The 243,793-nt window shown below is 39.1% G+C and overlaps 4 protein-coding genes across 29 annotated transcripts in view; 3 read left to right on the plus strand and 1 right to left on the minus strand.

The window, feature by feature from the left end:
- Positions 1-48,732, plus strand: part of GRIA3 (glutamate ionotropic receptor AMPA type subunit 3) — a 402,836-nt gene extending 354,104 nt beyond the window's left edge. For 6 of the 10 annotated variants that reach the window (XM_083797757.1, XM_083797756.1, XM_083797755.1 and 3 more), the window contains 6 exons: positions 5,803-6,179; positions 14,001-14,199; positions 28,934-29,181; positions 42,626-42,740; positions 44,864-45,111; positions 45,986-48,732. In XM_083797757.1, coding sequence (XP_083653883.1) covers positions 5,803-6,179; positions 14,001-14,199; positions 28,934-29,181; positions 42,626-42,740; positions 44,864-45,109 — 1,185 coding nt within the window. In that variant the 3' untranslated portion in view covers positions 45,110-45,111; positions 45,986-48,732. Of the gene's footprint in view, positions 1-5,802; positions 6,180-14,000; positions 14,200-28,933; positions 29,182-29,740; positions 42,741-44,863; positions 45,112-45,985 lie in introns of those variants that run through there. The other 4 variants (XR_014572094.1, XM_083797754.1, XR_014572095.1 and 1 more) reach the window with 4 other exon arrangements.
- Positions 48,733-55,690: 6,958 nt separating this feature from the next.
- Positions 55,691-110,207, minus strand: THOC2 (THO complex subunit 2). Of its 3 annotated transcripts, none has more exons than XM_083797021.1 (39): positions 110,003-110,207; positions 104,166-104,224; positions 101,929-102,020; positions 100,835-100,886; positions 98,622-98,692; positions 96,735-96,856; positions 95,761-95,894; positions 93,912-94,078; positions 93,211-93,303; positions 91,251-91,406; positions 87,907-88,079; positions 87,572-87,767; positions 84,374-84,415; positions 82,132-82,262; positions 81,943-82,044; positions 80,199-80,283; positions 79,283-79,376; positions 78,734-78,814; positions 78,366-78,462; positions 76,428-76,545; positions 75,448-75,627; positions 74,711-74,875; positions 74,100-74,375; positions 73,007-73,148; positions 70,941-71,098; positions 69,434-69,562; positions 68,777-68,908; positions 68,513-68,697; positions 67,580-67,764; positions 67,206-67,308; positions 66,430-66,866; positions 65,517-65,575; positions 63,966-64,001; positions 60,332-60,469; positions 59,920-59,989; positions 59,684-59,841; positions 58,953-59,029; positions 58,798-58,845; positions 55,691-56,549 (listed from the first exon to the last, which is right to left on the minus strand). In XM_083797021.1, the coding sequence occupies exons 1-38, from the start codon at positions 110,062-110,064 to the stop codon at positions 58,818-58,820; spliced, it is 4,785 nt and encodes a 1,594-aa protein (XP_083653147.1). In that variant the 5' UTR covers positions 110,065-110,207; the 3' UTR covers positions 55,691-56,549; positions 58,798-58,817. The 3 variants fall into 3 exon arrangements, 2 of the variants coding, with proteins under 2 accessions (XP_083653147.1, XP_083653146.1); XM_083797020.1 differs by lacking the exon at positions 110,003-110,207 and adding an exon at positions 105,035-105,054; XR_014571876.1 differs by lacking the exons at positions 55,691-56,549; positions 58,798-58,845 and having other exon boundaries at positions 58,972-59,029; positions 64,710-65,575; positions 110,003-110,194.
- An 8,571-nt stretch (positions 110,208-118,778) lies between these two features.
- Positions 118,779-151,313, plus strand: XIAP (X-linked inhibitor of apoptosis). Of its 7 annotated transcripts, none has more exons than XM_083798008.1 (9): positions 126,028-126,251; positions 126,592-126,775; positions 127,984-128,767; positions 140,299-141,202; positions 142,984-143,083; positions 144,882-144,960; positions 145,604-145,637; positions 146,965-147,165; positions 148,608-151,313. In XM_083798008.1, the coding sequence occupies exons 4-9, from the start codon at positions 140,332-140,334 to the stop codon at positions 148,799-148,801; spliced, it is 1,479 nt and encodes a 492-aa protein (XP_083654134.1). In that variant the 5' UTR covers positions 126,028-126,251; positions 126,592-126,775; positions 127,984-128,767; positions 140,299-140,331; the 3' UTR covers positions 148,802-151,313. The 7 variants fall into 7 exon arrangements, with proteins under 7 accessions (XP_083654137.1, XP_083654134.1, XP_083654135.1 ...); XM_083798009.1 differs by having other exon boundaries at positions 126,676-126,775; XM_083798010.1 differs by lacking the exon at positions 127,984-128,767 and having other exon boundaries at positions 126,676-126,775.
- A 15,961-nt stretch (positions 151,314-167,274) lies between these two features.
- Positions 167,275-242,214, plus strand: STAG2 (STAG2 cohesin complex component). Of its 9 annotated transcripts, XM_083797997.1 has the most exons (36): positions 167,277-167,509; positions 199,157-199,258; positions 199,461-199,518; positions 201,938-202,082; positions 204,004-204,082; positions 204,751-204,912; positions 207,363-207,459; positions 208,777-208,853; positions 210,367-210,571; positions 212,687-212,838; positions 215,147-215,220; positions 215,315-215,438; positions 216,579-216,677; positions 216,780-216,859; positions 217,370-217,477; positions 218,245-218,356; positions 219,252-219,369; positions 220,065-220,168; positions 220,994-221,086; positions 221,299-221,388; positions 222,411-222,614; positions 224,060-224,130; positions 224,476-224,563; positions 224,668-224,748; positions 227,159-227,251; positions 229,794-229,968; positions 230,369-230,508; positions 231,652-231,753; positions 233,672-233,820; positions 234,367-234,495; positions 234,841-235,046; positions 235,465-235,654; positions 235,738-235,851; positions 236,910-237,036; positions 237,374-237,451; positions 240,329-242,214. In XM_083797997.1, exons 4-36 carry the CDS (start codon positions 202,039-202,041, stop codon positions 240,350-240,352), a joined length of 3,789 nt encoding a protein of 1,262 aa, XP_083654123.1. In that variant the 5' UTR covers positions 167,277-167,509; positions 199,157-199,258; positions 199,461-199,518; positions 201,938-202,038; the 3' UTR covers positions 240,353-242,214. The 9 variants fall into 9 exon arrangements, with proteins under 9 accessions (XP_083654130.1, XP_083654129.1, XP_083654128.1 ...); XM_083797999.1 differs by lacking the exon at positions 199,461-199,518; XM_083798004.1 differs by lacking the exons at positions 199,157-199,258; positions 199,461-199,518; positions 240,329-242,214 and adding an exon at positions 238,164-240,225 and having other exon boundaries at positions 167,275-167,509.
- Positions 242,215-243,793: the final 1,579 nt, after the last annotated feature.

Below are 243,793 nucleotides of genomic sequence, written 5' to 3' on the forward strand. Positions count from 1 at the left end.
GCAGCTCACCCAAGGACTGGGGACTGATCAGACAGCCACCTGCCTTCTGTGTAGGTAAAGCAGTTAACCTCTCCTCAATTTGCACGAGTGAATCACTATTTAAACCTCAGCAGCATGGCAAGCGCTCCCCTCCCGTGATCCACCCGATAATGACTTGCCTGCAGCCAGCACTGAGGAGCAGGCAGAGACGTGCGTGGGGCTTTGTGCCTGCCGCTGCTGAGCTCCAGACAATGGGCTGCTCTCCTCTGCAGGGTAAGCCTCTTTCTGCAGGCTTTTATTGCTTCTTCCCCTCTCAAACTATGCTGCTGCTCTTCCTTTAGTGTGCAGCCAGGGAAAGGCTTCCCTCCCCGGGCCTGATGCTTTTCACATCGCTGAGGCTAATTGGCAGTAGGTTTAACACGTATCTTAATTGTAACTACACATGCTCTGGGATTGGGAAGAGCAGATGGACCTTACAGCCTTTAAAACTCTCCTCAGGTACAAAAAGGCCTTTATAAAAATCTCAGAATATGTAAAACACTGTGAAGGAACGAAGCAGGGGTGTAAAGGGAAGGCAGTCCCCCAGCTGCGTGCAGCCTCCAGTGCTGGTCAGAGCGAGGCCACCTACACATCTCCCTGCCCTGAACGGGCTGACCAGCCACCACAGCCCTCAAAGCAGAAGCAAAAAGACCATGTGGACAGCTTTTGAGTAGTAGCTGAGAGGAAGACTAATTCCACTCCTCAAAAACATTCCCTCATGCTCTCAGTCGATGGCAGCATTCCCTGCACAGCAGGCAGGAGAAGCCCTCCACCCACCCCTTGCCGCTGGTTCAGGCAGTAGCAAAGGCCAGGTACAAACACTAAAAGGCACTAGGAGGTGTCACAGCAGTGGCGCTACCAGGCTTCAGCCACCCTGCACCCCGAGCAGGAGGCACGAGATGAAAAAGCAGACGTGCTGCTTTTCTCCATTTGCCAAAGACAACAGTAGTATCTCGGGAAGAACTGTGGGCATCCTTTGGACAAGGAAGGTACTTAACAGCAGATGAGGCCAACTGCAGTTTTAATACCATAATCATTTTTTATGTTACCCAGTTAATACACAGTAATACCTCGATGCTGCTTGTTGCTGTTCCAATTTCACCTGTTGTTTCTAAATAAGTGTTAAAAGCACAGGACCCTTGTGACCTGGCCCCTCAACACACCCTGATATCCCTGGGTATAGTGGACTCCATTCTCAAGGTAGCTTTTACCAGCAGGCACTGCAGGTGATGTGTTGCTCTGTCTGACACCCCATCCTGGCACCTGGAGACCTCACAGTGCCCAAACGAGTCCTACACTGCTCAGAGTCAGTTGTCACCCCAACGTGGTCTCTTTGATGCCACTGTGTGCCTGCATTCAGTGCTTTTGGGGTGCCTGGAGCTCTGGCTCCCGATGGAAATTGGACAGTCAGCAGCTGGCACAGTGTCCCTCTGCTTCAGTCTGAACATAGGTGCATGCTGGGGGGCACCCCATAACACAAACCTCTTGCAGAGTGACCGTAGCCCAGACCCACTTATTGGAAAGTGATGCACTAGCAAAGAAATTCTTCAGCCCTGCAGACATGAACAACCAGAAAAGACGTACGGGCAGAAGCCTAGCTGGTATCTCTTGCTACCTCTAGTGCGTGTCTTTGAAGATAGTAAGGCTCATCTTTAGGTCTGTAAGCAGAAGAATTCCATCCCTCCTTTTGGATTACAGAGGTGGAACATCTTATCATTTTTCTTTCTCCACGCAGAGGGATATTTCCATTTACTTTTTTTTTTTTCCCTCCTCTTAAGAGTCTTGAGATTTGCAGCTCCCTGGGGTCAGCTTTGAACAGAGTGGGCAGCGCCTCTGTGCTGCATGTCCTCCCTAAATCCGTCTTCCCACACTGGTAGGCAGAGACAGAACGAGCCTCAGAGGAATCCATGACATTTCTCTCCCGGCTTAAATGCAGTGAATATGATGTTTGAAACACCATTAGTCATGAGTGATTAGCAAAGCTTAGTTGTTGATGTTCTTAACTGCCCCCCTCCAACTCTGCACAGGGAAGGGCATGTTTGTGATTGTGCTGTGCGATTATTTTTTTTTTTAATCTAGTTCAATTTTTATGGGTTCAGCTTATCTGCGGCCATAACAAGTAGAGAGATTCACAACCATGCTGCAATTATTAATGATCCATTAGGGTGCTTAGAGCTCTCCATAAGCTCTCTCCATTTCAAATATTATATATCTACATAAATATGCAAAGAGTGGTCTGATTTTAACCTCTCCAGTGTAACTAATACTCAAGGAGGTGGTGGGGAATGGGGCTCAGGTGCTGGATTTTTGCTGGGCCACTTTCAGGGCCCATGTTGTTGATGGTTTCCTGAGACCCTATGTCTGAATTCATTCTCGTTCCCTTTGCTGAAACAATTGCCAGCATATTCATTTAAGACCTGAGGATGTTTATTGGTGTTCCCAATATGTAGAAGGCCCATCAAATATGGTAGGAAAGCAGGAAGACTGAAGTGTTTCAGAAAAATAAATGTTTCTATCCCTAGTAATATTAAAATGCAACTTAAAATCATTTACAGAGAAATGCGTGCCGTATGATACGAATGAGAACATGGTAACAATTGAGCATTTAAAAACTGCTTTGTCAGTGCTAAACAGAGCATCAGCTTCATCCTCTGAAAGACCCCACAGGAACATCCCACATGAGCTCAGCTGCTCATGAAGGAGATACAGGCTTTATTGCATGCTGCATCAGCACTTAGGAAGAGCACCACTGTGTCTACTTTGGCAATTAAAATATTACTTCAGGAGAATTAAATTTCTCCAAGTCCAGGAAAATGCTACAAAAAGTAAACATGCTTATAGCTGATCCAGCCTCTTCCTGCCTCAACAAGCTGGCTGTCCATGTGCACGAGGACAGGTGGTGAGGCTCCCGCCTCCCACCTCAGCTCCACTTCTTGTGGAGTCATTGCCAAGTCTCTGCAGGGGTTCTGATTCATTCAGCTTGCTCTAATAGGGATTAATTTGTAAGTACCTCATTAGTTCAACACGAAACGCAGTAGCCATGGTCAAAGTGCTTAGTCTTCCAGCCAGCAGTGGACTCTGACTACATATAAAACTGATGTTCTGTGTGCATCTCATACCTACTGACTGCAGACATTTAACATTTAACAGTAGTTCAATAAGCAGTGCCTAAAAGACAAATACACATTTGGGGGGAATTCATCAGTGAGCAACTTCCAGGCCCATCCAGTCCCTTTACCACACTCTACCCATGTGCCCCCAAGTCTCCCTAATACTTAGACAATTAACACGTTCATCTGCAAAGCCAGTAAACACCCAGCCGTTCAACAGCAACCAGCACTTTCAGTCTCTAGATGCACGCTACGTTAAACTAGATTTTTGCAGCAAGATCAGGTGGAGGGTTTTCTCCTCAAGGAGAGCATTCACTTGAGGGGAAAGACAGTGTCCCAGTATGCATGAATGTCTAAAGGAGCTGAGGGGGGCTGTAGTGTTGTACACCATGGGCTGTGTTTTCCAAATGGCTTACTTAAGTACGCAGACATGGTTTATTTGATTATTATTCCAAGCAGTGAAATTATACCAAGCCTCTTGGTTGTACACACAAGTGCAAACTGTTAGGAGACATTCCTGAGAGGCTGGAGCAAGTCTGGAGGTTGTGTGCAGACGGAGAAGGCAGGCAGGGCTGCCGTCAGCCCCAGCCTTACAGCATTGAGAAGGTGTCTTGGGCATGACTGCGCAGGGACTCTGCAGCACCAGCTGGTACAGAGTGGTGAGGCTGAGGTTAACTTTCCAGGAAGCCCTTGCCATTGCCGCTTATTAAACTTAAACAAATAAATAAATAAGCAAACAAACAAAAAAACTTAGTAGGAAGATCGGAAAATCAGATATTAATGAAAGTCACGAACATCACCGTCAGATTTACATAAAGGCATATTCAATTATTTTATGGCACAGATTTTCATCACTTCTTAACGTTTCCTATTCACTTTTATTCAAAATTCTACTTAATAAGATTTTATTTTTCTGTCAGATACATACTTACTAGTTAGATACAGAACACTGATTTAAAAGGTGCACAGTGGTTTAGTTACTGGTAAGTTAAACTTTCCCTGAATCACTTTAGAATCACTTTTTCTTTCTGAAATTCTTAATTATGAATGAAAGGCCATCTTGAAAAGGCCCAATATCATGAATAGTTATAGGCTGCTTAAAAGAGGCAGAAAATTACAAAAAAGGGTACATAGGTATATAGAGTCAGAATAATTAAACCATTTTCTTAACATGCAAAAGGACTTTTTTTTTTTAAACATCCTAGTCCCCTCTAATTGCTGACATCAGCTTGAGTAGTTTGCTGAATCAAGGTTAGGTTATCAGGTTATGAATTGAATCCTTCTGGTACCAAAATACAATTATAATTAAATATGTTGAAAATCTATTCTGGAATGCTATTTCTAATGAAGTAACTAAGCAATTTTTTTATTTTTTTGTTTACTTCTCATTCTTACTCTCCCTCAGAATCCAGCAGAGATGTAAGGATTGAAAGGAAGGGGTTCCAGGTATTGCCTCATTGCAAATACCGACACACTGCTGAATGGTAGATGCAATGAGATGAGGTTGTGCTTCCATATGACCCATCCTCAGAGCATGGTCTATGTTACAGATCTATGGAGTTTAGGTTTTGTATAAGATGGCATAGATTATAATCAAAACTACTATTTTGCGTTTTGCTCAGATAATCCAGGCTATTTACTTCTCAGGGACTCACAGATCTGTATTACTGCTCTTCAGTGACCTCAGACAGGATGAACTGTCTGGTTCCTGTCACCCACTATTCTTCCATCATCTATCCCTTATTGCAATGGAGTTCCAGAGGAATATGTAAGGGGTAGTGCCCAAATCCAGCTGAAATTCAATGACTAATCACTTCTCTCAGGTTCCTTTTAAGGACCCTGGACTAATCAGTAAGGCAACAGAACTTGCTTTAAGAATGAAAAAGAGAACATCCAGGTATAACAAACCCGTAATTTGCCCCATATCCTCAAGACAGATGGATAGATACAGGCTATTACTACAAAATGATGTAGGAGTCAAGAAGCAAGCGCTTGCCATCACACTGTGTCTATCAGGCATACAAGGACAAACCCATGTAAAAGGGAAAAGGGCATGCTCACAGACTAGCCCTAGAATTATTCCCCTTCTCCCCTAGTAACTCCCCTTCCTGGAATTAAAAATTAACGTCAAACAACTTTTTAATGACTAAAAAGGAGATTTAAAGGCCATCAATAATCCACTTGAACTTGAAACACCAAACACAATCATTTGTTGTTTCATTGTGTTTTGTTTTGTTGTTTTTTTTCCCTATTATTTAAGTACATTTGTATGTTAAATACAGTTCATTACTGATCTAGACTTGAAATGACATTCTATATGCAAGTTATATTGACTCTATATGTTATCCTGGAAAATATAGCTTTAATAGTAGTTTAATAGTCCGGTGAAAGTAGTGTTTATTTATCCATTAACTTAACAGAAACATAAATACATGTTTGTATGTATCTCCCTCTGTCTTGAGGCCCTTGCACAGATGTGGTTGTATTTTTTCTTGTTAAAAATTTTCTGTCCATGTAGTCCTAAAACAACTTCAATGACTGCAAAATGGACTGCAAAGAATATGTTTCCTACTCACTCTTGTAATTCATCACCTGATTCATTAACCTCAGACTCTAGATTGTGATCATGTTGCAACTGTTTTGTAACTAACTTGGCTTTGTTTTCCCTTTACAGAGAGCAGATATAGCCGTTGCCCCTCTCACTATAACATTGGTGCGAGAAGAAGTCATAGACTTTTCCAAGCCCTTTATGAGCCTGGGAATCTCCATCATGATCAAGAAGCCTCAGAAATCTAAACCGGGCGTATTCTCTTTCCTGGATCCTTTGGCTTATGAAATTTGGATGTGTATAGTCTTTGCTTACATTGGCGTCAGCGTAGTTCTTTTCCTAGTCAGCAGATTCAGCCCTTATGAATGGCACTTGGAAGACAGCACTGAAGAGCCACGTGACCCTCAGAATCCTCCTGACCCTCCAAATGAGTTTGGAATATTTAACAGCCTTTGGTTTTCCCTGGGTGCCTTTATGCAGCAAGGATGCGATATTTCTCCAAGGTTTGTTACATATCATTCCATCACCTTTTTGCATTTTATGGTCATTTTCTGATGCCATGGTGCATATATGTTACGTTTTCAAATTTCTTTTCAATTCCAAATTTTTGTTTTGACATCCCATTCAATGCTAAGCAGCATCATCGATCCGATGTTTGCTAACATTCACCTCAAAAGTGAGTGTCATTGCCTTATAATGCCACTTACACATTTCTGCCAAACTTATATACACCATGTTGAGGCTGTAAAATGCATGGGGTTTTCTGTTTTCAGCAATGCTTGGAGGGCTACCGTGTTTTTGCTGCATATCTCATTTTACGGTCATCTCCTTGGTGCATATAACATATTATGCTTTGCAAAATCTGAATTATTTATTTTTAAAAAGCCACATGCAACAGCACTTTAAAACACGTTCGATCCTGCCATGGCTTCTGCTATTTTTGCTAACTTTTTTTGTCCCTCATGTCTCTAATTTTGTTCTTGAACTATCTTTTCATCTATTAGTAATTTGCTTACCACCATGTTTTATATGTTCAGATCTCCATGTGTGCTCCTCTAGCAGTTATGGTGTGTATCCTGTGTGTGTATTGTTATTTATATCTGGTCTAATCCATTTCCCTGTGTTCATAGTCAATATGGTCTAATAAGCATTGCCTGTTTCCATAAAGATTTTTTTTTTCATTCAGAAAGGCAGTCTTTCTGAATAAGGCTTTAGTAAAACATGCTTGGTATTAGTTCTGTTTTAACAGAGAGCACTGCTATTAACCATTGTAGAATTGCATTTCTTTTTCAAAGAAGCATTTTGAAAACCACCAGAGAATAGTAAAGTTCTCTCTATTTGAACAATGCATACCTCAAATATTCTTTTAGTAATACATATATTATGTTCCTACCTATACACTGTAAAAATACTTTGGTGATATGCCTGTGGTAAGCAGTAAAATTATCTAGTTTCTTAGTGAGGGAACACTAAATTTTGTGTGAAAATATTTTAAAATCCAGTTTACAGCTATTTTAATTATTAAAATGCCTGTTTATTACAAACAGGATGCAGTTTTTCCCTCTAACAAGGTTGCTAATTAAATCAAGAGAGACAGATATTTTCTGACTAAGCACTTATATTCAAAATACACCTTAGTAATTTCCATATTTGTGTACCTTTTGTAAGACTTACATCATTCAAAAGTTACCAGATTTTCCTGGTCTGAGAGTGAAAGAAGTGACAAAAACCTCATGGAAGGAAGTTTCATGGAAAGGATCATGATTTTGCCTGTCATAATCTAATAATGGTCCTTTAAGCTCACAGTCATTGCACGTTCAAATCTGCTAATGACTGCAGTGAGGTCCAGGATTTTCAGAGATGCTGGCAGATAGATACCTGTCATTATTTGATGCACATCATTCATATGTTTTAGAAGTCTTGATAGCAGCAGGTAGATACCATATGTAGCTGACTGATTCATATACCTCCCATATAAAACATACATGTGATATTTTTACCTGGTTGTGACCCCACGTCACAGTTCTCAGTGTTTCAGTGTGCTGTCTCACTGTCCTGCTACAGCTGCCAGCCTCCTCCTCCAGTTTATATGCTCAGTCTCTGCTTTATTCCCAAATTCTGTAACGAAACTTTGCCTCTCTGCTTGCTGTTAAAAGTGATGGATAGTGGTAACATTTAAACTGCTGTTGATCATGTGTGTGCCTAATATAAAGGACCGGGAAATAAGCACTGGGACATCACATGGAAAGCTGTAGGCATTGCACAGTTTCCGCTAGGTCTGTTTATTGACAGCAAATAGCAGTGCATAGGATTTTTGTTAAGCTCTCATGCGACTCTGGCATGCTCAGCCATATATAACCTTATATAACAAGTGGAACATACTCTATTTTTTTCAATATTACTATGATAAGTGCCTAGGAAATACATAGAAAAAACAGAGACAGCAGTAAACCTATTTATTTTATTTGTCCATCAGAAGCTGTTAGGTCAATATTAATTCATGGCCCTCGTTAGAAGCTATTATCTGGCTATTTTGTTATCTTTCATGATAACAGATTCCAGGCAGTTATGTGCATTGCTACAGGAGAGAGAGAGAGAGAGAGAGAGAGAGAGAGAGAGAGAGAGATTGATTTAATACCTTGGTTTAAATTCCAGAAACACCGTTCCCTTGAGTGATATGTTGGTTTAAGTTGATTTAATGTCAAATTTCTTTTCCGTAGAAGGGACTATTCCCAAGTATTCCATCCTGAATCCGTATCTTTGTAAGGTTATGCCATTCACAATACATTGACTAGATGAACGTTTCATACTATTCTATTGCCATTAAAAGGGGCTTCATTCTTCCATTGTGAGTTTTGTCTGAATAAATTTCTTATATGAGAGCGTGCAGCACTTGTAGAGAGATGCCGACAAGCAGTCTAGAGAGATCACTTTTGTACTTGCTGATAAAGGCTCTTTCAGCTGCTTTGGGCAGAACAGCTGTGACATCTAATGACTAGTTAAATCTATCCTTGGTGAGTATGCTTTGTGGATATTCCAGAGGATATATCCCTATACTCTCCAATCTGTATTTAATAGGAGTCGTCTCAGCTGAATCAGAAAGCAGCCAGAGGATGGTGGTTAGTTCATCCCATGATGGAACCAACACTTGTTCCAGTGGTTCTGTTCTGCTATCAAAGGCTGCTGTGTTTTCTGCATAGTGAGCTAAAGTATTGAAAATTCACTTTTGATGGATCAAAAGTGGATTATTAAATTTGCTTTAATGTAAGATGTGTACAGCAAATGGAATCAGGAGGGAACAGTCACATTTGTAACACCATTCCGAGCAAAAGTATCTTTGAAATCTGTATGAGACCGTGTGTTTTAATTTTGCTCTTCATTCATGTGGAACAAGGAGGCTAGATTAATTAATATCTGATGGAAAAAGACAGGGGGTTCATTAAAAATTGTCACAAGAGCTTGGTCATTTAAGAGGCTATATTTCTAGACCCATATTTTTGCAGCAGGTCTCAAGAGACTCCTATTAAAGGCCATGGGAATGACTTAGTGGGAGTTTCAAAACAGCAATGGGAGCTGGGTAACTTGATGTTCCTGAAACTCCCACCAATGGTTCCGATGATGAGAGAATGGAGCATCTCAAGGCAGAGCTTCAGATGCTTTTATTTATTGTGTTCTGTCTCAACAGCCGAGGCGAGTGCCTCCTGGCCAAATGAGGCCAGCAGGAAAGGCAGAGGTTTTGCTGGGTTTGTGAGCAAAGGACTGAGCTCCATGCTTGGCGGGTACCCTGTAGCGTGAGCTCAGAGTGGAAAGGCGGGTCTAGGCAAGCAGATTTTGCACTGAAGTTGTTCAGGGCTTTTTGTCAATATACCAGCTATCTTGTATTGATCATAAGAGCCCAATTAAAAATTAAGTAGTATGAAAAGCTTATTGTTTCTGTTTGTTAGAGGAAATCAAATATGTTTTATGGCCATGAGTAGAAACAAACTTCAAGCTATTTTGTTAAAAAATAGGATTTTGTTTGAATGTGTTATTCTCTGGCAACTGAATGTGAAATTGAATATGTATTTTCTTTTTCGCTTGTTACTAATTTGCTCTCATTTGACTCCATGCTTCCTTTTAAATTTCCTCTCAAGGTATGCACTCTTCCTGTTTACTTCCTTTTGAAAACACCATCTGACCTTGTTTTGATAATTGTGTAATAATTCTGCTATACCAAGGCTTTGTTACTCCTCTCGTTTGTTAACACTCTAATTCACTTTAAAGTGATGTTGTGCAATGTATTGATTTATTGAAGCAGTTTGGAAAATGACATGTTAGGATAAAGCATTAGTTGTTTGTTTTCAAATTACAACACTGCACACTTGGACAGGTACGTCTTCATCAGAAAAAGTGGTGTTGGTATTAAAAGCTGTGATTGATTTTTCTGTAATTGTTATCTGAGTAATGGAGAAACATTTCTGTGTTTCGCAGTACAAAACAAACAAGTATTCTCTTATTACCAGCCTGGTGTTTATATACTAACCCTTTTTCTCCCTCATCCCTCTACACCAGCCCCTGCAGTGGGTATAAGGAGTCTTCGCATCAGCAGATGGACTGGGGGGATCTGGGGTGCTTTTGGAAAAGGAGGCTGCCAGGCCATGCTCAACTGTGTTCTTGTTCTTTGATTTTGTCTGTCTGTCTGTCCTTCGGCATCAGCTTTGTGGTTTGTTTTGTTTTTCTTTTGCTCCATCCTGTGCTTGACATCAATTACAGCTACATTAGCCCAGAGCACTTCGTGGTAGCAGCTGTTCAATCTTCCCTTTCGTGCTCATTGGAAGGCTCTGGGAGAAACAACTCAGTAGTGACATCCATTTCTCTTTCAAGTGACCTCAACTCTTCTGAGAACTGCTCTGGTCCTCCTCTAGCAAGACCCCTCTCTTGCACGTAGGACCCTCGCTTGGGGAAGCGCCTTCTTCTTCAATGAATCCAGCCGTGCCCACCTCCCCCTGCTCTCAGCTGTTCTCCATTTTTTGTCCTGCGTGTGTCTGCTTGGTTTATGCAGGTTGCAAGATCGCGGGGGCAAGATATTTTTACTGTTCTCTGTGCATAATACGCTGTACGAACAGGCAGCTCGACACAGACATTTTGTTGTTGCAGCAATGTGGGACTGAGGTTTCACTGGTTTGGAAAATGACTTTCCTCCTGCACATCTTCACCCCAGCAATGCATCTGTCCTGCAAGCAGAAGGGGCAGCTCCTGATGCAAGTAAGACATTTCTTAAGGAAAACTGTAGGGAGAATGAGCTCACACCATTTTGTTTCCGATAGTTCCATGAAATTTGTCCGAAGACCCTGTCAAGTCTTTTCTTCATCTTCCTATTTCAAGAGATGCTGTAAAGCAAGAGGGCCACGGGACCCTGGAGCAGCCAGATAAAGCTAGTCATAGTGTATGCAAGTGGAATTTCATCTCCTTAGTCTGGCTCTGAAGCTGTCAACTTTACTGCAGGGAGGAGGAATTCAACTCCAGGCCTATCTTCATCTCAAAGGTGGAAAATATGTATTGAAAGAATGAATGAAAGAGGGATGAATTTCACCTGACATAGCCATGTAAAAGCAGTATAGTGTGCTCCAGTCAGGCATCTCACTTCTCTTCATGCTCATGGGAGACGGATGGGCACCTTCAGATCTATCCCACACTATAGCAAGTGAGGTAAATCTTGTTCTGAGGGTGTCTGTCTCCTTTCTGTCTCTGTGATGGCTCCAAAGGGAGCCTTATTCGATGAGTTCAGCTGGCACTGCTTTGTAGATGGCTAAAATTAAGTTTTAGCTGATGTGAGAGTTTGATTTGGTGTGTAGGTTATCAAGTTTTACAAAGCAGCTAAAGCAAGACCCTAACTAGTAAGGGAGCTGGCCAAAAAGGGCCTTAACCATCTGTAAAATTCCAGAAGATGCTCTCTTGACACCTACAAAGAATGTAGAGCGAGGCAGATTTCTTGACTTGCTCCATTATTCTGGATTTATATTTCTGGAATTTACTTTTGCAACTGTTTGGTAGCCCTCTGTTGGTGAACACTGCTGCAGCACAGCCCCAGCTTGAAACTTGGAAGCCTTTTAACCTCTTGGGAGGCCCTTGGGAAGGGCAGGAAAGCCTCCTCTGCTTGTTGGTGATCCATCAGACGTGTGCCTGCCCTGAGGAAGCACACACAGGCCAGAGCGATGGCAAGTTCTCTCAGAGTTCATACCTTGGAAGTCATTGCTTCCTGATGGACAAAGAGGTGATGCTTCGCTCCTTAAGCTTCCTTAAGCCATGTAACTACCTGAACCACCTGGCCCATCAGTACGGAGCTGGTGCAGCAGTCCCTGGGGCTGGCAACCCATAGGAGCCAACCGGAGCCTGCCCCTCCAGTGGGAGCAGCGGTTCCATGTCCTGGGGAGAGGAGAGTGGAGAGCAGTTGTTTCACCTCTTAGCTTGTTTCTCCACATTCCACTGGCCTGTTCCAGACTGCACTCTCTGTTTTTGTGGTGTTGGCAATAATTTTCTTTGGTGTGCTCTTTAATGTTGGATGGATTTTTCTTTTTCTTTTTCTTTTTCTTTTTCTTTTTCTTTTTCTTTTTCTTTTTCTTTTTCTTTTTCTTTTTCTTTTTCTTTTTCTTTTTCTTTTTCTTTTTCTTTTTCTTTTTCTTTTTCTTTTTCTTTTTCTTTTTCTTTTTCTTTTTCTTTTTCTTTTTCTTTTTCTTTTTCTTTTTCTTTTTCTTTTTCTTTTTCTTTTTTTTCTTTTTCTTTCCTTCCTTCCTTCCTTCCTTCCTTCCTTCCTTCCTTCCTCTTTCCTTCCTTCCTTCCTTCCTTCCTTCCTTCCTTCCTTCCTTCCTTCCTTCCTTCCTTCCTTCCTTCCTTCTTTCTTTCTTTCTTTCTTTCTTTCTTTCTTTTTCTTTTTCTTTTTCTTTTTCTTTTTCTTTTTCTTTTTCTTTTTCTTTTTCTTTTTCTTTTTCTTTTTCTTTTTCTTTTTCTTTTTCTTTTTAATTTAATGGGATCTTTTCATGGCTCAGGCGATCTCAGGCTCTGGCCAAGACTAGGCAGTTTACCAGCCAACCCCCTCCTTGTGTGGGCAGGGTGGGGACCCAGCACCAGACTTCTAGTCTTTTCCCGTCTCCATCTGTTGGTAGGACAACTTGTACCCACTGTCTGGGGATGGCACTGAGGGGCTTGAAGGAAACAAACAAACAGGTAAGAGTTTTCTTGTTTTCTATTTCTTCCCTTCACACAAATTGAGGAGTGCAACACCCAGGTTCCGTGGATTTAATACATTTGTGATTCAATCTTCCTCCATTGATATGGGTAAAGAATTAAGGGAAAACATACGAAATAGCTCTGTCTCAGCTTCTGAAATGATTCCTGATCAACATGCTGTGTTTGAAGAATGTGTACTGTACATGGCAAATTCCCCACCCAGCTGAGCAGAGTGGTGCTGGTGTCCTTCAGCCCCCCAAAAACGTTTTGAGCCTGATGTTCAATTGCTTTAAAGCAGCAAAGAGCATTTATAGACACACAGTCTAAGATCTCCTAATCCATAGGTGTTTTGTAATTGTGTATTAATATGTAGGAGGGTTTTAGTCCTTACAGTTTTCTTATTTGAAAAAATACATATATATATTATTTTTACTACTTACTACGACATTGCTCTGGTGGTTGAAAAGCTGGAGTATGCTTGATCTGGAACAGTGTGTTTTAGGCATGCAAATTTCAATTAATATAAAGCAAATCAGCTTCTTTCCCCACTTCAATATGCAGATTCAGTGTGTAATCCCTGCTAGGTCATGATGCTAAAATGATACTGGATCATACTGGATCATTTTTATTTTATTAATTTGGGTGTTTGCTCATGCCTTTTTGCCCTTCACCACATCTTACATTTTAAGAGTAAAAGGTATTTTTTTCCTCAGGGCTGGTCAGACCCCAGAGAGCCAGCGATGCTGATACACCACAGCAGGCAAATCAGTCAAGGGGGAAGGCTGGCCAAACAGAGAAGACAAAAGTCTTCTGGCAAAAGACTTCCCCACCAAAGGGTCTGTGGAAGTCAGGAGAGCTTCTTGCTCCCCGAGCCTCCAAATGGGTTGGGCTCAGATGAACCACTTTGTCCTTGTTTCCACTGAAAGATTTGAGAGGGTTTAACTAAGAAAGAATAGGTACATGCTGAGCTTGCTCTCCTGAGGAAGGCTATCAGGAGCCTCTCCACAGATGCCTGAAGGATGAGGACAACAGGGTTATGCATGTGAATTTCTCTTCGACAACAAAAAGAAATCAAGGAATATCTTCAACAAAATTTGATGATATGTGTTTTTCCATAGATCTCTCTCAGGGCGAATTGTCGGAGGAGTCTGGTGGTTCTTCACTCTCATCATTATCTCTTCCTACACTGCTAATCTTGCTGCCTTCCTTACGGTGGAAAGGATGGTGTCTCCCATAGAGAGCGCAGAGGATCTGGCTAAACAAACGGAGATAGCCTATGGCACTTTGGATTCAGGCTCAACCAAAGAATTCTTTAGAGTAAGTCACATGCTTTAAAGCAGTTCTGTTAAATCTCCGTTAGAGCTTTTCTAAACTGTACGTGCCTGACACACAGGGCCATGGTTTTCAGTCATTTGTTTCTACCTACCTGTAAAGCTGTTCTGATGAAATCTGCTTTGTGCAATCAGGGCAAGCCTGTGTTCAGATTTTAAAGATGCTTTTTAAAAGGCATTTTATCAAGAATTGGTAGTTTTGCTCAACCTGAAACATCTCAAGATGAAAAACCTGACCTCTGCTATTGTGGGAAAGGTTTCTAACACCAGTTTCCAAGCCTCGGTCTGATGAGCAATAATGCAGTCATTAGCACAATATTTAGCAAAGAAAACTCTTGGAGAAGTGACTCTCTTGACCTACTTGTTCTGTTTGCCCAGCTGGCAGCTGTTAATGTCATCCAGCATCGGTGTTTACTTGCCAGAATGAGAAGGGGGTGGGAAGCATGTGTTGCCATTTCTATGTGGGGCACTGATTGCTGCTGTTGCTGTGTCTTCATTGCTCACGAGTGTCTGGCTGTGGCTGTATCAAACAGCCAGGAGTGAAATGATTGTACCTCAGCACACTATCGTGTGTTCACCTTGCTGATAGAAATGCTGGGTTTGCAGTATTTGAGGGTGGGGGGAAGTATGTACATTTATTTAAGATCATCCTTTCTTTCTAATCACTTGCCAAACCACAAGCTGCATAGGAGGTCATTAAAAACTGCATAGGATGTCATTAAAACTTCTAAATAAGACCTCAGACTACTTTTTTGTATCTAAAAATGTTATGACCTCCAGAGCTCTTATTACTGGCCTTTCCAATGGTGAACTGAAATGCTCAGCCCTTTCAGGAAGCTCCCAGCTCTCTTTCAGCAGTGCCATTCAAGCCAGCATTTATTTGTATAGAAAAGTGGTCAGTCTAATTATTAGCCAGGACTAATTAGTGCCTATTGCACATCCTGGTCAAATGCAAGTGTGAGGGAAAAGGGAGCAGTAAAACCCTTGCTGCTGTAGGCTGGTTAAATATTGATGGCTCCTTGAATTTGCTTAAGATGTTGAATGTTTAGGCTACACATGAAAAAGGAAGTAGCGAGCGAAGACTGGAAAAGCTGAGAAGCTTGTAAGATAAATAACATCATCACAGATACAAGACTACACACACATAGGCAGGTGTGTATAAATCTGACATAAAAAGCCAGCAGTGAATACAAAGATATTTTATGAAGTTTTTTGTACTCAGCCTTATCTATATGTAATGTCTTCCTATAAAAATGGGTACTTGCTAGTTCTTGTTTAGCCGTGGTGGCAGATGCATTACAACAGCTTCTCTTTTGTATTAAAATCCTGTAAGATAAACAGTGACCTCGCTAAGGGTGACATAAGTGTGTAAAATTTTGTATTCGGATTAATTATCAGCCTCCAGCGGTATTACCTGTACAGGAAAATGAGTTGAGTGGACCTGTCAGAAAAGGTGGTACAAATTGATTAGAAGTATTGGTGCTGTTTACAGGCACTGTCGTGTGCTTAGGGGAAAAAGATCTTCCTAGGAGTATCTCGTTACATTAATACAGAAAGAGAGATTGTCTGGGGGTGTTTCTTTATTTCCGTAATAGTTTGACATAACATGGCAATCCCTTCTCACCCGGAGATCAAAGGAATGAGTGTTTCTTGTGAAAAGATACAAAGTCTAGTGAATGTATGAATGCTTTGTTGTGCTGGTAACAGTCTTGGGATGAGCTGTGACTCTCATGGTGCTTGGAGAAAGTGGGGCTCTACATGAGGATGATCTGTCAGGGGCTGCCAGCTCCGTCAGGCAGAGGAGGATGTGGTGGGGAGGGAAGAGAGCAGAGCCCCAGTGCAGCAGATCCCGGCGTAATGCCCGCTCAGTAGGGTCCGGGTGGGCCAAAATGGGGAGGAGAATGGACCCCAGGTGGTGCTTGTTTCTTCTTGACAGTCTCAAGGCACCCAATATCATTTCAGTTGTATTAACTTTTGCAGAGTAATTAATTTGAATGGAGTGATGCAGCCACGAAACTGTTGTAATTAGTCTTCTTCAGCTGATTTAAGAAGGGCAAAAACTTTGCCATATATTAAATGTATACACTCACATAAATACTTCATAGTACAGTCTTTATTAGGTACCTAATAAGGTGGTAATGATGGCTGAAACTTGAAATAACTCTTGGAGGACACTTGGTTTCTGAGTGCCTGCTGCACAGAGGATGCTCGGTCTGTGCTTTGGGCTGCTTTTCTCCCTCTGAGCTCTTTTTGCACCGCTTCTGGAGCACCACTGGGAGTGATAGTGGTCTGAGCCAGAAAAAGCCTTGGGTTCTGCTGGGTTTACTGTAATCCTTATTCCCCTTGTGAGGGGAATATCCTCATCCTCCCATTCCCCACCAGCATTTAACCGATTTGAGAACAGCTGGCTGAGTGGGTCAGGACCATAACTATTCAGCAAGAAAGGAAGATTATAACTGAGGGGATAGCTACATGAGCAATTTAGTGCAGTACTTACTCTAATTTCCCATACATATGTACGCACACTGTGGCTGTGACATGTGAGAGGTTGCTAAATCTTCCCAGGTGATGGGAGAAGGTACCTGGATGTGAACAGGAGGTGAGCACGTGCGTAGAGGCACCAAAACCAGTAACTTGGCTTTGCAGCTGGGCCTTGTCTTCACACAGGAGGCACAGGGCAGAGGCTGTCCCAAGAGCCTGGAGAAGAGAAGGCTCTGGGGAAGCCTTAAAGCAGCCTTCCAGGAGTTAAAGGGGGCCTCCAGGAAAGCTGGGGAGGGACTCTGTGTCAGGGAGTGTAGTGACAGGACAAGGGGGAACAGTTTTAAAGAGGGTAGGTTTAGATCAGATATAAAAAATTCTTCACTAGAATGGTGAAGGTAGTGAGGCACTGGAACAGGTTGCCCAGAGAAGCTGTGGATGCCCCATCCCTGGAGGTGTTCAAGGCCAGGTTAGATGAAGCTTTGAGCAACCTGGACTAGTGGCTTCCAACCCAAACCATTCTGTGATACTAAGATCCCATTGAGAAGCTTTTCTGGGTTTGTCTCTTGATAGAGGTGTAGTGCTAAGACGTTTCTCAAACAAAGCTACTGATCAGATATTGATCTTCATGCCTTTTGTTGGCCAGTGAAAGGTGCTAGACTGACCACAGTGAGGGAAAATCTCCTAATGCATCACAGAAGGACATCACATAAAAGAGCTTCAGGTACCCACCATCTCATCTGCACAGTTTTAGAAGGAGCTTCCTTAGATCCTCCAGTCCATGGCTCCCTTCCGCCAGCTGCATTTCCAACTAGGATCACTTTGGAAGGTTTCTTATGCAATGTGGATATCTATCTACACAGAACTGGACCGATACCAGCCCCTCATTTCACATGAACAGATGGTAATTACTTTTAGCCACTTCAGACCTCTTCAGGCCTGGTCAGATTCCAGCTAGTGACCTATTTTGTAGTGTTGGCTGTTTCCCTAAACGTCACAATGTCTCCCAGATAGCTGCTATCGCAGCAATGTAGATTAAAACTAGATGCAACATTGCTGTTTCAAGCATGCATGATGAACACTGTCGGCGTGACTTTGCTCTCACAGTTAAAACAATAGAGCATATTTTTTGTAACATTTTCACAGCAGGCTCTATTCACTCTCCTCAGTGGTTGGTGACTCTCTGCATCAGGGTATCTATCTGCCCAGTATATCTAAGAAACAAATGAGCCTTCCTATGTTTTTATGGTTGTTGCTTGTTTCTGCTCAGAAACATTTTATTTTTTGCACTAATTAGCTTATAAAGGCATTTAAATGGCACTCAATACATTACACCAATTCCCTTTTGGCTTTCAAAGGGCATTCATCCATATTGAAAGTGAGAAGAACCTCTTCTTAGATATTTATTCGCATCAACTCTCAGATTAAAGGCTCAAAAATAACTTTCTTTTTCTTGAAAACCAACGAAGGACTGTACTAGAAAGCAGTTACAAATAGAGACATTGCTACTTTAAGGGCATATCTGTTAAAATTAACATCTTCTAATACATTCAATTAAAGCTTCAGCATATCTGAGCAGCTCATCAAATCAATATAACATCATTTAATCCAAATTCAGCACTGAGCCTAAGTTTAATACCACAGTCTGATAGGTTTCAGACCTCCAGTATGCATGTATTCAAAAGGCATGAACTTTACAACTAATTAGTAATTCTTATGTAAACTTAGCTGTATTTAAATTTCTGTAGAAGTAGAAGAACATGTTTCTAGACATTTAGAAATAGAAACCGCTCTTCAGTTTATTGTGGTTTCTTTTAATTGATAACAGATAACTGTATTAAGAGGCTTTTGAAAGGTTTCCCTAAAACAACTCGTATAGTAGGTGTTTGGTCATTACTAAACACAGCTGACCAACCAGTACACTTCACTGAAAACCTGAAATTTCAGAAGGTGTTCTTGAATTTTATGTAATATGACAAGACTTTACAGGATGCAATATTGAGATAGGTGACATTTAGCAAGATCTTCCATTAGGTCTTTTTCTTTTTTTGTGGGAAACTGAAGCATCTCATATCATACCGTTACCAATGTAGTTAATTACTGTTAATTAAAACTCAGAGGAAAAAAAAGAAGGCCTCAAAGGACTGATATTTTATTGTGCAACTTTGTATTTTTCTCAACAATGGTTTCAAGGCTGTCCCTGAGAAAACAACTGCTATCCAACAGTTCCCCAGTGCCTCCGATGAAATGACTTGCTGTTCTCAAGTCAGTTCCTATTTTTTTTCTCCTGGAAATGGCATCAGTTCTTGGGACTGTTAGGAGTTTCAGCAGAAAGGCCAAAGATCCTTTGGATATGATGGTTCTTCTGCTACAGCTGGTTACTCCTACCTGGCACTGATGTTCATTAGTAAGGGACAGAGAATTTGACACTGAAATTGTTTGTGCTGTTGATAAGGAGAAGACTTCAGGCTCAGTGCCTGGAGAAGTCAAACAGGATGACAGCCTTCAAGCACAGCTTAGATACTTGAGATATTATTTTTAGGTGGTTTTTTTTCAACATTGTATGAAATTCACAGGTTAAATTAAACTCTCTGTTACTCCAGGACACATGGGAGCAATAGTTGAGTTGAGGACACCAAAGAGCCGACGACACACGTTTTCCTGGTGCCTCCTGTGGGAAGGCTTCACTTCTCATTGCATTTGGATACCCTACCCAGACACTTCAGTAGTATCTTTCTCTTAATTAATGTTGTGCTTGGAAGCGATACTGTTGTCTTCCTCCTTTGCAGGGATACTCAGCACTTAAAATTCCTTTTCAGCAGTTTTCTCAAAAAGTGGTTCTTTCTGAGTCAGGCTCAGATCCGAGCCCTTTCTGGACCTCATACATACACAAAAATATGATATAAAAACATTTTTAAGACACAGAAAGTCATATTAAGAATGGGCCTAAGATGGTCCCCACTTTCACTTTTTCTCTCTTCTTGGTTTCATCAAGTCTGAATAATTCAACAAGAGCAGACAGAAAAGCATGCGATGTCCTGGCAAGATGCTTTGTGTTTCTTTTAAAAAGAACTTTAAATATAACTTGTTTATCTGATAAAACTAAAGCTGATATAAAAATATATATATTCAAAAGAAAAGAAAAAAAAAACACCAGGCAGATTAGTGCCAAAGCAGAAAGTAAACATTTATCTGAAAAAATAGCAAGAGAACAAATAAACAGATTAACCCCAAATTCCCTGGAAATTAAAAAAAAAAAAATCCTTAAACTCATCCAAAGGATTTTGAAATACCTTCCATTAAAAGCACTTTGGGTACCTAAGACCCTTTGGGTACCTTTTCTTCAGGCAATGCTTTGTAATGGGCTGAACAAGGTGGGGCTGTGGTGACACCCGTGGGTCCCTGCTGGACGCAAAGAGCCAACTGCCCGCAGTGATCCCAATCCAGCCAAAAGCATGCGGAGACCCTGAGCCCCTGGGACCCTCAGCATGAGGGCAAGCTGTGGTCAGCAAGGCCAGTCCCTCGGGGTGGAAAGCCAGGTAGGCAGGGGTACAGCATGATCCCAAACCCATTAGGGAGAGAGGGAGAAATAATAGCTCTAATAGGCTCTGAAGCACTAGCATATTACGCACCAGTTAGAAGATAAAGAGCTCATTGCTTTCCTCTGATAAGGTTGTAGGAAGATGAGAGGCAAGGGAAATAAATTCTACCAGCAAGCAGTTTAGTTGAGGGAAAGCCGTGAATTACGAACCAGCAGTTGCCATGTGATTTTTGTGCATTTTGTGCAATCAAACAGTACTGAGACCATCATTAAAGCCTATTAAAGCCACCATTGTGAACTCTGTACCTGTACTGCAAAGGGTTTCATCTGTAGTTAAACTCCTTGATTTTTAATTTCAAAATTTATTTTGCTAGTGAAGATGAAGGACTTGTTTCTAGCACAGAATTCATACACGTTTTCCTTTTGCCTTTGGATAAAACTATGATTAGCACTTTCAAGTTTTCAGTATTCCTGGCACTGAGCAAAACAACACAGTGATCATAACAAATGCCTGACAAAAATATTGAAGTGTGGTTGTATTTACGGACTTTAAAGAATAGAACATCACAGAAAAGTGATAGCTTCAAATATGAGCTGCGTCGATCTTTGATGCGCAACGTGGCAGCAATTAATCAGAAAAAGTACTATGTTTTAACTGCTTTTCAACACAGAAAATATGAAAAGCTTATTCACCCATATATTCTTCTCTCCCTTCCCTGTTTGACATAGGTGAGTGTGTGCACGGATACTGAGGTGAAAGCGTGTGTGCAGGGAGTTCACCAGCTCTCCACTGCATAACGATGCACGGTCTACTTGTAGGTTATTTTCTCTTAATTTGTCGAGCCTCCCTTCTGCCACATGGCTAACAGGCAGTTTTAAAGATGACAGGAAATCAAATGTGACATAATTATAAAAGAAATGGTTTCCCATGAAGTGATCTAATGTCCTTAAGCCTATGGATTGAAAAGGAAAATGTATCCTTACGGGAAGCAAAATTAGCAGCTCATCCATCATCCGCTCCTTGGCAAAGGATGTGTTTGTGTGGAAGCAGGGGTTAAGGTGCCCGAACCATTCTACTAACTTCAACAGACAAGCCAGGATTCAGTGAAGCTTTCAATCAACATTTAGTAACAAATATTTGAATAAATCTCTCCTTATCTTCAATAACAGATGGGATTTGTCTATCAGCTCTGCTTGTGTTCCTTGTTTAGGCTTTCCAGCTCACATACATCTCGATCCTGTTCAGAAATTGATTCCTCTAAGTCCAGGGTTGCCGACTGCGTTGCACAGGGGAATTTTGTGCTCAGGTCCAGCAGTGAGAATGGAGCCAAGCCCACAGTGAGGATGAGTGCAGTGGATAGCAGTGGGTTAATCAAATAACCATGTCTGCACTAGAGGAGGAAGCAGGGAGCGCCTTGGGGGAAAATCACTTGCTGTTTGAATGCTCTACTTCTTGGAGAACAGCTATATGATAATGATAATGACATTGCTCAAGACAGTGAGGACCCTGGGTTTTCAAGTCTCTCCTACTTTATGTAATGCGGCCATGTCACATTAATACGTGCTTGTTAGGGATTCATTTAAAATACATGGGTGCTGATAAATTACTTACAATGCTGCTACTGTTACTTTTGCATAATTAGAAAATACATGGAGGTTTAGAAACTCTAATGACGAGAATATGAAACATCCCCTCTTGCAGTCTGCTGGGGTTTCTCCCTCATTGCCTGTATGTTGGCCTGTTCTGTCTGGAGCTGAAAACTCATTAGGCCTGATAGTGTTCAGATACTGTGCTGGAAACACTGTTCTCCGTTAATTTATTAAGGCTGAACCCAGAGCAGGGCTGGGGAGTTGCTCGGTTGCCCAGACAAGACTAGTCTGCTAAATGTGACACGGCTGGAAGGATGCCCCTCCACCTGACGTAATCCTGCCCTCCAGCCATTCATGCACGCTGCCTCCTGCTCCCTGGGCAGACAGACAGACAGACGGACGGACGTTCACACAGCACAATCATACTGGTCTGCAGTGGTGCCACCAGCCCCATTCGTTGCCTCTTCTTCATGGTGAGCGCTCAACGTGCATGGCTCCAGCCATGAATCACAGGAGGATTTACAAAGACAGCTTGTCTCCTGGTAAAGACTTTCATTTTAATTTTCTGATCAGTGTTGCAACGTGCAGGAATGGATGGCAGCAATAAAGCGAGGAGATGAATCTAGGCACAGGCTGAAGTTCAATATTGTGCCAGGAAGGGAAGTTTTAAATCTTGATTTACATTCTGCTCCTCAGACTGTTACTGACTTGTCAGCGAAGTCTCGTTGCAGCCAGAGTGACTGTTTGCTCGCCTGTCTGTGTGAGCGGAGTGCACCTGAGACAAGGTGTCTGTTACAGCAGCTGCCCGCTGCCAAAGCCCATGTTTTCAAAATGACCGTGATGCACAAGAAGAAAGCATCAAAAGAAAACTCTTACATGTTATTTTTACAAGATGGACTTTTCTCTTGTAATTGGGACACTCTGAGTGTCAGGTGTGGTAAAGCAGGAATGCTGCTGGAGCCTGGAGGATTTTTTTTTGCGGGCTTCGTCCCCATCCCCTGCATGTGCAGTGCTGATGATGGGCCTCCCTGCACACCTCCTCCTCCTCCAGCTCCCTCCTGGGCTCCAGCCATGCTCTGCCCAGGGGTGGAAGCAGCCGGGGGCTCGGGGGTGACTGCTCCAGAAAGTGCTCACTGTCCTGACAGTCACCGTACAGGGACTAGCCAAGCCTTTGCTTAGGGGACCCTAGAAGGAAACAGGACGCCCTGGGCTTGTGGGCCTGATCCACCAGCTCTCTGAGCTTCGTTTGCCTCAACTGGGAAAGGAGATGGCAACTTCTAAGCAGAAGTTAGAACTTCATTAGCGTTGGTAACAAACCACCGTGACAGTGTCTCCCATCCCAAACTTGACTATGAACTATTCACCCTTTCCTTTACATTTATGCATACAACATTTTGTATATTCCTGCAAATATAAGGACTAGTTCACATAGACGTGCTTTGGCCTTGCTTATCAGCAGCGTCCCCCAAATCCATATGCTGTGGATAGGGTTTGGCAGATCTGGAGGCTGGCCTTGCTGAAAGAGAAGCACCCTGTGTGCGCTCGTGGCTTCTGACCTACTTTCTTCTGCCCAGAATGTAATAAAAACAAGAGGTTCATGTAATGATGGGATTGATTTTTCTGTCCATATAGGTAAGTAAATTGCTGGCATCACAAGTTATCTGTGGCTAAAAGCTGTGACATTGATCTATTAGACTGTGCCCTACGACATTCAGTAAATGACATCCCTGCCTTCATGTCCACAGCTGGGAAAGGGGACTAACGTGCCCTCAGGCCTTCTCTGAGACCTACTTTTTCCTTCTTAGTAAAGAGCTTGGAAATCTCAGGCAGAGACACCTTAGCAATAATATTTATCACATTTATGTTGTTGAAGCTGCAGTGTTAGGCCAGGCTCCGCCTGCTCCAGAGCTGGCATTTGGCCGGGGGCACCGGCCCCTGCCTTGCATTCCTTCCTGAGGCTGCTCTGCGCCACGCTTGCAGGAGCAGACAGGCATCCATCCGATCAAATCTTGTCCAGAAGACCAGGACGGTTGTAGCCACTCGGTTGTGGTTTTCCACACTGGGAGCAGCTCCCAGAACCAATGGGTCTCGAAGTGATCCCAAAGCCAGGCGGCAGGTGCCATAGCAGGGCAGTCTCCCGGTCCCTTTTCACTCCCGTTGAGTGACTTGCTTTTTAATGGTTCATAAGCTGCTGGATTCATTACCTGCTGTAGAACAGCTAATTGTGCATGTAGAAGAAAAGCAATGACGGATGATAATGAAGCTCAGGTTCACCCTTAACTACTCAGGTTCATATCAGTGAGGCGTGCATCTATATAAAGGCAGCATGCATTATTCAGATTAAATACCTGCACTGCTTTTAGTATGGACCTTTGTGTTTTGTGTCAGCAACATCTGTCTGACTTAGGGCTATTAATTTCCCTTGTTAAAGAGCTATAATGTGGTGACAGGGCTGGTATAGTAGAAAAGCTTGTGACCTCTGCTGCTGCAGGTCCTTTATAGATGTCCCTGCCTATCCCTGTGGTCAGGATGCCCAATCCAGTTTTCAGCAGTCTATCTGACATTTGCTGCATGTCCACGTTGCATTTACTGCATTTCAGTGCATACTGGGCTACTCCAAAGTATATGAAACCTATATATATCCTGGACCCAGCCCTGAGACCAGGCAGTAGTAACTGGCATCCTTCTGGGTCTTCTCCCTCTTCAGCCCACCAGTCCCATTTGTTACAATAGCATTGTGGTCATGAAATGTTCTCCCACTTGTCCTTAGTTGCTGTGGGCGTCTTTTCTCTTTCTCAAGTCTCTTGTTTCTTTGTTCCTCTCTCTCTCAGTTTTGAAGACAGACGTAAAAAATGTTAATCAGTATGGTCTGAAATGTTAAATGTACAGGCTGAAAAAAGAGAGAATGTGCAGTTTATTTTAAAAGTAAAGTTGATTTAGGTGAATTTGGCTCATGACTGGGTTATCACCGGTAATCATCTGTAAGAGAACATTTTTGCACTTGACTGCCGTGAAATAATTTCCTGGTGCCCATCAGAAGAAACAAAGGTCCATTTTTGATCCTTTTAACAAAATATTCCACTAGCATGCAACAGGAGGGAATTTTGAAGAAGACCTGCATGTAGCGGAGGAGGTGGCAGAAAGGGCAAAACCGTCTGAAACGGGCAAAGGGCATCCCTGTAACAGACTTCAGCTCTAGAGGAAAAGCACTGTTGCTTTCAAATGTAACAGCTTCATGACACTCAGCAGCGGAGGAGCTGACACAACGTCACTTTTAGCCGAAATGTGAGACAGACGTCTGCAAGGGGGGAAGGTAATGCAGTTAATGGGATAAGGCTTCTGCCACAAAGATTCTTTAGAGGTAAATTTAACCAACGTCAAATAACCCTGTGAGAGGTGCTGGCTTTTGTGCTATCTCTTTAGGCAGTTTTGAGTATGCGAATGAGGAACAAAGGTGTCTGATCATAGTGCTGTGGGGCCGGGCTTGACGGCGCTGAGCTGCTGATGCTGGAAGGTGGACTGAAGCAGTAGGCATGCTGATGGGTCGCTCTGACGCCATTCTGACACTGTTCTGCCACCAACCTGCCACCATCCTGCTGCTGTCCTGATGCCATCCAGCCACGCGAGGCACACAGGCCTGGCCTAGGTCATGCCGCACATCTCGGTGCTGTGTCTTGATTTGGTTTTCCGTTGAGGTGCTGGAGACAAACCTGCTCAAAAAGAGGGAGAACTGCAAGGCAAAATTAAGTTAAAAATGTGGATGGCTTGACTTGGCACTTCCTTTGATGATAAGCCCACTGCCACCCGGAGGAGGCAGGCGTTTGGGTGCTGGGTGGTGACAGGCCCAGCAGGGGCTGCCGGCCTGATGGTGACGCCGCAGCCTCATGGTGCCGAGCACTGCCCTGTGGGTGCGTCGCCTTGGGGGGGGGAGGGGCTCTATTTATGTCTGCAGCAAGGGTTTAATCATGGAAAGACACTTTAATGTGTCCCGAGGCCTAGATGAAACACTGAAAATGTTGCTTTTAAGAAAAAAATGATAATAATATACCCTTGAAATCCCAAGGAAATGTGTGTGACAGACTTCTTGAGAGCAATATCAAAGAAATGAAATAGGAGTTGCAGAGCACAGGGAGTTATTGCAGTTAGGGGCTCTGAATTGGCTTAAATCTTTGCTTTTAAGCTTTTTTTTTCTAAATATCTCCTTAAAAGTAACACTTTAATGAGAGGGAAAATGTTTTACTGCCACTGAACTCTACCAGTGGTGTAGGTCTGTCCAACCTTACCCTGTGTGGGAGCATAAATCATTTTTGTACCAGGCACCTCTGTGGCCAAGACCCCCTTGCAGGTGTGACTTTTAGGGGCTTCTGGTTTGGTTTGTTTGTTTGTTTGTGTTTTGTTTGGGTGGGTTGTTTTTTTGGGGTTGTTTGTGTTTTTCTTTTTGAAGCAGTTGGAAAATTGGACAAGCATTTACTCCAAATACCATCTTTCATTTCATCTCTTTGTGTATTTGACCACCTTTAGCCAACCAGCCATTTCATTGAGTGGAGCAGGTGCAAAATATGGTCCCTAGGGTAGGCAAAAACACCCTGGTGCTTTCCCAGACACCAAGCCCAGCCTCAGGCTGTGAGGAGCAGCACCAGCCCCACAGGACACAGCAGCACGGAGCCTGCACAGATCCCGTCCCCGCTCCCGGGACCTCAGCCAGGCCCTCCTTCATGGACCCTGGCCCCTCCAAAACTGACTTGCCTTATGCATTTTTTTTTTTAAAGCTTCCTAGCTTGCACATTTCTGTCTACTTAGATCAGACCAGACTGCTGTACTCATTTGGTTAATTTGTTAATAACAAGGTACTGCAAAAATCCCACTTGGCAGAGAGAGATGTGGGCAGTGATCATATAGAAGTGTCTTGATTTTTATTAACCAGATCATTCAGAAGAGTAAAATGAAGGTAGCAAACTCTAAAACCTAGTTTATTTGTTGAAGTTTAAAATAAATCTGTGGCCTTATATTTCTGAGTCATGGAATTTGGGCTTTTGAATGATGGATGATGATGTTCACTCTTTGCCCTTGGAGCAGGGACCATGCTTTGCTCAGACCATTTGCAGCTCTGAGTGTGCTTGGCACTCATCAGATAACTGTTATTATTAACAACACACAGATGTATTGGCAATTGCTTTTAGGTAGGCAGGCCAGCTGGAAAGAGCATGAAAGAACTTATTAAAGACACATTCTGGTGTGAGTTAGAAGATGAAAAGAAATTACGGTTTATCTGTGTAATTAAAGGCACACTATACAGAGGAAAACAAGCAGAAGCATACATAGTGTCTGCACTATTTTTGAAGGCAAACTATTTTAGCTGGCTGAGAGATGTAAAGAGAACCAGTAAAGCCACATTTTTACCTTCCTTTTGTCCTTTAGATGCCCATTTCCAAATATAAATGGGCAGGTGCATTTGTATTATTTATGTTAAAAGAAGATTAAGGTTGTAGGGACAAGCACCTTGAAACTAGGACACAGCAGAATTAACATTGCTTATGCAGTCCCTGTGTTGGCCAAGCAATCTGTTTCTATTACGTTTCTGCGTGAGCGGATTGCATGAGCAGAGCGGGCAGCTCCGGCCGTGGTCAGCCCCGTGCCGGGGGCAGTGGCGAACTCTACCCCTCACACAGCTGTGCACAGATGCCCACGGGGCACGAAGAAGGTGGCAGCCACCACACCAGTGACATTCACCACCTGCGGGCAGCTCCCAGCGCCCCGCAGGGACACCTCTCCTCGCCTCTCCAAATGCCTGGCATTCCTCGTGCTGACAGGAGGACCCACGTAGCCGGTCTTCATCCAAGGGGTGTTTGCCATGCAAATCCCTCTGGCTTGCTCTTAGCACCCCGCCCAGCCAGCTAGCTCCTAATGAAACCACATTGCATTGCCGTCTCTCTAATTTTGTATTGTCAATGGTGCTGATTTTAATTGGTTTGCATTTTTCAGCTCATCAGGAAGGATAATTAAAATAAAATCTTGCCCTCCGTGCTCCTCGCTCTCTGTCATAGTGACGCTAGCTGGGTATTTTAATCTGAAGAATGGTGAAGGCAGGATTTACTTCCCATGAAATGTTTGCAGGCTGGCTGTTAAGCATTGCATTATTCAAAACACATTAAATTGTCCTGAATGAGGAGGAAACGTGTCTTGATCATCAAGCTGATGGACATTAACGGTCTTCTGCCACAAGTTTGTTAAATTTGAGCTAGATTTAGCTACTGAGTGTTTCATTCCCATTCTGCAAGGAAGGCTGTGGACAGGAAACTGGCAAGGAGTAGGAGGCATAAATTCAAGATAAACACAGCCTGGGCTGAAAGCCTTATATAAATCCTTGGGATTTCTAGACTGTAGGGCAATAACGTAAGTGTTACTGCCTTCTATCGACGAAGGAGGGAAGTTTAACTGGTAGTGCCAGATAGGGATGCCTTGGAGCCTTGAGGTGGCTTTAACATCTAAGGGTGGTTTAAGTCTTACTGGAGAGGAGGTGGGAGAGGGGGAAGTAACGCATTTCTCAGCATTTCCAGCATCACAAAACCTGTGTGCTGAGCTAGAGGCTGTTAGAAATGGCTCAGTCTCAAAAAACAGGAGAAATTAAAAAAAATATGTGCATGGCACACAAGCAGTTAACCAGCAATTGCTTCAGCTCATTGCTAATATTTGTGTTTGCCATCTTTTAGGAGAATGGAAAACTGAATTTTGAAAGTTTGATTATTACATAAGAAAGGGTTTTGTTACTGCTATTTATATCCCTCATGTGAGCACCACTTTAAGAGGCCACTAGAGCTGTTCTTGCCTCCTGTATCATAAACCTTACATCTCCGCTGTGAAAAGCAGGCTCATGCTTTACTGGGAACATTTAATAAGCAAGCAGTTGTGTTTCCTAACTGTGAGTGAGCACAAAAACCATTGCTGAGGACTTGTATGGAAAGGAGCGGCTGCTTGAGATGTGTCCCCCCTCCCAAGCACTTCCATGGCTTGGTAGTGCCCAGGGGGCTTTGCTGGTGCAGCAGCCCTAGGTGATGCCACGCATCCCTGGTACCCACGTCGCTCTTCATTTCCCTCCTTTCCTCTCTCCCAGAGATCAAAAATCGCCGTCTATGAGAAAATGTGGTCATACATGAAGTCGGCCGAGCCCTCCGTGTTCACCAAAACCACGGCAGACGGGGTGGCGAGGGTGCGCAAGTCAAAGGGGAAGTTCGCCTTCCTGCTGGAGTCAACTATGAACGAGTACATCGAGCAGCGCAAGCCCTGCGACACCATGAAAGTCGGCGGGAACCTGGATTCCAAGGGCTATGGTGTAGCCACCCCCAAAGGCTCAGCATTAAGGTGGGTGGAATAATATAACAATATCCATGTTGTTATAGTATTCCACCTACCCTGATGTATTGTGTTGTCATTTTCTTTCTTGTGGATTTTGAGGTAACTTTTAAAGTTTAAAAATCTTCAATATTCCATGGAGTTAAATAAGACGGTAAATTACGGTTTCGTTTATTTAATGCATCCATTTTTTAGTGTTCTCTTCGTGTTGTCCTTTCTGATTGTTTGTTGCTGTTTTAATTTTACAGTTCGATGGCTTTTTCAATTTAAATGGTAAAAGCCGAGTTAACCTGCCATATGTGACGAATGTTAACTGCATGATGTGGTGTTCTTGTTACTTTTTTTCTCAAAGACAATTTCCCCATCCCGCACACTTCAGTTTTGAGCAAATGTTATCCTCCATGCCACCTTCCAATATTTAACCCTGTATTTGCTGTACAAACATTTTTATAGCTCCACGTTCTGTGAAATTTTAGCCAATTTGTCCTCTTGTGCTCCTTTTTTTATACGTTACGATTTCCTAAGCATTTGTGCATTTTTCTTACAAGTTATGTTTTATCGTTTCAAGAAATGCTGTTAACCTGGCAGTATTAAAACTGAATGAGCAAGGCCTCTTGGACAAATTGAAAAACAAATGGTGGTACGACAAAGGAGAGTGCGGCAGCGGGGGAGGTGACTCCAAGGTCAGCCTCAATGTCACCACAATCGGGTACCTTAGTGGAGAGTAATCGGCAAGGCTGTTATTGTACTCACCAAGGAAAAAAAAACGCAGATCAAAACCATCAGAATAATTGTGGTGGGAAAAAAAAAAAAAAAACATTTGCTTGCCCAGTGGCTCTTGCAAAGAAACAGTGTTGTTTAATGTCGGCAGCAGTTTTGGTCAAGCTTGGAAACCTCATTGAACTAACAGATAGAAGCCCTGTGTCGGTGGGACCTGCGCAGCCAGCACTTGTGGCTGCTCAAGGAGACGCGATCGCACCCGGCTGTTGTGTCAAACCCTGAGGATGAGGCTTTGGGGCCTCCTCTGTGACTTAGCTGTGGGTTAGAGGCATTGCTGAGAGGCTTTGTGTGTCAGGAAGGGCTCCCTTTCCCTGGACTCTTCTGGAGACAGGTCCCCAGCGAGCCCAGCCTGGGACTTTGGTGGACAGACTGGTGCCAGTGGGTTCTGTGGCTGAAGCCTGGTCTCCAGAGCTGGGCTGCTCCCATGTGCCATAGCTCAGGGAAGGACACGGCGGCTGCTAGATCATGTGCAGTCTGCGGTCACTCAGCACTGATCACAGCAGTGGCATTAGCTAGAGCAGGCTGGATATTATCAGTTGTCTTGGGTACAGGAATTACCAATGAATTTACTTTCAAATACTTTGGTATGCTAAAAGTTAAACGGTGATGGTGGTCGCCCATTAATGGTAAAATACTGACAATAACTGCAATGTGTAAGGAGTTAGCACTTGCAGTGGGTGAAGCTGAAACAAGAGATGTTGCTTGCAGCAATGAAGTGTATTAAAATGATGCAGTAAAGTGGAAATTCATCTTAAAGAAAGGTTTGGGTAGTTTTGCTTAGAGTTACCTTTTATATGACAACGACCACAGCACACAGGAGCACTGCACTTGTGTTTGCTATGCTTTTCAAGCATGGTTTAAAACCCCAGCTCTGGTGGCACCACTGGCAACACCTCCATTGCCTTCTGTGGCAGAGGGTCCCCTGCTGCACCCAGCAGCCGTGCCAGAGCCACGCTCCTGAAATTGATTTAAGATCTCGCCCGTTGCAGAAGCTGTGTGCACTTTAGTACTGCCAGCCCTGCCTTGTAGAGCTAACAGGCAATTTCTGGTGAAGAGAAGCTGTAGCTAGAGCAGGTTGGACTTTGTTGCTCACCTTGGTACAGGAATTACTAAGGAATTTAGTTTCAAATACATTGTTATACTGAAAAGTACTGAGATTAGTTTTCACAGTGACACTCTCTTACAGCTAGTAAATCCAGTTCCTTAAGGAAGAGTAGCTTCTGATCCCCCTTATAAAAATGTTTCATCTTTGGTCCAAGATCAATAAGAATAGTATTTTCAGGAAACCACAGTTTCAGACAATTACTGCAAATTACTGCTGTGTTCTATTAATAAGAGTTGCTTACAGTTGGCTACTTACGAAGTTATTCAGCTCCTCATCTCTGATATTAGCAAAAGGAAGGAGAAAATCTCCCATTCAGGCTCGTTCAGTGCCTGCATTTGCAGTGCTCAACAGCAGCCTGCAGATGAGTGCGAGCTTTTACATGCTTTTTAGCTCTGCAGCTCATCCTTCATGCAACGTTTTTATATAATGTTATACTTGCTGGTATATTAAATGTTTAATATTCTCCTGGGATCCAGCACTGCGTTGTCTAATACTACCTCCATGAAAGCAAACCCTTTGTACCAAGCAGCATCAATGAACTTCATTGCTGCAAGTTCCTTGCATTAAAAGCAGTCAACTAAAGCTTACAACCCTGAGGAAACTGAGAAGGATTTTGAAAATGGTCATAATTAGGGCAGGGTCATCCTTCTGCTTCTGCTTGTGCTGAAAGTCCTTTGAAAAAGAGTAATACCACCTATTAGCAAGCTCTCGCCCTGCTCGGTAGATGTTGGGAGAGGTACACCAGGACAGACTGTCCAGCAAGGACAGAAGAAGGGCGAACACGATGGGCAGGCAGGGAAGGGGTTAGTTATTTCTAGCGATGGCGTAAATCAAAGGGCTCTTTTATGACAAAATGGCTTTTCCTTTGAGGCAGCGTTCTGCAGGCACTCAATCCTGCAGGCTCAGGCTGTGCAGCACTTGGATAGACAGGCAGACAGACATACAGATGCCTTCCCGGCAGAGCACGCTGACATCCTCTGCCATCACAGTGTCATGGCCGTGCCATCCTCGAGCCCTTCCACCCACGCTGCTCCTCTCCCCTCCATCCTCCTTCCAGGTCCTGCACTGATCTCATCCCATCCACACAGCTAATTGCTCATACCAGCATGGCTTTATGAGTAGAGAATTCCATGGGAATTGCTTCAGGGCTGTTCTTTTTTCCCTTTTCCCTGAGAGAAGGCGATACCTGAGGGGACTGAGTGAAGGAGGTGGCACCTGGGGGATCAAGTCGCTGCTCGGCGGGTGCACCCCATGGGGAGGTGATGCACAGGGTCCATTGCTCGCTCAGGGCAGCTCTCTCTACCGGCTGAGCTGACAGAGCCCCTCTCTCAGCTTAGCCAGTAGAGGCCCGGGCTTGGGGAATAGCTGCCCTGAACTGGCAGTCAGCCCTGCCTGCTTCCTGCAAACGAACTGCGTGCAGAAATGAATGGTGGTGCCAGTGTCTTAAGCAGAGCTGTGAAGCCAGAGGTAAGTATGCCACCCGTTGGCCCGTGCCAGTGCCCATCACCAAAGTGTGAAGGACCCTGGTCCCTCTGTGTGTCCTACCTGAGCTTTGTGTGCAGCTCACCTGTCAGGGCATCAGTAATGCCGAGCTGTATTTGTGAGTTCTCTTCTTGCTGCCACGTGCTCATGGGCACTGGAAGATTGCCCAGTGACTCGAAATTTCAAAAGGATTTTGAGGCTTATGGTAGGAATCGGAGAAGGTATTGAATGGCCTTTCAGAAAGTTTCTAAACCTACTCCATGACAGGAACTGTGTAAGATTAGTCCTATGAGCACCCAAAACTCCTGCAGCCACTTGTAATTGAAGACTAAAGAGATGGAGCTAGTTCTCAGCTGACATTTCAGTGCCATCAGGATGTGCCAGCTCAGGCAGGCACAGCGGGCATGGGGCTGCCCCGCAGCATCCAGGCTTCCCTGGGTGCTGGGTCTTGCTTAAAACCAAAGGGAGCCGTGCTCCATCCATATGTGACGTTAATAAGTGTAGAGTGACTTAGCTGACACAGGCATACTGGTAGGTGCATCGAAATTTGCCCATTTTTCTCTCTTAAATGAGCATGAATTTAGTTATTTAGTTTCATCCATTGGCTTCATGGCACAATTATACTGTATTCACAACCTCTTATAGGTGTCGCCTGAGTTTGCTATTGTGAGAGAATGCAGAATAGCAGTTACTATTAAAAAAATATATATTATTCCAGGAAATATGTTATTACCAGCGTATTACCAGTTTGGAAACTAATTATTTTGTTTATTATACAATCCTATCATCCCAGAGCTGAGTGATGGCTGAATAGGAATTTAACAAGAAATAGAGAAAACGAGATGTAGACAGCAGGATGAGTGACTTAAGGGAAACTAATTATTCAGTTGCATAGGAACAATTTTCTGCTAAGATTAATTTCTATAGTTCTGCTGTTGATACATTTCTTGTATTCTCCTACCTTCACGGTAACACTGAATGACAGCCAGCACAGGAGGAAATTGTTGGAATGTAGCATTTCACCAACTTCACATGCCAGGAGCCCTTGCTAATTATTTGACTTAATTTCCCTAACGTATTCTTTTTTAGGCTGATATCTCTTTTGGAAGGCATCAGTGAAATGATACCTGATGCAATACTGCTTCATTTTTTGGCTGTTTCTTTTTAATCAGAGGATAACTTTTCCGGAGAGCTGTTTGAATTCTGCCCTCTGAGCCACACATCATAAAGCATGGCATTTCTGAGCCCTTCCGAGACAAGAGCAGGGCCATTAGCAGATGGGATTCATTTCCCCCATTTCTCAATGCTATTTTGCTTTGATACATCTGCAGCACAGCAGCTAGCATTTGCGGCATAATTTTTTAAGTGGCATATTTTTAGAAGAAATCTGTTAGCCATCAGTTTAGATGATACCTAACATCTAAAGAGCACCACCACCAAACGTGTGGTGCTTTATAGAGAACATTTGGGGAAATGGTGAGCTTAAAAAGGTGCAGCACAGTTTATTTGAGCAATTTGTTTGAAATTATGTTCATCGGCATGAATTTACTTGTTACCCATTCTATAGGCCTGGGTTATGATCTGGAAAAAATAAAATGGCCGGTCAGAGCCAGTGGTAGTAGCGCAGAGCTAATTCATGCTCAGACCTAGGAAAGTATTAGGAAATTATTGTATTGTGCAAATGAGTGACAAAGCAAAATAACAGTTTAAAAAGCAAAATAATGCTTTCAAAGGAAGACATCGAAATATGTGTTTAATTGACAGCTATTATTTCATAGCAAATTAACAAATAAAACTGTGTATGTTTTTTACCACTAATGAAGTCTTAACAATTTAAGAGTTCAGTGGAGCATCTCATTTAGAGCACTGCCAAGAAGGGCAGAGAGCCTGCCTTGGTTTGCAGAAATGTCAGTGAAATGTCTGTCTTTGAGGATGGTTTAGGGAGGATGGAATTAGGAGACTCAGGACGAGGACTAAGGACGAGCAGGTTGCCCAGGCTAGGAAGGAGCTGGTGGAGTCAGGGCTGGCATCTAAGGATTAGGAACTGCTTCATTTTGCTTGTGTAACTTTGATGTAGCTGCCGTGGGGACTTGCTTTGCTCCCTTGACAGGGAAGCGTGCTTGTGCGGTGCTGACTGCGGCAGAGCGACCACACGTCCTGCCTTCACGGCCACAGGAAACCTTAGCGAAAGGCTTGTGACTCATGCCTTCATTTTGATAATATGTGTGGTGCTTAAGAGTAATTTTCCATAAATTGCTTGCATGAGTCATTTATCCTGCACTGTAAGCGTCAGGATTGGGGGAGCTGAGGCTTGGTTCCCTGGGACTGCAGAAAGGACAAGGGAAAACCAGCAGCTGCAGGTGGAGAGCAGGACCCCTGTCCTGAGCATCTGTATGGGGCTCCAGGCTCGGCTGTTTCCTCTCCATTGTTAATGACTGTCATATAAAATACAAAGGGAAAAATAAATGCCTTTCTTCTTCTTCTTCAAAGTAATTCTAACCTTGCAGCACTGAGCTCAGATGGACGCAGGCACTTGTGCGCTCGCCAGCGCTGTAATCGTGCTTGGGACACGTCTGGTTTGTACCAGCGTCACAGCTGTTCGGTGAGGGCCTGGTGGGCTTCTGACTGTGCAGCACCTGCCCGCAGCTGCCTGAGGAGCCAGGAACAGGAGCCACAGAAGAGGCCATCCCAGGAGGAAAATAGATCATAGAAGACGGGGGGAAAAGTGGATATGTCTAGCAAGAGAAAGAGAAGGTGAGGGGATAGCCCACACGCAAGGTAAGTTGAGTCTCTTGCTCGTATCACCCAGGCTAGGAAGGATCCAGGTAAACCCAGGAAGGGCCCACACTGCTGTTGGAGGCACTGTGGGCTGGAGCGTGACGTTAAGCATCCGCCGTCCTGCTGCTGCCCCTCTCCTGGGCTGCTGCGCCACCCGCCCTCGCCGCAGCCCTACCTCGAGTCTCAGGCACTGCTACAAATGAACTACAATGACTTGTTACAGCTTGCGTTTCCTAATCCAATATGCATGTATTATTGCATTAGCACTTGGCACTTCTATTAAATTATGATCCTGTTAGTACAGACTTTAATTTGTTTGAGCTACATTTATGAAACATATAAATATACTTTCCTAGAGACTGTGGCTGCTGTACACAAACTGCAAACTATCCGCAAAGCGTGGAGGAACCTGCGGTCGCAGGCGGTGACACGTCTGGCTCTGCACAGGTCTGTTCAGCGTGCGTGTAGGTGGTGTGATGGCACCATGCATCTGTGCTCGTCTTCCACATTGCAGCAAATACAGCACCAGCTAAAACCTGGTTTTAAAATGCACACCTAGTTCCTGCAAGGAAATCCCTAGAGGATTTCACAAGGATGCAAAGGGTGCTCTGACCCTCTTCTAAAAAAAGTAAGCATAAAACAAACTGTCCCGGGCTCACAGGTGCCTGTTCAGTAGGAGCAGTCCTCGCAGGCTGCTGCACTGCGTAAATACGACAGAACATGGCACTGCCTGTGTTCACCTCCTGGCTCTGCTGCTGGCAGTAGGACAGCATAAAAAATGTTAAAAACTCCTTTACATCCTAATGCAAGAGTCTTGTCATCCCATGACACCATTCAATACACAAAACAAGCAAAACATGCGGCAATCTCCCTGAACCTCCCAAGTCAGCAACAGCCATGGCTGAGCCTGCAGCCAGCGCCTGCAGCAAGGGGAATGGCATCTGGTTGTGCCGTTGAGAGAAAAAGTGAGAAAAAACCCTTTTGTTGGAGGATTTAATGCTGTGACCGATGCCTCTGAGTGTGACACCAGCCATCAGCATGCAGTGTATTTCTTTAGTGGCTTGGGGATGTATGGGGCTCGAAGTGCCTAGTTTTAATCTCCTGATTTTGAAAGCTCTTCGTCTTTTCAAACGAGATGGCTTTCACTTCTACCCCTTCCTCTGCCCACCCATAAAGCATTCCAATCCCTAGGATGTTACATGTTTGTACGCCTGCAACTGCTGGTTAACGCAGGGCAGAAAGAAGTTACAAAGGTCGGAAATGGTGGCAGAGTGCAACCAAGTGTTCGTTTCTTAAAAAAAAAAAAAATGCCTGCTGCTGTTTCTGTGAATATGAAATGCTCAGTATGAAATACAGAAGATCACTCTTTGAGGCAAAAGTTAATAAAGAGGAATAGCGAGTGACTGTATTTCAGGGCTCTGTTCACGCCTGCTTCAAGTACCATGCAACTGTAGTCTTTAAACACACACAGCGAGTTTTAATGATGAGTCCGTTTCCGTCCTAAATCTTCCCCGTTTCTGACACACGTGTGCATAGCAAGACACAAAGCCGTGGCAAAGAGACATCACTAAATTGGTGAATTATGACAGGCCATATCTTGAGAGAGATCTGATCTAGGAAAGAGCAGAACTCTTGGGCAATACATTCACCCTCTGGCTTCCTATCTAGTCAGAAATTATTTCAGTAATAAGATCTGACAAAAAGTACATTCAGTAGTTACAGATCAGGTTGGGATTTATAGAGCTTGGGGGGATAAAGTGCTGTATTTGATTTAGACAGGTCTTTAACCTCAAGCAATGCCCTCTGGAGAATAGTGCTGGATTTGGTATCTCTTCCTGGATTGTTTCTATCTTTATATTTTAACGATGCCAAGGCGATTGTTAGTTAGATTGGTTTGGTGCCCTGTCAAGTCGAGCAGAGAGCTGGGGCTTGACGTCTGCTCTTGCCAGTGCCCTTCACTGTGATGTGCAGGAGCTGCCAGGTGTGGGGTATGGGGCAGGGGCACTGGCTGCTCCCCTTGGGACAGTCCTGGGTTCATCAGGTTCCTGAACGAGATCTCGGGGCAGCTGTCTGGGGCTTGCCCTGTCCCCGTCAGATATTTGTTGCTTGGCTCATGTGAGAGGCGGAACTTATCACATCTCTGCAACCAGCTTCACCCCCTGCGTCCCCCGATGTGAGTGAAGATTTGCCAGTGACACCAACAGGAACAATTAATTCAGTGTTTTCAGTGGTTCTGCCCCAAAGGATTTTAAGAAGCTTTCTGAGTTAAGCACTTTACTTGTTTGCTTGCACCTTATTCTGCTTCCCTTTCCTCTGTTGTTATGAGATGGATTTTAGAAACCCAAGCATTCAATGTCTAAACTCTTTGATGTTACAACTCGGTTGGCTGGGTTGTGTTGACATCAGCAACTCTGGTGATGCCTCAGCCAGCAAGGACAGCTGTGGTCATAAGAAACAAGAGAAAAAAAATCATGCTGCAGGAAGTAGTGCTCTAAATATGTCAAATTCCTAAATTAAAGAGATTAGGTAAGAATAACAGGGATTAAAAATAAAACCAGTGGGGGAAAAGAAAAAAAAAACACTTTATAATGTACTCATGGAGATCTGATGCAACATTGAGCTTTTGCCTGCTTTATGTCGCTGAGATTTGCACAGGAGGTGAAGGCCCTTTACAAGGCTGCGGCTCACGGTCTGCCTTCATGCTGCTCAGCAAGGCTTGCACATTAGTGCCAAGTGAGGACGTCGTTCTTCGTTAATCTCTCAGTCTTCAGAGGGACATATTTGCCAGAAGCCTCCTGTGGCTTTTTGTTGCTCTGAGCCCACAGATCGGCCATAAACCTGGCCTAGCCAGATATTAAACTAGATTTACAGCCAGCGCAGTGTGACACAGCCGGAGCCCAGAGGTGCCCTTGGCTCTGTGATGTTGCCTACCCTAACGCACCCCAAATGGCCAGTGCCAGGGTACACAAACAGCTTTTCTACAAATGTCACATCCCTAATATGCGTGTGTGCTTCCACAGGACTTCACCCAGAGTTATTTGGCATCTAATATACTGCTGAAAATAAAAAATTAAAAATAAAAAGGCTTTCTATCGACTCTTCAGGACTTTACGTTGTAGGAGATGTGGTTCTGAGAACACTAGGAAGTTGTGTCTTCGGCCCTTCAGCCAGGGGACAGGCTCCTTCTGGTGGCCACATGTACCGTACATTTGGAGCCAGCGTCCATCTGCCTTGTGAGGAGGATCCCATCGCCACTGCTCCCAAATTTCTCATCCTCAGCACTGAGCTAACGCTCTGGCCTCATGTCAGACAGCAGACGTCCTGCCCAGGTGGGCACGGGGGATGCAGCCCTGAACACAAATAATCTGAGAAACATCAGAAACTGGCTGCTGATGGGACCGAGGAAGCCCTTATCGAGTGCCGTCATGAGCCTTTAGTTGTTGTGCCTTTTCTTTCCAGCTTCCTTTTTCTGAATGATTGGGTCTGAAAATCCTAAATTAATTCTGAGCAACATTTTATCAGGTTTGAGGGGAGAAGAGTGGTGTCTGCAGCGTTCATTTGCTGTCCTTGGCAATGATCATTTTTGGGTATAACATTTATATTACATCCATTAGAGCACAGAATGGGATATTAATTATCCAAAGCTGTTCCAATCACCACTTAAATCTTTATTGATTGCAAGTAATAAACATAACTATGGTTTTACAGAGAGTTTATGCTACTTAGACACCGGTTATATGCAGCTGACAAAAGCCTAGGTGTTAGTGGGTGAGATTTTCCTGTCCCAAAGTGACTTTTGCTCCTGAAGTTGCTGAATGCTCAGCAGCTCTTCCCTCACGCTTTGGCATGTGAGGGCCAAGCCAAGAACAAGGGCACAGTGCCGCAGCCATCAGTATGTCCCAGTTTCTTCCCGGAAAATGCACTTTCCTAGCAAGGCTGACACTGGAGATGCTCTTCTCATCAATTAACAGCACTTCTGCCAAGAACCTGCTTGGCCGCTCCTGCACAGGTTATTCAGTGACACGGGCTGCTCGCAGCACTGGCACATCAAAATATTGGTAGGTAGTGGGAATTGGTCACCAACAGCCCAAACATGACGGCTTTTGCAGGTGTACGAGGGCCTTCGGCCTGCTGCGGCCTCCTGAAGCCTGTAGAAGCTGGAGCAACGGTTTTGTGTATGAACTCTGGTTTTGTGTATCTGCTTTATAGAGGTGCAAGTAGAATCATGAAAATGAGCCCAAAAGGTCATTAATCAGATTTAAAACCTGTTATGATTTATAATTCGTAAGGCACATGAGTTATACCTGCTAACATCTGGGACTGATAAAGAATTGTTTCTTTGATGATTAATTTACTCTTCTTCTACTTCAAACTCATTCAGGCCAGAAAGAAAAATCATCATGCCACAGCGTTTCTTAACAGAATAAAAATTACAGCAACTAATGTGAAATGTTGTTGAGCTGCTGCAGCAAGAGGAGGCCAGGCGAGAAATCCCTCAGACAGAGTGACAGTGTCATGAAGAGAAGGAATGAGAGAGCCAGATGGGTTCTGTGTTGAAGTGTTCCCTCTTTTCTGTATTGATGGCAAGGATGGAAAATAATCAGAGAATGAAAGAGAAAAGCAATAGAAGCTCTGCACATTGCACATTGCCTTTCTTCTGAGGGATTATCTCACATGTAAGCAGGGGGAACATCCTCAGCCTGGAAGCAGTGCTGTGTCTTGTGGAAGATCACCTTCGTGACAAGGAAGTGCCATAGCAATTCCTACATTGAGAGGAAGAAGAGTTCAGGATTTTTAAACTGAACCAGAAGCCTGGGGGACCCGGTTCAGATGTGGGATTTTAATGAATGAAAGCACAGTGCCTCTCAAAAATCACACCATCAGCATCGTCCCATCCACTGAGCCAGCAGCAGCAACTGGCACCTCTTGTTCGCTGGCCGTAAGGGATGGGTGCCCACTCTGCCAGCACCCAAGTGGGGTCTTCTAACCAGGAACAGAGAAACCGAGCTGCTGAAACACCAGTGAACAACCTCTCTGTCCCAGGTGTCAAACAACGTTTGCAGCACACTAATAAAGTGAAGGCTGTTAGAATGGCTGGGCACCAGTCTTCTCAATGGCATGCCTCCCTTAAATAAATCGGCCATAGCAAATGGCTTAATTTGCCATTGGGGGCAATATTACTCAGTGTTAGGGTATTGGTACCATTTCCCTCAACTCAAGTCTTCCAGTCCTATATAAACATCAGCCACCAAAATCTCAGCGGCGTTTTGTAAAGATGCCCAACACACCCAACCTCACGTGGTTACACTGGGATCAGGTGAATCTGGATTAAAATAACAAACAACAGAACAAAAAGTCATTCAGTTATGGTGAGGAGGAAAACCACGGCAAGTCTGTACCCCAGGGCCCTGTGCTGTACCACAGGACCGCCGCTGGCCTTATCCCATTCACCACACCTCGCCTTGCTGGGAGTATGGAGCACAGCAAGAGCACAAGCTCTCAACACCTTAACATTTCACTGTGATAAAAGCAATCAAACTAATCAGGAGCTGGTCTAGAAATCACGCAGGGGAAGATGAAAAAGAATCCCATCATAAATTAAAGGCAGAGGAAAAGCAGCTGAAGCCACCAGGGAAAGGGCTAAGGACCTCACTGAGCAACCCATACAGTCTCTGATCAGTAATCTAATTTAAAAAAGCAGCTGGAAAGTGCAAAATTATCCCAGGAAAAAGATGAAGAAATGCAAGTCTTTTGAGAGAGAGACCCAGGAACAGAACAAACAATCCCCTGAGCTGCTGGTGGGGTGACCAGGGGGTCAGCAACTGGGACGAAGCCATCCCACAGGTCACAGGCAACTCGCTGGTCCATAAAAAAGCCCTCAAGCAAACAGTGCCAGGGCAAGCTCTGAAAAGTCACCTTCCTGCAGCAAGCACAGAAAAAAACCTCCCTTGCCTTCAGTACCAGGACATTGGTCCAACAAGAAGCACCTCATGCTCTGTGACACCAAAATTCGCTCCTTGTCCAGCACCCAGGGATGGGCTCTTGGCTCAGGGGGGTGCCTGGTGTCCCCGTCCCCAGGGTGCTGGAGTCCAGGTCGCCTGCCCACCTGCTATACCATAGTCAAATTCCCCTGTCCCCTCTCTTTAGTTAAGATAATTTTAGTTTACCTTTTTTTTTTTTTTTTTGGCAGTTACATGTGCACAATTAACTGCAATCTTGGCTTTAAAAAAAATAATAAAGCGCCCTAATTAGCATGTTAAGCCTCCTCATTTCCCAATACTGTATAATGTTGTGAAAGCTAATCTATAATGTATTGGATGTTATGCAAATTCTCCGTGCTCAGTAAGGTGTTTATAAAGGCATGCAAATTAAAAATAGTGTTTGGAATAGGACTGGGGGGAAGGGAGCATTTGCACGATAAAATATGCAGAGAGCAGGAAAGGTGTTTATAACCTTCTCCCTGTTGTTTCTGTATTCTCAGCAGCACAATGCTTTTTCAAAGCGGAGAGATGTATTGCATAAAATCTCTCCAAATTGGATAGTTTTTAAATGAAATTTAAAATTAGAGAGCCGTTCTCTCAACAATCATCCACGCCGCTCTTTCTGCTGGGGCTCGTAGCAGATGCCTAAAGGCGCTCGGCTCTCTCTGGCTGCACGTGATGCCTGGACCTTGTGCTCACCCCAGCCAGGTCAGGGGGCTCCTGGGGGGCTTGGCTGGGACCCAGCCGGTCCCCATCAGCACAAAGCCGGTGCCAATCCCAAAAGGTGGCAAAGCATCGGCAAGGCTACGGATCAATGGCCCACTCTGGGCACGCGAACCCGGCATTTTGACATTCACAGAGGTGTTTCATACAGGTCTGCACATCCTGATTTTCTGCTGCAGCTCCCCGGGGTGCCGGCTGCGTTTGGGATGCTCGGGGCCTGGTGGCTCGAGCCCACATGCTACTGTCTGCTGGGGCTTCGCTCTCTGTTAGTGCCATGGGGGTGTCCTGCTGGACCAGAGCCACCACCGGCCACAAAGCTACTCCCAATGCCTGGGGCTGTGCAAAAGTGGGAAATTGGCCTTGCTTTGTTTCTCCTACCTTCATTTAACAGTGAGTGCCGATTACTCAAAGCGATATGGGCAGGACCTGGTAATATAGTGTTGCTCTAGCATTAACTTAAGGGGATGATCCAGTTGCCTGCAGTGTAAATACTTTGTGGCCAGGAACCCTGCTTTATCGCTTTGTATAGTTTTAAAGTAGTTTAAAGCTTGAATAACATAAAATAACATAATATAATGTTATTTATGTTATTTCCCACGTGAAGAACTCCTGTAAACCTTGCAGTATTGAAACTCAGTGAACAAGGCATCTTAGACAAGCTGAAAAACAAATGGTGGTACGATAAGGGTGAATGTGGAGCCAAGGACTCCGGAAGTAAGGTCAGTCGCTGAAGGTCTTTTCGTACTGATTAGAAATCACATTTTGACCCACTGTTTGTGTATACAAAGAATGACTTTCAAAAGTTGCAATTTACATTTTGAAGGTTGAAAGAAAAGAATAGAAAAAATATATATCTATTGTTTCCGAACATGACAGCATTTTTCTTTCGTGCAGTAACAGACTTAAGTTGTAAGTATGTTTTGCTGTTTAGTATTTTGCTGGACACACGTGGAAGGAGAATTCCCCAAAGCCCTCAAAGCTGCTATCTTCATTTGAATTTCCAAGTTCCACCACAGCCAGTGTATATTATTCAGACCAGCATCTTTTTTTTTTTTAATTATTATTTTTTGTTTGATTGAATGCCCCCACATTTTGTTGCAAAATTGTAAATTAGATCCTATACAAGCCAGTTAGAAAAACAGTCACATGCTTGTTAGGGGTAGAAAATAGCAGGGCAGACCTGGGATAAGGAAGAAACATCCTTCCTGCCCAATTTTCCAAGTCACTTTGAAACTTGTTTGATTGAATTTTGGAACTATTATTGGTGATACATTACACAGACGTTGTCTGCTGTTCTCCTTATGCCTGGGACCATTTTGCTGCAACACCTCTGTGCCCTGGGACATCCAGCATGGGCAGCAGTGGCTGCATCAGCCACGCTGGATTTGCAGCAAACATTCATTTATGCTGCTAAGTTAAAAGAAAACAGAGTTTCGTTTTGTTTTGTTTTGTTTTTCTATACTGAAAGAGGCATTGAGGATGAAAACACTGATGTGCTGTGCTTATTGTTGGAGTAAAGAATATTTTCAAAGGCACCTATAGGATTTCTCCCGCTGAAATCAGTCGCAACCGAGTGCCTAGCTCCCTGGTGCCTTTGAAAGCACTCGCTGTAACAATTCCCACAGAAAATGCTTCTGATTTGGAGGCTCCTTCATGAGTCAGGCACCATTTTGAGTTCCAGCCCAGCCAGCAATGAAACACACTGCTGTCAGCTGGGCTGGAAACTGCCTGGGGCACAGCCTCGGACCTGTTGCTTGAGATAAAGCCGGGATCCCAGGAAATCTGAGCATAGCCGCTGCAGCAGCAAACCAGATAATTGTAAAGGGGTGCACATGAGCAGTATTTTCAGAGCTCATAGCAGGCTGCTTGCTAAAACTGCATCCATCTAAACTGCCTGTGAAATGCACAGACACTTAACAAGGTAGACCCTCTTTTATTCCGAGTGCATGAAGTTTGGATGCTCCTGGAGATAGTCATACACTCAGATCATCTGTAGGCGTCTGCAGTAAGCCCAGGCAGAGTGGGGCTGGCAGCAGCCAGGAGGCTCACCTTGCCTCACAGCTCAGACAAGAACCACCAACACCCTTTTTTGCAGCAGCAAAAGGATTGCACTTCTATTTAAGCTCATTACAAAATCCCATTTTTAAAACCAAAAGCCTGCTCCCCCGTCTGTCACATCCTTAAAGGATGCAAACCCCAGGCAGCACATTTTGTTCAGCTGGTCGCTGCAGGTGCTGGATTAGCTTAGGGCTCTCCTGCTGGACCTTAACCTAGCTGACCATCTTCCTAGGGCTGATTTTTATTTTTTTAAACCTGTTGAAAAAAAGGTAGAAAAGTATAGCAGCATCTCATTAATTTTATCTACATTCACTAAAGCCAGGTGTCCAGTGGCTTGTTTTTTTCTGCTTTTAATTTTATAATGTAAGAGCCTGCTACTTTATGTAGCCCAGTCTGCCTGTTAGAGTATCCCGAAGGTGGCCTGGCCACCAGCGGTGCCCAGACCTAGGCAGCTTTGCTGTGGGGCAGCGAAGGCCTGGGGAAGCCAATGGCAAAAATCTTACCGCCTTCCACATGGCCAAGGTTTCACACAGCAAACGGTGCGGGACAGAGCAGCCTCTGCTGCCGGCCCTGCTCCGCAGGGCCAGTGGCACCAATGAGCGGGTCACGCAGTGTGACCGCCGTGGGTAAGGTTGTCGGGTCATGCGGGGGTTTGGGGAATCTGAACTCTGGATCAGAAAGTGTGTATGTGTGGTCATTGCGGCTAGGACTGAGTGAAAAATAACCTGTCTTCTGTCTGCCTTTTTCTCACAGCAAAACTAATGCCATGGTTCGTTTCTCTTAGGACAAGACCAGTGCTCTGAGCCTGAGCAATGTGGCCGGGGTTTTCTATATTCTTGTTGGAGGCCTTGGGCTCGCCATGATGGTGGCTTTAATCGAGTTTTGTTACAAGTCTCGGGCAGAGTCCAAGCGAATGAAACTCACCAAGAACACCCAAAACTTTAAACCTGCTCCCGCCACCAATACCCAGAATTACGCTACGTACAGAGAAGGCTACAACGTGTATGGCACAGAAAGCGTGAAAATCTAGGGGTACGAGTACGGTTCAGTCAACTAAAAAAAAACTTTTTTTTCTTTATGCTTTAACTTCCGTGTGTTCTTTTGTTGTATGCACTAGAGGACTGCTGTAAATGGTCTTTAAAAATGCAGAGCGTTGGCAGTCTCTTTTCCATGGTGTGGGCTATTGGGGATTTAAAGTTCTCCCCTGCACAGAAGCAGGCTCGTCACCAGCCTGCATTACCAATGGTGATGGTGGGGTCATGCTGCAGTGAGGACTCCTCTCCCCAGTGGTCTGCTATTCCAGTGGCTCACTGAATCCAAATATTTTGTTAATTAAAAAAAATAAATCTCAACTTTATTAATTTAAAAACAATCCAGAATTCACACCTCTTTTGCTTGAGAGCTCTTCCCTGTTATTTTTAATAGCCATACTCAGATCAGGTAAGTGCTTTTAGAAATCATGATATGTAAAGCATGCAAAGCAGAACTGAATTGTTAGAGGTGGCTGTGACACCCTCACTAGCTCCACAATGCACACAGGCTGCATCCTTTTCCTGCCTGGCTACCGGGGAGCTGCCCCAGGCAAGGGGGGGGAAGGTTTGGAAGCTCATTTTCAATACATATTATATATACCAGCTGCCTACAGGCTGCATGGGGCTTGGAGACTGCTGCCGAGCAGGCCGTGGGCACCCAGGGAAGAAGGGTCCCTGGGAACACCCCAGCAGCACAACATCTCATCCCGGCCACAAGTGAAGGAGCGGGGCAAGTTGTTCCCAGCCTCACTGGACATTATTAAAGCTCAGTGCTGCTCGTGCTGCCTCCTTTCCCGTGCAGGTTGGTTCGTTACCTTCTAATGAAAGGCTCCCTTTCAGAGGAGAAAAATGAAATCTCGTTGTTTTTATTACAGATCCTCGCTCTGACAGCACGCAGGAGGAGAAGCAGCAGAGAATGTGGCTACTTCACAGATTCGGACCACCTGAGCCAGTCAGTCGTACTCTAGCCGAGGTGTCGGCATGACATGCATTGATGATGGTGCAATGAACTTTTAACAGGAAAAACTGATTTTTTTTCCTTCAGTGCCTTATGGAAGACTCTGAGACTCACAACAATGCAAACCATCACCGAAATATTCTTGCTTTGCTTGAAAGAAAAAAACAGGAAAAAAAAGGAGAAGCAAAGAAAAAAGGAGAAAAGGAAGAGAAGAGAAGAGAAGAGAAGAGAAGAGAAGAGAAGAGAAGAGAAGAGAAGAGAAGAGAAGAGAAGAGAAGAGAAAAGAGAAGAGAAGAGAAGAGAAGAGAAGAGAAGAGAAGAGAAGAGAAGAGAAGAGAAGAGAGAGAAGAGAAGAGAAGAAGAAAGAAAAGAAAAAAGAAAAGGAAAGGAAAGGACTGGTAATAAGACATTACTATGTGGAAAAAAAATCTTGTAAAAAAAATCAGTGCAACAAAAGCCATTCTTTGATACCACTGCACAGTAACTGAACTCATGTCCTGAAAGCAAACCACAGCCGGTGCCATCAGCCACCCGACCACATCCAATTCTGAAACTCTTCCTGACGCCCAGCCTCAGATCCTGCTGTGCATGCACGGCCTGGCCTGGCACTGCTTTCCGGGCTGATGGCAATGTGGTTGAAGTATTTACTTACAGGTGGTGTGATTGATAGTTTATTTTTTCGAGCCACTTTAAACTCTCCAGCTAATTTGAGCAATTCTGTATATCAGTGAATAATACCTGAAGAAAAGAATATGTGCATTAAAAAAAATTAAGGTCACTGACTGTGAATCTGTAAATCCAAAAGAAAGTAATCTGTGGAACTGCATGTCTTGCTTCCAGATCATTAAATTAATTTTCTTGACAAGGTAGCTAAGTGCAGGCAGAAAATACTGTATTCCTTTTTTTTTTTTCCTATCATCAGGCATACCTACAGGTGCTTTATTAAAATGACATTGGGTGGCTTTAAAAAAAAAAAAAAAGCTACTTGCTGTTTAGTTTCAGATCATATATCTCTTTCCTTGCTGTGCATTTGCATTTTAATTCAATGTTTAATATCAAGCAATGAAGCAAGAGAAGCGCAGGTTAGTTTTTCCCAGGCCTGCTTCTGCTTCACACCAATTTTCTCAAAACTAGCACTGTGCTCAGTTAATGCTTCTCAACAGTTGTCGTTTTAAAACCGAAGTATGGGAAGAGGGTAGTAACTCCAATTAGAGCCGCAGTTCCCGAGTATTACTTAGCGACCTAACATGACTACAGCTAGCACTGGTAGATTATAGCAGCTCCTGCCAGCTTTGGCTCCATGGCTGCTGGCGGGAGGATGCTCCCGTCCCCTCCTGCAGCCCAGCGCACGCTGTGGGGATGGCTGGCACCCACCTCCTCCTCACAGGCAGCAGCAGCAGCCTTTCAGCCTCGACCCTCTGCCTGGAAACTGCGTAACGTCATCTTTAAAAACAAAAAAAAAGGACAAAAAAAAACACAACACTTTAAACATATTGTCAGTCACATGGGAAACGTTCAATGAAATGTCTGCATACTAATTACCTCTAATACGACAATATGTACTTTCTGTAGTTTACTGTAGGGTTTTGTTTCATCAGTAACATACAGTGAAAAAGAAGTTCATTTAAACCAGTCTGACCCTTAGGCGTTTAGTTTGCTGATGATAGAGTTGAACTTTTAATAGGATTTAAAAGAAAAAAAAAATATTATATGGGCAAAGTCTTGTTAAAAATAAGTATTTCCAACAAAATGTAATATAAAATCATTTTAAAAGCTCATCAGAGAATAATTTATTGTTCAAGTTTTTAACAAGCTATTGAACAAAAAAGGTGTTTGGTTTTGGTTTTGTTTTGTTTCATGAAACTGTGATTTTTTTTTTCAACTTCTGAATGCAATCGCGTTCCCAGCAAGGGCAAACTAAAGCTGTGCAGTTATAAGTTGTATTTAAAACAAACATTTTTCTTAAAAGCTGTATAAAAATGTGTGTTTATCAAATAAATTTTTAAAGAGTGGAGGCTTCAGACCAGTAAAAGGAGTTTGGTAAATGGTTCGATATTTTTTAAACTTGCATGTAAATCTAAAACAAAATGTGTCAATTGCTTACAAATCCCAGCTACCAACTTCAAGCTATCGGAAGTTCAGCAGTAGTCTCATGGTGACCTGGTTCAATATATTCTTTTCCTTTGTTTCCTTTGTTTTGCTTTGGGGTCTCTTGTGTTCTTTCTTCTTTTCTTTTCTTTTCTTTTCTTTTCTTTTCTTTTCTTTTCTTTTCTTTTCTTCTTTTCTTTTCTTTTCTTTTCTTTTCTTTTCTTTTCTTTTCTTTTCTTTTCTTTTCTTTTCTTTTCTTTTCTTTTCTTTTCTTTTCTTTTCTTTTCTTTTCTTCTTTTCTTTTCTTTTCTCTTTTCTCTTTTCCTTTCTCCTCTTTTTTTTTTTTCTTTCTTTTTTTTTTTTGTGTGTGTGTGTGTGTGTAATTTAAGTTCCTATTTTTGGTTGTTGAAACTGCACTTCAGTGAGCAGAAAAATTGCCAAGCAAACTAATGGCTGTAAAAGCATAAACTGCATGTGTGGGCATCAATTACTGAGCCTCATTTTAATGAGGTGTTGTACAAAGAGTTTTAATACATTTTGTAAATAAAACTGTAAAGAAAAAGAAAAAAAAAAAAAGAGCTGGCTGATGTTTTCCCCCAAGGAGAGGTGCTGCCTGCCTATGGGCACCACTGTGGCCAGGCAAGTCTGTCTCTTTTTTTGTTTAGGACCAACAATTATTTTGTTTGGGGAAAGGCTTTGGGGCACGATGCTTCCGGGAAATAAGACTGTGGGGATTGGCGCCCTAAAAACGAACTGTTTTTTCTTGGTGTGATTCTGGCAGGGTGCAACAGGCAGCAGGCAGGGAGGGTGGGAGCATGGGAAGGGGCAGAACCAGGCCAGCAGTGATGAACCACACCAAGGGTGGCACCAACCATCCCATGTTCCCTGCAGCAGCCCCAGGGTGATGCCGCTGTGTGTGTGGGGCTCCATCAGAGCCCTCAGCAGCTCCCATACGGCTCAGCCCTGAGGTTGAGCAAAAACCCATGGGGATGGCTGGGAGTGCAGGAACAGGCCAAGGAAAGGAGAGAAAAGAAAAAAGAAAAAAAAAATCAAGGAGCATCCCATATGGGTAGTGCTGCTTCAGAGCTGGTAGGCTTGGGGCAAGGGGGACAGGACCAAAAAAAAATCCACACCTAATTCATGTAGCTTGTGTGCTGGCGATCTGGCACTTGTAGATGAGACAAACACAGACTGAGCCCCCCTGCACATTGCATGGTCAACGTGCAGCAGTGGGGATGGAGCCTGGGGTGGGGGCAGGCTGGTGCCCCAGCCTGTGTAAGGGCCACACCGCATTCCTCCAGCACCCCTCTGCTAGGCCTCAGCACTACAAACCCCACAGTGCTATAAGGGTTCACAGCTGCCCTGCCGGGGGTGGGTGCAGAGCACTGCAACTTCTTTTTTTAAAACAGTTATTGTTTGTGTTTATTAAAATAATAATAATTCATGGTTATTAAAATAAAATTACAAAAATTCTTTGGTGTTCATATTCATCATCTCAGTCTGGAAAATTGAGTCTATTTTGCAGGCAGTAATACATAAACAAGCTCTGGGTAATGATAGCTCTTTTCAATTAAACTAAGGGATTTAAGTACAGAGATAATGTTTTCATAGATACTATAAATTTCAAAGCGCTATTAATTGAGAACATGGAACAGCCACAACCACTACAGGGGAAAAATCACCCACAGCCACTGCTGCCCCCGGCCTGGGGGTGGCTGCAACCACATTTCACCGTGCACTGGCACCTCACACCACGGTGGGACCCCTCCAACACCCAAAATCCCTCAACACCAACACTGCATTTCATTAAACACCACTAGAGTGCAGGATTTCAGGATGACAGGATGAACTTGGAGGCCGAGGCCTGGCTCTGTGGCCATTTCTGAAGTTAGGCCTGGAGGAGCGAAGGGGCCAGGGCAGGAGACCTGAGGTGCAGGGGGCGTGTGGCTGCCAGCTGAGGAAGGGGCTGTGGCAGTAGGGACACCCACAGTGACCCAGGGCCAAGTTGTAGCAACCTCTGAGGCTGGGAATACAGCTGTGCCATGAGGCAGCTGAGCTGTGGCACCTGGCCTGCCCGAGGGGACAACTGCCACTTGCTTTGCTGCAGGGTCAGGTTTTACCTCATTCTGGCTTCCTCACAGGAGCGAGGAGCTGAAGTCAGCAGCGTTAACCAAGCAAAGGCCAAAGGGAAAAAGCTCTGAGAAAGGCCCAGAAAACACAAGGCACAGCAGGGGCCGGTGAGGGCTGCACAAGGCTAGGTGTGCACTGAGGCCTGCACTAGCACCTGTGGCCTCAAAGGCAGGCCCAGGTAGGGCACATAAAGCTTTTAAACATGTGATGCAAACCCCAGGCACGGTGCTGGTAATGACTGGTGCAGTAAATAATGTTTAGCATATAAATAAAGTAATTGAGCAATTAACGAGCACATGGACAATGCTTGGTATGCTGTAAACAGTAGAAAAATGTATGATACAACACAAGGATTTGATTACACAGCCAGTGCCTGCTCTCTGCTCACCAGCAGTGACAGGTTTGGGATCAAGGCCCCAAGCACGAGTGAGGGACAGGGGCCAGGTCCCTGCCACCACATCACAAACACCGAGGAAGCTGAGAGGCTTTGCCTGCACATGGTCACTGCAGTTGTTTGGAGCAACACTGACATTCAGTGGCCAGACAGGGTGGGAAGCGCTGCTCACAAAGCCATGTAGCCCCCCAAAGCATAGCCCCTGGGGATCCTCACCCAGCTCATAGCCCAAGGGGGGCAGCTCCCTGGGGAGTGGGGCCTTGGGGCAAGGGGAGCTGTCCCGATCAGGCTCTCAGCACCCTTCTACCAAATCACTGCACCCACCATGCCTCAGCAAGACACAGACCAGGGCTGAAGCTGGAAGGGTGAGGTGAGCATTGTGTAAATGCTGGGATCGTATTTTAATGTCAAATGTCATGCAAAGCTCTTCAGCAAATATTGGTTTTGAATTCCAAATATGGACTGAGCAGGCTAATTACAAAAAACCTACAAAATTAATGTAAGAGCCACAGTTTGAGCTGAGGCAAATAAATATAAATGGTATTTATTTAATATTCTCCTGCCCTTTAAACAAGGGAAGTTTGCTATCTTCAGCAAAATAGCTTATTATAAAATAGCTGAAGCTGTGACCTCTCACAGACACCGTGGATTGCACAGTGCAATTAAGATATCACATCAGACCTGCCACACTGAAACTGGGCTTAATTAATGACTGTTTTTCCTTAGGTTTTCTCTAGCCACAATGTAGGGTGCACCACTCAGGAAGCGCAGTGGTGCCCATCCCTTTTAGGTGCTGCTGTCCTATTGCACTCAGCACCCAAGGGCAGGTTCAATGTTGTTGACCCACAGCCTTCACTGCTACTGCTGTCAGCATGTACCAGAGGTGCCAAGATAAACATGGTTCCTTGAAGTATAAACAACTGTTCCAATTCATCTCTAAGTGCCTGAGCTGACAGGCAGCCTCCTGTTTTGCTTGAAGACCACACTACACTCAGAACCTTGCGTCACCTTTCTCTTCACAGCCTTAATCCCATTTCTGTGCAACAAGCTCCCCACAGCAGCTGGTACATCCCCAGCTGGTGTCATTTACACAGCCAGCAGGCCAAATCCTGATCCTGTTTGCATTTGTGTACATCCCAAGGAGTGGAGTGACAGTGATGGAAGTATTTCATTTCATATCACCCTAATGAGTCAATTAAAAGTGCCTATTTAGCTCTGTTACTCTATTTTTTTTAGTAATTCCTCCTCACCTCTAATTAGCCCTGTAATCCTTACCTGGTTCCCTGTCCCATGTGCTCGTGTCTTCTGTGCACAAGGAACAAGGATTCAGTCTTGCTGATTGATTGGGAAATAACCTGTAGTTAATAAGGAAAATTCTAATCACTAAATTTTAACTGATGATGTCTATAATTACTGCAGTTTCTTAATCTTTGCTTTCAAGTACAGCCACAAAGACGACACCTGTCTGTCCCACATCCCAGGTGACAGAAGACACAAACTGACCTTCACAGAACAGCAGGGATGCACCACATTTTATTCAAGTTCTATGGATTATACTGAAAACAAACAAACAAAAAACAACAAAGCAATATTTAAAAGAAAAGTAAGCTCCTGGGTTTAATAGTATTAATATTTGTTGCAAGAAGGTCAGGTTTTTACTGTTGCAGTCAGCAAATATTCCATTAGCTATAGGTTTGTTTTTGTTGATGTTAAATCAATGCAAAAAGTGTGTTTCTATATACTCTCAGGAATAAAACAAATTAATTTGCTTTGTGGACAGTGCCTGTAGATCAAAATCTTCTTTTGCAGTTAAAAACAAAAAAAAATCTGTCTAGGTTACAACTCCTTGCAAAGCAGTGGTTTGAAGCAGGCGCATACTCAGTCTCCTCTCACTCCTATCTGCTTTAGTATCAACAGTAGCAGGCACTCCAGCGTGGAAATCCCAGCTCCCCATCACCTCTGAAAACACCCAGGCTCAGCACTTCAGGCACATACACTTAAACTGGAAAAAAAAAAAAAAAACCTCTAGAAGGGGAAAATTACTATTTTGCAGTTATTTTAAATGTCATTATGTTGCCATTGTAGCATTTTCCCCCAACGCGTGTCACATTTTGTGAACTAATGGAGAAAAACCAAATGTTCTTCCTGTTTTAAAAGGTCAGGAGCAGTGACCGCTGCTGTGCGACGAGCCTGAAGCACAACAGCAGCACAGGAGCTCACAGCCCACCCGGCACAGTGGCTTGGGCCAGCTGCACAAAAGGGAAGGCTTGCCAGTCCCCTTCTGGTGGAGCTTCAATATGTGAAACACAGAACAGTAGCAATCACTCTTCACAGAGGTTAATGCATGCTTTGGTTCAGGAAAGGGAAAAATAGGTTACACTAATGATTTGCTGAAAGTATTTCATAGCATAATGGCTGCCGACAATCAAGGCCTGCATCTGCAGGATCCTGTCAGAATGGGAGGAAGGATCAGCAATAGTTGCTCACCAGTTAAAGCAACTAACTCACAACGCAGTTTTATTGGGCTCAGTGCTGTTAAACACTGCTGTTAAACACAACTGCTGTTATTTTAGCACAGTACATACCTTACACATCTTACTACTTTCAAATTGTCAATATAAGCAAATTCTGAACCACCCTTGACAGAACTTCACAGAAACTTGGCCTCTTAGGACAACACAAACCTCCTGCCTCCACTTGATCTGCTATTGAGGGCACACAGACATAATCCTGTCTGTAATCAAACAATCCGAAGTAGTTCCTTGAACAAGAAGTGTCTCAGAAATTGTAGCTCTAAACACTCTTTCACCTAGCTTCATATGATTTTTTTGGACGAGGGGGAGAGCAGGGCAGGAAAAAAAACACTACAGGTGTGACATGCCACGTAGAGAACAACTGCATTTGACCACAGCTTACAGGAAAAAAAACTTTAATCATTTAAAATGGCAAGTTAATATCATTCATATTTCCTTACAAGCTTTTAATATAACAGGTCACAGAGTATTGAGCATTTAATTCTATTAAGCATGGCTCTCAGACACATCATTAAAAGTAGTTTACTCTGACAGAGTTGACTTATATACATTTCCTGTGAGCAAACTGTCTTCCAAGTCTGTTTGGCAAGGATTCATTTCCCTGCATAAACTTCAGTTGTTTTGTATCACTTTCAGTAATAAGCATCAAGGAACCTCTTTGTCAGAGGACAGGGCCAACAGAAGCAGTTATGAGAATCATTGCTACCATAAACACACTGCTTAGCAAAGGTAAGCAGAATTAATGCAGAGATCAATATGGAGCATGGCTGGCAGTAATACAAACCACAGCAGTCCCACAAATACGTCTTCTGCTTGTCAATCTAAACATGTAACCTTAAAAAATGTGATCATCCTTATCCTTTTGTTAGAGATCATAAAAACAAGGAGACACTCCTTATGAAATCCATAAAGGACTGTCAATACAATTGATACAGTTGTCAAGGGGATGTATCAGGCCCAGATGAAGCTGTACCCATGAGGAATTTCAGTCTTGTCAAGATCACCTCTTTATAACACTTAAATCTTAGAAGATACTTAGTTTCCAGACCTCCTCTAAGAAAGTGGTCTTAACCTGGCATAGCTACATCTTTTAAAAATAATTACTCAAATTTAAATGGGCCTTTTAAAAATAGGAAGAAAATTCACTCCATCCTTCGCATAGCAACTGTGATAGCTCATGATGCTTCCACTCATCTTCTGAAGTTACATGAGGACAAAGGCTGTCAGGTTTCATGGTCCTGCTAATATTTCAGTCTTGATGAATATCTCCCACTAACACCAGATCCTCTCCTCCACGCCCAACACTTTTTTATTGCAAAGACTTTTAAAAGACAGCAGATCCTTACCAAATGGACAAGAAGCAGAATTTTAAAGGGAGACAGAAGATACAGTAAGTATAAAGGCTGAAGAGGAACTACTTAGTGCAGTGTGGTATTCCAGTTCAACTGACTTGATGTATAAGTGTCACCAACAGGCGAAGGGGGGTGGCAGAACATCTTGTTCTACCATAGCTACTGACTACAACAGCAAAGGAGGACTTTGCTAGGGTTTACAGGAAGCTGTATCACAGTGCTCCTGCAAACAGAAGTGCATTCAATTTCAGTTAGTCCCATGAGAGAATCTGCTGTAAAAATAAATAAAATTGATGCACCACCTCCAAAATTTACCAAGAATCTAGATGTAATAGCAGTTCCTGCTTGTTAGTGAATACACATTCATCAGCTATTTAAACTGTTGTGCCCAGGCCAAAAAAGCTCAGCTTCCAGTTAAACCTTTTTAAACTTTAAATAGTGAGCAATGCATTTGGGAAAGACATTGGAATCGCCTCTTCTCCGAAGAATACAAACTGATATTTATCTTGCAATCCACATTTTCCTAGTTTAAACAATCTATTGATCATTTTTACTTAAGAAAATCCACAGCCTCAGGGAACAAAAAATTAGTTATGAATACGAAGTTGAAGACTTCCAGACATGAAGAGTTCTTACCCAGGTGAAAATCTGAGTGGTATCAAAGTGACCTACCATGCTATGTCAGAAGTCAGGCAACATCCCCCCCCCCACTTTTTTTTTGTTGGACATTAAACCACTGAAACTAAACTAAGACATTTTAAAGTCAGTATACTTTGACTACATCAGGAAATCTAGAAAAGAATACAAGAGCACCAAAGATTTTAATGAGCTTTGGACCACAGACAAACATCTCAAGAGAAAGATACAAACTTGACTGAAGGCACAAAAGCAAATCTTGAGCTTCCTGAAAGCATTGCAGAAGTATAATACATTTGTCATTTTACAGTAGGCAGATATGTTTGGCTTGTTGACATACTATATAAGTAACTCTTTCAATATGATCAGCCAGCAAGTACAGAAGACTTGCAAGCTAAGGCAGAAAATACCCTCCCACAATTCCAACTCCAATATCAAATTTTCGTAAGAGTACATAAAGCAATAAAGCGACCACACACACACAATGATTTACGACCCATTGAGAAAACTATTGTTTATTTAGAAAAAAGGTTACACTGGTAGAATTCAGCAGATAAAAAATTTTTTGTTTTTTCTTTTTTTAAAAATGTCATTGTGAAACTTTTCAGACTAAAGTTCAGCGATAAAAAGCTCCTGTAGCTGTAATTGAAATTTAATTTATTTCAGTTTTGAAGAGAGCACTTCCAATTAATCTAAAAACAGCATGACAAACAAAAGGCGTGGCAAGGGACAATTGAGCACAGGTTTAGGTTGAGATGGAGGGGATAGGGTTCATTCTTTGTTTCTTTTAAAGAAGTCAACGTTGTACACAATATACAAATAATCCCTAAGCGTTGCATGAAAACAGTGCTCCCACTTGGTTCATTTGTTTTAGTCACCGATATTAAAAACAGGCCAAGTAATAAATAAAAACTGAATTTAAATGAGGTAAATTCAAAAAGGTTCAATAACTGTTTATTTGTGGTTTTCAAACATCTAAAAGAATGCATTTCAGGTCAAAAGAATTACTAAACTCAGGCAGTATTTTAGACAACCTAAAGTGGAACTCTGTACACATGAAACCTCATTTGCACTATGGCAACTGTTTGCAGCACATTGTGCTAAAATATGGAATAGGTAACACTTTCAGCCAGGTACTGAAAATAAATGTGTAAGAAACTAAGCAACAAGTTAAAATACAGTAATGTACAACCCAACAATTAAATCTTCAGCATGGGGAAATAAAGCAGAGAACTGAATAATTTAAGGAGATGCAGATGGGTCCTCTTCATTCACAAATTTGTGCAATCTATACTCTGGAAAATACATTTCTGGTCACAGCTGGATATCTTTCCATTTTAATCTCACCTGCAAAGAAGGCACACACAACTGAAGTTAGATGCTGTTTAAATGAATACCCATCTCACATTTTGTTCCATTCACAATTCAAAGAACAAGGGAGAAAATGAAACCATTTTCAGTCATTTATTTCCTGACTCCAGTTTATTCCATAAGAAGAACTATGTTAATATAAGTATTGCATTGCAAATACTGAATACAGTGTAAATACAAATTTAAAGACACAAATAAGAAACAAGTAGTCATCTGTCAAGGTGAAAACTGTTTTAGAAGTACAACCTCCTCAAAATGTTACTGTATCTAAATTAGACAAAATAAATGCAGTCAATAAGAAGTTGTACATGAGGCAGAATATAAGAGATTTAACAAACAGGAGCAGGATATTAAATTCCATAACCATGTTGCTACTAAGAGCGTTTTTTCATATTTCACTATACAAATTACAGGGTATTGTCAGTATTTTCTGCCAGATGCCCCAGGCTAGCCCGCTGCATGCTTGATGTGAATTTCAGTGTGCAATTGCATTCACCTAAGCATTTGTTTAAGTCATGAATAGTTACAAAAACCACTTGTGCTTTTAATTAACTACAATCCTCCCTTTAAACTGAACTGCTGGACAAGATAAAACTTTACTTTTCTATTGAAGAAGCTACAATTCCTCAGTAATGAACTTCATCTGCCAAGAAGCGCCTCCCCCCCTTTTTTTTTTAATAAACACAACAGCAAAAAACATTTAAAGAAAATAACTACGTCTGAGATCCCCTCCAAAGAGTGTAAGGTATCAGTGCAAACTTTGTTACCCAAAACCCCTCCACACATCTGCCTTTGGCTTCAGTGACAGAGGAATGTCAAATGATCAAGATCCTTTTTCCAAATAATCTATCCATCCAATCCCTCTGAGGCAACAATCCAACTGTGAAGCCAAGTTCAGAAGATGCTTCTAGACAATCAGAAGATTTCAGGAAGGTTCTTCCCCTACTAAAGCTGCATATTGGAGAAGAGAAAGCAGCTTTCCTGCAACATTATATTTCCGTGTCTAAAGCAAAACTCATTTGCCATCCTTGCACAACTTCTGCTCTAAACTGTTTTGATTTTAGGTTTTGTTGTGGTGGTGTTTTATTTTTAAGACCCAAGCAAAGCACAGCTATACTTCTCCTGCAGGGGACCTCACCATTCAGGTTTTGAATATTCTCCAAGCCGACAACCCCATACCTCTCTGAGCAACCTGTTCCAGTATTTCACCTCTCTCAGAGATCTCCCCGGCTTACTTTTTAAAATAGAATTCACAACAAAGCTTTCAGAAGAGGTAGCTCTGCCTTCTAGACCAGCTAATACCATCATGAAAACAAAAACAAGTTTTCAGCCTCATTAATCTGCCTTATACATTGTTCTTTAATAAGAACAATATTACTCTGAGAAAGCAAATAGCTCCAACAGCAAAAGATATTCAAGTGAATTAAAAATTTGTGTGAAGTTTTGTTTGTAGGTTCTCGAGCATTCAAATAGAACACAAGGAGAAATGAAGTAGAAACAATTCATCTCTTCTAAATAGAGAACAAACAGGAATTATTATTGGACAAATTGGAAACAAAGAGAGAAGCCATATTCAATAGTTTTGAATAGTAATTATTTTCAGATTTACCCAACATAAGCACACTGGTCACCCACTGGTCTATGCAGAAAGATTAGAAGTGAACAAATTTTAAATTCAGTGGGGCACTTTACTTCCCAAATAACTGAAAATGTTATTCCTCCTCAGATCTGATCAAATAACAAAGATTAAGTGGAGGTGAAGAACTGACTTACTATACTATATAGCAATTTGGTTTAATAGTTACTGCTCTCCATACAGATAAAATGAAAGAGGATAAAAAAATTAAGTTTCCAACACATTAGGCAAAGATCTTCTTAACCAACAAGTAGACTAGCAGGACTACCAGGATCACAGTGATTCACCCTTGTTTTTGTATGGCAACTGTTCTTGGAAAAAGTGCCAAACATACAACTGCACCCAACACTGTCAACCACCTCATCCCACCTGACCCCATTTTTGGGGGGCCAAATGAGTTTGAGCATCTATTCAATCTCTATACTGATGACAGGGAAAGCTATTTAGCTATTTCTCTAGGACAGAATTTTTAAAAACTGTAGTTTCAGCCCTTTCACACTCAGGCTGTTTTGTGTGTATAGCCTTTACCAGTCAATAGGAGCCTCAGGAGCTATCAAGTCAAACAAGGTAAACCATAAAAATTTTTACCTTGACTAGAACATTCTTCATTATCTGTGCTTGTCTGAAGATTTATGAGTAGATTCAGCATTAAGGAAAAATATACATATATTTATCACTGCATATAATAAAAAGGAAACTACTTTTCCGTAGCCTTCCTGTAACATTGACATGTAAAAGGATATTGTTTCTTTTCTTCTTTCCCTCCAGCACTCTCTCGTTTTTCTTTCTTTTCTGTTTTTTCTTTATCATGTCTTGATTCCTTCAAAAAAACATATGGAAGTAGTTTAGAGTATACACTAGACAGTCTGACTAAAAGGATTAAATGAGTCACATAGGTTAAAAAATCACCAGTCAGAATGACTATAGTCAGCTTCTGTGATTTTTGAGATTTACTTAACTGTCTTACAGCTCAATAATAATCTCTATCACTGAGGAGTTACAACTGGGAACTTATTTAATGTAAGTATGATGACAACATACTTACCTGGTTTCACAAAGCCTTAACACACACACTTGACAACACGAATACAAGCAAACTGGTTTATATTTAAATGAGACTTGCTTTTACATAGTTGCTCACCAAAACAGTCTGCAAATGCACTTTAGGTTTTGGATACTCTAGCAATTTCTGAATTTTCCTGGCTACTGCCAAGAAGAACTACTTTATCCTAATTTATCCTATCAGGAGTGACTGCTGAAATATTTAGAGCCAAAAGGCACCAGAAATTCCACAAGCATTTTCCTACATATTTACACTGTACTTTATTAGGCCATAAAACTGCATTATAGTGGAGTAAAAAGAGCGAGCTTATTCCATCGAAACAAACAAAAAATGAAGAACAAAAAAATCCCAAATCAAACAAGTAAACAACAACAACCACCGAATAAACTAAATGATAGTGGCTTATTTTACCTTTTTGCTACCAGAGGAGCTCTTTTCCATCTTTTCTGCTTTGATTGAATCACCTTTTTCCTTTCCTGAAGATTTTGATTTGCTCTTCTCCTTCTCTTTTTCATTTGAGCGAGGAGAATCAGAAGGACTTTCACTTTTGCTATGTTTTGAAGAACCAGCTAAAAACACAACAAAAAGTTTTAATTCACAACAAATAAAAGCTTAATACACATACAAACACAAAACAGATTACGTACTTGTCCCGTTTTCCTCTTTGCGTCGTTTAGCTGAATCCTGTGGTACCTCTCGGTCACTGTTTGAATGATCCTGGCACCAAATACACAGATATTAGTAGATTAATTCATACTCCTAAAGTAGGTACCTGCTAATAGTGTTATTTTGAAGTACTGTTTTTTGAATAGTTAAAACGTAATGGAGTTATTCCAGCTTGTTTAAGCTACCTTGAGATCGGTTTCGAAGGGAAAAAGTTTTGAATGCATTACTCTAAACCAATCTTTGAAAATGTAATGGAACAAAAGAAAACAACCCTAATATGGATCACTTCTACTTGCACAGGCTATGCCACCAATTATTACTGCAAGAACTCCAAATAAGCTTTCCAAGTATATACCAACTTTTTCTATACTAGTTCACAGAAGTTTCACCAACCCTTTTTCGGTCTTTCCTGTCCTTTTCCTCTTTCTTCTCTCTCTCTCTGGATCTTTCCCTTGATTTGTCCAAATCTTTCTTGTCCACTTCTCTCTCTTTACTCTTGGACAGTGTTGGAGTAGTGTGGTTAATGTAGTGCTGTTAAATTAAGGCAATATCACCAAATATTAATATATATTCCTAGATGCATAGGAATAAGAAGTCTTACTCTAACATAACAGATCTAGCTCAAAGAGCAAAACTTAATACTTTGATTAGAAAAGTGACTGAAGACACTTTCAAACTAGTCATATATAATTTAATTTACAGCTTTGTTTCCTCAGCACTGAAAATTCAAGAAACCTTTCACTTAACTGGAACACCTATTAAATAGACACAAAGTTGTTTACCAGTATTGTTTGATACATCAAAACAAATCAGCAGAACTACTGATACAGGATATGCAGACTCGTGGACTGACTTAGCACTTGCAATTCTGCCTGGAATGAATGGAGTCAGTTTCTTAGACAGGTTCTAATTAATTTTTCAAGAATAAACTTAAACCGCAAAGTATTTACGACAACTTTGAATAATGGGTTTTTCAGCTAAAGTAATACAAAACTCCACCTTAAACTTCCAATGATAAAAGCAGCTAAACACAAAATTCTGTGTGTTAGCTCTAATGTGTTCTAGATTGTTACTGCACTCTCTTCTAACCAATTTTAATGAACTGTAAAATATACAAATATTCAGCTTTGTGAAACTAGTAACGTTAATAGTAACATTAACTTAGTGAGGCAAGAGGGGGGACAGGGAGAAGAGTAAAAATCAGAGTAGCATCTTTAAAAAGAAGCACAGTAGCATCAGTAGAACACTTGGCAAAATTTAAGTGCTACTGTGTATATACATAAGGTAGCACACATTATATAAATATCAATGCATTACAGTAACCAATTCGTGTTTTTAAGTACAATTGTATTTTTAGTCATATCTAAGAAACACTTTTAATAAAATAACACATAAAAGCATATTTTAGCTGAAAAATAACTTTTTGGTATTTTCCTAATTTAAGTTACATCAACACACTCATTTAAATTGATATACTTTAGTATTTCCCCCATTCCATAAGTTATTAATTTTATTTGAAAAAGTGTGTTAAAATGTTCTATATTTTTTTCTTATTTTAAAAGTACACCAGAAAGAGAAGCATGCACAAGATTAGTTTAGAACAATCTAGAATCCGTTAGAACTAACCAAAACAAACACTTTCAAATAATTTTATTCTTTTAAGTTAATCCTGTCCTTCTACAGTTCTGACAAATGAGTAACTTCAGACCAGTAACCCTAAGTTTTGGTAAAAAGCACACCAACAACGTTACATCCCTTTTCCTTTTATCACTTACTGGAATGTTATCACCTTCCTATGCCAGTAAATGAGCCTTCAGTATCCCTTTATCTCCGTTCTTTCCCCTCACTCTTTTTTTTTTCTGTCACCTCCCCAGCATGTTTATTCCACAAATTTATCCTTGCTCCCTTGTCTGCTGTCACCTTTTAACATGACTTGGCAAATACATTTTTTCTAAGCAGCCCCATTTAGCTGTCTACCACAGATCCTTTCCATGTGAGTAAGTAAACACTCCTCTTTCCTCCTATTCTGCTTCTTACATTCACATGGCTGTTCAGGTCAGATTCCACTGCTCTTCTACTGTTCCAATGCAGAGTTTTGGAAAAAATTTACTCCCTCCACCTCTCCTTACAAGAAAAACATAGATTTGGCTTGTCAAGCTTTATTAGCTTGCTTCTAGAAATGCTGTTAGCTGAAACCACATCAAATCTGGGGCGCTGCCATATGTTGTATAACTTGGGCGAAGGCCAAAACAAGAATAACACAAATCTAACTCAAGACTGGCAGCATTTATTTTATAACCTGCAATGTAAGACAACATTTTAATGGTCTGCCCCCCAAAAAGTCAGGCAAAGATAGGAATAAAGAAAGTCTGTAAGTACATAAAAGCACTTGACTTCTACTAACTCTCAGTGGAAGCTGAACTCAGAAATCTTACAGGCTTCTAAATATCACATCCTTTCCCCCAGACACGTACATGGCAGTAAAGAACACTTGTCTTACACCACATACCAGGAACATAGTCAAGAAGTGTGAGTTCAATACAAATGTTAGATTTTTTCTAATTTTAAAATCTTAAATATACAATGATATATTTAATCTATAGACACTATCATTTCATCAATTTTAAGTCTAAGAATCAAAGGATGCCTCCTATGTGGACTCCCCGTATAAACAGGTACAGATGGCACTGGAAAGATTCAATTTTAAAAAGCTAGCAAGTATTGGTTATAAAAATCAGAGCTATTTTGAATTAAAACATACAAAGTGCTCTGAACGCTTTGTTTCACAAAAGGGAGCTAAAACTAAAACATTAGTGCAGTGTATAATACAGAATAGAACTGGTAAATCCATCACATTTTTAAATTTAAAGTTATCTAGAATCACATATATTAAGTAAATACACGTAATTCTAGATAAACCTACATGTTATCCAGAAAGTTCAAGTGTTCAACATTTTTCAAGTGATAAGCATTTGTGCTATTTACATAATGATACTGACTCCATAAGCTAAAATCTTAACAGGAACTATGGGAGAAGACTTGATCCATTTCCATCCATTAGCCAGATAAAATTAAATGTGTATTATACATGTTCAAAAGAAGTAGCAGAAAGCTATCTTAATATATTAGCAAGTTCACAGTATTTGTTACTGTCACTGTGTTAAGTGGTTGAGTTTTAAAATAAAAGCAACAAAATAGTTGCAGAATCTGCCTAAAAATTTAATACTCTAAAACGTCATTTAAATCTTGAAAGCATTTTTAGTATGCGTTCCCATAAGCTTTCGAATCTGAAGTGTGTTTACAGGAAGCAAACAGATACGATGATCATTTAAGAGGTTGCCTATGATGCTTAGAAATAAAAACATTAAAACATAACTGTATTAAAACATTAAAACATAAACATAAAACATAATAGTAGCAAGGGGAAAAGAGTAGTTATTCCACAGATAATTCTCAAATATTTTTTGTTTTAAAATAACTGATTTTTTTAATACCGATAAAAAAGAAATACTATTCTAACTATTCTATTGCCTCTTGGGACAAATAAAAGGCTTAATCATAGGGAGGTTTCTATAAATGTGCAAGTATCAGTGAGGACCAGAAAAGATGTTTGTTCTGTTCAGAATATCCAAATAGCCAACATTTTTGTTTTGCAGTTTTAACTGACTATTCAGATGTGTAATCTTGCTTACTCGTTTGGAAGTAAGTGAAGCCAAAAGACAGTTGTGCTTCTTTTTCATTCCTTTCTACAGACTAAAGGAGAAGTTATCAGCTATGAAATAAAATCTCTTAGAAATATTGAGAGAATGTTAAATTCAGGGGCTTTTCTTAATGTTGCTTTCACTCAACAACTCTCCTTCTCTCCTGTACAGAAGTTCTACATAGTAAACTGGAAAAAATTCCCTCCTCTACTATACTAGTATTTACAGGAGTGAAATTTGAATTTTCTGATGTGGTTTGCCCCAAGATCAAGGTTGTTTCCTCTGCAACAAAAAGTAAACTTTGGTGGTGTCTAAAAGATTCAAACCTTTGCTGAAGAGTCCTTGAGTTCGTTGAGGTTGTCCTGTAGAAAATGAATGGAGATGACACGTAAGCTGGAATAGTTTTCAGAAACCAGAGGAACTTTGGGAAGCATGGTCGTACCCTCGAAACAAAAAACAGCTACTCCTTCTGGAATAAATCTCATGTTAATACTTCACACCGAGTGAATCTAGGAACTAAAATATTTTCTTAAAAAGGAAGAAGAAAAAAGACATCTATTCTCTAGACCCAATTCTTATGTAAACTACAAAATGTATTTATACCTAATTCTTCATAAAACACTGAAAAACAACCACTCTCCCACCAAGACAAAATATTAAGAAAAATAATCTTAATTCTAAATACTGCTGAACCACAGTTGAAATAGGCTTAAAAGGTTTTTAAACCTGCATCTTCTCCACATTCAGTTAAATGTGACAGAAGTTACTCTAGAACAACTTTTCTTGCCCATTTATAAAAATAGGCAAGAAAAAATTCTTAGTTACATTTTGAGTAGTTATCACTGTCACCTGCTTCCTAAAATTAATAAACGCAACTTGAGATCTCCAAAATTAGCCTAAATCTTTTAAGTAAATCTTACATTGAAAAAGACGTACTCTTCGGGGAAAAAAAGAAAAAAGAAAAGCTTGTTCTAAAGTTGGTAAGATGGTGAAATTTAAAAGCCCACATAATCCATCAGAGTGCTCATGATGAAGTATTAGTAACTTACAGTTTTAAATGTTCAACGTACTGCAAATTCAAAGATCCCATGAACATAGATGGTTTAGAAATAAAACAAATATGGAGCAAGGAATGGCTACCCTGAGTCTTCAAGTAGGCTACGCCCAAGGTATTGTGCTGCGCTTGAATGCTTGGGATTTCTCTTTGCTGGGTAGTAGGCTTGGTTGCCACATCTGGTTTTATCGTACCGCAGGGCTCAACATGGTGGGAACCCATTGGAAATAAACAAACCTCGAAGGGAAGGTACAACAGAAGCTGCATGCTCACTGATTATACACAACTACAGGAGAACTGATCACCAAGGAGACTTTAAAATGGAACTCCTTTCAAGACTCCTCCTTAGAAGGCACATATCGGTAAGATGCTCATCAAGAAGCCTGATGAATTCAGAGGTATCGTACATCCCGTATCATCCAGGAATCTTCAGTGCTATAGATTCTTCAATAGAAGTGCAGAAAAATATGCTCCATTCTGCTGCAAAGACTCATTTGCTTGTAGCTACCATTGCACTCCAAAAAAACTGACTGCTTAAAACAATGAGGCACTTCTGTGTAAAAATTCTCTTGCCATTTCCAAACACTATTTACAAAATTTGTGCTAGGTCCTTGAAGCTTTACTTTGGTTAATTAAAAAGATATATTTTTTAATAGAAAAAAAGACAGTCCGCCAATAAAGAAAAGGAATGCATTTTCTAATGCAATATAAAACCTCCAGTGGCTCCAGTGTATACTTGGCACAAAACTTGAAGGAAGTCGGACATTGGCATCCCAAACTTGTGAGCCTAACATGGGCGCTGCCTTCCTCAGGCTATACTAACCTTTACTGTTGAGGAATGTGATGGAGAAGAATGGGTATCAACTTTTCGGCGTTTTTGTTCTGAGAAAAGAAGAGAATAACATTATTAAAACACATTTAACAGGAGACGACTAATAATATGACTCTCTGAAGTACCAAAATCTAAGTTAGAATTCAAGCTTTTCAACTACATAGAATTTTTTCTTAAGCTACCTAGAGATACCAGCATGCCTTGACCTCGTTATGCAAGCTTGCAGGAAAAATTAAATGTGAAGAAACTGCCACAAAATTATGTGTATTTCAAGCTTTCAATTTTACGTAAATTTGTATCTGAAGAGTTGAACAAAATAGAAGGCATTCCAGTCCTCCTTTACTTGGTTTGCCTAAAGCAATATAATTATAAAACTCAACATCAGCCTCCGCTTATGAGGAACTTAAAATACCAACATTTATCTTATTTATCCTTAATATATGAAAGAACCAATAAGGCTTACTGAGGCCTTCTTAAGGAGGGAAACCTTCTACATCCCTTTTTTTCAGTTCAAAAGTTAAGATTAAACCCTGAGCACACTCTTCAGGATATATGCAAAACTTCTAAGGTCATAGTTATAAGATACGTTTTAATAAAAAAACATTTAGAATTATACCAAAAATATTGTGAATGTCAGTACAAAACATTTATAAACTGATAGGCTTAATGAAAATCAGCAATCACTGAAGACAAGCTTCACACATTCACGCAGTTATCATTCTGGAGATATCCTGAATAGCTACTTCAGGCACTAAAGATGTCTACAAGTCATTGCTAGCATGGCTACATAATAGCTAGCACTTTCTCTCACCATGGTGGGTGTGAGGTGTTCGCTTTCAGTGATTTTCCAAAGACATGTCCTTACTGTTCTAGAAAACGAGAGAAGTTACACCAACAGACTTACCCCTCTCAGATTCTGATGTTTCTGATCGGGGAACAGGAGACTTCAAGGACCCAGCTACTGGAATCTTTTCTCCTCCTTTAGTAATTTCCTTGGATTTCATATCCTTCGCTACATCTTTTTCTCTGGATGGCTCCTTTTCTCTCTCCTTTTCTGCAGCTGACTTTGACTCGACGGTGGTAACAACTGTCTTGGATTTTTCTTCCTTTGAAGCTTTTTCTTCTTTCTTGGCTTTTTCCTTCTCCTTGTCAGATTTTGGTGTTTTCTCCTTGATCTCTCTTGCTTTATCATCTTTGTTCACCCGTTCTTCCTTAGGTTTGTCTTTCCCATCCTTCCCAAGTGCCTTCATCTCTGGAGTGGCAGCTGGAATCTTTTCTTTTTTTTCTTTATCTTTTTCCTTCCCACTTTTTTCTTTATCATCTTTCTCCTTAATAATTTTGCTGCATCAAAAATAAAAAGACCAATTGGTACACACAAAAAAACAGCTTTTGTTTTGTCATCAAGTTTTACTCCTGATGATTTGATAGAACCCCCCGAAGCAGTCAGACATTGTTTTATCGCTATTAGAAAATCATCACGCAAGTGTACTACTTTGTTTATCCTCACTAAACTAAAATGGAATGCATTTAACAATTGTGTCAGCTCAGGACAGCTATGTATTTTGGCAGAAATCATCTTATTTATTAAGCTTTGAAGAAATGGAAACAAGTTAAATGGTAAGTGAAAGAAAAGGTTTGTGAGTTTAAAGACAACATAATATCAAGGAGTGGATTTCTCACCTATTAGAAGCACTGTTTCCATTGCTTGTTGTCACCTTCGGTGTAGTGTTGACAGCTTTATTAATAACTTTCACAGCACCCTGAGACTTCTCCTTTAGTTTTTCTGTTTGAAGAGAAAAATTTCATCTCAACAATATACGTGTAATGGAATAAAACAAGTGTCTAAGCATATTCATGCACAAACCATGTAGCTAATAGCCAAAATAGGTAATTAAATGCAAAACTCCCCTGCAAAACCAACCTCCAACCAACCAAAGAACACACATTGACCCTATTTAGCATCACATTTTTTTTTTTCATTTTAAAAAGCCAAGTTTTGAGAGAACAGGCTTGCAAACATCAAAAGAATTCTACTAAAAATCAGGTTTGTTTACCAGTCTCTTCAGCAGGGCTTTCCTCCAGTTTAGCTGTGTTTATTGTGAGAGATGTAGGCATCCCAGCACCACCTGGCCCATTTTGTACTGTTGCAGCTACAGCATTCCTGGCAGGTGGGTCTTTGTGGTGGAATTCATTTTCAGGTATCATGAAAGGCTTCCTACTTTTCAACTGCCCAGAATAGCTGCAAGTCGCACAGATTGTTAAATATGCACAAACATAAAGCAAAATATGGGTTGAATTTTAAATGAGGATTTAATCTAACAGTTCGTCTGTTATTTTTCACAGTTTTTCCCAACTGATATGCAGTTTCTTCCCCCTTTATCGATCAGCTCGAAAAAATAAAAATAAAAAAAGGAACGAAAAACCCTCACACAACAGAAGCCCTACCTCCAAGCCCTCTTTGCCGCTACCACCACCACACATGCACACACACAGCTGTCAAACACACAAAAAATGGCCTACTGACAACACTGGAAGGGCAACCTGAACTGTCCCTCAAGCATCCATGGATGATTCTGCATTCATCACAGAAAGATGAAAACCATCATTAAGCATTTTAGTTTAACACTTTCAAATTGTATAAACTTCCCAAATCTATGCAGTTTTGCAACAATAGCCCTTGGCTTTCTTCATTTTACTCTCCCTTATATCTACTTGCTGCTATATTATTTCTCTACAATTAAACTATGCTCTTGTGAGTGGAAATCTTTACTATTAAATGTGTTTTACTAGAGTCTTGTAAAGGAAATTAGTGATCATCCAGCACGAAATGAAAGTTTTCATTCACACTGCCAGCCCTGAGATGCAGGATAGCGAAATCTTCTGTGATAAGGTAAAAATCAAATGTGTTAGGACTGTAACAGTTCCAAGTCTTTAGAAGCCTTTCATGATCCACTTTTAACCACTTTCTTAAAGTAAGGTGTTGTTACCCCATAGCCAATGCATATAGATCGGGTCTCTTCTCTTTCTCTTCCTGACATATCTTATGTACTCTTCTTTCCAAGGCTTGGCCCAGGTTCAACACTTTTGGATACCATGGGAGGATTTTGGTCAGCACAATCAGGATGTTTCTGATATGCGTATATTCACCTGTTTCAAGGCAGTGTACAGAAGCCTAGAAGACAAATTAAATCTAATCAATATTTTTCATTAAAACTTCCAAAAACCATGAGATTTTCAGTATCCTTATTTACCTTAGTTAATTTATAGTGCCATTTGTGTACCACATGTCTAAAATTCTCATAATCCAATTGATCAGCTTTATTTCCACCATCAAATCCAGTTGCCCGTAATATAGTTAGGAAGCCTGGATAGTTGCCACATTCCTGCATGTGCACAAAAGACAAAATAAAAATTAAAAATATGTATTTTTTCCAGTAAGCATAAAAACGGGAATTCTGCAAAAGTTAATATAACTGGAGCACTTGATTATTGATTCTGGTAAAGACATGAACAAACTTTACAAGACTTGCACACTTTTTTTTAAAAAAGCTTATTTATGTTGAAGCCTTACTTGTAGGCAAGGGAAAGAGTTATTTGCAATTTAACTAGCTTTTGTAAGAAGTATTATGAGGGTTCCCATATGCTACCTAAATTGTTATCTTCAAGACAGGCTACAAGAAAGTTGGAACTTTACTTTACTTTTGACACTATACAAAAATAACTTAGTGACATTAATTACAGAAACTGTTCTTACATGAGGCCATCAGAATACATTTTTGTTTTGTTCAAATACAATGTTTTTAAAGCAAGTTAATGACTTCACTAAATCCATTTTTATTGGGCCAAATTATACAAGTGGTCGTTATATAACTTTTCACAAGTGGAAGTGTTTTAGTAACTTTACATACCTTTTCATATATGACTCTGTCACTGTGCCATCTAGTCACAGTCTCCAGCATACAGCATAAAAACCTGCCATATCTACTAGCTTCATTTTCAGTGCAACTTGCTACTGTATATATAATATCAGAGAAAACCTGCAAATAGTAGCAATGAAAAGTCACTTTGACTTTACTGAATTACAAAAGGAGTAAGAACCATCAAGAATTTCAAATTCCTCTCATTTAATCCACTGTTAAATTGTTTCCTAAATATAAAGGAGGTCAAATTACAAAAATATTACAGAAATACCTGGAAACCATGGCTATTTGATTGAACCAAATCATGTTCTACTCAGAGAAATTAAAGGTACGTTTGCCTACAGAAGCTTATCAAGTACTCTCATTTTTTTCCAAGATTTTAACTAATTATTAGACCTTTATACTTAGCCCAGAGTTTAAGCTCTGCATACATCTGCTACTGATACACAGTTTTCCAAGTGTAAAGTGCGTCTTCACTGACATGTAACTGTGTTGGTTTCAAACTGTTAATTGAGTTGAACAAGCGAAAATAAACAGAGAACACAAGCAGAATATTTGAATAAGAATGCTCTTTTGGACCCATGAAATCAGAGCTGATCCCAGAGCTGATCCCAACTTCAAGTCTCATCTCAAAGGAAAACAGAAATTTTAATTGAAAACTCATAAAAATATTATCTTCACCAGTCTTATTATACAGACCCATAGATATCCTCTTAATCAAAGCTCATAGTCCAATGTGTTGTAACCACACAGATGATGCACTAGCTTAATTATCTGGCTTCTTAACAGCAGAAAGTGCCAGAAAGGTTCTGATATCCGCAAATAGTAGAGTCAGCTGGTACCGTTAGAGCTGAATGCATCCTGCAAAATTACCCCATTTACATTCACCACCTTTTTTCTCCAAAAGACAAAAAGAATGGCTACATGAACTGTGAAAAATGTCTGAACAAATACCTTCTCCGAGCACCCTGCTTGACCCAGAGAGTCAGGCTACTGCAGCTATCAGAAGTGTTCCCTATGGCATCCTATTCCCATGTCTCAGCAGTGTACAAATTACTCCCATATCTGTCACCAGGGTCAGGTCAGAAGGGTCTTACGGATGCTACTTGCTGGGGCAAGCTTAACAGAAGTTGCAACAGTATGGCCACAGAGCTGAAACAGGAAGGTTCGACGAGGCCGTAGAAACACAGATCACTGCAAGGCTGCAAAATGTATGCAACCTGTTCGACTAATGACTTCGCTCTGGAAGTCTAGATCCGTTAGGATAAACCAGAAACAAAATTTATTGAAAATAATCTTCTGAAGCACTAGTGAAGCTTTGTTTGTAGAATAGGAAGCATAAAGATAAACTTCTGATTATCACAGATTTTGGAATTAAATATAAGTAAATATTTTGTTGAGATCTCTTTTGGGAGGCAGGTGGGACTCTAGTCTTTCATACTTACAACAAAAATTAAATATATATACACACACACACAAAGCTCTAGCTACTTACTCTGTCATAGCAGAGAAGAGTGGAGAAGTTGGGTGTTTTCTGCTGATGCACCAGTTCTACAAAGTGAGCACAATAAACTGCATCGATTGCCGAAAAAATGCAGCGAGGAAATATACATAACTGCAAAAATTTTGTGATAGTCTCATTTTTGGTAGACTCTTCAAAAGTAAAGAAATTGAGAGAAAAAGGAACAAAACAGTAGATTAATGGGTTAGCACAACTACTCTTCCCAATAAATTCAGTATTGCACATCCATATTCTCCAAGTTGTATTCTACAAATATCTACATATTCGACACTACTCAGAAAAGAAAAATAAGTTCTAACTGTTTGATGAACATGTGAAAGGGTAGAAAGGCTGTTACAGCAGATCTTCTGAAAATAAACATATGGAAGACTGAACACTGCAAAAGAATGCCTTCAGAGGAAGAATAGTCATGATCTTTTTAAGGGCAACTGATGTCACTATGCTGGGATTCTGCACAGGCTGCAGAGCACCAAAGTCGTAACAACCAGAAATTACTTGCTTCAATTCTGTGGTGCTCATGGAATAAAGCTTGTTCAGAAAGAACCATCAGCTTTTACTAAACTAAAAAAAAAGTTGATTTTATTAAATTTTAGTACCTTTGATGCTTTTTCAATAAAAATCACAAGTCACAATTGATTGTTCTATGAGCTGTAAGTTTTAATCCAAGGGCAAGGTAAGCAAGCAGCCACAGCAGAATAGCTAGTTTAATTGTTAGAACTACCAAAGTCCAGTTATTCTGCCAAAATTAATCTGTTAGTGATGTAACCACTCTATCAGAAGTGTCTACATGAGTCAGTCTTGAAACAAAAACAATTTCAAATGTCAATAAGAAAAATGATAATACTACAGCATATGTATTGTTCAATTTCCTCATATAGCACAATTACAGATAATTTATTTCAATGTGGAAACTACTGAAAATAGGTATCTATCCTCACACTTAATCCCAGAAAACAACAACTTGCAGCTGAAGCTTGAGCACTCAAGAGCCAACAATAAGGTATACATTCACCCTCCCAAAAGTCATTAGCATTAAGAGTACCTGTTTATATATACACACACATCATATCTACATGTGCAATTTTCCACATGCTTTTGGGTACTTCCTTAAATCAACAAATGTAGCAGTCAACTCTAGACCAAGCCACAGTCAGGTAGCAATTTTTCAACTAGCCATTTTATGTAGCTAATGTAGTGGTACAGAGAACTAATCAAATATTTATAGAGAAGAACCTCTCTTGATTTAACCGTCAATGGTTCTTTATCAAATCACTTGGGTGTATCTGGCATGGGTTAGACAATAAAACGCTTTTCCACTGGATGATGTTAGGCTCCTTGGGACAGACAGACAACTGTTTCCGCTTAAAAATAAAAAGTTCCTCCAGAGAACAAAACTGACTAGAAAACATTTTGGGTTAACCATACTAGTAATTTCCTCATCCGTAAGAAACATTACCAAAGCGCTCCCAGAGAAAGAAGTTTGTTCTGCCTCCCTATGAAACATTCAGGTGGTGTTTTATCTGATGTTGCTGTTAGACTGACAATATTTATCTTGTCATCGGAATAGGGTAGATATTGTTGGCCAAATACTGACACATTGTTCTTAAACATAGCACTCAAAGTTAGTTAACTCAAATAAATCATTGGGAGTTTACATTCCTATTCCCTGCAATACAACTAAGTTTGTAGAATTCTACCTGCAGAAACTGACCTGCAAACCACCCTGTAGCTATACCATCACACTTAGTGAGTCAAGCTCATATTTTCTAAGTCACCACAAAATTAAAAAACATCTTGACATTGCAAGAAATAAATAAAACATCTCCCTAAAAAGCAACTACTCAGCATTTGCAAAGACACAAAGATACTACATTCTAACTAAAACTTTATCTTGCTGGCAGACCTCAACATAAAGAGAGATCAACTTTTAAAAAATCAACCTTTAGAGTACTAGTGCAAGCTAAGATTTCAGTTCTAAGGGCAGTGCTGACTACAAAAATATCCAGAATGTGTCATATATCCCCCCCACACACACTTACTTGCCAGAAGCCAGTTATCCTTCTCCAGTTTCAGTCTCTGTAGAACCCTTTGCACATGCTCCAACTGCTTCTTCTCCTCTTCAAGGAGCTTGTCTTGAAGAGCTGTGCAACGTTCTTTTTCCTTTTTCTTTTTATTTGGAGGCTATAAAACATCAATAAACTCATTTAATATTATACTAACATTTGCTGTAGACAGAACAATGACATTCCTGGTACTGCTAAAAAATGTGAAAAGCTTTCTGTCTCACTAAGTAATGTTCTGCTCTAATAATCACCTGATTTTATTTATGAATACTGGATAGCTAATGACAAAAAGTGATCACCTAAACTACATACACAGGTGTCAATGATTGTTTTCCAGAAGACTGATTTTTCCAGTAATTTTTACTCAGTGGAGCCACTGGTGTTTTTTAAATGGAAATCATATGCAAGGGTCAAATTAGATGACTGAGAAATCAGAACGGTGAGTGAGGTGACAATAAAGCTCTCTGAATGGACCAACTTACTCAGAATTAAGTTTTAACTTTGGTTAGCTTAACATAAAAATCTATTTACATAAAATAGGTGAAACAGCAGTTAAATGATTTAACTCAATATGGTACTTCAATATCCTGTCATTTACTGCAAATCAGTAGTTGATTTTTCAGAGATTTTTATCTTAAAAAAGCCCACACACCTCCATGCAGTCTATCTTACTCCATGGAAGGAAGTAAAATTTAGAACACAAATTATAATGTGCATGCATAACTTGCAGTTCCAGGAAAAGTTCTGTCCCTGCTGGCAAACAATCAATAATGGTATCACAAACAAATAGCACACTCTTCCTTAGCAATGACATATGCATACAAAAACATTTATTTATATAACTTTTAATTCTGTATTTGCTACAAAAACTAATATCCAGCACTACCCAAAGTGGAATAATCATGTCTTCATAATGGCATTTTGAAAAGTACTAGTTTGAAACAGTATCAGTAAACAGATAGTTGCTCTTTGTTTATATATGGGATTAGTCATTAAAAAAGTCTTAATACAACGTTTCATGAAAAAAAGTCTTTCAAGATTAAACAAGCATAAAAACGTATAAACATACCATTTCCTGATTGTCATCTATGGCTTTCATCTGGACTTTAAGTTTATTGACTTCTCTGTCATAGCTACTATGTGGGACAGCAAGGTCATACATTGTCAAAGACCAGAACGTAGCATAGAACTGAGGACTGATATCATCCCAGACTTTGGGAAGGTGCAGAGAGATCACAGCATCATGAACAGGTGCCATTACCAGCTCACACGATGTAATGTATTTGTGAACCTTGTGCTGCTGTTTATTTCCCTTTTCAGCTTTTTTTAGTTCATCATACTTGGACTGTGGATAGAAACACAAAGGTAAACACTTGTAACCTCTGTACACAGAAATCACTTAATTTCACAAAAGCTCTTCTATGTAAGAAAGGTTTATGGAAGATATTTTATTTACGTACATAAAGAACTGAAGAATATCATACTGAACCTTTAGTGGATTTATCATTCTTCAATGATGGTACTATCTTTCAACTCACCTCTTCTTAGAGAAATAATTCCTCATAAGGCTTCTGCATTTTTTATTTAGCAAACAAACTTTCATAGGAACCTAACACATATAGTAATAAAATGTAGAATGGCCTCTCTAACAGCAGACAAACTAAAAAGCGTTCTACTTACTGAAATATGGTGAGCATACATAGGTCTCGAGAGGAAAAACGCAGCATCATGAGGTGTGTGAAATTCATTACAGAGAACATCAATTGAAGGCACTCGCTTGATGTAATCCTCTGTGCTTAGATTGGATGCTAGAAACCCACCAAATTGTACCAGGGTGTCATGGCACTATGTAAACGACACAAAGAGAGAACAATTTATTTTGTTCAGAAATGAACCTAGGGAGGTCTTGAAAGTCTGTTTGCTTTTTTGGTTGCTCTTTCTTTTTCAAGGGTTAACACCACATATTACACCAAGAAATTTCTCATGGGGGAAGAACTGCTTAGTTTTCCATGCTACATACTTCTATCACTCAATGCTGATTCAACTGTTTCTGCACCTAAAGGAAAGACTTACAAGAGTCAGCAGATCTGTAAGAGCATTCTGTTCTACCAGAATGAAACTAATTCCCACTGCCTAAGGCAGCAAAGGAATCGGGCTGATTCTTTAAAAAAAGAAGAATCCCTCTAACAAAATAAGATCAGAAAAACACTATAACCTACTTTAAAATGTAAGTCCTTACCTCCTATGACAAAGGACACTTCAATCTTTCACTCAGAAAGATTAAGTATAAATTATGTTGACATCAGTGTGTTATAATGATATCACTGTAAATTTTAAAAATTCTTATATGTTGTGCTGATACCAAACGCTGACACACTAGAGGTTACCAAAGAAAAGTCTTAATGTTTTTATCTTACCTGGTCATACAGTTTTCCCACCAGCTTCAGATGTTTTTCCCCTCCCTCTTGAAAGATCACACCATTTCTCTGCTGAGCCATAAGCAGGCACAGTGGAAGGGCAAGGTCATGGTCCAATAATGCATCTTTCAATCTCTGAGAGGATTTTTTTGTATTCCTGATTTGGCCAAAGTATCCACCCTGCACAGTACAGGAAAAAAAGTTGCCTAAATTTGGAAACAGCAAATTACAAATTTAAACCATACGTGCTTCTGATCATGGAAATACTGGTGAATTAACATCAATACAGTTTCTTGTGTGTCAATAAAAATTTCTCTCTGGATCCTGTGTTGCTATGCATATAATATTAGAATCAGAAACAAACTTGTCTTGCATGCTGTTAGTTTTCTACACAGTAAATGCCACTTCTCATCATGGGCATCATGACACAGCATCTTTGAGCAGACCGTTGCAGACCTAGGTCTAAGTCTCTTCTATGATTCAATACAGCTATTATTCAATTCAGAAACTTCAGAATTTATTTCTTATTCTAGATATTCATCTGCCTAGGGAGTTCAGTCTAGGTCAGACTCAACTAGGTCTTTGCAGCCGAGGCTGCAACAGTTTGAACCATTAAGATGGCTTAAGATATTACTCCACTCAACAGGGAGTTGCCACACTCATAACTGGGCTAAAACAGCAGGACTGCACAACATACAAGCTCACTGGCTGCTGTAATTTGCAGTCTGTCTTGTAACAGCAGATAATGAAGGCTGCTTTCATTAACAGAGGGATGCTGTGAAGCACAGCAACTAAGGCTTGTGTATACTTTATCTTGGCTGCCTGTCTGCAAGGTCTGTAAGCTCAATGGAGTAGGAAGGTCTCAGACAAAAGCATTAACACCTTTCTCAGCTATGCTGCCAGAGGTCATGAATCAAGAGTCTTCAGGAGCACCATTAACAAGCAACAGCTATTATTAATTAAATCTAATATGAACACACCTCAGCTTTTAGTTGTTCTCCACCAGTCATGGCTTCCAATTGCTCCATCGTCATTTCTTCTGTAATTTCTATCCCTGCCATTTTTTGTACTACCTCTTTTAAAATAAGCAAATCAAAGCTGCACAGAAAAGTGGAGTAAAAACAAGAAAATTTGCTTAAGAAATGGAAGCTGTGACATTCAATACACAGTAGAAAGCAACAATATGATGCATGTTAAACCAAATGACATCTTAAATTGTTTTTTGCAGGGAAAAAGAGTATGATGAGCACACAAAGATTTCTCTATCACAGGTTCAAAGTTGTTATTTCAAAGCAGCACAAGCATTCAAGAGCTGGATTTTACAGTCCCTTCCGAAAAACAGATTTCATTGTTTTTGAAAATATTGAGTGTAGTCCTATTAGCTTTAAGTATCAACAAATTACTCAAAAATGTATTGTTCTCTCCTGTTGTTTTACATGCTTCATACTGTATCTATATCATTTCACCTACTGTGAACATGGAATTCACAGATTTTTTTTCTTTTTCGAATTTCTACAACAGTACATGGGTTTTGAAATTTACTGGCACAATTAGTCAACAGAGCTGACGTGGAACACAGAAAACATTGATATTTAAAACACAAGAAAGTACAAAATACTCCAGTAATTATGCCCTCCAGCAACTAGGCTTCATTCCATGCTATGAATTCTAAGGGCGATGACTAATCCTCAACAGAAGTACAGTTAAGGTATATTAGAATCATTCAAATAAGCAATATTTTTTATCTTCTCAAATTTGTGACCTACTTAGAAAAAATGTGTTGACCCATGCACTCCAAAACGAAGTTGTGCATTTAAATAATTTATACTGTTTATAGCTGGAGAAACAAGCAAAAATGTGTCTTCTGTTTAGGAACTTTGCAATACCAACATATACTCTAATCCAAACACTTGAATACTGCAGTCCTATGGAACTGGTCACAGTGGTAAATCTATTTTATTTCTAACATCAGAAGTACTAATATATTTTTTTTAAATATTCTGGGTTTGTGTTTTCTTCTAAATACTTAGTCTTAATATATAAATCTTGGTAAAGACAAGAAATACTACTTACCCTCCTGTAGCTCAATGTGATTGTATCACCATCAGAATACAAAACAAATTGGGGACAGGGGAACACATGAGACAGAGCATCTACTTTGCAGGGAAGGGAAAAAAACTAGAGTTCTCGATATAAATACCCTAAAATAACATGCTGCGTTATCTCCTGCTGTCTTTCAGTAAGACTATGGGGATTCATAATAGAATATAAGTCAATATTCACCTATGCAATGAGAAATAATCCATTAAAATTAATTAAATAAGGAAGCAGTAATACTAAGTGATGATGGCAGAAGGACAGAAGAACATAAAAGACTCAAATTGCAAACCTTAAAAAAAATTTGAGTGATTAATACTGATGTACCAAGAAGCAATTCAACAGTCATTACATAAATCAAAGTATTTAAAACACTATAAAAATCTTAAAAGATCCCTACAGATAAGACATTACAGGAAAGAAAAATCTGAAGTTTGAACAATCACATCCTTCTGTATCATAGATGGTTTTGGTTTTCCCCTCTTTTTTTTTTAAATAATGGACAATAATTTCTACAACAGTATTGCAGACCAGGAGGGCTTTTTTTGCCTGGTTAGGCAAGAAAACTCTATTAAAATAAGTTACAGATGAAAGACTAGTGCTTCAAATAGTAACACAGCACAGCTATAAAAGTTCAGGAAAAATCCAGCAAACATATTATTCTTTTTTCTATTTAAATTTCTTAACATTTCTAGTAATATAAATGGAGCGTTACCACTACTAGAGTAACTACTAATTGAGTGCTATATATCAGCAGAAGAAACATCCAAAAAAGACACTGTGAAAATGGAGTTTATGAAGATCAGTTGTGCAAGACTTGCCTTTTCCCAGCTTTCAGTTGGTTGGCTACGTATTGAAGTAGGCCAGCAAGTTCAATTGGGTATTTTCTGAAAACAGCACCACAAAAGCTAGCCAGACCTAAAGCAAAGAGAAGCAGAAGCTGTGAATGAATCTCATTATATATATATATATATATAAGTATTAAACAAATACACATAGAACATCGGCAATGTGTATTTTTTTGTAATACAAAGAAAAATGTTTTTCCATTGATTAAACTTGCCAGCTTTCTGTTCAAAAAAATAGCTGGCAGATCCAAGTGAAAGACTGATAACAACAATCAATAGCATGGCAGATCATAGTGACAGTGAAGTATTAAATGTTAATGTAATAAAATAAAAATACTAACTCTGAAGCCAGCTTGAAATAGTAGTGTCATCATGCTTCATTCTCTCCTTCTCGGGATTTGCCAGTGCTTCAATGATACAGTCTTTAGTGGAGTTAAAGAGAATATTTTTCCTCCTTTTGTCAAAACAAAAGCTATACAGACATTTTTTCCAGCTCCACAATTTGTAATGTATGAATATGATATACAAGTACAGAAAGCATGATACAAGGGATCCACTAACATATAGCTCTGGTGTTAAAAAAAAAATCATGAAAACGGTAACTTAAAATCTTTAACCCACTATTTACAGGTTTGCTATGCCTTCAAGAAGGGTGCAAAAACAGTAAATCAACTTCAAAATAAAGTGTAATTTTCATAGTATGAAAGTAGTGTAGAACAAGTAGAGAGTATTCTGTAACCCTGTAAGTGTAAAAAGGTATTCCAAAACTTCACTAAAATTTCCAGCAAAAAGCAGCAACCAAACAGTATTTACTGACAAAGAAGAGATTTAATGCATCTACAACTGCAACTATATCAGTACCAGATGTATTAATTTACATAAAAGGATACATGCCAAGACATCGTAATTCAGTGAAGTGAGGTATTTCAGTGAATCAACAACTGGGGTTATTAAGTTATCGTATTTTTGTATTTGTGATAAAATCTGAAAGTTAGAAAAAGACACATTAAGCTGGAGAACAAACAGCATACCTTCTCTTTCACATAATAAACCAAAACCTTTTAGCGACACTCATCTTCAAAACCTACTCAAAATACTTAGAAATATGAGACAAAGCATCTCTAAATTCTAAAAAAAGAATTCTATATTAGCATTTTCTTTAAAATTAGACAATATTAACTTTTAATCTATCAGAAAATAAAAATCGCAAAAACATTTCACTGATTTTGTTTTTTCTAAGACCTCTCAAAATCCTAGACCCTAAAGTAGCAACAGAAACTTACAGCTATTTTAAGACTACCAAAAAGAAACTATTTCACAAAATAATACAAGTAAACTGTATTAATCAAATTTTAGTATGTTCTTTGCTACATGATTTAATACACAGACATAGTTACACTTCAAGTTAATACTGAAAAAATACTTAACAATAAATACAAAAAATAATACTTAAACTTATAAATAACAATTGGTAGATAAATAATCTGGTGTATCATTCCTGAATAACCTGATCAGCACATCTGTGTACCTCAGATCTACCTCAGCTGTCTCAAATTAAATACTTCACTCATATACAGAAGCAATGAAATTTTCAGTGCAGTTTTAGTTATTTAAGAGCTATTGTCAACATTTAATATCTCGGTCTTTGTTTCTATAGTACAGCAAATATCACACTTCAAAATTTGCATCAGAAAAGTAAAAAAATTGAAAATAGAACTGCCTTCTCATCAAGACCACAGGTGTTTTCTAATGCTCAAATATCTAGAGTTAGGATAAAAGAGTCTTTAAACACATGTAACTACATACATAATCAAATAAAATCGTAGGATTGCTGTGACTGAGCTTTCCGATTTGTCTTCCAGAGGGTTTCACATTTTCCTTAGTTAGACGCCTGTAAAAGAGAACATTTTTTATTGCAATGGAAAAGCTAAAAGAATATTAGAACAGGCTAGATCCAATGAAGAGCTTTATTAGTTGCAATGATTAAGTCCTCAACAGAAGATGCACTTTTTAAGAAATCTAAGCATAGAAATATTATTCCTCTAGGAATCTGAAGCCTATAGTCCTAGAACGTGTAGAAGAAAAAAACAAACCTGTTGTCCCCATGTTACTATGGGCTGAATTCTAGTTTCAATTTTGAGCACCTTGCATTTTGAAGTTGTCAACAGGACAGATACAGCTTACAAAAACGGCCCGTAACACTGTTAGTTTCTTATGCAAATTTAAATTAGCCACAGATCAGTCACTTTGTATTCATCGCCCTGTTTATTGAAAACAAAAAAGCCCCCACACCCTCACTAATTTTATTGTTTTACTTCCACATCATTCCTTAATAAAGATAAAAGCTTAACACTAAATCTGAAGTTGATACATGAGTGTAAATTGTACACATTAATATTAAAGTAGAAAGGCAACACCTCAGCAGTTTTAGTTTCACTTGTCTCCAGTTCACACCCCACAGATGTTTAAGCACCATTTCTGCCTCAGTGATAACAACAGTATAACACCATCACAACCTCTAGTACTTCGTCAAAATTTTCAAAATGGTCTATATTCTGTACACAGCTTCCATGAACAACTCCAACATGAAGAAATCCATTGTAACTGAATCTGCAGAGATTTTGGTATGTAGCAAGGTTTTTGAGAACTACACTGTTCTATTTAAATTGTACTTCAAACTTTCAAATTATCTCAGTTTCCTGTCTCAATTCTCTACCTGGAAAAGGAACAATACTGTAAATTGCATAACACCTTTAAAGAGTTTGGCCAAAACGATCATACACAAACAATTTTACCTTAGTTTTATTGGCTTTTCATAGCAATCTTAACTGTCAGCAGTGTGGCTCACCTGCCCAATAGAAATTCACTGTACAAGAAGGGACACACTTCCATAGTCTTCTCTAGCTATGCTCCAAGTCAGAAAAGAGAATCATAATCCTATCTAGATTTCACATCTGCAAGACCGAAGTCTCTTAGCCAGTAACAATTATTCTGTCTTGCCCATGTAGCAATTATTGTCTTGCCATTAAAGAAAAAGTTTGTTTTTAGCCCAAGCTATACAAAGAGAATCCAAATTCTTGAGATGTCACATTGAAGGTAAATCTTCATGCAAGCTCAAACAATTTAAGATGAAAACAAACCATTCCATTCAATTCAACTTATTGCTCTGCTATGAAAACTACAGAAAAAGAAACTGGGACAAGACTTTTCAGTCTGTTGGGATTAAAGAGCCTCCATACACAGAGAAAATTTGTTGCACTCAGGACATTCCCATAAGCAAAGCAGTTTATCAACAGCAGCATATCCATGGAAAAAGTTTTAAAAACATTTAATGGGTCATTTCGCAGATGAAATACCCTTATTGGTGACAAATTAGTCCATTTCACTACTTATTTTACAGTTTTTAAGCACACTACATTAAATATTTTACAAACAAGGATTGTCATTAGAAAAGGAAAGTATTTGTCAAGGTATTTTTTTTTTTTTCTTCAGCTGGTGAGATGCAATACACTGCACCACAGTTGATAATTTATGGAATTAGACAACTTACTTCATAATATATTTGGCTCGGTCTATGGTTTGAGCTTTAACTTTCACTAGAAGTGGATGACTATTGTAGGTTTCGTTTTTCCATTGTCCATAAAGACGGTACCTTGAAAAATAAAAGGAAAACTATTTTTAGTATTCACGGTTTATAAGAGGCCACTTCCAAAGAACAGAAACAAGTTATTCTACTCACCGGTACTGATATGGAAAAGTTTTGAACATTCCCCATAACTCCTCAGACATGCATGCATTGCAGTCCATCAAAGAAAGAGATGGAAGCAAAACTTGATCAGTAATACTCAGCAAACAGCTAAACAGTATCTCCTGAGATAAAGACAAAAAACTCAGGGTAACTACCATGTATGTCAAAAACAACATGAATTGCACATTTGCCACAAAATTATGACTTCTTAAACAAGAAAAAAGTCTAAAAGGACTTAGCTAATAAAAGACTTACGATGTGAGATATTCTTAAATCAAGGACCACATATGCTGTCAGTATTTTTTTTGCCTGTATAAAGTCTTTTGCAAAGTAGCTGACATTTTTCCAAGTGTTATATTCATATTATAGAATCAAATAATACATAAAAATGAATAAATTAGGGACTTGCATGAAGTGCAACATCAGAAAATAGATTTGGGCAACTAACTTCAATGTATTACGGTACTCCTTGCTATTACTTAAATTTTCAGAATTCTAGGTTAAAATCTAAAGGCATTGTATGTGTTCCCAAGGCACACAGTAACAATTTTCATGTTTTTCAATATCAACTATTTTTTTTTAAACTTGTGTTTTTTTTTTTTAAACTTCCGTTTCCCATTTGGACAGTTTTCTAAAGTTTCTGTTTCTGTGGCTATTAGAATAACCACAATGTAAAAAAAAAAAATAATAATTTCAAGAGAGCATAATCTTTAATATGGTATCACATCCTACATTATAATATATAAATACTAAAAAAGAAATAGTCCTTGTGTTTTTCCAGCACTTCCATGTACGAGCAGCTATCCATGTCTCCAGCCAAGATTTCTTTGCAACAGGTAACTCGGTCATGGATCCAACTGCCTTAGGAGTCAGAACTAATTCCCAACTGTGCACTCTACTCACTTCTAAGCTGCACTTCCTTTCTAGTGAGGCATAACAGACCAGTTAATGCACTACTTGGCAGTTTCTTCTGAGTCTCACTTTACATTCATGACAATCTCCTACAGGAGATGGACAGACTCAGTCTACAACTGTCTCCCTGAAACACATGGTTCTCTCTTTTAACCCAGAGAAACTTTCTCAGAGCTAAGAAAGAATGGGATAAACAAAGCCTACAGAACAGCAATCATCTGCAGAAGACTGCATGACTCATCTGCAGGCCATGGATCACAGCTGATGTTACCCCACAGTTAGTAAGTTCAAAATCTAAAGTGATTCTGATCAAATTGAACTCTTAGCTCAATTAGTTCTAATTATTAGTGCTTTTAGAAACAGTTCAGATTTTTTTCCTCTCTGCCATGATTCAAGAAGTCAGGAAATCATGACAAGTGAGAAACCGAAGTAATAAGAACCTGCTGAAAACTACACAAACTTTATACTGAAAACTTGCCTGTTCATAAGAAGACTGATCTCAGTGGGATACCTGGATTTCACTGTGGCCAATCTCGAGTTCACAGAATCGAAGGGGTTGGAAGGGACCTCAAAAGATCATAGGGTCCAACCCCCCTGCCAAAGAAGGTTCCTTAGAGCAGGCTGCCCAGGTAGGCATCCAGATGGGCCTTGAATATCTCCAGAGAAGGAGACTCCACAACCTCCCAGGGCAAAAGTTAGTGAGTTAGCCGATAAACAAAAATTACCAATTGTAGTGGAAGTACCTACCCTACTTCTAATTTCTCATTTCTCTATGCTCTTATGCATAAATTATTTAAAATACAAGATGCCACTATGACAGTGTATTTATGTGACAGAGATGCTCTACCTGATTCTAAGCCAACTGGTAGTAGAATGCACTAGGCTATTAGAACAATATTAATTGTGAGGCATCTGTGGGGAGAGAGGAAAACCCACAGCAATTCAAAAAAGACTGTGACTGGCTCAAACCTGCCTATAAAACCAAGACAAGTCTTCAGTGTACGTTTGGTAAAGAATTAAATTCTACAGAGGAAGAAAGGCTGCACAGTTATTAAAAATTTAGTCTCAGTTAAACTCTCATAAGAACTCCTTCCTCCTCAAAAGATGAGAGAAGTAAAATTGACAACACAAGTTCACCTCCACAAATAGACTGCCATTTTACTGAACTAAAATATGTAATAAAAGCAGTGTGCAGGAGGAATGAGATCACTAGAACATTTAAAGCTCTTCCAAGAAATACGTAAGAATTAGCTCTACTAGAAATTAGCTCTACTAGAAATGTTACGTTCATTTTCAGATCAGAAGTCTTTAAGAAACTCACCATTTTCTCTTTATCTTCTTGCTTACTTCCATCAGACTGAAACTATAACAAAGACAATGATGTTAATTTCAGAATAATTAACATAACAGTTTCAGAACAAGGTTACCTCAGCAAAAGCACACACCTAATGGGCCACATGCCTAGTAAATGTTTAATTTTCCAGATTTGTTAGCATTAAAATAGTTGCAGGCCTAGTGGGTGGAAGGACATCTAAAGACCTACACATATCCTCCCCAATCTTCATTAGCACCATCTGCTGCAGTGTATGCTCTCAATGCTACATGCTGCAGTGCTTTCATCTTTTCACATATGGCCTCTTCCTCCTCCATCTAAATCTCTTCATACCTACTTTCATCATCTCTGAACTGGGTGTAGGACACAGCTAAGCCACATGCAGAAACACTGCCACTGGTCCATTATGCCGTTTGTGCATGCAACATTTGCAACCCCCAAAGCTTTAAAATACACCTTATTACACCTAAAAATCCATAGGATATACACTTAATAGTTCTTCTGGAAAAAAATTATACAATACAGGGAAAAGTGAAAACCACTGATATTTGATCCATTTGTGGAAAAAACATCACGGTTATAAAGTTACTTTTACTTCATTTAATACTTACCATGAACATAAGATTCATTACTATCTTGTCTATCATCATAATGTAAAATTTTGACTCGAAGTTACACATTTGCACTTGACCAAGATTTCACCTTCTCTAAAACATACTTTTATCTAAATTCATAACTAGGTACTAAAATTGTGATCGACTGTCAATATCAGCATTTGTTCTAGAAAACACTGCAAAATATACAACATGAAATGAATAAATCACTTATTTAGAAACATTCTAACAATCCAAAATCAGATGCCATCCTGCTAGAAAAAAATTTTTCTCTTATTTTCAACAGCTTTTAAAAGCAACTCAGAGTGAATTAAGAGTATTCTCAGCACTACACTCGCATGGCTCATGAAACTACCTCCCTGATATAATGTGTTCTATAATGTGTTCTAGTCTCCCCCAAAAACCCTGAAAAATGAAGACTGATCTCCTACAATCCAAGATCAGCAACTACAACTTTACAGGACCTACGGAGGTAACCAAAAGAAGTGTTAGCTTCACATGGAAGCTTGCTGTATTTAGTTGTACTTGTTTGCAAGTGAATCATCTAGATATATATCTTGAAGTTCACTATGGAACAGAAAATGCCTGAACCCCAATCTGGTGGGCAGTTCAGCAACAATATGTTATACTATGCTTTGGTATAAATTTAAAGTTCCTGGCAAACAAATCAAAGCACAACATTTTATCAGTCAATAGGATTTACTGTTAATAAGAAATAAAAAGTATACCCAAAGATTAGCTACACAAACTCCTTGGTGAAACTGGTAATTATTAATGGAGTTTACCAAGAGCTTCTAAAGAAAAAAATATTAATGTATTTGAGAGCTATTATTGTGAGCAGAATCAATAGAGAAATAGAAAAGTATTTTCTTCGAACAAAAAATCAAATAAATGAAATATATTGCCTACATATGTAGCGACACTGAATGCTTATGTTGAAAAAGAGATAACTCAAGCATCAAGGAAATTTATTAATATATATGAAATACTCAATTTTCTTACTGGAAATAGGGAATAAACACACCTCAACTTCTACCTAAAAAAGAACCGCACTTCCAACACAAGTTACCAACAGCTATAGATTATTTTCCCCCATCTTTCTCTCACAATAATACCCTCTCAAGATTTTAGTCATAATTATACATTTCTTTTTTTGTTCCACTCACCATAAAACGCATAGTAAGCTAACGCATCAGTAAGTGCATGATTATCTTAAAGCTACACTTGAGCACAAAAGCTGCAGTGCAATGTTAGTAGTCTAAATTTTAAACTACTGAGTTAACTTAGTCAGATCACCTCCAGTTATATATCTACTGTATGTTATAGGCTTCTTAACTAGAACATGCTGATGGCAGTAGTGCATTAAAAATAACTTTCCCTATGTTACCTTAACCATTCTGTCACTGATGAATTTCTTCGTAGTTCCAACCTAAAGCAAATAGCTAAGATGTTGCTCATCCCTGTCATGAACACGTTGAACTACTATATTTATATTATTTGTAATCCAAGTATGTATATATAAATATATAAATCAAACTATAACCAAGTAATCTCCATTCTATTGCCCGCATCCGCAAAGAAACAAGGTCTCACGGATCTTCAGTACTTGAACTTAATTACAAAGTCATCCTGATAGTCTGCTGACAGCAGTAATATGAATTACTCCCTTGAAATTATAATTTCCACATTAACTGCACTGTCAGTGCAATACAGTGTATCATTCAAACACCACTCTTCTCACAGGGCAGCAAGAAATAAACAGGAGTATTAGCCACTAGGGAATCTCATAGTTCTGGAAGAGAAGATGCTGGAAATTATACCTCATGGAAAGACAAAGAAGCAGGAAGAAGTAGGAAAAAGATAAAAATGCTTTAAGTTACCATGATTTACAACAAAGACTACTAGGAAGTCAAACTTACTGTAGGCTCTGTTACCCTATCCTTGAATTTTGGAAACTGAGGACAAAAAAACTCAAAATCTGTTAAGTTAAATAAAAACAACTTCAATCCTAACATCTATCTACATTCTTACTTGCACATCTCCAAATACAGCTGGACAGCAAGTACAGCTACCCCTCAGCTAGGTATGTTGACAATGTACACTTCGGACATTCTAATATTTTTTAGCTGTAGCCAAAATCAACAGTATTTTTATTTGAACTTTTAAAACTGAAAATTCCCCCCTTGAATACCATTTAAATCAACCAATCATCAAGTGCTTCACTTCATAAGTTAAAATTAAAAGCCGGGAAATATAGTGGTTTTCAAGGTTTTTTGTTTTGTTTTTAATAATAAAAAGGTATTTCAAAGACTTTGAATTCCAAAGTTTCTCAGAACTGATATTAATAAAAAAATAGAGAGAAACCTCTACTGTTGACTTGGAAAATAAAACAAAATAGTTAATCAAAGAGCAAGTTGCCAGAAAGGTAGCAAAATTCACTAGCCTCTGTCTGAGCTTCTAATTATATTCCAATGAAGTTCAGAACAAAAACTTCGTAGCCTTTTAAAACAGGTCACATGACCAAGTCTTCAACATACATGTGGGAATGTTTATTTTTTTTTGTCTTACTAACCTCTTTCATAAATGCTTTTCCAAGGCGCACCACTTTAGCAAATAAAATGGGATCGTGGGAGAGATGAGGACCAAGGTAGCACAGCATGTTGAACACTTCCTTTCTCAAGTCTTCGAAGCTGTCTGCTTGTTTTGGTGCTCTCTTGTTTGGCAAAGAAGAAATTGGTGACCCTTTTGCCCCTTTTGGTACACCAACCCTGAAAATAAGATGTAAGGCATTTTGCATGAAAAAAATATTTAGACACAAATACAGTTAGGCTCACTAGTGAATTCATGCTTGTAAGCTTTATGTAGTTTTCCCACTCTTTAGCAACAGAAATCTAGCTTTTACTTTACCTGCGGTACAAAGGTTCAATTGTCACATGCACAAGCTGGCAAAGGGCAATTGCAATAGGCTTATGTGAAGTAGCATAAAATGGAGGCATCTGATCCATAATACTTTGTGCATGCTGCCAATCACCAATTTTTAATAAAGCTTCCAATAAACCAAGCTTCTGATTATCAGGAGGCTGCAAGAAAATGAACAATTAATCAAAGTCTTTTCATAAAATCTAATATTTTTCCTTAAGTAGCACACAGCTGTAGTCCACAAGAAATTCCAGAAAAATATTATGCAGACTAAATACTAGTTTATATATATTATATATAAAGTAAAAACATAAAATTCAGCTAGACATTTACGCAACAAGAACAGTTCAAAAGCAATAATAAACCAGTCCACCTAGAATCTAACATCCTAAAGAAAAACTTAAGAATGAAGTTAAAGACACTGAGCTCTGAAATATGTCTGATCACGTACTTTTCAATATGTCACAATCTATTACAGGTTGCTTCTTTACATGACATTTTAAGAACAAAGCAAGCATGTAAGAATCCTTGGCACAGTGTGTTACTCTGGATTGAAAATATGAATTTCTTAACTTTTTTCCAAATAAAGTACTTAGCAAAACTAGATCTAAAAACAAACTTCCTTGTCTCTTAGTTTGCTCATATCCTAAGTTTCACACTGACACCTACTCTAGAAGAATCTAGTTTTAAGTGCAAGACTACAGAAAAATTAAATTTAAATCATGTATCGTTTGCATGGACTTTGTTTCCTTTTAAAACTGTTTATAACACTTGTGTTATAAACAACTGTGTTTTTCTGATAGTTATGAAAACATCGAACAGTATAGTATGTAACAACAAGCAGAGGAAATTTTCAGAGCAAAAAATGCACAGATATTCACAATATTCATACTGAAATCACACAGTAATGAAGCTTCACTTTTTCTTCAAGAAAAATACATATCCATACATCAGAACAGAATCAGCCTCTTGAAGATGGAAAAGGTACATGTGCAAACAGAAATGCATACACTAGTATTACTTCACCATGCAACTCCTTACCATGCAGTACCAAAGTTCCTCTGACGCCAGGGCTTGTATTTTTAAAGTCAATCTATACTGTGTTAACAAAAGGGTACACTAATCCTTCACTGAAGCATTTAAACACTTTTCCTTGTTCAGTATAAGCAGGAAGCTTGAAACCCACACTCAAAATTACAGACTTCTTAGAAGTCATGTTGTTTAAAATATCAAAAGTCGTAATTATTTAATTGGTATTACCATAATAAAGTTTGATACTACCAAATTGCCTTGTTAGGTGATTACTACTGTATTAGAATCCATGTTTCAGGTCACACAGTCTTTCTATGGAAATGAATATTGCTTCATTTCCAAAGCAGGCACTGCTTACATATACACACTGCTTGACCGTGTCTGTCCTTAAATAAGCGTGCTCTTCTGTAACATACTCTCCAACAGCAAAAGCACATATGACAGAAAAGAGTCGGTCTAGACTTTCTGTCAAATCTCATCATACTGTTGAGTTCTGTGACCTCAAGAATTTTTATCTCCCTCTCTGTCTGTTTTCACCATTATTTGGTTACACCAAATGCATCCCAAAAGGCAAGAGTAGATGATGCATTTGACAACACTATTCATATTAAGAGTCATGAGACAATAATACATTTTACTTACAAAGGACAGAACTTCACGAATTTAAAAAAATAGTTAAGCCAGTAATTGTTAAACATTTTTCTCCCTTATCCAGGCATGTATTTCACAGTACCATATCAAAAATAGTATGTTAAGACTGCATACTGGATAAAAATCACTCATGCTGGGACTGCCAACGGTGTTGGAACCTGTCGTTCCTCATTGCTACGAATTGCATAGCTAACATACAAAAACACTATTACAGAAACAAGCCTTTTGAGAAACAGCATGCATTCAGAGAAATTCAGAGTCAGAGAAATTGCTTAGGTACAGCTCTTTATCTTCCCACCACACAGACTCTGACTTTGTTACTCATCACTGTAATGCTTCAAAAAATGTTGCAGTTTTTGGTAGAGCTTAAAATTCCCTAGTTCTTAAATATAAAGCTTAGCCACAAGAACACACTCTTAATTCTTCTGACATTACTGAGCAATGTATATGCTCCCTATGTCCAATCGAGAGTTCGATCTTCCATCAGAACGTTATGACATGTGAGCTTCAGAAAAGGCCAGGCAGCTCATCTGACTGTAGAAAAGACAGACCAAAGCAATGTCGTTTAATAAAAAGCAATACAGAGATAATGAATGGGGAAAGAGGTCAAAAATTAAAGCTAGTGAAAGGAATCAGTTTAAGCAGCAGATGTGACTGCAGTTGAGCACCAGAGAGCGGTGATTATATCAGCTGCCTAAGGAACAAGAAAGAAATTAGATTTTTCAAGCTAGGCAAAAAAAAAAAGAGGAGGAAGGAAGGTCAGAGATGCAGAGAATCAAGGTAAGGTAGAACAAATGAGAATAAGTAGACAAAACAGCTGGATATAATGAACCCAGAAGGATACAGAACATTAAGAGCAGGAGTTATCAATACTGATGGACTTGTCCACCCTTTCCATTATTCAAACTATCAAATGAAAGTAGCAATTTTTTTTTACCTTTGAAAAAAAAAAGGGTATTTCAGCAGTGGTTACAACTCTGAAATGAAGAGGAAAACAGGCTCCCCAAAAATTAAAATAACTGCTAAGCTTAAAAACAACGAAGCAAGTTAGACCTAGGGCAACATGGACAAGACATGACACAGTAGCACCTTAAATAAGTATACACTGACACAGACAAAGATACAGGTCTAATGGAAAGCACAAAGGACAGTTTCCATAGAATATGTACAATTAAAACTTTTTCTACAGTGGAGGCTAATTATACTAGCATTCTTAAGTTTGGCAATTTTTTTCATCCCAATTCTTGACTGGGAGAAATAAAGAATGCATTTTATGTCTGCATCCTTAAGGTATCAACTACGATTACAACGTAAGACCTAGAAGACAAAGCTTTTAAAAGACTCTCAAGTACATGAATGCCGGTACACACACTGTGGAGCTGATACAACAAAAAGGAGGAATCATATTAATTAATTAGACAAGGAACCAAAAGCCTAAAACGTACAGAAATCCAGAACAAATCCCAAAGAACATGCTTGAACTTTTAGCATAAATCAAGTGCTATCAGAAGATAGACAAAGCCTTCCAAGAACAGATACTTGGATACCTGTATTTTTATATTTGTTTGAAAAAAATATATTTTCATGACAATGACTATGTTCCGTTTAAAGTTGTTTTCCTGGAAAAGAAGCTACTCACAGACACTAACCTTTTCAGTTTTCTCCTCCTCTTTTTCTTTTTCCTTCTCCTTTTCCTCAGTCTTTTCAGAGGATAAGACAACCATTGTAAGTTTTCTGACGATTTGCTTAGCTTCCACTATCTCTCGCTTGTGTTCTTCAATGATGGCATTATCCCCTGGAAGAAGCTAAGAAAACAGAACAAACGTGATTTCTGAAAATGAAAGTTAGCTACTCCTGCTTTTCAACACCAGAGGCCCAAGCCACACTTGTGTCCTTCCTCAATACTAATCAGATAAAACATTCCTTGGAAGATTTTTCTTGTTATCATAATCCCAACAAGGAAGCATGCTATTAACAGACTTCTGAAATCAAAGACAGATGAACAATAACATTGTTCACTTTCCTCCCAAAAACTGGTTGCATAAGCTCCCCTTTTTCCACCAAAAACATAGAACTTCAGATTCTTTCTTCTCCCACCTGGAAAGGTTTAAAGAGTTACACCCTTGTCACTTAATAATGTAAATAATCTATTAAGATTCACCAAGAAATACCTAAAGTGGAATGAAAAGTAACAAATCATATCTATAGGACCTAATGCCTGTTACGTACATGCCTGTGTGCATAAATAAAAGCAAACAACGGTTCTTGTACGACTGTGGGGCAGGGGAGCAAGGACATTCTTGATGTAAAGTGTAAGCCTGACAGCTGCTGCTGCACAGAAGCTGCACAATATATACCACTTAATGCTCAGCACCTGTATGTTAATTATCTTCATGAAACTCTCATATCACATGAAATTAAGCCTGACTGAGAAGAGGAAAATGCCATGCCAAACACGCAGTCAAAGATAGACACCGAGACTGGCAGAGAAAATTCTGGAATGAAAGCAGATTGCAAATGAGGCTGAGAATCAACGTGACTAAAGGTGAGCAGTACAAATAGATGCAGGGGCCGTTCCCACTGTGAGACTGGCAAAAAACACAAATACCTATACAGGATCCAGCTGAGATTGCACAGGCCTTCTTAACCTGAATCGAGGCATTCATTTTGTAACCTCACCAACATTCCTTAACAAACTAGCATTACCATCACACATTCCTCCCCCCACGCTGATTATTTGAGATACTCACTCCCACTCCTGCTCCACCTGACATATTTTTAGCCAAAAAAATAATGAAGCCAGAGACAGTAATTGACAAGTCAGATTGTGAGTGACGCTATTAACTGCCACACAAATTAACAGCAGAACTACATTCCAAAATTTCCATAGCTGTAATTAGAGCTCATTTGCTTGATTTCAGTGGAAGACTTAAGAGCCTTGAAATATATGGATATTCTGAAATTAAAAATTGGTGCATAATGTAAAAATATTTTGATAACTCTAACATTCTGTTTACCATCCGTCAAATTAGTATGCTGGCTGGTTGACAGAGTGCCAGACTGGAGAGGATAAATCTCTCAGATTAAATCTGAACGTGCAACTTCATTTTGCTCTTGCAGGCTAACAATTCAGAATTCTTGTAGGTTAAATTACAGACAGATTCGTGAATATGTATATATGAGTTTTTAAAAAATATACTATTAAAAAAAGGTAAGCTGTTAATCATCCTATCACTTTCTTCAAAAATTTTCAAAAGTGAAAACACTCCAAGGGTCTAGTTTTTGAGGAAGGTTACTCAAGGCATTTAAAACCAATCTCTTATCACTTACCTCCCGTCTCCTAATCCAGGCAGGAGGTTAAACAAACCTGGAAGATACTACACAGATAATTCAAAGAAGGCCTATCCTCTTTAATACTTCAGTGTGTGCTTGTTTGAATATGTGACATTACAAAGTGTTGGGAAATTTAAAGGATATTAAATGTACATACACAGGTACTACAAGGTATGTCATGAGTCTTAAGCTTTAGGAATAGGACAAGATATCTAGCACACTTTTTAAAAAATAATTCTTCGTTTTGGCATTTGACCAAGTAGCACTGTCACTTACATGGACATAAAGATCTTCCAAATCTATCAGATTATGTTGCAACAGCACAGCAGCAACTCTGTATAAGGAAGGAGGCGTCTCACCACTTGGATCCTAAAGAACACAAGATTACAAATTTAAAAGAAAGGAAAAGACATGAAAACAAATGAAATTTCATCAACACTGTTCCCCTTGCTGCCATGTCAGTTACACCTGCTACTACTCCAAAGCCATATTGCCTTATAGCTAGACTTAACTGCAATAAGCAATCAGATTTTTCAGAAATTGTAAGATTTAATTATCTCCACATCTCGTGGTGCTTGTATGCAATTCTATACCATACTTCAAAAATCTGCTCGAATATTCTCTTAAATATTAACCACCTTGCAAACATGCTCTCTACTCCTGTGGACAAGTCTTTTATTTATAAGGTACAGTTTCTTCGTTAATGCCAGTCCTTATATAACTATACACCTTCAAATGGAAGGTGTCATGATCAAGATTGCTGACTGACCATAACTCAAGACAGGCAGCTGAAAGCATTTTCCTCAAAAATACATTATAAAATTCTATTCAAATAATGAAATTATTGCTTTTAAAACTGGAATTCTACAACATATATTAATTTCCATGCTAAAAACACTACAGCAGATGTCTGTTATCACTGACTGCAGTTCATTACATAACCAACCAATGATGAAGATAATTAAGAAATACATTACCTGATAAAATTTGAATTTGAACCCAAGGATATGGCATAAAGTTTGTGGTTCACACATGTACATGTACGACTCTATCAGTGGTACAAAGAAATCATCATACTCAGGCCTGCACTCATAGACTTCCAGGATAATATCCAAAACTCTGTTAGGATCAAGGTTAAAACATCCTAGTGGAAAAGAACAGTAGAAAAGCTTAATATCACTACTTCTCATCTTCATTCTGTTACTAATCTACAAATGCATTAATTTTTAAAATTTAATCAAGGCGAAGTTTTAACAGAAAAGAATTACATACAACAAAATAATCTGGATCACCTCTAAATACACCGATCATTTTGACTTGTGTCTAGTACTAAACCAGGCAAAAGGCATTCAACAGGACTTTCAATTCAGATTACACAGAAATTTTAAGTTACCATCTTAAGTTCAGCATTTAAGAAGTACAAAACAAATTTCACTAATCCCATAGTGCCAGCAGAAGGCACAGACTTCCTCCTCTCTCCTTGTGTTGCCACACGTATTCATGCAGCTGCATCAATGAGCCATGTAAACCCAAAGCATTATTTTACACCCCAAAGAAGTGTTCAAGTTTGCAGCTAAATCCTGACCCATCTGGTTACACTGTCGTGCCAATTCAGCATTGCTGCTAGCAATAGGGAGAACTGCTTGTTTATTTTAAGGGAGCAAGAGCAAGGATATAGATCAACTTAAGCCAGTGTTGAAATAGTATCTGTATTTCACTAAACTTTTTCTGCCACAAAATAAATACTATTATTTATAACAAAAGAATCCACATCTACGCTATTTTCTTCTTTGTACCATGAGAAAAAACGTTATCCATGCACATCCACTACGCCGCTATGTAATTACATCAGTCTTTCTTTCCCCAGAAGCTATTTCCACTATGTCAGGACCTCCTGCAAATCAGTACTTTAGAAAATTGGACATTTTATAGGAAGTCTATCTGCAAATCCTAAAACTGCAGAAGACAGAAAAATACTGTTATGCAATTCCTCAAACTGAATGTGTATTTTTTACTGTAATAACCACCAAAAACCATCTTATTATCTAGCTCTCTTCCAAAGCAAGTAGTATTACTACAGGGATTTGACAGTCTCAAGCAAAATTTTGTGACAGATGGAAAATTATCTTTATAAAATACTAGCACATCTTCTGGACCACGACTGCACTGGCACTGTATAGAACAGGAAATGGTGCGAACATTAATATATTATAAAACTCTTTGTGCAAAAAGGAAGTCTAAAATATGGAGAATTACACAACATTTCCTGTTTCAAATGTATTTTGCAATTTTATTGTGACCCTATTACTACTAAATTTAGATATATGGAAAAAAAATCACAAATTGAACTAGACAAAGGAGAAACATTTACTACTCATGTCTCTTTATAAAGAACCAGTTGTTCAGCTCCTTCAAGATTAAAAGGATATTCATGCATTGAGTTCAGTACCTTAAAATAGCAAAACACATTACTTTGTTACTTTCTAATCTTCCTGCTAAGAGATATCAAGAACATCCTCAAAAAACACTACTCTTCAAGTAGCTGCTGAAATTGATCAAAGTCACATTTGGGACTGTACTATACATTTAGTATCTAATTTTTAACTACACAACATTCCCAAAAATCAACTTTGCCAAAGAAACAGGAGCATCCAAATTTCATAATCCAATCGAAGATGGTCTGCCAATACGTTACTACCACACTACATGCCTGTATCATGTTATTTGATTCCCAGATGATCTCAAACAGTAGTCTAAGGTCACCCTCTACAGTTGCAAGACCATTTAAGAAAATCAGTACCCATATTCCTCCAACAAATTCCTTACCTATTAAAGATTTGATATTTTCAAGGATTAAATCACTAGTGATATTTCCAGATAAGTCTTGCCCCAGCTCTGCAATCAGCTTGGCGTAACCTTCATTCTCCTCTCTTAAGAGATTAAATTTCTGTTGTTTATAACTGCAAATAAACAGAAGTTAAACACTATTGTTTAACACATCCACAGTGAAAGCTTATTCATGTTCTTATGAATATTAAGCTTGCTATATAAAATGTTAACTTCAAATATATTTTCAAGAACTTGCAGTTTTTATCAGCTATTGCAAAAATGAGATAATGCAGTACGACAAATATCTGCAAGGCAGCAAGCACTCTCCAAATAGATCCATCTCTTCTTGTATTTCAGATGCAGACCATTTAGAAGCTAGATTATGTTAGCACTAACAATAAAGCTTGTCCTTACATGCTATGCTGAAGAACTACTCAGCACCTTATCAGTCTGTGAGTAAGGACCTATTCCAGTTTTAAATGCTCTTCTTTAATATAGAGACTGAAGCATTGGATGCAAATGCAAAAAAAAATACATTCACAAAAATCTATAGAGAGTGTTGCCAAAATTAACATAACTGCTTTTGCTTATTTATGGGAACATCAAATACCTATGCTTAATTGATGTAACAGCAAAAAGATATATATGCTCATACTTAATAAATTTATATTACAAATAAAATGAAAGATTAAGTATTTAATCTGTACATACAGGACAACTGTAGCAAAGAAAAGGTCATAGCAATAAGTGAAGTTAAAACAGGTTTTAGCATTCACATGCTTGAGAAATATAAGAGGGCTAATGATGTTCTATTATTGTCAGTGACTTGTTAGAGTGCAATGGAACATTTTTCTTAAAGAAAAAACAGTATTTTATTACAAGAAGCTTTTTTTTAGAAAGCATTATTACCAGATTAATTAGCATTGCCCTTCCCCACCCACTCTCTAGAAAACCCTTACCCCAAAACTTACAATAGCTTTGTCTTTATTTTAACAGATTTCTGATTGAACTGTTGAGACTGCTTGATAAGTCCTAGTGATTCCAGTGTTTCTGGATCTAAACGCTCCTTTAGGACAGTATCAGATACAAGATACTAAAGAAAGACCAAGAATACACATCAGATTTGCCAGTCATGAACACGTAGAAACATACATATCATATACCCTCACACTAAGTTTGAGGCAGAATGCATTTAGAAGTGAATACAACTGAGAAACTATTTAACTAGAACTAGAATTTTACAAGGGTACACTTTATATACAGAACACCTTGAATAAGCAAGCTGTAGAGTCTAACTGCTGGTTACAAAGTATACACTGCTTAGCATCTACGGATGTTATTACAAGAACTGCATATTACAAAGCTTAAACCCACTCTCTCAATATGCTGAAAGAAGCCTTATTTTCTTACGCTGATTTTTCCTACAAGTCAAGCTTATTCCAGATGGCTAGGAATGCCACTTCAAAAGGCAAGAGTAGGTTGCATAAAGGAGAATATAACACAAAATGTACTGCAGAAGCAAAATTTGTTTAACTGAGAAGGGAGGAAACTTACACTCTCTCAAAACTACTTCCTTAAAGGATTCAAACAACTAGACTATATTACTCTACCCATAACGCATGTGATAAAGGTATGTAGAAAGAAGTACCAAGTCAGCTAACATAGCTGAAAAATGCAGAAAGAGGAAAAGTTTAACCACTTCCTGCTTAATCAGTTAGTCTAGTAAGAGATCTAATTCCCAGCGTTCTCCCAATACTTCTCTTATACATATTTTATAATTTTTTTTTTTTTAATTCTCATTGAGGAAACGAGAAAAAAATCAGCAAACATGCTTTTAGGAACATTAAAAGTTCAAATTCACATTGCAGGACAAAACTCTGGATCAAAGTTACTTGTGTTACATCTCATTCCTGGAAACAGTGTTTGTTTCTGATGGCATGTATCATAGCTGCAAGTGCTCACTTCATCATTTCTTGTCTCCATGCTATATTCTTCCCCAATCCAAAAAGTATTCATTAAACAAACAATGCAGCAGCCTTACTGCATGAGAAGTTTGTTTGGTCACAGAACTCCTGGATGTCCCTAAATATTTTGCACTGCATTAAAAACAGGAAACTAAATGAACTACTCACATACAAGCAGCTTTGCATCTTACAATCTTGAGCTACATTAAATCTGTAGGTCCAAATGGCTATAACACTAAAACTAAAACAATGTTTTTTGAAAATGGGAAAGTAAATTTTTCATGCAGGTTGGGCTGCATCTAAACTCAAGGTCAGCAGCAAGAAGAACAAGTTACCTATATATATATATTAAATTGTAGTTTATTTTTCTATGATGGATAAAGCTAACCTAAGGAGACCTCCCTGACCAGACTAACAATATGGAAGATACAAATGAAAAGTTTCAATCCATAGGAAGGAATAGACTGACTGCAATAAAAGTATATTATCAGCATTCAAACTGCTTAGCCATCCGTTATGAACTGTAGTCAATAAGCAACAGTACATACACAATAATTTTCTCCTGAAATCAGCGGAGAAAATAACAAGCTCAGTGAGTTAATTCCTTTAAAAAAGAACCCAAAGGTTGGTCTATCTGATGAAACAACAGGTCTACCTATGCCATTTTCTAAACTAGATTAAAAACACGTTCAGCCTGAACCATCTTGTCAACAATACAAAACAGCTAAAAAAAATACTTCTTTGTGTATAATTCCTCAAGTTGTTAAAAACATTTTAACAGACTTCCTCAAAAAACAAAACTGCAACAACGTAGTTTTAAGATTATCTATTCTTTCTTAACAGATTTTGGCATATACGTTTACCAAAAGAATTTGTAAGTGCAACTGAACTTACCAAACAGGCTAATACCAGTTGAGTAAAATTATCCCTCTTACTTTTTTCTTCTAAACAACTTGTTTCAATATCTAGAAGAAAGGAAGAGGAGAAAGAAACACACGTTATTTGTGGAAATTTGCCTCTGTCACCTTCACGGAATTTACAAGTTTCTTCTATTCTTAACTATTGCAATAAATGCTCATGACGACACAACGCAAAGTAGCTTGTTTTTAACACACTAGCTGCCTGTAACATTGCAGCTACTCATTCACCTTGAGATCCCCGTAATATTTCAATGACAAATCTCACACATGCACAAATCTCACAGAAAGGTAGAACAGAAACCAGAGGAATGTCATAATCATAATTCTTTTCCCTTTCTTTGTTGGAATGAGGTTTATGGTAAACACTAAGAATGAATAATAAGCAAGAAAATAGAAATACAAATTGCTGAAGAGAACTGGGTGACCCTAGCTTTAATGTCACATCGTTCTAGTCTCTTTTCCCTTGTCTTCAGAATAACTGCTGTCTGCAGTCTTTTACTAGCTGTAATTCTGTATTTCCATTCTTTTTGCATTGTCAACGACTGAACTCAATTCAGAAATTCATTCCTGTGGAAAGAGAGGCCATAAAACAAAGGAAGTATGCCTGCCTAAAGTGGCTAAAAAAAAAACATTTCATTACAGGAAGCAAGGAGCTGCAAAAGGAGTGGAAAACTCCGTAAACAAAGAATCAAAGGCAGACATTACCAAAAATAAATAAATATGTACAGACACGAGCACAAAAATACACAGAAAAACTAGACCCACAAAGTGACAACAACAAAAATCAGAAAAAGAGACGCCCAAACAGACTGGAAAACAATGATGTAGCAGGGTGGCAGCAGAGGGAACAGACATGACAAATCAGTCTGGACCCCTGCACCCAAGCATCTCAGCCATGAAGAATCTGGAGGAAAAAAATTAGTTTAAGGAATACAGATTAGAGGATAAAAACAAGAACCAAAATTCTTATATATGGAGACACAGTAACTGAGAGAAGGCTACATTAAAGGGGGAAAAAAGAATCCTGGTAGCAGCAGACACAGCTTAGAGGGGAAAAAGTGTTAGGGGAAACTCATGGAAAAATAAGCAAGAAAGCATATCAAATTTCATTTGTCCCCAGAGTAAACCTACCTCCCAGTTATACTATTTCTCTGCTGCTAGTAAATCTAGTAAATGCAGGGCAGCTGTCTACATAATATGGGGGGGGGGGGAGCAGACACACACTAGTTTCAGTTATTCAAACTGTTTAAGGAGCAACCTGAGTAAATTGTCTAACCCAGCTCAAAAGCAAAGGATATCAGTACAATACTGCACTATAAAAACTATTACAAAGAAAAAAAAGATACAAATACAGAGTGAAACATTATGAATGAAATAGTCAAAATGTATCAGTTCAATATTACAGAACTGAGGCTGCACATACAAATTTAATTGGCTGTGAACAGAGACATATAGTCTCAGCACAGAGGACCCTAGACACCTTCAAACCAGTGCCTGTGACGAAAAGACTGACAGCAAAATTCACTGAAATGTGTTGAAAAGAACAAAAAGACATAGAACAAGAAATTAAAAGTATGATCTGAAAAAAAGTATTCAGGATTAAAATTCTAAAAACGTGCCAGAAACAGCTTTGGATCAGCATTATACAACACAAAAATCTGAAAGTTATTACCAGAACAAGAGGCATACATCTTTAAAGCCTGCTCAGTTTGCAGATAATAACTTGGCAAGCAATTCCAGTTGCCTTTAGGTTTCTGCACAACTAGTACAAGCTCCATTTCACTAACGATGACAGTGCAGATAGAAATATTTACAGAATGCATTCTGAGAACAGAAGATTATGCACCGATTTATTTAAAATACTTATATGAACAATAACTACATTAAGTCACTGATTCCATTAGCTAGCATCCAATGTTCTTCCAACCTATCTACTTTAACTTTTCTTGACAGAACAATTTCCACTGCCTTTAATAGGTAAACATATAGGAACTGTAACAGAACAAAGCAGAAAAGACATTAAGAACTTTGATACAGATACACCGAGAAAGAACCAAACATTTTGTAGAGGAAAGTAATGCTATACAGATCTAATGAGTTTTCCTGAAGAAGTGAGCAATTAGATGTACAAAGCATGCATTTCTCCAAATCTATCAGAACACTGAAAAGGAAGGGAACACAACTCACCTAATATGCAGAATACATCAGCTAAGATGGAAGGCATGTCTTCCCGAAATTCCTAACAAGGAAAAATAACATACATAGTAAATACAGAAATTCCAGCAACTACACTTAAAAAAATAAATTATTCTGTTACATAAAAGAAAACAGTGGCTCTAGAGGAGGCATCCTACTGTTGAGTACCTTTCTGCTTAATACAGAAGGGTAATTGATTTATAGCATTAAACCTGGCATCAAACCAGTAACAGGTTTTATTTTTTCTTAAATTATAAATGGGTAATTAGTTAAGCCCTGTCACAGGCCTGCACTCATTCAGGAATAACTAATTGGGAGAACAAGTTCTTAGGTATATTTGCCCTTGTCAAAGCCTCTATATTAAGCAAAAATCCTCAAAAATTTCACAGCGAGATGCAGATAAATCAGAATCAGCTTTTAATTAAAAGAAAAAAAAAATTACATGTCACAACACTAAAGCTTCTCTAGAAAAGCTGTTTTTCCTTCCTGTGATTTCCAGTATCCTTCTACAATAAATATGACAAATGCAGAAGATGAAAGGATTAGCATTCTATATGTATGAAAGGAACTTTAAAAGTTACATTAAAAAGTATACTTACAGTATATAAATATCCGTATGTATATTATATGCAACATATAGAGATGCATCAATAATAAATAACAGTAGCATCGAATAGGAGCATTATTTTAATGGTGGTCATGGGACTTGGACATCTCAATAGTAAAACGGTAAACAAGAAACATAAATTACAAAAACCAGTAGGTGGCATCACTGCCATGCTGCATAAGCAAGTTAAATCTATTTTTATCATTTATGAAAAACTTCAGTCTTCATATGCCCTTAAAAAATTTGTTTATGCTAAAATGAACAGAACTACTCCTCACCACAAAAAGTAGGGAATAAACAGAAACCCTAACAGCCTACATACACTTCAAGCACCCAGAGATGAAGAAAAAGGACTTGACAAGCACAACTTTTTAGATGTGAAAAACACGTTTCTCAAATATTATCCTGCTTGATTTGCATTCTGACTTAACAGACTAAATATTTGGTAAGTCTACAATTAAAACAAATATAAACTTACTATAACATCACCAAGAACATTAGAGGCTTGATCATGCTTCAGATTTCCTCTGACAACATGACATGCAAGCTCATACAAAACCTGTTGGATATCTGTTGAAAGAAAACAGATGATTAAAGAACGCATTAGGTAATCCCTGGTCTAACTTCCGAAACCATGTGTACAAGAATACTGTAGTCTTCAGACACTTGACAGGTAACGAGGACATGTTTCCCTTCACGAAGAGAGGGATTTTACTGACACTGACACATTAAATCTGAGCATCAATGTTTAAGACTTCGCATAAGCAGGCAGTAAGAGATGATCTACTTTCCTGAGAGTTTACAAAAAAAACAGTAAAATGGGATGAAAAACTACAGTCCTGAGCATAACGACTTGAGTCTGCAGTTGGTTTAACAGAAAACTTACAATTCACGTGGATATTATATATTTCAGTTCAGAACTTTTTTTTCTTAACCTTCTTATAACAGATGTACTTTCAAAAGCCATTTCTCTAGCAGAAAGTAAGATTTAACTGGGGAAAAATGTCTAACCAGGATTTATTACTACTACTATTTATGGAATTCCCTCACAACCAAAGAACAAAAGCTTATATTACACTGAAATACTAAACACAGGTGCATTTGAGAAAAATCTTGCAAAGTTAAATATGGTGTTTGCAAAAACAGCTATGGTAAACTTATAAAGGATTGTTCTTTAATAAACAGCAATGTTGATCTACTTTTTAATACATGAAAAAATTAAAATTCCATGCTTTCAATTTGCAATTGTACCACATTTTCCTCAATAAATAGCATTTTCAATGATCATAATCATTTTCATTTAAACCAACTGATTAAGAACTTGGGGCCTGCAGACTACTGTCATTTCACTAAATACAGATGATAATAAAAAGAAACATGTTACTTTTACTTGTAACAATGCTTTTGGCAAAGAACACTAGTTGCACAAGACCTGAATATAGCAGGATTGGTTCCTATATCAGTTCTATGTAAAACACCCTTACCACTTTGAAGGCCAATTCAACAGCACAGCTTAGGGAAGTACCAAATTTAAAGATTTACAATGAACCCAAAGCAGCCATAATCATGGCCTTTGTCGTGTCTCTGCAAGTGCCTTCCCGTAGTGGAGAGAATTTGTTATGCAGGTACACTGCCAACCCTGACCCGGCCTCACAGGCCTGGGGTATACTGGACTTCAACAGATGTCTTTCTGGAACTAAAAGACAGAATTGCAAGTGTCAGTGTACTCTTCTCAACAGGATCCTGGTCATGTGGACTCAAGTTCTCAGCAGTCAGCAACTCTGTATCTCACTCCAGACTACAAATATTTTCAGTTGATTTTTTGTTTGGTTGTTTTTTTCTGCCCATCACCAGAAGGATTTCAACCCTTTCTACTGTCTTAATAATTTCTTCAAAATAGCTACTGTGTGTATCTAGTCATTCGCACTGGATCTCTTAGATTCTGACAGCAAGAAAAAAAATGTAAGAATTGCCAACCTTGGTCTAGAATAATTAACATCTGGTGACCATTCTTAGAAAGCTTTGGGAATAGCCCATTTGCTTTGCTAAACAAATTGTTCTTTCTTAATGTTACTTGTAAACCAAAACATTTCAATATAAATTATCTTCTCCGCTATTACTATCACCTATGACTATTTTAGCAAGAACTCAAATCAGCACCTAAACAGCACAGCAACATTTGCTGTCTTAGCAATATGGAAGCTTTTCTCCCAATAGATTCTGCAGAGTAAATCAAAATGTAGTTTTTCTTTAAACTTCAAAGACTTCCTGAAGTAAGGATTTAAAACTTAAAGACAACAGTGCTTTTCATTAACAAAAGGGATAGCATCTGTAACATGGGTAATGTAAAAATTACTTTCTGCAGTCCACAATCGCACTTGCAGGTATCAGTATTTACATAACTTGCTTTTAGAACAAAATCTAGTGGTATATTGAGTTTGTAAAAAGGAATTGTACTTTCTACAGCTTAAACCAAATACTAGCCAACCTTAACACCAGCTACTACTGTCCAAGTAATCTCTCATCATGACATCTGAAGACAAACCTAGGTGCGATGTCTGCACTGCCTTGCTACCTGTAGGATTCTCCTTTAGCATGCATTAATTGCCAATGTATATGAACACTCAAAGCAGATACATACACTGGTATCATAATCAACTGTTTCCAGGCTTTCTTTTCATTTAATTTGAAGAAAAAAACGAACACACAACTTACCTCTGAAACCGACATTATCATGGCTTTTGTTTTCACTGAGAGTGCGACACAGTTGCAAACTGCAGTAAGAGAAAACATGAAAAATATAGATATTAGGATATTAGCATTGAATAACCAGCATATGTTTCAGGGCTCTTGTTCTGGCTAAAATAATTTTAACTCTGGCAGTTTAAATACCTGACTACATTTTAGTTTTCATTAACATTTATTCAGAGGAGTTACACAGCAAAGAAATACGAGACTTCTAATATATCAAACATAGAATAAGGCCTTTTTACTTCAAAAAAGATGCTTCCTAACATTACACGTGCTTACACATAGAAAAGTCAGAAAACTAGGTGATATTAGTACACCTAAGGAGCCATAGAAATGCTAGCACTAACCTACTGTTAGACAGTGAGGAAATGTTCATCTATTTCTATGACTTGCCATCACTTCCAATCTCTGGCCTGCAAAATTTTTAATGTTAAACCACGTGCATGTCTTCCAAATGCAGTCTTAGCAAGGGTGAGGCAGAACTTTACCTCTAAGTGCAAATTCTCATCAAGAAGAGAAGCCACCATAGGCTGCAAAGACCTGTTGTGATGTTTTCTTGGCTACCATCGAGGTCTCCCTCAAAAATATCAGCCATATGTAAAAATTACACTAAGTACCACACAGACTGCAATAAAATAATAGTCCTTTGCATTATAAAATAAATGCTTAAATAGCAGCAGGCTTCACTACACTGAAGGCTTAGAAACAGATGTGCAACCCAAGCTGCTGAGGATTTTCTCTCTTCCATTACATTTTCACTACAGGATGAGGCTTCAAAAACAATTTCACATTTAAAAGCAACAGCACTCAAAAAGAGGTAGCGGTTCACCTACCGCATTACAGACATTAAGGGAAATCCTAAGAACTTCCTTCACGTTTGCGAATTTCCAATCAAGCTTCACATTTTTCATCGTAAGTCTTTCACATGCAGAAACGGAAGACAGTATCAGAGCTACAGTGTTCCTATATAAGATGCTAAGTCTACAGTTTCCCGTGTGAGCGATTTTTTAGGCAACATTATCTAAAAAAGCAGGTATGTACAATTATTATAGAGGCTTATCATGGAAAAATAAATTGTAAAGGATTCTGTAGCAATCCAGCACTCATTCTATTTGCATCCTGTACAGATTATTACCTCTCTAGCAGGTGTAAACAGCTGTTCCAAGAATCAAAGGACAATATTTAGCAACTACAAGGTAAATACACCCTTAAAAAACAACTGGAAAATAGGCAGTTTTACGTATAGGTATAATGTAATCAGCAGAAACATGCAAGCTCAGCAAAAGTGAGGGTATGGCTAAGATGTTCTTAATGCTATTGAACAAAATGCAATATGTTTTGAAATAACCTGAACAGACACAGCAAAATAGAGGACTGTAAATTTATTTTATTCTTCATGAATGGTAAATGCACTTCTCATTTCTCAAGTGTGGATGGATTTTCCCAGCTGTTCTTGGAGACTATTAATTCAAGTCAGATTTTTCTTCATATTAATTACTACTCCTCAATGAAGAGGTTATCCTGCTCTCATTTCTAACCTCTGTACGCAAATAACAGGAAAGTAAAACCACTGATTCTACAAAATTATCTACCGAGATGCACGTCATGACCCCTACGACTTAAGATGATACCATCACATAGGTTGCAGTAGCAACAGCCCTGACTGCTTGGACTGAAGAGTTCACTGAAGCACATGTTAATACAAAATACAAATTGTAACCCTCTTCCAATCCCATCTCCAGCGATACCAAAATACTAGTATAAAAACTTCATAGCAATACAGGACCTGTTTGATCAATATAATAGGTCATACTAAAGATCAGCCTGTAAAGCAATCTGCTTTCCACTTTTAATTACATTTGAAAAAATGACTTAAAAATCTGGGAGACGGGGATAATAAGTTTCCTTAGGTCTACATGGGAATTTTGGTGGTAGAAAATAATGCGCTGGCATTCATATTTGGATATAAATTAATATCTGTGCTTATATTCTCCCATACAGGTAGACAACCTCTATAAAGGTGGATGACCTTCCCTGAAGGTGCTGGCAGGCAGTGCAGCTCTTTCATAGCTCGCTGAAGAGAAAAAAAGAGCACGTTTGCTGCTCCTTCATCCCTTCCTTTCTGTCCTTGGCCACACAGTTCTAGCTCTCGTTTCAGTTAAATCAGTTAACTCAACTGACAAACCCGGTGGAAAACTAGTGAAGAAACAAGTCATCTGCCACTTTGCAAGCTGAATCAGCCCACCAAGAGGTCAGATAAACACCAGAGTGAATGATGCAGTGAGGAATGAAGACCAGGCAGAAGCCCTCCCACCCAGCACCATCAAACCATGACATCTAGTCTTAGCTAAGTGCCTAAGTTAAAATCAGAACATTCGTCTTTTCAGTAGAATAAAACCCACCAATATTAGTATGATTAACTAACTCAGGCAAAAAAAAAAAGCCACTACAATATTTTCCCACCTAAACAACACCCAGAAAATGGAAACTCATTAGTTCGTTTTCAGTTCAATATCCCAAACGTTAAAAGCTCCCTTGAAACTTTTATTATTCTAACCTTGGAGCTCATTTCTGCATGTTTAGGACACAGAACTTCTCCATTCTACCACAACTTAAATTCCTTTTGAATATAAAATTATGTAATAAATTTGAGGTGCCATAGATAACAGGATAACCCAGAAAGTAAACATTAAAAAAAAACAACCAAATAGAACCACTTCCGAAAAAATCAGTCTCAAAAGCAAATTTGTTTTGGATTAAGATTGGGTAGATTTGTTTAAACAGGAACTGTGAAGCTGTGTCGATCACCTATAGAACAAGTTGGCATAGCAGAGCCAGAAACCCAGCCTAAGCCTCCCAACTCACACGCAGCGTCCTATATACTCAGTTACACTCCCACACATGGTCTACGGCAGTAATTATCATAAAGCACATGTGCCTGCAAATATGGAAGTATATGCATAACTTAACTGATGTGGGTAGTTCTTTTGTTGTGCACAATCAATTGCATTTTGCAGTCAGAACGGCACAACTACAACCAAGGTCTGTGTTCCTGACTCTCAGCCCTTACATTGCTCCTCATGCTACAACATTCCTCATGGAAGTAAAGTAACATGCTGGGAGTGCCTATAAGACGTCTCCAAATTTCACGTTCGCAGAATGTTGAGCTTTTTCAGTTTATCTTGCAACTTAATATACTGCAGAAACTGCGAGCTCAGCGGTGTACTTGGCTGGACTTCTCCTTTGAAGGGTCCTCGATGCACTTGATCCATCACAAAAAAACAAGTAACTATATCCCTGTAACAGTAAGTGCTTGCCATTGCATGATTGCATGTGCATTATCAATGGCCTACAGTCATAGATGAGCACCTTGTCGTGGAAGCCACTGGAGAAAATGATGTAATTTAAATACAAAAGGACAGTAGATGGGTACACAAATAGGTCTAGAAGGAGTCTAGACTGATGAGAATAATAAAGCAGTCACACAGATGCCAACTCAATCTCTCTTTTGCAATAGCAAAACAAATACACATAATTTAATAAAGTGTATTTAGACAGAGAAGGGTCTGAAAAAGAGATACAAGGTGACCACATCCTGACCAATTTTTCATTTTGGTAACAAAGAATGCTTGAACCTAGCACATGATCTGCATTCATGTATCTGTATTAAATATTACATATTGGTAGCTGGGTTAATTAAGTTGAAAGCATGTACAGCTTTGAAAAAAGAATCAGAACAATTTCTACAAAGTGAATGGTCACTACTAGTTCAGCTCCAGAACGCTGCCTTATTAAATGGTTCATTTTAGAAAGCGCACTGTTTTATTTTCCTCCAGTAAAATGGGAGATTAAAAGCTTTGGAAAAAGAAAGACTAAGTTAAACACTAAGAAGCGCTCTCAGAAAAACTTAGTTTAGTAAAAAGTTGTCTAGGATATTGGCTACAGATACATTATTTTGCTTCCAGAAAATACTTTCATGCATATTCCACATTTATAAAGCTAACACTGTAAAAATTGACAGCCCTCATCCAAGCAATCATATTTCCTTTAAAATGGATGGCTTCTTTTGAAAACTACTGATAAAATCATGTCTGGAACTGCATTTCAGCAGTATTTGGAATAAATAATTTGGAATAAATGCCACAAATACAGGAATCTAGCCTATTTTATTGGCCCACAGCAGGTTATCGTTTTCTCCCTGGTCATGCGTACAGAGTACCGCTGGAGGGGAAATGAAAGGTGTTAGCATGGCCAAAAGTTCCTTCCACCGTTGAAGTTCTGAGAATTCAATTCAAATGGTGCAACCGTCATTACCGGATCAATTATAAAGTTTCTGTCCTTGTGCAGTCTTCATACAATCTCCGTGTCCATAACAGCGAAGTTACAAAAATCATCATCATATTTGAAATACATAGAGCAAAAAATGATTTAATAACCATTATAGAAGGAGACTATCAAGTGAATTTCACAAAATAACACCATACAAAACCAGAGTCTGTTTTATTATAGCCACTTAGGCATTTTTAAGAGACGTACCCGTTTATACATTTCATTCTTTGTTGTTCATACAGAAATTCACTCAAGTTCAATAAAAAAGGCTCTACTTGTTGCCTAAATATTGTTCAGTTATTGCCATAAAACCTAAGAGTTTTAAGAGAGAGACTGAAAGGGTATCAATATGAACTTCAGCATCATTTGGGGGCTCCTGAACATGTAAGTTATTGTTGTTAGAAATCCAGGTATTGAACAGACTTCTGTTCACCTTGCATCATTCACATCAAAACACGTTAAAGTGACATGACAACACAATAACTGTTCTAGCACAATTCAAACACAATGGCTACAGAGGGGCATCCCTTCACTACAAAATGGAGGGTCTGGGGAAAATAGAGTTTTGTGCAGAGAGCCTCTATGTTGTTTATTCCCTACACCACTACCTCTTTCTTCATGCATAGGGAAGATTATTACCCTAGCTGCACAACCTTCTAAAATAGATGAACAAAAGAAAATAACATAAGGAGTGAATATCAAGAAGTGTATCTCATATAGTGACCCTCCAAATGCCTATGTTTGAAACTTTAGGGTTTTTTAGTTACAACAAAGAGCAAAAGCAAATAGACGAATTAAAAAAATGAGCATTTAAGGCTATGCGGTTGGTAAATAGGGCACTATTGTCCCAGGTAACATAGTAACAAGAAATTGACGAAGTGGTGAACAACCCCCGGACCAGCAGTGCTCCTGGAACACAGCAGGCAGCACGGCTTGCAAACCTGCCGAGCAGGGATTGCTCAAGACAAACAGAGGGAAAGCCCTGAAAAGGAAGCCCCTAGCACACCCGGATCGCTTTGGGAAGCCGCAGCCAGACCCTCTGGCACCCAGGCGTTACCCCGCAGGATAACTGGGGCCGGCCAACCAACCCCACCTAGACCGAGCCACAGAACGCAGCGCCGGCCACCTGCCAACGGGCAGAAAAACGGAACGGGGGCCGAGGCCCGGGCCCGAAAGGCCGTGGCGGTGACAACGCTCCCGAGTGAAGGGGGGGGGGGGGGGGGGGGGGGGGCGGCACCCGCTAACCCGGCCCAGGGCAGGAAGAGGGCGCTCGGGCAACGGGCGGGCCAGGCCCGGCCGGTGGGGCGAGCTTCGGCGAGGCCCGGCAGCGAGCGGCGGAGCCGGACCCAGGGGGGCGGCGGTTGGGCCCTCCGGCCCCGGTAAGTCCGCAGCGCCCCCCGCAGCCGCGCTCAGCCCGGGCCCCCCTCTTTCCTCCCCCCTGCTCCCCCCCAAGCCCGCGGCCCCGCACTCACAACTCGTTCTTGCCCCCTTTCTCCCAGTTCTTTATCCACTCGGCGGGGATCGCGCCCGCCATCTTCCCCGTGTGGCGCCGAGAGCCCGGATGGGGGAGCGGCGCCCGCGGGTCAGAGGGGACGCGGCGGGCCGCAGGGCACGACGGGAGCCGCGCGAGCTGTGCCCGGGGAGACGGCGCGTTCGCGGTCACGACGCATGCGCGGTTGCGAGGCCGCGCCCTAAACGGGTGGCCCCGCCCGGTACGGGTGTGGCCCAGCCCCCAAGCGCGCCGACAGACGGTTGCAGGACCTTAAGGCCGCTACTGCTTGACCGAGGCTGTGGGCGCTGCTTGGCAGCCCCCGGCACTAACGGGGGCTCAGTAGGGATAGGGGTGGGCCCCTCGCTAATTCTGTGGAAATTAACGCAGGCTGTGGTCTTCTAGAGACGGAGCTGAGCGGTCGCGCGGAGATGGCTTGTTTAAAGTGTTAAATGCACGCGAAATGTGATTTGTGGGCTGTGTCACTCCCTCAGAAAAATAATAAAAATTAAGACCAGTTAAACAATTGTATTACGATTCATATCCTAGGCTCTCAATTCAGATTCCAGATTCACTGATGGCAGTAATACATTTAATTTTCTTCAGAAAATAAAGCATGTTCTGGAAAGGGGATAAAGGACTGCTTTGTGCCACTGCTCCCCAAAACCATTGTTTTGCATTGCTGTTCCCCAAAATCATCACAGCATTGGGGGTAACTCTTCAGCTGGAGTCACAGAGAAGAGACTCAATTTAAGGGTGCGAGTTAACAAGCACAAGCAAACAATCTGCTTGTTTCTTTTATTCCAAAAAATACATCAACGTTTTTCGCATGTGGCCTTCCACGTAAGCAATTTACTCGTCTAATTGACAGTGACCCAAAGCGAGGCACTGTGTGAGTACCACATAGCTTTGTACAGATCTGTGAGCCACTGTCACATGAGCAAAAAGGACAAAGTTAGAATGGCCAACCAATGAGGGCTGACACACAAAACTAGAATTTAAAGGAAAGAATATAACATAAATAAAGATGATGATACAGTTTTCAGAATGCAATGCACCTGAAGCTTAAGTCACCCTTAACGAGTCTTTCAGGGTATTTTACGTGTCATTTGAGTTCTGCATATTTGGAAAGCACTGAACAAAAGAGTACGTGTGCGTGTGCACGCATTCAGTTCTCCTAATTATTTGGAACTGCAAAAAATTATAACCCTAGTTACTCAAAATGCAGGGACCCTTGTCCAAAATGATGAACCATCTCCACATCCTTTGTAAACCATGTTGCAAGATGTAGAGGTTTTATCTTTCAAAATAAAATGCAGATACTCTTCACCTGTTGACACAGCATTTTTACCAATAAATGATCAAATTAGCTTTTCAATTCCTATTTAGGCACTATTTTGAAAATTAAAATATTTGTCATTACCCCTTGACAAGATTGGGGATAAAATATTTTAATAAATTATGATATTTATTAAATGTACAGCAAACAACTTCATAGATGTTCTCTTGTGATCATGATCCCTAATACACATGCCCATCTTACAACATGTTTTACATCCCTGCAAGTCTCCCCAAGCTTTTCTTAATTTCTTTCAGTTGCTAACAAGGATCTATAAGTTAAGAAATACTTAATTTGGTCAGGCAGCACATTATGTCATCCCAAAACTGCACATGGCCTGAATGTGAACAAGTTGAATTTTACCTTCATGATGAGTGTGAAAGGAGACTATTGAGAAAATAACAGAAGGCTAAAGACATCTAGTCATTGCAGGAGCAAAAAGATTACATCCCAAGTTTATTCAAGGAAACCAAACTACTTTTGTAAAGGATATTCATTACAGAATGGGTTGAAGATAAATGTAGTTATAACACACAAAGTAGAAATATATGTGACAGAAACAATTTGAAAATCTGAGCTTATACTAGTAATAAGTAATAGCTATAAAATCTATGAGAAGTGTTTAAGTAATAGCTATAAAATCTATGGAAAGTGTATACTCATACTTGTTGATATATTTCTTGTTAGAAGATAATCACTTCGCTATCAAGACCATTGGTTATGGGTTATAAGAAAAGCCATTTCAGGTCAGTATAGCGGCCTTATGCTTATTTTCATTATAACAGTGTTTCATATTAACAAGTTTTTGTCTTCCAATACTAATGCAAATATCACAGCAGCAGTGTCACAACTATAGATTTCAAAACTCCAACTTCTCTTTTACTTGAATTTTGTAATTTGACAATGGAACAACCTAACAGAGACAAATCATTGGAAACTGAAATATGGGCTTGCGTAACTGAATATGGCTTTAAAGCATACAAATTATTCAGTTGTAGGGAAGAGACAAATGTTCAGTGTTGCATAGTCATGCAAAATAATGACTGCTCCTTCTGCAAATGCTTAGATCCATTGACCTCTACCTTAGATCCCTTGACAGATAGTGATGAATAGAAGAGAATTTCTCTAAAAATACCATCTTCCCTCTCTCTTGGCCAGAGCTACGAACTTATTTTTTAACAATCTATATATAAATATATATGTATGTTTACTTCATGCAGAGACTTCAGTGCAGTGCCAATTTTTAGTGGTTCAAAGTCTGTGGATTTTTGTAGCAAATGGCCTATGGACTAGATCTGTAAGAGTAGTACAATGCCATGTAGCCCTAATAAATGAGTAGTATTATATAACGTTTACAGTTTAGTTAGTGATCACAACATTTAGTGACATTAAAGCCAATTTTAAAAGATATTAAAGATGCAGTTGGGACTATAAAAAGATTTTGCAAAAGCAGATCACTTAGCTGGCTCCCATGGGCATCGATGGGTCTCATAACTATATGGTTTTGGTACATTTGTCCCACAGGCATGTCTGCAACTTTAGACCTAGAAATATCTTTGGATATCTGAATCTTAGGATATACACAATTAAAATATCATTAAAGTATGATACAGCTTTTGAAGGATGAGAGTTTTATGTGGTTTCATGGTTTCTAAAGTTTCACAATGTGAAAGTCACCAAAAAGAATTAAAAAAAAAAAAAAGTATTGTAGATCAGCCATTCAAAGGTGACTCATTAAAGGACCATCTCATTATTGTAAAGTTTGGGCTGTTACTTAAGTAGCTTATTAAATGCTTAAATAATTACGGAATAATTAGGCCTGGCATTAAAGTACAGCCAATTATCAAAAAAAAAATGTACCATGTCAGCATCACTATATTTGCTATGTTTTCTATACATTTCATTTGCCATAAGTGGGGTAATTAAGTTGTGATGAATGGTGCAACGTTTACAGTAAATGAAATGCATTATCTGTAGGTGCTGCTATACTGGAATTCTCTTCAGTGGTAAATACTTTGTAATATATTTATAATCCCCTTAGAATCGATTTTGTGAACATTTATGCTGGTGAGTGATTTTATCTGCTGAGACTTGAGGACTAGAAGACATGAGTGAAATTTTCCTTTTATGTAAAGAATTGCAAAGTCAGGTCCTGAGATTTTGTTTTTCTTTTGTAAATATATTAATATGTATCTCAAAATTATTAACAATTTTCAAAGCATTGCAATTCTCAGTTCCAAATCACTTTTTTTTTCATTTTTTAAATAAAAATAATTAAGAATACTAGCTGAGCATAGGTAGTGTATTATGTAAAGTCTTCTTATAAATCCACATAAAATGAAGTCTATTCTCAGAAATTATCATCAGATGAAGCACTATATTTTTCTTATTTCACATAGAATCATAGAATCATTCAGGTTGGGAAAGACCTCTAAGATCATCTGGTCCAACTATACCCTTACCACAAATGCTACCCACTAAATCATGTCTGTAAAGCACCATGTCCAACTTTTCCTTAAACACCCCAAGGGATGGTAACTCTACTACCTCCCTGGGCAACCCATTCCAATGCCTGACTACTCTTTCTGAGAAGAAATGTCTCCTAATTTGCAACCTAAATCTTCCCTAGTGCAACCTGAGGCCATTCCCTCTAGTCCTATCACTAGTTATCTGCGAGAACAGGCTGACCCCCAGCTCCCCGCAACTTCCTTTCAGGTAGTTGTAGAGAGCAATAAGGTCTCCCCTGAGCCTCCTCTTCTCCAAACTAAACAACCCCAGTTCCCTCAGCTGGTCCTCACAGGACTTGTGTTCCAGGCCCTTCACCAGCTTCGTAGCCCTTCTCTGTACACACTCCATCCAGAGCCTCGATGTCTTTCTTGTAGTGAGGGGCCCAAAACTGAACCCAGCACTCGAGGTGCAGCCTCACCAGAGCAGGGTATAGGGGGACGATCACCTCCCTGGTCCTGCTGGCTACACTATTCCTGATACAAGCCAGGATGCCATCGGCCTTCTTGGCCACCTGGGCACACTGCCTGTTCGTGTTCAGGCAAGCATCAACCAGCACCCCCAGATACTTTTCCTCTGCACAGCTTTTGAGCCACTCTTCCCCAAGCCTGTAGCACTGCATGGGGCTGTTGTGGCCAAATTGCAGGACCCAGCGCTGAGCCATGTTGAACCTCATCCCATTGGCCTCTGCCCATCAACCCATCCTTTCCAGGTCCCTCAGCAGGGCCTTCCTACCCTGTGGCAGATCGACTCTTCCCCCCAACTTGGTGTCATCTCCAAACTTACTGAGGGTGCACTCAATTCCTTCATCCAAGTCATCAATAAAGGTATTAAAGAGGATGGGCCCCAACACCAGCCCCTGGGGAACACCACTGGTGACCAGTCGCCATCTGGATTTCACACTATGCACCACCACGCTCTGGGCCCAGCTGTCCAGCCAGTTGTTAACCCAGCAAAAAGTGTACATGTCCAAGCCATGGGCTGCCAGCTTCTCCAGAATACAGTGTGAAAGCGTGTCAGAGGCCTTGCTGAAGTTTAGGTAGACTATATCAACAGCCTTTCCCTCATCCAATATATCTATCTATATAGATATAACTTACATATAGTTATATGTCTACATAGATATATATATATGTAGAGAGAGAGATTTGTAACTACATCATCAAGGAGTGAAAAACATATATAAAAGTATACTTGTGTTTTAGAGATATATTTGTTCTAGACTCAATCTGCTTTCCATTACTTCCATTAACTTTACCAAAGCTATTGTTTTTTTTTCCAGTTTAAAATAGATATGAGGAAAAAATCAAACAAAAAAAGATCTAAGCTGTTTCACAGTTGGCTAAAATATATTTTAGATATATTTTAGAAATTCTCTTGTGAACAGGTTAGCTATTGCATATTTTCTAGTATCTATTATATATAAATATGTATACATTTATATCAGCCATTTACATTTTTACAGCTTTTATAGTCACAGAATCATTGAATACTTCATGCTGGAAGGGACATTTGATGGCAATCTGTTCCAAGGCCCTGCTCCAAGTTAGGCCTAAAAGTTCAAGCAGGGTGCTCAAAGCCTTATCTGACAGAGTTTTTAATTATTCCAAGGAGGTGATTTCACAGCTCTTCTGGGACCCCATCCCAGTTTTGAGCATCAAAGAGTTTTTTCCTTCAGTCAAACTGGAATATCCCTTGCTGCAACTTGTGTCTGTTCCCTCCTGTCCCTTTGCAGTACCTCTCTGAGACTGGCCTGGTTCCTTAGTATTTCTGAAGTACTAAAGAAAGCACCTTGTGATAGAATTTATATAAAATATGTTCTACTTATCAAAGATGCATGACATATAACCCCTAAAACATACTCATTCATACATTATAATAAGTTAATGGAGGCAAAGCAAGATACTTAGGAATACTAAGATGATTAGGGAACTGGAGCATCTGTCATACGAGGAGAGGCTGAGAGAGCTGGGCCTGTTTAGTCTGGAGAAGAGAAGACTAAGAGGGGATCTGATCAATCTGTATAAATATCTGAAGGGAGGGTGTCAAGAGGATGGGGCCAGACTCTTCTCAGTGGTGTCCAGCAACAGGACAAGAGGCAATGGGCACAAACTTAGATGCAATCCTGTGCAACATGCTCTGGGTGACCTTGCTCGGCAGGGGAGTTAGAGCAGATGATCTCCAGAGGTCCCTTCCAATCCTAACCATTCTGTGATTCTGAGGTTTTAAAAATAAACATGCACATTTTCCTCTTCAGATTAATATATTATCAACAAAGAATAGTCCTCAATCATAGGCTATAAAGTCATATTTAATTTTGCCTTATCCTTGCCTATATGGTGCACATCTTTGTTTGTAATACCTGGTATTAGCTGAACTGTGACCAATTCCTGGGCTGAAAAGTAATATCTATATTGCAGTCCTACACAACTTCTTTTAAAGTTTATTGTCCATCCCTTCATGAGGCTTTTGTGTGCTTGAAAAAGTGTCATGAGCATCCTACAATTCCTATAAATGAGTCAGAGACCCTTTTAAAAGCTAGGATGTTTCTCTCATTTCCAAAAATTACAGAGAGATTGGCATTTTGTTTCCTTCTGTTATTTTTAGAAGTTGGCATTTACCTTTCTAAATATTCAAATAAAGTAAAATGAATGAATGAATGAATGAAAGAAAGAAAGAAAGAAAGAAAGAAAGAAAGAAAAAGAAAGAAAAATAATTATGACTGCTATGACTGCAAAGCCATGGTATGTCAAACTGCAGTCTTAAGTCACCTACTGCGCCTTGTGCCTGAATAAAGAAGCAATCAGAATGTTTTGTCCCAATTTCATTAAAGAAAATGCCTCAGTTGGGCACTATGGTAACAGCTGGATAGCAGTAGGTTATTATTTAGCTTAACTACAACTATAAGGTTTTCAAAGGTGTAGTGTATTATGCAGCAAATACATAGTTAGGAGAAAATTAGTGTTAATCTTATAAAAATGTGTATGTTCTTGGTTTTCTAAATAAATACTACAGATGCCAATTAGGAGAGCTGTAAAATGTACAAAAGCATAAGAAAGAAAATGTCTGAACAGCTTGTTTCTTCTGTATGAACCTACTGCATGAATCTGTGTGACAAGGCACAACTTTATTATCTGCTCTAAGGGGTAAACAGCTGAATGTTTTACTTTTCTTGCACAGCCATTTAAGAGTGACTGGAATGAAATTGCCTTTAATGCTTGGGTTTTGTATCATGTACATGTAAGAATTAATTACTCTAAATTCCTGAAATATATGCTTTTTTATTATTATTTATTTATTTATTTATCAGTCATAGTTCAGTGATCGTTCCTGTTCTTTTTCTGGGAACATTTCCTAATTTCTCACACAGAAGAAAAAGGGTACAAAGAAGGCATGTTTCCACATTTTCCAGATGATTTCCATTCAGTAAATGCTGTTTAGACAAGATTCCTAAACATTATCTAGTACTGTCTGTTTCTATGCAGCGGGGCAATTTAAAGGAGAAACATTCTCACATAAGTGACTGCCAAATAGATGTTGTAACTTCTGTTTTTTTTCATAGCTAAACTCAGTATCAGTCAGCCATAGATTTGGGTTCGATATCCAAACGCTGTCAGCCTGGAAGCGTTCTGGTCCAGGTTTTGGAATGGTTTTGTTCCACTTAACTTTTTTGTTCATGCACCTGCTGATGGAGAATGGAGGGCAGAAATACTATTTAAGCTCTGTTCTACACGATGCCTGTGAAAAAGTGGTTTAGTTTATTAAAAAGGATGCTGTGCGCAATCCCTAGAGCAATTAATCATCCAACCTGTGATTGAGACTGTGTTTGGTAGGCATTAGAACAGTTATTTACTTGACAATATACTTCACTCTACCTCAAAATGCATTTCTTTCTGATCAGAGTGAATAACTCTGCTTTGAAGAGTGTTGCTTTTTGGGGTGTTGTTCTTCTTCTAATCAGCTGTTTCAACGTCGGCTTTGAACAGCTGAGAAATCTACAAATACAGGAAAAAAGAGAACTGTCCCTTTAATCACAGTCTCACCAAATGGTAAAATGTTAGTGGCAAAATGGAGATCTGCAAGGCAGTAACTGCTGTGGTTTCTCTGAAGGATGGAGATGAGCTGTTCTGATGGGCTGTGCTCACAGCCTGTGCTGGAACAATTGAGAGAATAGATGCCTGCCTGCCTGCTTTGAGGAAAGAAGGCACAATGGAAAAATTGTAAATGCTTTAAGATACATTCTGTCTTCTAGTACATACACCTGCCTAGCAATGGCTGTATCAAAGTCTATTAATAGAATCTCAGATATTAGTATTGGGAGTATGGAAATATGGAAAATCTGGGCGTTTTGCAAGTTTAGTAAGCTGAGCAGTGACAGCATCAAGCAAGGCAGTTGAGGGTCTTGCAGCATTACCTGGCTCCACTGCTGCAGAAAGGCAGCGTAAACTTGCAGAACTGCTATTCCTGACCTTGCAGCTCCTCATTACTCGCTGGGTTGTCTCATAGCAGGGTGTTCTTCAGGATGGCCCTGCATCATTACACTTTTTAGGTAACATACATCCCACAGAACATTGCATTTGATTTAATGCACTTTTGTTTACTGACAGTACCTGTTTGCTAACTTCAGCACATAATTAGTCTGCAATCCCATATGTGAGGCTTCTGGCATGGCAGTGGCCGTGCTGGTCTGAGCAGATCTGGGGCAGCAGTGCTTACAGCTTGTGCTCCTGTCCCTCATCTGGGATGTGTCCAGAGAAGACTCCAGATGACTGGAGCATCTGGGGAGGGTTGGCTGCGTGCTGCAGGAAGCGTGGGGGGCCAAAGACTGTAAACAGCAGGCTCAGCTTGCCATTGGGTGGGCAGCAACTGCAGCTCGCAAGAGCCGATTGGCATGGCTATTGCTGAAGTTCACAGGCACTTACGCCCTGGCATACTTGATTAGGTAAAAGTCTGAACCCTGTAGTTACCTCATGCTGGTTTACTGTGAGAGCTAAGGGTATTAGTGCATTGAGAGAATGTGAAGGTTTGAAGGTCAGCCCTAAATTTGGTAAGTCAAACTCTTATCAACATGGTCCACACGCTCATTTGGGTTGTGTACCCCAGATATCAGGTATGTTAAAATGGAAGTGTGTCTGTGCCTAATGATAATCATGTAAGAGAAAACCTGAATTTCTAAACTTGGTGTTTGCAGACTGTTAGGCAAAGAAGCTATTTCTGAAACTGTCGGTCCTGATTCCTTTTTCTCAGTCCCACATTGGAAAACAGTTTCCATTGCTTCTCTGTTCTGCTCCACTACTTCTTTTCCTTCTGCTGTTTTGATTCTGACCAGAGTCCAAAGGCAGCATATACTTATTAAATACCACTGCCTCTGATATGTGAATAATATATTTTTAACTACCTACTTAAGCAGCAATATAAAGCATTTAAGGACTAGAAAAAAAAAAATTGCTCTGCTAAGATTTGGACAGTCATCTTGAGTTTCCCTCATATACAAAAATTATCAGACATCATCAATAGGATGTGGGAAAAATGAATGACCAGACTGATCAACTGAAAGGGACATGCTTGTTAACTGTAGCATTCCTCTTCACTCCTCTCTCCCTCTTTTCTCCCATCAGGATAGTATGTGCTGCCTTGAATGTGTCAATTTTCTAGTTATTGTAGCACTGAATTATACAGTACCTGTAAGCCAGCACTAATATTCCAGCATGAAGGAATTATGAGTAGAAAACCATGTATGTGGCCATGTGCCACATGCTTGCTAAGTCCAAAGTCCCAGCTCTAGATAATTATTTCTTGCATTAATCAGTTCAAACAGAACTAAAATAAATCACTAGTTGCATGTTTACCATTTTTTCCTCTCTGTTTGGCATTTATCTTTGCTCACCTGCTCAGTGAATTGTGAAAGAAAATAAATACTGTTTCTTCCTGAGTTGACACCATATGCAAGTGAACTTGAAAGTAGTTCCAGCTAGCAGTATATCAAAACATTAAAAGATGTTTGTTTGTTTGTTTGTTTTTCCTTGCTTAAATGCTAGCTTTTCCATAGAGCATATATTAACAGATTAAGTACCACCACCTTTATTTTATGCTTTTAATTTTAATTAGAAGGATATTTTATTGCACTGTGTGATCAGCAGTGGGTTTGGGAGTTACAGGAAAGTTTGTCTAGCTTAAGACTTTATTCCTGAAATTGAAAAGGCTCGTCATGTTGTGGGAATAAAAATGTTTTTGCAGAGTTACATTGTTTAAAGGTAAGGAATGGAGTATTGAGATATGCTTGCAGTGATAAGAAAACTTAGCAGGCGACCTTGTAAAATGCAGACAACCAGACTCCTTAGAATAATTAGGTGAAAATCACGGTGTTAAGTCAAGTCAGATAAGTGAAGAAACATTACCACTTCAAACAGTAAAAAAGTCAAAAGAAATCTGAAATTTAACAGGCCGGCAACTGAAGGCCATGCATTGTCTGTGAAGCATCAGATAGATTGTGAACGTGGATTACCCACTCAGTGGGGAAACAGGGGAGGGTCCTGTCATCAAAAAGTGTATAAACTGTGTTTTGGAACCAGTAGGTGCGCTCCTGCTTGTGGGACGCCCGCCATTGCAATCGCGAATAAATTACCACTTCACTGAGATCCTTGCCTGAACCTAAGTTATTGGCTACGGAGTGTTTCTCACAATGTTTTTCAATTTTTCCTACTTTAGTATGATGATACCCCTGATTACCTCTAGTCCTTTGGACTTTTCTACTACCTTCATTAAAATGTAATGAGAATGATGTTTATCATTTGCTGATGAAAGGAAATAAAGAAGTGCTGTGGGTGTTACACACTTCTGGAAGAGAGAAGCAGATTTCATTTTCTGTGGAACAACAAAAAAAAGTGTAAGACTTTCATATTCCCATCAAATGACTGTATCTCCTCCTCCAAGGGCAGCAAGAACATTGGATGAAATTCAGAGGAAAAACATAGCTTTCAGGCATCTGTTATTTATCAGTTATTCAATTTATTATTGCCATATTCATGGAAAAAAAATTCCTTGTTAGGCCACTCTTCTGTCATATTTTTGCATTTGATTTTCTTTCTCTGCTGCATCTCTGAAATTTCAGCTCTGCAGTGCATAGCTTTTTTCACCCCATTCATTAACCTGATAATAATGGGCCAATTAATGCTGGCATTTGAAGGTAATGAATGGGTTTTAAAATTCCTATGTAAATGAGATTAGTAGGAAATAAGAAGTTACCTTAATTTATTAGAGAATATATCAACAAGAATGGATTCCCATATTAACCTCTGTGACTCGTGACCCATTATTGATTAAACAGTTCATGTCAGTGAACTGTTTGCTAAGGCCAGTTTATATTTATCTGACTCAAACAGCCTGAATCTGATTGAAATATGTAATATGATTGTGTAAAAAAAAAAAAATGTTTCAAAGAGGTTAGCATTTTTTATGATCTGATTTTTCAGTTTGATATAATTTATTATGTTTTTGAGTCATAGTCTCATAGAATAATTCAGGTTGGAGGAAATCTCAGGAGCCAATCTAATCCAACCTCCTGCAGGGTCAGCCATGAGATCAGATCAGGTTGCCTAGTTTGGTCATGAAACCCTCCAAGGGTAGAGACCGCTTGACTGTCTTCATGGTTGAAAAGTCTTTGCTTACACCCAGTCAGAACCTCTTGTTTCTGTTTATGTACATTGTCCCTTGCCCTTCCAGCATGTCCCACTGTGAAGAGCCTGCCTCCATCTCCTTGGTAGCCCCCTTGCAAGCAGTGGAAGGCTGCTGTTAGTTCACCCAAAACCATATTTTGTCCACACTGAACAGGTCCTCTCCTTTGCCCAATCTTGACTATCCTGGTGGTTGCGGGGTGATGACCTCTACCTGGTTGATCAGGTTTGATTTTTTTTTTTTAGATATTTTTTTTCAGGGGTCCCTAGTACTGGATGGAGCATTCTAGACGTGGTCTAATGAGCACTGAGTGGAGGGGAATAATGACTCCTCTCAATGAGTAGATCCTGCACTGTTGTTTGTACCTTCCATGATACTTTTTATCTGCTTTTCAACATGACTTGTTTCTTAACTTATCCATAGTATAAATTACATGATCTGAAAAAAATACTACACAGTATGTCATGTAGGCACTACAGAAACCACGTTGTATACATGCATCCATGTACTTCCACACAGTAAGATAATTTTCTGTATCCATTGATTATAATTTAACGAAGCATATTAAACAGATTGAGAGAGGCATTTCTTTATCTCATTTACTGGCAGGGACAACCTCAGAGGCACGCCAGTGAGCTGAGCAGGCACAGTGCTCCTGGCCTGCTCTGGTGTGCCCTGTGCTGGGGCGGCTTCACCTCAAGCACTGTGCGCAATTAGGAGTGCCACAGTGTAAGGAAGACATAAAACTATTCGAGAGTGTCCAGAGGAAGGCTACAAAGATGGTGAAGGGTCTGGAGGGGAAGACATACCAGGAGCAGCTGAGGTCCCTTGGTTTGTTCAGCCCAGAACAGAGCAGGCTGATGGGAGGCCTCCTGGTGGCCGGCAGCCTCCTCACGAGGGGAGCAGGGGGACAGGCACTGAGCTCTGCTCTCCGGGGGCAGTGCCAGGACCCAAGGGAACGGCATGGAACTGGGACAGGGGAGGGTCAGGCTGGATGTTAGGAAAATGTTCTGCACCAAGAGGGTGGTCGGGCACTGGGACAGGCTCCCCAGGGCAGTGGTCACAGTCCCGAGCCTGCTGGAGTTCAAGAAGCACTGGGAAAGCACTGTCAGATATAGGGTCTACCGTTTGTTGAGTTGGCCCAGGAGCTGGACTCGATGATCCTTGTGGGTCACTTCCAACCAGGGATATTCTATGATTCTGTGATTCTGTAAAAATTCTTTTCATATCTGTAAGATTTCAGTTCTTTTTTTTCTCAGTTTATCTGAGAAAAAAATACAGGAGTAACACAGATACTCAAACGAATGGAGTTGCTCTGTGATCAGTTAAGATCCGTAGTGTAGAGGCTACAGGTCCTTCCACAAAAAGCAAATAAAAAGCATGGAGTGGTGAGGTACTTGAAATCTGTAAACTACTTTTTTGTTGTTGTTTGTTTTTGCCTTTTTTTTTTTTTAATACAGACTACTCAACCTATTCTAAGCACGATTTTGTTCATTCCATTTTAAAGGAAAGGGTGAATATAGTAAATAAGACTCTCTCTCTACATCCAGTTTGTGTTAACAAAGATACAGCCTGCAATTTTCTGCTCAAAGTTTAATTACTTTCTGTAGCTCAAGTACCACCATTGTAAAATTCCATCTACAGTGAAAAGTACTTCAAAGTAATACAATTACTTTAATGTTGTCATGTCACCAAGGGAATTGTTAGTTTTGGTTTACAGTACAATTGACTGATTCCGAATTTTATTTTAAACTGACCTTTAAATTGGTTAACCTTAACAGAAAAGAAAGAACTCACTTGTGTAGAAGGTAAAACATTTCATGAGCATTACTGTTCTTATTGTCATTATTTTTCTTTTCTGCTATGTTTTCTTATCTTCCAGCTATTCTATGTATTGAGGCTAGAAGTTTGGGGTTTTGTTTTATCAAAGTGCATGATTTAGACATCAAAACTTGTAAGTTGGTCACTGTAAAAATACCTTATGACCTCTATAAACAATCTGCTTCATTTGGAAAAGTATCAAAACCTCAACAAAGGAATGCCATTTGTGAAAATCATTGCTAATGAATGTATTAATAATGTGGTATGACAAGAATTTATAAGATTAAGTATTCATATTCCTATTACAATGTTAAGGTGCTACCCTCTTGCTGTGTCATAATATGTCTAAGATTCTTAAACAAATAATCTTGCTTTGGAATGATGTGAAGTGAGTTTTGATTTATGTGAATTTCTACTACTGAAATAGAGCTATTTCTCAGATTGTGAAAAATGGAATTTTTAGGCAACTACATTCTTCCTGGCTTGCATAAATATTGCCTGTGATGCTCAAATGTTTTACTTTTGATTATTTTCTCTTCAGGAAATAGAGAATACAAATGAAAAAGGTGAAAAAAATATGAGTATACACTATGGAACAGGTAAAGATTTAGACTATTTATTTGAAAGGTGTGTTTTATATTTCAGTCAGTTGTGTCTAAATAAATTTGTTTTCATAGAACATTTCTTGAGGCCATCTCTGTTCATAGTAAAGAACATCCCTTAAAAACTTAAATAATATTTTAGTAGTATGTGCCAGAATAATGGTCTGCATTTTCAGTATAGTTAGTTTTCTTATTTAGAAATTATTCATTTCTTGTTTTTACTCTATACAGATAACCCTGAAGATTCAAACTGAGGGAAATGCCAACCCCCTGAGAAATTAGTCCACACATTACCAATAAGGACTGGAAAAATTATTTATTCTCATGAAGGAGTGAGGGCCATAGTAGCCTCACCAGATGCCAAAAGTATAGAAACATGTTGAATTATACTAGTTTTCAGAGTCGCTGTAAAACATTTTTTTATTTTTGCAGAACAAGAGGTTCTTCAATATTAGAACCACAGGACTTTAATTAGATTGTAAGGCAAGTAGATGACTTTGCCTAAAGTTAATCATCTGCATAATCACATACTTGCAGTAATGAATTACAAAATGTTTATAATACTGCAGTCAAATCTGTACTAACAGCCTATCTGATATTTTTTTTCATGAGAACAGTCTCAGACCATTTGAGCCATTTTTTCCTTTATTTCAGAGAAATCTTTTGTTTCTTGTAGGCTTAGCATCACCATTAGGCTGCCATCACTAAATGTAAATTTTTAGGTTTCAGGGCACTCTCTTTTTTTTGACCTGAAGTCCTACCAGAGCAAATATGATGTGTGGTAGCATCCTAAATACTGAGTATTGTTGCTGACTGCTGTTGCTGATTTCATTATGACTTTTTTCTAACTGGCCAAAGGGCACCTGTTATTTTTTCTTTACTTATAGTAATGGAAGTTAATACAGTTATTTATAGTGACTAGAAGCTTTGAACCAAGTTGGGGTCTCTAAATTCCGGACAACAGAAATTGAGAGATAATCCCTATCCAAAGGGCTTTCAATCTAAGCCCTGGAATCTGCAGGCATTCTGGCATGTCATATAATTAGGTTGCTTCTCTTGAATTTGTCCCAGATTCTCTGAGATAAGCTTTGGTAATTGGCCTATTACTCTGGGTTTGTTACTTCTGGAGTAGGCCCCGGGGAGGCCTTATGGTGGCCTTCCAGTACCTACAGGGGGCCTACTAGAAAGCTGGGGAGGGAGTCTGTCAGGGGTTGTAGTGACAGGACAAGGGGGAATGGTTTTACACTAGAAGAGGGGAGATTTAGATGAGATGTTAGGAGGGAATTCTTCACTCAGAGGGTGGTGAGACACTGGACAGGCTGCCCAGAGAAGCTGTGGATGCCCCAGCCCTGGAGGCCAGGTTGGACGAGGCCCTGGGCAACCTGATCTAGTGGGTGGCATCCCTGCCCATGGCAGGGTTTGGAACTGGATGGGCTTTAAGGTCCCAGCAAACCCAAACCATTCCGTGATTCTGTCATTGGCTACTTTAAAATTTGTTGGATTAATCATGAGGGCATGTGAGTTTCTACAAAAAAGAAAGGTTAATGAAATATTTTAATATTGCAAAAGAACTGTCTTAGTCATGAAAATGGACAAATGATTTTGGCTACAACTACCAAAGAAAGTAGCTTGAGGCTTCTGTCTGACTTGGGATATTTGAGTCCAAACGTGTGAAATTTAACAGGTTTAATAGCTAGTGAAAACACAGTCTGAAGTGGGGGGGGAGGGGGGAAGGCATACTCCTGGCAAACTTAGTAAGGACTTTTTTAATAGCGAAGATTAAGATGCAGTTGTAACACAGTGCACTCTGCAGTGTGAAGTGTGGTCAGCAGGCACCTCTCATCTTCAGTGGATACCAAAACGACCAGCATCTGGCAGATGATTTCTCAGCGCCCTTATGCAGCCGGTTGAGAAAGGCCTACGGATTTCGGGGTGAATAACCGGTACTTTGAGCCGAGGTCTGTGCGGAACCATGTCAGCACCTCACCGCAAAGTCCTGCTGCCCGTCCTGCGGGCTGGCGACCTCCGCCCGCTCCGCTCCCGTGTGTTTAAAGGCTGTAGCTCGGGCAGGGGGCGAAGAGAGCCGGGGAAACCGCTGAGGAGCGGGGTTTATGCGCTGCCCACCCACCTGCCACCACTGGGTGCCGCCATCCGCCGGCGGGCGCCGCTCCCCTCCGGCCCCGAGCTGCTGAGCGGAGCCCGGGGGCTGCTGGGAGCCGCCATTTTGTCGGCGTGCGCTGGGTACCGGGCGCTTGCTGCAGCCGGGGCGGGCGAGGAGGGGCCGGGGCTCGGTGAGTCGGCGGCGGTACCCCCGCGGCGCCGGGGCGGGGGCGCTCGGTCCTCGGGTGGCCGGGGGGCTTGAGGGGTTAGTGGGGGCGGCTGCCGGGCCGGGGAGGCGTTGCCACGGGAACGGGCGCGCCCCCATCGCCCTGAGTACGGAGCCAAGCCGGGCCGGGAGCTCCCGTCCCTGGTGCCGCCGGCCTCCGCGCGGGCGCGGGGCTCCCTGCGGAGGTTCCGTGGTACAGTCGCAGCGGGTGCCTGGGGGGCATCGCCCTTGCAGTGGTGTTTGGTGGAAATTCAGTGTTAGCAGCGCCCGAGGGGACTGTACCCGAGGCTGTTCCCTTTGTGCAGGAAGCTCTGGGTTTATCAGAGTGCTCAGCCGCCGGGACCTTGTGGGCACACGGAGCCTGCTGGCCCCGGGTTGTGTTTTCGCAGAAAGAAGGGAGCCCTTGTGTTAACAGAGCAGGGGCAGAGCAGCCTGTCACACCGCTGCCTGATCCTAGTACCTCTTGGGAGAGCCAGAATGAATGATAAGGTGAGACGTCCGCAAGTGACTTCCCTCTGGATAGAACAGAATACTGTGTTTTCTTCACATAACTAACTAAAATAAACATTTCTTATGCTAGCATACACTTTTCCAATCTTCATGGGTTCTTTTGAACTTTGTCTCTCCTTCCCTACTTTTTTTTTTTAATACCCATTTCAAGAATGTTCTTTCTGCTTCTTGTAAATAAAAATGCAGCTTTATTAAAGGTCTCTGCAGTAAGAGTATTTGTTCTCTCAGGTCACTTTTTTCAGCTGTAATTCAAACCAGTTCAAGCAGTTCTCATTTGCCTAATAGTTATGTATTTATGCTGATATATTTCTTTTTAATATTTGGTGTACTTATGTTTCTGTACTATTGTCTATCTGAGGCTCCTATCTTCCTGATAGGAGCTGCATCATTGGGTGTAAGACCTAATTATGGTCTTGATAATTTCTGTACTTTTTAACTATATTGTTAGGCTGCACTTGCTAAAAGCTGCATTTGCTCTTGAAGCTGCTTTTAGATAATTTTGCAAATCCGCATTGATGAGGTTTTCATTGTTGCAATCTCACATGATTTTTGTACTTCATACGGTTACATGAAGGTGTTATTTCTTAAGTGAACAACCAGAAACTATAAAATCTTACACTAAGCCAGTTTGGAATGAAAAGCAGACAACCAAAGGGAAAAAAAAATTGCAATTTTTTAAATCAAACAAAATGTTAAATCCTTTTTATCTAAAACCTTAGCGAAGTCATGTAGGATATACATTAACTTAATGACTCTGTATAATGAAGTCACTGCATAACAGAGAAGACAAACTCAGTCTTCAAAAGGTGAGTTTTCATGTGGTGGATTTGTTAATTAAGTTCTTATTTGGATATTTTTCATTTTCTTAAGCCCTTTTGCTACCTTGCAGTTTTCTTTGGAGCCCTTTAAAGAACAGCTGACTTCTTCTGTCCTTAGAAAACTGGGCAGCTACTTGTTGGCCAAGAAGGGCAAGGAAATGAGTTAATGATAATCCTGTACCTCCTCTGACCTTGCCCTTTGTAACCAGCAGCAAAAGTGAAAGAATTCCGATGTGGGCGTGGGGTTTTCTTGGTTTCTTTTTGACTGCTCCAGCTGATATGAGGCAGACTTACATTTGTTATCAGAACAGTTAGAAAATGTGTGTTCATATCTAAGTTTCTGAATTACAAAGACGGATTTTGTTGCAGGCCTCTGTGTACCCACGATAGCAATTCTACACCTGAAGCAGTCCTGCCCGGGTGGGAGAGGCAGCTGCAGGGAGCTGAAGAGTTTCAGAAAATCCAGTTTATAGTCTGATGCAGAACTCTCTGAGGGAGAAGAGAAGGCTGGATCACTGGATCTTTTTCTGCCTGCTTATAGGCTTTCTTCTTTTTGCTGTCCTCTAATTTTTATTTCCAGGATTTTGTTTTATCCTCTTTGCATCTTTTGGAGTTTCCCCAGTCTTAAAACCTTTGAACTTTCAACAAAAACATCTGAATTTCAGACTTTCCCTGACCTTTGATTCTCTAAATTTTAAAACATATTTTAGCTTGGATTTCTTGTCCAAAAGATGTAATTGTGAAATGCTTTATTTGAATCATAGCCTTCTTAAACTATGCTGAAGGTTATATAGAAAGGAAAATTTTTAACCTTTGTATTTCTAGCAGCAAGAATGTAAATATTGGAATTTGTTGTAGAGATTGGACATAGTACAGGTGCAACTAGTATCTGCTTTGATTAATATATTGCTAAACTTGGTTGATGATTGGGTACTAATTTCATACGGGGAAGCTATTGTAAATACCCTTTTCATTTTACTTTTTGTATCAGGAGTTAACAGTCTCTTGCAGCTTTTTATTTTGTCTAACAAGTGGTCTGTCCTGGAGAGTTCTAAGCCAAAATACTCCAAACGTGACTGTTGAAAGTCAGGCTCCGGAAGCAGATTTTTGAACCAGAGGGGGAGAAATACGTGGTTTTGCAGGAAGGTTGAAGGTATGTGAAGACTGAAGGAGACATCACAAAGCCTGAACTGGGTTGTCCTTCAGGACTAGGAATCCTTAGGACTAGTTGCTGATGATTCTGAACAGCCCAAACTATGCTACAGAATATTTATTATTGCCTTTTCTATCCTTGATTGGTTATCGAGTTGATACCAGCAATCAGAAGTTTGCCCCCTCCATGTGCTGCTGTGCTTTTGAGTGGGAGAGGAAGGGAGAGAAGCTCAGTACATGGGATGAGTTTCTGCACAGCTAATTTTGGGAGCACTTCCTTTTATAGAAATGGGAATGGTAATACTGTACGAGTACAACTGAAAATTGTTACAAGAGAACTTCTGTGCCTCCTGTGTTAATTTTGGACTTGATGACTATCCAAAAATCTTCTTTACTAGAGAGCAGGTTCTATTTTAAAACTTGCTTGATGGGATCTTCCCGGAGTTGAGAAGCCATCCTCAGCGAGCGGCGTTACTTCTGGTACATAAAGCGTAAAATGAAGTGGCACGTATCTTGTAGTCCACAGTCCTTCCCCTTGTGTGTTATGAACAGTTTCTTGTTAAATACAATGGTAAGCTGAGTGTTTTCAACAGGTGCAATTTTCATACTTCACTTTTGGTATGGTATTAGAATGAATCCCCAAGTCGAATGAATCCGACTTTCCTAACAAACCTCACATGAAATACAGAGGATAATTCGAGAGAGATTCCAACTTACACGATGAGGGCTGTGTGAGTGTATGCACATGTGAATGTACGGCCCCGCATGCAATAATGGTGAAGCGTTCCCACTGGTGATGCCAAGAAGAACCATGTTGCTGTCAGTCCGTGAGCCTAAGCCTGAGCTGCCTGCCCTCCTGTGCTGTAGGAGGTCCCAGGCTCACTGCACTTCCCTCCTACTACACTTTCTTTCCTTACGATCTGGAAGATTCAGCAGGTTTGCTGTGGCATTCATCACTTTATTGTAGCTAAAGTCACATCTTAATATGTCTCCTTGATGAAAGCTGCTCTCTTTTTTCAGTCTTTTCCTTCAATTATGAGTTTAAATAATTTGTAGCGAAGCAGTAAAAGCTTGTGATGCTGCAACCTGGAGCACAGCTCACGCTCAAGAAGGGAGCTGCATCCATCCCAGGGCACTGCAGTTTTTGCTTAGCAGTTTATGCTCTTCCATATTTATTTAATGTATTTCCATTGACTGGATAATTTGGTTTCTTAACCAAAAGAGCAGTAGTTCAGCTTTCAGAGGTTACATTTCTGTAGTAGCACACTTCATAATCCCAGATTAATATTTTTTTTCTGTATTTAACTCTGCTGCTTTAAAGTTGACAAAAGCAGCTCGTCATTTCCAGTCTTAAGAAGGCTGGAACTGCACGGGGATGAAACTGCACAGCTTGCTTACTTGCTTCCTAAAGTTGCTCTGTTGTGGCTCAAGTATGTGTATCCTTTTCCTTGAGGACTCTTAGGGTAGCTTTGAAAAGGACTGCACCTTTTCTGACGCAACTTGGAGGCTGCTAATGGTCATTGGATTGATTTAGGGAAGATTCATTAAAAAAACAAGCCAGCCCCTGAAATTGTTGGTGTTGGTTTCATGGATTAAAGTATGTTTCAGTTTGTATCAAATACAACTGCCAAGCTCTTAGCTATTAAAGGGGAAGATTCTGGAAGTTTAGTTGCAATTTCCTGGTGTAGAACTTGTACTAAATTAAATTTCTATGAATAATACAGCAGTTAATGAGTTAAATGTTCTGAAATTAAAACAAAAACTTATATAAAATGTAGATTTGCTATCCCATCAATTTTACTTCCAAAGTGTATGTACAATGTAAAAAGTAATATTTTGGGGAAAAAAAAGTTTTTGTTTTCTCTGTGTAACAGTTTTGTCCTATTACAAAATCTGAAGTTGTTGTCACGTTGATTTGTGGAAGAAGCCTTTTATAAGAGGGGGAATGGTAAAATATTTAGGAAAAGGAAGTTGTCGGTAGGGTTTGTGGAAACAAGATAGAAAGACTAATAGACTAGTTTTCCAGTAGGGATAAAAAAAAAATCCAAAAATGCTGACTTTATTATTTCCCTGTAGTTTATCTGTAAAGAACACTTACAGAATATCATTAGGCTGAAATGGTACAATTCTAAGTGACCTTGTAATTAAAAATTGATAGCTGAATCATGTATAGACTTTGGTAGGATTTACAAGAGCCTTTCTTGAACAGTATTTCGTAATGTTCCTGCTTATGCCACGTATAAAATGTTCATCCAACTGGAACTGCCAGAGAAATTTGAGACTGCCAGGATTGCTTCTTCCTTTTTAATATTCCTTTGTTTTGCTGGGGGGTTATTTGGAGTTTTTTGCTCTTGGTGTTAGCGCTTCTCTACTTGTACCCATAGTTTCTCCGTCTCACTCTCAGTATGCTTGAGGTTTGGGTTTTGGTGGGAGGTTTTTTTCTGTGATTTTTTTTTTCCCTTCTCCTAACCTATCTTATTTTTAGGTACTGTCATCTGTAGGCCAGGCCCCATTTCAGGGGCAGCAAATGTCAGATCTAAATTTCTGCTTTGGATAGGTTTCCCAAACTAAAGATGCCAGCATCTCTCTTGCACTTTACCGTGTAGTAAGCACTAGTAAGGTGTGGCACGGCTAAAATAGTTATCTCCAGACCTTCATTCCTTCCTCTTCCTTGGTACAATCATTAACAGCTCTAGGTGGTTATGTTTGACTGATGCCTCTGTAGGACCTCATACTTAGGCTGCAACATGCCAGTATTTTCTACAGCGGCTGATATTTATTCTTTTCTTATACATAGAGCTAAAATTCTTCTCAAGATATTATTTTGCAAGTTGGCAAATGTGATTTTTTTTTTTCTGTGCCCTTGGCAGATACAAATTTGTCTCACTCATCTACTGAAAGCACTGCCATGAATCCACTCTTCTTGTTTATTGTACTGATCTGTACCCATGTGACTTCTTCATGAAGAAAAATACCTGGTGAAAATCCTTCTCAAAACGGTGTGCTTCTATTGGCCTGGTTATATTTATTTCTAAGATTGATGGAGAGCATAAAAATCCTTGTGACTGAAGTCCAGACTTAGGAGGATCTAATCGCCTCCTGTAACCTTGAGCGGCTGACTGACTTCATACGGTGTTAAACCTTGACAGGAAGCTAAGTAGGACCAGTTTGAAAAACAGACACAGTAAGCTGAGCTGATGCATTTACGTAGGATTTGGTGCCAGATCAAAGAGCGTAGTGTAGATATATGCCCTCTTTATTTAAAAACAAAAAAACCGACAACCTTCTCCAGGCAATATTTTTTTAATGGTTATTGATACTTAGATATAAATGTGCTGAGGTTTGTAAACACTTTTAAAATTTCTGTTGTTATTAGTCCTTGTAGGTATAAGTAAGTTAGTAGCATGTGTCTTCCTTGATCTAATTGCAGTTGAGCAGGCACAAAATGAAATTCAGTGAAGTGACACATGGACAGTCTGCGTGTCAGCTGGTACGGCGTGTCCTGTCTGGTATTTACTTGGTGCACCACTCTCACATTTCAGACTTCAGTCAACAATAACACTAACATTGCTCTCATAGTGAGCGTGTCAAGTAGTAGGAGCTGGGTGTTGAATGTACCCTCTGGTCAGGAGCACCAGGCTGTGCAAGTGTATTTCTGACCTGAAGGTTACAGCCGTGCTTGCCATGTGGAAGGAGAGGACTTAAAAATAACTCCTTGTAATGTCAGTCTGTTGCAGGATTAAGGATGGAAGTCATGGCTGGTAAAACACAGTGAAAGAGAAAAGCAGGTTCTGTGCTTCCCTGAAGTATTGCAGTCCTGGGTGATATGGTGGTGTCGTATTGTTGCATAAAAACATACCTGTTCATGTTCTTAAACTTGAATTGAAAATCTTTGACTTGTGAAGCCCAAGTGTGCAGTTTTATATTTTGAATAAGGTAATATCTTCGTTTTAAACTTTTGTCTGCGTTTTTTCATCTGAAGCTTAATCAATGGACTGTATTAATTGGTACTCTAGCTTGAAAGTGGGAGGCGTCTTGTGACGAATACCTGCAGATATTAAACTTGGCTCAGCTACTTGAAGGCTTTCAGGCTAAAATAGGCTTTGTTTACTCACTGCACATGTAAGATACTTAATGCTTCAATAATAGTTTATATATATATATATATAAATAAAATCTCCTGGGCTTTGTAAGTGAAAACTACGTTTAAAATTTCTGGACCTTCTACTTACAATTAATATGTGATAAATTAAATATGTGTCAAAAGGCTTAAATAACTTCCTCTCTGAACTTCAATCTACAGCTGGTATATGTTGTAGAGTTTTATGTATGCATGCTAGTTGGCTGCTTGTTATTAATTCACGTTTCTCAGCCATAAACTGTTTGAAAACTTTTTTTCTTTTGTAGTTAATAATTTTGAGTTGTATGTAGCAAGTTATTGTTTATAATCATTGTTCCATGTAATATGTAAGGCAGCTGTTACAAGACCTGTGTAGAAATATTATTCTTAAGCAACAGCCTAGTTGTAACTTTACACTTCTTTTGTTAAAAAAGATAAATAAATATTGAAGTACTCACAGCACTCTAGAAAACAGTGTTTGAAAGAATAAAGTCATTAATTTCAACGTTCTAAATAATGAATTCATTATATATACGTTTATTGGTTTTGCCCTAATGTTTATTTCCAGTCATTTTCCCTTGATTGTTATAACCTTCAGCACAGTACGTAGAGGGGTTTTTCTGCTTCAGATGGTGGTGTTACCAGCCTGGCAGGCATTGTCCTGTGATTTCCACGGCGGTAGAGGATGGTGCAGAATTTGAGGTAGTTCTGTTTGTTTGGTTTTGCTTAGCATTCACAGTTAATTAAATGTAATCACAGCTGAAGTGGTAAAGCTGGAAAAGAACATCTCAGTTAAGTGAATATAATCTCCATCATAACATCTACTATTTCGGTTTAGTCTTTGATCTTCTTGCTCCCCTCTTTGCATGTATTTCCTTCTCAATTCCTTAAGTATAATTCAAACACACAGCTTTCCAGGAAGCACCAAGAGGATCAACAGAGTAAGTGAAATAAAACAAATAGAAGCCAATTTATATAATAGTTCAAAGCTCATGCTGTTATTTCTGCAAGGAGAGTCTGTCACATATGAGATGTACCACCTACGTGATGTTTTGAGTTCTGTAGCCCATATTTTTTAAAGGTGATAAGTTATTTCAGGAGAAGAGGAGAAAATGTACAATTGAACTTGATATGCTTATAAGCACCCTGAAAAAGAAATCTTCCTTAAAAGAACATAAATGTTTGCCAATTACTTGAAATCAAAATTTTCAGAACTTCCATCTTATTAAATGATTAAAATTAAATTTATATATATATATATAAAGAAAATGAGGTGTCTTTAATTTTCTGTTGGGGTTGAGGGCAGGGGGTTGAGGTTCATTGAAAGAGTCCAGAGATGGACTGCAGGACCCGGGCTGGCCCATGAAGCATAAGCATGAATCAGAGGGTACTGGAGAAGTCGGGCCTCACTCAAGATAGAGTGTTTGCTCTGATTGCTTTGGTAAAGTACCACATTTAGCTAATGAAAAATAATAACTTAGTGTGAGCAATGTATGCATGTTATAATGAAGTTCAAACCTAGTGCACGTTGATGTATTTTTTTTTATTTTTATCCATACATATGAATAATACTGCTATACTGGACTTTTATTTTTTTAAGAATGGAAAAATTTCAGATGAGTTGTGATAAAGCATCAATTCTTCAAGTTCTACCTGTTCAAGATCTGCTTCTTGAAGTGCTGCTTAAAACATGTTGGTAGTTTATGAGAAATGGAGGCATAGGAAATCGTGTCTCTTAACAATTTTTTACTTCCCACGTACTACTCATCATTGTAGTGTGAGGTCACCCATCTGACATAAGGAACAAAGAAGGAGGAACCAAGGGGGATCTTTGGTTCTCTAGTAAATTCTTCGGATGTCAGACTTGAGCCTCTGTCCGTCTCCTCCCCTTTCGCTGAAGGGAGGGCGAATGACAGAGGGTGGCTGAGCACATTGTGATTTGCCTCAGTTAGATTGTATCAACAGATCCAAAAACGTTGGAGAAGCTCTGTTCTGGTTTTAAAGTATATATACGAGGAGCGGCTGAGGGAGCTGGGATTGTTCAGCCTGGAGAAGAGGAGGCTCAGGGGCGACCTTATCGCTCTCTACAGTTACCTTAAAGGAGGCTGTAAAGAGGTGGGGGTTGGTCTATTCTCCCACGTGCCTGGTGACAGGACGAGGGGGAATGGGCTAAAGTTGTGCCAGGGGAGTTTTAGGTTGGATGTTAGGAAGTACTTCTTTACCGAAAGGGTTATTAAGCATTGGAATGGGCTGCCCAGGGAGGTGGTGGAGTCACCATCCCTGGAGGTCTTTAAAAGACGTTTAGATGTAGAGCTTAGCGATATGGTTTAGTGGAGTACTTAGTGTTAGGTCGAAGGTTGGACTCGATGATCTTGAGGTCTCTTCCAACCTAGAAATCTGTGATACTGTGATACAATTTACTATGTAAAAATTTTTATAGGGTAAGAGTCGTGTTTTGTGTTTTTCATTGTTTCTGAGCTGGTTTCTATGTAAGTAAAGTAAAAAGAAAGATATGCTGCTATTCATACATTGAAAGCACGTGTATTTGTTTTTTCAAGATTGATTTTGAGAAGGAATCTCAGAAGGGTGTGAGTAAGCTTTGTTTGCTGCCTTCTGGGAAGTCTTGTAGGCATGAAGATAAGAAGAAGAGTGTGCAGCTCAGGCTATTTGGGTACTACAAATCGTTGTATGAACACAGTGTAGTAATAACGATGAGAGTCCCTTAAGGTCATTTGAGATCTTTACAGAAACAATCCTGGAAGATTTCAAAATAAGATTTTTAAAAGGAAATAAACATGAACCTTTAAACTTGTGATTATAAAAGCGGGTTTCTTTATTAGTAGTATGTATCATGACAGTTCTCATATTACTACATGTAATTACTGTTTTTTGCCCTTTGAAAATCCAAAGAAACATATAGGTCAGATTTCTAGGTCAGTCAATGCAATTTGTTCAGTAGCTACTTCTGAATTTGCTAAGCTAAAGCAGAGAAGTACAGTATGATTCAGTGTAACGTCAGGTGTTACTACACTAGTTACAAACTGCCTTACAGAAATAATTTGGGTCGGTGCTCAGAACTAGTCACGTCTCTGTGGCTGCACGAAGTGAGCATGCCGGCTCTCCAACGTCATGTTTTCTCACCCTGCTTAGTGGTTAATGAGCTTTGTCATTTCGGCAAGCGAGGCAGTGATCCTGCAATACACAGTAATTTTCCCCACCCATGTCAGAAATTTGAAAAAGGTTTTGCCTCTTCTTGCTAAATCTGGTATTATACAAACAGATATAATTGGAACATCTGCACTGACTGTACAGCAAGTATAGTCGGTGTTACTGCAGGTGTTGGGGAATGAGAACTGAGAACAAAGCTCTTGGGCAGATAAAGGCCTCCTGGTTTTTAGATGTTTTCAGCATTGTTTTAGTTCAAGTTTCTCTTTTTTTAAAATGTCTCAAGCAAATGCTTTTCTTTGAGCAAATGTAGCTCTCAAGAAGGGTGTTGCATTGAACTAAAGTCTTTGATGGCAGTAACTGCTGACAGTACAGAGGGTCTTCCTGGCAAATTTTACTAAGGACAGGTAATAACTGCTTGCCCGTTTCTGATTTGCTTTACATACCTTACTGGTGTAAAGCATGTTCTTGCCTAACACAAGGAGCAGAGAGCTGTGGAGGTACTGTGGGCAAGGGGCAGTCTGGACCTGCTGTGGGCTGGTCCCAGCTTATCCCAGGCAGCCCTGGAACTGATGGAAATAACGGGGAACCCTGGTGCTTTACGTCAGGCTGCAGAACAACGTTCAGACCAAGAAACGTAGCACCCTTTCCTAAACTTGGCTACCTGGGGCTGGATTCACCTGCCTGGGCATAGGCTGCTCCCTGCCAGTAGGGGCACAGGTACCCATAGGCGGCTGTCACCTGCAGGCAAGCCACGCTGGAGAAGGAACCCCTAATTTTGCAACACCAACTCATCCTATTGCTTTGTATTAATGAAGTCCTACCAGTAACGAGTTGGGTGGGTGCTTACTTGGAGTAGTTCCTCTCAAATGGAGGGAGTGGAGTGCACCAGGTGTGCAAGAGGAACTGGTTCAGGGACAGGACCACTTCCAGTGCGAATTGCCAGGGATGGACGCTAGCATGGCTTTTGCTCCTGTGCTCACATGTGAGCTCTCAGTGCTGTTTCAAATCACAGGTGGCTTTGTGGCCATTTGAGGAAGAGAAGTGTCCTTTGACCACTGAATGTGACTTGGTGTGTCCTGTGTTTATTTTTGTGGAACAGCTAAAAGAGGAATTGGCCTCAGAATTTGTGGTTGGTTTATTGCAAAGATTATTGGTAGGAAATTTTTGGAATGTTTAAAATAAATGTGGTATTATTTTATCCATAATATGTGTCATTTTTTGTTGTAGAGTAATGAGAGGTTTTTTTCCTCATGGAGTTCAATGGATGCTGCTAGCAAAGCGGTGTGTTTGGCAGTACAAATATTAGTACATCCTCTGAGAGAGGAACTAAAGCTGTGACTTGTTTCTTGGTTGTGCTGTAATTCCAGGAATAAAAATAAGCATAGATAGAAGGCACCTCTTGGCTTTGATGGCATGGCTGGTAGTAAATAAAGTTAAACATATCCTTAAGCATTTTTAGGATTAGCATCTAGCTTTGTAAAATTATATTTTTCCTAAATATTTTGCAGACTTCATATTGTGTAAGTTGAGGGACTACAACTCACCAAGTTTGCATCTGACTTGGACCGAAAAGGGTTGTTCTGTCTTGCTCTGCACCTGGCAGCACTTATTGTAATGAGGATAAAACCGCTTACATGACCTTGAAGATTTACCACTTCCGTGAGCTTAAGGGTCTTACAGAGGAAAACCAGCTAAATTAATGTACTACCTGAATTCTTCATTACAGTTGGTAGGTTTCGGAGTCCTCTACAGAGTAAGTGGTATCTTTCCCTGTGGAAGATGAAGTTGTTTGGCAGTGCGTACCAGGAAACTTCTAACGTGGAATGCTTACATGGAATGCCTCCCTGTACTCGTGTAATGCTTACCTGTACTCTTAACTTCTTTGTCTCGCTGGGGAATGTACTTGTGTCTTCTGGAGTGTGGTTGGGCTGGGTGGTTTCTTTCTCAAGTCCTTGTCATCTGTTCTTAAGGTCTACCGAGTTCTGCGAACTAGGCCTTCGGTGTGGCGGGTCGCGTGCTCTCTGTAACCTCAGAATAGTATTTTCTCTCATCCCCCTACTGCTTTGTTGATCCCGTATGCAATCACTTTGGCATGAGTAAGCTTGAACAAGCCTCTTCCATCTACCCCACCTTTTCTTTTGTGCTTCTCCCTGAGCAGGATTGACCAGTCAAGCACATGCTGAAGCGTCTCTGTCTAAAGGATTTACATCCTGTCAAAATTTGATAGATATTTTGTTCTGTTACGTGGCTTTCACAGTGAAAGTCATTATTATTTGAAGTAATAGTTCTCAAACAGAATGTAATTTTCTATATATTGGCTTTGTCTTGCTGCTCGTGGTATCTTTTCCCTTTCCTGGTCACCAGTTTTCATGATGCTGAACTTTAAGGACTTCATCGCCTTGCCAAAATGGGTATCAGCTTGCCCAACACACATGAGCTCAAATATTCCCGGCAGAATAGAAAAGGGCAGCACAGATGACCTGGCTGTTAGATACATCTTGTATCTTTTTACCTACAAGATAATGTCATGAACTTAGCTATGTTATTGCTATGAATGGTGTAGTTAATTAAGAACCATGGAAAATGTATGCTTTTTTTGTATGTGAGCTGTGTACATTAGTGCAAGCTCTTAGCCTTGAGGCTCAGACAGAAGAGGCTTTTTTGCCCACAAGCCTAAAGATCCCAAATCCAGAAGGTTTTATGTAATTTTTGCCTCATGATTTACACTTTTTGAGTTCTTTATATAAGCAGTACTGCTTCTAATTGCCATATATACGGTTTTGAAGAGCAATATATCAGAAATAAGTGGAATTTCCTTCCATTCAATGAAACATCTTTTCAGAATAATAAATGCAGTCTAGTTCTGTTTTCCAAGCACTGCTGACGAACTGATTGAGATTGACCATGAAAATAAGAACATACCTGTGCTCCATAGCCAGCACTATGAGTGCTAAATTCTTGCCTGATGGCCTGCCTTGTAAAGCTGCAGATGGGAAATAGGATATATTACAGGACTCTTATGTAGAGAATGGCACTTGGTTAAATAAATACATTTTGTTCTTCCATTTCTTTTTGCTAATCGCTGAATTACTGCCTTGTGCTATGAAGTTTGTTTGAGCACTCTTGTAGTAATTCAATTTACCGCTTAGCGAAGGAGTAAGCTTGAGATGTCTGTCAACAGTAGCCTGTGTTTTACATGAGGTTTTCTAAATCATATCACTGCACTTGTTAGGAGAAGGGATGAATTTTTACTGTACTCCTACTTAATCTGTCTTGGGATGAAGGTTGTGATTGCTTGGGCTTTGTACACCGAGTTGCTTTATCTCATCCTTATGGCAGAAGGGGCTCGTCTGAGCGCTTTTAGCAGCCACCTGGTACAGAGGGGCCCAGGGTGCTCGCCCAGGAAAAGCATTGGCAGAGGTAGGAGTGGGACCGGTGGTAGAGAGAGAGGCTGGTTCCCTTGGGGAGGGCAGGGAAGGCAAAAGCTGAGGTGGTGGCAGAAATACAGGAACCTCTTGTGCTTCTGCTGGCCAGGCACGAAAAGAAGCAGTGTGCTGGGCACAGCACTAACCCTGTGTAGGGCAAGAAACTGAGCTGAAAGGCGAGCACAGCATCTTAATAAATGGACAGTGAAACATCTGAATTAATTTACTCAGATATTTTGCTAAAATGAAAACTGAGAAGTATGTCTTGAAAACATAAACACAAGTCCGAAGGCTATTATTTTTTCTTTCTGATGATGGATTTTGCCAATCTGTAATGGACAGGTGGTTGTGGCATTAGTACAGGGGAAACAAAGATAGTTGTGCTACAAAACTGGACTGTAAAATCTTGCACATGTAAATCAAAGCCAGACTACATCACATTCAGTAACTTCATATTTTGGGTTTGGAAGTTTTTTGGCAGAGTTTTTGCCCAGAGCTTTTGTTAAATACTTAATTTCATTCTTGAATTCTTTTTTCTTTAAAAAAGAACATTGTTTTAAATTTATAAATGCATAAACTTGTATACATTCCAGACAAGTTTTTATTGGTCAGGTTTTATGATTTTTTTTCCTGTAAAACGTGATCTCCCAGGCTTTATTTTATTTTTGGTTTAGCAGGCAAGGGTGAGATGGAAGGAACAGGAGGAGGCATTCTTTGTATATTTAAAAGATAGCTAGTTTAATTTAGCCTCTTTCCAGGCTTGCAAATGTGTACCATGGTTTCTTCTGTCTGAAATTAACATCTATGTGCTTCATTTAGGAAATCTGAAAGAAGAGCCCTGCACATGAAGAGATGACGTGTAACCCAGGTAACTTTGAGCCTCGTGCCACTCCAGGCACTGACTGTGACCAGGACTGGGCCCAAGAACACCACCGACTAGGAAGCTTTGTTGAATTTCCACTTGATTGTCCGGTTTCAGCATCAGCTCTGGCACAAGCTGGCTTTGTTTATACCGGCGAAGGCGATAAAGTGAAGTGCTTCAGTTGCCACGCGACTATCAAAGGATGGCAGCCTGGGGATTCTGCAGTTGAGAGACACAAAAACCTTTCCCCAAACTGCAAATTTATTACCGAGTCTACTTTTTTGGAGAATGATCTGCGTCCTCTTGCCCAGAGCTACCAGCATAGAGCTGAAAATGGCAGCAGCAATTCGGCGTTCTCGCCTGCTCTGGATGACTCGCCTGAACTGGAGGCAGACTACCTGTTGAGAACTAGGCAGGTTGTGGATATGTCAGATATTTTGTATCCTAAAAACCCTGCTATGTGCAGTGAAGAAGCAAGGTTAAAGTCTTTTCACAACTGGCCCTCCTATGGTCTGTTGACGCCAAAGGAATTGGCTAGTGCTGGACTCTATTACACGGGTGTTGGTGACCAAGTGGCATGTTTTTGTTGTGGTGGAAAACTGAAAAACTGGGAACCTAGTGACAGAGCGTGGTCAGAACACAAGAGGCACTATCCCAGATGCTTTTTCGTCCTGGGCCGGGATGTTGGAAATGTGCCAAGTGAATCTGTGCCTGCCGAGCTTGGAAGAAATGGTCTAAATGATGAACAGCATCCGAGGAATCCGTCCATGGCAGAATATGAAAGACGGATACAAACCTTTTTAAATTGGATATACCCTGTTAACAAGGAACAACTTGCTGGAGCTGGGTTCTATAGCATAGGTAAGACGGACCTTAAAATGGCTAGTATCTCTTACAAATACATTTTAATTGAAAAAGTACTTTATCATGAAAAAATAAGCATTTTGTTATTCTAATATAGAATGATTTGCCAGAATTTTAGTTGAGTTGAAATTCATTCCACTCTGCTCTGTAAACTAATTTTTGTAGTTCTTATATAAAATATCCGTAACATCAAGGTTTTTTTTGTTTGTTTTTTTAGCAAAATATAAACTTATCATAACTTTATTTTTCTAGCAGTAAAATGTCAAAATGAATTTTCCTTGCTGGCTAAAACTTTGTTAATCTATCTTTCACAATGACAATTATTGAAGTTAATATTTTTTAAAAAAAAATATGAAGTGCTGACTTTCAGGTAGTGACCTCAGGTTTAACGAGCAGGCTTGTGGCTCATACACAAGCCTATGAACAAGGCAATCCAGGTTATCTGCCATTTTAATTAGGTAATGAGTTCCCATTATCATAGCATCTGGACACCCAAAACAAGCCAATGCCATTATGACCTACAGTAAAAGCTTTTTGAAGACAATGACTCTACTGGCAGAGTTTTTACTCTTAGAAATGTAGTGTGTAACTTGGATAAGGCTCTGATATCTTTGTGCATTGGTTTCCCAAGCTGGAGAAGGCAAATAATTCCTTATTAGATTGAATTGCACAGTGCAGATAAAGCTCTCTGAAATTCTTCACTGAGAGATGCTGTGCAAAGTATGGCTATTATTAGGTCACAAAGAAAAGGGGGATTATCCAGGATAACTTCTTCGTCTGATCTTAATTGGCTTCTATCTTGGTAGCTCCCGGGAGAGCTGTTTAATCTGATACCATTTGTTTTACTTGTGGCCATAAATGAAACTGTTGATATATTCTTATATGGGTGATACATGGGCAATATTTGTACCCATTAGAATTGTTTTATTAATTTCATCTTGAATTCCTAAGTATAACTAGCTTACCACAGCCAAGATAAATATGTACTGCGGAGGTATGCTAAAAGGGCAGTTTGGCAGACCAGAGAGCTTTTAAAGTGACTTCCGTGGAAACTGTTTCTGGGGGGCTGAGAAGGGTTTAATGCTGCAGAAAACAAGTATCCCTACTTTCTCTCATTTCAATCACCACACTAACTAAGCAGTTTCTGTTGCAGTCTTTAATTGTAGCAGGCCCAATGCTAGAACTGAGAGATGCAATTTCTTTTAACACCTGAGCCAGTTATGCTACAGCTGCGTAGAGTCCATTAATTTTAATGGTGAAGTGGAGGAGCAAAAAGGCACATAAGCATCCTTTTGAATTAAGTTTCTATTAATAATTTTCACTCTTGCTTGCTTAGCTGTGACTTAAATAGAAAACAGATCTCTGGTCATGAGGACAGATAAAGTTGTGTCAATTACTTTCCAAATAAATTCTTTGTGGTAGTCATGTAATGGTGTGCTTATCAGTGGAATGTGCTATCTGATAATAGATTATTTTTAGCATTTGCTTTTTATCTGTATAATTACATGCTAAAACGGAATTCAGAAACATTTTATATGACTCATGTTTTGTATTTTTTTAAGCTCAAGTTTTTTCCTGAATGTTTGTTTCAGATCATATTTACTATGTCTTCCTTTAAATTTGATTTTTTTTTTCCAGTTGCAATTGCTAATCAGTATTACAAATACTTTTTTCTTTGTTTCTGTTTTTACTTCCTTAATAACATAGAGTTTTATTTGAGAACTCACATACTTTTTTTGTAAGCCTAATACTGACTTTATCCTCATGTGTTTCCTAAGGTAACGGTGATCATGTTGTGTGCTTCCACTGTGGTGGAGGATTGCAAGAATGGAAGGAAAATGAAGACCCATGGGATCAACATGCCAAATGGTTTCCCGGGTAAGTTATATTTTGCTGTTTTCTTGTGGCATCCCTAAGTCTTATTTATAGTATATTATGTCTTTATGACAGAGCATATGAATAAAATTTTCAGAAATTTGGCTATGGCTTGACGTATTTATGAAAGTAGTTTCATTTTCTAGTTGCTTCCCTCCTCTTCCTTCATTTCTGTCATGTAGGCACCAACGTATTGTTATCTTCCATGTTTTATACTTTGTGGTCCTCATTTTTGTTATTCCATATGTTTTATCTTCTATAATCTTGCTGTTATGTGTATAATGATCCAGATATACTTAATGTTGTATTGCAGGCCTCAGAAGAGGATATTAACACAATGTCGTCTTTGAGAGGTAGAACGAACTTATTCTAAAGTGGGTGGGGAAAGAACTAAATCTCAAGAGGTTGAGGGCACAGCTAAGTCATTAGAAGTGATCAGACTGAAAGTCTGTCACGAAATTTTACTTTCTGAAACTCTAAGTCAGTATTATATGTACGTCAGCTTGATTGTAGGGATTATTAAAGGGAAGACTTGTGTCTGGAGTTACTGACATCTCAGCTAGCATAATTGTGAAGTTTTGTGAATACATATCTGATTATTTCCTCATTATCCAAGCAGTATATTCTAATTGTTATTTTAAGAGCTTGATACCTGCCAAAGTTTTTAATTTAAGTCAGGATACAAAATGGGTAGTTTACTCATGGTGCAAACAAACCTGAAGAAATCAGTTATGGTATTGAATTCAAAATAGACTTCTGCATAATTTTCAAGGATTGAGGATTCTAAACCTGTAAGTGTTTTTTAGAAGGTTGTCTATTTTCTAAAATCCCTTTTGAGGAAAGAAGGAATGACTCATTGTCTCTTACAGGTGGGTAAAAGCTGTCTAAGTACAAAGTGTAAGCTACTTGTATAAAAAGGTGAAAGATATCTATCTTTTGTGTGTTAGCTGCCAAACTCATCTTCTGCAGTGAAAGATCCTCTGGAAAGTTTAAGTTCAAGATCAGCTAATGCATAAACATTTTTTTCCAGTAGTGATACAAGCATCTCTTAAATATTAGTCTCTCCCAGTTGAAAGCATACAGTTCCTAGTTTTGGGCTTGCTGTAGTAAATGATTAAAAGATATTTTCTTGCTGCTACATTTCATTCCTCATATGGGTTTGTCTTTGTTTTAATTTTCTTTGTTGTGAAAATTGTTTCCTTAAATTATACCTAATCTGATTACCTCCTCTCAGATCATTAAAAGTTATATATGGAGTTTTTGTTTACACATCCACTTCAGTGGCAGTGTTTGAGTCTCACAACATGCTATGTATGTCCATGAATTGCTGAAGGTAAAGAACTACTTGGGAGAAGTTACAGCGTTCCCTACATCATCTTCTCATAAGTAAAAGCTGTGCCCAGTGGCTAGGACTGGTTGGAAGACACAAGGCACCTGCCTTACCAGGCAGGTTACGTGGGCTTTTCTTTGCTTACTAAAGACTAAAAGAAACAGCATTTTAATATAATGTTAGTTACTCATTGGAGTCCTAACTTTTATAAATTTGTGGTGTCAGATGGCCTGGCCAACAACTCTTTAGCTTTCTGTTTCACCAAAAACATGCAACAGTAAGTATTGCTGAAATGATTAAGATGTTTTTAGAAATGCTAAGGTGTTACTGATGTTGATTAAACATTTAGAGATTCAAGAAGCAAGCATTCTGTATGATGTAGGAATTCTGTTAAACCTTTCTAATGCCATATAATCAACTGTTGTTTGCTGCTTGTGTAGTTATATTAAAACTAAATATTTTTGTTTATAGATGCAGGTTCGTGAGAGAGGAAAAGGGACTAGAATTTATAAATAATGTTCACTTAGGAGGTGGATGTAGGGATTCAACAGTAAGTGCCTTGCTTATTAATCAAATACCATTTTGTTAAAATAAAAAACAATATTAACATAATTTTCTTATGGTTGCTCTTCTCATCTGTGTAATTTATAGTCTTCCTGCTGCTTCATTCATTAGCAAAAAGTGAAAAACATTGAGGTATATTTTGGGTTCTGTTATTTGGGGTTTATAGATCTCACAGTTCTTCCTAATTACGTTATGGATCAGAGCTAGGGTACCTTTTATGTGTTGTATATTTGATACTAAACAAATGCTATTTTTTGTAGCCTAGGAATCAATGGCTTACGAATAATTTCATTATTGAAGTGTAGTAGATATCTTTTTTTTCTTGTTAGTAGGGCATTGATAAATTGTATAGTTACCAAAAAGTAAATCTGATGTTATTTTAGAATTCTTTGGTAGACTAAGAACTATATAAATCTTATCATTGCAAAGAAGTGTTAAAATAAAAATTTAAAACAATATGAAAAGCATAACAAAATAAGGATCCCTTTGTCATTGTTGAGAACAGATTGAAGTTTTACTCAATAAAATAACCAAGATCAAATAGCTATTTGATGTCTTGTAACTATGTAGGTTTTCCTTTGTCAATTTCAGAAGTGTAATTTTGTCATCTTTATATTACTGTTTTTTAGATAGAAGCTGCTGAAGTGACAGTACTTCCTAAAGGTATCTATTAAAACAATCATTTTATAATTAGGTATAAAAATAATAAAAACTATTTTGGACTATCCATATTTTCAGGGATAGTAAAGGAAATGGTTAATTTCAACGTTGACTATTATATTTTTCAATAACAAATGACAGGCAAAATGTTGGGTGATATTCTTCCACTGCTCCATTGCTTCTAAGCAACTGCACAGTGAGGCTTATTTTCCCTGGCGGAATTTGAATCATGATAGGATAAATATTGTAAAGAAGAGGTAGTAAACCATGAGAGTACCGATAGGGTACAGTATTATTTTTGTATCTAGGAAGTATGCGTCAAGTATTTAATTAGTAGTGTTATGGGATAAATTCAAGAATACTGAAATGAAACAGTCGTTGCTTTTCAGTGAGGCAGGGAGAGTTCGACTGTTGAATGGCAAGGAATAGGAAGCTAAGAAAGCTTTAATAGCTTGTTACATTTTCGATTATTAGACATTCCTGCAATGTTTCTCACAAATATGAAGGAATAAAAACATAAGATAGTTAAAGGAATAGTAGGAAGACAGCATCATGACAGGGAATGATAGCTGTTGCTATTAAGAGTGTTTACACAAAACCTAGTTTAGAAATCTCTTAAATACTGCTATTTTATGAGAGGAAATTAAGAATTTTGCTCTTTGAATAATCTTGTGAAGTAAAGAAGAAATTAGTCTTTTACTAAAAGAGGAGTTGGAAATAAGTCATACTGCTAACAAACCTATTCAAACAGTAACATTGAAAAAGAGGAAGGAGGAGGTCCAATAGACTGAAGTCTGGTTTCCTACAGCTGTATTTTTTTATTTTTTTTTTTTACTGTGGAGAGGCTTACTTCAGAAATAGGACAAAAATCATGCTTGTGTTTTGGTTTTGTAAATTCATATTTTTTGGTTTCTATCACTGTATATGATTTTTTTCTTCCCCAAACTGAATTACAATTAATGTAATGTTAACAAATACTTATGTGTTTATTGTGCCTTGGGATTTCTGATGAATTTCAGCTAACGTTCAGTTATGGAATTTGTGATATTAATTATACAAGACATTTGACTTTAGAAATTACATTGACGCTGTTGAAATAGTAGATTTGAATAGTAAACGTAGGAGTAATTTTCTTATAAGTAGATAAAGAGTCTAGGAAAGCTAGGGTTGAAGAACTCAAATCTGAAATTTCCAGTGTTTTTACAATTCCTAGAACTAGCAAAATTTCCTAGTTATTTTTTTTTGCTAAGTATTTGCAAAGATGTCTTAAACTATTGTGAATACTGTTCGAAACTCAGTCTCACTCTTGTTAATTTTTTTCTTGTTTTAGATGATCACTTACAGAATCATTTGGTACAAAATGCCGTACACATGGGTTTCAGTTTGTCCGAGATTAAGAGCATTATGCAAAAGAAATTGCAGATGTCTGGAGCAAGCTATACATCTGTTGAGGATCTGGTAGCAGACTTAATAAGTGCTCAAAAAGAAAATCTGAAGGAAGAAACACCAAATGAAAACCCACTTGAGCAAGGTGAACTTATTAAATTGTAAAACTTATGTGTGTATTTTCATATCAGCTCTTTAGCCTATGAAATAGATCCTATTATTATCTATCTATCCTCAGACCCAAGTCTTACTTAATTTAAAGATAGAGTATTATAGCTTAAAATTCAAGACAGTATTTTTGGACATAAAAAAGATGAACAAGGGGGTAATAAAGATATTTGAGGTTAGTAACGTTTAGAAATATCATCTACAAAATAAATTGAGTTGTATTAATACCACAAAGCTGTATAATATTGAAATAGTCTAGCGTCCTGCTGGGAAAATTGATACGTTAACTAAAAAGACAAAATTACTGTGACCAAAAAAAAAAAAAGGCAAGGATAACTATAGGTGTGGAGACTCTAGTGGCAAACTGAAATAGACACAACAATGTTCTGTCAAATATTCGGTATACACAAAATTGAAATAAATACTCCACTGTTAAGACTTTCCAAATATAAAGTTAGCATTAGTACTAACAGCACTGGATAGAAGCATTTTCCTTCTTGGCAAGTAAGAAAAAGTGTACTTCTAGGTGGTGGTTTTTTTTCAATTATTTGTGTTCCAGCTATGCGGGGATGTGCAGGTCATGGTCGGAAAGCCGTTGTGGTACATTCCACAAATAGACCAGAAATGAGATTTCTGAGTCAAGAGACTTGTAGTTTAAAGACAAGCATATGGGTGAATTCATAGGGAGGGAAAAGACCATCTGGTTGGCATGTTAGGCAGGGATGTTATTAGCCCACTCTTTTTGATAAGATTTTTCATAGATATTATTTGGATAAAGAATTTGCAATGAAGATAGGCATAATTTTTTTTGTGACTGATTGTGGGGAATTTTTCCCAAGTGGTAGGGGAAGGCCTTTGAATTGGGCATTTTCAAAGTGGGCATTCTATAAAATCCAGAGCTAATGTACAATGGAAAATGGATTCATTCTAGATTACAATTCTTTAAGCTTTTGAAGTATAGGCATTTTTGTAAACAAAGATAGGGAAGGAAATTATATCCTCATTCTTCTAATTGAGGAAACTTGCTAAGAAAAGAAAATCCAAATTACTTAACCAGTATCAGTGAACCTTTCTTTCACATTCTTTATAGATTTTGAGAAAGCTATTCATGGGAAATTTTTGGAAAGAAAAGTTCCTAATTGGAATATGCATAGTCTAGATTCCATGTATATTTCAAACTTAAAATATAGCAAATATAGATACTTTCCCTGCATTGGCACTGGAGGTGGTGTGTGTGTGAAGGGAGGATTCCATGTTACAGTGTGGCTTCCTGTCATGTGTAAATTTATTTTTGCTTTTTAAAGGTGTGACCTTTAAATCATATGAAGAGAACCTTGTCCCTCTGTGAAGAGCGGAAAAATTAGATGTAGATGCTATTAAAGTATGTTAACTTTTTTTCTATGTGTTTATTTTCCTTAGATCTCAGTATGGAAGAGAAGTTAAGGCGCTTGCAGGAAGAAAAGCTTTGTAAAATCTGTATGGCTAAAAACATATCAGTAGTCCTCATTCCCTGTGGCCACCTAGTTGCTTGTAAGGAATGTGCTGAAGCAGTTAACGTATGTCCTTTGTGTTGTACAAATATTCTAAAAAGACAGAAAATTTTTATGTATTAGCGTACAGTACTGTAGATGCAACTGTTTCCTGCTTTATTTCTTTAAATGTGTATAATGTGCTAACAGACGGTTTTTCAGCAGTCTAGCACACCTATTTATGGAGCATCTCACTTTAGGGATAATGTAAACAATAAAGCTTTAATCAACACTCAGAAATAGGAGTTGACTGTCAGAAGCTGCTAATTTTTGTTTATAACACTCATGTTCAACTGCCTCTTCATTGCATTACTTACTTTTTTTTTGTTTTTACTGCAAAGTTGTAACCTCAGATAACTTCCTGTATTTTCAGATCTTCTATTTGAGTGTCCACACTTCTATTAATATAACAAATACGTGAGTTAAATATATATATTCTTTCATGAAATGGAATAGGAAAACTGAGTGTTTTGATGGAGCAGTAGTGATGCTGCATTTTCCCCCACTAACAAATCAGCCAAGTCATACTGAGTGAAAAGTATATATATATTTTTTTTTGCTATTTATTTGTAGTCTGTTTCTGCTAATTGTCATTTGCTCAGCTCTCATTTATCAGAAATAGAGCTGGTTAACTTCTTGCGGAATCAAGGATGAAAACAGTCTAATCAGAGGAAACAAATTGCTTTAGAATAGTTTTTATGTTGTTACTTTGAATTCAAATGTCTGAATTTATTTTCTGGGGGTTACAATACTTTCTGATTTGTTAGATGCTACCATATATCTTATCCCCTACTAATCCAGTGTTACTGGTTTTAAAAAAATATCAGTTAAATATCATGTCTGCTTATTTTATTCTTGTCACTTGCTCATCTAAAGAGTTAGATTCCCACAACATCAGTAAGAACAGGTTTGCTATACTGAATTGTCATTTTTTTTCTAGCTACAATTGCCTCTGAAGGATGTCTGTCTTCTTGTCATTCATGTTTACACTTCTAAGCTTCCGTAACCAGCCTTCAAATAATCATTAACAGGCTAAACAAACATATGCAACGCATAGAAAGAAATAGCTCTGAATATTTCTGATTTTCTTCTGTTTTCTTTCTTGATTGACAAGTTAGCAGCATCCTCACAATTAATGGACCCTTTTGAAACTACTTTAAAAATATCGTAATTGCTTCTATATAGCTGTGACTAACAAAGGACAAATTTTAACTGATGTTAATCATGATGTTAATCAGAACATTCATTCTTAAGTTAATTTTATATGCTACTTACAAACATAAAAAAGTGCAATTAATCCCAGGATGTAATCATATGGCAGTATTTAGATTTTTCTGCTGACAAACTACGTGTATTTAAAATTTTTAAAAATTTTTGTAATTGATTTTTTTCTGTAAACTCCAATACTGAAAGGTAAATAAATCTTCTGTAAGTTCAGTTCATAGACCTAGCTTGGCAAAGCGTAAGGAACATAAAGCTTTATTTATGTGATCGTTCCTTTGCTTCATTTTGGTAGGACTCTCTAACTGAAGTTTATGCCAATACAGCTGTATGAAGAATCAGGCGTTTGATAAAAATTGGTGTATACTAATTTTTGAAATTCAGATATTATGTGTATCATCTCAGGTTTTAGCTTCTCGAAAACATAACGTGTGATTGAAAATATTGTCTTATTTCTGTAAGTATGGTTGTGACATAATTCAGAGACTGTAAACCAGCTGCTCAAAGATTTCACCTTATGTTTGGTACCGCTACTCTGTAAGTTTGTCTGTTCTGATAAACAGTTCCTGTCTCCCCATTTATTTTTTCTGTTTTAGCTGTATATAAGTGGCCTCAGTAAACTGCTGGTAGCCTTCTGTTTTTCTCAAAAATTCCTCTATACCAAGTTCATTCCTTACAAGAGAACTCAACAGAAATGAAGGAGATTTTACATACCTCAAGCCCTTCATTATGACAGTAGCTGTCTTACTGTAAAATTGCCCCATGTACACAAAGATGTTCAATGTTCTTTTTTCTCATATTTGTAATATTTAGCATTATCCTAACTCACTTTACTGCTGATACTTTAAGTACAGCTGGCTTACAGTCATTCCAATTATGTGACTTCCTTATTTTGTGGATGTACTAATATGTTCTGTGTACATAGAAATTTTATCTTGGAGTTGTACACACTGAGTAATATATTCAATTAATGATACTTTTTACAGAATATAGTTTTTTTAATATGATACAAGTTTTAAATCCAAGACACAGAAACATAATGTCTCTATTTTTTGTTAGATATTTGCTATGATTATATGAGATTTCACAGAACTGACATGTTGTTCTGGTGCAATTTTGTGAATATTTTAAATAAAGTGCAATCCAGTTGTTCCCGGAGTAGCATATTTGATTCTTACATGCAGAAGATGTCATAATAGAAGGTTGCTTTCTGCTGCATTTTTGGTTTGTAACTCAACTGTTCCTAATTAACATGTGTTAGTAAAGATGATATTTTGAGAGGAAATAATCCATGTTTTGTATGAGTTAAAAACTGTTGATTTTAAAAGAAGTTCAATTAGCTATTTTTTGTAATAAATTAGAATTTAATTCTTAGGAATATACGACTAGAACTTCGTAAAGAATTCGTCACTTGGATTCATATTCCTCTTCTGGGGAAAAAATAGATATGTCATTCTGGTAAGAAAGGTTTTATTTTTGCTGTGTGTCTTTTTAGAAGAGCTTAGCGTTTGAGAACTCATACATACAGGGCTTACTGAGACAAAGGTTGGCTGTTCTGGCAAGCTTGTTTATAGCTTCCATATTCACTTACAGGGAAGGTTTTTGTTAACTTTCATAGGAAACTAAAGAGAGGTAAGTGCATGTGAGCTGGTGTATCTTGCCTGAAGTAGCTTGTTTAGTTAATGTTGCAAACTATGTTAGGTTTGTTACCTAACCTTGACCTAAGTCACATGAGAGAGACTATCTGGATGAGTTGGATCTAGCTTACAGGCTGCAAAATTTGGCATGAAGACTAGCCAAAACCATACCTGGGAAAGAGATTGACCAAATGTTATTTAGAATCCTCATAAATTTTTATCATAATAAGGAGGTGAATTGGGATGTTAGTATGTAAACTGTTCAAGAAAAAAATAGAAATAAGGCACAATATCTTCAAAAGTGAAATGGATATTGCTTAATCTGTTTGCTTTCCTAGTAAATAATACAAAATGCTTGATATTAAATCTTAATACTAATTTTTAAAAGATATACTGTACCATTTCCTTTTTTAAATAAATATTATAAAAGATACAGTACTATAGCAATACTTCAAATTTTAATCATTTGGGAACATTAAAGGGTTAAGATCCTGTTAGCAAGATGACAAAACTGCTCTGTAGGTTTAGTTTTTTTATTAAAAAAATTATAATTAGTTCTATTCAGACTAAATGTGAGAAAATAATTAGCATACTCATCAAATTTTGACAGCTTGAATTGGGAAGATTTTTTTTTCAAATTACTTTTATTTTCAGTATCTTAAAGAAACAGAAGAAATTACATGGACACTGATAAGGAGTATTTAAAGTGAGTGAAATGAAAGATGCAAATAAATGCAATAGAAGCACAGGTCGTTTGAAAAGGAGGCTAGTAGCAGGATAAAGATGCCTGGAATTTGGCTCTTACAAAAGATTTTTTGGAATGAAGAGCTATGGAGTAAAATCAAGTATCGTTTATTTGGTAGCTGTTTTTCTGCTGATTACTATGTAAAATCTTTCTTATTTCCATTTAACACAGTGGTAGAACTATTTGCTGCTCTAGGTATGTGGGAGATTTACATGGGTTTTTAATAATGTATTCAGGATTTTTTTGTTTAGAAAATGTGGAAATTACACGCCTAGTTTAGCATGCAAAGTAAGGAAAAAACATAGATTAAATTCTTACGTGTTTAGCTTTTTCTCAGTGTTTTGAAACATTATACTGATTTATTCTACAGGTTGCTGTAACTTGTATCTCCACAGATACTTAGCTGTCCATACTTTTTTTCTTGTTTTGTTTTTGGCTTGTTCTAAAGCCCATAGCTCACTAAAAAGATTTTCACTGATTATGGAATTTTTTGGATCATCTTTCCTTTTCAAGTAGAGTATATTAAAAGTTCTTTTTGTGTTGCATGATTAATTTTGACCACAATGAATGCCCAAATGTTTATTTTGGTTAGTGGTATGTGCTGCCTTAAGCTGCAGGACAAATAGTTTGAAGTTTTCAAAGTTTTCATTTTTGTTAACCTAAGACATATTTTTAAAGTTAGCTTTTATAGTAAAATTAACATAAAGATAATGGGCCATTAGAAATAAAAATATAACTGGGTGAGAAGTTAATGCAAGCACTTGATTACCATATTCATAGTAAACTTCAAGCTTAAGTGTTGTATACTAGGATTAAACTTCAGAAGGTGTAGTAAATTTTGCTGCCACGATATTTAGTGGCAGAAGAGAATGTCCTGCCTTTCAAAGCATGCAAGTTCTAGTGTACTGTGTGTAAGGCCTACCCAAAAATGTCATAGACAGAAGAAGGATTTGGAGGTATTTCTGGCCTTTGCAATATTCTGTGGAGGTAAGTATGTGAAGGAGTTGTTGAGCAGTGTTCTTTTTTACCCTCCATTTTGTGTGAGATTTACTCCTACCAGCAAGAGGGCTGGTTGCCAAAGAGGGGGAAGAAGCACTTCCATTCATTGCAAGTCTCATGCAGGATGACTGTGTTGGTCTTACCTCCTGAACCTGCTTTGTGAAAGGTCATGACTGTCTTCTCCAGTGAGATCACCTTCATTCCTCCTGCAATTGAGCTATGAGTGAATACTCACCCTGTCCCCATACTGTTTGTGTTTCACGTGAGTAAATTTTGCTGAGTAGCTTGGAAATTTGATCAAGAATATTTTTCCTTTGCTGTGACCCTACCCTGCCTTTGCACTGATTCAGGTTGTTGAAAGTATGTCACCAGCTTCGTGAGTCACTGTATTACATTGCTTCAAGGGACGTGCTGATGCTGCTGTACAGAAGTTATTGTGCCATAATCGTAAAATGGCTTTTTGTGGGGAGGCCAAAGAGCTGTGATAATAAATAAAAACTGGATTCCAGCAGTTTATCTTCAATTTGTTTAACCAGGGTTAAAGTAAGCTTACTTAAGCAATACTGACATCAATGTTACGGTAAAATTATTAATGTTAATTCAGAGAATACAGCTCTGTGACTGACATAGCAGACGAATTTGCTTTTTCTTATGATAGGGAAGAGGACAGTACACTTTCAGTTATAAATGGCTTGGATAAACAAAATTCTCTGGAAAATCTGGGAGAAAAGTGTGTTAATTTTACTGTAAATGTGTGATGTTGAATGATAGGTGAAAACTACTTAGATTCCTCTGGATAATTAGTAATTTACAATTTTATAGCGTAGGAAGCTATTGACGGCAGCAAAGTTAAATGCTTGATAATTGAAAAATGGAGTTTACTATCAAATGAAGAAGTCCTTTGCGGAGTGCCTTTATGAAAACTACTAGGAAAATCATTACAGTAAGTACTGAAAAGTCAAGTTTAGTAAAAATGCATGAACATCTTGGGGAATGAATTACTCTAACTTTGAGAAATTACCAAGGCAGAGAGCACTTACATTTATTTACACATAATATGTCTTTTTAACCTTACGAAGTTGGATCTTGCTGCAGAACTCTGACACGATTTCTCTTACCTTTCAACAGTGTGATGAGGTTTGTCACTTAAAGCAAATGGTTAATCTTCAAAATGCATGCTTTTCAAAAGTGGGCATCAAGATGTAGTAAGTCTTTTCCTTTTAAGTCTTGCCTAAGAGAACTAAATTTCTGAATCTAAGATTGACTTTGCTTCCTTTTTCTGTATACCCAACCCTTGCGGAGTTACTGGAGTCAGTAGGGGAGCTATTTGTAGGGTACAGGCCACCAAAAAAGTAAGAATCAATGCAAATGTCTAATGGCATTTTGCAAAATACAGTGTACCAAAAGTAATATTAATTCAACATCTATTCCTATGTCATAATTTAGCCCTTTTATAGCAATGTTAGAATTTGCTTAGTAAATGCTTTATCAGCAATGGCAAGTCTTTGTAACAAAGACCTGTGCTTGGGGTTGGAAGCTTCACTTCTGCAAATGGCGATTCAAGAGGATGGGAGAGGCGCACTGGGAACCGCTGTCCTCGGTGCTTAGAGTGAGCTCCCGGGAGCGCCTTCTGCCCTGGAGCACACAGGGAAAAGTGCTTTGGTTGCAGTTGCTGTTGCTGAGGCTTTGCAGTACTTCTAAAAGCATGCTAAAGGAAGTTAGGTTCTAAAAATGGTATTTTTATCTTAACGGTTTTCAACATCTGTGCAAACCGCCAAGATGTCATAAACTGTTGTATTACTTGCCACTTGTTATGCTTTGTTTCATTAAGATAAAATGTCAATCACAGCTTAATGACAAGATCACGCTTTGCTTTGCTTTCATGTTAACACTGTGTTAGAGAGTTCAGGCAGCAGGAATGGCTTTGGGGACCCCCCATGCATGATTGGAAGGAGGGGACTTTCTGAGAAGCGCTGCCTGAACGAAACCTTGAAGCTGGTTGATGAAGAAAACTAAATCCAAGGAAACAGCGATAAAGATACAGGTAGGATCTTGGGAATGTGATAAGTCAGCCACATAAAACCCTGCAGGCTTATTATCTGAAAGAGCAATCAGTTCTGTAGCCAATAACTTAGGCTCAGGCCAGGATCTCAGTGAAGTAGTAATTTATTCGCGATTGCAATGGCGGGTGTCCCACAAGCAGGAGCGCACCTACTAGTCACACAGTACGGTTTATATACTTTATTTCTCGATGACCAGGACCCTCCCCTGTTTCCCCATTGACTGGGTAATCCAGGTTCACAACCTATCTGATGCTTCACAGAAAATACATGGCCTTCAGTTGCCAGCGTGTTAAATTTCAAACTTCCTTTGACTTTTTTACGCTTTGAAGTGGTAATGTTTCTTCACTTATCTGACTTGACTGGACACCGTGATTTTCACCTAATTGTTCTAAGGAGTCTGGTTGTCTGCATTTTACAAGGTCGCCTGCTGAGTTTTCTCATCGCGGCAAGTATATCTCAATACCACATTCCTTACCTTTAAACAATGTAACTCTGCAAAAACAGCATTTTTATTCCCACAGTTGCCCCCTTTTCTTTTTTTACAAATTGTTGATTTTTGCAAAACTTTTCTCTAAGGTGTAATTTGGTAGATATCTTCCTCTTCTTCACCTTATTTGCTTTCCATCTCCTCTAATATCATCACCTTATCTGAGTTAGGTGGTGGCTTCATGGTCATTTGTTTCAATAGTGCAGTTTCAGTTAACCACTGTACTAGTCCTCTTACACAGGGGATAATGCAACAACCAACGGCTGTCAAAACTCCTGCAACTACGATCAAGGATGTAAATATGCCTAATTTTTCTGCCAATTCACTGGCAAGGGTGGTAAACCCTTGCAATGCTCTAGTTACTATGCCATCCGGGGCAGTATTGTTGGGTATAAAAGTGCAACGATGGTTGCTCAGTTCACACACACACACACACCTCCTTTCTCCGCAAGCACCATATCTAATGCTATTCTGTTTTCCTAAGCCATTTTGCTGGTGGCATCTAGCTGTTCAGCGATTCCTCTTGTTGCATCCCTTGTATAATTTATGAATCTCTGCTGATTATAATAAATATAAGTAATCCAATCCACATTCTTATTGATTGTTACCCACCGGAACAGTGACTCAAACCCTGCAGCAATTTGATTCCTGGCTTCCTGTTCATCGGGAACTCCTCTAGGCACCCCAGTAGAATCTACGTACGCTCTATCATCAAATGATACTCCTAAGCTTCTTTTACTTCTTCTGGGTATTTGGGATGTTTCTCTTTCAAATGCCAGGGTAAAGGGTATAGCTAATTGAACAAGTGCACAAGTGCCTCCCCAGTTAGATGGTAGGGTGGACCGTAAGATCTTCCCTCCACAGTACCACCAGAGGTCTGCCCTGGGGATCTCAAGTCTTGAGCAGTTTCCCATCAAGTCCTTGGTAGCATTCAAGGTCCTCAAGCACAAGGCAAATTCTCCCAGATGCCGGGTAGCCCTCACACCCTGCCATGAGAGGCAAGCTGTACGGTTACCTATAGCTGTACAGAATGCAGGGGGAACCCTGATATTGCTATCACGCAAGGAAGGGAACAGCAAAGAGAGAATTACAGGCCTCATTTCCCCAGGCAGTCTTTTCTTAGTACAATGCAATCATACATCGCATCCCCTGGGAATCCTTGGTCCACCCCAATGGGCAGGGCACTATCTGGGCAATCGGTCATCCCGAGGCACAAGCATAGCAATTGCTATGGTTGAGACTCTGGACGGTATATTTGACCCATTCTATCCAGGCATTCACATCCCCATACCCTGTTTCAATCTCAAGTGTTTGAACTGCCGCATTTCAAAGAGGGCCTCCTGTTTTCTCCTTGAGTTTCTCCCTTTCTCTGATGGCAATAGAGGATCGTTTCCATACAGCTATTCTCAATCTGGCTATTGGGTCTCTCCCAGTTATTTGTTCTCTCTGCTCAATTGTCCTTGGGCATTTAAATCTCCACAAGCTAACACCTCACAAGCACCAAACATGACAGATAGTGGTACATAACCCTCTGTCACATTCACCCATATTTTTATGGGGTATCCCGTCTTACTATTATCTCTGGTCATGCCTTTTCCAAGTTGCCAATTGACCAAGGCTTTCTCTGAGGCCTACAATCACTAGAAACAAAATTAATAATTGATTTTTCCCTGTCATTATTTTTAAACCTTAGGTTTCCAAATAATTATCAATACAAAGAATAAGATATACACTACTACTACAACAAACCCCCCTTGGGAGCATTTCAATTCGCTATAGGTCTGTCCTTTCTCTCAATCACAAGTCACACTCATTAGTGACCTGTGAAAATAAAAGGTTAGTTTACAATTGCAAGCTTTTATCCTGCTCAGAGTCTATTATGTGATTTTTCTTTTTGATTTCAACTTCCAACAAGTCTTCTGTAGGAACAGCTTCCCAGGTACTAGGGTCGACGGATGCCTTCACTCAAGTATAGTGAGTCCAACCTTTTTCCACAGTCCTTACGGCTGTTTCTGAGGTTAGTAATGGTCCTTCCCATTCAGGCCAGAGTTGATTCCTTCCAAGTCTGAATCAGGACCCAGTTTCCTGGGTGATGGTGGTGAATGGGGAATTCCAAAGGTGGGGTTTGAGCCAACAACCCACGGGTCCTGAGAGATGACAAAGAAGAGGACACCCTAGAATACAGTTCTTAAGAAACCACAATTCGGAACAAGAGAGTTATCTCATCCTTTCTGCCCAGATGGGGCAATCTGAACAGCATCTCATATGGTGAAATTCCTATATCCTTTCTTGGTGCTGTTTGAACCTGTGGGAGTAAGCATTTTACCCAAGGAAGTTGGGTTTCTAACACTAATTTAATTAATTGCTTCTTTAATGTCTGGTTCATTTGCTCCACCTTCCCAGAAAAGGAGGGGTGGCAGGGGGTGTGAAAATCCCACTCAATCTCTAAGACCTGCATTAACCCTTGCAGTACTTGTGAAGTAAAATTATTTCCTTGATCTGAATCAATGTTTTCAGCTATCCCATATCTAGGGACTATTTGCTCCAGTGATACCTTAGCCACCGTGTTCACAGTGGCAGATACAGAGGGGAAAGCTTACACCCATCCAGTCACGTGGTCAATTAGGACAAACAAGTACTTAAACCTCCCTGCTTTAGGTAACTCAGTGAAGTCCACCTGAATACTTTGGAAAGGTCAAATCCCTGGCTCCTGTCCCCCTCTAGGTGGGTTACGGATGACCTTTTTATTTATCTTTTGACATATGGTACATCCTCTGCATATTTGCTTCAATAAAGTTTATATTCCTACACAGACATACTTTTTTTAGCACAATATCACAATTGCTTGCGCCTCCCAATGACTGTCTTGATGTAAAACATCATATTTGCCTCATTGGTGCTTTATTCAACATTTCTCTCCCATCAGGGAGTATCTGTTTTCCCTCAGATTTCGTGGCTCCTGATTCCTTAAAAAAAATCTTTCTCTTAAAACTTTTTAGTTCCTTCTTAGTTTTCAACAATTCCCTGAATCCTCTCTGGATTTATTCTCAGTTTTCCCTCAGACATTAGATGCCTTAAATACCTGACTTCTCTTTCTACATATTGTAATTTATTTTTCAATACTCCCAAGCCCTGCTTTCCCAGAAAGTTGAATAGCTTGTTAGTAGCTTCCTTCACAACTGTTTTCTCCTGTCCTGACAATAAACGATCATACACATTTTGTAACAGTAATTCCTCCTCAGGAGGTTGGATTTGCTCCAAAATTTGTTCCAAAACTTGCCCAAATACATCGGTGGCCCTGTAAACCCCTGAGGTAAAACTGTCCATGTGTATTGTTGCTTCCGCCCCCGTTTCAGGATCTTTCCAGTCAGAGGTGAATATACCTTTGCTCTCAGGGCCTGAGAGCACTCCGTTAATAACACTGTTATTCCAATCTAACGATTTACTATTTGAATGCCCGATTTCATCATCAAATCCCTTCCCAACAAGTTAGTCCCTGCATTGGGTACATACAATAATTGCCCAGTGATCATTTTATCCCCTAGTCTCAGCTTGGTATCCCCCAAAGGTGGCACTGTTATCCCAGCCTCTTCTACCCCCATCACTTTTTAGGGTTTCATTAGTAATAGGCCAGTAATGACCTAGCTGCCCCAGTGTACTGGGTTCAATGGCAAGGTTCCGGGGGGGCTGCAGTGGCAGTCCCTGCAAGAAGAATCCAGAAGCCTCTCCGTGGCAGATAAGGGACAATTTCATCCGGCCCCAGAGGGGCCCACCGCTGCCCAGAGCCAAGCCATGAGCAACACAGTCTGTGCCTCTGTGAAAGCACATCCACGAAAACAAACAAACAAACAAAAACCTGCTGCTCAACAGCAGCTGGGAGAGTGAGGAGTGAGAAACCTCCCCGCAGACACCAAAGTCAGCACAGAAGGAGGGGGTGGAGGTGCTCCAGGCGCCAGAGCCGAAGCCCCCTGCGGCCTGTGGAGAGGCCCCTGGTGGAGCAGGCTGCCCCCCCCCGTCTCCCCCCCTTCCCGATACTTGGGAAACTGACCAAACACCACAGCAAATATACCAAAACTTCTAAACTGTTACTTAGATAATGCCTACATCCTCTTTCCCTGCTCATTCAACTTTCCCAACTCATTCAAAAAAACAGCTCTGTCAAACATTACATACCACACCTTTAACACCTTCAATAACCCTTTTTAACACTTGTTTTTATCTTTCTCCAACCTGTACTTTCCCATTTTCCTTCTCTCCTCCTGTTCCTACTTGAAGTGGCCAGCCTGGCCACACTTCAAAGCCTGTCCCTGAGCTTTCCTTGCCTGCTGTTCCTCCATCTCTCTTCCTCTCCTTTCCATCCTGGCCCTGACTCCTCCTGAAAATTTTCTTCCTCTTTCTCCAACCCTCTGCCTCACTACCTGCTACACTGTCAATACCATTAGTTTCTCTCTCTGCTTTTCCTTCTCACCTCCGCTCCTGACACACACCTCCAGGGCCTCCTGCAGGAGGGCCCCCCACAGTGACTGTTCACTACATCCCCACACCTTCTGGAGCTTTTTCTGTGTATCTTGCCAGGCTTTAATCACAAAATGAACTTTCAAGAGCCCCCAGGACACCGGATCGCCGGGACTCACCCCGAGCACTCCCCCACCCCGACCCCAAGTCTCCCACATGACCCCTGTGCTGCGCACTATCACTACTCCAGCCAGGATTGGCAAGTGGGCACCCCTGCTCTGCAGGTATTAACCCTAGTCCCGGAGGACGAGCTCCTTCCCTTTCTTGTATAGCAGCTCTCCTCCTGATCATTCTCATTTCTTTCCCTGTAAACAACATACTTAGTATAGACATCATTTCCCCCCAAGAGTATAAGTTAGGTCCTAGGAACTGGTCTAATTGTTCAGCTAGCCTGGTGGGGTCCTCAATTAAAGACTTCATTTCCTTAAAACTCCTAACCTCTCTGCTGGTAAGGAGGGGGGGAAGTTCACTTAAGAGGATACACACAGTTAGTGTTAGTACTGTTAGTATCAGGGAAGGCAAAATTCTCAGTACCTCTTCTACCTTGTTCCAATTCTTGCCAGAGCCTAGAGTACGCTCTTCTCTAGGGACAGTGTTAATTGCAGTCCCTGTCTCCCTTCCTGGAGTGACTGCTGCTGCCACTGGTGCAATATTAGGATTATAGGGAGCACAACTTGGCTCCTTCTCCGAAAAAGGAATCTTATTGTTTACACATAAATTTAAAGCCTGAATTTTCATCAGACCCGTATTTTGGCCAAAATACTGCTGTTTCCTTAATTGGTTCTTTTGTCCAGACTGATACACAATATTTAACCTTTTTTTTTTTATCATCTCCTCCAATTTTGAGATTATTTTTCCAATTTCTTATCATTCTTCAGGAAGAACTGTCGGTAGGCACTCCCCCAGGGATATTTCCCTGTCCCCTGGAACTCATATTTCCCATTTTTCCTAGCCCTTGTCAGTGTGCTGCTACAGAAATTTCCCTCCTGCAGGGTACCACACACTAACGTTCCAATTCTGGAAAATGGGGGTGTACTGCCAAGCACTTCCCCGTGCAAGGGGCACCGCACACCTATGAGTTTACCAGATTCCCTGGTGTACTGCCAAGCACTTCCCCATACAAGGGCTACCGTACACCATATTTCCCTGGTGTACTGCCAAGCACTTCACCGTGCAAGGGCTTACTGTACACCAAATTTCCCAAGACTCTTCCTTTCTCTCCCTTATCTCACTCTTTGTCCGTCTCTGCCTGCGCCCCGCGTGGAGCTACGGAACCGTGGATCAGGACTCCACACTCGCTTCGTACAAAAGTACGTCTCAATCACACATCACACGTCACACAGAGTCTCACCCGACCCCCAAGGCAATACTTAATATTTCTTACCTTGGTCTGTGCACAGAGTTACTGGATCAATTCTCAAAGCCGGAGTGCCTGCCTTCTTCCCTTCCCCACTCCTTCACGGATCCTGCCTCTTTAATCAGTCTCGGGCCCTCTGTCAGCTCTCCGCAGTCCGCCACCGTCGATGCACAGGACCGCTGAAATCAGCGGGGCATGCCTTCCTGCTGCTGCGGCGGTGGGGCTCCCCGGTAGGTGACTGGATCCCGGACGAGCTCCCAAATTCTGAGAAACACTCCATAGCCAATAACTTAGGCTCAGGCGAGGATCTCAGTGAAGTAGTAATTTATTCGCGATTGCAATGGCAGGCGTCCCACAAGCAGGAGCACACCTACTAGTCACACAGTACGGTTTATATACTTTATTTCTCGATGACCAGGACCCTCCCCTGTTTCCCCATTGACTGGGTAATCCAGGTTCACAACCTATCTGATGCTTCACAGAAAATACATGGCCTTCAGTTGCCAGCCTGTTAAATTTCAAACTTCTTTTGACTTTTTTACGCTTTGAAGTGGTAATGTTTCTTCACTTATCTGACTTGACACCGTGATTTTCACCTAATTGTTCTAAGGAGTCTGGTTGTCTGCATTTTACAAGGTCGCCTGCTAAATTTTCTCATCACGGCAAGTATATCTCAATACCACATTCCTTACCTTTAAACAATGTAACTCTGCAAAAACAACATTTTTATTCCCACAGTTCCTTATCCTTAGCTATCGTGTCAGCAACAAGCCTTCACTGCACTGCCACTCCAACCTCCTAAGCTCCAGCCTCGGTAGTTTCTGAGGAAAAGACCAAGATAAACTGATCCACTGTCAACATCCCTAACTGGTGTTTGCCTGAAAATGCAGGAGAGAGCTGACTCATTTGTTTGATGGATCATTTTCCTCAAAGCTCATTGATGACAATTTAAACAAATACATTTGACTTGTTTGTAATCTTTTTGCTCTACGATCTTGGGCAGTTTAAGCTGACTAACAGCGTTTCTGTCCCAGTTCCACTCTAATCTCATCTAACTACAAGCCAGCCTTCTTCCCCCCATTTTCAGGCAAGAAGCTGGCTCCGTGTCAGTCTTTGAGGGACCTGGGTCTTGGGAAAGCCCGACCAGCTGAGAACTGCATGCTCCTCACAGGTGAGCAGCCCTGGGCATCCAGGGCATGGTGTAGTCTCAGTATCTTTTTTTTTTTTTAAAGCTGTTTCTTAGCTAAAGCTGCTTCCCTGTTTATGACCAGAAGATGCCTCATTGCAGCTTGTCTGCTTCTTGACCCAGCCCTATTTTTGTTGTTTTAACACCTGTTGTTTCCTGCCTCTGACTGTGCCCTTTGACTGAACCAACTCACCCAATTTGAAACATGCTTCTCTCATACCTGTGCTTCCTCCACAGACTTCATCACAGGTGCTACCATGACTCATAAAAAGGTCTGTGATGCACTGCCCCTCTGCCTGGATGGACATCTTGGCCGTGTCCTCTGAAACCTCCCTATGTCTGGGAGCTGGAACAGATCCTGTGCTTGATTCAGGAGAGGCGGCCTGAACGGTAATGCTTCCTCCTTCCTGTCTGTAAGGCTGAGGTCGTGCCTCAAGTAAAAGCAACTACTCCTGACTGAACCTAGGAGAAGGGCTTTTTGTTATTTCCTACTAATAACTGGCATGGCTTTTACACAGTTCAGTGATGAAAGCTCTAAAATGTGGCTTCGGGATTTTTACCTTGAACTAGACATAGCAAGAGCCCCTCACCTCAAGTATGGGAATGAGGGTGGGGGCTTTGGGGAGCAAGCAGCAAGCAGCAAGCAGATGGCTGAGGGAAGCTGCTGATGAATGCCTTCCTGCTATGTCCTTTTAATTCATTTCTAGAGCCATCACTGAAGCAGAGTTAAAACTTCCTTCTTTTTTAGTAATAAGGGTATGTATGGGCTGTGACTCTGTACTCCTTTGCAGGTCTGAGAGCATGGTAGGCAGAAACTTACTGAATCCACGAAAAATCAGACTTGAGTGAGGTGTTCTGGAATGGACTGGTGAGAAATAGGGGCATGCAAGGGTGATTTATGTAAACCACAAAAGGAAGAAATTATTCACAGAACAGGGAAAGGCCTAAGGAGCTACTGATGTTAAATCTCCTGTGGATTATGGGAAAGTAACCCATTTTAGGGTCTTTATTTTTGTTTCTTATGTAATATCTCATCTTCAGAAGGACTTAGAGCAAATTTCCCTAGAGTGACTAAGCTAGTATCAGAAATTTGGGAAACAAAATTGGACTGGGAAGACTGCTTTTCCCCTCTGTCCCCAACTAGACAGATAAAAGTAGCTTACTTAATACAGGTGATTCAAGGTCATCACCTCACCTTGGAATAAATCCAGTGTACAAATTTTCTTTTTGTTCCAACTCCTATAAGCAAATAAAATATAATGAAGTAAAAGGTTTTGTCTTTTTTCTTTTTAATAGAAAACAAGAAATAGAATTGCAGGGTGAGTTCCTATTCTACTGTCCTCAAAGAAAAGGAAGCAGCATGAGCATGAGTCTCCTGCCTGGAAGAATGAATCCCATCTGGCAGCTTGAGGGTATTCTTTTCTAGTGATGAACCTTTAGCCATTGATTGAGGCATGGAATTGGTTTGGTATCTCTTCTCTCTGAGCACTGTTTCTTAAATGTGTGACTCTGATCAAGACTGACTCTAATCTCTGACTCTTTGGATCAAACGTCATAAAAAATCCCTGTTGTAAAAGCCATTGTTAAGTAATCTCTGAATTGGGCTCACTATCAGTAACAGTGGACTTAGAAGTCTTAAGAGTAGCTACTGTAAGAAAGTTGATGTAGTCCTGTAAAGTACTTTCTCCTACCATTTTTTCTCACAACTTTTCTATCAGGTACAGATCCTTTCTAGAAAGCTGAGAGTTTTAAAATGTCTCTATTTCCTTATTGTCTTATTTCCTTCCCTGTTGTAGCTACTGGAAAGTTCAGTCTCAGAAGCATGATCAGTTTTGGGAGAAAATGCAGAAGTTAGGCTCTTCATAGAGCCATTTTTATCTTCCACAAGACAACAAATGTAGCGGTTAAGAACTTACTCAACTTTTCTATCTCCTGTATTCCTGTCCACAGGTTGAGAGATTGTTATGGTTGCATCTTAGATGTGTGCTATAAATAACCATCAGAAACCAGTTTATTTATCTTCTGAGTGTCGTTCTGCATTATGAATCCTTCAAGGGCACTGCTGCATTAAGAAATCCTGTCTTCTGTTCCCTGGAACAGAGCAGGCACATTCCAGACCTCTAGGAGTTCCCCGCACCTTCTGTTGTGCTGTGTGAATTGTTTATGTAGTTGTACACTAAATAGCATCTGAGAAGGGATATGTTGGGGGAAAAAAAAATCGTAGGAAAGAAATGGCCCTCCCTCTTCTCTGACGATGCAAGTTTTGAAGTTTTGCTTAGACAGCATTTACAGATGAATGGAAAAAGTGGGAGGGAGGAAGTGAGCCAGAGTGCAAAATCCTCTTCAACAGCCTCTGTGCCCAGCGATTCGTGATGGCTGCTGCACCTGGAGTCTGGTCTCTAGAGGGCTTCCATGATTTGTTGTCACAAGCTTAGAAAACAAACACTGTCGCGTGAATCAGGACGTACGGAAGTTTTATAAATCTGGGCTTTTAAGGTCTGAGCCAGCTTTGGAAACCGGCTGAACTATCTGCCACGGCATTGTCAGTGCTTGTACACTTCGTGTACTTCAAAACCACACCCTAAAAACTGTGTCATGTTTTCTTTGTTAAACACATTTTTCTTGTTAAACACATTTACCAAAAAAAACCCCTCCCTCAGCTATGAGGTCAAGTGTGTTGAGAAAACACTGTGGTTCAATATAGCAAATATTGGATACACATCTTCATGCCTGACTCCAAGGCAGGTTGGTGCTTCTCCCAGCTGTTGCAGTAGATTATAACAATCTTAAAAAGTTTGGGATTTGAGTTTTAGTATGAGTAGCCCTACTGTACCTCAAGTAGAGGATATGTTACTGAAATTCTGTGTGCAGGCAAAATATTAGTTTTGGAAGTGTGCAGTTTATTTTCATGGAAAAGCTGTCTATCTGGCAGCTGTGAGAAGCTGACTGTACAGGGAAGACACAATTAAATCCAGTTCTTTTTGATCTTTTTCTGTGTGTAATTTAACATCCATATATATCACAGCAAGTTTAAAACTTTTTTTTTTTTTAATTTTGAACAGACTATGTTTTATTCACAGTTCTTTTGCAATTTCCAGATAGTCATTAGCAGGTTCCCGTTAAAGATCAGCAACTGCCCCTGTAACTGTGACTGAAACCTTGAACACAGATTTATGACTAGGCACTCAAGATGCTATTTTCAAGCGTTGCCTAAAAGGGAATCTTTCTCTTGATTTTCTTCCCTTATGTTTTCTTTCCAGCCTTTTCTACAGAAGTAACACAATGAATGTGTGGTTTACACACAACTATCCAGCATGAGTAATGTGCTTAGCATATAACTACACAGGAAAAAAAATGAAACTTTTTATTTCTAAATGTCTAAACCTGCTCTCCCTTGAGTCCTCGGTGTTGACAGGAAGTGAAAAAATGTTCTTAAAGTTGAATATAATTTATTTCAGGTCTGCCACACGTACCCAGCACCATTACGTCTAGCATTGTCACGTGCCATCAACCCATCTTTACTAGTTTATTTCAGCCACTCCTTATCTGATCACAATTTCCATTGTAAGTGTCGTTTGCGCTGTGAGGCCTCACCTTAGCTTTGAAAAGACAGGAACTGCTGGCTGCTCTTCCCTTAAGTGTCCCGCCTTTGTTAGGCGGGTGCCCGGAGCTCCTCAGCTGAGCGCCGGCTTAGTTATGCTAACCCTCCCCCGAAAATTAAAAGTAGATAAACACAAGGGGACGATGAGAGCGTAATTACCAGGACAAAAAAATGTTCCTGTGCTGACTAATCTAACTATAAGCTTACGTGCAACTATCCAGCATGAGTAATGTGCTTAGCATTACACAAGAGAGGGGAATGAGGAAAAAAAAAAAAAAGCACACCACCCTGCTGCGTTGTGAAACGGAATAACCACACACAAGTTGTACGTTCATCTCCGTGAGGTGAAAACTCTGTTTATGGGCGACCCTCGGAAGTCTGTACGAGGTTTCGTGGGGGGGACACAGAGGGACGGAGGCCCGAGCCGGCGGGGAAGGGCTGGGCTTGAGGCTGAGGCGGCCACGGTGGTGCTGCTGCTGCTGCCGCCGCTCTCCTCAGCTCTGCTACCGACACGGGGCTAGCTCCGTGTCTAGCTAGCTAGACCGAGCTAGCTCCGTGCCGCCCTCCTCCTCCTCCTCCTCCGTTCAGGGGCGCCGTTCCCGTCCGCGCAGGGGGAGGAACGGAGCAGGGAGCGGCGCGGACATGCGCGGGGCCTTGTTTACCCCGCTCGGCGCGGCCCGGCCCCGCGGCCGGCCGCCGGCAGATGTCGCCCCACGCCCAGGAGAGCGACCCGCGCCCGGTGGCCGCCAGGTGGCGCCTGCGCCCTCCATTCGCTCGCCAGCCGCCGAGCAGCGAACACCCCAAACAATCCCCAGCGCCGCCGCCAAATTAAATAACCTGCCCGCTCCCAGCGCCCTGCCCCGAGCCCCCCGCCGAGCCCCCCCCTCCCCGCGGCCGAGTCTTCGGGGCCGGGCCGGGGACAGAGGAGCGGAGCTCCGGGCCCGGGCCTTCCTCGCCGCCTCCGCCGACGGCTCGGGCAAGGTAAGTTAGAAAATGGCGGCGAAGCTTCTGGAAGTTTGGAGGGGGGGGTCGGGGAGCGCGGCGGCCGAGCGGGGCCGGCCGGGGGCCCGCGGTCCCCGGGGGACTGCGGGGCCGGCGCGGAGCGGCAGGCCGGCCGGCCGCGGGGCCTCGGCGCAGCCAAGATGGAGGACGGCGGGGCCGAGCCGCGAAAACACTCCCGGCCCCCCGCTTCCCCACCCCCGCTTCCCTCGGCGGGGAGCGGGGGGGACGCGGGCGGGCGGCGGCGCTGTTTGGGAGCCCTGGAGGGTCCCGAAAGCGCCCCCCCCCCCGCTGCCCCCTTTCCTTCCGCCGCGAGCAGGCCCGGCGCTCGGCGAGCTAAAATGGAGAACCTCCTTCTCCGCCTCTTCCTCCCCCTTCTCCCGAGCCGAGCAGGGGCTGCTGGCAAGATGGAGGACCGGGGCATTGTGTCTGCGCGTGTGGCGGCGGCGGGTCGGGGCCCGGAGGGAAGGCGGCGGGGCTGGAGGAGCCGCGGCTCGGCTAGGAGGGCGCTGGGCCGCGCGGCCCAAAATGGTGGGCCCCGGGCTGGGCGGCCGGGGGAGGCCGGCCCGGGGGGGCTCCGGCCCCGGGTAGCGCCCGTCCTCCGTCCCGCTGCGGACTCCGGCTTCTCGCTCCCGTGCCTCGGTTCTCCGGCCGCCCAGCCGGGGCAGCTCCGGCCGCCCCTTACCGGGCGCTCCGGCGGGGGCTGTGGCGGCAGCGGCTACCCCCGGCCGCAGCCAGGACGCGGTCCCGCCGCGCCTCCGCTCACCGCCCCATCGCGAAGAGTTGTGTCCCCCTTCCCCGAATTAAAAATAAAAAATAAAAATCGATGGGGAAGCCTTTGTGGGACTCGCTTTTCCCCTCCGAGCGACTCTTTTCGGCGGCTGCCCGCTGCGGGAAGGAGTTGTGGCGGCTTCCCTTTGGGCGCGATTTATCACTAATCCTTATTATCACCATTTGTCGGGACTTTTCTTAGCCCCGCACAGGGCAGCGGGCGGCTGGCGCCGGGGGCCGCGTGTTGCGGGGACCCCGCTGGGCGGCCGGGGGGGAGGGAAGGGGAGGAGGAGGAGGAAGGAGCCGCTCCGTGCCGGGGGGTTTTGGCGCCACTTTTGTTTTCGATAGCGCTCCTCGGGCCCGGGCCGGGCCGTGCCAGGTAGGCGGCCGGGGCTCGCCGCCTGCTCCCCCCGCGGGAAGGGGCTGGGGGGACGCGGCCGCCCCCCCTCACTCCCCTCTCTCTTTTTCTCTGCACTTTTTATTATTTACGCGCGTTTGAGTGTTTTTCGTCTTCCCTATGAACGCGGGGTGCCCCCCGGGTCAACCGGCCGCGCTTCGCCTCTCAATTCCTCCCTTTATTTATCGCTCGGACCGAACACCGCGAGCAGCGCCGGGCTTTTACCTCGGGGCACCCCGGCGGAACCCACCCGCTCCCCACAGCCGGCACCCCCATAACACCCCCCGGGCCCTTCCTCGGCCCTTTCCCGGGCCGGCCGAAGCCGCGGAGGGCCGGGCCCAGCGGCGGGGCGGGCTCCGGGCCTCCCGAAGTGCGTCACGGCGGGGCCCGCGCCGCCGCCTCCGCCCGCCGCTCGTTGGCCGGCCCCGGGCGGGAGGCGGTGGCTCCGTGCCCTCAGGGGCTTCGGGGTCGGGCGCTGAGCGGGGCTGGGGGCTCCGGGGGGAGCTCTGCCCCACTCCTGACTCGTTCATACCAGAAATAGGCCCTTGGGAATAACTTTTCCCCCTTTTCGTACTCTTCCCCCCCCCAATCCCTTTTCTAGTTACTTAGTGCGCCTCCCGGAGTATTTGTCTGCTGTTGAGCTGCCTGGGACTCAACCAGCCAGCCTGCACGTGGATATTTTGCTCTCCACAGGTAAATAAATACCAGGAGTGGTTGTGCAATTGGCGGACCTTAATCTTTGCCTTCCTGGCCTTGCCTGCTCATTAGCCCCAACTCTCATCAGCTTTGCGGTGATGAGTCACGGAATCGCGATGCCCACCGCGGCTGGGTACCCCTGCCCCGTTCCCCTACAGCCCCAAAAGCCCTTCCCATAAAAGCAGGGCCAGGAGGCAGCCACCATGTTGGTGGTGTCAGCTGCCTTCTTGCCTTGGAGCTGGATGGGCTGGAATCCCCACACTGTTCTGAGGAATTAAAAAGTAAGAAAGCTTCAAAACTACAGGAGAGAAATAAGAATTATTTCCCATTTCTAACAGATCCTGTTTTCTGACCAGGGAGGTTCTTGTGGGTGATTTTTAGCAAAACCAATCATGTTTTGCTTTATTACCTACAGGTGGTCTTTAAGCAATCTGTGAGGGAAACCTGTGCCCTTATATTACTTTTTTTTTTTTTTTTGCTGTTGTTTGAATTAAGCTAACTATGCTGAACTTATCGTTGGGTAAACAAACAAAAAGTAGCTATGGAAATGGGGGATGGGAGACTCTGTAATTTTCCTGTGAAATTTCCTAGCACTCAGGTATCTCTCATGTTACATACTTGTGCCAAAGTTGTGTATATGGATTTTTTTTGTCCATTTACAGTTTCTGGAATATGATGTGAAGTCAAGTCAGTAAGCAACATTAGGGCTTGTTAGTCTTGTATTTAGAAGACTAGTTAAAATTTATCTAGAGGTCTTTTCTTTTAGACATAAAGTCTTGATGTTTCACAACTGAAAGTGGAAATTATTGGTTTGAATAAGTTGGTTCAAATTAATATTTGGATATTTTAATATATAGAAAATACTTATTTGAGATCTGTGTAGTGACAAAAAGTTGGTTGCTTCCTAGCTTATTAAAATACCTCGTTTAAAGCAGTTGCTGTGTTACTTGATTAGAGAGAATTCCATTTTAAATATAGAAATATTCAATTAGCTGGCCATTAATCTAACTCAAATTCCACAAATACGTCACATTCCTGCTTTACATCTTAAAGTATTTAAATCATAAATGTATGGAATGAAATAATTTCCACTTGGAAGGAGTGTAAATAATGAGCAGTCTCCTTAGGTTTACCTTCTTTTAGTCCAATCTATCAATGGCAACTAAATTCTTTTGTTTTGTTTTTAAAGTAATCTAGACAGATTCTCTTGAATATTACATGCTCCTGCAGTCTTGTGGAAAATAGCTGCAGGCTACAAACCACTTGAAAGTGAATGCTCTTGTTGGTGGAAGCAACTACATTAGACTTAGTCAAATCATGGAATGATGTTAGCACGTCAGAGTGTTACGAACTTTGTTAGATTGTTCTTTGTCATTCAGAGTTGAAATTTAGGATGATTTGTCATTTGTCATTTTCATTTGTGGTGATGCTGTCTCAGTTGTGTTGCTGCAGGCAAATATAAGAGAGATTAGGGTGTTTTTTTCTTTTTTGGCATTTGTGTGCCAGCATAAGCAGGCTGGATGTTTTACAGAAACCCTAAACACTTCAGTTGCTCGTTCTTGTCAAGTGAATCCCCAAAAGTAAGCAAATATTGTGCTGGTTACTTTTGTTTCTTGGTTGTGTTCCTGGAGTGTTGCGTGTTGTCAAATGAGATGAGGTTTGTAACTCGGCATGATCTCTGCCTACGGTGTGACCATTTCTTCCCCGAGTAATTTTAAAACTTTGGAGTATATTTTAGGTGTGAATTTCCAGAATGGTACCGTCCGTCTATTTTTGGGTGAGGAATCAAGAAAACATATTGGGAAAGGGATGTGTTGTGGATTGTGTCTCTGTCAGCTAGATGCTGTTATTTCTAAGAGCTTCATCTGCTTCAGTAATTGTCTTGTAATGGGAAGAAGTGATTGATGGCAGCCATCAATGTAACAGCTTAATATTCTTAAATAAGCCCTGCTCATTTTCCCAGTATCACTTAATGTATCTATGTTCTGAAAACTTCAGCTTCCTTATTTGAGGGTCATTGACAAAGGAGTGGAGAATTTATTGATAACCTAGCCCTTGGGAAACTGGTAACTGGAGCTTTGGCTTGGGAAATTGGAAGCTTCTGGAGCAAGCCCTGGAGCGCCACAGGGCCGCGCTTTGGCCGCAGCACTTGCCGTGGTCTGGGAAGGGTCTCCGGGGGGGAGGCCATGCTGGGGGGGCTCTCTGAAGGTAGGAAGTCCCGAGCTTTTGCTTTGGCCAAGTACATTTGGGAGGGAGGACCTTCGGTAAGCTTTGCGGTATTACATCAGTGTAGCTGAAGCTCTTGTGCTAGTGTTTTGTTTTTTTTTTCTATAAAGGTTCTTTCCGGAGCAAACTGGTTGGGCTCTTCCACCATTCTTTGAGCAGTTTTCGTGTTTGAAGACCAGTCCAGTGACTTCGATTGGGTTTCTTTTTGAGAAAAATCTGTTTTTGACAAGGCTGGTGTCTGTGGTTTCAGGGTGAGCCTTGAAATCTGACGTGACTTTTAAGAACGTCAGATTCCTACTTCAGAGTGGTACAGGGAGATCTGTTTTGAGAGTTGGAGATTCAAAATGTGCTTTTAGTCGTATGTTATTTTAATTAGGAGTTGTTTTCTTTCAATTCAGTTTTCTCATGTTGCAGTTCATGAGAATCTGGTGAAGGTGGATTTTTTGGAGAGTAAATATGAAGCTTCTGAAGAAGGAAGGCCCTCATGTAACATGGACTAATTTAGGTTTGATGGTGACTTGGGCAAGCTGGGAAGCTTGAGGGGCTCTTGTGTGACTAGGGTCTGTCTTGTGGAAAATGTTCTACTACTTGGGTATCAATGCAAAAACTGTGTTGTCCTTTTGTGTTTTTTTTAGTTTGATGTCCAGGATTACTAAGACTAAATCCAAGCCTCCAAGTTTAATGGGTTATGCCGTTGAAGTGTTTCCACAGTATGTACTCTGTCCCTTTTTAGTATTTATGCATCTCCAAGTTGCAACACTTTCTATTAAGAAAATCACATACCAGTGAGATATTGGGTAGAAAAACAGACAAAGTGAAAAAGTTCTCTTCTTTCATCTTACTAACTTATTTCCTTCAACTGATCAGAGCTGAGGAGAGATCTGGCACCCAGTTTTTGAAAAGGGGATGCAAAAAATTTGATCCAAAGTTTTTCACAGGTAACCCCTTGGCTTTCATGTGGCAATTAGCTCTTTTCTAATCCTTACTGGCTACAGAGCTGCATGGAGGAGCGTGGTCTATTTTTAAACTTATTTATCCCAATCTGAGTCAGAACCAAAGTGCGTATAGAACTGCATTTGTATGCAGTTACTTCTTGTCTTATTATGACTTCAGAGGGAAATTAAAAGTTAGCTGCCATGTAGATGTTTTATCCGTGTATGTATTTGATTGTCTACTTGGTACATTTTTTTATTCTTTGACTGTGTAGTTAGCTCTAACTTCTCCTGTGGGAGGTGGTGGTTGTTTTTTTTTTTTTTTTTTTTAAGAATATGATTAGAATAAGTAGACATGAGAAAATGGCATATATCAGAGGGTTGGTTGTGGTCTGTGAGAAATTAACCACAATACCCACCCAAAACCAAGTATGTAGAGGAGAGCATGCCTGGTTTTGGTGGATTGGCCCTGTGTTTTCTTACAGCTTTGATTCTGATGGTTTATCTGTCCTGCACTTACACACCCTCGTTCATTTCACTCTTCTATGCATCTGTTTCACTAAAGGTTAGTTACTGGGTAGGAGAAGGGAGGTGTGTATGACAGGAGGAGTTTGGTGGAAGATTTGTTCCTTACAGCAGCTTTTCATAAGCGCTTCTGTGCGGCTTCTGACAATGGGAGTATTTTTGTGTTGGTTCCCGTTGTTTCAGGGTTGATAGGGCAAGCAAAATTTCACACGCTTGCTTATGATGATTCTTGCTCGTATTGTGAAGAGAAGTCTCAACTGAGGTATTTTACCATGTAATACATACCTCTGCAGTGGTTTAGATTGACGCGAACAATTAGAGCTGGAGTCCGAACTTCAGGGTTTTTTATTGGCAAATCATGAAAAGAGATCAAACATGCATTTCAAAAAAGCCCTAAACCTTTCCAAAAGTAGTGGCTACTTAAAAAAGAAACAACAGACCTTAGGAATGTGTGCTTTGTTCTGCTGGGATTGTACTCCAGAGCAGGCTTGGAGGTTTTGCCAAGGTTTGGGGAGATGTTGCTCAGCCTGCGGGCAGTGAGGGAGCTGCTGTGGGGTGGGCGTCCTTCCCGGGTGTGCCTGTCCCTGCTGTGCCCCTTTTCAAGGGGTGCTGATCTACCTGTCATCACACAGTAGACAGGCCTTTATATGGTTGTTTTCCTACTGCTTAACATGAGCCATCTGCCTGGAAAGACGTGGGGATCTTGGGTTTGGAGGTAACATTACAGCTCTTGGTTATGGCTGAATTGCATTTAATTTTTTTTTTGTGTAACGTAGGATTTCGGCCTGAGCTTTATGAGACAACACCTCTCATTCAGCATCTCATCTGGGAAAAAAGGCTGACTTTTACTCTGTTTGCAAATAAGAATAAGAGGTTTAAGATGAGGCTTTTCATTCGTGTGGTTACCTGTAGGTAAAAATCCAAGTTTATCCCTTAAGGAAGATGAACTCTGGAAGTTTGGACCCGTATCAAGTCTTAGTAAGCAGATAATGTGCAAGTAATATAACTGGCTGGTTTTATTTGGGAGAGTGTTCAGCATGAGGGGAGCTTACATGGAGTAGGGGTGTGATTTGAGAGGGAATATTCAATGTCCATATTTTTATGCTATTTTTGTTACCCTACTATGGGCAGTTAAGTATATAGATAGCCAAAGGGTCCTAAAAAATCCTGTGAGTAGTAAATGTCAGAAAAGCAGTTTTCTAGTTCATGCAGCATGTGTCTGAGGTGTCTAGTTTTTAATTTTAAGGTGATTTTATGTGACATGAGTCCTGGAACAAGGTATTTTGGATAGTTATGGATACAGTGGCCAAATAATTTAATTTGTTTGAGTAATGAGACTCTACATCCTGACCCCTGGCAGTAATTTCCATTTCACTTCTGATCTTCCTAGAAGCAGGCAGCCGAGTAATTATGATGTTTTCTCCAAGGAGAAAAAAAATGGAGAAACTTGATAAAAACTCTAAAGCAAGGATGACAAGTGACTGCAGCCTAAATATGGCCGTGCTATGCTCATGACAGGCAAACGGGAAGGAAAGTTGATACTGAGTGGCTGCTTCCATTTAAGTCAAGTTGAAAATGAAGGAGTATGATCTTCATAAGTTAAGATTAGCAACGTAAGTCATTTAAAATTTTGTTATTTTGAACTCTTTAGGTATGAGAACCACATTCTTGCAGGAAAGTTCCAGTCTGGCACGCTGCCACGCGCTGTTCTATTTTTATCATTGCTCTAGGTACCTTTCTGAAAACTCGATCCAAAATACTGTATTTTTATCCCCCCATAAAACCAAGCTTTGCATTGTGAATCGGCAGTCGCTTCCTGGAAGCATTGGCACAGTGGAATACTGATGTGTTTTAGGTGAGGGGACACAGGCTGAGGGAAGGGCCCTGTGGAGGGCTTGGCCAGCCTCCTGCTTAAACCTGTCCTCCTCATGTGGGACTTGGGCTGCTTGGGTTCTGAGCTCCTCAGAAAGTAAAGCTTCCCGTCTCTTACAAATCATACTATTCTTATTTGGAAAGCCCAAAGTTGTCTTGCAATACCTGCAAGATTTATTCCCTGCTGTATGTTTGGCGAGTATTGCGTGATGATGGAGGCTTGGGGAGCTAACAACTTGTTTTAGAGCCAATTGTGTTTTTTATTGGTGATTATTGAGAGAAAAGGAGAGAAATAACTTCCAGTGCCCATCTTCCTCTTCCCTTTGGTCACTTTTTCTATCTTTATTTTTTCCCCTGCTGTCCACCCTTAGGCTTCAGTACTGTGCTGTGACAAGGTCTTGCAGATAAAACAACTTCTCCTAACCGAGTTGCCTGTTCACTAAAGCATCATTCATACACCAATCAAAATGATTCTTTAATACTGTTTATTGCAGTTTTCATATTTAAGCAGTGATATTTTTATTCCTTCTTGTAAGTATTATTTCTAGAAATCTACAGTTCATTGGAAACTATGGTAACCAGAAAGGAAAGCTGCACAAGTAGCTGTTGCATCTGTGGTATAGGTCTGTCATTACTTCCCTAATAAACTAATGGCCAAAAAAGGTGAAACTGGGTTTTAGCATATTGATTTACAAAACATGGAAAGGGTTTATTAAAGCAAGTGCTTCAATGATGGAGGGAAAAAATGCTTTTTTTTTCTTTCCCTCTAGCATGTGCTGCTGGTTTACATTTGTCTTCAACGTTGCAGGTTTAAACTACTCTTGTTTTATTAATTGGGCTTCCATTCAGCATTGATAAACATTATTTCTGGACTGCTGTGTTTATATCAGAATTTGTTTAATTTTTAAAAAGTTTATCAGTTACAATGTACTGCTGATGTAGCGACATGCATATGCCATATTACTGCGCTACTGTGAAATAGAACGGATTTTGTAAACTAGAAACCTGTGACAGTTTGAAAATCAGAAAAAATCAGCCTTTAGGCATTTTATTCCTCTTGCTGCACTGCATCGTCTTTCTGGTTATACTGCTCACTTTCTACTCACCAGTGTGATAGTTTTATGAAAGTTAATAAAGCTCTGTGCTTAGAAGAGAGTCTGTGCCTTAGAGCAGTATTGTTGCTGCAAAGCAAAAATTTACTAATTTGGCAAGACAGACAAAAAAATGACAAAATGACAAAAACATTAAAAATTTTCAGTTCAGTAACAGTGGATGGAAGAAAATACAGTAAGTCATTCTGTTCCTATACAGTAGGTCAGGCATTAAGATTCTTCAAATACAATAACAATCTCTGCGAAACTTAATTCTGGGTTTTTCTTCACTTTGTGCCAAGGGGATGCAAACTACATTAAGCATACCTTGATTTCAGAACTGGTTGGGGAAGTTTTGTTTACAGAGTGGATTAATGTGTTCATGCGTAATCCTGCAAGTGGGCTTAGCCTTCCTCAGTCTCCACCAAAGAGGAATGTGGAAAATGATGATTTTTTTTTTCTTCTGGGTGCAAGATTGCATCTGTGTTCTTAGTAGTTTGGAGATCTAGGAGATTTAATGGAGTTTTTTAGTTCTTTTTCAGTAAGCATAATTTGAGAATATGTAAGGAATTAACATGTAAGCATCCTAGAAGGTGAAGTAGGATTACCAGGTCAATACCACGGAAATGGGGAAGATAGAAGAGTGTAGGAATGTGTTGATGCTTGCTGTAGGACCATTTGATAAGTGTGTTCTGTGTCCAGATGCATCACCTTCACCCTTCTGTTTCTGTTGTGGCATATGTTGGCATTGAGCTGCTAGCTTCATCGAGTATAACTAACGGCTTTTATGTAAAGACCGAACCATGTCCTATCAGGTGTGGAAGGTGCAAATGTTTGTCTTAAATGTGTAAGAAAGTTAAGATTTGACCACCCTTCTGGTGGGATCTGGTGGAGGAGAGAAACCAAGCTAGCAATCGATTGAAAGCAGAGCTGTTCTTTAATGTAAGGAGGGTGTTGATGGGTGGTTGCTGGAACTGACGCGGTAAGTGGGAGCCATTTCAGAAGAGAGCCCCGCCTGCGGAGTTTCCTCCCTTCTCTTCCCCTCGAGTAGAGCTTCCCCTCCAGCAGTAGAAGATGCAGGCAGGTCAGTTTGGTGGCCAGGTGCCACTAGCGTAGTGATCCCAGTCCTGTGCTGTGGCCACGCGTGTCTGTGCTTCCTGTGTGAGCCCATCAGGCGTGCTGGCTAAAGGAGCTCTGCTGAACAACAAGAGAGGAGTTTCCTGCCTGATTAAATCCCTCTGGAGTTGCGAGGTGCTGCCCCTGCGTGAAAGGGCACAGTAACTTGGGCCAGCAGGAATAGTGATTGAGTGGGGCCGTCCCTTTCAGCACCTGGAAGCGGTGTCTCGGCTCTCTGCTCAAACCGTAGTGGGAATGCTTTCAGTTAACTGTAGGGCTGCACAAATAAAACTTGGCTCCCACTGTCATCTACCTTTCTACCTGCTCGTACTCTTGAAAACCATTTGGGCTGTATGCCAGTTGCAAAAGTAATCCTATAATCTTTGCTGTGATCTTCCTTTTATCTTTTTTTGTCTGAAATGTTACACAGTCTTTAATAGATCAGTTAGAGCTCTGCAAGGATATTCAGGACCGCTGTTGATTTGCATTAATTTATGCAGGCAGGAAGATCATGTACGTTTTACTTTGCTTTCAGTCTGCACACTGATGAGAAGTTGTGCAGGTGCTGCTCGGAATGAGGCAGAGGGGAGAAGAGAAGATTTAGGAACATGGAGGCATTGGGAACATGGAGGCAGGAACCCTCCTCTCTACAAGGTTTTCTTCCGGCCTTGGCGTGGTTAATCAGATGCAGTTGTGAGAACCCTGCTAGACCTCCTGCTTCAGTTGGATGCTTACCAGCCTCTTGTGGTTAGATCTCATTAGGAGCCTTTGCACTCTTGAGTTTTCTGTGGTTTATGGAAGCTGCGGTGCCAACTCTGTACTTGAGGTCTGTCGTAGGTCCACGTTTTGTAAAGAGGCCATCAGGGATCGCCCTTTGTGGACTATCCTGTGCATTGATCTTGCGTCCTGTTCTCCCAGATCATCTTCCCAGCTTCGGAGTTTTGGGGGCATGCTGAGGCTACATGTGTCGTCTTCAGGAACATCTGACAAACCAGATACGTTTTTTTTTTTTAAAAAAAAACAAAAAACAAAAAACAACAAAAACAACAAAAAAACTTGTTCGTCAGAGATGCTGAGAAGTAGGCAAAATAATGCCTGAACATACTTCCTTGCCTCTCCTCTACCCCTCTTTAGGCTCAGTTCAGAGCAACTTGTTCTCTTCCTGCTGTTGGAAGAAAATTTGCAGGGCATTTTTTTTTTGACTAGGTGGGATCATACTAGCTAGAATATTATGCTTTTCTTTTTGTGTCCAGGAAGAGCTTCACTGTTAATTGATCAGGAGCTATTGCACAGCAATTGCTTAATTCCTCAGCACTTCAGATATGAGGAAACTGGTCTGCTTTAGGCAGAAGCTGTGATTTGTTGAAAATAAGCTTCTTTATGAATAATCAAACTGACAGCTATGCTGTAGGCGGTGTGTTTTGCTTGGTGAAATTGTAGTCTGGTCAGAAATAGACAATAGAAAAAACACATGTACAAACTATTGGGAGTTTTGTAGGTCATTTTCAATTGTACAGAGGGTTATTGAGGTTCAGGTGGTTCACTACCTGTTAAAATCGTGTAACCGGTTGGAGTAGGAGTTCCTTTTTTGGTGTTGAATCTGTAGAAGCAAGTGAGCATGGCTGGTGGGCATCGGTTTCCCCCAGTTCTGTAGGTGCTCCTTGGGAAGACGGCTGTGAATATAGCTGCGATTGCCTGATCTATGTCAGGTTCTCTTTATTGCTTTTAAAATGTTTCTGTGGGACTTCCCTGCTTGGAGGCATGCCAAAGTGAGTGTGTGGGAAGACTTAATACTTGCTGCTTACATAGCATTTTGTATGTTCAAAGTCATCTGCAAATATTAACTAATCTTCATTTAACACTTGAGCCTAATTCCTGTCACTATAAATCAGTAGCAGCCAGTTATGACCCGTTTTTCATGTCAAAAGAACGAAATGCCGTAACCAGGGCAGTTAAGAATAATCTCTGCCATCTTATTAACATACTGTTTTTGTCACTACTGTTCTGGCGTAGTGTGATGGAGAAAAAAGTTATGAATAGGATGTAGTACTACTCCTCGGGAGGTCTGTGCCTTTAGGATGCTGGCTGCTGCAAAGGATGGCGTTGTGTTCGTGTAGTGTGTGCAGTTTCAATCTTTCTGGGCTAGTTTTTGTTTCTGCTCTATTAAGGTTTATTTTTTTTCCAGTGTGAGGAGCCATAGCATATTCAAAACAAATAATGCTGGGAGAATATTGCTCTTCCTGAGCTTGCTTCTTAAGAGCTGTCATTCATTCGTCTTGAAGCATAGTCTTAAGTTGTAATTGATTTTAGTTATTTACTTTATACTTACTGAAAAGTCACTAAGGTTTTCCCTATCAGTGTTGTGGCATCGGATAACTGATACACATTATATGGAACCAGTAGGACAAATTCATTAAGCTGCTAGTGTTTAGATCACAGTCAAGTGCTCACAACACCAGAAGCAAAGTGGCTGCGGACATCCTCACTAGGATCTTGTACTCTACTTTGAACATTACTAGTAAGTTGGCTTTTTGTTTATGCTGTTTACCATCTGTTAATAACTAATGTTTTTAGTTGTATTTGTGGAAGTAGTTTGCGGCACCAGGGTTTGAAAAAAACAGCATATGTATTTAAAGCAAGCAGATTTATAGCTCATAAAAGTGCCCCTTTCAAGTGGCAGTTTTTACAGGAAGTTAGGCAGTTCTAGCTTCTATTAGCTAGATTTCCTACTGCTGCTTTTTCTCATAAAGAAGTTTAAAAATATGTGTTTTTTCCAAGTTGTTTACAACTGTACGATGTGTTTACAAATGTGTGTCTTTGCATGGCAGTTGGATTGGCCGTATTGAGCATCGTTTTAGAGAGGCTTCAGCAGTTCTCATTCAAGCTTTAAGATGTTGTCGTTTCAACTTCTCCGTGGAGAGATAAAAGGGAAAAATTGCAGGAACATGTCTATGCAGTAACCTGCCTGTCCAAAGCAGTGTGAGGAAGGAATCCTGAGATGGGGGCAGTCCCGGGGCAGTCAGGGCGCTGTGCTGAAGCAGCCCTTGTTATCCACGTCAGGACTGGCCTGGTGCTGCCTTGGGTCTTGGAGACACCTGCAGAGTGCCTGGGAAAACGGAGCGGAGTGAAATCAGCCTGGCAGAGATGTATGGTCTCTGGGGACATAGAGAAGAGTTGGCTGTATTTTGAGAACAAACTACTAGTCTCTAAGCAAGTTTGAATTGTAACTTTAAAAGTCAACTGCAAATTTCAGGGGGAAAAGCCTATAGAAGCAGGTCAAATCCTTTACTTCCTGTAACTTTTCGTCTTTGGCCAAGTAGTTCATTAGTGTCAGTTGTTAGGTACTAATTTGTTGTAGGGTTTTGGTTCGTGAGTGGTGTTTTTTTTGTTGGTTGTATGACTCAGAACTTTTGACCTTCACTAAATGTCTAAAATACAGGTATCCTTTTAAGAAAAATAGCGTTGAGTACAAAAATAATAAGAAGAATGCATAAGTAAACCATATGGAGGCCTGGTACCATTTGAAGAGTTTTAATCTTCTGATCTTAGGTAAAACAAACAATAAATGTGTATTTCTATTTGGTTATTGTCTGACAAAATGTTAGTCAAAACAGCTCATGTAGGAGCACAGTCTATAAAAATCTTGTTTTCTGGTAATAACGTGATTTTTAGAAGATGCACAGATCAATGAAGAAAATCATTAGAAATAGAACTAGTTCTCATTACTTACTTGTACGGTATTAAACTACTCGGGGTGAGTGCTGCCTGTAATTGAATAAAGCTGGTCCCAGCTTTCTGTGGAGTAATGGCAGATTCTAATCATGTCTGATACGCTGCAGAAACATTGTAAATAGTAACGGATTGGAGAACCTGAGTGAGACCACTCTTAGCTGTACTTGGTAAAATGAGCTAGAGCTGCTTTGTTCAGCAGGGATGTAACATGTTTCTATTTCTGTCACATCTCTCCTGTTTCCCTTGCCATTTTATATAGGGTTTAGGTAAAGGTGAATACCTGTTGGTTGTCACACTTGTTCAGAGACCACAAAACAAGCCCGTTTAGAGGTTTTATTATTGTAGGAAAAGCAGCACTGGGGCCAGGTTGCTCTGATAATTGGTGGGATAACACTTGGTATTTGGGTGCTGTACTGACTGCATCCCAGTGCCCTAGCTGGGGGGGTAAGCTAGGTTTGGGGCACCCTATGGCAATGTTTAAAGCAGCTATAGTCTACCAAAACGCTATGGACAACTCTTTTTCTTCTACATCATTTGACAGTCAATTGCGCCTGCTGCAGTGTCTCACTGATTTGAAAAGAGGGGATCCTTGCACCAGCCACAGGACTCTTGTTGAGCCAGCTCGACTTACTGATCTGCTAGAAAGCAAATTAATTCCAAAAGATTAATAGGTTGTTGCTCAACAGGCACAAGGAAGGGTCTGACAAGTGCCCTTGACCATGAGATTTTGGCCAGAAGTAATGCAGGGCAAAAGAAGGGGCCATGGAACTGTTCCTTTCACCCGTAGCAGCTCATCTGTTCTATTATCAAACTACTGTTTGTGTTTGGTTATTGTTTCTAGTGTCATTCATGATTTAGGAAAAAAGAAAAGGATAGATATATTTAATGCAATTCGTTCAAATTGGTATAAAATGTGCTTTGAGTTGATAATCGAAAGAAATATTGGAGAAAAAAAAAGGAAATCACTGGTACTTGGCCAGGTTGTTTATACTGAACAGCTCCTTTTTCTAAAGGTGAAAGGCATTTTGAGGAGACAGAGAAATGGCAGACGGAAATAGGGAAGTAAGTGGAACTAATGGAAACGCTTAAGTTTTAAAATGGTGTTTTGTGCAATGTATGTGTATTTTAACCAAGCTTTCAATAATAACATGAGGGTAAAACATGCAAGTTCTGGGGAGAGCGTGATGATTTCCAATATCCACTGTGCTTTCAGGATTAGGGAGCTCATACACAAATGACTTTACACGTTTAGAGTTGGACGGGGCATGTTGCGGGCTGTATGGTGGCACTTGTGTATTGTGATATTGTAGAATTTTTGTCTAGAGTGATAGAAATGGGAGATGTCTGTTTTCTCAGACTGGTAAAGTATCACCACGTTGCTGGATCTATTTAAGTGGTTCTCTGGAGACACTAATCTGGGAGTAGATTATACTCCAAATAAAATGGAGGATGGCTATGCAGTTTATTCAGAGAAACTCGTAGGTGAAGGAATTAATCAGTTGAGTAGACTTCAAACAGCATAGCTGGCGTGTTGCTGCAAAAAATATTGCTATTTCGGGCACTGTACAAAAGCTCAGCTATTGCAATTGTTATGCTCACAATTGATATTTTATAGCAAATGAGTTAGAGCAATTAATATATTTTTATGAATGTGAAGAACAAGCAAAAAATGTTCTTAATTGTATGCAAAAAAACATTACTTGAAAAACATTTTGCAGGGGTTGAACTAGGTCTTTAAATATTGAGAAAACAATGCTAGGGAATGGCTCGGTATGGAATACATACGTGGAATGAGATTGAAAGGAGGGGAAAATAAGGGATTTATTTTGAGGGGAACAAATCACCAGGAAACAGAGTTGTCAAAAAATGGTAAATTTAGATAAGAAAATATTCGTTAAGAATATTTTCATGATACAGGATGAAGGCATATCAGCATTGAAGGAAAAGCCAAGTTAAGATAGTAAGCAGTCTTTTAAGAAAAGGGGGTAGGAGGTTTCAGGTAACATGATTGCAAATGCTATCTCTCCTTGTTGTTGGGTATATACTGTGGCATTTCAGTTTGTTACTTGAAACATGTTGCATTTACTGGACAAATAACATCTTTATTTTATTCTTGGGGATACTTTGTCCTGCTACATTGGGTAGGCTTGACATTCTTTCATGAATCCTAATGTATTTAGCTTCGTTACCTTTGAGTAGCAGTGCCATTTGAAGTTGTCTATGTGCTCTGTGCCTTCTTTTTCCATTCCCCCTTTCCTTTTTCTCCCTTCTTGGCTTTTTTTCCTCCTGCAGTTCAGGTGTTCTTTAAAAGAGCACTAAATTCAACAGGTGAATCATAGAGGGTGGCCTTGTTTGTCTATAATAGTGGTTTTAATATTATGTCAGTTAGTTCATGTTGTTATAATTCACAAAACGATCGTGTTTTTGTGCCCGTCCTTTGTGGAAAAAAGCCTGGCGGCACTCCAGTTGTCAATAAATCAGAAACGCCACGGCTACGTGTTAGAAAGGTGCTAACCTATTTTGCCTGCTTGAGAATTTTTAGGTTAAAACCGGATTTAATGTTGAATCATGTATCTTCTGTGTCTGGGCCAGGCCTGGAGTTGTGTGTTCCTGCCTGGCTACCAGAAACACAGCTGTGTGCCTCAGTCTAAGCTGCATCAGGTTTTTGTGACTGTGTGACCTGGTGCTGCTTTGTCCAAGGAGTTAACAATTGGTGTGCCAGCATTTCTGTGCCCTCTTGGCACTGAAGGCAGGTTATGGAGAAACCTGAAACTGTGATTTTTGCATCTTGCTGCAGTTTTTGACTGTCTGTAAATTAGATGTTCCTGTGCTTAGACTGTTCATGTGGTGACTTAGTTCCAGAATTAGACAGTTATTTATTCTGGAAAACCTACACAGTGATTTGGAAGACACTGGATTATTCTTGCCCTGAGCGTTGTTCCTTGAGGGCTGTGTGTGATGACAGTACAGATGCAAGGCTGTTGCTGTGTTACCTACCTGTATTGCCTTATGGGCTACAAAATGAAATTTCATGTTTTATTTTTTGTTGAAGTTTCTACTAAATGTGAATCATTACTAAAAGACTAAATTCTTCTTCGTTAAGAACCTGATTAAAATAAGGGCATATAATGCAGAAGAGTCTGTGCTACTAATTTTGCTTAATAAAGACCAAATGATTTGATAGGTAAATACTGTCCATTTCATTTGGGCTGAATATTAATCTTCTTATTCTAATTTGCTAGCACTTACCTTCCTGAAGTAATTCTTTATCCATGCCATTTCCATTTGTCTCCTCCCTAACCCTTGTTCCTGCCCTCACATGTTTAGATTTATGAGCAGCATCTGTCTTAACACTGTTAATTTCTCTGTCTTTAGGAATTCTCCGAGAGGCACAGCGAAGCCTTTTAACATTTAATAATGTTAAAAAGTCTCTTTCTGGCCTTGATGTTTGCTAATTCTTCTCGTGCGGTAAGCTGACTGCAGTGTGGCAAGCAGAAACAGGGCAGTTGACAATAACGGAGATGTGGGCTAATTGGGTCTACATTAGCAGCTACCACTGACAAGGTATAGGGACCTTAGTCCAGACCTTTTCAAAAAAACTGTTAAGATGAAGAAGGAGAAAGCATAGGGGTTACACTGTTTCTTAAGGATGGATGGTTCATATCTGTGGAAGTAGACTTGGTCTCCTAGTACGAGTTTGGGAAAAAAGGCTACAATGGGAAAAATAAAATATTTTCTCCCTTGTTTCTGTCAATCCCTGTTGTTTGGTTAGAGGTGCAATTTTGTGTTTATTAATATAAAGGTCGTATTTATTTGGGATACATTGTTATCCTTAGATAGCCCTCTGTTTCTTTCCCTACAGAAATACGAAGTCCGAAAATGAACTTTGTCCTAAATTCAGGCTTGGGAAGCAAGTGTCCGGTCCTGGTGGGGAGAAGAGTATAAATTTGGATCCTTGATGGTTTTTTACGTGACCAAAACACGTGAGATTCAGGTAGATAGCCTCTAGGAAAAAAAAAAAAGTGGGTTCCATGGTATTCTTAGCGACAGTGGCTTAAACTTCCAAACTCATTTTTCTTGTCTTGTACCATTGATTGAGAACAGCATGGCTTTTTCAGGGAACAGGACAAAGCTTGCCTTGTCTGGAGGGTAACTGGTAGGTTAATAGCCTATTTTCAGGCATAAGTTTGGTATAATTAAAGTGCTGTGATTTTTAATGAATAATGGCTTAATATTTGCATCTGATAGTTTTTTGAACATATACAGTGTGTATGTATACATAAGTATACGTGTGTTCTGCAGATGGTTTTCTCTGAATATCATTTTGCTTGTAGCATTAGAACCACAGCAGAGCTTTTCTTACTAACCATTGATAATTCAGCTGATGAGTTATTGCCTGGATTTGTCCTCTGACTGCCCCTACTTCATGCGCTTGTATGATTTAGAGTTCATTGGAGAAGGGTTGTGGAAGCCTCCCAGAAGCTCCAAACAATTGTCATGCATTACAGTGAGATTTCCAGAATGTAGAAATGAGTAGCTCGTGCCTTTCTTCGGATCAGTAGGGGATCCTAAAGGGTGCCAGGAGCCTGTGCTACAAGGGCAGCCGAGAGATTGGAGAGAAGCAGGTGTGAGCACCATGTGTACATTAATACTCGAGCAGTTTGGGGAGCTAATGCCTGTTACCGTGCATTGTCTTCACTTTTTCTCCCCAAATGTGACAGTACAGGCACCACTGGGGCTGACACACTGGAAATTTTGTCTTCTGTAAAACGTCTGGGGGAAGTCCAGAAACGTAACCGCTTTCTCTTCCAGCTCTGCAGTTTTCTTTGGGGTTTGGGTCATGGGTGGTCATTATTTGTTCTGTTTTCAAGCCGTTTTATTGGCAAATAGGCAACTTGTATCCACTGTGTGAGAAATTCTTTCATATTTAAAAGTTTGTGGAAAATTTGTTTCAAATGGCTAGAAATTAGGATGAGAAATTATATTTTTAATATTTATTAAGGTGCTGCTCATTCTGAGGGATTTTTTCATTATTAAAAATACTGAAATACCAATATTTCCTGTGTCAGAAGGGAGACCTGCTAATTGTGGGTTAACAACTGTTTTTCATGTTGGGTTCTCTTCACTCTTTACAAAACGCACATGCACCCCTTCTCTGACGTGGCGGTGGGACTGCAATATTGCCATATCGCTGCTTTGGTTTTTGTTGTTGTTTCCTTTGAGCTGCAGAGATTAACACAAGTCGTGTTGTCTTGCACTTCTTTCCTCTCATGAGAAGTGTGGGGTGTTCGTTAACTACCTATGCATAGCTGGATGTGTGTTATTGATGCTGCTTTAATCAACCATAAGCAGTTTGCAGAGAACATCTTGGAGGCATATTGTTTCCTTGGGGATTTATTGCATTTGCAATATCACACCTCTGTTTCTGCTGCTTACAGAATATGATTATCAGCCATTAGTACTGAATACTTAAACGTGGTCACTACATAGTGCTTCCTCTCTCATCTGTGATTCCTATCCTGCTCGCTATTATGGATCCCTCTCTAGTGTGTTTGGTTTTTGCTCACCCCTTTCATGCTCTTTGTTTATCCGTGTGCTCACTGTTCCAATATAAATCCCTCCTAGTCAATCTTGCTGAGAGAACTGTAGGTAGGTTGTTGGGTTTATTTTCTCCTACCAAGTGATGTCTTCATTTTCCTATGTAAGACGAAAATTCCTTCCATTTTACTAGTGATCAGTCAGTGTCTTGGAAAAGATGCTAGATATTTAGGATATTATATCATTTGATTTCTCACCCCCACCGCACCCCCATTTAATCTTGAATGCGTGCTCTAGAAAACCGAAAAATCACATCCAGAGTTTTGAGCTTTTGCCTTCATGTTGCTTAAATTAGAGCTGTTAACAAGTAATACGTCATGTTGCACATTCGTATGTGATATATGAGCACACAAAACAGTATTTCAACCACGATGGTTTAAATCTTTTTTGTACATATAGTCATCCGTGTTTTGCATTTTCCTGCCTTACTGGAGGTGGACATGTTTTAAACCATTGCTTCTTACGCAAAATGAGATTGTGAAATCAGAATTGCGATGCTTTAATAATCATGTGTAGTCTGTTAGTTTAATCTAAATTTTGGTAACGGTAAGTACCAAAACAAAAAAATTGTTCTTTCCATTTCAGCGTAGGGGTTCATGGCGGTGCATGAACCTTGATGTGTTTGTTGGTAAGAGATTTGGTTTAAGTAGGCAGCCATGGTGCTCCTTTGTCTTCTCTCCCTTGAAATACTAGCTTCCATTCTGAACAGGAATACTGTTTTGGTAAAGGGGAAACAACTAATGGCATCGTTTTATGCTAACACTTGAAGATTTAGAAGTATTTTGATCTAGCACATACCTGGAGATGTCTTGAGCTAGAAATGGTTGCTTGTGTTGCTCCAAGGAATCACCCCACATGTGAAGTGAATTGCTCTATGAGTTACTTCACTTTCCTCAGGGTTATTGGAGGAAAAAAAAAATGTTTTGATATCTGCTTCTACAAATAATGCTGGACGATTGTCTTCCTTTTCTCTGCAAAATTATTTTTACCTTCCATTTAAACTTAAGGAAACCGATTTTTGGGGAACTCAGATGCTGACATCATTAAATTATGTCAGGGTCAAGACAACTTTAATTTTCTCCCTGATGTGTGCTTTTGGAGTATGCTTAGTTGTGCTGTAATACAGAAATACTGTAGTGTGAAGAATGATTAATCACCATACACTTACCATGTCATTATATGGTCTAGTAGAGAATGGTATAAAATGATTTTGCTTGGGAAGAAGAGAACAGTATTCGTATGTGCTACAGAGGGACCTGGTGACATTCTCTTAGGGCTGGGCTGGTAACGTGTCCTGTCTGGATTGGCTTTTCTGTCGACACTGCTTTGAATTATTTTCTTAACCACATCTCAGGTGGTCAGACTGTTATGCATTTATTTGTGAGGAAGCTGTGAACGGCAGTTTTGATGGAGTACTTCCTCAGTATCACTACTACAGGTAGTGGTAAAGGCTGTTTTAGAGCTTGTTGCTGGCTGTATGTGTTTACTGTGTAAATTGAATGCTAAGGTTTGATACCCAATTTTTAACACTTGGTGTGCTTTCTTATTCTTACTAATATATGTGGAATTTAATTGGAATCAGTTCCCCGGGAGACTGTAAATCAAGCACTGTCCTCGGTTCTTGTTGGAGCTCTTTACTTTCTCAGAAGGTGTTTGTATTTATGACATTTCATTCTGCTGTTGAACAGCTGTCTTCGCCGGTCTTGTGCTGTAGTCCTTCAACTGCTCCAGCTGTGTTGGTGGAGCATCGCTTGCCACGTAAGTGAATTTGCTGGTGGCTGCTGGTTCTGTGGTCAGCATCAGGCTTCTCCGACCTTCCCAAGGGCTCCTTCCATAGTGCTGCTCACCCCAATTCTTCCCTGTCCCTGCAGAAGAGGAATGTCACTTGTAGCTCCACATCAGGTCTTGCTAGCATCAGCCACAGGAAGAGCTGGTACACTTCCCTGGGTTTTATTCTGCCTTGTTTTCTTCGTGGGCTGTGTATTATACAATATTCTGCGGTTCTAGAGTAGTTCTTGTACTTAGCATATAAAGTCTTAAGTTAATTCACATAGTAATAAAATTTATGTTCTGTAATTAATTTTTTTGGCAGGCATCTCTTTCACAGTAATGAATTGGTAGCAGTTCCTAAAATGTCTGTTGACTGTCTAGAGAATTGTAGGAAAGCTGGCATTTTAGAAACGTTTCTTATAACAGAAAGAAGCGGGCCGCTTCATATTAGCTCATCTTTTCTCAGAACTTCCAACTGAACTGAAAATAATTTTATTTTGGTGGATTGTTTTTCTCTTTACCCCTGAACTTAAAGGGTAATTGCTTTCTCCTCAAATACATCTTTGAATTAGACAATAGTATTCTAAAGGTGCAGATAGTAGTTACGGTTCTTTAAAACACAAAATCAAAAAAAAAACTGGCACGGTGTTACCTATTATCACAATTGTCTGTTCAGCTCTTTTAACAGCAGTTAAAAACCATGGCTCTGGTTGCAGGTTCATTTTAGGTTGCTTGCAAGACTAAATTTGTAGCATTTAATGATCTAGGATTTTCATACCCTAGGGCAAGATTACAGTAAGTCGAGGTCAAGCTGAACAACTGCCAGACCTAATTTACACTAGGATAAAAATGTTCTTGTCTAACAATTAGATTGAATGCTATTACCTCTTTCCCTAACTTCTGCTAAAATTTGGTTTATATTGTTTAAAGACTAACGCAATCTGATGCTAAGGAAGTATCCTCTGAGTGGAATATTAGTTTATGAAATTGCCCAGGATCAGGTATCCATGTTAATGGCCCCTTGTGTGCATGTTCTGGAGGGGATGGGAGACTTAATCCAAATAGGATATTTTCTTAACATAAACTCATACTAATATGCCGTCTTCAAGCAAGTAGCAATGAATGATGTTGAAACAAGGGAAGAAAAATTGTGGAGAAGATGTAGCCCCTTGAATGTAAATATTTGAACCTTCCCTGCCAGATCTGAATCATTTATTTCAATAGAATTATTATAGTTCCTTCCCCTATCAATTGATTTACAAGTAACCTGTGTTTTCCCACCAATGTCACAGGTCCTGACCAAACTCCTAAAGAGGTTTTCCCATATAGATTACCTGAAGAGTGAAATCTGATGGGTTACCCTGAAACGGTGAAACTGATTCCGCTCAAAGTTGTGTTTGGGCTAACTAAAGAAAAGGTGGTAAATATATTTTAGTCAAAGTACTGCATTATAGTAACTAAACATTAAGTTCAGCTATATGCTCAGCTTACATTAACTTCTGGTGACATGTATATAGGAATTTTGTTTAAATTCTAGAAAAGTTGAAGAGCAAACCTATTTGAAACCAGATATTCGACTTGTAATCCTGATTAGTGCTACCACAGGATGATAATTCTATACTGTTGATTTATTGTAAGAGCAATAGTAAAAAATAAATGGCTTTTTGAGTAAGCAAAACACAAAGGCAGCAGTTTGCATGACTAACATACAGAGATCAGCGTAATGTAAGTGCACTGAACGGGCAGTAAGCTCTGAAATCTGTCTGGGGCATTAAAATCGTGCTTTGGGGAAAAAAAAGAAAAAAAAAGCTACTGCATGATACTTCAGTACGCTAGTTTCATTTTTGTACGAAGGTATCTTAAACATTCATGAATCTTAATCATTTTTACTTTATTTTTTATCCCTTTCCATTTTCCTGTGATGAATAGTTAGCTCCTTGATAACAAACTATGTCATCTTTTAAAATATTTTTTTAAAATAGATCTTGGTTTCAGGAGCTGGGAAGTTGCTATAAGTAGCAAATAATTTGGCAGAATCCTGACCAGGTTAAAGCCTTTTATTTGCATTAAATGTTATGATTTGATGTTAGAGTCTGAGCAGTGATCACAAGATATTATTGGTAGAAATACGTCACCAACAACATCTGTTAGCCATAAGTAGGAGCAAAGTCTGCTGAGTTCAACACAGGACTAACAAATAGTTATATAATTGATGACTAATTAATTAATTTAAACAATACTCTTGAATAAGTCGCTAGAACACTATGGGGAATTCAACTAGATAAATTTTGTAGTTCAGAAACTTAAATATGTGGTTTGGAGAAAGTGTATTGACTCTTATTTAAGAATTGTGTAATTTTAAGTGTTCAACGTAAAAAAAAAAAGATCAAAGCAATTGAAAAGAAGTATTGTCAGTACAACTGTTTCAAATACTTGGAATTATTATTTACTGAAAAAAGTTAGAGAAACCAAAGTAGAACTGAAAAAGTCCTGTATGCTTAATGGCATGTTGGGTTTTCAGCTGCTGGGTTACCCATTTCAGAGCTGAGTGTGAGGGGATGGAGCGATGTATTTCAGACAAAACAGAGGAAGAGAAGTGTGTGCTAAGGGTAGGAATGCAGTTAATTAGAAAAAAAAAAAAGGTTGGTGAAGATGAGGTGACTGATACAGCACTTGAAATCTAACAAATTCTTCTGACAATAATTACAAATAATTTCAAACTGGTAAGTCAAACATGGTCATCAGCTGAAAACCACAAGCTGATGATACATTCCAGATAATAAACAGTAATGAGCTCTGGTGGGTGATGGAAGCATTTTGTCATGCCATTGCTAGGCAGCTCTAGGTTTTGACGGTTGTCCTCTGGTGACTCCTGCCATGGTGGCTGTGTTTTCCACCCCTCTCTTGGAGGTTACTGCGTTTGGAATGAAAGTTGGCAAAATGGGATTTGTCAGCTCTATAGCTCTCCGTATTTGTGGTTCAGCATGTTAGCTTTAATTGTCAATGGAGATGATCTGTCGTTGATAAATCTGACTGTAAACAAACCAGAGGATATGAAATGTGCAACCTTGTTCCCTTTTTTTAATGGTATGTTAAAATTTGGTCTAGTTGTTTTTTCCCTAAGGTGATAAAAATGACAGTTCAAATTCTTTGCTTACACCAAAACTGCATTCTTGTTATAGCTGTAAGACAGGAAAAACAAACAAAAAAAACCAACAACCCAAGCTTTTTGCATTTGAGACTTCTGTCATCAGTGGAGGTGAGGGGTTAGTTCGCACGGGACCGGTACCTGTGAGTCCTCCCTGGGAAGTTGCTGCAGGTGCTGCACCATTCCCAGAGCATGGGGCAATTCCCTCATACTACGGGGTACTGTGTCGCTGGGGGAGAGGGGGAATCACAGCACATATAGCTTGTTTAAGAGATGTCTAGCACTACTGCTCCTTTTTAAAAGCAAAAAGCAGGGAGAAAGAGGGCATAGCCACCTTATCTCAATAGCTTCTACTATGTTGCTGAGCTAGTAAGTGCAACAGTTGTGGCTTTAAAAACATTTTCTATGTATTTAACATTGTTCAAGTAAAATACTTGTTACAGAACATGATTCTTTCATAATGTAACCAGTGAATTTTCAATGAAATGTAAATCTAGCTGTAGGCTATAACTGCCTTTTGGAGGAGGAGGGAGCTACTACCTTTATTTACATCTTGAATTTACTAGAGAACAGATGTGTAAGGATATAGCTTTTTGAAGAAACCTGAGGTTTAATTTTGGTTGATTTAACAAGCTGTTTTTGTATTTTAGATCCGTGTGAAATGGATGTCCCTGTATCCCTAAGGTGCCTAATGCACAGTATTTGAGAGATTTATGGGAAGATAATTTCAAAAGGACAAGTTTCACTGACCTTTGCTTCAGATTATTTTATACACATCAAGAGTTTCTCATTATTTGTCAGCTTACTTATTAAAATGAGTTTGGTCTGTAAGAAATGTTTCTGATATTTCTTCATGTTAGCTTTTATAATGCAGGCATAGTACGTTATAGCTCTCCTAGTTAGTGTAATTTATTACCTGCCACAAGTAAGCAATTACAGAGTTGAAAGAACTTATTGATTTGAATAATGCCAATATTTTTGCAATGTTTTTAGGATACATGCAAGTGGCCAAGCTGGTTTCCGATGGATGTGTAATGGATTTCAATAGCGAACTGTAGGTCTCCATAAATGAGATTTCAGCACCAGACATCTCTCTTTCAGGATTCTTTTAAGAGGACTTTGGTTTTAGGATAAATAAAAGAAGAGAGGGTGCTTTTCAGGCCAGGCAATAATAGGTATTTTTTCATCTAGTAATGACTTTGTTAATGGATTATTGTCTTTCTGCATTGTGGATATATTCAGTTGTCTAAGTTATGTGGGGGAAAGCCATGAATATCACAACTGCTGTTTCATATAAAATTAGTATTCAGTGCTGCAAATCTCCAAACAAACCAATTGGGATTTTAGCTCAAATGTTGCAAAGGAGAACGGGAACAAAATGTTGGGTATTAAAAATCTTTAAGTTATGACTTAGGATGTATGGAGCACAGATGTTCTGAGGCTGGCAGACTGCAGGGATAAGTTTCTAATGGAAGTTACAAGATTTTTATCTTTATTTCTTCTGTTTTAGAGGTGAAATCAACTTCTGCATTCTTGAATGGTTGCTTGAATTTTTATCTTTACTTTTTAAAGGATGATTATTTAGATTGATCCTTGAAAGAGCCATAATCCACTTAAGAAAGGCTTAGGTTTTAGCTGTCATGCTCCCTGGTTTGGATATGGCACAATATTTATTTCTTGTTTGCTAAATACTTCTTTTTCCTTTCTTATGGCATAGATTTAATTGTGCCACTTAGTTGTCTTCTGCACTAGTCGGCTTGTAGCTTGAGCTAGGGAGGGATGGGACACTGCTCGTTTGTTCACGTTGGTGTATGTGCAATGGCAGTTTTCAGAGCTTTACTATAAATAGTTTTATACTACCGTTGTGAGACTGATGATGCCAGTAGTGACCAGTGGAGACAGCAGCAGGAGAACAAGCACATGGGCTTTTAGAGCAAGTAGAGACCCATAAAACTATGGGATCTGCTACTGGTGAATATTGATGGTGAAAAAGAGCTACAACTACACCTGAATAGGGTGCAGATTAGCTCACCTATAGACCCAGAAATATCAGTTCGTTCTGCACAGATGGTTCTTTTTCCTTTTTTTCCCCTCACATTTTTTTTATTTAGACCCAGTCAGCCAAATGCAGTTTGACTTCTGCTTACTTTTTTGTATTTGCTTCTGTGCTGGACTTGATTCTTTTAGTTATCATCTGGAAACAGTTCAACCATTTTTATGTAGTGTTGAAGCTTCAGTTAATAAACTGGTGGATCTGAGTTGACAAAACACAGAACCAAACTGCTCTTTCCTTCTCTCGTATTTCAGAAGGCTTGGGATTGCATTGCAGAGAAATACAGTGGGCTCTTCAAAGGGCTAGCCAAAGTGCGTTGTGAGCTGGGCTGGTAGGAGCTCACTCTGAGATGTGCTTGAGAGGTTTTACTTTCTGCTCTTCAGTAGTTTTATTTTAAGGGGTTTTCCCATATTTGAGTCATCTAATATCGAGTGTGTTATAGCAGCGGCTGATGCTATGTAGTGTGTACCATATGGTCCCCCGCCAGAGTTTATAATTGAATGCAGTTGCTCATAGAAAGGCCCAAACAAAGTCGTGGGCACAAAGCCCCAGTGACCTGGACTTCTCAAAGAGGAAAACCTGTGTGGTAGGAGGGGAAGCTGAGGCTGCTACAAAGTGAGGCAGCTTGCAGGCTCGCATTGATCAGTGGGAGAACAAAAAATAGAACTTGCCAGATGGAATATCTTGTCTGTTGGAAAACCCTACCTCTGCAGAGGGTACTGAAGCCATTCATCACTGTGGGCTGCCTGTTTGAACAATGCTGGTTCTGTTCTTGTCTTTTCTTATGTAGCTGGTTACCTGCTTGCTGTGGACAGTAACTTTTGCAAGAGCCAAGGTTTTGAAGGGTTATGCGTTTTGGAAAAGTCAGTGTGTGAGGGGGCATGTGTTCTATAGTTCAGTTTGGAAACTTGGGGCATTTAGGCAGATGAGGTGTGCTGGCCTTGTATCATAAATCAACTAGTACTTCTTTTGGCTTTTTTAAAGTAGGCATATGTGGCTTTTTTTTTTTAATTTTGGTTGTCATCCGACTTGGCTTTTATTCATCCTAAGAGCCTCATTTTCCACACAGTCAGACTACAACATCTGGAAGCCATTTTTTCTTTGGCAGGGGAATATGTGGCAGACAAAACGAGGTGTAACTTTTACTTTTGTTATCTTACCTTTACCTTTTTGAAAAAGACATCTGAAATCAAAACATTTTAAAAATGTCTGGGATTTTCAGGTGTGTTTTAGAGATGCTCAGGAATACTGTTGGGTGGAATAATTAAAAAGTATTACAGGTACATTTTTTTTTCCTATAATAGTAACAGTTGCTCTTGTTGTACAGTTAACTCATATTCTGGTATTTTGTGTAATGCCTGTATCTTTTGTTTCAAACAATTTACTTGACAGTATGAATTACTGAGTACAGATAAAGAAACTTCATGTGGTTCAAACCAAACTATATTTACACCATGAAATAGTATTTCACTTAGTGTATTAAGGATATTGATGTTATTAGTGGTATTTCCATGAGTAATCGTATGACCCATGAAGCACCATGGCAAACTCTCTTCCTTCCAGAATAGACGTTCCACCAACTTACGTAATAAAACAAGCAGAAGTCCAAAAAAATCATTTGTAATGAGGGGGGTGGACTATTTGATGGTGAAGCTGGGGTTGGCAGTTATTAGGATGGTATGGAGGTCCTGGTCTGTAATTCTCTTTTCAAATTTCTAGACTCATGGTAAAGTCTAAACCTTTATTTTAAGTTTTAGCCTTTTTCATGTCTTTTATATTCCCACCCCCCCAAATAAAACCTGTTTAAAGACGTTAAGCTGTGAAAAAAACTTGCTCTAGTGTTTAGTGGTGTGCGCATTGTCTCTGGGGACTGGTGTTCTTCCAGCGCCTGGCTTTCTCCCGGCCAGCAGCAGGCCTGGCAGCCGCCTTCACCTCATGGCTGTGCTCCTCTCCTGCAGGAGCAAGGTGTCCTGCAGTCGCAGCACGGCCTGCTACCGAATGAAATGCAGGAACTGTGTGTGGGGAAAAAGGCAGGGAGAATGCCTTGAGAAGGTGTCATGGGTATGGGTGGGCCCCAGAGCATGGCGGCTAGCGGGTTGGTGCCGCCTGGTGGGGACCTGGCCCTTCCTGCAGGCTTTGGCACCCAGAGCTGCAAGCAGGCGGCTTGCTGTGGGCCCTCCCGGGGTTAGGTAGGAGAATTAGCAGTAGCTGTCGCAAGGACTTCAGCTAGGCATTACTCCTTGGTGCTGCCACTGCAAGGGAGACGGTGAGGGAGCTGTCAGGTGGGTCTGAGCTGTCACTGGTACATGCCTGGTGAGTGCCTCATGTGGCTGCAGGGTGACTTGGTTCTGTTGTCCAGTCCAGTGGAGAGCTGACCATGCCAAGAAGAAAAGACCGTTTTGTTTTCAGACCTTTCTTGCTGCTGCCTCAGTTGAGTGCTAGAAGAGAGGAGGGAGCGGGAACTTGCTGTGTTTGGTGAGTGGAGTGGGAAGGAAGGCCACTGCTTCCAGCAGCAGCCCATGGTTACAATATCATAGGTGTGTTACAAAAGCATCTTCTGGCATGGCAATTTACCACTTTACCAGCGAACCATTTGCGTCAGCTAAAGAGCAAATATTATAAAAATTGAATAAACAGCAGGCCGGGGAATAAAAGTGGCAGAGTGACAGCATAATGTAAATGGCCACTGTAAGATCGCTTCTTTGGTTTTTGAAAGATGAAGAGGAACTGAGAGATGTTGACAAAGTGGTGTAGAGGCGGTGTAGGAGCTGGAAGATCAGAAAAAAAAGTGAAGAAATAGGTTGAAAATACAAGACTAGTGCAAATGAGGTCGTTCAGGTTCTTTGTTGGCTTGTTAACTGTTCACTGCCTTTGGCACCATGGGCAGTTTCTGTGTAGGTACACCGTGTCTGCTGGTGAGCATGGAGGAGCGTAGATTGATGATGGCTATTCCAGGTGGTCTTGTAAAGGAAGCTTGAGACTTACTTGTTAAGCAAAAAGTACAAAAATAACCACACATCTAAAGGTTTTAATTGCATTATTGTTCAGTTTAGTCTTGATTATGCTATGATAATATGATCAAACTGCTGATACAGTTATAACTAAATCATGTTGAAGTACAGTTTTTACAATATAGAATGCTACTTGAAGTATGTTTTCTGTATTTTACTCAAATTACAGGATTGCTTTAAAGCTTGTTGGCCGTTGAAATACTAGGTTGTGTAATATTAGTACAAATAGCACTCTTGCAAGCCTGTAGGGAATGTCATGGAGTTGTTCAAAATCTTGCTTAAAATCCACTGTTTAGTCTTGCTTGTGGAGATGACTGCAACAGCAGTATGGAGAGACATACTTGTTTGGAAATAAACAAACTGTATTTTATAAAAACAAAAGTTGAAGCATATTCTGATTTCTCAGAAAAAGAGTGAGGGGAACACTAGTTTGTACCAGCTTTCTCTTCTGAAATAGTTGAAGGAAAATATTGGGAATACTTTTGGTCCTTGATTTAAACTTTGATCTGACTAGCATTTTAACTGTCGCTGCTGCATAATTGGTTCTGAAGCATCAGCACCTCTCATTCATGGGTAAATAAATAATTCAGGGATGAACTTCTTCAACCATAATCATTCCTACAGCTGAGTGCATTGCAGTTTTACAAGTTCTAATTTTCTGAATAAAGAAAGTGAGGTCCCTGTTTTTTTACAGATGATTAACTGAATTACAGTGAAAAATCAATACACCTCTGAACAGTCATTCTGCATTTACTAAATCTTTGTCCCGTTCAAGTAGCTGTTTTCCTCTGGGGATCCAGGAGTTGGACTCAATCCTTGTGGGTCCCTTCCAACTTGGGATATACTGCGATTCTACAATCTCTGCGTTCCCCCCAAAAAAGAAAGCCTCCAAATAATAGACTGGGGGGGGTGGGGGGAGGGGGGTGGGGAATCATGTGTGTGTATTTTTGGAGAATCCATCTCAAACCAAAAACCACCTACCTGAACTGTTGTGCCAGGAGTTCGTGCAATAACACTCAAGTTAGTGCTTTTACACAAGAGCATGAAACACAGGTTTCACGGACAGATCTTGTAATTTTTTGTATTTTGTGTTTGTGTATATACACATACACTTAACAAAGGCTTCTGGCTGGGTTATATTCATGTTTGTTTAGCCTGTGCATGTAATGAAGTTCTTTTTCAGTAAAGACACATTCTGATTGTAGTTGTTCACACTTAGCTCTTTTAAGAGTAAAATTAATTTAAATGGAAACCATTACATTTAGAGTTAGCAACATTATATATGATTAGTGTTCCTGGACTCCTTTTCTTGTTGCAATGTTTTTTAGTTTGTTAACATTCTGTTAGCAAAAATCTAAGTAGCAAGATACAGTAAGGGCTTACGTTATTTCTGCTATTAAAGTGTATTTTGAAATTCCTCTGCTTGCTTTCGAAAGCTACTTACAGGAGACTGGTTGTACTACAGCAGCGAGATGCATTTCCGTCTTTGGAAGAGTCACTGAATCAAACATGTTATGTGCATTAATTTCAGGAAAGATGTGGGGAGTCTTCCAGTGTCCTTATGCAATTTAAATATAAATCTTAAGGAAATGTGCTACAATATTACTGCTGTTTTAGCAATCTATTATAAAGTTTATTGCACAGAAATAACTAGGTCAACCTCTGGATGACCTGTCTTGGAGTTTCTTCAGTTAGCTTTAGGCTAGAGCTCCACCTTGTGATCTTTCAGCAGGATACATTTTCTTTTTATAGTTAATAATTTAATTATGACTTCACAAAGTTGAGTGACTTTTGAAACTTCTCATAGAGTGAGAGATTTCAGTATATGCTTAAGAAAATTAAAGTTAGAATGCTGTGAACATGCAAATATGCAAAACAAACAAAGTCCAAAGAACTGCATTTTATGATGCACTTAAGTTTAGGTGTATTGAATATACTGGAAAAAATATGCTTATTAGAGCACATTAATAGCTAATGTAGACTTGCACTGCTTGGAATGGCACCTGCATGAATTTTACTTTCCTCCTTTCAGACTGCACTATGAAGAATTTGATGTTTTAAAAGTTCTGATAGAATGCTTGTATGGACAGTTTTCCTCTTTCTCATCAACTTCCCAAACAGCGTGCTTTGAATGAGTCATCAGATCCGTGTGTGAAGAAGACATGTTGGCAGGCATCCTGAATTTCCAAAAGGCATTTACTGAGATCAGGCATAATGGGGGAATGGCCAATACCAGTCTTACCCAATACTAAAACCCATGGACACCAAATAAAATGGGAAAATGTTGAGCTCAAGGATAAGAACATGCCTCTTTATACTATACGGTTCAGTTTTGGAAGCTCTTGTGTGAATATCATGGCAGCTAAGTATTGGGTTAAAAAAATAATGGAATATTCATGGAAAAATACTGATTACGTGCTATGAAATGCAGAAATAATGTGTTTGGCTGAAAAAATTCCTGACTTATTTGTGGATGTTGGGGGGAGAAGTCAAGGAGAACATCACCAGTAAGAACAAAGCAAATGGGTTCTTCCCTGGGCAGCTTCTGCCGGCATCTGCCCATGAGGAAGTGCTGGGTTAGCTTGACCCTACTTGGCAAGACTCAGAGGTCCTTCTTGTAATCTTCATGTATGTAAAACTTTAAAAATGAGCCCTTACTGGAACTAATGCAAGGTTGTTTTTTTTTTTCAGTCATTCCTGGGGCCTGAGCTTGATACTGGAGATCCCTTACAGCCTTAGCTCTTGTATTCCTGCAGGGCAGTCACCTGAAACTACTGTCTTCCATTAATACCAGTATGTAGTTGCGCTCATGAGGGCCACGTTTCTTCTACTTCCTTCAAGAAAAACAATTCTTGAAACTTAAATCTTAGATGCTGTAGTGTTTAGCTACTTGAATTACTAGATATTTATTTCCTATTTTCATGAAGTGATTATGCCCAAACAATAACATTTTTGACATGACTTTTTTTTTTCTTCATCTGTTGCTTGGCCTAAGATGAGTGTTTTTTCCAAGTGCAAGTGGATATAAACTCCAGCCAGCTGTTTTTTATCAGGTGATTTGGCTCTTTTTGATTCAGAAAATATATAATTTAATCATTTGCCTGACATTTTACGTGTTTTTTATCTTTTTTCTTCAAAATATTCTTGTGTGATTGTATTATGCTGCTTTTTGAGAAATACTTTTGTGAGAGTTAGTAGGAGGGTAATTTCCTTTTTATATAGGAGACTGAAAAAGTTTTAATTGTGTAAACAAATGGTTAACTTGCTTTCTGTCTCAGTACCATCAAATTTTATGGAATAGGTAACTATTACTGTAAATAGGTAGTATTAATGAGACGTAATATGAAATTTGCATCTGAGCTTCTTGATCATGTCTTCAGTACTTGTGGTGCTTCTCACCATTGAAAAACTCAAACTAGAAAAGTCAAATAACACGTTGATGGACAGGTTGAACTTGAAACAGAACTGTGTGCCTTTTGAAGTTTGTGCCTTTACTTTGTGCTGGCTTAGAATCACATGTGTGCCTGGAACGGGACTTGGGTGGCTGGCTGGCTGCTCGCCTCTTGCTTCCCCTCGCCCCGCTCCTCGCTGAGGTACATTCCCAGCGGGCGCCGGCCTGATTCCCCAAGTTACAATTGCTGACAGGAATTGGAGCAAATCTTTGTATTTTTTTAGATTATTGTTATTTTTTATACCTGATACACTTGGAATGATGATACTGCAGCACAGCACGAATGGAGCCAGTAGCCATGCAGGCTGCCTGGCTGTCGTCATAGCTCTGTGCCGCCAAGGCAGGAGCACTGCTTGGCCCTCCCCTGCGCCTGGCTGCGCCGTCATATGTTCCCCATGAGTTGGCTCTGGGTACCCACTGGTGAACCAGTTTAACTTGATAATCCAGGAATAAAGTTCTTGAGGTATATTTTTGCCCATTTTATTGGGGAATTAAATTGGGTGATTCTGAATGGCAGAGCCTCCAAACGATGAATGGATGTTGCACTGCCTGCGAGTAGCTATTTGCTAAAAACTCCATATAAACCAAGCAGGGGAGGCTGTGATGCACCAGTAATGTGATTTTAAGGAAGGGAGAAATGGGTGACAAAGGTTTTCACTGTTCTGCAGCGACAAAGTTTGTGAAGCTTTTGATCTTATACTGTGCTCTGGATGGTGCATACTGTAGTAGTTGTGGACTGTCTTGAGAGATGTACCTACTTATCTTGAACCTCTCTTTTCGCCACTGCTTATTTCCACTCTGGTTTCTCTGCCTTTACATAATTGTGTGAAATGTGAAGAAACAGCGATTTAAGTTCAGGGTTTGTGGTTTTTCTCAGCTCACCAAATTCTGGAAGCTACAGTGGCCCCTAGCATTCAGAAGAAGCACTTGCAGGAAAGAAATGTACAGGCTGTATGTGCTCAATTGAAATGCAGGCTCTGAAGCGTTTCTACCAGACATTGGCATGCTAAGCACATGGAGCTTAAAATTGTATCTTTTGCTTAAATACTTAATTACTCTGACAAGCCTTAGAGTCAGCAGAGTTCCCAGTTCTGAAGGTTCTTCTCTGTGCTATTGCATCTTTAAAATACCTGAACCTCATGCTTTCCTAATTTCTTCACTGTGTAAAATTTAGTTTGAGACAGAAAATTGACACAGAAGGCTTTAGCATGCATGGTTGAATTTCACATTTGAAGCATTCATTGTCTGCCCTGCCCCCAAACATAGGAAAATCTTACATGTAATTAACTTGAAAAGAAAATATTTTGCAATCTTATGTTTTCTAGATAAGATGCTAACACTGTTTCTGATACTTTTCTTTATAATACGTAGATAGTATTATCTTCATTGATATTCCTAGAGACATGTTGAGTGCTTTAAACGTTAAAACTTGTAAGCCTGGTTTATCAACTCAGGAAGACAGGGAGTTGTGAAGTAGCTGGTTAGATTGTACGAACTTGGAAGAACATATCTTTGTGCTAAGTATCAGGAGCATTTACACATCAGATTCAAAGTTGGTATACATAATGCTCTTAAATGGGCACACACTGTGCTTTAAGTTTAACATCAAATCTGTTTTTTGGTTTGGTTAACCACAATATCATAGTGTTGGTAGTAGAGTCTGGACTTTACAGTACAAGGTCTTACAGTTCAAGTTTTAGTCTAGTATAGATTTAGAAGAAAAAAGTTACTTGCAAGGTGTTCATGAAAACCATTCAATTTCCTCATGCTATTCAGAAGAGCATTTATTTTCCAAGCACTTTTTTATTTCCTTTTATTTAGATGCTTTTAACGTTTGTGGAGATACTTTTTTTTTTTCATAAGATAATGGGAGGAGTCAAAGATACAAAATCTTTATTTAAACAGGAAAAAGCTTGGCTGGAAACAGAAGGTGGTGTGATCTAACATTTTCTATGTTTCCAACTTTTTTTTATCCCTTATGTGGAAATGTTTCTAATGTGTTTTTTTTATTATTATTTCAGAAGTTGTCCACTACAAAGGAAGAAAGGAAAGTAAGCTCGTACTTCAGACTGGTTTTTGAATATCTTTCTAATACAGTGGTGTTCCAGAAGATGATAAAGAAATGATAGCAGCTCCAGAAATACCAACTGATTTTACTCTCCTTCAGTAAGTGCCTTAAGAATTTCTGGTTTCATTTAAATGTACTGGTGCTTCTCAGTGGTAATAGATGTGGTTGGTTTTTCTCTTGGAAACAAGGAAACAAAATGATTGAATACGGTTATAGATTGTTTTTCCAGTTCAAAATAAAGCACTGCTTGAATTCTTTCTTGAGTATTCAGTGATAATTAAAACAAATATTTTAAAAGTCCTTTTTATAAAGTATTTTTAAATCAATTTTTAAGCTTTGCTAATAGGAAGCCATCGTGAGACTTCTTTGTTTACATGGTGTATTTGTCAAGGTTTTACGTCTTTCAGAATCAAAGTATTGAAAAAGAAACTTTGGTTAGAAATACAGAAATTCTAAGTTTCCTTCCTTCCTTTATAGAGAGGTAAAGTTGTTGAGGTATTTACTCTTAATAACTGGGGCAGGTTGCCTAATGTCTGAAATGCCCAATGCCAAATGCTTTAGTTAAAGCTGAAGTCTTAGCTTCCCTTCAGGTGTTGGTTCCTGGGGTGTTTATTTGACTAGACTGCTGATGTAGTTTTAAGAAAAGGTATCTGAATTTTGAAAAATTTAAATTTAGCAATAGCTTACATTTTGAACAGAGAAATGAAATGATTAGTTCAAGTAGACCAGAAGAATGCAGTTCCTCACCTTTTAGTTGCCAAGAAATCAGCATGAATCCATTTCAACGGTCTGGAGTATATTAAGCTGGTCCAAAATAATCCAAAAAGATGCAAAGATACAGTTTTGTGTTAAGGAGGTTGGTGGTGGTGGGTGGCTTTTAATGAGAAATAAAGCTGTTTATAATGTGTTTTTTTTTTTTTGTTGATACAGTTATTTATCAAAATATTTGGAATTTGTATTCCGTTCTGTAAAAATAAGAACACCTAAGTAATATTGAAGAGTAAAGATTTCTCAGAGTTTTTTGCAAGGTTGGAGACTTGTTCAACCTATAGCAGAATACATGGATGGCAAAATACATGTTACAAGGCAGAAACTTCCTTTCAGACAGTTCCACAACAGTGAGAAACCTTAAGTTTCTAGATTTTATTTATTCGTAACCTTCTAAAACATTGGAGTGGCTCCTTCTTCCCCCTGTTCAGGTCATCTTTATGATTACATTGTTAAATTGAATCAGGAAATGTGTATCAGAAATTTGTGATAGCAGCTGGAATTCATTGTACTGCCTGTATGTGTTAAAATAAGCTCTAATAGCATCATTTAAGATGTCTTCTATAGGAAATGTAGAAATAAAAAATTTAAACTAAGGATTACTTAGTAATAATTTAGGTGAATTTTTTTCCCCTGACTTTGTCATAGGCAATAAAGGGTTTGTATTTTGATACAGCATATATTAATAATGTAGGAAAACAAATTTGAAAATCTTTTATTTTACTTATCTTTTTACCTTACATAAGCCTCCAGTTTATCTTTTTGGTGGAGAAATCTTGCTTAAAATATCTTTTCTCCCTATACGTTTCAACATAACTACTTGGTTCTTTGACAGCATGAAGACGTCTGCTGAGACACTTTGTGAGGGAAGGTAGTATCATTGTTGTACACTGCCATATTTGTGGCAGACATCTACAGTGTTTGATGGTTGAAATTTTGTAATGTTTGTCACATGCCAAAAATGAAGTTCCCAACCTGTTGCTATTTCTGCTGACCTTCATGCTTTTTAGTCCCACTATATGGCTTTCACAGGTAAAAAAGGAAATTTTTTTCTTTGGCTGAGGCAAGGTGTGAGCATGGGGATTTGCTCAGATTTGTTCCTTGACAGTAGACTTAAACAGGAGATAAAAACAATTTTTCTGTTGGAGTTGACTTACTGGACTGAGGACATAATGTGACTTTATGTAGTTTAGTTTAGTTTACTAATGTTTCTGGTGAGATGTATAAATGGTTTGTCTTTTATCCTTACAGGGAGTCTGAAACACACTTCTCTTCTGATACAGACTTCGAGGATATTGAAGGAAAAAACCAAAAACAAGGCAAAGGAAAAGTACGTTCAGTTTATGGGGACAGTGAAATACTTGTACTGTTAAAGCATGAAGAGTTGAGCACTTGTTTTGGAGCTGAATTATTTTATTCTTATTTCCTTATTATACTTTTTTTTTAAAATGCAACTGTTCTGTGAATAGAGTTTATATTTGTATTTTTATTGAAATACTTCGTCTTGAGTATTTACGTGATATTTCCTTTGTGTTGTGAAGGCACAAGGGAGGGCTTTGATTTGACTAGTCTGCACGTGTGCCCTCTTATACTTAAACCTGGTATTAATACAGTCTCTTTTGGTTGATGTCATTAATTCCGGCTCTTTTCATTTGAAAAGTGAACAGAAACCAACATTTCAATTAAAAATTTATTATTTTGTTTTACAGTTTAAATGCAAGGAAAACCTTTTGTGTCGTTGCCACTAATCACATTTTTAATTGCCAAAAGATTTTAAACCAGAGAAGGAAATACAAAACCTGTAGAGTTTCTGTTAGTCTTCTCTATCAGTGAGAATCAGCTATTCTACCCTATCTAATTTTATCTCACCTTCTGATTTAAGTTTGATTCTTGGAAACATAAGGTCCTGTGTATAGTTTTTGTGGTATGAATAATAATTTATTCTAATTACTATGTAATAACTATTTAAAACGTGTGTGTGTGTGTGTATGATTGCAGACCTGTAAAAAAGGTAAAAAAGGACCAGCAGAAAAAGGGAAAAGTGGAAACGGAGGAGGGAAACCTGGTGGTCCAAATCGGATGAATGGACATCACCAACAGAATGGTGTGGAAAACATGATGCTGTTTGAGGTAGTTAAAATGGGCAAGAGTGCTATGCAGGTAAGACTTGAGATGTCCTTCAGACTTGTATGAATGTACAAGTTAAATATAACAATATTGTACATATAGTTTAAGAAAATAAAGCCTAGGGTAATTTTTTCTTCATTGTAGCTTTTAGTTACGGATTAGAATAAGAATTCTTGCGTTGTTAAGATTTGAACTTGAAATAACTGACTTCTCATTGCTAAATGCAAGGCATGAATAATCAGGTATATAATAAAGAAATTCAAAATACTATTCAAAGTGAATCCCAGTATTCTGAATGAAGAAAGTTTGGAATTTAGGCTAGGAAATTTCAACCTGGTAGAAATTACTGCATTAGACACTGCGTTTACTAATCGGACTGAAGTCAGCCTATTAAGAGCATTAGCTTTTTATATGGAAAATTATCTTAAATCACCAAATTTTGCTTGACTCTGTGAATCTTCGGTGAGGAGAGGGTTAAAATGTAAGCCTGCCAGCCATGAAGAGTTCATGCTGACTCACTCATGTGACTCCTCAGCAGCCTAGCAGAAAGGCTATCTTTGGGATTAAAAATCTAGAGTTTACAGCTCCTCTGGTATGTGTGCAGGAAGCTGGGTCTATGTGCAGTCCTCTTGAGATTTGCAGGCTCCTGCTTCAAGGTGGGAACCTTGAAGCCTGAATTCCTTGGGAGAAATTTAGTTCAGATTTATACATACTACTTATACTACTTCAGTACTTACTACTTATACATACTGCTTTAATATATTTGCTCAGAGAAATTCTGATACTTCTGTTTTATTCTGACATATTTCAATGTAAGTGAAAAACTATGCCATTCTAACTGCTGCTCTGATTGCTACATTTCCAGCCAATTACCACGGGTTATATTTTCATGACATCTTAACTCTATAAACAGTCAAATCTTTTGCTTTCCAAGAGAAAAATAGACCTTTGCCTGCAACGCCTCTGTTTAGTGGGGAAATTGATACCTAGGTAACAGTATGAATTTTAGTCCATATTTTAGTTATCAAGAAGTATCTATAAAGTAAAATAAAGTCTTTAGTTCAGCACTTGGTGTAAAAATTTTTCTCTGTAGCCATCAGCACTTACTTTCCTCAAAAGATTTTGATAATCAAAATCTTCTTTAATTCTGTTCCATACCTTCTTCCAAGTTTGTGTCAGTTCTCACTGGGAGAAAGATTGTTCATCCACAGAGACAAAAAGTTTCAGGACACTTACTTTTCTGCTGGAGGTTCTTTAAAATAAATGAATTCTGAAAACAAGGCTGCCTAACTGAAATATCTGTCCCCTTCCTAGCGTTATCCTGGTTTTGCACAGTGACCTTTGTAAGCCTAATTTAAGACCTTTCCTAGGTTTCTTTTCCTTTCTTCCCCCATGATTAATCAAATCAGTACTAGTTTGTAGGTTCTGCTCCTACTGGGAAGACAACGACAGTTTCACTTGCATTTTTAATTCTTCTCATCTTGCTGACAAAAGTTGTATCATACTATAAACAGTCTTTCATTGAGGGAAGAGGGATTTAGCTGTATTTCTGTTCAGATTTTTTTTCCTATGGTAGTATATTTTATTTGCCCTTGCACCATGATTGCTTTTAAGAGTAAGCACTGAGAAGAGTTGACAGGAAGCACAGGGGATGCTGTGGAGTCTGTTTTTCTTATGGAAGTCCTGAACTATTTCGTCATCTCTTGTTATTGAAAATTACTCTACTTTTTAGGGCAGGATACCAACATATTAAACTACTCAAAACTGAGAGCTTGGCACTAAAGCGATTCTCTTGTGCTTGTGTTAAATGTATGCTTTCATATGATTTCTGCAGTAGACAGTTTGTGCTATACACATGGATGGTTTGTAGATAATTGCATGTGAATTCTTCTTAAAACCACAATCACAGATTTCCTGTTAATTTGCTTCTCTTTAACATTCTGTAGTAAAATTGTCTTATTGCTATTCCATTTTACTAGCCATTATGTTTTAGTTTAGCTAACACAGCAATTAATGTCAATACAGTGTAGGGCAATGCTGTTCATCCTGTTATAGCTCATGTACATGCAACACAGTTCATCGTAAGGGCAGAATTTAGGAAGAGTATAGGGAGTTGCAGCTGTTGGAACTAAAATAGTTAAAAACAAACAAACCCCCCTGCTGTTATAAAATCTGCTAATTGTGTTTTGTACTCTTCCTCAAAAAACGTTACTATGTGACTGTATGGTATTCCTGTGCTTCATGTCTAAGCATCTGTTTTGTGCCTGTATATGTTTATAGAATGGAAACGAGTTCTTTTCCTGAAAATGCTACTATGACAGTAAAGGATCATTCAAACATTTTGTTCTGTATCAGTCAAAACATCCAGAGTTCCAGTTACTTACAGAAGGAGCAAGAATCACTTACTAGAAAGCAGTTTAAATAACACTAATTCTTCAGTTTATTAAAAACTAAAAATTGCCTTTATATTTGTTTGTTTTCAGTCTGTGGTGGATGACTGGATAGAGTCATACAAACATGACAGAGATATAGCACTTCTTGATCTCATTAACTTCTTTATTCAGTGTTCAGGCTGCAAAGGTAAGATACGGAAATATTTGCTCATCTCTTTATATAATTTTACAGCATGTTTCTCATTCTTGGCTTTTGTACTGCATATGCTGAAGGACTGCTCCATCCCTAGGGCTAGTCTGTATTATAAGGTTCTTGTAGTCAAACAAGTATTTTTGAAGATGGGAGCAAGAGGTTTAGAAACTTTACAGAAACACTTCAAAATGTACGTTAAGCCTTTTGCATTCACACTGAAGAAAACGCAGTACTGGTACTTAATTACTTCTCATATCTTCCTCTGTTGCTGATATTATGTTAGAAAAACATCCGTCTTCAGTATTGATAGCTTAACTTTCTTGGTCTTGGAATCAAAGTTTGGATTTATCTACTTCACATCAGTGAGCGTTCCATGGTCATTTAATAGCCTTTTAGAGTTGTTTCATGTAAAAGAAATGGGCAGTTCCATGGTAGCCTGTCTACAGTAAGACTGTATTTCTATATTTTATGTTCTATTTTGGGGAGCTTCTGGTTTTCCAGAATCTTTCCTCTAATCCACATCCTCCATTCTTTTTCCTCTCATCTTGTTTTGAAGAGGAGGAGAAGGTAACTTACTCTACAGTGTCAGTGCATTTGATAATGTTTCTCATTCCAGATAAACTTTTAACATGTATAAATCTTCAGAAAGCTAATAGCATTCCTCAGTAGATGTTAGTCATGCTTTCAAGAGCAGTGACCTTTTCATTGTTGTTACCAGACAAAATGACAAAATCTTTTAATGCTTTCTGAGATGATGCTTGTCATGAATTTTCCAGTGCAGTTGTAGTAAGCTTTAGGAGGTCTCTTTTATTTTTATATCACCCTTTGCACATGAAAAATTTGAGGCTAAGAGAAATAGAAATTGCATGAAATCATTGAGTTTTATCATAGTGAAGTAGATGATAAATAGCAATAGAACTGTTCAAAATAGTCTTATACCATTTAGTATCTTGAATACTAGAAGGTCACTTCAGATTAGTGTGGTCTCTCAGCTGATGACGTCTGGAACAAATATCATTGACTTCTGGATATGAACGAATGAGTAAATTTTAGATGGTGTGAGCACACGCTTTATATAATAGGAAAAACTGTAGTGCCCCACACTTGTTACAAATGCTAAAATGAAGAGTATAACAACTTGAAAAATAAGCAAACAGCAACAGAGCCACCCAGCACCACAAAAAAAAAAACATGTATAATCTGTAGGTTAGGTGTAAATTGACCATTTTTACATGGTAGCAGGAGATATGTCATCTGCTATCCACCTCTCTCATTTTAAAAGCGTTAATAATAATCTAATCTAAATTGTAGGAGTTGTCACAGCAGAGATGTTCCGACACATGCAGAATTCTGAAATAATCCGAAAAATGACTGAAGAATTCGATGAGGTAATTTAATGAAAGTGCTGAGAATGTATTGATATTAGAATGTTTTTCCATTTTACCTGTCCTAATCCTACTGCAGATTTCTTCAAGTGTAAGAACAACTGTAAAAATGACAAGACTTTGATGAATGAAAATCTTAAACTTTATAATTTTGAACTTATGAGACTAGTAAATAAAATTCTATGTGTATGTAAGTGATTTCTTAAATTATTAATAAAACAAATGTCCACTTTCAGTTTTTGAACAGTGGGAACTTCTACTGCTGGGGCTATGTGGCATACTTCCTCCAATGTCCCCCATACCCCTCCGTGTACATGAGGCCCTTAAGTCTTTTTTGAGGAACGCGTGAAATGTTTGTTGAATTTATTTCAACATGTCCATTAATCTACAAACTGTGGAGATTTGAATTTGATTATTCCTTAGTTGAAGACTAATGCTTTCCATTTCATGGGAAATGTAGTTTTTCTGCCTTCAAGTTGTCATTTATTCTCGTTCCATTGAGTGTGGGGTAAACGAGATGGACTCTTATTTATTTTGTTGGGGTTTGTGTTTTTTTGGTATTGTTTTCCTTTTACCCTATGTTCCGAAGAATGTGAAGATAACCAGATCTTCCTCCCAAAATTTGTCTAGTAAGGATTTTTTTCCTCAAGTTAAAATCCAAAGAAAATTAGTAACTTTAACAGATAAAGGTTTAAAGGTATTTTATTATTCTTTAGCTTTAATTCATAAATGGATTTGATTACTGTCATGTCACCTGAAATTTAAAAAGCTTCAGTTAGGATTATTTGTTCAGATTTGTTTATCACTCTGTTACGCTTACTCTTTCTTGTAACAATTCTAATGAACATCTCAGCTCCCAGATTTCTAATCCCTTTTCATGGATATATTTTTTGTTCTAAGTTGTAATGTAATTTGGCATCTTATCTGATCGCAGCTGATCGCTTATCTGATTGCTGCTGATCGCAGAAACACTAAGAGAAATGATCATCAATTGTTTTTCTGTCATTTTATCATTATTTATAAGGGTACCCAGAGCAGGAGAGGAGTACACATTTCTTATTTTCAAGGCGTAATTTCTTATTTTCAAGAAGTAGTTTGTCATTTGACTTAAGGAATTTTCAGTCTAATATGTAAGCATCTCCTTAGAAACTTCATTAAGGTCCTGATCTGAGTGTTCGTGGATGTTAACTAACGCTGCATGTGATGTTTTTTTGTTCTAGTGTAACCTGAAGCAGATTTTAGGCAGTAGAAATCAGTTGCTAATTTGGTATATCTGATTTTGTGCAGCTTCTGTTGTAGGACTTGTAGTATGTTGTGTCTGCATATAACAAACCTGAGCTGTAAATTAGAGTAGATTTGTATTTGTGCAATAAGGTTATTCTGATGGATTGTTTTTTGAGATCTTTTTGGTTCTGAGGTCTTATTCCTCTTTTTATTCTCAACTTAAAAAATAATTCTAAAGACATTTGAAAGAGTTTCCTGTTTGTATCTCTCTCTCTTTTTCTTTTTTAAATAGGATAGTGGAGATTATCCGCTAACTATGGCTGGTCCCCAGTGGAAGAAGTTCAAATCCAGTTTTTGTGAGTTCATTGGAGTACTCGTCCGACAATGTCAATATAGCATCATATATGATGAATATATGATGGATACTGTCATTTCACTGCTTACGGGATTGTCAGACTCACAAGTCAGAGCATTTCGGCACACTAGCACGCTGGCAGGTCAGTGAATTTTTCTTTACCTGTTTATTGCTTCTGTGTTATGTCTTGTGTTGCACAGCAAGAAGTTGTTCTGACAGAATGTTCGGCTCATGTTTCTTTGTGTGATATGCTTTTCTAAGGCAACTAGTTTTAGTACAGATTACAGTGCGTTACTCAGAGTTACTTTAAAGCTTTCCTTACCAGCTGTGTCTAGTACTTCATTTGTTAGCTTTAAGCCTACTAAGAAAAGCAAATAGAAAAAAACTTTACAAAAATAGAGTCAAACTTCTGTATGCTCTGCATTAAGTCAAACCAGAGTCATATTTTAAATTGGATGCGATTTTTAGTACACATTTAAACTGTGCTTTATATAGAGGCCATGGCATACTGTAATTGAAAGTAGCATATCTATTCATTGCATTAGAAATAATTTTAAAGAAATCATCAGTGATACAGTCACTAAATTACTGTATGGTTTTAAATTTTCATTTTACTTGATATTTTCAAGTTTGTCAAGCTATCTAGGTATCTGTTATGAGCTAAATATGACATTTATTTAAAACTCCCTGTGATAATGGACAACGATTAGGCTTACTGGATAAGCAACCTGTCAGTCTGCAGAGTTTAACGAAGAAGGGTCTTGGATGGCATCAGGCAGCAGTCCACTTATGTCAGGCTTATTGTAGCAATTTTAATCTGAGCAAGGTGAATTTAAACTGTACATGAAACTGAGTTTCTGCCACACTAGAAATAGTTCTTGTTAGTTCACTGGAGCTGTCAGATTTACAGCAAATTTCAGCTCTGGGTGTCTGGTCAGCTGCTAAATTTCATTGGCCATCTTCTTTGAATATACATTAAAACATTACATATTAGGCTGCTGCTCTGAGATTCCCACTAGTCAAAGCATTTACTGTGGAGGAAGAACAAAATTGCTTTTTATTTCAAGTGAATATACTGATTCTGCTGTATCATCAATTTGATTGTTGCACCGTACTGCAAATATAAACTTCAGCTCTTCAAAACCACAGTTTGAGTACCTTTTTAAATTTGAGTTGTGCCTGAATGGAAGTTGCTGAAATTGCCCTGTTGCATGTTAATTTCTGTCACACAATGTTTTTTTTAGTAGTCTTGTTTGCATTTGTTCACATCAGTAGTCAATTCTGTTGATTCTGTGTAGTTATTTCTGCATTTCACATGATCACAGCTTGTATTCTTGATGATTGGGTTTTATATAGGATAGAAAAAGCCAACAAAATCCTTGTATTCCTATTTACTGTTATTTGCAGTAATTTGGCTTCTAAGATTAGCTCAGACTACTTCTTTTCATCTTGATATCCTTAGAGATCACAGCATGTGACAATATTTAGATATATCTGCATGTCTTTATGCCTTACTCATCAACTTTATGCTAGTGTTAACAGTGTTCTGCATATGCCCTGTTGGCTGCCTCCTTGTTTACGGGGTAGGCATATTTGTCTGTGCCCTTTTAAAAAGGGGTGATTAAAAAGTAAAATCACACACAAAGAAACAAAACCAAGTATTTTTACATTTTGGTTGGTTGTCTTTTAGTTGGCTAATATTGCTTTTCTGCTTTTGCATGTAAAGGAATAGTTAAAAGTTGCCTAATTAAAATGAAATTGATGGGAAAAGAGTGGTTCGGTATGGTGGGCGGTAGTTGTCTAAAACATTTCCTTTTGAAGGAAAAAAAGCTTGTGTGTTTTAGGTTTAATGATTGGGCAATATGACTCTTAACTGATTCTCATAATGGAATCCTTTCAGTGTTTCCTGGGCTACATTTATAAATCTTACATTCCACATATTTTTTGGGGGGAAGCATGTCCTATATATCCATTCAATAATAATGTTGATAGTATTAAAAAATAACAAAGAAACAAAAGGTCAGTGTGTTATCTACTGTGTTGTTAAGTAGTCGTGCAGAACAATTTCAGTAAAGGAGTAGCACTACATAAAACAGTGCTGAAGTCCTGAAGCTTGTGAATCAAGAAATCTACAGTGAATATATTTTCATAAATACAAAAACTGGTGACAGGAGGGGAAGTATCAGGATGTTTATCTATCATCCTTCTTCAAATATAGGTAACATAAATAATCTTTACTATTTTTACTGTTTTGTAGCCATGAAGCTGATGACTGCTTTAGTGAATGTGGCATTAAATCTTAGTATTAACATGGACAATACGCAACGGCAGTATGAAGCAGAAAGAAATAAAATAATTGGGAAACGGGCTAATGATAGGCTGGAACTCTTACTACAGAAAAGAAAGGAGGTTAGTGCTTTTTGTCTTCTCGTGTGCTTTATGACTGCTGGAGGATGAACATTGATATATGACAAACAATAATTATTTTTGCCCTGTAAGGGTTTTTTGTTGTCCTTTTTGTAAAGGTAGTTAAAAGTCCATCTGTTTCATTCTTTAATTTCTTCATATTTTTAATATTTAAAAAACTTAATCACTTTGAAAGTGCTTCTTTCTGTTTTTCTGTAAAAAGAGTTAAATTTCAGATAGTGCCATTAAAATTATTAAGAGAGACTGGAATTGGTAATAGATAACATTTTGTTGTATTTCCTGACCAGTTTTCTGAACAGCTGAAATATTCAACAACAATTTCCATGCCTGGACTGTTTTTAGCTTCTAGAGAACCTGTCAATCATGGTGCAAAATGCTGCTGTTACGATGTCAATATCAGTCTCAGAATAAACTGTTTTAGGGCTTCTGATAGGGTCCTTTCTTCTACAGAAATCACTAAACAAATTGAAAATGCTATCTGCTTCTATTTTCTTTATTTCTGTGTGTAAGGGATTTGCTGAATCATTGCTGACAGTGCTGTCTTGTTGAAAGCTCTAGCTCATTCAGGTTTTAGTTTTTATTTTCTGGGGAACGGGTGAGTTTTTTGCTTTTTAGACATGAGAAATAACTTTGATGATTAAAGGGGGAACATTTCTCCTTCGGTATTCAACTTTTTGCGTTGTTACTTGCTGCATTTTTACTGCCTCGAAAAATTAGTTTTTTGTTTATGTCCCAAAGATCTTGCAGTTTGAGACCAATCTCTTAAATACCCAAGCAGTACCATTAAATGCAATTGTGCTAGATGTGTGTGCAGGACTAGTTCTGTTATAGGTAATACATGGATACAGAGAGAAATGCAGTGATGTTAAAGTGGAGACTTTTTCCCAATCTCAATTGTTCATACGTAGATTGGCCTTTAGGATTTCTTACAAGATTTTCTAGCTTTGGTTGTGATTTTCAGTTTTTCTTGTACTAAGTGAAAATAAGCTTCAAAGTAACATTCAATCAAATGTTTAATTTCAGGGTTTGTTTCATTTATAACAGCCTTCTCTAGTACAGAAATTTATTTTATCTGTTGATTTTTTTTTTTTGCAAGTCTCTCATTTTAATATTTTTTTTTCCCTCTCTCACTCTACGTCAGAAGACAGGTATTGTTAGATTAGATAAGTGTTAGATATTTTGGCTTGTTAGTCTTTTTATTCTTGCTGTATTTCTTTATACTTTTGCTTCCAATTCCAAAATCTTGTGATGCTATGGAAACTGTTGGTTCTTACTCTTTGTTTAAAATTCTGTAGGGAGAAGTCTTTATCTTTTGTAACACCCACCCACTCTCTCCATTATTCTGTCTGAATAATGTCTCTTTAGGGTTTATTTGGTTGTTGTTTTTTGTCTGATTTTTGTTTTATATATAAATGTTAATTTGGTTTACTGGAAAGCCTATATCTGCAGTCATTGGCTATTCTCATTAACACTGGCTTATTCTGTCCCACCTTAATAGTTCAAACTGCAAAAAGAACATGCTTCTCTTCTGACAATATTTACTTAACTTCAGATCTTTCAACTGACTTTCTTGCACTTTCAAAGCAAATGCAACTCTCTGTGTTTTAAAAGATTATGGATCATTTTTCAAATCCCTTGCGTGTTGTCTCCTAAGTTACTTTTCAGTTCCATATTCATAAATTCTTTTTTCCTGCCATTACTTTGTTTCTGGATTTTTTTTTCTCTCTGATGTTATGGCCGAGGTGGAAAGAAGCGTGCAAAATGGTGTATACTCTGCTCATGCAGCCACTTGCAAAGTGCTTGATCTGTATTTTCTCTATATAGATCCTATACTTTTTAGGATAAAGAACAGTCTCTCTGTTATTTCACGTTTTTCATATGTTATTTCACATGATTTAGATATTGACCTAGTGTAATACAGGTCCATAAAGAACATAGCATATGTATTAAAAATTGGGCTAAACATTAGGCTTAATAAGTCACTCACTAGAAAATAACATCAAGTTTCCTTACAAATAATTTCTGAAGGGGCCTGCAGAAACCTTAGCTATCTTTGCCACAGTTGAAGAATTTCAGTGGTCAGAATTACCAAAACTTACATGCTGTGGTAGATGAAATTTATTATAGTGTATTGTACTGAGAAACACACTTGTAGATATTTCAGGAAGGGATTTAACACCCATACTTGTGAAGTAAATGTTCATTTAGTTTAGTTTGTCTAGCATCAACACCATGTGATCTGACTGCAGAAGTGGTGATCTGTATTTATGTACTCTGTTCATTCTTTCAGCTCCAGGAAAATCAAGATGAAATAGAAAACATGATGAATGCAATATTCAAAGGTGTTTTTGTGCATAGATACCGGTAAGCTTTATTTATTAATTTATTTTGGAAGCTGGTGACTAGTTACTTGTAATTATTTATCTCCTTGCTCCAATTGTTCTGCTTCTCTCCACAGAGATGCAATTGCTGAAATAAGAGCTATCTGTATTGAAGAAATTGGAATATGGATGAAGATGTACAGTGATGCCTTTCTCAATGACAGCTACTTAAAATATGTAGGGTGGACTATGCATGATAAGGTAAGCTGCGCTGAAGGTAAGGAATGGAATATCAAGCATAAATCTACGTTTTTGGATGTTGATCTTGCCAAATCAGGTTCTGACCTCTTAGCTGTTCTAATCAGTCACTGCTTTTCTTAGCACTCACAAGCACTAGTGTTTAACATATGTATAAAATACTGATAAGGTTTGAATGGTTTTAGAGAGCGTGTACAGATTTTTAAGGAAATGTTACTTGTAAGGAAATGGCCTTTTCTATTTATCTAGTTACTTATTTTTTGTTGATGCAGATTTTTATTCTGTAATACTTAACTATTTAAATTGAATGCATTTCATATGGGATTATCCAATCATGTGTAGCCAGACAGTTTCTCTGTTTTGCCAAGTTAAGAATCTATTCTGATATTACCAGGTAACTTAAAAAGCATGTGAAAAGAAATCCCCTTTGGTGATGAGTGCCCCGAGCTGTTACTTAAAAGCTAAAGATTCATATCTGTTTGGAGTGGTCAAAAGACATAGCTTATGAATGATCCTTGATTCATTGTATACTCAGCAGATTGTCTCAGCTCTTGTATTTGTTTCAAGTTACTGAACTTTAAGTAAGACAAATAAGGGATTTTCGCTCATGCTTTTTATGGGTTTGGCATCACAAACCAATAACCACTGGCATTGGTGTGATAAGAAACTGTGAAGTCTAAACACTAAACTTCTGCAAAGTGTTTGTATCTGTACCTTACAACATGTTCTCTGCTACAGGAAAAAATGTATTTCAGAAGGAATACTTGTTTGTCCCTGTATCTACTTGGTAATTGTGATCCAACAAGAGATGGTTATTAATGATATATGTGTTGCCAGCTTTAATTAAGTGAAAGGAAATATGTTGAATTCTACTTCAAAAATGTCTGGAGATTTAAAATACACTTGTTTCAGTCTTTAAAGATGTATCTTGACTTAGAGATACTAACTGCAGTAAGACAGATTTTTCTTCACTTGTTACAAATGGACATATTCTTATGTCATTAACATGATATTGATGGTATATCTTGACAACATTTAATCTTTGAATTAATTCAGACTGCAAAAGAATCTTGTCATGTCTGATTTGAAGATCACATCTATATTCTACACTTGACTTTAATCCAGTTCTTAATTTTATTTTAGCAAGGGGAAGTAAGGCTGAAATGCCTAACTGCTCTGCAAGGGCTTTACTATAATAAAGAGCTTAATTCCAAATTGGAACTCTTCACCAGTCGGTTCAAGGTTAGTGTGGCTTCATATTTTTAAGAACATTAAAAATATATATTTTTTTATTTGTATTTCCTTTCTTTGCTCTTTGAAAATAATCGTCTTTTGTGTTCTTAGGATAGAATTGTGTCTATGACTCTTGACAAAGAATATGATGTTGCAGTCCAAGCAATAAAATTACTCACTCTTGTTTTACAGTAAGTATATCTCCTTACATGACCTATAACGCACACTAAAACAGAAGTATTTCTGACATCTGTGGGCATGGACAGTAGCCTGACAGAATTCAGATAATCTGTAGTCTAGAGAAGTGTCTCTGTTTCTTACACTAGAATAAACTAGAGTTGTGGAAGTAATCTGGCTAAAACAGTGTTGTTACTTACCCACCACGGTTAAGTAAAGAGATGTAGAATTGAGTCTCACAAATCTGAAGCTGTTGTGGAAGATTTGAACTAGAGAAAATAAATATAGGGTCTCCTGAGCAGTAGTTGAACTTCTGAGCCTAACCTTTTACCAAATGCTCATGCTGTGTAGGTAACTGCTGTTTAGCAAGATTTTGGAACCAAAATACTTTGGTTTTATTTTTAGGATGCACATTTGAAGGAAAAGCTTTAGCTTCTCCTTCATTTCTATCTCCCATCACTAGAGTTCATGGTTTTTTTTGAGTCAGCCTCTTTTTCTTTCCTTCATTCCATCCCCACCCCTAGGAGTAGTGAAGAAGTTCTGACTGCAGAAGACTGTGAAAATGTCTACCATCTGGTTTATTCAGCTCACCGGCCAGTAGCAGTTGCCGCAGGGGAATTTCTTTATAAAAAGTAAGAGGGGAAATTAGTTTTTTACTTTTCTTGTAGATTTTAATGTGTGCATTAATACTATGATTTAGCTTTAATTAAGAAAAATTGAATAATGAAGTGGCCTTAAGAAATAACTTCTAGAAAATGTAATACTAATGTAGTTTTTCTGAATAGAAAATCAGAAGTAATTTTGAAGCCTACATTTTAAAAGCTTCTACGTACAGAATAGATAATACAAGCATTCATCTCTCGTCTTCTTCCCCTTCCTTACTGTGTTTTTTGAGACATTTAAAAATGCTCATGTAGTAGATAAAGTTTGTACTTCTGTCATACTAAGCATTTTTTCCCTAAAAAAGTTGTATCGGATGACCATTTCGTGAAGTATTTTTCTGTAAAACAAACAAAATTTGTTCAACACCTTCATCAAATGTTCAGGAAAACAAGATAGTTTCCATCTAATACTTTTTAGACCTTTTCCTAGTATTTCTTTGCTGCTTTAAAGTCTCATATGGGGATGTTCAGTAAATGCTAGTATTTGCAATTATCGCTGATTTTGTACAGTATTTTTTTTATAATTACATGTTCCACTGGACGCTGTCAGTAAAATACTAACTCAGCAAATACAAAATTGTTCAAATAACATTTGTTCCAAATTACTTCAATTCAAAATAAAACGTAGAGCTGTGCACTGAGATATTAAGTGTGCATTTGTAAAAACAGTACATAGATATAAAATTAATGTGGCAAAGGCAATGAAGAAGTTTGTCCTGAAATTGTTCTTCTTTTAGGCTTTTTAGCCGCAGAGATCCTGAAGATGATGGAATACTTAAAAGGAGGGGAAGACAAAGTCCGAATGCTAATCTTGTGAAGACGTTAGTGTTTTTCTTCTTGGAAAGTGAAGTAAGTTGGTTTCATGGGTGTTTTTTCAGTTTGCTTTTTGTTTTAATTCCCCCCACCCCCCCAATCAGTTAATAACTATGAACCTATCCTAGTTTTTCTCCATTACTTGAACATTCCAGAGGACATAAGGGACAGTTTTGTGTGGTTTTGTTTATTTGTAGGATCTGTTTCTGTAGGTACATAATGTTGAGACAGGCTGTAAGCGCTCTGACAAATATTTTTCCCCCGTTCTTCATGGTAACATACAGGTGAAAAGAGATTCTGATTTAGGAACTCTGTAAGGAGGTAAAAAGGGGGGGGGGGGGAAGCATACGAAAATAAGAAGTTACCAAATATGCTCAAGATCCTATCAAGTGCTGAGAACCTCCTTTAGGTGAAAGAATTTAGGATTTTTGCTATTTCTTAGGATATTTGTTAGGGCTAGGCTTGCAGTTTTTGAAGGTTGGTCACACAACTAATGGTGTTAACGCTGTTCCAGAAACTACAGACAGGTGTTTTTGTATTCTACTGTTTCATACTCCTAGAAACTAAAAGTAACTCTGTAAAGGTCAAATAGGGGAAGAAAACACAACCAGACAAGGAAGCAAAACAAAACAATGAAACAAACGAAGAAACACACACACAAAGCCCCTGCAGATTCTGATGGATCTTGCAGCACTTAATACTCTGCAATAGTTGAGATGGATTTATCTCTTACATTACTTGGGGAAGAGGGATTTCTGTTGAATCAGAGATCTCACAGCATTTCTATGTTGTGTTTTGTTTGTTTGTTTGTTTGTTTTTGCCATGGACAAGAGCCAGCAAGGAAAATGCCCTGTATTGTAGCAACTTCTGGAATGAACTTTATTACTAATGAAGAAAAATACTTATTTTCTTACTTATGTTCTTATTTCAGTTGCATGAACATGCTGCTTATCTTGTGGACAGCATGTGGGACTGTGCAACAGATCTCTTGAAGGACTGGGAATGTATGAACAGTCTTCTGTTGGAGGAACCTCTCAATGGAGAAGAGCGTAAGAGATTTCAGTAGTTCTTCTGTATATTGCTAAGCAGTTTCTATTGGGTGTGACTTATAAGGGAACAAGATGCTTACATTTATGAGTACCTGTACATTCTCTATTTTTGAATGACTATAATCACTAATTATGAAACGTGAGGAGAAGAAGAAAGAGATCACTTCTGGTATGGAAGCTAGATGCTGAAGAAGAGAGGCAGGGAGTATGGGAGAAAAAAGAGGGAATAACCATGCAGTGTCCAATTGTCTTGTTGTTCAACAGGGTCTGGCTGCACTTTTGGGCTTAAAGAAACTAATTGCTTGTGAAACTGGTTCTTTTACTCAATGTTAAAACTATCATATGGGAAAACACTGTCATTTTCTTAATAACTATAAAAACAAAAAAGCTGAGATAATTCTGTAATTTATGGGTACTAGTAAATGGACCTTAGAATAATGAGAAAGATCTAAAATGATTATAAAACTTGATAGTCTCTTCATCTTGCCCCTTGACTTGTCCATTGATATCCCCTCAATTTTAAACATTTTCCTGTGCTGTTTTAAAAGGTGCTTATATTCTCCATCTCCTCACCCCTTTATTTATTTACTTATTTATCATTCAAAAAAAACCGTTTTGCTTCTTGGTTATTTGTATTTGTGGAAAAGCACAAATAAATTCAGCTGTATTATAACGTCTGTTTCTTGAAATTTCAGCTCTGACAGATAGACAGGAAAGCGCACTGATTGAAATAATGCTTTGTACAATTCGGCAAGCAGCTGAATGTCATCCTCCAGTGGGAAGAGGAACAGGGAAAAGGGTAGGAACCAAAAACCTGCTTATGTAGACATGTGGAAGTGGCTTTGTGGGGACAGTGTGGGGAGAAGGAGACAGTCATAGGCGGCTGCTGCTGAAGGGACTGAGTTCAGAAATTGAGTTTGTTACCACAGCCTCCAGTGTCTGACAGCCTTGGTTTGTTCACTTGTTCATGACTTTGGCACATAATTAATATTGTTTGGTCTACTGTCTTTGGTTTTGCTATTAAAAGTACTACAAAATTGATTTTAAAAGAAGGTTGGAAAGAAGACCAAATTCAGTATGTGAAAAAGCTATAAGGCTATTTTCAATTTTAAAGAGCACAATAAGAGAGAATTGGATATATTCCATAGATTGTTTGGAAGGACCACAGTCCAACCAATTGGCTTTTTTTTCTGATTATATGAAGTTTAGGCAGCCTTCTTTTACTGAGACATTAAGCTGGGAAGGGAACTGCTTTCAAGACTTGTGCAGCTGTTGGTGAAAAACCTATGTAGGTACAGACTGAACATTTACTCAGATATGAAGATCAGATTGGCATATGAATTGAATAAATATTAATCATTAAAAATTGTAAGCAAGCTGGAAAAATTGCTGTTCTTTCATTATCAAGAAAAACATTCTGATCACAGTGTTTTGTTGCAAGGAAGGTAAACTTTTTGTCTAGATTGTCAGTTCTGTTTTGAGCATAATCTCAATAGTTTTAGGTGCAACTCTTAATTGCATTTTCTGAGTGCTGAAAATTTTTATATTGACTTTTTTTCACTGATATTTTATAGTGATGTTAGAAGGTTGTAGTTGTAAAATTCTTGCAATACTAATGATTTAGGTGCTGACAGCGAAGGAAAAGAAAACCCAGTTGGATGACAGGACAAAAATTACAGAACTTTTTGCAGTGGCACTTCCACAGTTGTTAGCAAAGGTAAGTTTAATTCCATTTCTTGCTGTTGAGATGCTGTTAAAATGTTCAACGAGAAGTATAATTTCTGTAATTAACTGTATGGCTTACACAAGTTTTCATTTTTTTCTTATGAGTCTTTATTAATGTTTGATTGTTCTGTGATGTATTGTGTGATATTATATCCAAGATTATTTGCATTTGAACTCTTTATTTTTTCCTTGTCAATTTTACAGTATTCTGTAGATGCTGAAAAAGTCACCAACTTGTTGCAGTTGCCACAGTACTTTGATTTGGAAATTTATACAACAGGGCGACTAGAAAAGGTAAGGTAACATCCCTTAACACTTAACAGAAAAGGCGGGGTGGGGTAGATGGGGAAAGGGACACATGACAACAGAATTTAGACTTCCTCATTGGAATTTCAGTCACCATTGTAAGTGCAACATTTTTCATTAAGTGTGACTTGGTCTGTCAAAACCCTTGTTGAGGATAAGACCTGAACATAGGTGTCCGGCTGCTGTTCTTAGCTTTAGAAGGCTGTTTTGGCCAGTTGTAACAGAGAATCTCGTCAGGTAGATTAACTTAATGCAGAAGCGTTTATTGTTGTGTTAGGGTCGTGTTTGAGGTATGCTGTTTGAGAGAGAAAGCTTATAGAAATGGCTTGCTAAATTTTCTTTTTCTGATCACTGAAGCTAGTAAACCACAATCTTCATTGCATGAAAAAGTGGAAAACTACCAGATCGCAAATTAAATAGTTACTGCTCTGTTTATTAGCTGTGGTAATGAAGCTGGCTGTTCCTGTCTGTTTTCTCCTTCTAAGATGCACCAACTTGCTGCATTGTGAAACAAGTAGCTGGAAACGATTAGGGTCAAATAGTAATAAAATATTTAGTTGACAGCATAGCCTAGAGGGCAGTGAGTGACTTGGGGCGAGGAGAGGCAACAACTGAAGTTGGTTTCAGTGCTAACACTTAACATGAAACTAATTCTCCATTTATACAGCTTTTAAGACCATGTATAAATGTTTTTGTGGGTGGGAGATAAATGCTTCTGTGTAATTTATCTGTCATTTCAAATTTAAGTGTTAGATAAACCCATGCCAACAGCTGCAAATTTTTAATAACTTTTTAAAAAATAGATTGAATTTTCAGTCTTTGACAAGCTCCTACTTAATTTTAACTCACTGTTAATTTACCCCAAAGTATCACCTGGTTTCTAGAACTGTTTTGTATTCTGTATCAAGCTTTAAAAAACAAATAAGTAATAAATTGAATTTTAAAATTCAGTAAGTTTTATCAATTTTTTTTATTTTTTATTTTTTTTTTCCACCTTGTTGTTCTTGTAGCATTTGGATGCCTTACTGCGACAAATCCGGGATATTGTGGAGAAGCACACAGACATAGATGTTTTGGAAGCCTGTTCAAAAACATACCATGCTCTCTGTAACGAAGAATTCACAATCTTTAACAGGGTTGATATTGCAAGAAGTCAGTTAATAGATGAATTGGCAGACAAGTTTAATCGACTTCTTGAAGACTTCCTGCAAGAGGTATTTTAATGTGCAAGATCAACTTTTCCTGCCCTTGTAAATATTTCCAGCATGTTTTTCTGACTTGCGAAATTCTGAGGTCAAGCATAATAATACAGCAGTATCATTGCTGTGATTATGTGATTGTTTCTTTACATCAGGACAGTGATTCTTTGGCCTCTTTTCTTACAAGTATTTTTGGGGAATTTGAGGTAAATTTCAGATAAACTATGAAATTGTTTGAATTTTCCACCTTTGCTATAAAGATTGTAATTTTGAGAGATGTAGCGTTCTAGTTCTGCTAGGATTCTCAGATGTACTAGTGTTGCCAGTCTTGCCTGTGATTGATCTTTTATCAACAACAGTGTGCAAAATCTCTGGAAAACACTTTACATCCTTGAATGTATTTAGTAGGTTAAAAATAATTTTATTCCTATTCTTTGCTGCTTAAGAGAGAGAACTTCCTGGTATGTTATTTAACGTCATTAAGTTCCTCTGATATTGAGACATTCATACGGGACATTTAGACAAAACTTGCTTCTCTTCCTCCTTATCTGTGAAAGCATGGGAAGCATTTTGTTGATAACTTCTTTGTTCACACCTCTCGGCAGCAGACTTATTTGGTCATGCTTTGCTCCTTTTCCTCTTGCTCGTTGGCCTGAAATCACTAGATGTATGTGGGCCAAGTAGGAAATGTGCCTAGTAATCATTTAGTTCCCTGTCTGTAAGAAAGAAAAAAAAAGAATGAGGGGTAAAGCAAGGAAATGAAATGTCAAACAGCTGACTAGAAGGAAAATGACAAATACTCCGGTAGAATTGTTGAAATCCATAGTGCTTTGGTCATGTGCTACCATAGGACAGGAAAATGCGTGGCAGTTGCAGTGTGACTGATACACCAATACTTGGGTTATAGCTGGTGTACTGAGGGGGGTTTTCTGTGACCTCAGATGGCTTATCCTGTGTACCCAAATAGATACTATTTTGCACCTTTTCTTTGTACTGCTTTTCTCTTTCCAAGTACAAATTTGTCAGGCGTTGTGGGACCATCAGAACTTCCTTTACCCCTCTTAGAGGCTTAGGTCTGCGATTAAAGATTGAGGTACTGACCCGTGGCCCGTCTAGTCCAGTATCTATTGTCTGACAGTGGCCTCTGCTGGATTCTTCAGAGAAAATTGAAATACCTACATAATACACAGAAATCTAGGCTGCCTGAATACATTCTTCCTTCCCCCTGCACTCCTCACCATATTTTTCCTTGTGCTGCTGTGTTACTTCTAAACATGAAAGCTGATTGCCTTTTCAGCAGTTTGGGGCATGCAGTGCATTACTTTCTCCCCCAGCCCCTTCAAATCTTCTAAAAACAAGCATGTCATTAATAAATAATTTAGATAAAGTTATTTTTGCCTCCCCCCCCCCCCCCCCCCCCCCCCTTCTTTGTGACTTATTACAATGTGGTTTTTAAATAGGGGGAGGAACCTGATGAAGATGATGCTTATCAGGTCTTGTCAACATTGAAGAGAATCACTGCTTTCCACAAGTAAGTAGGCTTCTGCACATAACTGTCAGGATTTGTGTTGTATGATTTGTTTTTGTAGTAGTTTGTGTTTTGTTTTTAAAATTTTAGACCTATAAAATTTTATGGAACTTTTGTTTCAGTGTGAATGGTGGAGTGTTGTGCAGAACATGGCGCATCTCTTGAATATATAAGGAGAGAGAGATGCAAAACTGAAATCTTCTGTTTTGGTTTGGGGGAGGTTGTGTATGTGTATATACATATATGACTGTATTTTTTTTTTTTAAGTGAAGCTTTTAGTAGTTGTTACCATTGAATTTCAGAAGTGGTGTTTCTTTTACATCTCTGTTTCATTTCTAATGCTTCTAGTGCTCACGACCTATCAAGATGGGACTTGTTTGGCTGCAACTACAAGTTATTGAAAACTGGCATTGAAAATGGAGACATGCCAGAACAGGTTTGTAGCTAAAATGTGCTCTTTAGGTACAACAGTAAATAGCTTTTGTTGCTGACTTCCATTGGCCTCTTTTTAATTTAAATTTTTTTTCTTTTTGATTTCAGATTGTTATTCATGCACTGCAGTGCACTCATTATGTAATCCTTTGGCAGCTAGCAAAAATCACTGAAAGCAGTTCCACAAAGGTATGCCTTGTTCCAGTTGTGTTAGTAAACAAATGTTTGTATGTACCTGCAGTGTCATCAAACAGGAAATGTGATGGAATCAATTAAAACTCAGAAATTTTTTATACATACACCTGTTGAAAGCTGCATTTCTAAGAAATTCTTCAGAATTCATCATTTTAACAATGAAATACTTGGCTTTTAAATCATAATATTTCCCTAAATTGTTATGTTTATTATTGACACACAAACACTAAGTTGAAAGAATCTTAAGTAATTGAATATATCTATTGTGATCATGGAAGATAAACCTCTGGCAAATGTCATTTTTCTAATTTTACTTCTTCAAAAATCTCAGAGAAGGGATTGCAGTTTTCTTGTGTCCATGGAATTAACGTGTTGTAGGCGTCTGTCATAGTTTACTGGAGGGAAAAGGACTCAATTTGCAATCAATGAATTGTATCATTTTTTTTAAATTAATATATTAGCAATTAATTATTACAATGAGTTTGTTTTAATGTGAGAATGTATACATTTTTGCCTTTTTTCTTTGTTTTTGGGTATGGTAGTGTGGGCATCCAATATATCATAGGAGTAGAGAAGCATGATATGTAACTTGAGCTATTTTTTTTTTTAATAACAGAGAACACCTATGTGAGATCATAGTGTCTTCTCTTTATATTTTTAATCATGTTATGACTTCATTAATCCAATGAGTAATTGCAGCCTTTCTGACTCAGTCATTAGAGTCTGAAGTTCTGCTAAATGCAAAATTCTTCAACACATGCTGGCCAACTAGTTCATCATCTTGCTTTTAACAATTATTAAAAACAGAATATCAGATACAAAGTGCATACATAGATTGTTGAGAACTCTTTATGTGAGTGAAGGATTTGGAAGATTTATTAGCTTATTCTTTTAAGGGGAAGCAGCAGTCTGAGTTTTTGGTAGCAATGATTAAGACTTTATCACAAACCTGACTGCAGAAGCTGAAGTAAATATTGAAAAGTTAGGTTAGAAATGAAGATTAACTTAGCTATTGTGCAGTAAAATGTAATTTGTAATACTTTTCAACAGGAATGAAAATAACTTACTTGGAAAAAAAAATAGTCCTTTATTAACACTATTTCTGCTCCAATATAATAATATTTGGTAAATTAAAGCTTTTACAGTTGTGGTTGAGAAGTTAAACCTGTTTTATTATATTTAACTGTTTGACTGCTGCCAAATATATACCAGGTATATACAGAAGTTCCATTGACTTAGGTTCAATGTCAATGGAACATAACAGCAAAGAATTTGACACACAGAACCAGAAGTGACAGGAATGTACTGTGCCTAAAGATTTTTGTTCCATAACAAAAATTAAATTCTAGGCCTGTGCTGTCTGTGAACAGGTTGACTAAGTATGAGAAGTAGCTTCATGATGCAGGCTGTTGAAAGTAATAAATATCAAATTAATTATATATTTTTTTAAATTTAAAAGAATAATTCTCTATAAAAGTAAGAATATGTTCTTGTGTGTAGTTCACTTAAGATTGGTATAGCAATCTGAATGGTAAATGTTGAGATAAAACCTTGTATGTAGTGAAAGCGTTCTAAAAACTTACTATATTTAAACTCTGTACAGTCATAGTCAATAAGTGGCTGTTGCTTTTGTGACTCCTGTTGAGATTCAATGACGCATTGTACCAACGTGCTACCTGTTTTCTTGAAGGGAGAGACTTCTTTTGTTTTAGATTGCTTGGATAGTTTTTAAATTTCTCAGGGGTATTTCTTCTTTGTCTGGCCTGACGATAACTTGTAATTGGACTTCCCCAGTTCTGCCTGAGCTAGAATCTTTGCATGTTTAGTTGAGTAACTAGAAGTTAGGACACCAAATATGCTATGCAGATGGTATTTGTATCAGTTTGATACTTTATTTGCTCAGTAATCTACTTTCCTGGAAGTCATCGCAAATTTTTGAAGTTACTTTTAAAATCACTTATTTTTTAGAGAAGAGGGAAAGAAAACCCCAACTCGTATCTGACACTTTGCTTTATCCCCAAGCAGTGAAATAAAAGTATACTACGTAGCTGTGTCTGGTTTAGCTGCACAGCTACCTAAAATCTGTACTTAGGGCTGAAAATATTTTTAAATATTTTAAAAAGAAAATGCTTTGTGCACTGTTTTTTGTTGTTACTATTTATTTTTTTAATAGTTTTGCCGATTTCATCCCAACTTCCATTTCTATTGTAGTACACAGGATGACAAAATTGAGGGAATAGCTCCTTGCTAATTTTGTTTGTAATAGTGAATTTAACTAATGCAGTGGACTTTGATTCGCATCTACGTATGAGGTCTGTGGTGGATAGCTCTGAAAATGCATGCACTATATATGAATATGAAATTGAAAAAGCTGAACAGTTACATGAAATCTTTCTCTTTAAAGGAGGATCTTCTACGTCTGAAGAAGCAGATGAGAGTGTTCTGTCAAATCTGTCAACACTACCTGACCAATGTAAACACTGCAGTTAAGGAACAGGTTAGTGATTGTTGTTTATCCTGATAGTCTTCTAATATTATACTTCTAAAGAAGTGTCAAATACTAGCAAAAGGAACTATTCAAGTTTATGTGAGGATGTGGGATAAGTGTCTTGGATGCTTAGGCTTAATGCCCTTTGAGTCTTCTGTGTACACTGCACTTTTGTGTATTTGCCCTCTTTTAAGTAATTTAGGTGGGATTTCAAAACCAATTTAAACTTGATTCTTTCTAGTAACTTTAGGCAGCATAAACTTTATTTGAAGAGTGGTTTTTTTAATTGTTCTTGTTATTTTATGTAGACAATGGGCAGGTGCACTGTGGAAGCATTACAACTTTTATTTTAGGTGGGATAGTTCAATCTCAAACTCTTGGTTGTCATGTCACACACCTCCAGCGGAGGTGCTTGTGGATTTGTAGACAGAGTTGGAAGGGATGGGAACAGCTATATAGAAGATGCAAGTTATTTATTTCTTAGAGTGCTTTTACACTGCCACGTTTCCACTATTATACATATGTAACGAAGCACTCAAGACCCATGAAGAAAACAACCTTCCTCTCCCCTTCTTGTAAACACATGGGAACATACATGGTCAATTTCACTCTTCCTCTTCGGTATGGTGCTGCATACAGAGTATATTCCTCACTTCAGAACCCTAGGATTTTGTGCATCTCTGGATCAAGAGAAAAAGCATGAGTAGTCAGTGTGTGTGTTAATGAAAACACATATGCACTGTAACCTGAGGGATTTTATTGTTGAGAAGAGGCATTCATTTTTCTTGGTCGCCCTTCAGTACACATACACACTGGTGAATTGTTAACAGCATTAGTTCGAGGTGCTTGGAGACCATTCCAGCAAGTGCTTAAAAGCCTCAGCAGTGATGTACTGCTCAGGCTGTGATAGGAGCTTCAGATCTAAGGAGTTAGGGCACTGAGTAAAGCTTCAGATTTTGCTTGAGTTCCAGGGAGCTGCATTCTGATGACCTATTTGTCTTACCAATTTTGTAGTCAGTCCCTCATGTAGTTGTTCCTTGTGGCCGAGAGTTTTAGCTGAATCCAAGTCCTTAGATAATTGAGACGTAAAATATGTAGGTATTTAGTCCATGTCAGGAGTGCCTGGTATCTCAGGTAGGAGACACAAGTCCTGGCTTTTTGAAGGAAAATACAGGCATGAAGGTTTGGGGATTTTTTTTTTCTTCAGTTTTGAACTGAGATATCTTGCCTTGAGTTCTGAGGGTAACTGGGTCAGCTGTAGGGGCTGGGTCTCTTCCAGTCTGTGTTCAGATAGTCCTTCAGCCAGGACATTTGTATGGATTTCAGGATCCACTGAAGAGCACAGGTAACTGATAGCAGGATTAGTTCAAAGTAAATGCCATAACAACCTTTAGAAAGCTAAAACAAGATTAAAAAAAAAAAAGTTTAGCATCTCTCTATGAAGAAGGACCAAACTATCTTCTATAGATGTACTTTTAATTTAAACAAATAGAAAGCCCAGGAGAGTTTTGCTATAAAAGGTGATAAAAAAAAGTCCTTGAGCTTGTAGTTGAATATCTAGTCCACTTAGTCGTACAATTGCAGTTTTTGCAACTCTTGCTATAACAAGAATCTTATTATAAGTTCTTCCTGGAACTGCTTGTTTTAAGTCTGAGAGTTAACTAGTATCAAAGTCATAAGGTGTAGGGTGTGAAAGTATGACAAAAGTCACTGAAGCTCTGAGTAGGTCTCTTTAAAAATCTACTCTTATTTTCGGGCACATGCCCTAGAAACAAATTGCGTCAGTCACGTAGGGCATGTAGGTGTTTTCCCTTTCTAATCTCCTGGAAGGGAACTTCAAGAGGAGCGTATGTATTTCCATGACCACGAAAATGATAGCATTTCCTTTGAGGAGTTTGAGAACTGATCTTTACGCTAAAATGGTAGTATGTAAGAGATTATGGTGAAAACGATGAAGTGCAGCGTTAAGCAATGTATTGTCCAGTTAGTTTAAAGAATATCAGTCTAGGTACTGATGCATTCAGACTTCGTGGGGTTGTAGTACAGACATTGAAATCTGATGTCAGGTGGACAAGTTTGCCAGCAAAATGAAGAGGTGGTTGGTTTTTTGGGAGCAAGACATACCTTAGGATCTGAAGGGATTGAATATCCTCAGCCATGCTATGTGTTTTCCAGATGTGATCAAAACAATTAGAAAAGTGGAATGTTCTATGGTTGGTGACTGCAAAGTTCTCTAGTATCCTCATGTGGCATCCTTCAAGCAGAATTTGAGAGTTTCATGCTCTTCATATTTCATTCTTAAAATATTTTGATATTTAGTTGGATACATTTGTGCAGCATTTTTATTTAGAGAGAGTCATACAGCAACTTCATGTAGGAAGCTATTCACATTTTAAGTTCCAGTTGGCCTGTTGAGTTGATTAGGACTTGAGGCACCATCATACACCATTGGGCTTTAAATACTTAGCTCAGTGAAAATATGTTATTCTGTATTTAAATAAATTAAAATCCAGTTTCCAAGCAAATATTTATTAAGGCTTCTTTTTAATAGGCTTTCACAATTCTGTGTGACGTGTTGATGATCTTCAGCCATCAGATTATGACAGGAGGACGTGATATGTTGGAACCACTTGTTTACACTCCTGATTCTTCATTACAATCTGAACTACTCAGTTTTATTTTAGATCATGTCTTCATTGATCAAGATGATGATAATAATAGTGCAGGTTGGTGCAAAACTTACGTTTCTTTTATGTTATTTGCCTTCTAACTAATACATTTGTTTGCCAGTGGTATTTTGTGCCTTTATTTTTTTTCTCTTCTTCTAGCAATGAGAAATGTGCATGAGCAAAGAGGTAGGTTTGTGGTTTTTTTCTAAATGTCAGCAGCTGTTTAAAGCCCTTTATGTTTTGGGGACATGTAGGGTAATCATGATGGTTTGTTTTCATAGGCACAAATATTATATATCTCAGGAAGAGAGACTTGTCAGTGGGCAATGAAGTGCATTGCTGTCAGAATTGAGATTTGATTTTCCTAAACCCTGACCACTAGCCCGCATCATTGTATACAATACTTAAACTTGAAGTGTTTAAACCCAACAGTTTTCATCTTCCAAACTCTTTGCAGATGGACAGCAGGATGATGAAGCTAGCAAAATTGAAGCATTGCACAAAAGAAGAAATCTGCTTGCAGCTTTCTGTAAACTCATTGTATATACTGTGGTGGAAATGAATACTGCTGCAGACATTTTCAAGCAATATATGAAGGTAAATCGGAAGGCTAGTGGTTATACTTAGTAGAAGCATTAGAATATAGTAGCTGTGGATTTTTTATTGTTATTTAATTTGTTCCTTGTGAGATAACTGATTTGAAATACGAAGCCTACAAAACTCCGTATCAGTAGAAGGCCTGCTGAAGTTCTCCCTCCATAAGAGGGGGGAAAATAGCTGTGATGATTTCACAGTTCCTGTATAGTGGGGGAGCAGGAAGAAAAACTGATAATTGTTTTTACTTTGTTTCTAATAAATTTATTTTCTTAAGGATATCTGGTTGATGGTATATTTTTACCTCAGCTTTAAGTTTATCAGTCTTTTTAAGAATCTTCTCACACAGGTTGACTTGATATCTAGCCTTATCAAATAATTTCAGCTTAAATTTTGTAGAAGAGAAGAAGATTGTCTTGCAAGTTTCCTTTATTTCTCCTAGAAAAAACATGTTCCTTGTATCTGCTGCTACTTTTGTTAAATATGAAATCCCTTCTTGCCACCTGGGATTCACAGCTGCACAATAATATGAGTTCATTTTGTGAACATGTTAAAAACTTGCTTCTTGATGATTACATTTTAAAAACAAAAATAAAAATTCAGGCAGCCAGCTTTTGTATGAGTGCCCTTTATTTATATTCTGAATCGCAAAATAACTACTTGGGACTGTATTAAACTTCAAATACTTTAGAAACTGAACTGGCAGCTGTCTCTATTGGAAAAATTATGATTATGAAGTTGTCCATAAGAGCCTAGTTTAAACAGAGAAAATAGAAAACTCCCCATCAGAGTTACAGTAGTTCCAAAAAAGATTAGATTCTAATCTTGTACCCTGAAGGGGTGAATATGTGCTATTAATAAGTGTGTCATGGCCTTCAAGATAAATAGCTCATTCTGCCTCTAAAGTAATATTGATGACATTAAACGAGAATGAAAATAAATGGAAATACTGTTTGATTTTTTTGAGGTATTTTAAGATACAATTTTGATGGTGTAAGCATAAACATGTTAGTTTTTTTTTCTTTTCAGAGTGTCTGAATTTTTCTTTTAAATAGCGTAACAGATGTCATTTTCTGAAGAATTCGGTAGTTGTTATGTTTTCAACTAAAATGGAAAGTTAACCTATTTTGTTTGGATTTTTCCTAGTACTACAATGACTATGGTGATATTATTAAAGAAACGATGAGTAAAACAAGACAGATAGACAAAATCCAGTGTGCTAAAACACTTATTCTTAGCTTGCAACAGGTAAGAATGATTTACAATCTTCTAAGCATGAAATTCCATGCAGTATATCATGTGCTGTTGTTTATAGTGTGAGGTATTAATGAAGAAGCTCTTATGGAAGGTAGATTTGAAAACAAACAATTACTAAGACCAGTTGTGAGTTTGTTTTCAGTATTTCTGAATGTTTGGTAGGTGCTTCACCTATCTTTGAAATTAAAACGTTTTAGTGCTCTCTTCAGTAAACGAGTGTGTCTGTGTGGAGACCTTATGAATTCAGTCATGAGTTGGATTCATCTGCTCACATGGGCCATCTGTATGAATCTTACAGGATTGAGGAGAATCAGACCAGTAAAGCACATCTCTGCCAACCACTTCAATTCAACATAGATGTGTGCTACTGTTGAAAGGAAAATGTATCTCAATTTGTCCTCTCTCCACACCCCTTTGTGTCAGTACTGGAGTTCATACAGCTTACGTGGATCTGGTTGTGAACTAACCAGAAAAAATCCTTAGTGAAGCCCCTAAGCTGGTTTATCCATCTAGATATTATTGCCAGTACAAGAGGAGGATGATACCTTTCCTTTTGATAGCAGTGTGACATTAACTAGCTGATGGAACTGCAGCACAAAATATGCAGCTGAAGGCTAGGGTCTCCTTTTACTGATTTTGCTGACTTTTCACTAGAGTTTGCAAGTATTTGTGATGTCAGGAAAATTCTGTCCTTGTTAATCTTTTCTGTATCATGAACAGCCTGCCCCATATATTTTAAAGGGCAGACAGAAAATGGATGTGAATTTAAGAAGTGATTGGACTGTGCGCTTAGTCACATGGTCTAAACTTTTGGGCAGACCTGTGCGGTGCCAGGAGTTGGACTTGATGATCCTTATGGGTCTCTTCCAACTCGGGATATTCTATGATTCTATGAAATTGCGCACATAATAGGAAGGCAATTACATAAGCCTAATACAACTACAAGAATAGTAACACAAGGGGACCCAAGTATTGTTAAATATCCAAAAACAAACAAACCACAACCAATGGGGGGAGAGGGGGAGACATGAAAACACAATCTCCTTAAATTTAAACGTGAACTAGCATGTTTCTATGAAAACTCAAAACAGAAACCAAGCAGAGAAGGAATACTAGAAGTGACGAGGGATAAAGGGAATAACTAAGTTGGAGTAAGCTGCACCAGTTTAAAAGGAAGCATGCAGCTGTGGGCCAAAGTGTGTCTATAAATGCAAGTTAATGTGCATAGCCTGACTAAACCTGGTTTTGGTTTATTCTCTGTTACATGGGTGGGGAAAGGATGCGTGTGTTGCACAAAATTAGAAGATAATAGAAAAATCATCTGTTGAAGAGAATTACAGAGAAATTCAGTAGGGTGTTGAAATAACTGATCTAAAAAAAAAAATTATAAAGTTCAGAGCGTTCAAGTTTGCTGGCTGTTGATGAAGAGCTGAGTTTGATCCTCACTGGCAGAGCTTCTGGTGGCGTTGGCAACTTCCCTGAAGACATGTTTCCATTTTAGAATTTCTTTGCTGTATTTCTATTTGGAAAATACACAAAAAATGAGTTATATAGGAGTAGTAGTTTACTGCATTTATTTTTTCTCTGTTAGTGTACACATCAAGGAATCTTACTAATTTTCAGTATTCTCAACTCTGGGACGTCCCACTTAAGGAAGTGCTGAAATCTGTAGTCCAACATAGTTTGATGCATTCCTTGAAGTGCACATATTGTCCAAGCTTAACTCAAACATACAAACTCTTCAAGAGTAGCTTTGACTTACTGATCATAAACTTGTATCTTTACAGGTTGTTGATTTAAGAAATAAAGCTGTAAAACACATTTTACTGAAACTGAACTCTATGCTGTTTGGTCCAAAATTTGTCATGATCTTTTAATAAATGAAAATCTCCTTTTTCATTTCATACAGCTTTTCAATGAAATGATTCAAGAAAATGGTTATAATTTTGACAGATCATCGCCAACATTCAGTGGCATAAAGGAACTTGCTCGACGTTTTGCTTTAACGTTTGGACTGGATCAGTTGAAAACAAGAGAAGCTATTGCTATGTTACACAAGTAATTGTGTGCTTTGTATTACTGCCATTTTTGTAGCACTTCTCGACTAACATCATTAAAATGTCTTTCTAGTCTTTCAAAACTGGTTTAATATAAACTGCATTAGCACTAAAGAAATTCATTTTAGTTATAACCCGTTTATAAGTTAGGAAGTGACTGTGTCTTTGTTCCTGAATTAAACCCAAATGTTAAATCATGTTTTTCTTTAGCATCATTGTATAAGCCTGTAAATGATAAGCAGTGTTGATGCTGTCACAAAAAAAGCATTTTAATGTACATAACAGTAAGAACAGATCGATTTTAATTATCAGTGGTGATGATCTTTGCCACCTGCAGAAAACTTGAAACGTGAGTTAGAAACATTAGGACAAAAAGTGTGTCCATGTTCAAATTACGAACTGTGTTCACTTTTTTGCTAGAACATGGAAACACTGAATGGTTGCTCCCTTGAAATAGGGGAAGGTGTTTAGTTTTGATAGCTCCCAGTACTGATAACTTTTTCTTTAGTTTATGCCTTATGTAAATAAATCTTCAACTTTTTCTTAGGGATGGCATAGAATTTGCCTTTAAGGAGCCTAATCCACAAGGTGAGAGCCACCCACCATTGAATTTGGCATTTCTTGATATTCTGAGTGAGTTTTCCTCCAAACTTCTCAGACAAGACAAAAGAACAGTGTAAGTATTTTCTTAATATCATTAATATTTGTAATGATAACAATAAGATATCTATTTGAATATGTATGTATGTGTATTGCATTCACCTAGAAAGGAATCTCTGGCACTAAAATACAACTTTACAGTGATGCAGTCAAGCATAGTCATAAAGGGTAAATTGTATTCACCCTTGTTTTCTCATTCTGTGGTGGATGAACAGAAATCATATTCTGAATTTGTTATTGGTTGGTTTTGTTAACTAGGTGGGGAGCCTTGGGTGTTAAATTGAGTAGTTACTTATCTTGACATGTTAACATCATGTTACAGATGTCTTGCATCTTTCTCATTTTTTTCTTCCATTTAAAGGTATGTTTACTTGGAGAAGTTTATGACCTTTCAGATGTCTCTACGAAGAGAAGATGTGTGGCTTCCTCTCATGTCCTACCGAAACTCTTTATTAGCTGGTGGGGATGATGATACAATGTCAGTAATTAGTGGAATCAGCAGTCGAGGATCTACAGTAAGAAATAAGAAGACAAAGCCAGCAACAGGGAAACGGAAAGTACCTGAAGGTAGAATTTCTCTCATTTTAAAACTTACTAGAGTAGATACTCAGAAGCTACATTTGTTGATCCCTATTTCTTAGCTTGAGAGAATTTGCATGCTTTAATGTATATCTTTAGATAGGATAACTTTGTGTGCATGCCTGTGTTTAGTGGAAAAACTGTTCATCTGAGGAGTCTGAATAACGTAACACTGAGGCACAAAAGGAAGTAATGGGCACTACACTGTGCTAACTTACAGAAAATAAAAGCATTTTAAATAGTCTAGTCAGTGGTTATGAATTAAGGCTTTTTGGGGTCACATGTAAGAATTTGTGGTGAAAAGTAAAAAAACTGATTCTCAGGAAGTACATTTGTTTAAACTGTTTAAACATTCAGTTTTAGACTAGCTTGAAAAAGTTTCTTAATACCCAGTGTTTTCTTCTAGCTGAAGAAAGCAGCAGTAGTGACAGTATGTGGATGAACAGGGAGCAGACAATGCACACACCAGTCATGATGCAGACACCTCAACTTACTTCCACGATAATGAGGGAGCCCAAGAGATTGCGACCTGAAGAGAGTTATATGGGTGTCTATCCTATGCAGCCTGAACACCACCAAGCTCCACTCGATTACAAGTACGTAAATGAGTAGGTCTGCATTGTGCTAGTTCATACACAAAAACAGTTCATGTTTAAAATAGAATAATGGTCTTTTTAAGCACGCAAGTAACGTGGATGTTGGCTCAAAGGCAACAGGAAGAAGCCGCACGACAACAACAGGAGAGGGCAGCGATGAACTACGTCAAGCTGAGAACCAACTTGCAACATGCTATGTGAGTGAGAGTGAAATGTTACTACAGGGGGTTGGGAAGCGTATATTAAATGCAATATTATTCCTGTATTTTTTAAGAGAGATACATGTTCCAATTCTTCAGTAGTATATTTTTGTGAAAGTGCATGGTGATGCATTTAGCATAATATATTCATCTGATCTGATTTCTGTCTTGTTTTTTAACTTAAGAAAAATTAACAGTAGTGAACTTTGTAATAAAGGGAACTGGGTGTGTTGTTGAACTGACTGCTGTCTGTGGCAGATACATATAATCAGTGCAACATGCAAAGCACGTTCATTATGTATTCTCAACTGCACAATCCTTTTTAGAAAAGAACAATGAAAATTACTTTTAAAAGTAGGTTTTCAATGTGTGAAGCAAAGTTTAAGCTCAGAAGTTTATTTCTACTGTTTCATTCTCCTTTTACTTCTGAGTTTAGAGGTCAGGATCTATTTTATTAAATATATATATATATATATTCCTTTTAAAGAAACTGCTGTCTTCAGCATTTCTGTGATCAATAAGGGTTTTGTCTGACCCAAAATTAACATGAAAATTGAGAGGAATCCTGTAGTACTAGATGTCCAGTTGTGTATGTTGATTGTCATGAAAATCTTATGTAGAACTTCCCAACCCAAACAGACGTTGCTATTTGCCTTGTCATAAGGCAGGGAAGAAAAAATAAAATCCATATTTTATTTAGGTGGCAAACCTATGACCTTTCTATGTAGGGCATGAATATTTTCGTGGAAATCTTTGAATTGGGTGTAGTTTTGATCTGCATATCAGTTCCTACAGCACCTCAGAATACCAATTAGAAGTCCCACAAAATTCCTTAAGTTGATTAAGTCATTCTCACCTACTCTCTTAGAATCTTCTAGCTCATCGAATACTTCTTTTAATAGTAGTTAACACGTTTATTGAATTTATTTAATTTCTATGTAATGGAAGTATCATTTGTTGACAGTTCATTAGCAGACATAAACTTGTTAAATATTCAGATAAAACGTAACTTGATCTAGTGCTAAATAACACGCTGCTTTTTTTTTCAAATTCAGTCGGCGTGGCACAAGTCTAATGGAAGATGATGAAGAGCCAATCGTTGAAGACGTGATGATGTCATCAGAAGGGCGAATTGAAGATCTCAATGAAGGCATGGATTTTGACACCATGGACATAGACCTAGTAAGAAACTTCCTTGTCCTTTTAGTCAATTTTGGGTTTGTATTGCTGCTTTCGAGTAAGATATTTGAATCAATTTTTCCTTTCTGTGAAACAGAAAACAATTCATGTTGATCTTTACATTCTTAAATGGCTGTGCCACTACCTATATACATATACCTTTTTTTTTTCCAAACTGACATACTAAAGGCAAACACGCTTCTTCAATGAGGATGTATGAAAATCTGTGTCCCATAAATTCTTATCCCTTGAGACTTCAGCTTCACTTATTATAGTTTAAAAACTCTATGTGTATGTTCTGAAATTACTATTAATGTGTTTATTTGATTGCTTTTTGTAGCCACCATCAAAGAACAGGAGAGAAAGAACGGAACTAAAACCAGATTTCTTTGACCCCGCTTCAATCATGGATGAATCGGTAGGTTAACGTACGTAAGAGGAAAATAATGTAAAATCAGTCTTAAGATTACAATACTCTTACTTCAAATTTTAAATGGAAAGAATGCAATCTTTGGCTGTCTCGAGTAGCTCATTTTGGCAGACTGAGTCAATGAAATGCTTTATGCTGTAATTCAGCTTTATAAATTCTAAGATAGTTAATATTCTTTGCAAATTTACAGGGTTTTTGTTCTTAATACTTTACATGTAGCTATGTAAAAATCAAAAGCCTTTAAATCTGAGAAGGTACACTTCTAGTATGGAAAAGAGCATCACAGAGGTTGGTAGCAAAGAGCATAAAAATAAAATAAAAATCTGTGCATACGCTATATTAAAGCAAGTTTCCTGTTGTGATGAACTCAGTTGATTCTAGTGACATTACCAATTGTCAGTGTTGGATGATTTGTTTTTTTTATAAATTGCCATATTAACTTTTATTCATAAGTAAGATAATAGAGAATATAGATCATAGAGACAATACAGATATATGTTTATAGAGATGAGAGGTATTTTTTCTTTCCATATATAGTTTTAGGTCCAAAACATCCGAAGTCTGTAGTTTCTGCTTGCAGTTGCCCTTTTTTCCGACTTCATAAATCTGCAGTCTCTATTCTCTTTTAAAAAACTGCATGAGGGATTCCTTCTGTCTTGAACCACTTGTAATGTATGCAGCCATTTTTGACCTTGTGTAGCTGGTACAAAATTACACTGGAAATAACAAGCTGCAGCAACCCAGCAGAGGACAGTACAACAAGGCTTCCTGGGAATCTTGGACAGCTTGGTGGAATTTGGAAGACGATTACATATTTTTACAGTATTGTTGCAGCGTGAATCTGTTCTTGTTATGAGAGAGAAAAAAAAGTCTTAATACTGTTTTAAATGCAAATCCATATATTTTGTGCCAGTAGGCCTTTGTTTCTAGTACTAATGAATCAGATTAGGTTGTGCATCTGGCTGTTGTGTGTTCTGTTCTTGAAGTAACACCTAGAAAGTATATCACCAGTTTTCTGACTGTTTTAAAATAGTTTTTCCCTTCCTCTTCTTAATTTTAGTTAATTGATCTGTGAAATACCATTTTTATTCTGACAGCACTGAAAATTTGGTCCTCTACAGGTGAATCTCACAGATTTTCAGAAACCTTTCAGCTTTTCAGTTTCAAAAAGTTAGTTATGAATCGTTTCACTCTGTTTACTGTTAGCTAGTTTTCTTTCCTATTACTTTATTTCTCATTCTTTTTGCCATCCTTGCCACGTGAGCCCAGGACTTGCTAGGCACTCCTTAGCTGCAGTTTGGGAGTATCACCACATGATGGCAGCTGGTTACAGTCGCATTGCTCTGCAAGATTTTGGAGCCAATTCTGAGAGACTATCAGTATCCTGCCTCCATGTGCCAGGAGAAGAAGCTATAGTCTGTTTTCTCTGCAAGGAGGGAGCAGTGGCACACTTTAAATAAGTTGGTATGGTGAAGGGGGCATTATCTAGCAAACCTTTCTCCCAGTAAGGACACAGCAAGGGTGATTTCTGCAGGAATACAGAATACAGCTGCATCACAGAGAGCTGCTCCTTAGCGTAAACTCCACCTAAATGAATTTAACTGTCTAAGTGGGAAAGTTCTATTAATAATTTAAGAGACAGCATTAAATTGTCTTAAAGCAGAGCTAAGGATCATTGGGTATTTAAAATGTTTATAAACCAACCAACCAAAAACACACAAAAAAAACATAAATGCAAAAAAACCTCCTGTGAGTAAAGTTACTTTATTTTATTCATATAATTTGTTTGAGGTCCATCATTCTTGGAGTTGTGGCACTTGTTTCTAATACACCTAGACAAAATGCATTGAGTTTATTCAGATGCACATAGTTTATGATCAGAATTTTAGCCCACCCTTTATTTTGGGGTGTCCGTTACTGGTGCCAGAGGCAGCTGTGCTGGGCACAACTTTGTTGTGCACTAACTGTCAGAGGCAGGCAGTGCACTACATTTGTATGATGCATCTGAAGTGAATTTAATGCCAAGAGCAGTAAAAATTGGTTTGGAAACAAATAATTGTGAACAGCAGTGTTAAGATTCAGAAGAATTAAGTCTCATGTCTCTATGGCTCTTTCTGATTTAGGGAGTACTATAAAAGGTAGGACAGTCACAAGATCTGGAATCTTCCTTTTCGGCCTATCAGTGATGATACATGCTTTCATTGGCATAGAAAATCATATGGCTTGTCCCCACATGGGAATGGAAACTGATTCTTCATTTCAGGAAAGCTTTTTCTTCACTTAATCACGTAGTCTCCTGAAGGACAGTACTTTATTTTTTTTCTGCTTACTGTTTGATTTGTTTTCTATTCTCTTTCTGATAGAAATTACGTATTCTATACAAAATATTAAGTTTGTGTCCTGGCTTGCTGCTGCAAGATGACCTGTTGTTTTTATGAGCACAGGCATGGCAGCAGCCAGTCTATGTATAGAGTATTTTATCTCAGGCTTAGTTGCTAGAAACTGCCCGCTTGATTACAGGTTAAGGCCTATAGAACCATCATTGTCAAAGAATTCTAGGTTAGGCAACTAATTTTAAATTATTTTGCAATCATTATCTAAAATAATTAAAGCACAGTCTTTAACACATTCCTTTTGGATCTAGTTAATTTCAAGTGTGGAAAAACATTTTCTAATGAATGAGGAGCCCTCTTCATATTATTACGTGAATCAGAAGTGTGGTGAATTTGGTTTGGAGGAAAAATAAACTTACAATGCCTTAACATATTTTGAAGTGTCTTAATCTTAAATCATATATTAATTGCTTTGTTTTTGTTAAATGTGTAGTAGACTACAAATTGACACCATTTCTAACTTTTTTTTTAGGTTCTTGGGGTGTCAATGTTTTAATACCAGAGCAGCAAATAAATCAGTGGTGAAGTCATTTTCTAAGTGGAAGAGGAAGTTTTTCAATACAAAATTGTGGTAGATACAGTGAAATTCTGAACAGATTTTTCTCTAAGGAGAATGACATGCTTTCAAGATCAAGTGCATTGAAGGGGCAGTTTTGTTTGCCTGAAAAAAAAAATGTAAAGGACAAGTAAACAATTTGAGGATAAGCTACACTTTTTGTTGGAAAAATCAATATTTTATTTATGTGCTATCAGTTTATTTCCAGATCATAAGAAGTATTCCCTCTTAGTTTTAATCTAACAGTCTGAGAGGTGTTTGGTACAGATTTGAGCCCCTCTCTTTACACATTTGCTGGCTATACTAAATAATCATGATCTCTGCTGGATTGCTGTTTACATCCATGAAGTGAATTGATAGATGGATTGATTTTCTTACAGTGATAGAACCAGAGTGTCAGTATTTTCAATTAAATGCAAACTTCAGCAACAGAAGGTTTGTATTAATTAATCATGGAAAAAATTTGTAAAGCAGAATTATAACAGCTTTTTTTATCTAAAACACTTTTATTCCAAAAGCTTCATGCTAGACATGTCAGAAAGGTCCAGAAACTATGAAGTACCAGAAAGTAACAGATCTCAGTCATGCTTGCCCATTTCCAACCCTGAAAGTTTGCTTGTCCTTTAAGAAAAATGTAATGTTGTGAAATTCCTTCCAGTAGTGCCACTGTATTTTGTCTCCAAATAAAAGAAGCTTATTGTAGTATGTTTGCAGAAAAATTCTAAACAAAAATTATACAGCTTATTAGAGTGTGGGAATAGGGATCTAAATTTTAAATAAAATTATATATATATATAAATTGGTGCTGATTTTATAATTGCGCAGTTTGTTTAGTTTTTTCTTACTTTTAAATTCCAACTTAAAATTATGAGGTTTCAGAAATATATTGAAAGTTTAACAATGTTTAAAAATAGAAGAGCATGAGAATTCATGCTTTAAAAATGATTTTTAAATTTGTATTTTATATTGTTTTATCTATCTGTCTTTGCAAGCAGTCTTCAGGTTAAAGATACTTCTAACAGGTTACAGTACATTTCCTCTGTATGTAAATTAGATTGGATAATAGAAATTCATAAACAACCCATAATATTCTTTGAAAGCTAAGCTTTAAACTTCATTTTGTGTCCATTCACAAATAAATTTGGTCTAAAACAGAAAGTGGATCTATGCCATTTTGACATCGACTCATTTTGCAAGGCTTAGGCAGCTAGACATCATTTTAAAGGAAATATTAACTTATATTACATATGTATATTTTTTGTCAGTTGTCTCTCAGTTCTTGAGGTATATTATTTTAATCATTCCATGCCTTAATATGCTTGCAATACAAGAATCTCCCCAAATGGGTGACAAAAAGGCTTCCTGTTTTTAGACTCAGAAATTAAACATTCGGCTGTGGTAGCCAAAAACCATAGATTATCTAAAGGATCATGATAAAATATAATTATTTTACTAAGTCATGGGGTAACAACAAACTCAAAACTAGATCTGCCTAACTCATTTTACATAAATAAATACTCATGTCTAAAAGTACTGCCTATATTGTTTTTCACACCACTGCATTTAATAGAACTGCTGAGAGGACTGTATATATGATTTTAAACTTAAGTTGATTTTCTTACTCTTGAAGGAGTGTTTCTTTGTGAAAGCAGTTCTTACAGCTTTGTTTTCAACCAGCTAAAAATGTTTTATATATTTACCTTAACCTGTTGTCCTCCACATTCTATTGTCCTAATTGTACTGTTTTCTGATTTGTATTTATGTCTTGAGACAGTAACTTTTTGAATAAAAATAAACCTACAGTATGTTGTATGTTTGATCTTTTTAAAACGGGGATGGGGAGGACAGTGAAGAAAGGGGTATGAGTAATGCAAATGTTATGTTTATAGAAATCAAAATCTTTTTCCATGTCTTTTAAGTGTTTGTCTCAGAGTTCGGATAATGTATGGAAAACTGCACTGTTTTATATTTGTAATAAATTGTACAAGTTTTTAAAATGTGAATAAAGCACTAATTGGGTTAATAATTTAAAGTAGAAAAGTTATGCAATCATGATTGTTTTAAATATGATTTGAGTTAAACCTGTTAAAAGAATTAGCAGTGTAAATACAGAGTGAGCTTTTCAAGAGGTTAGTACCTGCAAATAAAATTTTTAAAATTTGTATAGAACTTTTACATGCCAAGAAATCAATGGTTAATTATTTTTGTGTTACATTTTTTAAAGGTGTATCAGTAGCCCTTCTGCTTGTTTCTTTTTCCTCTTAACTTTTATCAGAAATTATGCAGACTGCTTTTGATTCTGATATTGGAGGTATTGTATGTAGTCAAATCAGGCTGTTTGGTAACATCAGTTGCAATCATTGAATGTGTACACTACTTTCCATTCCTTTATCGTACATCTGATAAGCATTCTAAGCTTAATTGGCAAAACAGTAAAGTAATTGGGGGGGGGCGGGGGGAGCGGATCTTGACATGTTTTTTTGCCTCCCACCCCACATCCCCATAGCTGCTGTGCAGCTCTGGCTGTATGTTGAAAACTCCTTTCTGTTACAAGCCTTTAAAGGAGTCATGTAAAAATCTTACAGGTAGTTTTTCTAATTCTTGCTAGTGTAACTCTGGATGGGGTTTTCCATTTCCTCACTACAAATGTTCATTCCTGTCTCTAAATTGTGTTGTAAGATCAATAATATCTTGTGGAAAATGGTTTTAGTATGTCTAATTTTTATCACAAGAAAAAAACCTTCACTATTCAATGTAAAATCTGTTCTAGTTGGACCCCTTAGTACAGATTGCCTGTAAATGAAAGAAATATGGTTTTTGAAAGGATATGTGAGAAAAATGTAAAAAAACAAAACCACTTAAACAGAAATAAAGGCTGTCCTCTAGTTTACCAGAGAGGCCACAGAGAAGGTATTGACACAATGAAATTCAAAGGAATAGTCTTTAGATGTTCTGTTAAAAAATAAAGTATTTCCTGATATTAAACAACCAAAGACAATATGTAAGAGGGTAATGATTGCTGCTGTTTTTTGTTTTTCCCCCCTCTGGATGGTGCGTTGCTGATTCATACAGCTTGTTAGGGCCGGTAAATCCCTTTCTTCTCTAAGCTCTGTTTAACTAGATAATAGCCAATTTAAATATATACTCTTCTCTGTTTTCCAGATTGCTTACATGTATATTCATCCTAGCACAAAACTTCAGGGTACCAGTACTGTTAACTTCCCACTCATAAAATATTTACTGCTGTTTTTGAGATGGTTCAATTGATGATGGCTTTTTTGCTGCTTTTCAACCTATAGCTACTTGACTTTTTTTTTTTTGGCCTGCATAATGTCATGTGCTACTTTCTTTGAAGCATTTGTCAAGCCTGTCATTTTTTCA

This window comes from Anser anser (assembly GCF_964211835.1).
Source record: "Anser anser genome assembly, chromosome: 13".
NCBI classification, from domain to species: domain Eukaryota; kingdom Metazoa; phylum Chordata; class Aves; order Anseriformes; family Anatidae; genus Anser; species Anser anser.

Excerpts from the sequence above, each read along its gene's own strand:
- THOC2 (XM_083797021.1), bottom strand. The coding sequence starts at position 110,064 with ATGGCGGGCGCGATCCCCGCCGAGTGGATAAAGAACTGGGAGAAAGGG. Across the intron at positions 82,263-84,373 it reads AAGAAGATAAAGAGAAAATG|GAGATACTGTTTAGCTGTTT; the intron begins GTGAGTTTCTTA and ends TCTTTATCTCAG. Across the intron at positions 73,149-74,099 it reads TAGATGACAATCAGGAAATG|CCTCCAAATAAAAAGAAAAA; the intron begins GTATGTTTATAC and ends GATGTTTTATAG.
- XIAP (XM_083798011.1), top strand. The coding sequence starts at position 140,332 with ATGACGTGTAACCCAGGTAACTTTGAGCCTCGTGCCACTCCAGGCACT. Across the intron at positions 144,961-145,603 it reads GTGGATGTAGGGATTCAACA|ATAGAAGCTGCTGAAGTGAC; the intron begins GTAAGTGCCTTG and ends ACTGTTTTTTAG. Across the intron at positions 147,166-148,607 it reads TGAAAACCCACTTGAGCAAG|ATCTCAGTATGGAAGAGAAG; the intron begins GTGAACTTATTA and ends TATTTTCCTTAG.
- STAG2 (XM_083798004.1), top strand. The coding sequence starts at position 202,039 with ATGATAGCAGCTCCAGAAATACCAACTGATTTTACTCTCCTTCA. Across the intron at positions 219,370-220,064 it reads ACCTCTCAATGGAGAAGAGC|CTCTGACAGATAGACAGGAA; the intron begins GTAAGAGATTTC and ends TTGAAATTTCAG. Across the intron at positions 231,754-233,671 it reads TTATTCTTAGCTTGCAACAG|CTTTTCAATGAAATGATTCA; the intron begins GTAAGAATGATT and ends CATTTCATACAG.